This window comes from Zalophus californianus, chromosome 16 (assembly GCF_009762305.2).
Source record: "Zalophus californianus isolate mZalCal1 chromosome 16, mZalCal1.pri.v2, whole genome shotgun sequence".
NCBI classification, from domain to species: domain Eukaryota; kingdom Metazoa; phylum Chordata; class Mammalia; order Carnivora; family Otariidae; genus Zalophus; species Zalophus californianus.
Window position 1 is genome coordinate 32,133,715 of NC_045610.1, and position 288,358 is coordinate 32,422,072.

Genomic DNA, 288,358 nt, shown 5'->3' on the forward strand with positions numbered 1-288,358 from the left:
TAATTTAAAATGTCTGATTTTTATCAATGTCTCCTCCTTTGCCAGATGGAATTCTTTATCTTGCAGTGCTGAGGGTCCATGCATGATTCCAAGAACAAGAAATCTGTATACTCATTTGAAGGGCTTACCAGTGCTCCTGCTTTCTTGATAAACTGTAATCATAATTGTTTCATGGACCATTTTTGGCAAGTATTAGAATGCCTACCATTTCATGTCATTTTCTCCACTCTGAGTCTTCCAAAATCACTCTTTTTTAGCTCTCTATTGTTACTATAAAAAATGACTGCAGATTTAGTCATTTAGAGAACCAGATTTATCATCTTACAGTACTGTAGGTTAGATATCTGATCCAGGTCTCATTGGGCTAAAATCAAGCTGTTAGCAACTGTGTTCCTTTCTGAAGGCTTGAGGAAATAGATCCCTTTCTTTGCCCTTTCCATCTTCTGAAAAGGCCATACTCCTTGGCTTGTGACACCCTCTTCCTCACCTTCAAAACCTGCATTAGCTGGTCAAGTCCTTTATTCATCACAATATTCCAACATTCTCTTACACCTTCCTTTTTCATTAAGGACCTTTGTGATTACATGGGCCCACCCAGATAATCCAGGATAATCTCCCCATTTTAAGGTCAACTGATTATCAGTGATATCTCTAAATGTAATTTTTTGCTATGTAATCTAACCTCTTTGCTGGTTCTGGGGATTAGGATGTGAACATCACTAAGGGTCCATCATTCTGTCTACCACATACTCCATCTCTTTCCCATGCCCCAGATGCTCATATTCAACTGCTTGCAGGATAACTTAGCCAGGATATCTCACCAGTTGTTTGAACTGAACTCATGTTCTTTCCCAAGAAGTACTTTTCTTCATCAAGATTTTCTTTTATTGATGGTGGCATGACTATTCTCCTATTCCCTTGGCTTAAGGTTTTAGAATCATGATTGAATTTGTTTGTTTTCTCTATTTTCTACCTAAATCAAGTGTGAAACCAATTTTGTCTACTCCTGTAGTGTTTCTGAAATCTGTCTCTTTATTTCAAGTCCAACTGCCAGAACTAGAATATGGGTCCATTATAACTCAACCTATTTTAATAAACTCTGAACTGGTTTCTCAGTCTTCTCTGCTGCCCTTCACCCCTGTTCTCCCCATACTCGAGTCTGTCCTGTACCTGATACCTGTCCTATAGATGGAGTTCTAGAAAATTCTGGTCATGCAACTCCCTCATTCTCCTTCTTGGAAATCTTTAGTGGCATCCCCTCACTATGATATTCACATCTTTCCACAATACGGTCACCATCTACTTTTCATGCACATTGGGTTTCAGTTAACATTAATTTGAACATGAAATGTCACTCTCATTTAACCCTCAAAACAACAGTGTTAGGTAACCGTTTGAGGCCTAAATGTTTAAGGCCCTGAGAGATTAGCATCTTAACCAAGGTCATCTAATATATAAGTGGCAGAATGGTGACTTAGCTCTGTTATCCCAAGTGCATTGCTGTTTGCATGGGGACCTTGGGAGCTCTATCTCTTACTACTCCCCTAACATGAAAATCAAGATGGGCCCTCAATCTACCCAACCTTCCCCCAAGTTTTCAGTTGCTTATGATGTCTATTCTTCCTAGATGACTTTATCCTCAAACCATTCTTTCTGACCAATTAAATCTATCCTTAAGGCCCATTTTATAAGTTGTGCTCTTCATGGAGCCATTGTTATTGCTTCTTACTTTGATCCTTCTTGTTATATTGTTTTGCCAAAACTTATTGAGATTTGTATTAAAGTTATTAGTTCCCTTGACTTAACCTACCATATTCTTTTTGGAATGTCATCTAAAGCTTAAGTACATGGACTCTGGAACCACAATTCCTGAGTTTAAATCCTGACTTTGTTCTTATTGATTGAATGACCTTTAGCAAATTAATCAATATTTCTGTGTCTTGTCTATAAAATGGGGTGACTTACTAGCACTGGTTTTATGGACTTTTGTAAAGATCAAGTGTATTAATATTTATGAAGCACTTAGAACTATCCATCTGCCTCAGAGTCAGCACTCAATAATTTTAGCGTATGGTTGTAGTTATTACCTTCTTAGTTTTTGCATTACACCACTTCCCAACACACAAAACATTCATATGTTCATATTCATATTCAAATAGATTTTCTAAATCTATTTCAGTCTAATTTGGAAGCCAATAGGGGTTAATCATGCAAGTAGTAAAAGTATAAATTTTAAAAAAGATAAAATTGCATAATTAGGTCATTTTTTTAATCTTTATTTCTCTACAGCTGTGCTACTATTGTACTCCAATGTTTTCTACTCAATCTTGTCTGCCTTTCTGGATGGTTCTCTTTTTAGTGTTATATGACGATGACTCTCAGTTTTGTAATGTTGATAGAGATTCAAAAGCACCTATTATTTTTGCATGTGATACTAAAGGTAGGAAGCGTCATTACCATAAAAGAAAAATTAATCAAGGTTCAAACTTATTAAGTAATAATACTGGTCAGAATTCAATATGATTTTTTAATAAAGATATTCAAAGCTTTGCAGTCAAGTTGTATATGCATGGAATGGGAGGCCTAATCTCAACAGAAGTTTATGTAAAAATGATATATCTAGAAAATTAAAATGACTATTGAGGTAGATATTTTTGGTTGACAAACCCAACACCCATTCTTTTTTGTTTTTTTTAAGATTTTATTTATTTGACAGAGAGAGCACAAGCAGGGGGAGTGGCACTAAACTTCTAAGCATGAGGGGGGTGGAAAGCCAAGGGAATCAGAGATGTGGGGCTGATATTTTGGAGATACTGAATCAATACTAGGAAATACCTTTGTTTAGGCTGCTTTTGTTATATAAGAGGGAAAAAAATATCTCTTTTCAAAGCCACATTTAGTTTGATTCTTCAGTTATTTGCTACTGAAAACATCCTTAATCGACATAACTATTAAACTCAGTTATCAGCTACTAAAAATCAAATACAATCTTAGGTTGTGCAGCTGGAAGTAGAATGTATAGCTCTTTGAAACTTACCATAATACAAGTTCTTATCATCTGCAACATTAAAAAAAAGAAAAAAAGGAATGTCAGTGTCCATATTAAGAGAGGGAATAGTAGGAACTCAAGAACTTGTGTTTGAACTCTTCTGTTTTCTTCTCTTGCTTATTTTTCAGAATGTTACATGACCAGATGTTAATGCAGATATATACTGTCACACACACAAAAAGATAGTCAATTTATATTTTTAAATTCTTCTAAGACCTTTGCATAACCAAGGGAACATGGAGAGGTAATATAGTGAATAAAATGTGTCATGTTTCAAGTCATATAGGATGGGTTTAAATATTGAAATCATCATTTTCTAGCTATGTGACTTAGGGTAAATTTTTTATTTTCTCTGAGACTCCGTTCTCTCATCTGTGAAATGGAATACTGGTGGTAATAAACTCACACCACGGATGTGGAGATTAAGTGAAATATAACAGTAGAATGCTTAGCACAGTAATATCTTACTAAGTATTGGTTGTGAGGATGGTAATCTCTTCAACCTCTCATCTTTTAGACAAAACGTTCATACTTCCTCCTTTCTTCTCCAACCTACCCAAGCTCTACTTCATACTTATCTGAAGACCTTGCTTCCTTACCTCACTGAGAACACTGAAGCCACCTGAAGAGAACGTCTATAGACTCCTGTCAGCATATCTACCCTCCTTCTGCCATCTGTTTCCACATACTCCTTTCTTGACTGTTAACATATATGAACTAACTATGCTCCTATTTAAAGCCAATCCTCCCATTTTTGTACTTGATGTCATTTCTCTTCGCATCATCCACAACAATGGATCAGCCATGTTCTCTTCTGTTTTTTCAAATTATAGCTCCCTACTGGATCATTTCCCCAAAATATAAACATGTTTTTTTCTCAATACCATCTTAAAACTAACAAACAAACTTCCCATGACGTCTCTTCCAATACTGGCAACGATTCCAATTACTTGCTTCTCTGGACAGCTGTTAACTAGACTCCCTGTCTTTAAGTCCTCTTTTCCCTTCTCCCTTGAATCCATTTCAAACAGGCACTTATCACCCTCCACCAAAAGCAAGCGTGATGATCAGCAGTGACTTCCATATTGCCAAATCCAATGATCAATTATCAGTCCTCATTCTACTTTACATTTGAGCTAAATTTACCACAGACTTCTTGATACATTTCCTTCATTTGGCTTCAAGGTCATCATGCTTTCCTGGTTTTCTTTTTACCTTTTCTCTTTACTGTCCCTTCTTCCTCTTCATTTCCTAAACTCTTGAGGTAAGAATCACCATGGGCATAGGAATTTATCATCTAATTCCTAATTTTTGCCAATGCAAAAATATGCAGTTGGGGGTTAGGGGCACTGACCCCACACAGAGTTGATAATCTATGCAAAATTTTGACTCCCCCCAGACTTAACTACTAACAGTTGCTGATGACTGGAAGGCTTAATAATAACATAAATAGCCAATTAACACATACTTTGTATGTTATATGTATTATATACTATATTCTTACAATAAAGTAAGCTAGAGAAAAAATGTTATTAAGAAAATCATAAGGAAGAGAAAATATACTTATAGTACTGTACTGTATTTATAAAACAAAATGTATAAGTGAATCTGCACATTTCACACCCATGTTGTTCAAGGGGCAATGGCATATACTTTTAGATGGGTTCAAATCAAAACTTGACAACAAAGCAGATGTATAATTTCTGAGCAAGTCACTTCAATCTGTTCTGTAAAGGTGGGATAATGAAGACAAATTTGAGGATCAAATGAGATAGTGTATGTGCAAATATTCTATATATTACAGCCAGCCTATTTGTATTTTTTTAAACGTTTCATCATGATACAAGGCAACGATCATAAGCATACATTTGGTAAGTTCTGTTGGAGTTCAGAGGAAGGAGCTCGGGGAGTACTATTTAGGCTGGGACTTGAAGAATAGGTAGAGTTTTGATTGGGGGAAGGATAAAGGGGAGAATTTCCCAGATAAAAAGAATATATAGTAAAGTGGGAAAAGAATAGATTTGTATTCAGATATAAATGGTTTGAATCAGGACTCGACCCCTTAGTGGCTACATGACTTCAGGCAAATTTCTTCATCTTGTGATATCTCAGTTTTCTCATCTATAAAGTGGTTCTAGGGGGGACTTTGCAATACTATATTGTTAATGTCTGGAGCAGTGTTAGCTAGCAGAGGAATCTTGGGGAAATCATTAGGATGTAAAGGATAAGGATCCTGGCTTTGAGTTAGACTTGGAATCACATCCTAGCTGTATCTCTACAGGCTTTCTACACATTATTCAATCTAAATCTGTTACTACATATAATTGTTCTCATTTGCTCTAAGAGTTAAATATGTTATATGTGTGAAATACCAAGTACAGTGATAGGCATGCAAAATTAGTTGGAGCCTCAAAAATACTACCTAAATGTTACCAGTGAAGTACAGAAAATGAGAAACAAAAATATGGCCTTAGTTCTCTTGAGGATAGAGACACGAGACTTCTCCCTTTTCATAATGGGGACCATGAAATGTTTGGAGCAAGGGAAAGGAGTGATTATTTTTCCTGCCGAAAAAATGGAACCTGTGAAGAAAAAAAGAGAACTAAACTCCTTTTGGGATACATAGATCTGGAAACACATGTTTTAGCTCTGCAATATTTGACACAAAAGCCTTCCATTCAGATAAAAAATGTCTGATTATTTCACCCAGAATTCACTATTATAACTGTGTCATTCCAATTAGTTATCTCTGGAGAGGAAATCTCACCAGACAATATGATTAGACCCAATCAGTACAGGTGCCAAGCACTCGGAACATATTAAAAATGACATTTCCACTTATTTTATAACATAAATGTTTGTCTTCTGGCATTTCTTAAATGTGAGCATTCAAAGGAAGTTTTTGAAATAGCATTTCAGGATGGAGGGTTAATGATAAAGAGCAACCTAGACTTAGGTTACTTGATGTAAGAAAACCATGTTTCAACAATTAACTTCTGATGTCTTAAACAGTGACTTGCTCCTTACTACAAATTCATTTCCAAATACCAATCTTTCTACCTGAATGAGGCAGAAAGTAGCAAATAAAAGTCTGTAACACATGGTCCAGCTTTTTAAAAGATGTAATCATTGCTACCAAATGTGAAATATCCCATTCAATAAAAGAGAGTTTAGTCAAGATACAGGAAGTACGTACTGTGGGCCAGGTTTTAGGAAAATCATGTTGAACTAGACATGGTTTATTGTAATTTATTGTTTAATTGTAACTTTTCCTAATATAATGTGCTAAATGATGCAATAAATAAGGAAATCAAAAGGGGTTGGGGTGAGGGATATTAAAGGGGTATTGGTTTCAAGATTTGGCTTTCCATATATCTTCCTAGTGTATTCTGATGACCTTCTACTTCTAGCACCTAATGCTCAACTATAGTGATTTCTCAGGCCTGCTCAAGCTGTCCTTGGTTAGGTGGGAGAGCTGTTCCCTCAGGAAATATTCAGTCATTGCTTCTTATGTGGGACTATTCTGAGTTGTATTCTACATTATGTCCCAAATATCCCCAATAGAATTGAGTTCTCATTGCCCATATGGTAACATATCATAATATACCCTGTTTCACCTACTTTTCCTTCTGTCTCACCCACTTTCCTCCCATTTCTTCTGAGATCATCTCTTAAATAAACTGCTTTGACACAAATCTTTGTCTAGGAACTTCAGGAGGACTAAGCTAAGCCTTCCTCTTAAAGAGAACAAATAGGTTATTCCAAAGAGAGGAAAAAGCAAGACTCGGAATGTAGAGGAAAGAGGAAGTGTAGCACAACTAAGAAACTTTCAGTATGACTGTATTGTAGATAAGACTAGGAAAAAGTAGCTAGAGTTGAAACCAGACTGGTAAGTGGGGACAGCATGTGAAGATTTCAAATATAGTGTAAAGAAGCTTGGGCTTCATATTAAAAGAATCAGGAACATGATGGTGCTTGGACTAGGGGAGTTCTATTGCAAATTGAGAGGCAGATAGAGTAAAGAGAAATCTAGGACTGGAATTGACAGAAAAGAGTCAAAATAAAAGGAATTTTGACTCAGACAGATAGATGACCATATTATATGAACCAGGACAGGGCACCTTTTAAGTTGTTTTTATGTAAACTATCCTCTCTTGATTATTGCAAAATGAATGCTTGTCCCTGGAGTGCTTTATCGCAGGGCCCCACTGGCTGTGCTACGTTGAGCTAAGGAATATAGGATGACTGGCTTAGGAAAGCAGAAGAGGAGTTAAATTTTGTACCTGTGGAATCCAAGATTCCTTTGGATATTTTAGTAGCTGAATCGATCTGGTGCTCAGGAGACAGATTTCAGCTGAAGATGGAGATTCATAAATAATCAGCAAGTGTATTAAAGGCATAGGGGTAATGAGATCAGGAAGAATACATAGAGATAAGAAGACTTAGAGGAGAACTCTGGAGAACCTGGCATTTAAGATTTTTAAAAACAAGTAAAATGAAAAAAAAAACATGTATAGTAAGAAAGAATACTCAAAGGGTAGAAGGAAACCCAGAGAATGGTGATTTCATAGAAATAAAAAAAAAATAGAATGCTATAGGAAGTAAGTATGATCAGCAATGTCAGATATTGCCTAAAGTCAGGTAAGGTAAAGATAGAAATGCCTGTTGGATTGAGCAAATGTCTTAGCAAGAACATTTCACTGAATATTTGACACAGCTGCTGGATTGCTGAGTGTTGAGTAGTAAGTAGGGGGAGGGATGTTGGGTAGGGTAGGGTACAACAAGTCAAATAAGTGAGGTTTCTGAGGGTATTGACAGGAATGTGGTTAAAGTGGAATCTCTGCACAGCAAAAGAAATTTAGTCAGAAGGAGGTGATAGGGAAAAAGTGGATGTATATATATATATATATATATATATATATATATATATATATATACATACCAGAGGTTCTAAAGAAGTCAAATGGCTGAAGATCTGGGAGTAGTTTAGTGAAAGAACAGTAGGCTGTGTTTGAAAACCCAGATTTCTGAATTTATTATTTAAGAGGTAGAATATATTTCAAGTGATGACAAAATACAGAGAGTAGCTATAAAAGTGGGTCACAGACATGAAGAAGAATAGAAAGCTATTAAAAAAATCAAATAACTGAGGATTAGGATGCTTTGTGTCACTAGATGGACGCTGAAATTTCTTAAGGTATTGATGACACAGAGGGTGAAAGATTCTGTAAACTAGGGACTAAATTTTTCAGTCAATGAGAGTCAAAGACCAGGAAATTGTTTATTGACTGTGATGAGGAGGTGTTTATGTATAACGAAATGGCTTGATAATACAAGGAGCAGATTAATTTATACTTTATAGGGATCCTGAGGTAAGTAGGGTGATAAGAAAGAGCACCTTTAGGACTTCTTCCAGCTATGACTGAGTGCCTGATTCAGGTTAGTTCTATCATAAACAACAAAAAATCTAGGCAACATATATGAAGCAACTGGTTTCAGATGTTGGACAATAGGGAGCATAGGGCCATGGTTCAGAGATAAGGAAAACACAAAATGAGTCCTACAATTGTGTTGGTTTTTTGCCTGAAGGTACCTTTAGACTTCAGTGTAGGGATGTGGAGCCTGTATTGAGTAGAGCATCTTGCTAAGCTGAGAAGACAGATCAGAATTTGGAAGTTCCTGGGAAGACTAGATCCAGGTATTAGGCAGGTTATCAGAAAAGAGGAAGCTTCACAAAGAAGGAGATCCAGAAATCTGCATAGGAATTATTTCGATGTTTCTAGGAAACATTAAGTAGTTCATTCTCAGGGTCATTCTCTGACTATAGACTTTGCAGACAATAGATCATGGGGGACTGTGAGAGTAAGATTCCAAGTAAGACATTGGAATTCTAACTAACAAACCTGAAAAATAAGGCTCAAAAAAATGAAGCTGAGGTACTAATAAATTAATTTTCTAACAAATCAACATTTTACAGTCTTTAAAGGGAAAGCATCAAAGTCTATATTCTCAACAATGTAGCATGTACAATGTGTATCATATGATCAAATATTACTAGATTTTTGAAGAAGCAGGGAAATATGACTCAAAACCAGAATAAAAAATCTATAGAAACAGACAAGATGAAAGGGATTTTGAAATTAGAAGAAAGACTTTAAAATGATTATTATGAATATATTTAAGAATTTTATAGGAAAAGATAAACATAATGAAGCAGAGGGGATATCAGTAGAGAAATGGAAATTCTTGACCCGAAAAAAATGTAAAATCTGAAATGAAATTTATTGGATAGGTTCATCCAGAGATGGGAGACCTAAGAAGACTTAAATATTAAACTTGAAGTACCTGAACTTCAAGACTATTCTAACTGAAACATAGAAAGGGAAAAGGCTGAATGATGCTCAGTGATCTGTGGGCAATATTAAGTATTATATGTATAATTAGAGTTACAGTAGAAAAGGAGAGAGATTGGAACAGAAAAATAGTTGAAAAATAATGGCAGAAAAATTTCCAAATGTTATGAAAAATATCAACTCATTAAACCAAGAAGCCCAGCAATATCAAATAGGATAAGCACAAAGGAAAACACACTTAGGCATAATCACGGTTCTTTTGCTGAGAACCAATGATAAAGTGAAAATTTTGAAAGCAGCAGAGGAAAGAGGCACATTATGATACCACAGGGGAAGTGATAAGAATGGCTACTGGTTTCTCATCAGACTGCAAGCCATAAATCAATGGATCATTTTTTTTTAATGTTGAAAGGAAAAAAACTCAAACTAGAATTCTATATCTGATATTGATACTCTTAAAAAATAAAGACATTTTGTATTCTATTCTATCTTATTCTATGTATGATATTGATATCCTTAAAAAATAAAGACATTTCCAGATGGACACTATGGGAACTTATCACTGGCATAACTAAAGCACAAGAAATGTTAAGGGAGTCCTTGAGATTGGAGAAAAATTATTTACACAAAGGAATGAAGAGAGCTAGAACTGGTGAATATCTGGCTGGATGTAAAAGATATATATATTTTTGCTTCTTAATTTATTAAAGAGATAATTATTTAAAGTGAAAATGATAATGTATTGTTGGGTTTAAAACACATGTACAAGGTAGATGTATTTCAAAAATAGCATAAAAGATAGTGTGGGGATATTAAACTGAATTATACTGTTGTAATATGAGAAATTATATGTATAGTGGTATAATATTAACTTGTAGTAGACAGTGACAAGTTAAAGCAACATATTGTCATCTCCAGAGCAAACACTAGCAAAAAAAGTCAATTGGGGAGTGTTCGCTTTGGCAGCACATATACTAAAAAAGTCAATTGGGGAGATAAAATTGAATACTAAACAAATACACATTTCATCAAAAATAAATCAAGAAAGGAGGAAAAATACAACAAAGAACAGATAGTTAAAATAGAAAAGTTATCAAGATAGTAGTCTTATAGTCAACCATAAAAATACATTAAGTATAAATAGATAAAACACTCTAGTTAAAAGGCAGAGATTATCATCCTAAATAACAAAGCAAGAACTAAGTAACTATATGCTGTTTACAAAAGACAGTCATATATACTATCAGATAAGATCAAATGGTAGGAAGATTTTGTCATGAAAACACCAATCGTAAAAAACTAGAGTGTCTGTATTAATATCAGAGAAAATAGACTTCAAACAAGTATTTCCAGAAGTAAACATAAGCATTTTCTGATGCTAAAACAGTTCATCAGGAAGACAAAATAATCTTAAATATGTATGTACTTAATAGCAGAGCTTCAATACACATGAAGTAAAAACTGACAGGATTAAAAGGGAAAAGTAAGTATATAATTAGAAGTATTAATGCTTCTCCAAATAAATGACTGAAGCAGACACAATCTTTAGGAATATGGAATATTTGAACATTTTCAACTGATTGAACATATTTAACCTTTATAGAACACAATAGCTAATGACTGCAGAATTCCAGTGTTCTCAAATTAGAAAAGGCAGTTTTGGCTTGAACCAAGTTTCAGAAAAGGCAGTGTGAATGAACTAATATTCTGGAAATAGATTAGTCTTGTTATGCCCCCCTTTTTTTGTAATATAAGGGTTCAGTATCACTAGATGTATTAATAGGAAGCAAGATAGTAGAACATTGGGTCTGGAAGGAGAGGCTCCTAGTAATAGAGTAATGGAAGTACTGGATGAAAATAAAATACCAGATGAGCTACTGTGTTAAGCAATGATCAAGGATAATTGGGATTTGTAACATGGTGAAATGTAAGACACAGTAGGCATTTCAAGCAAGACTGACTCACCTGTACTCTGTGACATTAAAATCAAGACTGAAAAGCATCTGATGACCACTGCCCCCTACATGATGCTGGTTGATCTTATTTTCCTGATCCTGAAGTTTTTGTTGCATTCTCTGATTTTTGTTTTTAAAGATTTTATTTATTTATTTGACAGAGGGAGAGTGAGCACAACTAGGGGGATCAGCAGGCAGAGGGAGAGGGAGAAACAGGCTTCCCACTGAGCAGGGAGCCCCATGTGGGACTCGATCCCAGGACTCTGGGATCAGGACCTGAGCTGAAGGCAAACACTTAACCGACTGAGCCACGCAGGCGCCCTGCATTCTCTGATTTTTCTTAATATTTGTTGCCACTCCTTGGTTCACTTCTCAAATCAAACCTTTCTGATACCTGGATCTTAGTTCTGTTGCCCATTTGTTTTAAAACTTGGTCTACATCTCAGACCTTTCTGAATATATTAGATAAAAAGTTGCTTTTCTTCAGTACCATGTCCAACAGGTACCCGGTTCCACTACATAAGCCCACATTCAAGTGAGAAGTGGTTTTCTTTTTTTTTAAATCCAATAATTATTGGAAGCGGTGGCTCCTCATGTCAGAATGTTTCATTACTTCCTTCATATTGGGAGTGAGGAGTTGTATATATCATTCAGTAATACAAAAATTACAAACACCTTCCAATTCAAGATAGTGTCCTGCACATACAAGCTTAATCTATCTTCCTATTCTCCTTAGGAAGAAGATGTCAAATTTGAAATGTTGGAAAACAAGATACGTGGGAAAGAATAATTTTATAACAGTGCGGAAACATAGGGAAGGGAAGAGCAGACAGAAAAATTGGAAAGGTAACTGAAAAATAGAGAGTGACTTTGATCTGATTATAATGATGATAATAATGTATTTCTTTAAAGATTTTATTTACTTATTTGACAGAGAGAGACACAGCGAGAGAGGGAACACAAGCAGGGGGAGTGGGAGAGGGAGAAGCAGGCTTCCTGCAGAACAGGGAGTCCAATGCGGGACTCGATCCCAGGACCCTGGGATCATGACCTGAGCTGAAGGCAGACGCCAAACGACTGAGCCACTCAGGTGCCCCGATAATAATGTATTTTAACAATGAGAGGAGCCAACACTTGTAGAGCACACAGTATATGCCAAGTACTGTTACATATTAACTAAGATTAAATTAATAACAACTTTTTGAGGGAGGTAAATTTTCCCTCATTTTAAAGTTGAAGAAGCAAAGGCACAGAGAGGTTAAACGACTTTAAAAACTGTAATAATAAAGATCGAGAGGAAGGTTACAGTTTGGCTATGCTTGATTTTTCCTTTCCTTGTCACTCACATTTAATCTTCCAGGAAGCCCTATTTGTTCTACTCTAGAATATCTATGTCTAAACTCACTCTATTTCTTGCCCTCTGCAAAGCCACTCTTCCTGACTTTTATTGCTTGAATAAGCTAAGGGAAGAGCATCCTACCTGATCGCCCTGCTTTATTCTTATTCCCTGAAAATCCAATCTCCATAAAACAGCCAGAGATATATTTTTAGGACATAATTCAGGTTGCAACCAACCCCCTTCCCCTAAAAATCCGTTGATAGATTCCTCTTGTGCTTAGAATGCAATCAGCTCATTACCATGCTCTAATCTATTTGACCTCTGTAGAATTTTCTCATTTTACCTGATACCATCTTTCCTCCTTTTCCTTACACTTTTATTTCATAAACCTCATATTACTTTCAAGAACACGCCGTGTGTGTGTGTGTGTGTGTGTGTGTGTGTGTGTGTGTGTGTGTGTGTGTGTGACTTTGTAGGGACTTTGCATCTGCTGTTCCTCTGTTTGGAAAGGCCCTCTGCTCAACTATTTACATTCTTGATTTCATTTTATTTTTCAGGTCTTAACCCAAAAGTTATCTCATCTGACAGCCCTATCTAAGTATGTCCTCTTAAGAGCTTTGCCATTCTCTCTAATTGCTCAAGTAATTAATCAAAATCTGTTAATATTTTGTTTACTTGTTTCTCATCTGTCTCCCCCATTATAATTTAATCTCTGAGGGACAAGGACTTTATCTCATTCTCTCTCTCTCTCTCCAGCCCTTAGGACAGTGTTGGTTCTCAATGAATATATAATAAATATTTATCAAATGGAAAAACCCTTGGGAAACAGAGAGAACTATTCTTCTTGGAAGAATCTTGGAGAAATTAACACACTGAAAGGGGGCATCTCTCATACTGTGATGGGGAGCTTTGTAATTAGTAATTTGGGTAAAGTAACATTCATTAATAGGTAATATAAAATGCTCTGTAAAGCACTGCAGTACTGGGAGGAAGAGAAGTCTCTCTTATCATAAGAAGGCCAATGAGATTAGTACAGAAGAAGACGGATCAGAGTGGCTTTAATTAGAGAAGCAGAAATTTTTATTGTATATTAGCTGTGAATTTTCTGAAGGAAATTTGTCTTTTTGGCAAGATGCTTGATTTTAGAAACTCTCAGAGAAACTGGCTACAGTGCTGTATGAAAGTTCTGTCCCATGGTTCTTGGGGAATGAATTCACTCCTTCGTGCATACTTGCATGTGTGTGCTTGTGTGTGTAAGTGTGTGAGTGAGTGTAACCGTGTAAATACATAGGCACCAGGAGATGAGATTGCAAGGAAAAGTATTCACTGTATTCCATTACAATGAATGCCCTTCTCTATCTGGAATGGCAGAACTGGGTGAGGGTGCACATCAGTGGGATTCATGATATTCAAGGGACTGTTTGGGTCTTGGAGTTTTCAAGAATCAAAAAGAGATTAGATGAGGAGTAAAATATTGAAAATGCTAGAAAGCAAAAAGAAGGGGAACTTAGAAGAATTGAAGTAGAATGGAGAATAGTTAGGAAATAAGTGTGTCCTCATGAGATGCTCCTGTAAACCAGAAGGATTTCCAAGAGGTACATCACTTTCTTCTACCAGGTCTTAGGTAATGAGCCTCATGCTGTCCAAGGCAGAGTAGGCAAACCAGTTGCAGTACCTAGTTCTTTCTTGCCCCCAGTCCTGCACACCTTCTACTTTGGAATACATGTCAAGGGCTCTCCAATGATGAGTTAATTAAGTTTTTATGAGCATCTAGAGAGCATTCAAACTGGAGAAATGCAACCCAGGCAGTGGTCAGAATAGTTAGGAATTAGCTCCTGAAGCATTAGCAGAACCCTCATCATGGACAACTGTACACAGATAATGCCCAGCTTTTTTATTTTATTTTATTTTATTTTATTTTATTTTATTTTATTTTATTTTATTTTATTTATTTATTTAAAGATTTTATTTATTTATTTGACAGACAGAGACATAGTGAGAGAGGGAACACAAGCAGGGGGAGTGAGAGAGGGAGAAGCAGGCTTCCCACCAAGCAGGGAGACCAATGTGGGCCTCGATCCCAGGACGCTGGGATCATGACCTGAGCCAAAGGCAAACGCTTAATGACTGAGCCACCCAGGCGCCCCAATGCCCAGCTTTAAAAACAAGATTATCTGCTTCTCATTCCCATCCACTTTCTTCTTCCTAAAGCTATTAGTGACACATATGAAACATATAAGAAGGAGACAGAACACTTTCATAATTCAAGGACCACCTGCTGAATAGCCAGTGAACCATGTTCTGCCCCTCTCTAAGCACACAGAATGTAGAGTCTGCCCCTGGACTAAGGCAATGAAAGTTTCCTAAATAAATACCTCTCCAGGAAGAACTTGTAGCATGGGGTTTAAAGACCAAACAAAAACAAAGCAAATACCAAAATATATGCCAGAATTCCACAAAAGACAAAACATTTTACCCCCAGAACAGATTGTCCCTAAGTTAATAATAAAGGCAAACCCAGTGTTGGCTAAGTACTCTCCAGCAATGCAGCTTAAAAGGAGAGCTGCTTGCCTGAATATGCCTGGGTCACTTAGAAAGACTACAATTAACACTCCTATTTAAGGAAGGCTGTTGCAGAAACCAGCTTCACAGCTACCAAGACAACACAAACCTATAATAATCAACCTCGTACTTCATTTATAAATATGATGAGAGAAGTTCAGGATCACCATTTAATTTAGAAAAAAAAATACATGAAAGAGTAGAGCTAACATGAACAAACAGAACAAGCATAAAGACATATTAAAAAATCACATCTCTTAAAATTGCCTTTAAAAGTAAATATATTTTTTTAAGATTTTATTTATTCATTTGAGAGAAAGCGAGAGAGGGAGAGAGGGAGGGAGAGAGAGAGCACGTGCGCGCATGAGTAGGGGGAGAGCCAGAGGGAGAAGCAGACTCCCCACCAAGCAGGGAGCCCGATGCGGGACTCGATCCCAGGACCCTGGGATCATGATCTGAGCTGAAGGCAGCCGCTTAACTGGCTGAGCCACCCAGGCGCCCTAAAGTAAATATCTTAATTACCAATCATCATTAATATTTTTAGTGGCCATGGTGATTAATTCAGGAAGAGACCCATGTTTCAGGCCAGTTCCAGACTTTGCCTGGAACTTCTGGAGAAAAAAAGTAAATAAATAAAAGTTCACTTCTGAGTTAACAATTTCTAAGGACACGTAAACCTTAAAATTCTGGGGAATGTATTTTCTGGGATTAAAAAAAAAACTGCCTGAGAGTGAGGTGCATAGGCACCTGGAGATGAGATTGCAAGGAAAAGCATTCACTATATGTGAATGAAAACTTGCCTGAGAGTGAGGACAAAGAGGAAGAAAGTGAAGTCTAGCAATGAGGAAAGAGTGGGAGAATCTTGATGACATGGTTTGGACTGCTGAATATAATCATTCTGAGTGAAACTTTTCAGGAGTAGTCAATATAAGTATTGGAGGCGATGATAGGGATTGAACTAGCTGGGTTTTTTAAGATTTTATTTATTTATTTGAGAGAGAGAGAAAGAGAGCGCATGAGCAGGGGGAGGGTCAGAGGGAGAAGCAGGCTCCCCGGTAAGCAAGGATCCAGATGCTCCATGCAGGGCTTGATCCCAGGACCCTGAGATCACAACCTGAGCTGAAGTAGGACAATTAACTGACTGAGCCACCCAGGTGCCCCAGGATTAAACTAGTTTTAATAAGGTTTCTGTTATTTGTTACAAAAATAGACCTTGCTGTTCAAATAATCCCTTATTGCAGAGGCTGTTTCCAGCCACCCTTGATGAACAACCTCCCATACCTCCATGACTCTCTGTGCCCCTCAATCTGTTATATTTCCTTTGCAGAACTTATCTTCAGTATTACTGTTATTGACTGTGTCTTCCCACTAAAATGTGAGCCCTATGATGGAGGTGATCACATCTGGTTAGTCTTGCTGTGCCCCGGGTGCCTAGAGCAGTGCTTATTAGCTCCTGCTTGGAGTATGATGAATACTTGTCAAAGAGACTATCTCTTGGATCCACAGAAATGTCTTGTTGTATAGGAATCATAGTCCAAGTTTTACAAGGCAGAAATCTCAGATTTTAGAAAGGTTTCATAATGTGTCCAAGGTTACACATGAACACACTGTACATGCAGAATTAGAATCTGGGTTTTTGGATGCCAATTACAACATACTTGTCCTATTTCATACCCGTGCAAAACAGACACACAAGATTCCAAATTGGGATAAAGTTATGAAATGAAAAAATTAAAAGTGGGTTTGAGTGAAAAGATTTCTTACATTCAAAAAGGCTTCACACAATTTTGCTTTAGATTTAATGATCTAATAATAGATCTAATAATAGACAACCCTGCTCAACCCTTTCCAGAACCACATTGTTCCCCATGTGCAACCCACTACAGTAATGCCCTTACATCTGCAATGCTCACCCGTGCTCCCAAATCAAGAAGAAAGATTAATTTAAATGGCTTTTATTTTATTAATTAATTTTATTATTAAGATGAGTGCAGAATAACAGGTACACTGAGGGCCAAGGGCCTTGATAGCCTCCAACACTAGAGACACCTTGTCTTTATTTATTTTTATTTTTTAAAGATTTACTTCTTTATTTAGAGAGAGAGTGCGCAAGCCCAGGTGGGTGGGGAGGAGTGGCAGGAGAAAGTCTTAAGCAGACTCCATGTGGAGCCCGACCTGAGCTCACAACCTGAGCCAAAACCAAGAATGGTATGCTTAACTGACTGTACCACCCACGGGTGCTGAGTCACCTTGTCTTTAAGATTTAGGTAGAAGTGGTTGGGACTTGAATATCACCTGTAGTAGAACCTCGCATTACTTTCAATAGCTCCAGGGATAAATGGAGAACTTCTCACCTTAATAACTTACGTTCTGAATTTTTTGTTTGTTTTGCTAAATTCTTGTTCTCCCTCAAGTCTCTCCTCTTACAGATCCTCTAGTTTTCTTAGCATTAACCTCACCCCAATCCACTCTAATAGTAAAGTGACATGGCCTCTTGCATGGTGCAGGCCTTCTCTCTGTACTCATCTCTTCCACAATCCTCCAAATCATTTGTGAAACATAAATCACCATAAATCATTCATTCAATTCCCTGAACATTGTGCTATTCACCCAACAGAAAATTTATATTATTTTCCTAGCAGACAGAGTGACCACAGTCAGTTTTAAATAATAGTTGTTTTTCAATTCCCTGTGTTAACAAAGTAATTCTTCAAGACTTCATTGTCTCTGTCTGCTCTTTGCCCCCACCTTTCTATCTTGGCCCCTCTATACTGGAAAGTGCTTTCATCTCGTGGGATATTTATTTTGTAACATGGATCAAGGTTTTAATTTAAAAGAGTAAAGTCAGACAAGTAGAGGTAGATTCGGGTAGTGCTAGGGGCTGTTTAATTTAAAGATTTGGGCTCTTCTATGAGCCTGAGTTCCTAATAAATACATTTATTATATATATTTTTATATAAATTTTATTCAATATATTATTTCTAAATGGCAACTTCCTAACCATAGTAATCTATCTACTTTATCAGGAATGACTCCAAAAGAAGTTCAAGCATGTCCATGGTCAGGTTAATAAAAACATGAAATTGAATTTCTCCTTGGGATTGAATCTTCTCTGGAAAGTAAATTTATTTTTAAAGTTGTAAAGAGACTGGAGAAATTTTAAATTTTTTAATGCTCTAATGATTTTCAAGATTTATCCCATTACAGTATAACAAATCTTCCCTAACTGTAACCCTTCAGCCATGTTGAATTCTGCTTCAGGTTCTGTTATATCATTGCTGTCTGACTTTAGGCAGCCCATTTAACCTGTTATGATCACAGTTTCCTCATCTGTAAAATTAAAGGTTTGGAGGAAATGACCTCTAAGGCCTGCTGTAGCTATAGAAAGTTTATGATTATAATTTATTCATCATTTTTTCCTTTTTTTTTTTTTTTGGACAGGGCTTACACTGTTACTAACTTTTAAGGTTTTGTAGTCAAAAACCTGTTGAAATATTTCACAATAGAACTTTACAGCTTACAGAAATCTTCAAACACTAATATTTGTAGCAACTGTGAAACAGAGAATAACACTGTAAAGTTTCAAATAGAAAATTGGTACTGAAGCATTGGATGATTTATAAGAACTCATGTAACAAGCTAGTAAGTACCAAAGCTTCAACTCAATGCCTGGTCTGCTGATGCAGCCAGTACCCCTTCCAAAATCTCATTTATCAACTCTCCAACCTGAGTAGAATACCATAAAGCACACAATGTGCCTCTATAGTCCAGCGAGGGAGAGAAACAAACTTTTGGCCAAGGGATAGCAAAGATGGCTTATTTCTGCTCTACTATGCTTGAGACCTTATCTTGAAATCATCTGGAGACATCTTTATGCTCATTCTTGGTACCTGGACTGGGAAGACTTGGACCCCATTGGCACTGTTAACTAAAGCATATGCATGTGTTCTCTCCATGTGGATTGACTTTCCACAACATGGAAGCCTGTGTCTAAGGAGGGTGACAAAAGGGAATATCCAGAGAGTAAGCATTTCAAAAGATCTAAGCAGAAGTAGTATGGCATTTGATGACCCTGCCTTTGAGACTGTGTAGCATCACGTCAGTATTCTATTGGTTGAAGAAGTCATTCAGAATCAAGGAGAAGGGACATAGATCCTGCCATCCAATGAGAGAAGTATGAAATAATTTGGTACCATTTTAAAAAACAAATACGTAGTTAGGAGCTAGGTAATAAAGGGCCTTTTAGGCTACTATAAGGAGCTTGATTTTAATATAATATCTAATGTAAACATTCGATATAATTAATCAAAGATTAAGTCATTGATGTAATTAATCTGTAAATCTAATCTTTAACCTAATCTTACAAATGGCCATCACTTAAAGGAAAGGAAGTTCATATTATTTCCTGATGTTTTTTTTTCAAGCAACATGCCATAATAGATTTTTAAAACTTTATATTGTCTAATCACAGAAATGTAAAGCATAGAAATGCCCTGAATATCATCTAGAAAAGCTTCTTCATTTACATGATGAGAAAAATATGATCCGGAGCGGTGAATGACTTGCCAAAAGTTACATAGCCAATTATTGGAAGATTCCAGAGTAGGTACTGAATGAGAAATTTGAGTGGGGGCAGGGCAGGGGGAAGCACTTAGACATAATGCTGCAATACTATAATAATGCAGTTTCCCCTTACTGTTTTCCCAGGTATAAAATGTTTTCATGTCTATTATTTGATTTTGTCCTCTTTCCTCTATAAATTAGCAAGAATGGTCATTAATATCTCCAATGTATAGATTAGGCAATAAATATTTAGAGTGGTCACAAAGCTGATTATATGGAAGAACCTATATTAGGCATGTATATCACCTGCTTTCTAGTTTAGGATTCTTTACTGAAATGTAGAGAAAGGTGATACCTTTATCAAAATAAGGGAAAGTAGATATAAAGGCTATATCTGTTCAATGCCTACCGTGCTGATATCAACCAAGCAAGTTTCCAAAGATTCAGGTATTTCCAAACACTGGTATACTTGGTATTTTATATACAAAGCATGAAGATAATTGGCTCTTTTTTCGCTATCAGACTTTCTGGCATCTTATTTATATTTTTATGCCAGTATACACTAAAAATTAAAACAATTGGTATCCCCATGGGGGAAAATTTATATTTCTTTGCAGAGGGTTACTTCCTGACCTTTTGTTTTGCTTCAGACACTGCATCTGCTTTGGGGAATATATAGCATCTGTTTTGTCCTAGATTCTCAGCAAATGTCATAAATGAGCAAGGCAAAGGAAAAAATGGCACATTCAATAAAAATGTTTATTCAAAGTGTCTCAGTGGTTACTGATTCCTTATCTGCCAACATCTGGCTAATTTCCATGTCTCACTCATGTTCATCCTTTAGGCTTTTAAGCCACCTAATCTATTATCCTGATTGTCTGGGGCTCCTTAATTGAAAATCAAAATATTGAAGGATGTGGTCAATTATTTTGAGATAAACAAAAAGCTTATGAGTATCTCATTTTGCATATTTTTATGAATAAAATCATGAAAATCATATACATACTTTATGGATGAATACTCTGATATGAATTTGTAGACTTAGGGACAACCTACTAAAGAATAAAGCATAAAAGAAATAGCTCTCGTCCTCAAGGGGTTTCCTTTCTAGCTACAGAGAAAAGTTAAACATTCAAGAAGTAGTTAAATAAAATCCTAGTGAGTGTAAGATTAAGAGCAACAATATATACCACATTGAATAGGTTGAATAGGTACTATCTGAGTTTAGGAAAATCAATCGTAGACAACTCCCTTGAAAATAATTTGGATATAAACAATTTGGACTGGAGCCAAAAAGCTATTCTTTTTTTTTGTTTTGTTTTTTAATTCCAGTTAGGTAATGTTCACTGTTATGTTAGTTTTAGGTGTACAATATAATGATTCAACAATTCCATACAGCACCCAGTGCTCATCACAAGTGTCCTCCTTAATCCCCACCACTTATTTCATCCATTTCCCCTTTCTTCCCCACTAGTAAACATCACTTTGCTCTCTATAGTCAGGAGTCTGTTCCTTGGTTTGTCTCTCTCTCCCTCTCAAAAAGTTATTCTTATTCAGAGTAATAAGAAAAACCTGAACATAAAGTACAATGTCAGACAGTAGCTACACTTGTGATGAGCATAGCATAACATAGAGACTTGTGGAATCGATATGTTGTACACTGAAAACTAATGTAACATTGTTAACTATACTTCAATAAAAATAAATAAATTAAGTGCAGTTTTTGCTAAGCCTTGAAGGATGAGCAAATCTCATTTGTGGAGAGTATTTATTTATTTATTTCTAATATTTTATTTATTTGAGAGAGAGAGTGTGTGTGTTTGCAAGCAGGGGGAAGGAGCAGAGGGAGAGGGACAAGCAAACTCTGAGCTGAGTGTGGAGCCAGACCGGACTTGATCCCATGACCCTGAGATTATGACTTGAGGGGAAATCAAGAGTCAGCTGCTTAACTGACTGAGCCATCCAGGTGCCCCTGTAGAGAGCATTTAAAGGGCAGTTTATATAACTCTCTGGCTAAGGTTTTTTACTAGGGGGTGGTGGACAACAAGGTCAAGTGGGACTTCGTGGGGAAGAACATTTTAAGTGGATGTTAATAGTTTAAAGTTCATCCAAAATGTGGAGTTGAAAATTTTGTCAGGAAATCAGTGTCCTGACAGCAAAGTTATCCCTTTTTTTTCACTAAGTGTAATAGAGAACATTTTGTAGCTCTACTCATCAATTGTTTCTCTACCTTTGAATCTGGGCTTGGCTGTATGTCTTGCTTTGGCCAGTGGGGCATTAGCAAATTTGATGTAAGCAGAGGCTTAAATAGTTCTTGCAAATTTGGCCTTGCCCTCCATTGCTCTTGGGAATTCTTAAGCTACTAAATGAACAAGCCTAAAATAGCCTAATAGAAGATGAGAGACTTGTCATTCTAGATACTCCATAAAACCTATCAAGGTCCAGGCATGGGAATGAGGCCACCCCAGAATGTCTGTCCCCAGACAAGTGAGCCAAGCTGCTCCAGACCATGAGAGCCACCTAGTTGATCCACAGAATTGTGAGCAAAATGGTATTGTGTCAAGTCCCTAAATCTTGAAGTGGTATGTTACATAACAAAAACTAACAGACATACAAATAATCAGAAATGGTAACCATGTTAAAGTTCACCTAGCTGCTGCCAAACCATTTGATTAAAGGACTGTTAGCAGGATTATTGACCAGACCCCTCATTTGCTAAGACCAGGCAAAGTATCAATCTTCTGTACTGTTCTTGCACATGTTATACTAAATTGTTTTTTTCTTTCATTGATATCAACTAAACTATAAACTCTGAGGGGTAGAGATCATTTATATCTTGATTCCTGTTGTATACTACTAGTTTTCACAATGCCTGGTATAGAGCAGGTACTCAGTAAATGACTGTTGGATGAAATGACTACATAATGACCATCATCTAAGAAGATAGCAAAAGACATACATGGCTTCTGAAGATATCTTAAAATTAGCCCAGAACTCTATCTCTAGAGATGACTTCCCCAAGACCATCAAGTAAGACCTGCATCCTGCCACATAATAATCTATTTGACACCTGCCATTGTCTTTTCAGCTATAATCTTGAGTTCTCAACTGAGATGAATCCAGTGTTCTATTCTGATTAAGTTACTTCAGGCTTTCTCTGGTAACTCTCCTTCAGAACTGATCCATCAGGGTACTAATCATTTCCAGTGATCTCATGGGTAGAAATTGGATATTATTTTTTGTACAATGCAATTGCATTAAGATGAATAGTGGTATTTTTACTTAACTATTTACTGAATTTATGACTTTGATCTATAAACAAACAGTTCCTATTATTTTCAAAACACTGTATGAATGGCAACGTGTTGAGCTTAATTTCTTGTCAATTATAGTTAACATCTTTTCAACACAAATAAGGAAACATCCCATTCCAATTGAGAGCAACATAATACCAAAAAGAAGTCTAGCTGATTAAATTTTTTGAAATCTAATTTCTACTACTTTGACTTTTTCTATGATGAATTCGTTTTTAGTTCTCAATTATGTATCCTCCCTAAGGAAAAGTCAGTAAATAAACTTAAAACTGTTTCTACTTGAAGAACATGAAGAAAATGTGTGTTAAAATTATGAACAAAGGCCTGAAAATATTGAAGTAGCTTCCTTGCCTTACATCTCCCCACTGTGCCTCGACGCCCCAACCTATTGCTAAAGAAGGGTTTGCATGGTATGTGACTTGAACCTAAGGTTATTCCCACATTTTTTAAGTTAAATACAATTTTTTAGTCAGTCAAAGATAACAGACACAAAATCGAAAAATACATTCCTCTGTTCTGTAGCCTGAAATGTCATTTGTTCTCTGTGATTTCGTTTTTCTTATTACTTTGAACTAATTTTAACTGTGTCCCCAGATGTAATTGCCCTGCCTTGGCTCCTACCAGATGAAGCTGAACTTCAGCAGTTTTCCAAAAACAGCTCTACATCATCATCTTTTCTGTTCAGGGACAAATCATTCCCAGAAGACAACATGGCTGTCTCTCTCTCATTTGTATGCACAGCTTCTGTGAGGAAGCAGCAGTATAGGGTCCCATCCAAATGCCTTATTATTATTATTTTTTAATAGCTATCGTATATTTGATTTACAGCTACTTCGGCAAACTGTTGTAGTCATTATCATTGTAAGTTAAGGCTCTTACATCCTTTTGCTTTCCACATGCCTTGTATTATTGCAACTTTTAAGAGACTCTGGTGATATATCATTGACAAAATCAGAACTGCATTAAATATTTCAGTCCGTAATTATTCCAAATTGGATATAAGAGATGTTATGTCTCAATGCTGCCAAGGTACTCAGAGTATACTGATAAAATTCTTATGAATTAATTTAAATGAAAGTTAGGCAACTGTTATTCTAACAAATTTAATGCCAAATGCACATTGTCTAAAATACTTCATGTACTAACACTAGGAATAAAAAGTACTGCCTGAAACTTTAAATATCCGAATACTCGCCTACAAAAACATTGATCTAAGATTTGGAGAAATGTCTGTGTTCACAAGAGAAATGGCTTCATTAAGTAGCTGGCACACATGTTTACATTTCATTAACTGAAAGGGTCAAAGTTAAACAACTAGCAAACCCGGAGATGAATTAATTCACATACAAAATGATTGTTGGGTAAATCTTAGACAAATCTGATTGACTATTTTTAATTATCTCACCTTGCCCACTCAATTAATAAGCAAAATCACAACCCCCTGAATAGATGGATTGGTTCAGATAGCTGAGTCTTCCATCATGTGTTCAGACAAAAGAACATCCTATTCCTGAATAAGTGCTGGGAATCTGTTGCACAGTGTGGCTATACTTGACAATGCTGTATTGTATACTTCTAAGTTGCTGTAAGAGTAGAACCTTAATTTTCTCACTATGACAATAACAACAACAAAATGCTAATTATGTGAGGTAACCGATTCGTTAGCAAACCTTATGTGTGGTAAACATTTTGCAACTTACACATGTATTAAATCATCACATTGTATACCTTAAACTTACACAATGCTGTATGTCAATCATATCTCAGTAAAGCTGGAAAAAGAAAGCATCCATTCCATCCAATCTGTGTGCATCTGAACTTAAAATATTTCTAGAAGTTACATTGGTAAATACTAAAATTTTAGTATTTTAGTATTTTAATCTCACTAATTTAAATGTTTTCGGGGCGCCTGGGTGGCTCAGTTGGTTGAGCAACTGCCTTCGGCTCAGGTCATGATCCTGGAGTCCCGGGATCGAGTCCCGCATCAGGCTTCCTGCTTGGCAGGGAGTCTGCTTCTCCCTCTGACCCTCTTCCTTCTCGTGCTTTCTCTCATTCTCTCTCTCTCTCAAATAAATAAATAAAATCTTTAAAAAAAATAAATAAATGTTTTCGTTGCGATATAATCGACATATAACATTGTTTCAGGTGTAAACTATAATGATTCAATATTTGTATATATTGCAAAATGGTCACCACAATAAATCTAGTTAAAATCCATCACCACACGTAGCTACAATTTGTTTTTATTGTGATGAGAACTTCTTTTTCAAAGATTGATTGATTGATTTGACATAGAGAGAGACAGATAGAGAGCACAAACAGAGGGAGCAGCAGACGGAGAGAGAGAGAGAGAAGCAGGCTCCCCGCTGAGCAGAGAGCCCAATGAGGGGCTCGATACTAGGACCCTGAGATCATGACCTGAGCCAAAGGCAGTCACTTAACCGACTGAGCCACCCAGCGCCCCATGATGAGAAATTTAAGATCCACTCTTAACATTAATTTGACAACATTTTATCAAGTTCTTTGCATGTTATTACATTTTTATAGTGACTATTAAATGGGGAGCTAGACAGAAAGTGCTCTTGTTTTGGGAGCTGACTATAGCATTCTTTTGTGGACTAGAACTATTAAGGCATACATCTTAGTGGGGCCATTTGCTTATAGTGATGGAGTACCCTTGGATAGCCATAATGGGTTTGACATTTGCCATATTCGTATAGAGGTTTTCATAAAAACACACACTCATTGGAAGGATGAGAGCAGCCAGAGAAAAATGTGCTGCAAGGAGAACCTGATGGCATATGGGTTCATATGAGGCCAGCAGAATTTAGAAGAAAAATCTGCAAATGATACTTAGCTGAGGAATTTTTTCCAAGAACAGAATGTTATATGATCCAACATTTAGTTATCTCTTAGACTGTGCTGCAGTAGAATCACCGCTTCTCCACTCCAGTGCTGTTTACCTCCGATTTTATGTACAGGTTGTATACACCTAAATGCCTCATTAGCATTATTAGTGGGAGCGGGGTGGGGAGGGATAAAGGAAGATGGTCTGGAAACCAGCTGTCATCTCAGGAGACACAGGAAAAAACATCTGTGGATGTATTTTTTAAAAATTATTTTCTTAAATTTGAAAAAATGTCTTAAACTTCCAGAAATGTAAATACAATACAGGAAGACTATTTTGGGTAACAGTTTGAGCATAAGTTGCTATGTGACTTCATCACTCTGGAAGTTTCAGTGCAGGTATCCTATAATCCAGGGCATTCTCCCACATCACCCCAATACAAACAAAATCAAGAGATTGACACTGATACACTGTCACCAAATAATCCTTAGGCCTCATCAACAAAGATCCAGTTCATCATCACATTTTCACTTAGTTTCTGTGTTCCTTTAGTTTTCTTCAAACTAGGACAATTTCTCAGTCTTACCTTGACTTATATCACTTGCCTTTTATCAATGATTGAAGTGTAGAGGATACTTTGTAGAATGTCACATCGTTGGTTGGCTTGATGTTGCTTCGTGGGTATATTTAGTTTATATATCTTTTGCAAGGATATCACTAAAGTGATGCTATGTTCTTTTTATTTTTTTGTTTTTGTTTGATACTATCATGTCACACAATTTAAGTTTGTCCTGTCTTTGGAAATATTAACTTTATTAGTCTAAATTCAAGTCTGCCAATTAATCTACTACAAAGCTGCTCATTTTTCCTTTGAAGTTAATAAGTATTTTGTAGGAGATAGATTGAGACTATGGAAACATCCTGTTTCTCACTAGAATTTTAATACATTAACATATTTTTTATGTCTGTATTGAGTTGTGGATTCGTATTTCCTCAATGGATTTCAAAATACCCTAGTTTTAAGTCAGGAAATGACAGATGTTGGCGGGGATGTGGAGAAAGGGGAACCCTCCTACACTGTTGGTGGGAATGCAAGCTGGTGCAGCCACTCTGGAAAACAGTATGGAGGTTCCTCAAACAGTTGAAATTAGAGCTACCATACGATCCAGCAATTGCACTACTGGGTATTTACCCCAAAGATACAAATGTAGGGATCCGAAGGGATATGTGCACCCCAATGTTTATAGCAGCAATGTCCACAATAGCCAAACTGTGGAAAGAGCCAAGATGTCCATCGAGAGATGAATGGATAAAGAAGATGTGGTATATATACACAATGGAATATTATGCAGCCATCAAAAGGAATGAGATCTTGCCATTTGCAACAACGTGGATGGAACTGGAGGGTGTTATGCTGAGTGAAATAAGTCAATCAGAGAAAGACATGTATCATATGACCTCACTGATATGAGGAATTCTTAATCTCAGGAAACAAACTGAGTGTTGCTGGAGTGGTGGGGGGTGGGAGGGATGGGGTGTCTGGGTGACAGACATTGGGTAGGGTATGTGCTATGGTGAGCGCTGTGAATTGTGCAAGACTGTTGAATCACAGATCTGTACTTCTGAAACAAATAATGTAACATATGTTAAGAAAAAAGAAAAAGAAGAAGATAGCAGGAGGGGAAGAATGAAGGGGAGTAAGTCGGAGGGGGAGACGAACCATGAGAGACGATGGACTCAGAAAAACAAACTGAGGGTTCTAAAGGGGAGGGGGTGGGGGGATGGTTTAGCCTGGTGATGGGTATTAAAGAGGGCACATTCTGCGTGGAGCACAGGGCGTTCGTTATGCACAAACAATGAATCATGGAACACTACATCAAGAACTAATGATGTAGTGTATGGTGATTAACAACAAAATACCCTAGTTTTTATATGTTGGCTAATTGAATTTAAATTAAAAGAAAAACAGCAACCTAGTTTTGTCTATTTGGAGCCCCTTCATTCGGATTCCTGTGTCATTAGGCATGTCCTCAATAGTTTTTAAGACCTATATTTTCTGACACAATAAGATGTTTCAGGATCATTTTATATTTTATCCCAGGCCTGGATCCAGCCACTTCTCTAAGAAGCACTGGTTCCTTTTAAGCAGACCATGACATTTAGAAAATAATATCTAGTGCTAGATGTGCGTATTGATATTGGAATATCACTGTGCCCAGGCTCCGTCAGTGTACAAAGCCAGGGTCTCTATGTGTATACATACACAGTCTCAGACCTGTCTGTCCATCCAACAGTCTCTCTGTCTGCACACATAGAATTCACACTGATATTTCCAGTTGAAATTCAACACCACATTTCTAGTGGTGCATTCTAATTTTTTACCTTTCCACATTTGTAATTTTCCTCAACAGTGATCAAGTGGGCTCTCATAATATTTAATTTATTTACTTATTTTCTCACTGTACCAGTACATAATCAATTGCCTCTTCTGAGTCCCTACCCCCAGCCCCAATGTGGACACCCTCTTCACCACACTCGAGCTCTGACCCTCTCCTCTGAGCTACTGTGGCTCTATTTCCCCTTCACATTTGCTCTTACCTAATGGCTTTAAGACTTGATCGTTCAGGGAGAAAAAGGAAGGGAAAAAAGAAGGAAATGATGATGACGTCAGGCATTAACTGAATAGTAAGTCAGCATGAGAGAAGATCAGGTAGGTAGAAGCTTTTGGGAAATTCCCCACAAGATATGAGGTAGGAGGAAATTTAAAAAATGGTAGTTAAATATCAAAGTTGAGGTGACCCTAGTGAACATATGGATTACAGTTAGAACCAAAAAAGTTTCTAAAAAGAGGCATTCTCTGAAGCAGTGGAACAATTAGATATTATTCTTGGGATATCTCTAGACACAAATATGAACGAAGGAAGGGTTATCTTAAGCAAGTCTCATTTATTTAGTAATGCGTTCACTTAATCATTCATATATTCATTCAAGTATCTGGGTGCTTATGATTTGTCAGGCATATCATAAGACATGAGAAATACAAAGATAACAATTGGTTTTCTGACCTTTCTTCCCCTTCTAATTATTTTTCTTCAGTCTATTCCCATCCCTATAACATATTATTGTATCTGCTCAAAAAGAACAATGTTTGGGCGCCTGGGTGGCTCAGTCATTAAGCGTCTGCCTTCGGCTCAGGTCATGATCACAGGGCCCTGGGATCGAGCCCTGCATCAGGCTCCCTGCTCGGCGGGAAGCTTGCTTCTCCCTCTCTCACTCCCCCTGCTTGTGTTCCCTCTCTTGCTATGTCTCTGTCTGTCAAATAAATAAATAAAATCTTAAAAAAAAAAAAACAATGTTTAATAGACTGTTCATATCTTTGTCAACACTATATCAGTGGTTTACCTATCCCAGATGGGTCTGAATTATAATGTGATACAGGAGGAGGATGCAGAGAGATTGTGGAATATCAGCCACTGTAACATTATTGTTACTGAAAATATTTAACAGTGATTATAGCAGAAGATTAATAAAAACAGATGGTAGTTATCAACAACTGGTACCTCCATATGTATACTGACTAAATATTAACTCTGAATTTGGAGTAACTGAGAAAGGAAAGAAACAATTCAGAATACAGTACAGGTTGGAGACCAAGCACATTGTTTGGGCTTGGAAAAAGCCAAAGAATTGAGAATATGAGTCCTAAGGCTCATCAGGCAGATGAATAAAGGAAGTCAATGGTGGAAAGGCTTGTCCACTGAGGAGGTGAGATTTTGGACCCAGATAGTAAAATTTCTACCTATGTAGGCACATCGTAGAAAACCAATATTGGGGCGCCTGGGTGGCTCAGTTGGTTAAGCGACTGCCTTCGGCTCAGGTCGTGATCCTGGAGTCCCTGGATCGAGTCCCTCATCGGGCTCCCTGCTCCGCAGGGAGTCTGCTTCTCCCTCTGACCCTCCCCCGCCTCATGTGCTTTCTCTCTCTCTCATTCTCTCTCAAATAAATAAATAAAATCTTTTTTAAAAAAAGAAAAGAAAACCGATATTGAAGTTTGGGGTTAGGGAGAAAGTTTTATTTCTTTTTTTTCAGCTTTATTTAGGTATATTTAGTATACCAAAAAATTGCACATATTTAAGGTATACAATACGATGAGCTTGGACATATGTGTATATGTGTGATATCACCACAATCAAGATAATAAACATATCCATATTCAATACCTCCAAAATATTTCTTGCGTCCTTTTGTTTTTTTTGTGTGTGTGTGGAAAGAATAGTTAACATAAGATCTACCCTCTTAATAAGTTTTTAAGTACATAATACTTTTTGTTAACTATACTCACTATTGTACAGCAAATATCTAGAAGTTATGCATCTTGCATAATTGTAACTTTATGCACATTAAGCAACATAGATGGACTTAGGGATAGTCTCCTAAGTGAAATAAGTCAGTCACAGAAGGACAAAAGAGGTATATAAAATAGTCAAACTCATAGAACAATTTCTATGAGTGATGGTTCCCAAGGAGGAGGAAGCGTGGTGAGGAGGAGGGAATTGTTGTTCAAAGGGAAAACGTTTTCTATATGTAATTTCAAAAAAAAATATGTTTAGTAGATCATTTACTATTAACTACACCTCTTCCTTAAACTCCCACACTGAATGTTTCTAGTGGGGAAAAGAATATCCATTTTCCAGCATTCTATGAATCCCACATACGCTGTGGGGAGTGCCAATGCTGAGATGCATGGTAACTTCCCAAAGAGCTATGGGGGTCTTGTGGCAGAGGCTTATTCTATGTGAAAAATGGCATTCATCTCTTCATTCAACAGATCCTCTGAGTGTATACTGTGCATTAGATTAGGCTAAGTGGTTTAGGCATCTCTCCCTTCTGGGAAGATGGTGGCCTGATCTGAATGTATCTTGGGTTCTCTCTACTGACGTCTCTGACCAATCTTCTTCTCCTAGAAACAGGGCTACTGACAGCAGCAGGCAGCTGGCTGAGAGGGGAGGCCCTGCCTCTGAGAGAGTCTGGCTGGGGAGTAGTACTGGTTTGCCCAAAACTACCCTGGCTTTAACTCCGAAAGTGCGATGTTGCAGGAAACTGCTAAGTCCCAGGCAACCTGGGACAGTTGGCCACCATGGTATGGAAAGTTGGGCAGGGATCTTTCCCTGTGGGCCAGGTTGGAGCCTAGAAGGTGGTATCAAAAACCTCCTGGATGAGGCTCTGAATAGTATATTGGGAAGGGCCTGGCCTGTAGAGAGCTATGTATCTCCAAAGTAAGGCTGATGTATTTAACTTTATAAAAATTAAAAATATTTTGCATGGCCAAACTATAATGTGCAAAGTTAATAGGCACATTATTAGACTTGAGAGAAACTGTATTTCCAATTAGGTGCCAAAGGATTACCTGCTCAGCTCTGGGAGTACAATATTTAGCAGGTCACTTCCAAACCAGTCAGGGAGAATGAAACAGTCATGGGATATTAAGTACATGATTATTATTCTGAGAAATTGCATAAGTGAAATATTTGGGGAGCTATGTGACTACATGGTTAAGTCTAGAGGATTTGGGCCTCTCTGAAGAGGTAACATGAGAGCTGATGAAGAAGTCAGAAAGACTGTGGCTACATTTCTGGAGTGGGGTAAGGGGTGAAAACAAGAAGGAAAGAAGTTTAGTGTGATGTAAAAGCATAACCTGAGGCCCAAGGAATCCTGCTCTATTAATAAGAAATTACGTAAAAGAATATCATTTGGTGATTTCATCAATGTATACATATTTCAAAATCATTAAATCATGCACTTTAAGTTTTTAAAGAATTTATTTATATATTTGAGAGAGAGTGGGAGAGAGAGAGAGAGAGCGACAGCGGAAGGGGAGGGGCAGAGGGAGAAGCAGACTCCCTGCTGAGCAGGAGCTCGATACGGGGCTCAATCCCAGGACCCCAGGATCATGACCTGAGCTGAAGGCAGATGCTTAACCAACTGAGCCACCTAGATGCCTCAAATCATGGACTTTAAATATATGCAGCTGATAGCAAATTAGTTGTTCCTCAATGAAAGTGTAAAAAACAAGCAAAAACGTCATTTGAAATGGATCATGATATCATAGGGAGAATGGCTTACATTAAAGTTTTGGGGTTTTTTCTTTTCTTTAAATTTTTTTATTGTTATCTTAATCACCATACATTATATCATTAGTTTTTTTTAATTTTTTATTATGTTAATCACCATACATTACATCATTAGATCTTGATGTAGTGTTCCATGATTCATTGTTTGTGCATAACACCCAGTGCTCCACGCAGAATGTGCCCTCTTTAATACCCATCACCAGGCTAACCCATCCCCCCACCCCCCTCCCCTCTAGACCCTCAGCTTGTTTTTCAGAGTCCATCGTCTCTAATGGTTCGTCTCCCCCTCCTACTTACTCCCCTTCATTCTTCCCCTCCTGCTATCTTCTTCTTCTTTTTCTTTCTTCTTAACATATATTGCATTATTTGTTTCAGAAGTACAGATCTGTGATTCAACAGTCTTGCACAATTCACAGCGCTCACCGTAGCACATACCCTCCCCAATGTCTATCACCCAGCCACCGCATTCCTCCCACCCCCCACCACTCCAGCAACACTCAGTTTGTTTCCTGAGATTAAGAATTCCTCATATCAGTGAGGTCATATGATACATGTCTTTCTGATTGACTTATTTCACTCAGCATAACACCCTCCAGTTCCATCCACGTCGTTGCAAATGGCAAGATCTCATTCCTTTTGATGGCTGCATAATATTTCATTTGGTATATATACCACTTCTTCTTTATCCATTCATCTGTCGATGGACATCTTGGCTCTTTCCACAGTTTGGCTATTGTGGACATTGCTGCTATAAACATTGGGGTGCACGTACCCCTTGGGGTCCCTACATTTGTATCTTTGGGGTAAACACCCAGGAGTGCAATTCCTGGTTCATATGGTAGCTCTAATTTCAACTGTTTGAGGAACTTCTATGCTGTTTTCCAGAGGGGTTGCACCAGCTTGCATTCCCACCAAAAGTGAAGGAGGGTTCCCCTTTCTCCGCATCCCCGCCAACATCTGTCGTTCCCTGACTTGTTAATTTTAGCCATTCTGACTGGTGTGAGGTGGTATCTCATTGAGGTTTTGATTTGGATTTCCCTGATGCCGAGTGATGTTGAGCACTTTTTCATGTGTCTGTTGGCCATTTGGATGTCTTCTTTGGAAAAATGTCTGCTCATGTCTTCTGCCCATTTCTTGTTTGGATCATTTGTTCTTTGGGTGTTGAGTTTGATAAGTTCTTTATAGATTTTGGATACTAGCCCTTTACCTGATATGTCATTTGCAAATATTTTCTCCCATTCTGTCTTTTGGTTTTGTGGACTGTTTCTTTTGCTGTGCAAAAGCTTTTTATCTTGATGAAATCTGAATAGTTCATTTTTGCCCTTGCTTCCCTTGCCTTTGGTGATGTGTCTAGGAAGAAGTTGCTAAGGCTGAGGTTGAAGAGGTTGCTACCTGTGTTCTCCTTTAGGATTTGGATGGACTCCTGTCTCTCGTTTAGGTCTTTCAACCATTTGGAGTCTATCTTTGTGTGTGGTGTAAGGAAATGGTCCAGTTTCATTCTTCTGCATGAGGCTGTCCAATTTTCCCAACACCATTTGTTGAGGAGACTTTTTTCCATTGGATATTCTTCCCTGCTTTGTCAAAGATGAATTGACCATAGAGTTGAGGGTCCATTTCTGGGCTCTCTATTCTGTTCCATTGAACTATGTGTCTGTTTTTGTGCCAGTACCATACTGTCTTGATGATGAGACCTTTGTAATAGAGCTGGAAGTCCAGAATTGTGATGCCGCCAGATTTGCTTTTCTTTTTCAACATTCCTCTGGCTATTCGGGGTCTCTTCTGGTTCCATACAAATTTTAGGATTATTTGTCCCATTTCTTTGAAAAAAGTGGATGTTATTTTGATGGGGATTGCATTGAATGTGTAGATTGTTCTAGGTAGCATTGACATCCTCACAATATTTGTTCTTCCAATCCATGAGCATGGAACATTTTTCCATTTCTTTGTGTCTTCTTCAATTTCTTTCATGAGTATTTTATAGTTTTCTGAGTACAGATCCTTGCCTCTTTGGTTAAATTTATTCCTAGGTATCTTATGGTTTTGGGTGCAATTGTAAATGGGATCGATTCCTTTGTCTCTCTTCTGTCTTGTTGTTTGTGTATAAGAATGCCACTGATTTCTCTGCATTGATTTTATATCCTGCTACTTGACTGAATTCCTGTATGAGTTCTAGCAGTTTTGGGGTGGAGTCTTTTGGGTTTTCCACACCCAGTATCATATCATCTGCAAAGAGTGAGAGTTTGACTTCCTCTTTGCCGATTTGGATGCCTTTGATTTCTTTTTGTTGTCTGATTGCTGTGGCTAGGATTTCTAATACTATGTTGAATAGCAATGGTGAGAGTGGACATCCCTGCTGCATTCCTGACCTTAGGGGAAAAGATCTCAGTTTTTCCCCATTGAGAATGATATTCACTGTAGGTTTTTCATAGAAGGCTTTTATGATAGTGAGGTATGTACCCTCTATCCCTATACTCTGAAGAGTTTTGATCAAGAAAAGATGCTGTACTTGTCAAATGATTTTTCTGCATCTACTGAGAGGATCATATGATTCTTCTTCTTTCTTTTGTTAATGTATTGTATCACGTTGATTGATTTGTGGATGTTGAACCAAACTTGCAGCCCAGGGATAAATCCCACTTGGTCATCGTGAATAATTACTTTAATATACTGTTGGATCCTATTGGCTAGTATTTTGGTGAGAATTTTTGCATCCATGTTCATCAAGGATATTGGTCTGTAATTCTCCTTTTTGATGGGGTCTTTGTCTGGTTTTGGGATCAAGGTAATGGTGGCCTCATAAAAGGAGTTTGGAATTTTTCCTTCCATTTCTATTTTTTAGAACAGTTTCAGGAGAATAGGTATTAATTCTTCTTTAAATATTTGGTAGAATTCCCCTGGGAAGCCATTTGGCCCTGGGATTTTACTTGTTGGGAGATTTTTGATGACTGCTTCAATTTCCTTAGTGGTTATAGGTCTGTTCAGGTTTTCTATTTCTTCCTGGTTCAATTACGGTAGTTGATACATCTCTAGGAATGTATCCATTTCTTCCAGGTTATCTAATTTGCTGGCATAGAGTTGCTCCTAATATGTTCTTAAAATTGTTTGTATTTCTTTGGTGCTGGTTGTGATCTCTCCTCTTTCATTCATGATTTTGTTGATTTGGGTCATTTCTTTTTTCTTTTTGATAAGTCTGGCCAGGGGATTATCAATCTTGTTAATTCGTCCAAAGAACCAGCTCCTAGTTTCGTTGATCTGTTCTACTGTTCTTTTGGTTTCTAGTTCATTGATTTCTGCTCTGATCTTTATTATTTCTCTTCTCCTGCTGGGTTTAGGCTTTATTTGCTCTTCTTTCTCTAGCTCGTTTAGGTGTAGGGTTAGGTTGTGTATTTGAGACCTTTCTTGTTTCTTGAGAAAGGCTTGTATTGCTATATACTTTCCTCTTAGGACTGTCTTTGCTGCATCCCAACGATTTTGAACAGTTGTTTTCATTTTCATTGATTTCCATGAATTTTTTTAATTCTTCTTTAATTTCCTGGTTGACCCATTCATTCTTTAGTAGGATGCTTTTTAGCCTCCATGTATTTGAGTTCTTTCTGACTTTCCCCTTGTTATTGAGTTCTAGTGTCAAAGCATTGTGATCTGAAAACATGCAGGTAATAATCCCAGTCTTTTGGTACGGGTTGAGACCTGATTTATGACCTAGGATGTGATCTATCCTGGAGAATGTTCCATGGGCACCAGAGAAGCATGTGTATTCCATTGCTTTGGGATGGAATGTTCTGAATATGTCTGCGAAGTCCATTTGGTCCAGTGTTTCATTTAAAGTCTTTATTTCCTTGTTGATCTTTTGCTTAGATGATCTGTCCATTTCAGTCAGGGGGTGTTAAAGTCCCCCACTATTACTGTATTGTTGTCAATGTGTTTCTTTGTTTTTGTTATTAATTGCCTTATATAATTGGCTGCTCCCATGTTAGAGGCATAGATATTTACAATTGTTAGATATTCTTGTTGGATATACCCTTTAAGTAGCATATAGTGTCCTTCCTCATCTCTTATTACAATCTTTAGTTTAAAATCTTATTAGTCTGATATACGTTTTGCCACCCCAGCTTTCTTTTGGTGTCCATTAGCATGGTAAATGGTTTTCCACCCCTCACTTTCAATCTGGGGGTGTCTTTGGGTCTAAAATGAGTCTCTTGCAGCAGCCTATTGATGGGTCTTGTTTTTTAATCCAATCTGATAGCCTGTGTCTTTTGATTTGGGTATTTAGCCCATTTACATTCAGGGTAATTATTGAAAAATATGAATTTAGTGCCATTGTATTGCCTCTAAAGTGACTGTGACTGTATATTGTCTGTGTTCCTTTCTGGTCTATGCTGCTTTTAGGCTTTCTCTTTGCTTAGAGGACCCCTTTCAATATTTCTTGGAGGGCTGGTTTCGTGTTTGCACATTCCTTTAGTTTTTGTTTGTCCTGGAAGCTTTTTATCTCTCCTTCTATTTTCAATGACAGCCTAGCTGGGTATAATATTCTTGGCTGCATATTTTTCTCGTTTAGTGCTCTGAAGATATCTTGCCAGTCCTTTCTGGCCTGCCAGGTCTCTGTGGATAGGTCTGTTGCCAGTCTAATGTTTCTACCATTTTAGGTTACAGATCTCTTCTCCCCAGCTGCTTTCAAGATTTTCTCTTTGTCTCTGAGACTCGTAAGTTTTACTATTATATGTCGGGGTGTTGACCTATTTTTATTGATTTTGAGAGGGGTTCTCTGTGCCTCCTGGATTTGGATGCCTGTTTCCTTCCCCACATTAGGGAAGTTCTCTGTTATAATTTGCCTCAATATGCCTTCTGCCCCTCTCTCTCTTTCTTCTTCTGGGATCCCAGTTATTCTAATGTTGTTTCGTCTTATTGTATCGCTTATCTCTCAAATTCTGCCCTCGTGATCCAGTAGTTGTTTCTCTTTTTCTCAGCTTCTTTGTTTTCCATCATTTGGTCTTCTATATCGCTAATTCTCTCTTCTGTCTCATTTATCCTAGCAGTTAGTGCCCCCATTTTCGATTGCACCTCATGAATAGCCTTTTTGATTTCGACTTGGTTAGATTTTAGTTCTTTTATTTCTCCAGAAAGGGTTTCTCTAATAACCTCCATGCTTTTTTCAAGCCCAGTTAGTATCTTTAAAATTATGATTCTGAACTCTAGGTCCAACATCGTACTAATGTCTGTACTGAGTAGGTCCCTGGCAGAAGGTACTACCTCTTGTTCTTTTTGTTGAGGTGATTTTTTGTCTTGTCATTTTGTCTAGAGGAGAATAGATGAATGAGAGAACAAAATGCTAACAGGTTAACAACGTCCCCAGAAAATATACTCTAAACAAATCAGAAAAGACCTGAAACCAGGGGAAAAGAAAGGGAAAGAAAGAAAATAGAGAAGAAAAAAAAGATAAAAACAAACAAAAACAGAACAAAACAAAAAAACAGAATATGATCAAATACGATCAGGCTGGTGCATAGATCAGTGCCACACACTAGATTTTCGGTGTATCTTCTCTGTTAGAAGAAAGTGCCTCCTAAAATTTTAAAGAAAGAAAGACTTATATATGTACAAAATAAGGGTTGATACAATGAATGGATGGAATATGATTGTAAAGTTGAAAATTATAAAAAAAATTTTAAAAAGTATTTGGTAAGAAGTCGTTTGATAAAAGAAAGAAGAGGATTTTTAAAAAAAAGAAAAAAAGGAGAGAAAGTGATCAAGCAGGAGACTAGAACAAAGCCATACACTAGAGATTAGGGTATATTTTGATATGTTAGAAAAACGTGTATCTCAAAATTTTAAAGAGAGAACAACTTATATATATATATATATATATATATATATATATATATATATATATATATATGCGCCAAAAATAAGGGTAACTACTATGAAGGGATAGAATATGACTCTTAAATGAAAAATAAAATTTTTTTTTAAAAAGGGATTGATAAGATGTTGGCTGAAAAGGGGAAAAAGAAAAATTAAAAAAAAAAAACAGTTAAAAAAATTAACTTTGAAAGACTAAAGAATCATGGTAAAAAAGCCATGAATTCTATGTGCAGTATTCCCCTAGCACTGGAGTTCTCCCATTCTCCTTGATGGTTAAACTTGGTCTTGGCTGGCTGTTCTTGCTGATCTTCTGGGGGAGGGGCCTGTTGCCGTGGTTCTCAAATATCTTTGCCAGGGGCAAAATTGCCCCGCCCTTGTCGGTCCAGTCTAAGGAAGCTGCTCGGGTTTGCTCTCAGGAGCTTTTGTTCCCTGCAACTCTCGGTAGGGCTTTGGATGACAAGAGTGAAAATGGCGGCCTCCCAATCTCTGCCCCAGAGGAGCTGAGAACTCGGGGCCCCACTCCTCAGTGCACCCCCAGAGAACAGCAGTCAGTCACTCCCGTCTCCCTGGTCTCCGACCGCACTCCGTGCTCACCCGTCCTGTGACTGAGCATTTCTCTCTCTGGCACCCAACCCCGTGTGGAGTCTCCAAACCCAGCAGATCCCTGCGGTGCGCTCCCGTGATACTCCTCCTGGGGGAGGAAGGGGAGTCTCCCTGGTTCTGCCGCTTCTTGGGTCCCTGCTGGAGGAACAGTGCCCCGACTGTCACTGATCACATTTTATGGCAAGCCCGAGCTGAGAGCCCGCGCCTCGGCTCTGTCTCTGCAGCCGGCTTCCCCGCTCCGATACTTGGGAGCTCTGCTGCACTCAGGCACCCCAGGTCTTTCTGTGACCCCGAGGGTCCTGAGACCACAGTATCCCATGAGGGTTCCACCCTCTGCTTAGCCACTGGAATGATGTCCCTCAGCGGACCCGATTTCTAAAATTTCCGATTTTGTGCTCCACGGCTCTATCACTTGCCAGAAGCAGCCCACGGAGGCCCCCTCCCCCGCCATCTATCCTCCCGAATATCGCCTCGGATTCACTTCTCTGTACGTCCTACCTTCCAGAAAGTGGTCGCTTTTCTGTTCAGAGAGTTGTTGCTATTCTTTTCTTCGATCTCCTATTGAGTTTGTAGGTGTTCAGAATGGTTTGATCCCTATCCAGCTGAATTCCTGAGACCAGATGAAATCCAGGTTTCCTACTCCTCTGCCATCTTGCTCCAACCCTAAAGTTTTGGGTTTTAAACAAGGACGCTGAGAAGCCTCTTGAGGCCTTTAAGTAGAAGGGAGACATAATTACACCTGTGAACATGTAGTGCATATACTAATAATGAAAGCTCTCTTTTCACCCATGCTAATTAACTGTCAGAGACTAGTCTAAGCCCTCAATTAATTCCTTTAATTTTTCCCAACCCTAGGAAGTTCTGTTATCCTCATTTTACAGTTAGAAGAGCTGAGGCAGAGAGAGGTAATGAAGCTTACTGAGGTTCACTCTGATTCCAGGGCCCACATGCTCAGCCATTATGCCCCTCTGCCGCTCACATCTGTATTAGTTGCTGAGGGAAGAGTAAAATTCCCATGTGCAAAGCATACAACAGTTTTCAAGATGCTTTTACCACATGATCTCATTTAATGCTTCTGATGACATAATAAGGCAGGAATTTTTTAATGCGCTTGTTAAAGGGGAACAAATTGAGGATCAGAAATACTTAAGTTTTCCTAGTGGTTACATGACTTGAACCTTGCTCTTATGATTTCAAACAGTGTTCTCTTTGCAAACCATGCTTGCTAATGTCAAAGAAAAATTGCCCTGGATAGAGTTAAGAGACAGAGATGACTTTGTTCAACACTATTGGAATAGGAGAAAGAGATTATACTCATCTTCACTGAGATAAAAGTTGGGATAGTTTTTAAGCGCTGCCATAAGCAGATGGAAGACAATTAGAGGGAATTAGGGGACAAGGTAGTCTGTATAATTAAGCCATCTGGGTTTTCTAATTGACACTAATTGAAATTAGGTACCTACTCTCTCCCACAGAGACTGGGAAATAGGGGAACTATCTTGATGATTAAATTTTAAAGGGATTGATTGCCAGGTCCTTCAGAAAAACATGGTTGTAAAACTGGCAAGTGACTGGGAGATTATCCACATTTCAAAGGGGTGAAAATGATTAAGAAAAAGGAGATTGGGGGTCCATGATCAGGAAGAAACCTGTCTAAAGTTTAATTAAGCTGAAGACCACATTAAGTCCATCTTGGTCACTAACCCTATGACCTACACCAGGGTTAAGGATATTCACATTTGGTGGTGCTAAGTAATAGTGAGGTTTATAAAAATCAGCAGCCTAAATAAGTCCTCTAGGAGTCTCTTCCTTTCCTTTTTAGGTCCTGCTTGATTCACTTCCTCCAAGAAGCCTTCCCAGTCTCACATTGTAACACACTCTTGTTACAGCCTCATTCCATTCAAAATACCACATCTGCAAATAGTTGTCTATGCCTGCCATCCTGTTGGGCTGTCAGCTCTCAGTGTGGGCCTGGGAAGGTCTTGTACATGGCTATATCCCTAGCACTTAGTAACTGAACCATTCATGTTTCCTTAACGATCAGATGAGCAAATGAGTCGGGGAGGGATAAATCTGAGAAAAGTAGAAATTAAGGATATAGTAGACTTACAGCTACACCCTTAAGGATTTCTTTTTTTTTTTTAAGATTTTATTTATTTATGAGAGAGATAGGGAGTACAAGTTGGGGGAAGGGGCAGAGGGAGAGGGAGAAGCAGACTACCCACTGAGCAAGGAGCCTGAGGACTCTCGGTTTGATCCTAGAACCCTCAGATCATGACCTAAGCCCGAGGTAGACACTTAATCGACTGAGCCACCCATGTGCCTCCTTAAGGATTTCTTTTAGTTCAAATTTAATTCCTTCCATAAGCTTTGGTGCTCTTGGTGTGTGTGCTTTCATCACTGGCAGATGGAAGGTTCAAGAGAGGTAGGAACTACACCTTTCCCCTCAGATTATAGGTTCACTAAGGGAAGGAGCTTATCTAACCCCCCCACCCCCACCAGACTCTGAGTAGGCAATCTTTAAGTATGGATTAGGCTTATTAAGTTATATTCCTTAATGGATATTTTAAATGAAAAGTGAATGTTATAGCTATTTGTGTCATTTATAGGTATACTTTTCCACCCCTTTTGGGACTTTTAGTTCACAGAGAATTTCCAGTGAAACCATGGTTTCCAGTGAAACCATTTTCATGGAAAATGTGAGAAGCTAATATACATTAGAATACTTGTGCTTGGATCATTCTATAAAGAGCACTTCTAGAAGCCAGTACCCATACAGAGCTGAAATTAAAACATCACATCCCTGTTAAGTATCTTACTGGGCATAGGTTAATGCAGTGACATGATCATTAGTGACAGCCCAAATCATACAAAAACTCGGGCTTTTGAACCTCCACAACAAATACTCTTTTCCCTACGGAATATTCAAGGCCACATGCTCTTGATGAAAGAGTGCATGGAGCAGTAAGATTTGGTCTCATTAAAAAGCCTGATTTTCCAAATGTTACACTGAATCTGGAGGGCATTTAAGAACTTCTTTAGACCTCTCTGCTGTGTGATTGGCCCAGGGAGTGGTGCCTTGATCTAAGAATTGAGAGCAGTGCATGCTGCACGATTCCCAGTCTCCTCCTCCGCATCCACAACCCTCGGCAGTTCACAGTCAGCCGAACGGCTCAACCCCTCTTCAGAGCTGCAATACGCTCAGTATTTGGGCTTGATACGAAGTCTAGCAAGATAAAAACAGCTGACTGAATAAAACTATAATAAAAACACCACACGACAATTGGCATCTGGAATTTTAATGGTGGTAGGTGTCAGCTAAGGCAAGGGAGTTTTATATTCCAGTTTTTAAAATGGCAATTGTAGAAGTATCTCTTATTAGTTCAGAAAACAAACTTTGCATAAAACTGCCTCATTTCTGCTCCCATTATCTTCACATTACATGAACCTAGTATTGCAATTTATCAAGAATGATCAAGTAACCATAGTTAAGCAACATAAGGGAAATTTTTATGCCCTATAGTTGCAATCCAGGATATTTAAATCAAATTGAATAGGCCCAGATTTAATGACTGGAAGCAATCTATTTTAGATTAGTATTGTATTTTAAGTTTTGTAAGTATTAACGAGCATGTTCAGTATATCCGTAGGGAATTTGGGATCTAATAATAGAACACCCAACTGACTTTGACTTTAAAAATATAGACATTCATTATAATATGTAACAATCAATCTGGCAGTAGATGGCCCCATGGTTCATGAATTTCTTTTAGTATAATGGTGTGGAGGCTACTGTCAAACTCTGTACAAGTGCCTTGATTTTCCCTTCATGATCTCAAGATGGCAGTCACAGCATCAATCATTGTTGATTCTATCTGATGAGAGCCCAAGGCAAGAATAGTCATGTCATATGAAACCCAATTATTTACCAGGAAGTAAAACATGCTTATTCTATAGAAATATCTGAGATATCTGCCCTCCATGGAGCACACGCCCACGGATAACACCCTTACTGGAGAAGAGAAGGGTCATGTTGCCGAGACTGTGAAAGGTCCAAATTCCTTGATCATATTGAAATAAATCGTGGTTCTATTATTGAGAAAGAAAGGATGAGGGATAATAGCACTTAGATAGGCAAGCAAAACAGGCACTGGGAATATCAGATGATACAGGTGGAGAGGTATGTATTAAAATGTAAGTCCACTTATAAATCCCTAGTCATATTATTCATGACCTGAACCAGCTAACAGATAACTAAAATCAGTAGTGTTTTACTGGGTGTATGCCTGCAAATAACTGATGTATATAAAACTATACTGTCCAGATCTTACAGGGTATAAAAATTCTCCCAAGTGATTTTGATGGTAATCCTTTCTTAACTATTGATTTGGCCTATAGTGATAGATAAGCTATTGATTTAGCCTATCATGATAGAGAAAGATATAGAGAAGACAGAGAAGGCATGCATTCTAGGTATATACAATAGATAAAACACAGATATTTTCTCTGTTCCCTTATGAAGCCCTGAATAAGACAAAAATGTATAAGCAGACAAAAAAGAGAAGTATTCAGTATATGAGTGATGTCTACACTTGGTAGAGTGAAAAGCAGATATAAAAAAGAAGAGCAGGAAGGGTTGTGAACCAGTTGTCCATAGCTCATTGATAGCTGCAAAGTTACAAGGAGATTAACAGTACAGAAGCATGAAAAAGCTGAAGAATTAGAAATACCATGCAGTGCTGAAGTTAGGGGTGAGGTATGGGCCAAAAAGTGAAAAATTAGATGTAGGTTCTTATAGACAACAATTAGCTGCTCAAATCTTTTCACACTGAGGCCAGGCAACTGCATCTTCCTCAACTTGATGGAATGGATGATTGTTCTGTAGTTAAGCACAGAGGCTCTGGGAATACCAGGCAAAGATGAGTAAAAAATGGAGAATACAGGATCAGAAATAAGCAAATAATTGCAACTCTAAATAATGAACAGTGACATGCCCAGTTCCCTTTATCTTGCCAGTTACAAAAATGTTGCAAGCCATGTTAATGCCTTCCACTACTACCCTCCCTCAGACAGAAGTTGGAGGATTGTTCTGGGAAATCAGGCCAGTCTAAGAGAAAATACCCAGAGATACTGACAACATGGGTTCAGTGCTCACTCACCCTTTGGTGCCGTCTTCCTGTTGACCAAGTTCATTCCAAAACATGCAGAGCCCCACAGCAGCTTTAAAGTGTTACGTCTAAGCCTCATTGTTGGTGATGAGCAGGAGACAATGATCGTCACCCATTTAAATAAAGATTTTTAAAGGAAAAGATCAAAGCAAACAAATCACAACCAAACAAAAAGTAGAATCACAGGAAAAAGAGTCAATGTATGAAGCAGACCAAAGCTTAAAAAAAAAAGCTATGGAGAAAAAAGAAAAGACACTATAGCCTTGAAAAAGGATAACATGCAAGTCAGATATTAGAAAACAAGGAAAGGGCGACGCAAGATGGCGGAGGAGTAGGAGACCTAGATTTCGTCTGGTCTCAGGAATTCAGCTGAATAGGGATCAAACCATTCTGAACACCGACGAACTCAACAGGAGATCAAAGAGGAGAGTAGCAACAACTCTCTGAACAGAGAAGCGACCACTTACTGGAAGGTAGGACGTGCGGAGAAGTGAATCCGAGGCGATATTCGGGAGGATAGACGGCGAGGGAAGGGGCCTCCGTCGGCCGCTTCTGGCAAGTGATAGAGCCGCGGAGCACAAAATCGGAACTTTTAGAAGTCGGCTCCGCTGAGGGACGTCGCTCCAGTGGCTAAGCGGGGGGTGAAAACCCCGCGGGACAGTGTGGTCTCAGGACCCTTGGGGTCACAGAAAGACCGGGGGTGCCTGAGTGTGCCAGAGCTCCCAGGTATCGGAGCGGAGAAGCTGGCTGCAGAGACAGAGCCGAGGCGCAGGCTCTCAGCTCGGGGTTGCCATAAACTGTGATCCGCAGCCCAGTCGGGCCACTGCTTCTCCAGCAGGCCCCAACAAGCGGCAGAGCTGGGGAGACTCCCCTTCCTCCCCCGGGAGGAGCAGCGTGGGAATGCACAGCAGGGATCTGCTGGGTTTGGAGACTCCACACGGGGTCGGGTGCCAGAGATAGCAACGCTCGGTCACAGGCCGAGTGAGCGCGGAGAGCGGCCGGAGACCGGGGACAAGGGAGTGACTGCTTTTCTCTGTGGGCGCACTGAGGAGCGGGGCCCCGAGTTCTCAGCTCCTCCGGGTGGAGATTGGGAGACCACCATTTTTGCCCTGGTCCTCCAAGGCTGTACCGAGAGCTTGCAGGGAACAAAAGCTCCTGAGATCAAACCCGAGCAGCTTGCTTAGCCCGGACCGACAAGGGCGGGGCAATTCAGCCTCGGCAAAGATATTTGGAAACCACAGCAACAGGCCCCTCCCCCAGAAGATCAGCAGAAACAGCCAGCAAGCCAAGACCAAGTTTACCCATCAAGGAGAACGGGAGAACTCCAGCGCTAGGGGAATACTGCACATAGAATTCATGGCTTTTTTTTAACCATGATTCATTAGTTCATCAAAGTTAATTTTTGTTAACTGTTTTTTTTTTTATTTTTCTTTTTCCCTTTTTCAACCAACATCTTATCAATCTCTTTTTAAAAAAAAATATTTTTTATTTTTCAATTTTAGAGTCATATTTTATCCCTTCATAGTAGTTACCCTTATTTTTGGCATATATATATAAGTTCTTCTCTCTTTAAAATTTTGAGATACAGTTTCTTCTAACAGATCAAAATATACCCTAAATCACTAGTGTATGGCTTTGTCCTAGTCTCCTGCCTGATCACATTCTCTCCCTTTTTTCTTTTTTTTTCTTAAATCTTCTTCTTTCTTTTTTCAAACAACTTCTTATGTTATCAAGTCCTTTTATAAAATCTTTTATAATTTTCATCTTTACAGTCATCTACTATCCCTTCATTGTATCAACCCTTAATTTGTACATATATGTCTTTCTTCCTTTAAAATTTTAGGAGGCACTTTTTTCTAACAGACCAAAATACACCCAAAATATAGTGTGTGGCACTGATCTATGCACTAGCCTGATCATATTGGATCATATTCTGCCTTTTTTGTATTGTTCTGTTTTTGTTTTTATCTTTTTTTCTTTTTTTCTCTTACTTTTTTCTTTCTTTCCCTTTATTTTCCCCTGGTTTCAGGTCTTTTCTGATATGTATACAGTATATTTGCTGGGGACGTTGTAAACCTTTTAGCATTTTGTTCTTTCATTCATCTATTCTCCGCTGGACAAAATGACAAGACGAAAAAAATCACCTCAGCAAAAAGAACAAGAGGTAGTACCGTCAGCCAGGGACCTACTCAATACGGACATTAGTACGATATTGGACCTAGAGTTCAGAATCATGACTTGAAAGATACTAGCTGGGCTTGAAAAAAGCGTGGAAGTTATTAGAGAAACCCTTTCTGGAGAAATAAAAGAACTAAAATCTAACCAAGTCGAAATCAAAAAGGCTATTGATGAGGTGCAATCAAAAATGGGGGCACTAACTGCTAGGATAAATGAGGCAGAAGAGAGAATCAGTGATATAGAAGACCAAATGATGGAAAATAAAGAGGCTGAGAAAAAGAGAGAGAAACAACTCCAGGATCATGAGGGCAGAATTCGAGAGATAAGTGATACAATAAGATGAAACAACATTAGAATAATTGGGATCCCAGAAGAAGAAGAAAGACAGAGAGGGGCAGAAGGTATATTGGAGCAAATAATAGCAGAGAACTTCCCTAATGTGAGGAAGGAAACAGGCATCAAAATCCAGGAGGCACAGAGAACCCCTCTCAAAATCAATAATAATAGGTCAACACCCCGACATCTAATGGTAAAACTTACGAGTCTCAGAGACAAAGAGAAAATCCTGAAAGCAGCTGGGGAGAAGAGATATGTAACCTACAATGGTAAAAATATTAGATTGGCAACAGACCTATCCACAGAGACCTGGCAGGCCAGAAAGGACAGGAAAGATATCTTCAGAGCACTAAACGAGAAAAATATGCAGCCAAGAATACTATATGCAGCTAAGCGGTCATTGAAAATAGAAGGAGAGATAAAAAGCTTCCAGAACAAACAAAAACTAAAGGAATTTGCAAACACGATACCAGCCCTCCAAGAAATATTGAAAGGGGTCCTCTAAGCAAAGAGAGAGCCTAAAAGCAACATAGATCAGAAAGGAACACAGACAACATACAGTAACAGTCACCTTACAGGCAATACAATGGCACTAAATTCATACCTTTCAATAGTTACCCTGAATGTAAATGGGCTAAATGCCCCAATTAAAAGACACAGGCTATCAGATTGGATTAAAAAACAAGACCCATCCATATGCTGTCTGCAAGAGACTCATTTTAGACCCAAGACACCCCCAGATTGAAAGTGAGGGGGTGGAAAACCATTTACCATGCTAATGGACACCAAAAGAAAGCTGGGGTGGCAATCCTTATATCAGACAAACTAGATTTTAAAACAAAGACTGTTATAAGAGATGAGGAAGGACACTATATCCTACTTAAAGGGTCTATCCAACAAGAAGATCTAACAATTGTAAATATCTATGCCCCGAACATGGGAGCAGCCAATTATATAAGGCAATTAATAACAAAAGCAGAGAAACACATTGACAACAATACAATAATAGTGGGGGACTTTAACACCCCTGACTGAAATGGACAGATCATCTAAGCAAAAGATCAACAAGGAAATAAAGACTTTAAATGACACACTAGACCAAATGGACTTCACAGACATATTCAGAACATTCCATCCCAAAGCAACGGAATACACATTCTTCTCTAGTGCCCATGGAACATTCTCCAGAATGGATCACATCCTAGGTCACAAATCAGGTCTCAACCTTTACCAAAATATTGGGATCATTCCCTGCATATTTTCAGACCACAATGCTTTGAAACTAGAACTAGGAAAATCGGAAAGAACTCAAATACGTGGAGGCTAAAGAGCATCCTACTAAAGAATGAATGGGTCAACCAGGAAATTAAAGAAGAATTAAAAAAATTCATGGAAACCAAAGAAAATGAAAACACAACTGTTCAAAATCTTTGGGATACAGCAAAGGCAGTCCTGAGAGGAAAGTATATAGCAATACAAGCCTTTCTCAAGAAACAAGAAAGGTCTCAATTAAACCACCTAACCCTACACCTAAAGGAGCTGGAGAAAGAAAAGCAAATAAAGCCTAAAACCAGCAGGAGAAGAGAAATAATAAAGATCAGAGCAGAAATCAATGAAATAGAGAGCAAAAGAACAGTAGAACAGATCAACGAAACTAGGAGCTGGTTCTTTGAAAGAATTAACAAGATTGATAAACTCCTGGCCAGACTGATCAAAAAGAAAAGAGAAATGATCCAAATCAAGAAAATCATGAATGAAAGAGGAGACATCAAAACCAAAGCCAAAGAAATACAAACAATTATAAGAATATATTATGAGCAACTCTATGCCAGCAAATTAGATAACCTGGAAGAAATGGGTTCATTCCTAGAGATGTATCAACTACCAAAATGGAACCAGGAAGAAATAGAAAACCTGAGAGACCTATAACCACTAAGGAAATTGAAGCAGTCATCAAAAATCTCCCAAGAAACAAAAATTCAGGGCCAGATGGCTTCCTAGGGGAATTCTATCACACATTTAAAGAAGAATTAATACCTATTCTCCTGAAACTGTTCCAAAAAAAATAGAAATGGAAGGAAAACTTCCAAATTCATTTTATGAGGCCACCATTACCTTGATCCCAAAACCAGACAAAGACCCCATCAAAAAGGAGAATTACAGACCAATATCCTTGATGAACATGGATGCAAAAATTCTCACCAAAATACTAGCCAATAGGATCCAACAGTCCATTAAAAGGATTATTCACCACGACCAAGTGGGATTTATCCCTGGGCTGCAAGGCTGGTTCAACATCCGCAAATCAATCAACGTGATACAATACATCAACAAAAGAAAGAACAAGAATCATATGATCCTCTCCATAGATGCAGAAAAAGCATTTGACAAAGTACAGCATCCTTTCTTGATCAAAACTCTTCAGAGTATAGGGATAGAGGGTACATACCTCACTATCATAAAAGCCATCTACGAAAAACCTACAGCGAATATCATTCTCAATGGGGAAAAGCTGAGAGCTTTTCCCCTAAGGTCAGGAACGCGGCAGGGATGTCCACTCTCACCACTGCTATTCAACATAGTATTAGAAGTCGTAGCCACAGCAATCAGACAACAAAAAGAAATCAAAGGCATCCAAATCGGCAAAGAGGAAGTCAAACTCTCACTCTTTGCAGATGATATGATACTGTATGTGGAAAACCCAAAAGACTCCATCCCAAAACTGCTAGAACTCATACAGGAATTCAGTCAAGTAGCAGGCTATAAAATCAATGCACAGAAATCAGTGGCATTCCTATACACCAACAACAAGACAGAAGAGAGACAAATCAAGGAGTCGATCCCATTTACAATTGCACCCAAAACCATAAGATACCTAGGAATAAATTTAACCAAAGAGGCAAAGGATCTGTACTCAGAAAACTATAAAATACTCAGGAAAGTAATTGAAGAAGACACAAAGAAATGGAAAAACTTTCCATGCTCATGGATTGGGAGAACCAAGTTTGTGAAGATGTCAATGCTACCTAGAGCAATCTACACATTCAATGCAATCCCCATCAAAATACCATCCACTTTTTTCAAAGAAATGGAACAAATAATCCTAAAATTTCTATGGAACCAGAAGAGACCCAGAATAGCCAGAGGAATACTGAAAAAGAAAAGGAAAGCTGGCGGCATCACAATTCCAGACTTCCAGCTCTATTACAAAGCTGTCATCATCAAGACAGTATGGTACTGGCACAAAAACAGACACATAGATCAATGGAACAGAATCGAGAGCCCAGAAATGGACCCTCAACTCTATGGTCAACTTATCTTTGCCAAAGCAGGAAAGAATGTCCAGTGGCAAAAAGACAGTCTCTTCAACAAATGGTGTTGGGAAAATTGGACAGCCACATGCAGAAGAATGAAACTGGACCATTTCCTCACACCACACACAAAGATAGACTCCAAATGGTTGAAAGACCTAAACGTGAGACAGGAGTCCATCCAAATCCTAAAGGAGAACACAGGTAGCAACCTCTTCGACCTCAGCTGCAGCAACTTCTTCCTAGAAAAATCGCCAAAGGCACGGGAAGCCAGGGCAAAAATGAACTATTGGGATTTCATCAAGATAAAAAGCTTTTGCACAGCAAAAGAAACAGTCCACAAAACCAAAAGACAACCGACAGAATGGGAGAAAATATTTGCAAATAACATATCAGATAAAGGTCTAGTATCCAAAATCTATAAAGAACTTATCAAACTCAACACCCAAAGAAGAAATAATCCAATCAAGAGATGGGCAGAAGACATGAACAGACATTTTTCCAAAGAAGACATCCAAATGGCCAACAGGCACATGAAAAAGTGCTCAACATCGCTCGGCATCAGGGAAATCCAAATCAAAACCTCAATGAGATACCACCTCACACCCGTCAGAATGGCTAAAATTAACAAATCAGGGAACGACAGATGTTGACGCGGATGTGGAGAAAGGGGAACCCTCCTACACTGCTGGTGGGAATGCAAGCTGGTGCAACCACTCTGGAAAACAGTATGGAGGTTCCTCAAACAGTTGAAAATAGAGCTACCATTCGATCCAGCAATTGCACTACTGGGTATTTACCACATAGATACAAATGTAGGGACCCGAAGGGGTACTTGCACCGCAATGTTTATAGCAGCAATGCCCACAATAGCCAAACTGTGGAAAGAGCCAAGATGTCCATGGACAGATGAATGGATAAAGAAGAAGTGATATATATACACAATGGAATATTATGCAGCCATCAAAAGGAATGAGATCTTGCCATTTGCAACGACGTGGATGGAACTGGAGGGTGTTATGCTTAGTGAAATAACTCAATCAGAGAAAGACATGTATCATATGACCTCACTGATATGAGGAATTCTTAATCTCAGGAACAAACTGAGTGTTACCGGAGTGGTTGGGGGTGAGAGGGATGGGGTGGCTGGGTGATAGACATTGGGGAGGGTATGTGCTACGGTGAGCGCTGTGAATTGTGCAAGACTGTTGAATCACAGATCTGTACTTCTGAGAAAATAACGCCACATATTTTAAGAAAATATTTAAAAAAAAAGAGAAGAAGATAGCAGGAGAGGAAGAATGAAGGGGAGTAAGTCAGAGGGGGAGACGAACCAGGAGAGATGATGGACTCTGAAAAACAAACTGAGGGTTCTAGAGGGGAGGAGGGTAGGGGTGTTATGAACAAACAATGAATCATGGAACACTACATCAAAAACAAATGATGTAATATATGGTGATTAACACAACAATAAAAAATTAAAAAAAAAGAAAACAAAGAAAGGTATACACACACACACACACACACACACACACACACACAGGCTCCTGGATGTCTCAGTCAGTTAAGCATCGGCCATCAGCTTAGGTCATGATCTCCGGGTTCTGGGATCAAGCCCAGTGTCAGGGCTCCCTGCTCAGCCGGGAGTCTGCTTTTTCCTCTCCCTCTGCCTCTCCCCCTCACTGGTGCTCTCTATCTCGCTCTGCACTCTCTCTTTCTCTCAAATAAATAACTAAATCTACTCCCCCCCAAAATATATATCCAGAGTAAAAGAATGTAAGAGTAGAAAGATTTAAGATAAAGTCGAAAAGGCATCACAGAAAGTAAACAGATAATAGGAAAAATAATTAGAGGTTCACAGGGGTCCAATATGCAATGAATAGAAATTACAGAAAGATAGGAGAAAAAATGAAGGGAGAACTGTATCCACAATATAGTTCAGGAAAATTTCTTTGTCCTAAAAGCCAAGCATTCCCAGATTGAGATTTTCTGTTAAATGCTTAGCAAGTTCAGTGAAAAGTGGGCCACATAAATATACATGATAATATCCAGCCTATGCTTCTGTAGGCAAATTATTAACCAAGTGTGATGAAAGAAATGAAGATATAGACAGCTAGGTCTCAAATAAAGGTACCCCTGATGTGTCCTTTAGCAGAAAGCTTTTGGAGAATTTCCTCTATTTTATTTTATTATGTTATGTTAATCACCATACATTACATCATTAGTTTTTGATGTAGTGTTCCATGATTCATTGTTTGCGTATAATACCCAGTGCTCCATGCAGAACGTGCCCTCTTTAATACCCATCACCAGGCTAACCCATCCTCCCACCTCCTCCCCTCTAGGACCCTCCGTTTGTTTCTCAGAGTCCAGAATTTCCTCTATTTAACAAGGAAATGAATTAACAGAGAACACATAGGCTCCAGAAAAGAGGGAGTCAAAGAAGTGGAATGATTCTACAATGATTGTAAAAATCATACCCAGGATTGCAGCTATGTAGTAGGCCTAGAGAGAAGCCAGATCAGATTGGAACTGTATTATATGGAGAGCCAAGAGTGTTTTCCCAGGGAAAATTGTGTTTTATAAGTTAACTGATATATTTGGTTATGCTTAGAGATATGTTAAAGTTCTATTTGGAGTGTTTGGGGAAAGAATTAGTAATAGATACAAAGTAAAGTGATAAAAAAAAAGGTAATGTATTTAAAAACCAATACCAATACTTTAGTAGGGAATATGGAAGAAATTATTTAATATGGGAAAGGAGAAATAAAAACAGTGATTTCATTTTATGTTTATTTTCTGTATAGCTGATTAATTGTAAATGGAATTTGATTTGTGAACTATTGTTTTTTCCTACCCTGTTCATACTTTTTGACTTTGCTCAATTTCCTAAAACATTCTTCAGTAATTTTGGCCTCCATATAAACTTAGATGTTTACATTTCAGAAGGATAACGACAGGCTTTGAAGTAAAACTATTTGATAACTATCCTTTGTCTCTCTCTGTGTATGTAAAATCATATCTAATACATCATATATAACTAATATAGTGCACATATCATATATAACTAACATAATGTATAACTAATATGATAACTGTGTCTCTTATTCTGTGGAAAAGAAAAGAGTGACATTTAACCTATTTCATAAGTTCAGTTTATTCATGCCTTTTCTAATACTTTCAGTTGGTGGCTGCTTAGTTCATAGGTCATAAATATAGTTTTCTTATCAATACCAAATGGGATATTTAAAGCTTGGCACTAAAGCTGATTTGCTCCTTAAAAGAGGGTCACGTTTTGGATTTTGTCCCTTTCTTTTTGAAAAAAGGACCTATATTGTTTCCACAAAAAGGAATAATTCAGTCACAGTGTCTATAACTGAAAATAATGAATGAGCAGTATTCATATGCTATTTAGAAATATGTAGGTAAATTCATACATGGATAACTGCAAGTGTTACCTCAGGACTGCTGTTTTTTGTCCATAAGAGTTGTGAATGTTATCAAATTTTTAAAGTATTATATACATATTACTTAATAAATACAAAGATTAAAATAGAAAAAAGTAGAAGGAATTTTAAGGTAAAATGTGGAAAATTATAATCCGATAATACAGAGGTAACATCTTCCAGTACTTTATCTTTTTATGTTTGTATATAGTTTTTTTTACAAAAATGAGAGTATGCATGTTTGATTTTGCTATTTCAGTTGTTACATTTTGAATATTTTCCTTGGCATTATTCATAAAATATGTGATAATTCACAAAAATTAGTTCCTTGCTGTTTTATATAAGGAAGCTTTTCTCTTCTGTGTATTCATTTATTCAACAAATATTGGTGGTGTTTTTTAAGGACTGATTTACTTATTTTGGACAGCAAGAGAGCACAAGCAGGGAGGGGCAAAGGGAGAGAGAGAATCTTAAGCAGATTCCATGCCCAGCTTGGACCCCGACACGTGGCTCAAACTCACAATCCTGAGATCATGACTGAGCTGAAATCAAGTATTGGTCACTTAACCAACTGAGCCACCCAGGCGCCCCTCAGCAAATACTGTTTGAGTTATCAAATGTACAACACCATGCTTGGCACTGGGGATAGACCCATAAACAGGAAGCTGTAGTCTGAGCTATCAGAATGCTTACAGTCTACTGAAGGAAACACATTACATGAATCAGTACCCAAGTGCAATTGGGATTTGTATTTATTCAAAGTAAATATATACTATTGGTAGTATTTAATAAGAGAATCTAACCTTGTTTGAGAGATCAGAGATTTTCTACATAAATGCCATGTAATCTGAGACTTGAAAGAGGATTCTGGACAAAGGAAACCACATAATCTATTGTTTGTGATCCAAATATTTTAAACAAGGCAATTATTTGAGAGGAATTCTGAAAATCACAAATTATGTATATGTAGTTTGAATTATGCCTGAGTTGAACTTGCAATTTAATGGATACCTCTTTTTCTATAGCTTCATCTCAAGATTCTTCCTGAGTAATTGATAATCTGATTATAGAGCTAAGTAAACTCATGAGTACTTATGTAATTCTAGATCCAGTTAAACTCATAAAGACTACTTACATTTTGCCTTACATTGCAAGACATGGGTTAGGTAATATGAGGGATTAAGTTCAATATTATCTGTTTCCTGACTTCAATGAGCTTGATAATTATGCTTTCTAACCAAAAGAAATGTTATCTAAGAGAGTAATATCCGAGTTTAAATCAGACATAACGATTTTTGAATTTTTATTTTACTCTTATTATTCTATTGATTATCATAAAAAGGCAACATATCTTCCTGTAATGAGAACATTTAGTCACAATCCTATTTCTCTCACTTTATTTCTCACATGTTCAGATGAATTTATACTCAGTTTTAAAGAATAATTAATAACTGAGATTTACAAATTATATTCACATACATACTTATCATGACCGAATGACTTTGTTCACTTCAGCAGAAGATGAAATAATGAAACTAATTTTGCTTATTGAAGTTTCAGTGCTAAATATCAAAGAAAGAAATACAAGGTATTAATTCAATTGATTTGCTATTTGGATCTTTCAAAATGTTTTCCCATAAATAACCAACTTTAATTAGCATTCTGCCTTTATCCATAAACTTAGATTAAAAAAATGTATACCTTCACTTAGTTCAGGCTGATAGATGACCCAATTACTTTACAAACATTTATTGTATAGGCTGTAAAGAACAAATCATTATTTGCCAAATTGAAGAGGAGTGTTTGCAAGTTTCTCAAATGCAGGGCCACAGTCTTCTGCCTCCTTTTATTATTAGACAGTGAAATGGTTAAAATGTAATAACCCAGTTGATAAAGTCCTGGTGGAATATTTAGCAGCAGACACATAATATAAGCATTAGGTAACTCCTGCTTCCTCTCCTCCTTCTCTCTGTCTCTGTTTTTGTCTCTCTCTCCTTCTTATAATACCTAATTTGGGAAGATATTTTGAGATAGTCCTCAGCCTAAAACCTGTCACTCTCCTTCTATAAGGAGTGCCTGCCTCTGTCATTGTAGGAACTAGAGGCAGAGATAAGAGGAACATAGAGCGGAAAAGCCATTCTTGAGCATTAACAGGTGATTGTAGTGGGCAATTTTGTCTTGTACACTTTTAAAGAAGATGGACCATAATAGCTTCTAGCAATATCTCCATCTATTTATCTGAACTAGACAGAATACATTAAATGTAGCAGGTATAGATCTCAGTTTATATAAACTCGGGTTTTCAGTAAAGACATTTCTAATATTTTTCTAAAATGTACTGTATCCATAGTGATGTTTTTCACTACATGTTCCAGAAAAACTGGCTAAAAATGACTTAGATGATGATGGACATACTGTCTCCCATATCAAGAAGTCCACAGGCAGGTGATTCCAGAGTTGATTAATTCAGAAGCCAAAGGATGTTATCATGTTCTTTCCTTCTTTTTGCTCCATCATGTTTGGAGTTGGCTTTGTCCTCAGGCCTTTTCACAACCATAGTTCTAAATAGAAAATCCTCCAACAGCTGAAGTAGGAAAAGAACATTTTCTTCTCACATGTTACTTCTCAGCAGGGAGGTAAATCGTTCCCAGACTTTATAGACATTTGTGTGCATTCTTTATAATTTATGTATGAGTATAATCTGTGTGAGGAAGGAAGCTCAAATGGGAGCTTACACTGTGTCCTTACACTTCCTTTTGCTCTTGTTTAATTTATGTCTTTTTTGAGAAAGAGGAGCATCATACTCACTTTACATAAAAGAATCAGCATACCGTGCCTTCCCTCAACCATTTAAATACTGCATGGTTAAATACTGACTCATCACATTCTCAATAATATATCAGAGAAGTATTCATATATATTGTATTTTTGTTAGTTACAATAATTACAATGGTTCAAATGCCCAGAACAGTACCAATGTGATGATTTATAGAAATGCTAGGTCCTTTCCATGTATTATCTTGTTTTAATATGTAACATCAAACTGGGAATAAAGAAAACATAAGTTGGGGTGGCTGGGTGGCTCGGTTGGTTAAGCATCTGACTCTTGATTTCAGTTTAGGTCATAATCTCAGGGTCATGGGATTGAGCCCCACATAGGGCTTTGCAGTTGTCATGGAGTCTGTTTGAGATTCTCTCCCTCCTACTCTGCCCCTCTCCCTGCTTGTGCTCTCTCTCTCTCTCTCTCTCAGATAAATAAATAAAATCTTGAAAGGAAAATGTAAGTTAATTAACTAAGAATATATTATGATTTGTTTGATATTTGAAAATAAGGTCGATAACTCTCCTTAACGAATTTATGTTGAAAACCTAAAAGAACTTGATAGAACCACCTTCCTAAATTTTAAAATGACCTCAGTTATTTTTCTCCAGTATTACTAGTTTTGTTTTCTAACTATCAACAGATCAAAAGGCTATCTACAGTTTTGATGAATTTATAAACTGTAAAGTTCTGCACAAGTATATTATTACTATATTAAGCAATATATAAAATCACTCCCTTCCTCTCCTTTTTATATGCATTGATGAGTTTTACTTCCATTCATCTCTATCAGATTTAGATAATTTCTTATATATTATATTGCCTCTTTAGCATTTTTAAAGCCCCATTATTGAGTGTTTCTTTCCACTGTATAACTGAAGAGTAGTTGGGGCATAGGGAAGATTATCTAGCAGTTTTCAATTTCCTGACTAGTGCTTTTAACTCTTCTAGGCTCCAGATACAGGTTGCGTATCTGACGAGAGTTCAGAACACTGCTGCTTATCAAGTCTAAGGAGCAATGGTGGGTGTTCAGTAAATGTTTGTTACAAGAATGAGAATCAAAAATCTATAAGCAAAAATAGTATATTGTATAAGCATGGGGACTGGAGATGAAGAATGGCAGTATACTGGAAAAAAAAAAAAACAAAAACCAAACAGGCATGAGAGATGGAAGATGTGGCCATAAACCAATGCTGGCTATTCACTTTATTATTTGTATGACTTTGAGGAAATTAATAACCAATCTGAGCTTCCATTTTTTTAGCTTAAAACAACAATAATTTTTTAATTTTTTCTCACAGTTTTGTGGGTCAGGAATTTAGACAGGTAATAAACAGTGGTGGGGGGGACTTGTCTCTGCTCTAGGATGTCTGGAGATACAGCTGGGGACTGGATGGTATCTGTCTCTCTTCTCTCTATAAATGGTCCCCCTAGCATGGAAACTTCAGAGGAATTGTAATTCTCATGTGGTAGTTTAAGACTATAAGAACAAGTGTTCCAAGTGACCCCGGCAAAACGGGTTCATGTGACTAAAGTTCAGTGATCCTGGAACATCCTTGCAATCACATTCTATTAGTTAATCAAGTTTTAAGAGCCATCCAAGATCCACTGGATGGAGAATTTGATTTCATCTTTCAGTGAGTGGAGTATCAAAGAATTTTTGCTATCAGTAATCCAGAAGAAAAACTTCATAGAATGTTGTTATATACTAATGTTAAAATCTGAAGTCTCATTTGATGAGCATGAAAACTTCTAAAGAACGAAGCTCTTAGTTTCTGATTTATTTTTATATTGAGAATGTCTTGGTATTTTTCAATTTATAGTTGACATTGAGAGACTCGAGGGAACATGCAGACATTGTCAGATGAGTTAAACCCTATCTACAGTTTGATCTTTGTTAATAAAGTAAAATGAGGCAAATGTGACCTTTGTCCTAATAATACTTTTAGGGAAGGATTTTTAAAGATCTGTTCAGCCATTTCACAATTTCACCCACATTTAAGAAATCTCAAAGATGTAATTGTGATGGGTCTATGTATGTAAAAATTAAATTTGAGTAATCTCTGGGTAAATGAAGTTGTGAAACTATCCAGCTCCCCTGAATTATATGCACTAGAAGAGTATACACCAATGTTCTTTGTGTTCGTATGCATATTATTGCATCTTAGAATTCTTTTTTTAAATTTTTTTAAATTTTATTTTATTATGTTATATTAGTCACCATACATTACATCATTAGTTTTTGATGTAGTGTTCCATGATTCCTTGTTTACATATAACACTCAGAGCTCCATTCAATACCTGCCCTCCTTAAAACCCATCACCAGGCTAAACCATCCCCCCACATCTCCCCTCTAAAACCCTCAGTTTGTTTTTCAGAGTCCATCAGACTTAGAATTCTTAAATTCTATCTTCTTAATCCAAATCAAGAAAAATTCTGTTTTTCATTTGGTCCTGACACTTTCATATAACTAGTCTTTGTAAAATGCCAATTTTGGCATGTCGTGTGTGTGTGTGTGTGTGTGTGTGTGTGTGTGTGTGATGTGCTATTCAGATTCACAGCAGAAGCGAGAGGAAGGTACAGAGATTCCCCACGTGCCCTTTGCCCCAACACATGCATAGATATTATCAAACATCACTAATCACAGTGGTACATGTTATAACTGATGAACCTACATTAACACATCATTTTATTCAAAGTCCACAGTTTATCTTAGGGTTCCCTCTTGGTGGTGTACATTCATTCTGTGGGTTTGGACAAATGTGCAATGACAGGTATCCATTATTATAGTATCATACAGAGTATGTTTACTGCCCTAAACATTCTCTGTGCTCTATCCATCTTTTGCTCCTACCCCTACTGCTCCCATTTTTTAAAAATCTGTAAAATAGGTATAATTACAACTGCCTTGCAGTGTTGCCCATTTTATAATTATAATTTATAATTTATAATTAGCTATAACATTGTGGGCCACACAATAGGCATTTAATACATGGGAGCCATTATTATTATTCAATAAGCAAAATTTTTCTGTTTTCTTTTACTTCAGGATAGGTCATTTGATTTTACTCACCAAATGGAGATCAGGGAAAGATGGATTTAGGGATTAGAATGAAAGATTGATAGTGCCAGAAAGGATCTGAGAGCTTACTTGGTGTGTCCAGTGTAAGCCCTTTTATCAGAGACTGAAGCCCAAGCTTGTTAAGTGTCTTGCTCTAGCTAGCATATAGAAAAATATTACTTATAATATTTCATATAAGGGATACATTATAATAAAATAATGTTAATAACATTTTAAATTATCAAAATAATAATTATATTTTTATTAACATAGAGATGATCAGTGAGAAACTTAGAAACAGAACCTAGTCGCTGAATCTTCCACTATTTCTTTCAACATGAATAAAATTTCTTAAGTGGGCATAATGACTTAACATCCCAAAAATACCAACTCCAAATGAACAGGGATAATATTTACCTACGCTCTCATATCTAGCTCCTTGTGAATTTAAATTCGTAGGGGAAAAAATTCCAATTGTTTAAATTTTATTCCCACCTAAACAATATATTATATATTCCCCTAGGAATGTGTTCTACAAAAAGGGAAATGAATGTCAATTCCATGATTTTAGAAATTTAGGAAGAAAATACTCCAATTTTTTGTGACATACAGTTTTGAAATGACAAGTCCATATTTTTGGTTTCCTAAAATAAAGCTCTGCTACAGCAAATAAAAAATCATTAGACAAAGCAACTTGTTTCCATGATCTTTAGTTCAAATTCAGTGTCCCTCCAGTTCTGCATTCCAATTCAAGAATAATTGTGTGGGGCTTAGAATAAGTCATGCACATAAATGAGGAACAGTTTTTCATAATCATTTCCTTAGATAACTGACCTAGTTTCATCATAGTGCATCTTGGGCATAGTCAACAGTTTGGAGTCTAAAGACGGGGCAGGGGGGTGGAATTTATACCCTTTTTTCTTGTCAACTAATAGAAAACTTTCTACAGAAAGTCATCTGCTAATATATTTAGCACTACCTAAATATCCAGAAAAGCAAAGAAGACTCAACTGTAGCCTGCTTGCCCTTAATGTGCCCCAGCTTTTTCCTTCAACTATGCCACCCAAAAGAAAAGTACAATCAATAAAAATGAGGACCAGAAATGTTATCTTGTACCTAACGTTTCATAATCTATGAAAATTGGAGACCCATAAGATAGATCACTCTATCAGACAAATGCATATGTGAAAGTGACTTTAGGTACAAATTTTCAGTTATAAAATAAGTCATGGAGATGAAAAGTACATTGTAGGGAGTATAACCAATAACATTGTAATAACCTTGTATTGTGACAGATGGTGACTCCACTTACCATGGTGAGCATTGAATAATGTATAGAATTTTTGAATCAATAAGCTATACACCCCAAACTAATATAACATTCTATGTTAATTACACTTCAATATCAAAAAAAAATGAAAAAAAGAAAAATCAATGAAGGGGAAGTGGGAGAATATTCATTATTATTTTCTATGGAATTTGTATGTGTGTATTCATGGGAGAGATCAGTACTGAAAAAGTATGAAAAACAAAAATGTTTTTCTTAAATGTATGAAGCAGGGGCGCCTGGGAGGCTCAGTCAGTTGAGCGTCTGACTCTTGGTTTCAGCTCAGATCATGATCTCATGGGTTGTGGGACTGAGTTCTGCATCAGGCTCCATGCTTGATGTGGAGTCTGCTTGAAGATTTTCTCCCTCTGCCCCTCCCCCGACTCATGCACACACACTCTCTCTCCCAAATAAATACATATTTTTAAAAAATGAATGTATGAAGCATTAACAAAATAATAATGTTTTTACATGGATGCATATAAATGTAATAAAAAAATAAATAGGATACTTAGTAAGTTTATGATAGTGGTTTCCTCTAGAGAAAGAAGGGACTGGAAAGTGAGCAAAGAGAATTTCAACTTGATATGCATTTTATATTTTATTTTATGTAAAAGACATGAAGCCAATATATTTGTATTAGCCAGTTCCTGGAAAAGTTGATAAAGAGTATCTAATTTTTCTGTTCCTTTTGGGGGCAAGATTTCAAGTTCCACTCCTTTTTTATTTTTTTTCTTAGCAAGAAGTTATCTCAGTATTTTCTCTTTTAATTTTTAATTCATAAAACGAATCACCTTCATATAGACAGAAAAGAAACTTACCTGTTTGCCTGTTTGTCTGCTATCTATCCATCAGTCATTTAATTTTGTCTATTCACTTATTCATTTTAATGCAGTTTTTAGATGTACACTTTTACTCTTTTAAATCTTCAGCTGCCTCTCTTCTTTTGGGCATAGAGCAGCTCTTCATTCACTTATAAAGCAGAACTAATTCAGGCTCCTTGAGGGAGAAAAAAGGCCCTAAGGTATATTGGAATAGGTATCACCTTCACCCACGTCCCCATGGATGAGCTGAAGCAGTAAAGCCTAATTCAATAGTTCCTATTGCCACTAGAGGCACTGCTGAAAATTGGTTCCTATTAAGTTATCTATATCAGGAGTAGTAAAGGGGAGCCTCCCCCAGCCCCCGGAAAAATTGCTTCTCCAGACAAACTTGAGAGGTGTAAAGAGATCATTTGGATCCCAAGAAGGCCTCCCACTCCTAATAATCTACTTGGCTGAAATACTTATGATTGAAGGACACATTAATTTAATTTAAGGAGCTGCTTTTAACAAGTGAATGTGTTTAACTGACTTAATACAACTCCAAGTCAGCCATTTACATGGTAGTGTGAGTTGTCTAATTTAGATCACATTTCCTTAATCACCTAGATGAGATTAGCTGCACTGAGGGCAAAAAATCGATCAATCAATCAATTTTAAAGACAAGAGGAGTGAGAAGGAAAGTAACTTTGTTCAAGTATTTATGTCTTGCATCCTATCCTTATTTTATCAATACCCCACATCACCCTAAGACTATAAAATCTGATAAGAAGCATTAATCTTGAAGGGTAATTTGGAGAGAATTCTTTGAAATCAGGTCTGCCTTCCCAAGCCTAGGATAGTCAAGGTAAGTATAGGGGAATGGTTCAAAGTGTGGGCTCTGGACCAGTTGTGTTGGCATCACTGGAAACCTGCTAGAAAGACAAATTCTTGATCCAGATTCTCTGGGAGAGGCCCAGCAAATTGTTTTTTAATGAAGTGTTGCAGATGTTAAGCCCAAGTTAGAAAATCACTGGTGCACGGTGCTCTTCTTTGGGTGGCAAGTCCTATCCAGAGCAGACTGTAAATAACAAAAGAAGCTCAGTGTTGAGATGAGGAGAAAGAGATGTATTGGAATAAAGAGGCAGGGAGTAAGGGGAGGTGAATGTGTACATATTCTGTTTTTGACTGCAAAACCTAGTAACTAGATCAACATAACCAGCCCTGTGTATTTCTTAGATTTGCTGCTTCTGTTATATTACCAGGCCATTTATCCCCCTTTTTTTTTTCATTTTTATAACATGATCATTATATATTTGGTTTAGGAAGTGAAGATTAAATCATAATTTTATGTTCTTGAATTACTTTAAGGATTTTGTAATTTGAGATGAATATAAAATGCCATTGCTGCCTTTTGAGAGATTTTTCTTCTTTTTCTAGCCCTAGACATGACTAATAATGAATTTTTGCTGTTGCATCCAAAATTTTGAGTGACCAGGATTGTATGTCTGTGACTGTTAAACTAGAAGTACAACTTGACACTGTATGGTAAAATGAAGAAAATTGTCCCATGTCAAACACAACTGGTAACCTGAACTCATTAGTACCATGCTCTATTCAATAAAGACAACTGGTAAAGACTGATGAAAACACAGGTTATAAGTAGATTGCTATATTTTAGGAAAATGCTTATCGTGGCAGTAGGAATCTTGCCAGGCATTCCTTTTGCCACCCTATTATCTAATGCAGTCATATGGATTTTGTCATTCAAATACCCATACTTTCTTGCCAGTTCCAAAAGCAAAACACAAAAACAAACACGCAGAAAATAAATAAGGAGTTTTAACAAATGAATGCCCTATGATATCTTTTTGTATTTTGTGTTTTGTAGGCAACATGAAAATTCATCTTCAAAATATTCTGAGTAAGTCCACTGCAACCAGGAATTTATATCTGTGAAAACTTATTATTTGACATTACTTAGCAAAGTGAAAAATACTGTCAAATGTTGAACACAACCCGTGTGTGTGTGTGTGTGTGTGTGTGTGTGTATGTGTGTGTGTGTGTGTCTCCCTCTATATAAAGGGCTGTTTATGCTAATGGAAGACTTATGTTTTATGTATTTGCAAAATTTTTGAGATTTGCTCCAAAAGTCCTACTGTGAGTTCTCAGGAGCAGGAGAGCTATATTAACTAACAGGTTAGAGGATTGGAAATGCAAAAAGTTTACTTTAAGAAGGTAAAATATTTACCACATTAATTGTTAACACGGTATTATAGACTTAAAGCTTATTTGTGTTTTGTAAATAAGTGTTTTATTTTCATTTATTTTTAATTGCTAATGAACCTTAAAGGACAAGTTGTTAAAATGTCTGCTATAGAACCATTTAATTTTTTTCAAATTAAGTCATCCCATTCTACTAAGAAATGAAATAAGTAATGTGTTATGACCAAGAAGAACCACATACGACCATGCTATCCATTAGCTAAACATAATTCATCAAGGCAAATAGGGCTATTTGATGTACTGAAATGCAATTGCTATAGTAGTTTATATTATAATGAGTCAAATTTTGTTTATAGGCATTTAAGAATCTTAGTGTTCATGCAAAAATCTGTAGCTTTTCTTTCAAGGGGAAAGAGAAGGAAGAATCAGGGTGAGTTTCGTGAATCATGAGAATGGTTGATGAAATGGCACAAAGGAAATTTTCACATGTTTGATGAATGATGGAAAGAGAAAAGGGTGAACCAAGCTTCAGTAATCAGTTCCAATATTTCTTGGCGAATAATATTCCCTATATCATCCTCAATTTGGTTTTGAAACTGGTAATATTATGGAAGCATATTTGTCTGCTGATAGATATTTTTTAATCTACCTGCAAGGTCAACCCAACTATTTCATAGGTAACCAGGAGTTTTCAGATTCATTGGTCCAGGTACAATATGAAAAAGTAATATATTTCCTCTTAAGATCCATCTTCCCATTCTCATCAAAATCAGATTTTAAAAAAGGGTAGAGGAGAGGAAACCTGAACATTTAAAGTTTCTATAAAATTGGTTCAAAACTGGGTAGAACTTAGAACCAATTCCAACCTCTTGTTAAGCAGTTAATCTATTTCCAGGGCATTTTTTTTTTTTTGGAGAAAAAACACTCTTTCTCTTGCTTACCTCAACACCTCAAAATGTATCACAATCTGTCATTGCCTTGGCTCTTATGGTATTTTTTTAATAAAGTACATTTCACATTGCCAGTGTCCAACTATTAACTAGAGGGCAAACTGTAAAATACTTAGTGAAAATGTCATCAAGTATTAGGATTTACTGGGTTGATCATATGCAAATTTCACTCTGGTGTCATTGAAAATCATTTATGTATCTGCTAGAATCCTGTTTTTAAATGAAAGGGAACTGAGTGCTCTGTCGAAATTGACTATAATTTCAATATGCTTCCTTGGGCCTTGCACCTTTGAGATAGTCAGAAGTATTTGGAATAGCCTCAGGCCTCCAAAAGCAGCAGCTTTCCAGAAGAAATATTGTATTCTAGACTCACCACTATTAAAATATTTAGCTAAATTGCTGACAATTTCTTTAGCAAAGGTCAGCATAATAAAAGCATCGTTGAAAATTACCCTAACCGAGGAGTGAAAGAGTACCCCATAATAAATCATAATAACATTTCTGTATCAACTCCTTTCAGGGTGATTTATTTGAACAATAAAGCCAAAAAGCCTCTCATTGATGTGGAGACAGTGTTTTAAGGTCAGTCTCAGAGAAAAAATGGTTAAATTAGACTAGCTCCCCTGTTAGAGGAAAATTAAAAGAATCATTTGTGTTTGTTTGGAAGCAAGGGATTTGCCATGATGAAATGTCTGGTATTGGAGTGGAAGAAGTAGTGAATGAAACGGAAGTTTTAGAAATACCCATGGAGCCTTTGAGTCTCATTGTGCTGTTAATGGTGTGATACTCTGTATGAAGTTCTGGGAAGTAATGATGGCTACTTTGGGATTTGGGGGTCATGGACAGCAATGCACATGAGTTCAGAGAAAGGTTCCCAAATAAACACATGTTTCCTTCGGTATTTGTTCTGCTCGGGCTGCCCACTGGATTCATCAATTGCTTCTCAGTTCAAGCTATCATATCAGTCTCTTGTCAGTTGTTGGTTTTATTTTTTTATTTTTGAAAGATTTTATTTACTTGAGAGAGAGAGAGAGTGAGCATGAGTAGGCGGGGGAGAGGGAGAAGCAGGCTCCCCACCAAGCAGGGAGCCCGATGGGGAACTCGATCCCAGGACCCTGAGTTCATGACCTGAGCTGAAGGCAGACGCTTAACCAACTGAGCCACCCAGGTGCCCCTGTTGGTTTTAAACCAGAACTTGTCTGCAGATTTCAGTCATACTACCTTTGTCTTCTTCGAAACAAGCACTTCCGGGTGTTTTCCTCTTGGGGAAATCCCTAGTTCTACTTCTGTCATGTGAATTCAGCTTTGGATTCCTGTCTGTTCTGTCTTAGTACCCAAACTGTCCCCTGTACATTTTTATCTTTTTCTTTTCTCATCTCCATCCTCACTGTTCCATTTAAGCCTTGTCTCACCCTGTAGGTGAGATAAAGCAGGAGGGAGGGTCCCTCGGTGCCATGTGATACAAAATTAAATCAAGGAGATTGATGAGTGAAGCCTCATGGAAATGGATTTCATCACCTAATAGAACTGTTCCAGACTCCCAAAGTGATAAAATGATGGCAGTTTTGTGTAGAAGTAAAATGAGAAGTTGGAGAGGCAAGGGGCTTCAGGCTTTCCATTAGTCTTATCTACTGACAGCATTTCTGGTGGGGGCAGGGTCATTCTAAGAAAGCACTCAGGACAAGGCAGTTTTCCTAATTTGTACTGAGTAGAAAATAAATGCATGTCTGCGTACTTTTTTTCTGAAGCCCAAATCTAAATACAGTGCTTTATGTCTTACAAAACACAAATCATATATATTGTGAAATTACTCTGAATGTTAATTGTGTATTTTCGAGGTATCCAGGGGCTCTCAATTCTGATTTTTAGCAAGAATAACTCCCAATTCCTGCTGTTTTGTTTGTTTAATTCTCTTTGAATTAAATCTATCCAATTATGACTGGGCATAATCGCACACTCAAATAATTAGCAGTACATGCATACATACATACATAAAAGGATAGAGCGTTTCAATAGAAGTATGTTATTCTTTATATAGGAAAATGGTGTACTATTTAAATGACCTCGAGATTTTTTTTCTCCTCTGTGGAAGTTGGTGTCCATTGCTTTCCTCTGCCCAAACCTTGCCACCTTTTGAAGTAACTGTAGGCATTTGCAATGTGACTGGTCACATGGGTAGCAGGGCTGTCCATAGCTTGAGCTTCCTCTTTGCTTCATTTCACAATTCAAGCATTCAAGAGGGAAACACCTCCAAGTGACTTATGGAAAAGTGTCCAAGACATTTAAAATCACAAAATCAATAGATTCCTTTGTAAGTTTTGCAAATGTGTTTGGTAATAAAGAGACAGACAGCATCACATGTAATTTAAGAATGACTGATGATCAATGTCTCAACCAGAAGTAAGAAAAAGCAAGTAATAGAACAACCCAAGAAGATGAGACTGTCTCTAATGCCATGTATATTGTAGGAAGAGAGGAAAGATACTTTTATATTGTGGAGTAAAATGACAAGAGACTCTCTAATGTTTTTCTCACAGTGGCCGCGCTTTTCTCAAAAGTCTAGATATCTTGCTAACTTGGATTTAGTTCAATTTAGTTCAACACATACTTACTGAAACTCAACCAAAAGACTAGGTGGTAGGTGAGGTGGTAGTTAAACAAATATGAAGAAGATGTGATTCCTACCCTGAAGAAGCTGTAAGTGGAGAGATAGATACACAGTACCCAGCAAATACACAGATAGCAGTGGTCTTCTGGGGGATGTTGAAGCAAGGAAGGGGCACTCAACGCCAAAGGTTATTCAAGGCGGTTTTAATTACTTTATCACTGGAAACAATATTCAGTGTCCATTCCAGCTTCCTAGGGACCAATGGTGAAAGAGAGCTATTGTGGCTGCCATCACCATTGTGGTCCCTAAACCATGAACTTCTTTTCAGTGTGTGGGATGAGCCCACATGATGCCCCAAAGTATACATGCTATATGCTCTGATGGAAGTGACTGTCTCCTATGTAGCTTCTTTCACTGTAGTGCCCAGTCCAAGTGTAGAGGGTTGGATGGCAGCTCCATAAGAAAGATACGTTCAGGTCCTAATCCCCGGAACCTGTAAACATCACTTTATATGGCAAAAGAGTGACTATTACCTTACGCGGCAAAAGATGTTATTAAGTTAAGGATTTTGAGAGAGGGATTATCCTGGATTATCTAGGTGGGCCTCAGTGTAACCACAGGTATCTTTATGAGAGAGAGGCAGAGGTAGTGTTGATAAAGAGGAGGAGGCAATGTGACCACAGAGGCAGACATTGGATTGATGCAGCCATGAAACAAGACACACTTAGAGCCACCAGAACTGAGAAGAGGCAAGGAACAGATTTTCTTTAGAACAATGGGAGTGAGCATGGCCCTTGTCAATACTTTGATTCCAGGCTTTTGACCCCCTGAGCACTGATAGAATAAATTTCTGTTGTTTTAGCCTACCCAGTTTATAATTTGTTACAGCATCCCTGAGAAACTAATCCACCAAGTGAAGCTTGACTGAACATCAACAGAGGGGACAGCTACCAAAGAGAAAGGAAAAGTAAAGTCCTTCCCTTGCCTTAGTCAGAGCTGATTCCCTAATTGTAGGAGAAATGTGGGAGGCTATTTTGGCATGTCGCAAGGATTTTGGCAGGGGGAGAAGAGTGGAGGGCATTTAGACTTTGGGAGTCAGTTTATGTTAGCAATTCCACGGCAAAGACTAAATGTGTTTGAATGCCATCACTAAGTCTGCTTGTTTTGCACATTCAACGTCTACCCTAACTCATATTTCCTGCCTGTTTCTATCCATATTCTCTGTCATATCACCATCTCTCATATTCTTAACTGAAAGAGACTGATATAATTCAGTGAGACTTTTTTCCCTTCTCTTATCAGAATCCATGGACTGCAGTGTAGCAAAACCTTATAATTTCCATTAAAACTAGACTAATCAAAGTGAAAATATTAACTGGGCTATGTGAACATCAACCATTAATGAATTTATTTAACTTTTGAATTTAACTGATGCTAACAGAAGTTTCATAACACAGCTTTCATTTGAAGAAAAAGACTCCTTGATGGCCTTGGAAGAATAAAGAATTTGTTTCCTCACTGACCCAGAGACCAAGACTAATTTGTAGCAGTGGGATCTCAAGTAGATAAGGAGGGGAGCAGGAGTTGGAATGGGATTTTATTTATGTCCCTTTGCATACTTTTTGGCTAAAACCCTTGGAAGAATGTTATGATACAACCACCACAATGCATTAATGATTTTGTGATCATATCTTTCTTTTCTAGAGTTCAAGGTTCCATTCTCATATCTATAATTTTTATCATACTTTTCCTTCACTCATTCATCCAGCCATTGATATTTATCAAGTGCCTACTTAAGGACAAAATTATATTAATTGTAGTTAGAGAACTCACAATTTAACCATGTACTAATGTTATAAACAATTTTAATACTTGGTGAAAAAAGCTACCACTTGGAAATATGCTCAGAAAACATTAATATGTAGGAAAAAGAAGTTCCTATGTCTGACTTAGAAATTAAGGAGATGTTTTAGGGGCTGGGAATGGTGGTTACAGTCTGTTATGAAAATAAAGGAAGAATTAGAAGCTCCCAGTAGGACAAGCAGGATTGAGCATTCCAGATCTTCAAGGTGATCAAGATTTCCAAAGCAGAGCCATAGAAGGAAGAATGACTCATTTTCTAAATGCCAGGAATTCAGTGTGGCTGCTCTGTAGCAGTATTGAGTAAACTATTTGTGCAGTAATATAACTATTAGTGATGATTGATATTTTAATGTCTGCTTTGCTCAGTAGATTATAAGTCCTCCACACACACCCCTTTTTTTTTTTTGGTCCCCAGAACTGAGCATGATACTTAGTACACAACAGGAACACAAGCATTTGCTGATTTAATGAAAATAAGGGAAAGGGATTGGGGACAGAAGGAAAAAGAAGACGAGACAAGAAGGAATTGATTAGAACATTGTTTTACAAGGCTGAATTGGAAGGATGAGGGGGCGCCTGGGTGGCTCAGTTAGTTAAGCTTCCAACTCTTGGTTTCAGCTCAGGTCATGATCTGAGGGTTTTGAGAATGAGCCCCAGTCCGGCTCCCCACTCAGTGGGGAGTCTGCCTAGGATTCTCTCCCTCTCCCTCTTCCTCTGTCCCTCCCACTGCTTACACTCTCTCTCTGCCAAATACATAAATAGATATTAAAAAGAAAAAAAAAAAGGAAAGAAAGAATTCCGAATGAAAGAAAGAAAGAGAGAGAGAGAGAGATTGATGTGGTGAGCTACAGAAAGGGTGATTTCCCGGATTTCTGGCATATGAAACTCAAACCACTCATAGATGACTACCTAAGGTGATTTTACCCTGAAATATTTAATGTTCTTCATGTATATGGCCTACCTCATTTCCCACCTGGACTGTAAGCTCCCCAAGGACAGTGGCCTTATATTGCTTTATTTTGAAATTTTAATGCAGCCAACACAACAGGCACACCCACTTCATTTTACTTTCATGAATGAATGAATCAGTGAATGAACTGACTCTAGTCAGAGGCATATGATGAATTGTGGAGTGAGGGGCTTGGCTGAATTTCAGAATTTCAACTTCACATTTAAGTGATAATGCAAGATCCTAAATCATAGAAGGAATGGGAATTTGTACTAATTCTTTCATTTTCCTTCTAAAGATGATTTTTTAAAGTTTATTATTATTATTATTATTGCCATCACATGTCCTAAGTGAGCAAGTTTAAGAGCTAAAGTTGAAAAAGGATGCTTGGGAGTGGAAGACATATGGTGGGTTTTCCAGTTTCACAAATTTTATTCCTTACAGCTGAAGGTGTGAGGTCCCCCAAACACAGTTTCCATTAAAAAAAAAAAAAATTTAAGGAACAGATGTTTACCTAGAGTTGGCCATATGGCTAAATGTGATTCATTTGTACAAATCTACTTTTTTCATATTTATAATAGATATCTGAGGTATGCCACTATGTTCCCACATGAAACCGCTTCATTCTAGTGAGAATTTCAATGAGTTCTCCTACTGAAAGAGTCCAAGGGCAAAGCTCCATTGTCCATGCAATCTAGGTGCAAACCTACAGAGTTAGTAGGGAATTGCATAAGATGCAAGTGATGTGTGGGGACCTTCTGTGGTTCCTGTTGCCAGGGCAACAACTTCTTTTCCATTCAAAGCTGCAGCTTTATTTGAAGCCTGGTTCTCAGGTACACTAGAAGCAGTTACAATATCAAAAAGAAAAGAAAGCAGCTAGATTCTGAGGAAACATCAAAAAAAATTTTTTTAAAAGAAAACCATTACTTCAATAGTACTTCTATTTTTTTTTAAATTTTTTCACAGAGAAAACTTGGATTTCTTTTCCCTCCAAATGCATTTGTAATTTAAAAATTTAAAAAAATTGCAGAGTTTATACACACAGCTTTTTTTTTTTTTTTTCTGCACTACTGAGCTCTATTGTCAATTTATCATGACCATTGCAGGGAAGATTTTGAACCCTTTCTGAAACTTCATGATATTGCCCATAAATCTCAAAAATATTGAGGTTTTGACATTTAAGGGAAAACAAACTCAATAAAGACCAATCAGCTGTATATTGGGAATGGGAAAACATGAAACCAGAAAGGTGCTTTAGTCTAGAAGACACCTCATTGAAAAGTGGAATGCCACCATGCACCCAAGCTGGCTAGGGATGAAGGAAACCCATGTTCTAATACCACCTGTCACTTATTCCCTGTGAACCGCTGTAAATGAGATTGGATTTTTTTTTTTGAAGATTTTATTTATTTGACAGAGAGAGATGCAGCGAGAGAGGGAACACAAGCAGGGGGAGTGGGAGAGGGAGAAGCAGGCTTCCCGCGGAGCAGGGAGCCCAATATGGGGCTCGATCCCAGGACCCTGGGATCATGACCTGAGCCGAAGGCAGACGCTTAAGGACTGAGCCACCCAGATGCCCCGAGATTTGATTTTTATGAGTATTATTCTTCTTTTCTTAAAATAATGTTGGACAGGGTCATATTCTTTGGGCTATTAAAAGGTGCAAAAAAAAAAAAAAGGTGCAGACACACATACGCATACACACATACAGGTGGTCAGTTAAATTGGTGAAATACCAACTAAAACATTCTGCAATATTTATGATGTGCCAGATATATTTTTCTTTATATTAATTCATTTAAATTCTCTCACAAGAACTTTGTTTGAAGTAGGCATTGTTATAATCTTTATTTAAGAAAGCAGACACAAAGATAAGTAACTTTCTCAAGTTCACAAAACTAAGAAGCAAAGCTGGGCTTCCCACCCACTCAGTTTAGTTCTAGAGTCCATGGTCTTCAAAATTTCATGCTGTATTTCCTTTCAAAGTTAAACAGATTTCATTACAAGATTTCCCATTCTTTTGATATGCTTCCTGTTATATAGATCTGTAACATAGAGAAGTATATTATGTGAAGTTTCTCAAACATACTAACCACTGGATATTTTTTCAGAGTATTACAAGGGACCATAGAACATACTTTGAGAAATGCTAGGGTAGACCATTCATATTGCTCGCATTTCTAACATAGGATGACCCTGAAAATAAGCAGAGAATTACATTCTTTATAGTGCTGTAAAATATTGTTTTATTTAGAATTTTAAAGAATATCAAATTAAGAATTTGCAATTTTATGAATGACTTATAGCCACCTTACTCTTAACAGTATTAATTTCTATGTTCTAGAATGCTGTCAATACATGTTACCTAGATCCTTTTTATTAATCCAAAACTTCCAAGTTAATTCAACTATGAAAAAATAAAAATAAAATCAATTTGCTATTTCTATAAAAATTTCTGTAGACAAATACAAATATATGTAGATTATTCATTCTTTCCTATTTACTACAGAATTGTTTAGCACCATTGCACCAGTAACTGAGAATGACCACTGGTAACTTAGATTTAACAAATCTGGGAAGACTATATATGAGATAAATTAATAAGATAATTTAAAAAATTCCTTAATTAGTACAAAATAGTCATAGTCCTGAGAAGCTGGTCGTCTTGGTCTCCAGGACTGCTGCTGGCCTACTAATTGCCTCACTGTGTAGGTGAGTGAACTACATATGTATGATCAGGCTATTAGCTCAGTCATGTTTCTCTTGGTGATGCAAGAGGATGCCTAAGTTTTCAGGCATAAAAGGCTGACGTGTGCTGTAGGCTGACATGGCTTAGGTATTTAAGGTATTATAATAAACATTTTTGTACACTTAGAGCTAATTGAGTATATGTGTCCCTAGACTAATAACCTAAATAATTATTGATCTTAACTTTAAGCCAAATACGATAGAATTTTATACTTGAGTCTATTACTTAATGTCTCTTTCTCTTTCTGAGTCTTATTTAAATTGTAAGCACTTCTGTTTCTCCATTGTTACTGCCATGTGGAACTTAATACATTCTGTTTGTTAGGTGAATGTACTCAGTAATGCCTATGGATTGAGTCCATCTTCGTTATAATAGTCCTCTTACCTAAAAGAGGCACTTGTGAAATTGCTGACCTAGAGAAGATATACAGGTTTAGACCATGAAGCATACTTTGTCTCTGGATGATGCCCATATACACATGATTGTACCAGATCTTGCTCAAATTAGAGCTATCTCTCAGACGTAGGCTAAGATTTATTATGTATATTTTTTCATTTGAGACAAAAGTTTCTGGAGTCTCAGGACATCAAGAGACAGACCAGCCAAAATGTTTGTTTTTTGTTTTTATTATTTTTAACATTTTTCTATTTATTTTACACCAAATAAAACACTAAATGGTGTTTAGATATTACTTATACTGTTTCATTTCTCCATGTAAGGTTGGATTTCTTTGAAATATCTGAATGGTCTTGAATTTCAAATTATAAGTATCATTTTGTGATGCAATATGAACACATTGAGATTCCACCCTCAGAGCACAGAGTCAAGCTCTATATGGGTAAACAAGCAACTGGTTCAGTTTGGGGTGAAATTTGAATGGTGTGACCCATTTATTACTTGCTCAGAGCAGAAGCTTTGGGACAAATTTGTCATCAAACCTTCTTTCTTAATTAAATCTTAATGTTTGATAATGACATGCAGCTACAAGTTTTACTTAAAACACTATGGGGGGGGCACCTGGGTGGCTTTCAGTTAAGTGTCTACCTTCAGCTCAGGTCATGATCTCAGGGTCCTGGGGTCGAGCCCCACATTGGGCTCCTTGCTCAGCAGAGAGCCTGCTTCTCTTGCACTGCTGCTCCCCCTGCTTGTGCTCTCTCTCTCCGTCAGATAAATAAATGAATAATCTTAAAAAAAAAATTCCACTATGGAACAATTATCTTTCAGTTCTCAAAATACAAACATGGAAAGCAAGGCAGTACAAACTCCAAACAAGCTTTGAGCCAGAGATTTTTCATTTTTTCTTCCTTTTAAGGGATTTTCTTTAGGATTACAGATCCTGTTATATTTTGTTAACTCTTAAGAAGGAAAATAGTTTCATGATGCTGTGGTAGTGTCCCATAACACTGGTTCGTCTTGGACATGTCAGCATCCATGTTACAAGCCATGAGACAAACCTGGCCAAAACTGCAAATTTGAAGTTCTTAATTACTTATCTAAGTAAGGAAAGTAATCAATCTGAGACTGAATTTCTGGCATATGTAAGAAAGAAAAAAGTAAACTCTAAAGCATTTGGACTTTTATTAAGGAGAGACAGCCCTCTGTTGTAGGATACCACCAAAGGTTGCCAAATATTTCTTTTTTTTTATTTTTTTATTGTTACGTTAATCACCATATATTACATCATTAGTTTTTGATGTAGTGTTCCATGATTCATTGTTTGTGTATAACACTCAGTGCTCCATGCAGAGCATACCCTATTAAATACTCATCACCATGCTAACCCATCCTCCCAACCCCTCCCCTCTAGAAACCTCAGTTTGTTTTTCAGAGTCCATAGTCTCTCATGGTTCCTCTCCCTCCAATTACCCCCCCTTCATTTTTCCTCTCCTGCTAACTTCCTCTTTTTTTTTTTTTAACATATATTGTATTACTTGTTTCAGAGGCACAGATCTGTGATTCAACAGTCTTGCACAATTCACAACACTCACCACAGCACATACCCTCCCCAATGTCTATCACCCAGCCACCCCATCCCTCCCACCCCCCACCACTCCAGCAACACTCAGTTTGTTTCCTGAGATTAAGAATTCCTCATATCAGTGAGGTCATATGATACATGTCTTTCTCTGATTGACTTATTTCCCTCAGCATAACACCCTCCAGTTCCATCCACGTTGTTGCAGATGGCAAGATCTCATTCCTTTTGATGGCTGCACAATATTTCATTTTATATATATATATACACCACTTCTTCTTTCTCCATTCATCTGTCGATGGACATCTTGGTTCTTTCCACAGTTTGGCTATTGTGGACATTGCTGCTATAAACATTGGGATGCACATACCCCTTCGGATCCCTACATTAGTATCTTTGGGGTAAATACCCAGGAGTGTAATTCCTGGTTCATATGGTAGCTCTATTTTCAACTTTTTGAGTAACTTCCATACTGCTTTCCTGAGTGGTTGCACCAGCTTGCATTCCCACCAACACTGTAGGAGGGTTCCCCTTTCTCCACATCCCTGCCAACATCTGTCGTTTCCTGAGATGTTAATTTTAGCCATTCTGACTGGTGTGAGGTGATATCTCACTGAGGATTTGATTTGGAGTTCCCTGATGCTGAGCAATGTTGCACACTTTTTCATGTGTCTATTGGCCATTTGGATGTCTTCTTCGGAAACATGTCCGTTCATGTCTTCTGCCCATTTCTTGATTGGATCATTTGTTCTTTGGGTGTTGAGCTTAAGAAGTTCTTTATAGATTTTGGATATTAGCCCTTCATCTGATATGTCATTTGCAAACATCTTCTCCCATTCTGTCATTTCTCTTTTGGCTTTGTTGACTGTTTCTTTTGCTGTGCAAAAGCTTCTCATCTTGATGAAGTCCCAGTAGTTCATTTTTGCCCTTGCTTTCCTTGCCTTTTGTGATGTGTCTAGGAAGAAGTTGCTGCAGCTGAGGTCGAAGAGGTTACTGCCTGTGTTCTCCTTTAGGATTTTGAGGGACTCCTATCCCATATTTAGGTCTTTCAATCATTTAGAGTCTATTTTTGTGTGTGGTGTAAGGAAATGGTCCAGTTTCATTCTTCTGCATGTGGCTGTCCAATTTTCCCAACACCATTTGTTGAAGAGACTGTCTTTTTGCCATTGGACATTCTTTCCTGCTTTGTCAAAGTAGTAGACCATAGAGTTGGGGGTCCATTTCTAGGCTCTCTATTCTGTTCCATTGATCTACGTGTCTGTTTTTGTGCCAGTACCATACTGTCTTGATAATAACAGCTTTGTAATAGAGCTGGAAGTCCGGAATTGTGATGCCGCCAGCTTTGCTTTTCTTTTTCAATATTCCTCTGGCTATTTAAGGTCTTTTCTGGTTCCATACAAAATTTAGGATTATTTGTTCCATTTCTTTGAAAAAAGTGGATGGTATTTTGATGGGGATCGAATTGAATGTGTAGATTGCTCTAGGTGGCATTGACATCTTCACAATATTTGTTCTTCCAATCCATGAGCATGGAAGGTTTTTACATTTCTTTGTGTCTTCCTGAATTTCTTTCATGAGTATTTTGTAGTTTTCTGAATACAGATTCTTTGCATCTTTAGTTAGATTTATTCCTAGGTATCTTATGGTTTTGGGTGCAATTGTAAATGGGATTGACTCCTTCATCTCTCTCTCTTCTGTCTTGTTGTTGGTGTATAGGAATGCCACTTATGTCTGTGCATTGATTTTATATCCTGCCTCTTTACTGAATTCCTGTTTGTGTTCTAGCAGTTTTGGGGTCGAGTCTTTTGGGTTTTCCACATAAAGTATCATATCATCTGCAAAGAGTGAGAGTTTGACTCTTTCTTTGCAGATTTGGATGCCTTTGATTTCTTTTTATAGTCTGATTGCTGTGGCTAGGACTTCTAATACGATGTTGAATAACAATGGTGATAGTGGACATGCCTGCCATATTCCTGACCTTAGGGGGAAAGCTCTCAGTTTTTCCCCATTGAGAATGGTATTCACTGTGGGTTTTTCATAGATGGGTTTTTTGATATTGAGGTTTGGACCCTCTATGCCTATACTCTGAAGAGTTTTGAACAAGAAAGGATGCTGTACTTTGTCAAAGGCTTTTTCTGCATCTGTTGAGAGGATCACATGATTCTTGTTCTTTCTTTTGTTAATGTATTGTATCACGTTGATTGATTTGTGGATGCTGAATCAACATTGCAGCCCAGGGATAAATCCCACTTGGTCGTGGTGAATAATCCTTTTAATGTACTGTTGGATCCTATTGGCTAGTATTTGGGTGAGAATTTTTGCATCCATGTTCATCAGGGTTATTGGTCTGTAATTCTCCTTTTTTTAAAATTTTTTATTGCTATGTTAATCACCATATATTACATCATTAGTTTTGATGTAGTGTTCCATTATTTATTGTTTGTGCATAACACCAAGAGCTCCATGCAGAATGTGCCCTCTTTAATACCCATCACCAGGCTAACCCATCCCCTTACCCTCCTTCCCTCTAGAACCCTCAGGTTGTTTTTCAGAGTCCATCATCTATCATGTGCTTCTCCCCCTCTGACTTACTTCCCTTCATTCTTCCCCTCCTGATAGCTTCTTTTTATTTTTTCTTAATATATGTTGCATTTTTTGTCTCAGAAGCACAGATGTGTGATTCAACAGTCTTGTACAATTCACAACGCTCACCATAGCACATACCCTCCCCAATGTCTATCACCCAGCCACCCCATCACTCCCATCCGCCACCATTCCAGCAACCCTCAGTTTGATTCCTGAGATTAAGAATTCCTCATATCAGTGAGGTCATATGATACATGTTTTTCTCTGATTGACTTATTTCCCTCAGCATAACATCCTCCAGTTCCATCCACGTCGTTGCAAATGGCAAGATCTCATTCCTTTTGATGGGTGCATAATATTCCATTGTGTATATATACCACTTCTTCTTTATCCATTCATCTGTCCATGGACATCTTGGCTCTTTCCACAGTTTGGCTATTGTGGACATTGCTGCTATAAACATTGGGGTGTACGTACCCCTTCAGATCCCTACATTTGTATCTTTGTGGTAAATACCCAGTGGTGCAATTGCGGGATCGTATGGTAGCTCTATTTTAAACTGTTTGAGGAACCTCCATACTGTTTTCCAGAGTGGTTGCACCAGCTTGCATTCCCACCAACAGTGTAGGAGGGTTCCCCTTTCTCCACATCCCCGCCAACATCTGTCGTTTCCTGACTTGTTAATTTTAGCCATCTGACTGGTGTGAGGTGGTATCTCATTGAGGTTTTGATTTGGATTTCCCTGATGCCGAGCGATGTTGAGCACTTTTTCATGTGTCTGTTGGCCATTTGGATGTCTTCTTTGGAAAAATGTCCGTTCATGTCTTCTGCCCATTTCTTGATTGGATTATTTGTTCTTTGGGTGTTGAGTTTGATAAGTTCTTTATAGATTTTGGATACTAGCCCTTTATCTGATACGTCATTTGCAAATATTTCCTCCCATTCTGTCGGTTGTCTTTTGGTTTTGTGGAGTGTTTCTTTTGTGTGCAAAAGCTTTTTATCTTGATGAAATCCCAATAGTTCATTTTTGCCCTGGCTTCCCTTGCCTTTGGCGATCTTTCTAGGAAGAAGTTGCTGCAGCTGAGGTCGAAAAGGTTGCTACCTGTGTTCTCCTTTAGTATTTTGATGGACTCCTATCTCACGTTTAGGTCTTTCAACCATTTGGAGTCTATTTTTGTGTGTGGTGTAAGGAAATGGTCCAGTTTCATTCTTCTGCATGTGGCTGTCCAATTTTCCCAACACCATTTGTTGAAGAGACTGTCTTTTTGCCATTGGACATTCTTTCCTGCTTTGGCAAAGATAAGTTGACCATAGAGTTGAGGGTCTATTTCTGGGCTCTCGATTCTGTTCCATTGATCTATGTGTCTGTTTTTGTACCCGTACCATACTGTCTTGATGATGACAGCTTTGTAATAGAGCTGGAAGTCCGGAATTGTGATGCCGCCAGCTTTGCTTTTCTTTTACAATATTCCTCTGGCTATTCGGGGTCTCTTCTGGTTCCACACAAATTTTAGGATTCTTTGTTCCATTTCTTTGAAAAAAGTGGATGCTATTTTGATGGGGATTGCATTGAATGTGTAGATTGCTCTAGGTAGCAATGACATCCTCACAATGTTGGTTCTCCCAATCCATGAGCATGGAACGTTTTTCCATTTCTTTGTGTCTTCTTCATTTTCCTACATGAGTATTTTATAGTTTTCTCAGTACAGATCCTTTTCCTCTTTGGTTAAATTTATTCCAAGGTATCTTATGGTTATGGGTGCAATTGTAAGTGGGATCGAGTCCTTGATTTGTCTCTCCTCTGTCTTGTTGTTGGTGTATAGGAATGCCACTGATTTCTGTGCATTGATTTTATATCCTGCTACTTTACTGAATTCCTGTACGTGTTCTAGCAGTTTTGGGGTCGAGTCTTTTGGGTTTTCCACATACAGTATCATATCATCTGCAATGAGTGAGAATTTGACTTCCTCTTTGCCGATTTGGATGCCTTTGATTTATTTTTGTTGTCTGATTGCTGTGGCTAGGATTTCTAATATTATGTTGAATAGGGTGGTGAGAGTGGACATCCCTGCCACGTTCCTGACCTTAGGGGAAAAGCTCTCAGCTTTTCCCCATTGAGAATGGTATTCACTGTGGGTTTTTCATAGAAGGGTTTTTTGATATTGAGGTATGTACCCTCTAACCCTATACTCTGAAGAGTTTTGATCAAGAAAGGATGTTGTATTTTGTCAAATGATTTTTCTGCATCTATGGAGAGGATCATATGATTCTTGTTCTTTCTTTTGTTGATGTATTGTATCACGTTGATTGATTTGCAGATGTTGAACCAGCCTTGCAGCCCAGGGATAAATCCCACTTGGTCGTGGTGAATAATCCTTTTAATGTACTGTTGGATCCTATTGGCTAGCATTTTGGTGAGAAATTTTGCATCCATGTTCATCAAGGATATTGTTCTGTAATTCTCCTTTTTGATGGGGTCTTTGTCTGGTTTTGGGATCAAGGTAATGCTGGTCTCATAAAATGAGTTTGGAAGTTTTCCTTCTATTTCTATTTTTTTGGAACAGTTTCAGGAGAATAGGTATTAATTCTTCTTTAAATGTCTGATAGAATTCCCCTGGGAAGACATCTGGCCCTGGTCTGTTGCCAGTCTAATATTTCTACCAGTGTAGGTTACATATCTCTTCTCCTGAGCTGCTTTCAGGATTTTCTCTTTGTCCCTGAGACTCGTAAGTTTTACTATTAGATGTTGGGATGTTGACCTATTATTATTGATTTTGAGAGGGGTTCTCTGTGCCTCCTGGATTTTGATGCCTGTTTCCTTCCCCACATTAGGGAAGTTCTCTGCTATTATTTGCTCCAATATACCTTCTGCCCCTCTCTCTCTTTCTTCTTCTTCTGGGATCCCAATTATTCTAATGTTGTTTCGTCTTATCGTATCACTTATCTCTCGAATTCTGCCCTCGTGATCCTGTACTTGTTTTTCTCTCTTATTCTCAGCCCCTTATTTTCCATCATTTGGTCCTCTATATCACTAATTCTCTCTTCTGCCTCATTTATCCTAGCTGTTAGTGCCCCCATTTTTGATTGCACCTCATCAATAGCCTTTTTGATTTCGACTTGGTTAGATTTTAGTTCTTTTATTTCTCCAGAAAGAGTTTCTCTAATAACTTCCATGCTTTTTTCAAGCCCAGCTAGTATCTTTAAAGTCATGATTCTGAGCTCTCGGTCCGACATCCTACTAATGTCCCTATTGAGTAGGTCCCTGGCTGACGGTACTACCTCTTGTTCTTTTTGCTGAGGTGATTTTTTTCGTCTTGTCATTTTGTCCAGAGGAGAATAGATGAATGATGAAATGCTAACAGGTTAACAACGTCTCCAGCAAATATGTTCTATACAAATCAGAAAAGACCTGAAACCAGGGGACAAGAAAGGGAAAGAAAGGAAAGAGAAAGAGGAAAAAAAAGGAAAAAAAAAAAGATAGAAACAAACAAAAACAGAATGTGATCAAATATGATCAGGCTCGTGCATAGATCAGTGCCACACACTAGATTTTGGGCGTATTTGGTCATTTAGAAGAAAGTGCGTGCTAAAATTTTAAAGGAAGAAAGACTTATGTATATACAAATTAAGGGTTGATACAATGAATGGATGGAAGATGGCTGTAAAGATGAAAATTATAAAAGATTTTATAAAAGGAATTGATAAGATAAGAAGTTGTTTGAAAAAAGAAAGAAGATTTTAAAAAAAGGAAAAAAGAAAAGAAAAAAAAGGGGAGAGAATGTGATCAGGCAGGAGACTAGAAACAAAGCCATACACTAGTGATTTAGGGTATATTTTGATCTGTTAGAAGAAACTGTATCTCAAAATTTTAAAGAGAGAACAACTTATATATATATGCCAAAAATAATGTAACTACTATGAAGGGAGAAAACATGACTCTAAAAATGAAAAATAAAAAATGTTTTTTTAAAAAAAGAAATTGATAAGATGTTGGTTGAAAAAGGGAAAAATTCAAAAAAATACAGTTAAAAAAATTAACTTTGAAAAACTAATGAATCATGGTAAAAAAGCCATGAATTCTATATGCAGTGTTCCCCTAGCGCTGGAGTTCTCCCATTCTCCTTGATTGGTAAACTTGGTCTTGGCTTGCTGGCTTTTCGTGCTGATCTTCTGGGGGAGAGTTCTGTTGTCATGGTTCCTAAATGTCTTTGCCGGAGGCGGAATTGCCCCACCCTTGTGAGTCCGGGCTAAGCAAGCTGCTCGGGTTTGCTCTCAGGAGCTTTTGTTCCCTGCAAGCTCTCGGTACAGCTTTGGAGGGCCAGGGTGAAAATGGTGGCCTCCCAATCTCTGCCCAGAGGAGCTGAGAACTTGTGGCCCCGCTCCTCAGTGCGCCCCAGAGAAAAGCAGTCACTCCCGTCTCCCTGGTCTCTGGCCGCACTCCGTGCTCACCTGGCCTGTGACCGAGCGTTTCTCTCTCTGGCATCCGACCCCGTGTGGGGTCTCCAAACCCAGCTGATCCCTGCCGTGCACTCCCATGCCACTCCTCCCGGGGGAAGAATGGGAGTCTCCCCAGTTCTGCCACTTGTTGGGTCCCTGCTGGAGGAGCAGTGGCTGACTGGGCCACAGATCACAGTTTATGGCAACCCTGAGCTGAAAGCCCGCGCCTTGGCTCCGTCTCTGCAGCTGGCTACCCCACTCCAATACCTGGGAGCTCTGCCGCACTCAGGCACCCTCGGTCTTTCTGTTACCCCGAGGGTCCTGAGACCACACTGTCCCACGAGGGTTCCACCCCCCGCTTAGCCACTGGAGCAACGTCCCTCCGCGGAGCCGACTTCTAAATGTTCTGATATTGTGCTCCACGGCTCTATCACTTGCCAGAAGCGGCCAACGGAGGCCCCCTTCCCCGCCATCTATCCTCCCAAATATCGCCTCAGATTCACTTCTCCGCACGTCGTACCTTCCAGTAAGTGGTCGCTTCTCTGTTCAGAGAGTTGTTGCTACTCTCTTCCTCGATCTCCTGTTGAGTTTGTAGGTGTTCAGAATGGTTTGATCCCTATTCAGCTGAATTCCTGTGACCAGACAAAATCCAGGTCTCCTACTCTGCCATCTTGCTCTGCCTCTCCCCCCCCCAAATTTTCAAAGAAAGAAAAACTTTTATATGTACAAAAATAAGGGTTGATACAATGAAGGGATGGAATATGACTTTAAAGATGAAAATTATAAAAAATTTTATAAAAGGAATTGATAAGTTGTTTCAAAAATGAAAGAGAAGGATTTTTAAAAAAAAGGGATAGAATGTGATCAGGCAGGTGCCTAGAACAAAGCCATACACTAGAGATTTAGGGTATATTTTGATCTGTTAGAAGAAACTGTATTTTAAAATTTTAAAGAGAGAACAACTTATATATAATTGCCAAAAATAAGAGTAACTACTATGAAGGGATAGAATATCACTCTAAAAATGAAAAATAAATATGTTTTTTTAAAAAAGGGATTGATAAGATGTTGGTTGAAAAAGGGAAAAAGATAAATTCTAAAAAAAAAGACAGTTAAAAAAATTAACTTTGAAAGACTAAAGAATCATGGTAAAAAAGCCATGGATTCTATGTGCAGTATTCCCCTAGCGCTGGAGTTCTGCTCTTCTCATTGATCGGTAAACTTGGTGTTGGTTTGCTGGCTGTTTGTGCTGATCTTCTGGGGGAGGGGCCTGTTGCCATGGTTCCCAAATGTCTTTGCTGGAGGCGGAATTGCCCTGCCTTGCCGGGTCCGGGCTCTGTAATCGGCTCGGGTTTGTTCTCAGGAACTTTTGTTCCCTGCAAGCTTTCCGTACAGCTTTGGAGGAATAGAGTGAAAAGGCAGCCTCCCAATCTCCGCCCAGGAGGAGCCAAGAACTCGGCCCCACTCCTCAGTGCACCCCCAGGGAAAAGCAGTCAATATCTCCCGTCTCCCCTGTGTCAGGCCAACTCCGTGCTCACCCAGCCTGGGACTGAGTGTTTCTATATCTGGCACCCAACTTGGTGTGGAGTCTCCAAACCCAGCAGATCCCTGCAGGAAGGAAGATGAGTCTCCCTGGATCTGCCACTTGTTGGGTCCCTGCTGGAGGAGCAGTGGCCCGACTGGGTCGCGGATCACAGTTTACGGCAACCCTGAGCTGACAGCCCGCGCCTTGGCTCCGTCTCTGCAGCTGGCTTCCCCGCTCCGATACCTGGGAGCTCTGCCGCACTCAGGGACCCCCGGTCTTTCTGTGACCCCGAGGGTCCTGAGACCACACTTTCCCGGGAGGATTCCACCCCCCGCTTAGCCACTGGAGCGACGTCCCTCAGCGGAGCCGACTTCTAAAAGTTCCGATTTTGTGCTCCGCGGCTCTATCACTTGCCAGAAGCGGCTGACGGAGGCCCCTTCCCTCGCCGTCTATCCTCCTGAATATCGCTTTGGTTTCACTTCTCTGCACGTCCTACCTTCCAGTAAGTGGTCGCTTTTCTGTTCAGAGAGTTGTTGCTACTTTCTTCCTCAATCTCCTGTTGAGTTCGTAGGTGTTCAGAATGGTTTGATCCCTATTCAGCTGAATTCCTGAGACCAGACGAAATCCAGGTCTCCTACTCCTCCGCCATCTTGCTCCGCCCCCTCCAGTGTTTGCCAAATATTTCTTAAAAAGTCAACAAGCATTAGCTCACCCCATATCCTCCTTATCCTCACTACTAATCACAGAATATAGAAGGGAAGGGGAAGGAGACTGTAGTTAATGGGATAAGATGAAGAGCAATTGCTATAAATGCACGTTACAGGTGTACATGACCTGATGTTAGTTTAACAGTGCTTTTGAAGCAACACTTTTTGGCTCCAATTACCTTTGTCTCATAGTAAGGCTTTACAGAAGTTAAATTTGCCATAACTGATTTGTTGACATTTTCACTTAGTAACTCATTATGTTCTTCATCACTCTGATGTAGTCAACTTTTAAGTGAAATGTAATATTGGATTTCTACTACAGCTTCAATTGAGTTTATAGCAAGGATACTTGGGCCTTGATGTGATCAATTAAAAAGAAAGCTATTAAAAACAAAAACCAAAAGACATCTTTCCTAGAAATTGGCTTAAATGATAAGCATGACCTCAGTGCAGTTTCTAACTACAGTGGTCAAAACCACACAGTCCTGGCATAAATCAATTTTTATTTAATAAAGCTTGAATAAATTACCATATCTACAATGTACCATCCCTTATTGTGAACTTTTTATTTATAGCATTGCTCAAAAATTTTAAAGGAATAGTTTGAATTAAAGAGTGTGTTTTTGTGAAATATAAAATTCACAGTGCTATGTTTTTTTCTTTAATGGTAAGCAATAAACATGTCAGAAAAGCCATAAAAACATATGGCCTTTGGTTTATGTCTAAATTAAAAGCAGCCAAATAATTGAGTTCAAAATTTGGTAAGAAAATTGCTTTAACATGAGAGTGGAATAATTCAAAAGAAAAGAGAAAATAAGATATTCTCAGGAAAAAATAATGCTCACTCTTGCCTAATTTTGGAAGCATTAAGTGTCTCTTCTGTTGACCTCTGTAATAATAAAGTGCATGTCACATTGTCAGATTAGAGTGATTGTTGAGAAACGACAGTTCTTCCTGTTTTAAGAATCCGTCTTACAGAAGAAACTGGGTGGGATTCAGTGATAGTATTGAATCAAAAGAGCTTTGTGGTAATGTCTTTAAGCTTCCAAGCCTGATATATGACCCCAGTTAAATTAATTCTGTTTAGGTATATGTATTTGATTTAGCTTCATATTGTGAGTTTCAATATGAAAATTTAAGTCTCTAATCAGGTCACAATTTTTTTTTTATTATCTCAAATATTGATTTGGTTTCAGGGTAGCTTTTTTTTCATTTTTTAATAAAATACACCAATTATCTGTTTGTTGCTTCTTCATTTTATTTCTTCTAAAACTTATCTCATGATCTTCATCTCTTTATTTCCCTCCACATTTTTTCCAGTTTTTTATTAAAATTCCAGCTAGTTAACACACTGTGCAATATTAGTTTCAGGTGTAGAATTTACTGATTCATCAGTTATATACATCACCCAGTGCTCATCACAACAAGTGCCCTCCTAAAACCCATCACCTGTTTAACCCATCCCCCCCACCTCCCCTCCAGTAGCCATCAGTTCTCTATAGTTGAGAATCTGTTTCTTGGTTTGCCTCTCTACCCCCCATCCCCCCGCTATGTTCATTGGTTTTGTTTCTTAAATTCCAGTAATTTCCAGTGAAATCATATGGTATTTGTCTTTCTCTGACTTATTTCACTTAGCATAATACTCTCAAGCTCCATCCACATCATTGCAAATGGCAAAATTTCAATCTTTTTGATGACTAATATTCCATTGTGTATGTATATACATACATACCATACACACCCACACCCACACACACACACCACTTTTTTTTTTTCTCATTAAACTTTTGTTTTAATGGGTCTCAAAATTCTGTGACAGATTTTTGGTCAAGTTGTTTCCATTAAAAAGTACTGATTTTAAAAACTAATAACTTAAAACTGCCACACACACACACACACACAAAAAAAAAAACGGTCCACAAAACATTCTCCTTTCCTTCTGAAGGTTTTACGATGCATTGTTATCATTAACCAGTCTTTTACTCTTAAACTTAAATGGCCAATTGACACAAACAGTTCTGAGACCATTCTTCCACCACTGATTAAGACTGGGGTGGCAGGTATTGGGGATAATATTCATTTAGCCTTCTGAGCTTTCTGGGCAGACTTGGTGACCTTGCCAGCTCCAGCTGCCTTCTTGTCCACTGCTTTGATGACACCCACAGCAACCGTCTGTCTCATGTCATGAACAGCAAAATGGCCCAGAGGAGGATAGTCAGAGAAGCTCTCAACACACATAGGCTTGCCAGGAACCATATCAACAATGGCAGCATCACCAGATTTCAAGAACTTGAGACCATCTTCCAGCTTTTTTCCAGATCGACGATCTATTTTCTCCTTCAGCTCAGCAAACTTGCAAGCAATGTGAGTCGTGTGACAATCCAGCACAGGCGCATATCAAGCACTGATTGGGCCTGGATGGTTCAGGATAATCACCTGAGCTCTGAAGCCAGCTGCTTCCATTGGTGGGTCATTTTTGCTGTCACCAGCCACATTGCCACGACGAACATCTTTGACAGATACGTTCTTGACATTGAAGCCCACATTGTCCCCAGGAAGAGCCTCACTCAAAGCTTCATGGTGCATTTCAACAGACTTTACTTCAGTTGTAACATTGACTGGAGCAAAGGTGACCACCATCCCAGGTTTAAGAACACCAGTCTCGACTCGGCCCACAGGGACAGTACCAATACCACCAATTTTGTAGACTTACTGGAGAGGCAGACGCAAGGGCTTGTCAGTTGGACGAGTTGGTGGCAGGATGCAATCCAGAGCTTCAAGCAGTGTGGTTCCACTGGCATTCCCATCTTTATGGGTGACTTTCCATCCCTTGAACCAAGGCATGTTAGCACTTGGCTCCAGCATGTTGTCACTGTTCCAACCAGAAATTGGCACAAATGCTACTGTGTTGGGCTTGTAGCCAATTTTCTTAATGTAGGTGCTGACTTCCTTAACGATTTCCTCGTATCTCTTCTGGCTGTAGGGTGGCTCAGTGGAATCCATCTTGTTAACACCAACAACTAGTTGTTTTACACCCAGTGTGTAAGCCAGAAGGGCATGCTCACGGGTCTGCCCATTTTTGGAGATACCGGCTTCAAATTCACCAACACCAGCAGCAACAATCAGGACAGCACAGTCGCACACACCACTTCTTTATCCATTCATCAGTTGGTGAACATCTGGGCTCTTACGATGATTTGGCTATTGTTGATAACGCTTCTATAAACATCTGGGTGCATGTATCCCTTTGAATTAGTACTTTTATATTCTTTGGGTAAATACCTAGTAGTGCAATTACTGGATCCTAGGGTAGTTCTACTATTCACTTTTTGAGGAACCTCCATACTGTTTTCCAGAGTGGCTGCACCAGCTTCCATTCCCACCAACAGTGTAGGAGGGTTCCTTTTTACCCACACATCCTTGCCAACCCCTGTTTTTCTTGTGTTATTGATTTTAGCCATTCTGACAGGTGTGAGGTGATATCTCATTGTGGTTTGGATTTGTATTTCCCATGATGAGTGATGTTGGGCATCTTTTCATGTGTCTGTTTGTCAGTCATCTGTATGTCTTCTTTGGAAAAATGTCTATTCATGTCTTCTGCCCATTTCTTAACTGGATTATTTGTTTTTTGGGTGTTGAGTTTGACAAGTTATTTATATATTTTGGATGCTATCTTTTTAGCATATATGTCATTTGCAAATATCTTCTCCCATTCCAAAGGTTGCTTTTTGGTTTTGTTGATTATTTCCTTCACTGTGCAAAAGCTTTTTATTTTGGCAAAGTCCCAATGTGTACTTTTGCTTTTATTTCCTTTGCCTCAGGAGACATCTAGTAAGAAGTTGCTAAAGCCAATGTCAAAGAGGTTGCTGCCTGCATTCTCCTGTAGGATTTTAATGGTTTCCTGTCTCACATTTAGGTCTTCCATCCATTTTGAATTTATTTTTGTGTTTGGTGTAAGAAAGTGGTCCTGTTTCATTTTTTGCATGATGCTGTCCAGTTTTCCCAACATCATATGTTGAAGAGACTATCTTTTTTTCCCATTGGATATTCTTTCCTGCTTTGTCAAAGATTAATTGACCATATAGTTGTGGGTCCATTTCTGGGTTTTCTATTCTGTTCCATTGATCTATGTGTCTGTTTTTGTGCAGGTACATACTTTCTTGATGATTACAGCTTTGTAATAGACCTTGAAGTCTGGAATTATGATGCCTCCAGCTTTGCTTTTCTTTTTCAAGATTGCTTAGGCTATTGAGGGTCTTTTGTGGTTCCATACACATTTTATGATTGTTAGTTCTAGTTCTGTGATAAATGCTATTAGTATTTTGATTGCATTAAATGTGTAGGTTGCTTTAGGTAGTAGAGACATTTTAACAACAACGTTTGTTTTTCTAATCCATGAGCATGGAATGCTTTTCCATTCTCTCCACATTCTTGAAGTGTTTCCCAAGGGTTAACCATCTTTGTCTTCATTCTGTTTCCCTCAGAATCAGCTCAGAATTTTGTGCTTTAGAATGTAATTTTAAATTCTAGTATGGCATTTTTTGTTTTTACTTAGTCAACCTTCTTTATCTCTCTACTGTGTGGCCATCCCATGCTTCCTGCTTATTTTAGAGGATCCATGTTTTTTTTCCTTTAATTAAATGCTTTCTCAAGAGGAAGGGGGAAAAGACTGCTATATAATTATATCAATTTTTTTATCAGTCTTTTGTGGCATGTAGTATTTAGAAATATACTCTTAAAACTTATTTAAAAACTCTTACATGTTCATTTTCTTCTATAATACTATTGAACCTTTTGGTAGGAAGATGATCTGCTTAATGTTTACTTAATTTTTCATTCTTTATTGACAAGAGGACTAGCCTGCCCTAATTTTTCTTTAATTTGGGGAGAAGACTTGTACTCTCCACAAGCTAGTTGGTTTTGTTTATTTACTTTTTAAGATATGTGAAGGGTTTATCTATCATTATCGTTAGAACTGCAAAATAGTTCTAAGAGTCAGAGCTATACAAAATGCACATGACTGGCTAGAAGAAGGGGGCAGACCCCACATATGGCCATCCTGGATTGGCTTCAGTATTAAGAGACTGAAGTCTGGAGGAGGGGCACAATATGGGGGCTCCCAGAAAAACCAGCAAGAGACAGTTCGAGACTTACTGAGACACTGCCAAGAGTCATGTTTGATCAACATAAAGAACTCAATTAAAGAAGGGAGATACATTCCAAAGGACACACCTCCTCCTTGTTTTGTTTACCTGTCTCTCTTTTTGTTACTGTTCTTGCTGCTGGGACTTTTTAAAACAAACTTTTTTTCAGTGTGAAAAAAATATATACACAGAAAAGTAGTACTCCCTACTCATCACTGCTACCCTGACCACATTCCCCACTTCTTCCTCCTCTCTCCCTTTTCTACCTACACCTATAGATATACAGTCTCTTTAGTTTCTGATTTATTCTCACTGTGTTTATTTTTTTCACAAGTAGGTAGATAAGAGCTATCTTTTTATACCCTCTTTTAAAAAATATGTATATGAAAAAACATGCTATAATTACTCTTTTGTGCTTTGCTTTTTTTTTTTTTAACAGCATGTCCTGGAGATTAACCTATATCAGTTAAAGACATTTTTCTCATTTTTTTATAGCTGTATAGTTCTTAATGTGTGGATGTATTATAATATATATGTATTATCATATATATTTATACATACATATATATGTACATACATATATATGTACATATACATATATACATGTGTGCAATACATACATACATATAATATATACATATATACATACAGGTATACACATACATGTATGTGTATACATATACATGCATATAATATACATATATGTATAATATATGTATACTTATGTGAATACACATATACATATAATAAATGTATACATATAATATACACATATCTATCTATCTATAAAAGCATTTATATTATTTCCAATATTTTGTACTTACAACCAGTGCTGCAATAAATAGCCTTGTGCATATGTTATTTTCATAATGTTAGAGGTGTAACTTTGGGAAAGATTCCTAGACATGAGACTGCTGAATCAGGACATTAGAGCATATGTAGTTTCATTAGGCACTGCCAAGCTTCCTACCAACAGGATGTACAATTCCAACTTGAGGGTATATGTTTTCCAACATTCGTACCCACAGAATGTATTGTCATATGTATTTTTTAAATTGTTGCTAATCTGATACAGAAGATATTGTATCAGTTATTTTAATTTGCATTTGTCTAAGTATGAGTGAGTTTGAACATGTTTTCCGTATATTGAAGGGCCATTCTTATGTTTTTTATGTAAATGGTCTTTTAACAACTTTCCTCCATTTTTCTTCAGATTCTTATAGTTCTTTGTCTCTTAATTCTTCAGAATTTTTTTAATTAAAAATGAATGTATTCTCTTTGGCTCTGACAATCTCAGTCTCCCATTTTAGATAGAGGATTAGATGGTCTAATCAGTGAGTAACCAAGAAGACAGAGTTGGACCAATAGAATTCCCCTCAATATGATGTCCCTAGTATTCTGCTTTGTTTTTGTGCTTGATGAGACTTCTGGGCCAGAGGCCACTTTTTATTATCTAATTGTCATTTTTCCTACACACCACTTAAGATAGGTGATGTGGTTGCATTTACTGTCATGATAGTTGCCCTTGTCTTCCTTGCCAAGAAGAGTATTGGAAGAGAAGCCATCAAGATAGGGACATCTCAGATTTTCCCCCCATTTTTCTTTCCAAAATAAAAATTTCTTTGAGGTATGTTTTAAGTCCAAAAAAATACTAAAGATTAGGTGATTTCAGATTAAATATCTATATCTGTTTTCTTTTCCTACGTGATTATGTGACACAGAAAGGAAGTTTAAAGGGGTAAATAATAGTAGCAATAGGAAATAAAAAGATTGATCAATGGTTCGTATATTAAAAAAAAAAAAATTCCTGGATGATAGAAAGCAAATGATGGATAAACAAAGATAGAGAAGATTTAACCTAAACATACACAGGAAAGAAAAGGTAATTCCCATAAAGGGTCAACAAGTACAGAGGAGGTGGTTTCTAGGCAATTGTCAGGGGCAACTAATTAAAGGAAAATGTTTTGAGCATCTGAGTTCATCTGGGCTACTCTCCCTCCAACACAATCACTATGCAGTAAAGAGATGCACTTTGTAAACCCAGTGATTGCACTTAGTATGAATTTGGGCTGGAAACAGAGGCCAAAGAAAGTCTTAAGCCTTAGGAATCATCATAACATAACTACAGAGAAATAAGACAGGAAAAGGAGAATCTGACTCTAGGCTTTATTGAAGGTAAAGACTACTGCTGTTTTGTTAACTGTGTTCTGGGTGTTTTGTAGATCCTTTGTTCTTTTCTTCCTCTCTTGCTATCTTCTTTTGTGATTGATGAGTCTCTTGTAGTGTTATGCTTTGATTCCTTTTTCTTTATCTTCTATCTACTAGAGGTGTTTGCATTGTGTTTACCATGAGGCTCACATAAAACATGCTACAAACAGTCTATTTTGAACTAATAACTTAACTTTGTTCACGTACTCAACAATTTATTCCCCCACCACACTGATGTTTTTGATATCACAATTTATATCTTTTTACATTGTGTACCAATTAATAAATTATGGTAGCTATAGTTATTTTAAATTATTTTGTCTTTTAACCTTTATACTATAATTATGGGTGATTTACCACCATCATAATACTGATGTCTTCTGAATTTGACTATATATTTACCTTAGCAGTGACTTTTATACTTTCATATGATTTCATGTTATTAGTTAGCATCCATTCTTTTTAACTTGGAGAAATGCCTTTAACATTTCTTGTAAGGCAGGCATAGTGGTGATTAACTCCTTCAGCTTTTGTTGTCTGGGAATGTGTGTAACCCTCCTTCAATTTTGAAGGATAGCTTTGCCACATAAAGTATTCCCTGTTGGCAGTTTTCTTTTTTTTCTTTACGCACCTTGAAATATCACCCCCTCTCTCCCAATTTGTAAGGTTCTGCTGAGAAATCTACCAATAGCCTTATGGTAGTTCCCTGGTATGTGATAAGCTTCTTTTTTCTTGCTGATTTCAAAATTCTCTCTTTGACTTTGATTTTTGACAGTTTTGTTACAGTATATCTCAGTGAAGTCTTCTTTGGGTTGAAACTGGGGACTTTTGAGCTTATGTACCTGGATGTCCATATTTTTCCCCAAATGAGAGAGGTTTTCAGTCATTATTGCTTTAAATAAGCTTTCTGCCTCTTTTCCTCTCTTTCCTCCTGGGATTCCCATAATACAAATATTTTTTTACCCAATGAAGTCCTGTAAGTTCGTAGGCTTTTTTCGTTCTTTCTCATTCTTTCTTTTTTCTCTTCTGACAGAATAATTTCAAATGACTCATCACTGAGTTCACTGATTCTTTGTTTTATTTGACTGAGTCTGCTGTTGAAGTTCTCTTTTGCATTTTTAAGTTCAGTCTTTGTATGCTTCAGCTCTAAAATTTCTGTTTGCTTGTTTTTATGTTCTGTTTCTTTGTTAACTTCTATTTTATTCCTGTATTTTCCTGATTTTGTTCAGTTGTTGATCTGTCTTATCTTGTAGCTCCCTGAGCTAGCTTTGATCAATTGTTTAGAACTTTGCCAGAAAATTTATGGATCTACATTTCTTTGGGGTCAGTTGCTGGAAGTTTGTTGTTCCTTTAGTATTGTCATCTTTCCATGATTTTTCATGATCCCTATAGCTTTGTACATTTGCTTGTACATTTGAAGAATGGCTATTGGTGTGTACTTGTGAGATGGCAGAAGCTAGCTGCAGGCATGCATATTGGCATAGTCCTGCAGAAGTGCTTGGGACCAGCTCCAGGTGCATGAGCGGTTGTGGGCACCTTGGCTATCAGCATGCACTCGTATAGCTGCAGGAGCTAGTCACAAGTGTGTGCATGGCATTGGAGGTTAGGTGACAGGAGTTCAGCCTGGTGACATACGAGTGTACTGCTGCAAGGAATAGCTGTAGGCATGACTGGCAGTTAAGAAGGCCAGTGACAGGAATTGGGGCTGGCCCTGGGTGCTTGAGCAGCCGGGGGACTGGGCTGTTGGTGTGCACTCATGTGGTTGCAGGGGCTAGGTGCAGGTGCATGCATAGCAGTGGGGGTTGGCCATAGAGGCTGGGCTAGCATCAAGTACTTGTGTAGTCAGAGGCCAGGGCTGGCTGCTGACATGAATCCCAGGGTCCAGGGTATCCATGGCAGCACTGGCTAGAGTAGCTCTGGCAGGCAGAGCTGGGGGTGGGATGGGTGGACTCAGGCAGCTGGAATCTGTGAACATAAAAAATGATGGGGTTCTCAGTGGTGAAATATGCAGGCATTCTGCAGCGGTTGTGCTGACGACTGGTTTTCTCAATGGCAAAAGCTGCAGAGCAGTCCACTGAGACCTACAATAGGGTCCTCAGTGATGTGAGTTGTGGGAGTCCACAGCATCCACAGGGCTGTTGAGATCCTGAGTGGCTAAGGCTGCTGAGGTCCTCTGCAGAGTAAGCTACTGGGAACCACGGTCATTCCACCACATGGCCAATACTGGTAGCCTCTCCCTTTCTTCCATGTCCCCATCAATCTCTAGACATTGTGGCTGATCTCTAGGTTATGTAAAACTGAGGGAGATCCTCTGTGTAGTGCCCCCAGAAAGCTGAGGAAGCTGGTCACTCATCCCATTCTCCTTTTCCCATGGAGAGGAATTTCTATCTTGGCACTAAGCATGCCTGCCTGGGGGATGGGATGATGTAGGCAAAAGGAACTGTTCTTCTTACCAATTTTTGTGCCATTATTTACAAGTTTTTTTGCCCTACCATGCTGCTGAAGTTTCTTAAGTGGACTCCTGTGCTCTCCCAGAGCTATTTTTGTTTGTGGATAGCTAATTGTTGTTCTTTGTGGGGGAGTGGTAGCTGGGATCTCCTTCATTGTCTTGGTGACATTGCCCTTTACGTTGCATTTTAAGTAAAATAGAAGCTAGAAGATAGTGGAGATAAAGCTTTTAAAGTTATAAGAAAAATAATTGTAGCTAGAATTATATATTATACCCAAAGTTATATTATACCCCATTATACCCAACTGTATTATATCCAACCAAACTAGATCTTTTTTTTTTTTAAAGATTTTATTTATTTATTTGACAGAGAGACACAGCGAGAGCAGGAACACAAGCAGAGTGAGTGGGATAGGGAGAAGCAGGCTTCCCGCTGAGCAGGGAGCCCAGTGTGGGACTCGATCCCAGGACCCATGACCTGAGCCGAAGGCAGACGCTTAATGACTGAGCCACCCAGGCGCCCAACCAAACTAGATCTTAAGTGCACGAGAAAAAGAAAATCTTCGACATAAGAAGGACCCAGAAAGTTGACCTTTATAGAGCAAATGGAAAGAATGACTGAGGAAGATTTTCTTTAAAAAAAAACAACAACAAAAAACACATCCTTTTGGGGTGACTGGGTGGCTTATTTGGCTGAGTGTCTGACTTGATTTTTGACTCAGGTCATGATCTCAGGATCCTGAGATTGAGCCCAGCATAGGGGAAAGTCGGCTTGAGATTCTTTCCCTCTGCCCCACCCCGTGCTCATGCTCATGCTCTCTTTCTCACTCTCTCTTTCAAAATAAAATAAATAAATCTTAAAAAAAAAAAAAACACATCTTTTTAAGTATTTTTATTTGCAAAATTATGACACCAGAATTATTTATTTTTTCTTTGTACCTATCTTGTGCTTTTCTTCTGGAAACCATTAGATTTTTTTTTTTAATTCCTGGAATTCAGGAATTTTACCAAAATATATATATAGGCAGGTTTTGTCCCTTCATCAAAACTTCCGAGAATCTGGTATGTTCTTTAAAACTGTAGATGCATATCCTTCTTCAACTTGGAGAAATTTCTTTTTTATATTTGTTTAATGATATTCTTTTGTCCCCCTCTTTCTTTTCCTTCTTCTGTAATACTTTTTTTGTTTTGTTTTGTTTTTGGTCAATGAGGCTTCCTTCAAATGCAACCAAGTATCTAACTCTTTTTCCTTATTATTTCCGTGATTTTGTATTTATTCTGTCTTCCTTAAGGTATTTCTTTTACTTTGCCTGCTAGGCCACTAACTCAGCTTTTAATAGTGAATATTCTCTCCTTTGTATCATCAGCTGTATTTTAAATTATAAACATATAATTATAGGTTTCCAGAAATCTATTTTATGCTCTGGCCTAATTTCTGTAAATGGTCTTGTATTTTCTTTTCTTTCTTTTCATGTGTGTATGTGTGTGTATGTATGTGTTTGTGTTTATTTGTTCTAGTTGCTCTGTTTTTTTCAGGAGATCTGTCTTTCTAGATATTGATTCTATTTGTATTTGCTCTCTCTAAAGGCTGGACCCATTCCTAAGTGCTGGCTCACTGGGGTCTACTTATCAGAAAACTCTGGAGGAAGCCCTACAATTAATGAAGGATGCAGAATTCCCTTTTTCCTCATTTTGGTGATGTAATAATGGTTAGTGAGACTCCCTGCTCCTTTGGCCTCCCGACATTCTCTGTGGCAGGTTAAATTCTTGTTGCCAGTTCTTTCTCTTTTCCTGTATTAGAATTATACATCACTGTCCTTTGTTTTCTCCCTTTGCATTACCTCCCAAATGTTTTATAGTGGAGAACATTTTTAAAAAAGGAAATTTTTATATTATCTCTCAATTAAAATAGAGGGAACAGGGAAATAGCTTGTAACGGTCACCTCTCCAGAACATATACCCTATTCCACTGGACTGGGATAGTGTTGTAAATGTTGGGGCCAGAAGGTCTTAGATGATAGCACACTGCTGACAACTTCTCCTGTCTCTGCTCTGCATTGTTTGGTGAGTCAACGTGGCTATTCCAGATCCTGCCTTCTGGGCTGGGAAGTTTGCATGCTGTCTCCCAGTGTCTTCATGCATCAGGATAGTTGGCCCTTTATTTCCTATGGCAGTACTATCCAACAGATAGGAGTGTTAGAATGTTCTTTGGCACTAACCAAAGTGTTAGCCACTCACCACATGTACACTTGAAATGAGACTGGTGTGACTGAGAAGCAAAATCTTTACTGTTTTATATTTTAATAAATTTAAATGTAATAGCCACAGTGGTTAGTAGCTGCCATATTCTAGTACAGCTCCAGTGCATGCTTTATGGATTCATCAGCCCAGTTCCTTTGATGAGCATAGAAAAGTCTGGGGATTGCCTTGGGCTAGTGGAGATCAATTTTATGCACATTTTGGCACGTTTGAGGTTTTCTGGCAATCCAACCCTCTCAAACCCAACTTAAATGTGAGATGCTTTCATTGTGTGAGTTTCAGTTGGCAGATGACAAATTATAAAATATTGCTTAGCCATACCTTTTATCGTGACTCTCTTTACTTCACTCACTCTTTGAAATAGTAACAGGCTCTGGGAACTTGCCTGTGTTTCCGAAATAGTAACAGGCTCTGGGAACTTGCCTGTGTTCTTATGGACTTGGCTTAAGAGCTCTTCTCTTTGCCTCAGCCTCTTGCTTCTGCTTTGATTGGGATACTGACACAGAACTAATCTGCTCTCTGCCCCTAGGCTGCAGCCAATTCTATCAGTTTGCAGGGAGGCCTTATTACCTCTGCCTGGCAGCAGATGCTTGGTAGATGTCTGCTGAGATCAGTTTTGCCAATTCCTCTGGCTCTCTCAGTATCTGCATTTCTGAGCAGCAAATTCATTTCAAATGTAGAAGAGAATATGGCTCGTGCAATTTAATAGGCACATGATTCTCTGACATTAGTTGGTCTGCGATCAATCACTGTAGTCTGAAAAGTGAGCAAAATGGTTCTCCTGCTGTTCTCTGTCCACATTCATAGTGCTAACTTGTCTCCCCCATACTGAAGGGGGGCCAACAGACTCCAACAAAGAAGGGGCCAACAGACTCCAACATCTGACCTTTTTCTACCAAATCCTCTAAAGCTTCAGCTATAATGTACCCAATATCTGAGTCTTTGAAATAATAGGTAATAGTCTAAATAATGACTTTATTATCACATATCACAGATTCCTCAGGGTGGATGAATCACTTGCAATATGTCTTTTTTGCAGGTAGCCATTTTTTATATCAGCCAAGAGTTTTTGTTGTTGAAATAAAGAAGAGACAATTTATGTAGTTGGTCACTTCATCTTTTTGGAAACATTTCTTTTCATTTGACTCCTGGGACACCAGGTTTATCTGGTGTTTCTCTTACCCCACTGTCTACTCATTTTTTTTTTTTTTTTAAAGATTTTATTTATTTATTTGCGAGAGAGAGAATGAGAGATAGAGAGCACGAGAGGGAAGCGGGTCAGAGGGAGAAGCAGACTCCCCGCCGAGCAGGGAGCCCGACATGGGACTCGATCCCGGGACTCCAGGATCATGACCTGAGCCGAAGGCAGCCGCTTAACCAACTGAGCCACCCAGGCGCCCTACTCATTTTAAGTCTCTTTTGCTATCTCTAACTCTGCTTTGTCTTCAAGATTTTAGAGTATGGAGGACTCACTTTTCTTCTTGGTTTATATTCTCTTCCTTAGTTGATCTCATTTATTCCCCTGGTTTAAATAAATGAGCAAACACATATCTCCATATTGATGACTTCCAAATGTATATTTTCTGTATCTGGCTATTTCACATCACCTCATGGATATCCAAAAGGCTTGTCAAATTAACATATCCAAAACCAAATGCCCTGACATGCTTTTCTCTAATCTTCTCTATTTCACTAAATAGTATCACCATTTACTTAGTTGTTCAAACTAAAAATCTAGGAAGGATTTAATGCCATTTGTCTCCTCATACCCACATCTAATATATCAGGACATTGCTAGATCATTTCCCTAATCTGACCAGTTTTTACCCATTTCCCAGCTAGTACACTAAATTAAGCTTTTTTATCTTTTACCTGGCTAATATACTAGCTACGGAACCATCTCTTTGCTTGTATTTCTGACCCTCTAAACAGTCTTGTCCCCAAAGTCATATTGATCCTTTAAAACTATAAATAAGATCCTATAACTCCCTTGCTCAAAACACTCTAATGGTTTTATATTATACATAAATAAACTCCAAATATCTTACTATTATGTCTAAGATCTGAGTGATCGGGCTCCTGACCACCGCTCTGACCTCACCTTCTAACCTCTGTCAGACTTCCCATTGCTCAGCCTCTCTAGCCCCATAGGCCTTGCTTTTTCTCTGACTTGCCAAAGTTACTCCTTTCTCAGGAACAAGTTCCTTTTTGATTGCTCTTTCTTTCTTTAGAACAATCACCACCTCCCCCCGCAATATTTTAAGACTTCCTTATTTCATCTTGTTCTTTATTCAAATGTTATGTTCCCAGACATTTCACCTGAGTACCAACTTCCATTTTTTGCCCTTCCCTTAGGATTTTCCAGTCTGGGTGCCATGCATTGTGACAGTTGCGAAGTATTGATTCCCTTACCTCTGGGGATGGGTAGGCAATGCCTGGGAAGACTTTATCTTCCTGTCCCCGGGCTACCATGAGTTCCCTCTGACTAAGGAACGGCCCCAAACCACTTAATGTGCTGCTTAAATACTAAGTGTTATTTGTCATTACATGAGTGAACTTGGGAAGCATGCTGTTTTATCCGGCCCTATTTCTTTCTTATTTGCATTTGTTAGTATAAATGACTCAACCAAATGGAATTGTATTAATCAGCCAGATGAAATTATGTTATGTATTTATGTGTTTACTTTCTATTGTCTGCCTTCCCCAGTACTATTTGTAGATTTTCATCTAGAAGTCTTATAGGCTTGGCTTATCCAAGTTACTCATTTCTTTCTGAGTGAACTTTGGCAATTTGTATCTTTCAAGGGATTTTTCCATTTATCTATATTGTTGGACTTCTTGGCATGAAGATGTTCATAACATTCCCGTACTTTTCTTAAAATATCTATAGTATCTATAGTCTCTGTAATGGTGTTTCCTCTTTCTTATATTTCTTATATTTGTCTGCTTTGTTTTTTTCTTAATCAGACTGATTAGAAGGTTTTTCGTTTTCAGTTTATTTTTAAATTTTATTGATTTTTTTTTAAAGAAACAGCTTTTGATTTCATTAATTTTCTTTATTTACTGCAAGTGTGAGTTTTGTCCCCTTGTATCAGGTGTCTTTCTTTTACTGGCTACCTTTCACTGGGCTGTGTTTGGGGGGTTATGTGGGATTGAGTCAGTCTAGTCAGGAGTTGAGCTAGGTTTGGGTTTTATTATTGCTATTGGTTATCTCCAGTGTACCCTTTCAAATTCTTCTATGCTTAGCCTGTGTGTAAAGTGTTGGCATGGTTGACCAGAAGATTTTTCTCAATGTTTTTGCTCTACCTTCAGCTTTCAGGCTTCCCTGTGTTACTGTGCCTTTGAGAATCTCTCTCTCTGCTTTCCTCTCCCCATCACATTAGAGTTCTGTTACTTGTTACTTGATAATCAGTTACTTGGGGGCAGTGGTGGAGGTGTGTTATTATTGCACTGGCCAAGCCTTAACTTAGAAGGCTTCTACATCCCTGTTTCTCAGTGATCCTTCTCCTTCACCTACTGGTAAGAGACTTTTTTTTTTTTCAGTTTTTAAATTAAATTTTAAGTATTTATTTAAATTCCTACAGTATATTAGTTTCAGGTGTACAATATAGTGATTCAACACTTTTGTACATCACCTGGTGCTCATTTTTACAGCACGTGCACTCCTTAATCCCCTCACCTATTTCACCCATCCCCCCACTCCCTCCCCTCTGGTAACCATCGGTATGTTCCCTGTAGTTAAGAGCCTGTTTCTTGGGGTGCCTGGGTGGCTTAGTCAGTTAAGTGTTTGCCTTCAGCTCAGGTCATGACCTCAGGGTCCTGGGATTGGGTCCTGCATCAGGATCCCTGCTCAGCAGAGAGTCCGCTTCTCCCTCTCCCTCTGTGATCTCGCTCTTGCTCTCTCTCTCAAGTAAAAAAATAAAATCTTAAAAAAAAAAAGTCTGTTTCTTGGTTTACCTCTCTCTCTCTCCCCCTCCCCCCTTTTCCCTTTTCCTTGTTTATTTTATTTCTTAAATTCCACATATTAATGAAATTATATGGTGTTTGTCTGTCTCTGACTGACTGATTTCACTTAGCACAATACTCTCTAGCTCCATGGAGTTAGTTAGTTATGCAACCATAAAAAGAATGAAATCTTGCCATTTGCAACAATGTGGATGGAGGTAAGAGACTCTTAATGGTCTGTAATTAAGGATTACAGGAATAATTACCTGGTCTTCATCAAGAGGGAAAGGTGATTTCCTCCTCTCTGTTTCTTCCTCTCCCTGTTCTCTCCCCTCTCTTTCTCTCTTTTCTTTACTTTTCCGTAGCTGCAATGGGTCTGTGCCTTGGGAATGGCAGAGTTTACTGTCTTTCCCTCATCCACTGGAGGTTTTTTGTTTGTTTTTCCTCAGAGGAGAAAAGTTCATTTGGGGTTCCATGCCTTTTCTTCAGTGTTGGTCTCTCACATCTTCAGACTTGAACCATAAAAGGTGTATTTCTCTGGCTTCCTGCCTGTCCCTGATCTTTCTCATGACCATGACATGAAAGTCTATGGAGAAGAATCTGCTGGTAGGTGAGGACTCCCCCTGTGTCTGAATCTCCCAGGCTTTACACTATCGTGCCAGCCTATACTTGGCCTTTATAGCAATTACATAATAATTTTAGCTGAATTGTTCTTGCCAGTTGTATGCCGGCATCATTTTCCTCCCCTGCTCTTCTGGAGGTGAGCCGGTGGTTTTGTCCTTGTCTCCTTGGAGGTGCTTCTATTTCCTTAAAGTGCAGCCAAGTTGTTGGTCCAGCAACCTTAACTCTTGCGTGGATTTGAGAAAAGTTATTATTTTATAGATTATCTTGACTTTTTAATTTGTTGAGCGTGAACAACTTTTCAGTTTTCTACATTGTAGGTAGAATCTTTCCATGAGGACATTTGTTGAACAAATGAAGTAAGTTTCATTTAGTTCTTGTCTTTTTTTTTTCTGGTCAGATACCAATAGCTCAGACCCCTTCCTCCTATTTGAGATACTTTTATAGTTATTTATCCATACCAGGCTCTCAAGATTTGGAGGGGAAAAGGGCCCTGCTGAATAATTGAACAGGACTGAAGCTAGCAAGAGAGGCAGCTCTCTTCTTCCTCCTTCCCTTCCCCTGCACCTGAACAAACCCCAGTAGTGCTCTCTGGTCCAGTGCGCAGAGATGTGGCCATGGCCACCTCTGCATGCACCCCTTGGAACACATGTGCACGTTAGGATATGGATGTGTATGGAGACATCTATGTGCCCATTCAGGCACCAGCGAGTGCGCAGGCACACATAGGCTCAGACAGATGCATGCATAGATGTGCTCATAGGCACTTGCACACAGACTCACACTCAGCACAGGGGAGGGGCACAGGGTGTACACATGCCCAGAGGCACACATGCGCACACACATACATATTTGGCCACAAGCGATGAACAGCCAACATACACACGGACACCTCCTCCCATGTAGGCCAGGATTTCTATATCCTGCAGTGATGGAGACTGTTACTAGATCACTCCTCCTGTATTAGTTTTCTATTGCTTCTGTAAAAAATTACCACACTTAATACCTTAAAAAAGCACAAATTTATTATTTTACATTTCAGAAATCTCAGATGGCTTAACAAGTCTGCATTTCTTCTGGAGTCTCTAGAGGAGAATATGTTCTCTCGGCTTTTTCAGCTTCTAGCACTGGTCCACATTCCTTGGGTCATGGTCCTGCATCAATTCAGCCACTTCTTCTGTTGCCACATCACGTCTCTCTGATTCTGGCCTTCTTTCTTCTCTCTCATAAAGACCCTGAGATTACAAGGAGCCCATCAGATATTCCAGGATGATGTTCTCATCCCAAGATCCTTAATTTATTCACATCTGCTAATTCCCTTTTGCCATGTGGGGTAACATATTCAGAGGTTCCAGGGATTAAGACACAGATATCTTTGGGGAGCCATTATTTAGCCTACTATGCCTTTTGGCAGAAATAGCTGTAAAACTACATGAAGTATATCATGCACCTTTAGGTAGATATTAGGCATGAGGTAACACAGGACTGAGACCTCTGAGAAAGAAATCTTATATGGCTGACCCTATTATTGCCCTAGGTTTCTGCCTAGATGTACTTTCTGGCCAGGGTGGCATGGGGAACGAGAACCCAACCAGAGCTGAGCTGAGAAAAAAGAGAATGGAATTTAGGAAGGTTGAGGTTTGTCTCTTCCTTGTGCTTACTGTCCTTCTTTTTTCTTTATCTGTTAAGATCCCTTTGCCTAATTGTATGTGTTTCCATCTCAATCTGTGTCCAGTTCCTTAACATTCTTTCTTATTACAGGCTTTATATTGAACCAAAATATATTATTTTGGGACTTGTTGCACTTCTAGTATAAAAGATTGTGTTGCGTGTTCTAAATATTCAAAGCAAGCACAGTGAGCACTTTTTATTTCTGTAAGTTTAAAAATCAGCCTTAATGAATCTACTTTTTAACCTTGTGGTAGCCCGTAATTGATATTCTTCTCCTTAGGTCCATGGTCCTTGATAGGAGGGGAAAAAAAATGAAATCTACCTGATTAAAAAAAGTTTCAAATATACACATGAGACCAATCTGGTTTCAACAAGTGGTTAATTTTTGCCAGATTTAATAAAATCAATTTCATCAGGTCAGGCTGTTTAATGTGCTGTCTGCAGAATCACATAAATATAGACTAGGATTAATATCAAATGTAAATTTAAGAATATAAAACCCATTAACTAAATTTATTCTGCCAGCAATTAAAATATAAAAACAATTCTTTCAGGATTTCCCAATTGCTTAAATTATACTGCTTCTTTGTAGTATGCCTGTAATGATTTTGACTTTTGTAGCACTATTTCTGGGTTCCCATAAAAAGGAGTGACTTTGAATTATCCTTCCCTTAGCAAATTTTCCTACCTAAGCAAAAAGTGCTAGTTAGAAATCATTCATAGATGCTAAGGCTGTCATTTGCTTTTCACCAGTGGAGGGTTCATTAACATACTAAATTTCCTGTGAATCCACCCCCCCCACAGAAGTAGTTCCCATTTCTTTAACACCTACAGTCTTGGTTAGCCTATAGCCTCGGGAGCCAGACTCCCTGGGTTTTAATCCCCGCTCCAAACCTGTCTAGCTTTGTGATTTGGGGCAAGTGATTTAAACCTATTCTGTTTCAGTTTCCTTACAAAGTATATGTGTTTGGGAGGTGGTTGTGAGGGTCAAATGACCAATGACCAACACTTGTAAGCATTTGGAATCTCTCTCCTATGTAACAGACAGTCCCTCCATGTAGTATATCACTACTGGGACCAGGACAGATACTCCCCTGACCACCACAGCTCTTCCTGCCATTGTCAGTTCTAACCCCAACCACACGCCAGCCAGGTATTGTTTATCTCTCCTTGAAGAGGAGGCAACTAAGGATCACAGATGTTCAATAACGTTATTGAACTGCAAATATAAATTGCTGAGTTGCGATTTGAATACATTTCTGCCACTTTTTTCTACAAGGACTTGTTGTCTTCTCCATGTTAATGAAAGGATAGATGTCATACTTGAATGATTAAATATCTCCTTCATTCCCAGGGAATTGAAAGAAAGATTTGAAAGGGGGCTCCTAGTGCTCTAAGTACAAAAGGTGTGGTTTCTAACCCGGGAAAACCACCTGATGGCAGGTTCTTCTCTAAGCTCGGACACTTGGCAGAGCTTCACAACTGCAGGTGGGGAAAGTGCACAGCAGCCGTTTTGACAGCCTGGTGAGAGAATTTGGTGCCATATGCCAAGACTTGGGGTACAAGCACGCCTCTTTGGTTGCCTGTATTCATATCCATCTGTTGTAAATGGCATTTTGCCGAATCATAATGAAGGAACCAATCAAAGAGGATTTTCTGAAAAAGAAACTTTTCCCTTTCCTTTTTTCTTTCTCTCTCTCTCTTTCTTTCTTTCTTTCTTTCTTTCTTTCTTTCTTTCTTTCTTTCTTTCTTTCTTTCTTTCTTTCTTTCTTCTTCTTCTTCTTCTTCTTCTTCTTCTTCTTCTTCTTCTTCTTCTTCTTCCTTCCTTCCTTCCTTCCTTCCTTCCTTCCTTCCTTCCTTCCTTCCTTCCTTCCTTCCTTCCTTCCTTCCTTCCTTCCTTTCCTTTCTTTCCTTTCTTTCTTTTCTTCTTTTTTTTCTTTTCCCCGGAATGTGACCAACTGCCTGGGGTCCAGAGATACTCTGGCTTTATAGAGACTACTTACAAAGTCACACTGAATTCTTATTTCACAGAAATGTCTGATTGATTGAATAATTCTGGAACACACATAGCTTCAGTTAATTTTCAGATATTTCAAAATATTTGCATAAAAAGTAGAAATGCAAGGGATTAACATATTTAAAGTCTAGTATGTAGTAAGCTATTTGCATATGTTATCTTAATCTCCACAATGATCTTGAGTCAAGAATGAATATCTTCTTTTTTTTCTTTAAAGATTTTATTTATGTATTTGACAGAGAGAGACACAGCGAGAGCAGGAACAGAAGCAGGGGGAGTGGGAGAGGGAGAAGCAGGCTTCCCGGGGAGCAGGGAGCCTGATGTGGGGCTCGATCCCAGGACCCTGGGATCATGACCTGAGCCGAAGGCAGACTCCCAACGACTGAGCCACCCAGGCGCCCAAGAATGAATATCTTCTTTTACAGAGAAGGGATCTCAGACTCAGAGACGTTTGTTAACTTGGCCAGTGTCATCACCCAGCTAGCAGGTGGTAAAATTGGTACTGAAATGTAGGTTTTTATGGTTCTTAGGAGTGCACTGATTCCCTTAGCCATCATGTCTCTCCACAGCTACATCCACAATAAACCATAATATATATTTTTTCTAAAGACTTGTTTCTTTTTTTTTTTTTCCTGTAGCTTTCCACACAAGCTCAATTTCCCATACGATTTGCTAGTATTTACAGCTATTTTAGAAGATAAGGTTACTGAATAAAAGTTGGGCCTGGCTGTAATAGTTTTGATCAAAATAAACAGGAGTGAAAGCCCTAGCTGCTAGATACTGTAAGGCATCCTCTGAAGTTTATGGTTTTTTTTTCAGTGTTGAACACTAAGACTGTATTTTGTTGTTGTTGTTTGTTTGTTTTAAGCTTATTTATTTAAGCCATCTCTATACCCAACATGAGGCTTGAACTTACAACCCTGAGATCAGGAGCTTCATGCTCTACTGACTGAGCCAGCAGGTGCCCTGAGACTATGTGTTTTTATATAAGCAAGTTGGGAAGTATAATGGAAGGGTGTGTGTGTGTGTGTGTGTGTGTGTGTGTGTGCATGCATGAGCGCACATGTGTGTAAGGTAGATAATTTTCAAATGAGAATCAAAAGTGAAACAAATCCATATGTTGTGATATCCTAATTGGGTTCGCAAGCTTGCACAACGGTGAAGAACTGGACTGAATTGGCCTGAGACACACTTTGTCTGTCTTGAATAATTCAAAAGTCTCTGGAAAGAGGTAAGGCAGACGATGCTAAAACTATAACAATGTCACAGTCCAGTATGTCCAATACAAGTGGATATTTAAATTTAAATTAAGTGAAATTAAATACATTTAAAACTCATTTCCTCAGCTGCACCAGCCGTATTTCAAGTGCTTAATAGCCATATATTGCAGAGTGCACGTATAGAATATTTCCTGCACTGCAGAAAGTTCTATTGGATAATGCTGCTATAGATTGTCAGGTTATTTAGACTTTATGCAGTAAGGACATCAGTTTCTTGGTTGTTGAGGGGGGTAGCATTGAAGCAGTGCATCTGTCTCAGTACAAAAGTGGAGATGTCACTTAAAAATCATTCTATCTTAGCAATTTTCAAGGGCAATGCTGTTTCATCCTTACTGTTCCAAGTTAAAAAAAAAAAAGCTAAAGGGGTATTAAAGATTGCTTTCCTCTTCCCCATTAGCTTGATACAGGTCTTTCTTGGCTTACAGTGGGGTTACGTCCTGACAAACCCATCATAAATTGAAAATACCACAGCTCAAAAATGCACTGAATCCACGTAACCTACTGAACATCATAACTGAGCCTGGCCCACCTTAAACATGCTTAGAACACTTACATTAGCCTACAGTTGGGCAAGATCATCTAGCACAAAGTTTATTTTATAGTGAAGTGTTGAATAGCTCATGTAACAAATTGAATAGTGTACTGAAAGTGAAAAACAGAACGGCTGTGTGGGTAGAGAATAGTTCTAAGTGGATCAGTTTATCCCAGTGTTTCCATGGCTAACTGGGAGCTGTAGCTTGCAGCCACAGCTCAGCATCACGAGAGAATAATGTGCTGCACATAGCTAGCCCTGGAAAAGACTAAAATTAAAATTTTGAACTACATTTTCTACTGAATGCATACCACTTTTGCAACATTGTGAAGTTGAAAAATCATAAGTTGAACCATTATAAGTCAGGGAGCATCTATAAAAGAACAATGATTAAAATAGGGGACAACATAGACTGATTTATCTGTTTCCTAAAGATAATTTTTTTTTTTATCACGTCCTTTAAGTGAAACCAACAAACCAATGCAACCCAATGGTATCTTAGTTTGGGTTGCTATAACAAATTATAATCAACTGGATGGCTTAAACCGCAGTCATTTATTTCTCACAGTTTTAGAGACTGGCAAGTCTAAGATCAAAGTGCTGTTGCCAGCAGATCCATTGTCTGGCAAGGACCTGCATCCTGTTTGCAGATGGCCATTTTCTCCTTGTACCTTCACATGGTGGAGAACAGAAAGAGAAAGCAAGCTCTGTTGTGTCTCTTAATATAAGGGTACAAATACCATAATGAGAGCTGTACCTTCATGATCGAATTGCCTCCCCAAAGGCCCATTTCTAAAATCTATCACGCTGAGAATTAGGGTTCCAACATAAGAATTTTGAGGGGAGGGGTACTAACATTAAGTCCTGGCAAATGGGTTACCACACAGAAGACCTTTGGAAATGTCTGGCATACTTGTGGAATTATTTCAGATGACTTTCCTTTTGCCCTCTTTGCACCCCCCCTTGCCCCTAAGCTTTCTAAATATCTGGATCCCACACATTGGTTTCTATAATCTGCCCAGGTCCTTTGCACTGGCAGGGGAATTTATGTTTTACCAGTTGAATTTTGATGATTTTAATGCTACTTCGCCCTGAATTGGCACTTCCTAACAAAGAGGAGATGTACTCCCTTAGCCCACTGGACCCCCTGTGTGGTGTGCTTCAGCCTTGTCCACCTTTTCTTAAGCCCCCACTTGGCATGGAGGATGATGAATGGGACATATAATTCAATCTCTGTTACTATGGGGAAAAATGGAATGTCAGCAATGGGAGCAAACTTAGAGATTATGGATTTGACCTATAATAGTTGTGAATATGACTTCAGTGATTCTGAGTGAAAAAACATGATGTCAGCAGAGTCATCAAATGGAGCTAAATACCTATTTGTAGCCCCTTGCCTGTGGTTTATTGGAGGTAGCTCTTTTTCCTTCACCTGTCTAGTGATGCCACTTTTAAATTAGACAATTAGCCACCAAGTCTCTTTAGATAGTAAATGAAGGAAGGGGATGCAAAAGACATTTCATTTGACTAGGAATGACGCATCAGCATCTCGACTGTGTAAAACCAAGCAGGAAAGGGTGTTCCAATGTGCAGTCAACTTTAAAGTTGATATTTCCAAGGATGATTTCCCTCAACTTTATTTCAGTCACTGGTTGAGCACTTGAAATATAAATTTTCTTGAGAGCACTGAACCTAATAACCTAGAATTCAAAATAGACTTGGTCCAGGAATGAGAGCAATGAGGGCTTCAAGTTGAAATGACTTCTTTAATCTATTACCATTGGGTAAAGTAAGAATCAAGGAAGCTCAAGGAAGACATGAGGTCCTACTAGACTGTTGAAGTCCACTGTTCAGTAGACCTTTTGAGTCTCTCTCATGTGCCACACACTTTTCTAGGGTACCTGAGCTTACAGAGCTTTTGGTGTATGTACCATCACAGCCCTGAAAGGCTTCTAATAATTAAAAACAAACAACAAAGCAGTGATTGAGACACTGTATGAAGTGTGAATTTTTTTCTAAAAATATTGTCTTCTGGGAATAGGTAATAAAAGAACCAAGGAGAGATTATTCTTCCTGGTAAATCTCCCAATGGTATTTACTTATGTGACTATCATTTATTTTGACATAGGAAAATATCATTGTGAAACACAATCAATATGGTAAAAGAGACTTGTGAAAAATTAAATAATTTAATGGACAGGCATGGAACACTGCACCAAAAACTAATGATGTAATATATGGTGATTAACATAACAATAAAAAAATTTAAAAAAAAAGACTTGTTATATGATGGCTCCAAATACAAACCCTTCTTAAACATATATTCAGTATGTATTGAGTGTCCATTTCCATAAGGAGAGTCTGGGGCAGGGAGTTGTTGACATTTTGTACATCTTGCAAGCATTTTACTTCTTTGAATAAAAGCCCGGTATTCTCCTGGCCTTGAGCCTACTCTAACTTCAGCAGGAATGATTAGCAACCAATGAAACAATATCTGTTTACGAAAGCAGTGTTGGAGAGCTACATGAATAACTCAGAGGCTAGGCAGTTCTAGAGGAACAATCAGTTGCCAAGGGTGATTTACTACTTCTGCAAAATGCTCTAACTGCATCAATCTTTGCTTGGAACTGAGTCACTGCAGAAAGTGACACAAGATATGAGTAGCTTCAGTCAGACACCAGAATAGAGTACTGTCATACAACTTCCAGAGGCTACAATGAATCATCCTGCTACTTATTTTGAGCAGCCCCACAAACCCAACAGGAAGGTAAGAAGCAATTCAGTGCCTTGGTGGCAGGTCTTGGACCCATTTAGAGTTTTTGTTTTGTTTTGTTTGTGCCTATACAACTGTCATCCCTAAAATAAGAATGGTCAAGAGAGAGATGGAGATATGAGTGACTGGTGTCATTTAAGGGCTCTGCTGGGGCTACTGCGTTGCGCAACTCCAAAGAGAATCAACCCTACTGGCTTGGGCAACATGGAGTTTTATAACAGGTTGGCCCTATTGATGTGACATTCTGACACTCCATCACTCCATGTCCTTGAACTTACCTTTTAATTTCATCGTGCTGCTCCACTTGTATTTCCCAAACCTGTTCTAGCCCTTCATCTTCTCTTCCACTGATGTGTGTCTGTATTGAATATATGTATGTGCACATGCATAGGAGGTGGTGAAGAGATACTTAACTCCCTCTCCTCACTTTTCCCCTCTCCTGGAGGGAAAAATAAAGAAGAAACACTTATGATGTAACTTCTGTCTCTCATTCACTCCTCTCTGTGTTGTGGAGGGTGAGGGGGTATCATGCAAGTGGTTGGGATGTATTCCATAACTTGAATTATGGGATAAATTACTGGGGAAAAGGACTTCTCTTAAGCCAGAGATAACAAGATAGAGATGCATCCAGTTCTCAGTCTCTCCATTATCCCTAGGAGACGCATGCCAGCTTAGGCATCTGATGAACGCAGAATGGGATCTGCTCTAGTGGAGGGATACCCCCTACCCCAGCCTGACCCATGGATGCCACTTTTATAATAGAAGCATGAGAAAATTGCCTTGTCTGTAGAGAAGCACAGGTTACTTGGCACTGTATAGTCTGGATTTGTAGAGCTTGCTATTTATAATATTTTCTGGAAAAGCCAGCTACTCTGCACCTGCAACTTGGGGTCTGTGGGATGATGCAGTCCATGAAAAATAAAGTGGTCCCAGTCCCAAGGGAATTGAAACTTGAAAGTTTCCCTTTTTGCTAGAGGAAAGGTGAGCCCTCAGATTCTAGCTAGCTTGTTATCTAAGCAACATAGGTTCGTGTTTGGACAACTCTGCTCCTTGAATAACACTCCCTGGGGGAAGAGGAAATAGTTATCTAATTGGTGAATTTGGAAAAGAGAGGCAGGGATGTGTAGCTTAATATGTTCTGTTTTTTCTCTTCTTATAGGCTCACTCTTTCCTTGGTAATAAGGTTTCTCTCCTCATGAATGCACTTTATTTTTCAAGTGAGACTGTGTTCTCTGGAAGTTTGTTAGTGACCTGTTCCTGCCTAACAAATTACCTCAAAACCTGGTGATTTTAACGATTATTATCTCAGTCTCATGGATCAGCAGTCTGGGTTTGGCTTATCCTCCACTTCCTAGTCTCTCATGCATTAAAATTAAGGTATTGGCCAGAGCTACAGTCTTCTCAACACTGATTGGGAAAGGATTCACTTCAGTTCCTGGTTTACTCATTGTTAGCTGTTAGCCAGAAACCACTCTCGGGTCCTTTCTTTCTTTTTCTTTTTTCTTTTTTTTAAAAATAGAGAGCGTGCACACAAGCAGGGGGAGAGGCAGAGCGGGGAGGAGGGAAAGAATCTCTAGCAGACTCTCTGGTGAGCACAGAGCCCTATGCCTGGCTGGATCTCATGACCCTGAGATCATGACCCAAGTGGAAATCAAGAGCCTGACACTCAACCGACTGAGCAGCCCCCCAATGCACCCCCCACTCTCAGGTCCTTCCTATGTGCACCTCTCCATAGGACAGCTGTAAACAAGGCAGTTTGTTTCACCAAAAGAAGTAAGCTAAGAAGAGCCAGGAAGAGAAAGAGTAAACACAAGATGCAAGTCAGAGCTGCTTTATAACTCAGCCTCATGAAGTGACATCCTATACTTGCATTCTCTTTATTAGAGGCAAGTCCATAAGTGAGCCCACACTCAGGAGGAGGGGATTACACAGACGCATGGATGTCAGGAGTAAGTAAACCAGACACATACTGGCATTGCTGGGAGCTGTGCCAGAAGTTGCCTACCATACGAGAGTCTCAGAAAATGTTTCATGGCCACATCTCTACATCACTTCATCCAGTTAGAGCCTTTAACAGGAGTAAAGTTGGTATTTTTATCTCCATCTGTCTATCTCCAAGCCTTTCTCTCAGTTGAATTTGAATTCAGAGTGAGTGACGGCATCCTTCATATTTTTTCCTCTTCCTAGATTTTTTCTTCCTCATCCACATTGATGAAACTTACTGGCTTTTCAAGATTCAGATTTAGTATCTGTGTCTTTAAGAATTTTTATTAAGCCCCAAGGAGCCAATACTAACACCCACATCAGTTTCTGGAGGTATTATCTAAGTGTGAAAGGAAAGAGAATTATTTTCCTTGAACTCAGTAGAGTAGCACTTAGAGACTGGGGTGGGTATCCTTTCTGTAAACTCCACTCCTAACTCAGCCCCTGAACGTGAAACCCAAGGTACCCTCTTGTTTATATCCATTTTTTTTAGTTTGTCTTTATTTTTTTACAGCTTTATTGAGCTATAATAGCATGTAACATTGTACAAGTTTAAGGTGTATAACATGATTTGATAAACACACACACACACACACACATATATATAGTGAAACGATTATCACAATAAGGTTAATAGATCCATCACCATACATTATGACTCTGTGTTTGTTGAGAACTTTTAAGATCTACTTTCAAAGCAATTTTCAAGTGTACAATACAGTACTGTTAACGATAGCCACCATGCTATACAGTGAATTCTCAGAACTTATTTATCTTCTAACTGACCTTTATGACCTTTGACCAACATCTCCCATTTCCTCCACTCTCCCCCTAGCTGCTGGCAGTTACCATTCCACTTTCTGTTTATATGAGGTCAGTTTTTTGTTTGTTTGTTTGTTTTTTGTTTTTTTTTTTTAGATTGCACATATAAGTGAGACCATATATTTTGTCTTTCTCTGTCTGACTTATTTCACAACCAAATTACATGTTCCTCCAGTGGGATAACCTCACTCCTTTAAGAAGAAGTGACTGTATTTGCTATGCCCTCCTCCTTACCTCCACATGGTGGGGTCTTGGAGTGCTCCAGCTTTTGTGGGGTGAGCAGGGATGCTTGTCACTCCCAACTGCATCCATTCTGTAGGTAAATGGAGATGAGGATAGGCTCCAATTAATGTCCAGTATTGCTTTTTAGGTAACATATATTTTATACCCATACTGAGGGAATAATGTTTTGCTTATTACATGAAACCTGCTCAGATTTTAAGAGTCAGCAGCTTATTATTGTGGTGTCTTTGATTTCTTATCTGCTCAAATTGGACCCTTTTGGAATAATAAAGCACCTCATTAGCTTTTTAATATCTATTCTTGCTATTTCCATGAATGTGTGTCAGTCCTGATTTAGCCGTTAACTTCAGCAGTCCCATTCTGATGGATAAAATGTGTGTGTGTGTGTGTGTGTGTGTGTGTGTGTGTGAAAAGGATTGCCGATTTTTCCTACCATATTAGCAAACAAACAAAAATTAAATAAACTATTCAATGAAGTAAGATAAGAAGAGAACATGAAAGAGAATAGAAGGGTTTCTTAAAGGGGAGAAAGATATTGTAGGCAAGAAAATGGAAATAAACTTGAGCAATGAAATGCTTGTCTGACAATGAGACTATAAGATAATACTTATATCAATTTACACTAATAAATTTAGGCACCTAGATTAAATGGTCAATTTAAGGAAACCATAATTGAACAAAATTTCTTAAGGCATTTGATTACATCTATAATCAGGAGACAAAATTGAAAAGTTATAATTCTAGATTTCACCCTAAACACAGTTTTATTTGTGCATTTCCATCAAGTCTGCAAGGAACTGTTAATGTTTATGATGAAACAATTCCAGAGCCTAAGAAAAATTCCCAAGATTATTTACTGTAGGTTATATTGCATGCATACCAAAAGCAGACACAGATAGAGTACTAGGGAAGAACACCAGAGGGCAAGGTTTTCAAATTGACATAAGCACAGGTTATGAAAAGCAGCTTGTTACAATGATGCTATGTTTAACAGCTGGTGGCTAGGAGATAATGAGAAGACTCTTTGGACTTTGGCTAAGGAGATGAGCTTTATTCAAATTTTGATGGTGATAATGAAAAAGAAAGCACTATGTAATTATATGGATAAATACATTCTTTTGGTAGTTGGTTTATTTTATAAAAGAAAATATGTACATTTGATTCAATTCCCTTAATTCCCCCACGTAAAAAAGGAAAGCTGTTATTAACCAGCAGTGCATCTTACAATAGAGGGCATCCTAGAATCTGAGAAAAATGGCAGCAGAAGCGGTGAAGTCAGAGAGAAAGTTCAAAAGCAGCAGCCTTGGAGAACTAATTAAAATCTTACAAATGTAAGGGAAGTGAAACTTCCAAGTAGGAAGGTTTGCTTGAAGGAAGGCTTGAAGGATTAATTAAAATCTTACAACCTGGGTTAAGCATAACTTCAATTAAGGATGAATGGCATAGATTACAAGGCTGTAGAAGGATAGGGCTTTAGCCTAAGGGGCACCGAGAGAAAAGAACCAGGAGGGACATTCACAGAAGAAACAAAGACCAATTTGAGGAAGGGCAATTATTTCTTATAAAAGGATTGGGTTTTAGCCCTTCCTATTAGTTAAATGAAGAAAGGCGTATCTGGATTTGTTCTTAGCACAGAATATGCATGGAAGATAGGAGACTGAGGGGTTGGGGGCATGGTGACTCTGAGTGAGTATAGAGTAATGATTAGATAGGAGGCTATGACTGTCTTCCAAAAGAAATGTTAAAAGAAATACATCTTGGCCATGACAGCTTTCTCCTGAACACAGGAAGAGTATTGTTCAGACTTAACATGAAACTAAGTAAACAGATTCAGAGAAGTATAATGGTCCATTTACATGTTCAACTTGGCTGGGACAAAACATTATTGAAGGTATTTTAGATGAGATTAATATTTAAATGTGATGGGCTTTGAACAAAGCAGTGACCCTGCATATGTGGGTGGGCCTCATCCAATCAGTAGAAGGCCTGCATAGAGCAAAAAGATTGGCTTCCCCTAAGGAAGAGAGAATCCTCCAGCAGGCCGCCTTCCCATTTCATCTGTAACATGGGCTCTTCCTTGTTTTATGGCAGACAGCCTTTAGACACAAACTGGAACATCAGCTTTTCTGGGTCTTCAGCCTACTGGCCCACCCTGTAGATTTGGGATTTGCCAGCCTCCATGATCACATGGGAACTAATTTTTTGTAATAAACCTCTCTTTCTCTCACTTTCAACATAGGTATAGATATATAGATGTAGATTTTAGTTACAGATAAACACATTCTATTGGCTGTTTTTCTAGTCAGCGTTCTAATACATGAAATACGTTAACAATTATTTCTGATGTCAGAAGCTCAGATATAACCAGTAACCGGTAGGATTATAGGAGTGAAAGCCTTCTTTTTTCCCTTCCTTCCTTCCTTTTCCATACATGCTAAATGCAGGTCTAAAAATGGTTGGTGGGTGCAAAAATTATAACATCTTTTTCTATTCAATGTAACTTATGAGTTTTTTTTAAAAACACACAACACAGCAATATATATTGTTTATAGATTCCTGCATTTACTTTAAAAGTCAAAAGGCATGTGTAGGAGTAACACACACTAACTTCAGAGCATTTGTTAGCCCTGGAAAGGGAGGAGAGAGGAGCAGAGGAGTGAGGGAGAATAAGGTTTTGTTGTTTTTATAATGTATTTATTTTAAAATAGGGAGATGTGAAAAGCAAATAGTACAAACTATTAAAATCTCCTTAATCTCAGAGGTAGATGCATGAATGATTGCAGCATTGTTTTCTGTACTTTGGTGGGTGATTAAAATATTTTATAACTAAAATGAAAATAGTATATGAAAAAGAATGCAACCAGGCTGGAAAGTAGACTTGAATCCTTTTTTTTTTTTCTTATTCTTCTGAGGAACAGCTACCAAGGGAGGCATTCACTGACCAGCTCTGGAGTACTGTTAGTTGTGCTAAGTGTTAGAGATATAACCAGCAGGCAAGACCAGCCTCCTACACCTCAGAAGTTCAGTCCAGAGAGGTGGACAGAGACACATAATGAAAGAAAACTTGGTAAACCACAGGCATCAGACTACTGAGGAAATGATTTTGCCTGAGACTAAGAGCAGGGAAGCCCTCATAGAAGAAGTGATATCTGAGCATGAGTTTTATTTTTTTTAAAGATTTTATTTATTTATTTGAGAGAGAGAGCACACAAGCAGGGGGGAGGGGTAGAGGGAGAAGCAGACTTCCCACTGAGCAAGGAGCCCGATGTGAGACTCGATCCCAGGACCTTGGGATCATGACCTGAGCCGAACACAGACACTTAATGGACTGAGCCACCCAGGCACCCTGAGCATGAGTTTTAAAAAACAATAAGAATTTTCTGTAGTCAAGGCTTAGAAGGGCTTTCTTGGACATCAGTGAGGTAAGGGCAAGAAATTACAATTTCACCAGTAGAATAAAATATATATTGAGCTATGGTAATAATCAAAATTAATCTCTCAAAAACTCAAAATTTGGCAGAGATAAAACTAGTGCAAACTGTTATTAAAACCAGAAAAAGAAAGACAAATGGCTGTCTAATAGGAGAGAAAGTTAGTTTTCTGCTAGATGCCAGAGCGGCATTAGGCTGTCCATATATGACATAAAGAGAAGCTTAAGTATATAGAGTAAAGCCAAAGACTGAAAGTAAATAATACTTATAATAATTATAAACAACAAAGTCATTAATGGAGGCCAAAGAATTACAAAAGAAAATAAAACAGAAGTAGAAAAAAATCAAAAGACAAAGGGAGGAAAAAATAATGTTCAAGGCAAAACCAAATTAATGAAGGGAAGATGAGCAGGTCAAACAAATACATTTGCTACCCAATACAGTGTTGAGTATCGTGGGGATTATGACACAAATTGTGGTACATCTACTTCCTGTACTGTTACGAAGCAATTATAAAAAGGGCTGTGATATCACTGCATCATGTGCATGGTGCATGGTATAGCAGGAGACACCGTTATTTATGTACCGGGATTATACTTTGTGACTAATATAAGCAAGGATGACCTTGTGCCCCTGGACAGATATTTTTGGTGGCTCCTTGTCTATATAAACAATTTTATTAAAAATGTATTACTAAATTCATTGGCCCATGTGATGTGCAGTGACTCACTGATGATGATTTGGAATGATGGGTAGAGATAAGGTTGTTAAATATTTGAAATTTTTTTCTTCGGTGCATGTGTAGATTCTTCATAGTGTCCAGGTACCTCGTCTCTTCCTGCTTAGGTCCAGAAACTCTTGTTCTCTTCATTCCCTTCATGTGCCCTTCAGGATACTTTTCTATCTCCTATCATGAGAAAAAGATAGCCATGCCATTATTGCTCACAACGCCCGGTGGTGGTGGTGGACCTTCAGTGGCTTGGAGCCCTGATCTCATGCTGTTGTAGCCTATGAAAGTATAAAGCTCATTGGTAAAGGTAAATATATAGACAAATACAGAATGCTGTGTGAATGGAATGGCTGTGGGTAAATAACTTTGAATTCTAGTATAAACATTAAAAGACAAAGGTATTACAAATAACTATAATTATGTTAGTGGATATACAAAATAATTAGATGTAATTGTGACATCAATAACAATGTTGGGGGAAAGGTAAAGGTGTAGATTTTTTTGTGTGCAAATGAAGTTAAATTATTAGCTTAAAATAGACTGTTGTAACTGTAAGATATTTTATGTAAGCCCCATGGTAATCATTGTCCTTTTTTCTTTAATTTCTTTTTTTGCGAGGCTGTGACATTTTATGCCATACAGTACCCACACATGTGACTATTGGAAGGCTTTTTTCAGAACCTACAAATGAAGAGCATTTTTTTGATTTCCTTCATGATTAGGCTTACCGAAATGATAAATAATAAAATTACATGGATCCTATATGCTATATAGGGGGAAAGATTGATTCATCCGGTCTATAGTCACTGTTCTAGAAATGATGGCTATTTCAAGGAAAAAGATTAAAAAAAATTCCTGAGCTTATGGAACTTATATTCTATGGGGAGAGATGGGCCATAAACATAAACTATTTCAGTATGCAGACTGTGCATTGAGAGGGCATGCAGGAACACTGATGTCTGGTTTTGACTTGAGGTTCTGAATGGGAGAAGCTTGAACTAACACAAGAGAAGGGGAGGGGTGGTGTGCAAAATCCCCTCTAACTCAAGGTCTCTAGGTCTTTGGAAGCCATCAAAAAGAACATAAGCAGTTTGTATAGCTCCATATAAAGGAACACTGGTCTGCTCAGGAAGTCACCAGGCCAAGAAAGGGAATCCCCTACCGGAAGGACTTCAACTTGGTGAGACACATGTTGGTGATCCATCACCAATGGACCAAAGATAGAAGGAGCTCTCTTCAAATCAGATTAACTGAAATTTCCCAATAGCTCTCAAAGTTTGGAATAGTATCATAAGGCATAGAGACATACATTCTTGCCCTGGTTTTAAGTAAGTCGATGGTAAAAGTATAAAAAGATTTCATTTCCCAAGCTTACCATTATATAAGAGGATAAACTGGTGTCAGATCTCTTTGCAGGTTCTGAAGCCTGGGCACAAAGGGAAATTGAAAAGCAAACAAAAGGCAAAAACAATAGTAGCAACAAAAGCTTCCACTACCTCCCATCTTTGAAAAACTTACCAGAAAGAAAACAAAAGCATTAACTAAATTTAAGTCTTATTTATTACTATCTGTTCATGGTATTTTTGGATATGATTTAAAATGTATGATGCCTTCTGTTCTATAAAGCATGAATGAAGGAATAGAGCTGATATTAAAATATATATATATGAAAACTTACATGATCAACTGAGTGTTTTCCCAACCAAAGTGTTTAGCAAGTTTTGTTTCTGAAACACAGGGTAATTTCAAAATTGCATTTTGGAAGTCTCTCCAGGGTCTGAAACAAATTTTTTGAGAAATAAATTCGTGGCAAACTTTTTAACCTTGGAGGATAAACTTGACTTTGAGAAGCAGTTGAAAGTGATTTTGAGTCATATGGTTAATGATCAAGATGAATATACCATCTTTGAATGTTGCTTCCTTGGGAAGCATAATAATGGTAATATGATGACAACAGCCTTAGCAACTGCTCTTCACTTCTGTTAAATGCTTCCCTGAAGCCGGCTCTGGGCTACGCTCTGTATGCATTATCTCATTTAATACCTATGATAAAACTTAGATTAGATATTGTTATCTTCCCTAGAGGCCAGTGTGGCTGGAGTGAGTGAGTGAGGGACAAGCTAGTGGAAGTCAGATGCATAAAGATAAATGAAGGGGTAAAAGAAGGTGGATTTTATAAGGCATCAGAGCTCATAGTAAGAACTTTGGGTTTTGGGCTTTTCCTCTGAGTAGAAACACAACTATGAGTAGAAACACTATGTTTTTTAAGGAGATAAACTTGGCTACTGTTTTGAGAGTTGTCTTCAAGGACAGCAATGACAAAAGCAGGGAGATCAGTAAGACCCTATTGCAATAATCATGGTCACAGATGATAGTGGCTTAGAGCAGAGGCAGTAGGGAAGATGGGAAGTGGTCAAATTATAAATATTTTGAAAGTAGAGATGACAAAATTTACTGATGAGCCAGTTTTAAAGTTTGGGATAAAATGAATTAAAGGTGACATCAAATATTTGGCATAAGCAATAAGAATGGAGTTGGCATTAATGAATGAGGAATAGTCCATAAGAGGCTTTTTAAAAAACATTTATTTATTTGAGAGAGAAAGAGAGGGAGAAAGAGAGAGCGAGCGGAGGGAGGGGCAGAGGGAGAGAATCTCCAGCAGACTCCCCTCTGAGCCCAGAGCCAGATGCCAGGCTCAATCCTGCAACCCATGAGATCACAGCCTGAGCCAAAACCAAGAGTCGGATGCTTAACTGACTGAGCCTCCCAGGCATCCCCATAAAAGGCTTTTTTAAATGGAGGGATAGAACTCATCTAGAGCTTAATTTTAGACATGTTGGGTCTGCCCAGTCTACTAGATGTCCAAAGGGAGATGTCAAGCAGGCAGTTGAACATGCAGAATGGTAGCTGAGAGAAGTAGTTTGGGCTAAAAGTATAAAACTGTGAGTAATCAACATGTAGGCGATATGAATTTTCATTTTAGATGTTAAATATCTTCTCTGAGGCCCAAATCGTAGAGATGTCTGACTCTGAAGCTATGATCTGTCCATTAAACAATGCTGCTACTGTAATCTTAATTTTTTTCTTTGTAAATTTACCTACATTATTCAATCATTCATTCAACAAATATTTAGTGGACCTTGCTGTATGTTGGATACTCTTTAAGTTACTGAGGATAGAGGATTAAAACAAGGGATGGGTGAGGTCTCATCTCAAAAACTGTACAGTCTAATTGAGAGACTAGTCTCAGACAACCTGGGAGCTTTGATTACCTGGCTTGAGGTAGTATTTGTCACCTTTCTTCATTGCAAAGCTGCTCTTTTTTCTTTTCCCTTCTATACGGTATTCTTTGGAAGAAAGCCACTATGCTCAGCTCACACTTAGAAATTGGTCATTATGTTCAGCTTCCTTAAGAGCAAAATATCCAAAGCTATTATTTGGATCCTTCTGCATGAGAAATTTGTCTGTGTTCCCCATTTATTTACTTTTATTTTTGTTCAATCATGTACTTGCATCAATATGAACTCATAAATATTTATTTTATTCTTTGGGTTATAATCTAGTACCACTTTATTTTATTTTATTGCTCAGGTTATTCCAGTGTTGGCTATCAGGAGCTCTTCCAATTGGTCCTGATATCTCTCTGACATATCCCCATCATTGGGATTTTTTATTTTTGAGCACTTTCTTTTTTTCTGACACCATAGGATGCTTCAGGCTCACATTGTATATTTTTTGCTCCAGTCCTAAAACCAGCCATTTCTCCAAGGAGTTCTGGATCCTTTTATTGGAGAGTGATATTAGAAATCAAGATCTGGACCCTAGGTGTCCTCATTGCTAGTGGGGCGTTTTTCCTTTTCGGCCCTTGCAGCTGATTGGGCCAGAAGATATTTGTGTGCATACTAACCAATGTATCTCTCTCTCTCTCTCTCTAAATATTTATATATGTAGCCATCTGTAGCTATATTAAGCTAAACATGAGTTTATAGTGCTGTCTTCAGTGATCCAGCTTGTTCTCACTTTATATCAGCTTTCCCTCACTTTATATGCATCTTTCTTCCCCAACTGCCTGCCTTGTGCATTTCAAGATCCAGCATCAGCTGGGCAGATAACAGCATTACAGAGACTGTTAAACTGGCTTTCACAATTGTGCAAGATAAAATCCCTATAGCAAAAACAATTCCATATATATACATATGGAGTATATATAGTCATAACTCCATATATATTTATTTATATATTTATATATATACATATTTGTTTATTAATTAATTCATTCATTCTTGCAGTTCTGAAAACTTTGATCTTGAGATACCTGCTGGGTATATATATACAAGTAAATGGGGTCTGTGCTCTTCAGGCAAAGACCATAGGTATATCTGCAGTAGAAGAAGCTTTTACTTTTATTCATTGTAGTGAGCAAGAATATACACCATGGAGAAATGTGGGTTATCTCAGTAAGAGGGTATTAGAAAGATCTATTAAAGAATTTGGACTTCGGTTGAGTAATTTAGGGATGGGTATAAGGAGGCAAAGGTTTGATCCAAATTGGGGGTTACTGGAAAGCAGAGGCAATTCTATAATTGGGTATTTTAAATCTTATCCATAGGGAGGGCACAGAATAGCAGGGATAAAGCTGTTCCTGGCAAGGAAGTAGCAGTCATTCATTTAGTGAGAGGGGGATGTTTGATATTTTGTGTTGCACAATGTCCTTTTTTGAAGTAGATGTTCTGTGAGATTGTTTATATCCAGCAAGAGAACAATATGATTTAATTGTATCAGTTTGCATCATCTCAGTTTGTAATAACATTAAGAACACTGAGGCTTAGTTATGAAATTCAGATCAGTTCCAGGATATCAGGTTGCTAAAAAAAAACAAAAACAAAAAACAATAACAACAAAACTATCTGTCTGTCTATCTATCTACCTATCTATTCCACTAGTTCTGCTTCTCTAATTGAATCTTGACTGATAGAATATGAAAAGTAAATTCCCTGAACCTCCAGGCATTATCCTCTCCAGCTTTGCTGTCCTCCTTGTGTTTTCTGGTGAAGGGCAAAACCAATCACAGAATTCCAAGGAGGAAAATCTGAAGGGGGCAACAATTTACAGCAGGGAATTTTATGCAGCTGAGCTCCAAAGTGTATCAACCAGTGGCCAAGACTGCAAAGGGGACCCAGAAATCTCTCCTGGGCAAGCACAGTATGACAGCGCATTAACATGGTATGTTGTGCCACAGAGCAAATTTTGAAAACATTTGTTCTGTTGTTTATTGGGAGAGAGGGTCAAGTGAAAGCATTCATTTTTGCAGCTCTGAAAGCTTTGGTCTTGAGATACCTGCTGGGTACCATCTGACAGGTTTTGCCCATACAGAGGAAATGTGGATGTTTTTAATTAGTATAGGACTATGCAGAAAAATAAAGTTTTCTTGGAGACATAATGTCATTTAGCAGAAAGTGGGCTGGGAAGGGAATTTAGAGAGGTACAGGTTAGCCTTTACTCTCCCCAGCAGACTGTGTGAGCTTGGACAAATTACTTAACCTCTCTGCACTCTTATTTTCCTCATCTCCAAAATGAAGAGTCTTGACTTATTTATCTCTCCTGGCCTTTCTGACTCTAATTTTCTTTGTGCTTTTTATATTGCAGCAACTTACCAACTACAAAAAGAAAGTAAATATCTGTGTAGGTAGATTTCATTGTACCTGTGGAGATGGAAGCAGAATTTTAAGGTTAAAAACAAAAACATCAAAATCAAGGTCCATATGAGTTATTTGTTTAGAAACTCAAAAATTCCCATATTCCTAAAAACACACACACACACACACACACACAAAGGAAAACAAAAACAATTTGGGATTTCTAGCTACATCTCTAGCTCATAAAATATTTTCAAGTTGCTTTTTGTCCTTATAGGAAAGAGGAAGAGGAAAATAGGGTAGGAAGCAGGAAGAGAGGATTGTTTATCCTTGCTTTTTGATTACAACTAATGCATGTGTTTTGCTGAAAAAGTAGAATATACTCATAAATTAAAAATACATTTTTATCAGTCTGTAACCTGTTCAGTGTATATCCTTATACATAGACACACACAAATACACACAGAGACATTTACAAACGTAACTTTATTATTTTTTTTACAAATATATGCGATGTAAGAAAATATTTTTGTCTGGTGTTCCTCCAAAATTTATTATAGCTCTCTCTCTCCACATCAGTAATATAGAATTGCATCATATTCTTAATGTTTGCATAGCATTCAATCATACAAACATGTGTGGGGATCTAATTTGCACCCATACTTCGTTTGTTGCTATTTGTGGTATTTTGGACAAATTTATTAACCCTTCTGAGTTTTAGTCACTTCATCTGCTAAAATAGGAGTAACTTTTTTTTTATGAAGAACTGCTGTGAAAATGAAATGAGTTCTTGTCAAATGTGTGTAGTTCCCAAACTGTGTTTAGGAAAATGGCAGCGGAAGCTGTTCAGGATATAGTAAGGGTTGGTGGAACATTTGTTATGCCAATGTGTTTTGGTAATGAGTGCTCCCAAGCTTACTTACCAGAAAATCCTTATATGTTTCTTTTTTTCTTTCAAATACCATTGTTGGGATATAATTCATACACCATATAGTTAACCAATTTAAATTCACTGGCTTTTAGTATATTCACAAATGTGCAGCCATCACCACAATTGATACTGGAACATTTTCATCATCCCAAAAAGAAACCTCACAACCCTCAGCCATCACCCCCTCCCCAATATTCTGCTCTCACCTGGAAGTCACTCATTTACTTTCTGTCTCAATAGATTTGCTTCTCCTTGACATCTCTTATAAATAGAATTGTGCAATATGTAGACCATGGAATCTTTTGGACACTGAGCACAAGTTAAAGATTATCAAAATAGCGATGGACAGGACACAAACACTGACTTAGGATACCTAATATCTTTGATATCGTCAACATTCAATAAATAATACTTTCCACTATGTGCTAGAGGCTCAGATTGTTAGGTAATGGCCAGTGCGTGGAAATTCCAAATTATTTCTGCCTCTGCAATATATAAAATGAGGGCTATTTGTAGGTGGGGAGAAGTGAGAGGAAGAAGGGATCCAAATTAACCTTTGTTAAGAAATTACTAGGCACATGGCAGGAAGATGGGGACTGGTACCTTCGATGCCACACAGGGTCCCCAAACTTTCATGAGGAAGGAAGGACTCTTTTTTTTTAAGATTTTATTTATTTATTTATTTGAGATAGAGTGAAAGAGAGCACAAAAGGGCAGGAGGGGCATAGGTAGAGGGAGAAGCTGGTAGCCCAATGTGGGACTTGATCCCAGGACCCTGGGATCATCACCTGAGCCAAAGGCAGATGCTTAACTGACTGAGCCACCCAGGTGCCTGGAAGAACTCTTTCAAAAGAGAAGTGTCAGGGGGCGGAGCAAGATGGCGGAGGAGTAGGAGACCTGGATTTCGTTTGGTCTCAGGAATTCAGCTGAATAGGGACCAAACCATTTTCAACACCTACGACCTGAACAGGACACCAAAGAAGAGAGTAGCAACAACTCTCTGAACAGAGAAGCGACCACTTTCTGGAAGGTAGGACGTGCAGAGAAGTGAATCCGAGGCGATATTTGGGAGGATAGACGGTGCGGGAGGGGGGCTCCGTTGGCCGCTTCTGGCAAGTGATAGAGCCGAGGAGCACAAAATCGGAATTTTAGAAGTCGGCTCCGCTGAGGGACGTCGCTCCAGTGGCTAAGCGGGGGGTGGAAACTTTGCGGGACAGTGTGGTCTCAGGACCCTCGGGGTCACAAAAAGACCGTGAGTGCCTGAGTGCAGCAGAGCTCCCAGGTATCGGAGCAGGGAAGCCAGCTGCAGAGATGGAGCCGAGGCGCGGGCTCTCAGCTCGGGGTTGCCATAAACTGTGATCCGGCGTGGCAGCGCACTGCAGGGATCTGCCTGCTGGGTTTGGAGATTCCACACGGGGTCGGGAGACAGAGATAGAAACACTCGGTCACAGGCCGGGTGAGCACGGAGTGCGGCCGGAGACCGGGGAGACGGGAGTGACTGCTTTTCTCTGGGGGCGCACTGAGGAGTGGGGCCCCGAGTTCTCAGCTACTCCAGGTGGAGATTGGGAGGCCACTATTTTCACCCTGGTCCTCCAAAGCTGTACAGAGAGCTTGCAGGGAACAAAAGCTCCCGAGAGCAAACCCGAGCAGATTGCTTAGCCCGGACCAACAAGGGAGGGGCAATTCCGCTTCCGGCAAAGACATTTGGGAACCACAGCAACAGGCCCCTTCCCCAGAAGATCAGCAGGAACAGCCAGCAAGCCAAGACCAAGTTTACCGATCAAGGAGAACGGGAGAACTCCAGTGCTAGGGGAATACTGCATATAGAATTCATGGCTTTTTTACCATGAATCATTAGTTTTTCAAAGATAATTTTTTTAACTGTTTTTTTTTGAATTTTTCTTTTTACTTTTTTCAACCAACATCTTATCAATCCCTTTTTTAAAAATAAAACTTTTTTTATTTTTCTTTTTAAGAATCATATTTTATCCCTTCATAGTAGTTACCCTTATTTTTGGCATATATATATAAGTTATTCCTCTTTAAAATTTTGAGATACAGTTTCTCCTAACAGATCAAAATACACCCTAAATAACTGGTGTATGGCTTTGTTCTAGTTTCCTGCCTGATCACATTCTCTCCCTTTTTTTTTAATCTTCTTTCTTTTTTCAAACAACTTCTTATCAATTCCTTTTATAAAATCTTTTATAATTTTCATCTTTACAGTCATCTTCCATCCCTTCATTGTATCAAACCTTATATTGTACATATATAAGTCTTTCTTCCTTTAAAATTTTAGGAGGCACTTTCTTCTAACAGACCAAAATACGCCCGAAATCCAGTGTGTGGCACTGATCTATGCACTAGCCTGATCATATTTGACCATATTCTGTTTTTTTTGTTTTGCTCTGTTTTTGTTTGTTTCTATCTTTTTCTTTTTTTTTTTCTCCTCTTTCTTTTATCTTTCTTTCCCTTTCTTTTCCCCTGGTTCCAGGTCTTTTCTGATTTGTATACAGTATATTTGCTGGGGACGTTGTTAAGCTGTTAGCATTTTGTTCTCTCATTCATCTATACTCTGGACAAAACGACAAGACAAAAAAAATCACTTCAACAAAAAGAACAAGAGGTAGTACCGTCTGCCAGGGACCTACTCAATAGGGACATTAGTACGATGTCGGACCTAGAGTTCAGAACCATGACTTTAAAGATACTAGCTGGGCTTGAAAAAAGCATGGAAGTTATTAGAGAAACCCTTTCTGGAGAAATAAAAGAACTAAAATCTAACCAAGTCGAAATCAAAAAAGCTATTAATGAGGTGCAATAAAAAATGGGGGCACTAAATGCTAGGATAAATGAGGCAGAAGAGAGAATCAGCGATATAGAAGACCAAATGATGGAAAATAAAGAGGCTGAGAAAAAGAGAGAGAAACAACTACAGGATCACGAGGGCAGAATTCGAGAGATAAGTGATATGATAAGACAAAACAACATTAGAATACTTGGGATCCCAGAAGAAGAAGAGAGAGAGAGAGGGGCAGAAGGTATATTGGAGCAAATAATAGCAGAGAACTTCCCTAATGTGGGGAAGGAAACAGGCATCAAAATCCAGGAGGCACAGAGAACCCCTCTCAAAATTAATAATAATAGGTCAACACCCCGACATCTAATAGTAAAACTTACGAGTCTCAGAGACAAAGAGAAGATCCTGAAAGCAGCTCGGGAGAAGAGATATGTAACCTACAATGGGAGAAACATTAGATTGGCAACAGACCTATCCACAGAGACCTGGCAGGCCAGAAAGGACTGGCAAGATATCTTCAGAGCACTAAACGAGAAAAATATGCAGCCAAGAATACTATATCCAGCTAGGCTATCACTGAAAATAGAAGGAGAGATAAAAAGCTTCCAGAACAAACAAAAACTAAAGGAATTTGCAAACACGAAACCAGCCCTCCAAGAAATATTGAAAGGGGTCCTCTAAGCAAAGAGAGAACCTAAAAGCAGCAAAGAGCAGAAACGAACACAGACAAAAGACAGTTAACAGTCACCTTACAGGTAATACAATGGCACTAAATTCATACCTTTCAATAGTTACCCTGAATGTAAATGGGCTAAATGCCCCAAACAAAAGACACAGGCTATCAGATTGGATTAAAAAACAAGACCCATCAATATGCTGTCTGCAAGAGACTCATTTTAGACCCAAAGACACCCCCAGATTGAAAGTGAGGGGGTGGAAAACCATTTACCATGCTAATGGACACCAAAAGAAAGCTGGGGTGGCAATCCTTATATCAGACAAACTAGATTTTAAAACAAAGACTGTAATAAGAGATGAGGAATGACACTATATCCTACTGAAAGGATCTATCCAACAAGAAGATCTAACAATTGTAAATATCTATGCCCCGAACATGGGAGCAGCCAATTATATAAGGCAATTAATAACAAAAGCAAAGAAACACATTGACAACAATACAATAATAGTGGGGGACTTTAACACCCCCCTGACTGAAATGGACAGATCATCTAAGCAAAAGATCAACAAGGAAATAAAGACTTTAAATGACACACTGGACCAAATGGACTTCACAGACATATTCAGAACATTCCATCCCAAAGCAACGGAATACACATTCTTCTCTAGTGCCCATGGAACATTCTCCAGAATGGATCACGTCCTAGGTCACAAATCAGGTCTCAATCGGTACCAAAAGATTGGGATCATTCCCTGCATATTTTCAGACCACAATGCTTTGAAACTAGAACTCAACCACAAGAGGAAAGTCGGAAAGAACTCAAATACATGGAGGCTAAAGAGCATCCTACTAAAGAATGAATGGGTCAACCAAGAAATTAAAGAAGAATTAAAAAAATTCATGGAAACCAATGAAAATGAAAACACAACTGTTCAAAATCTTTGGGATACAGAAAAGGCAGTCCTGAGAGGAAAGTATATAGCAATACAAGCCTTTCTCAAGAAACAAGAAAGGTCTCAAATACACAACCTAACCCTACACCTAAAGGAGCTGGAGAAAGAACAGCAAATAAAGCCTAAACCCAGCAGGAGAAGAGAAATAATAAAGATCAGAGCAGAAATCAATGAAATAGAGAGCAAAAGAACAGTAGAACAGATCAACGAAACTAGGAGCTGGTTCTTTGAAAGAATTAACAAGATTGATAAACCCCTGGCCAGACTTAACAAAAGGAAAAGAGAAATGACCCAAATCAACGAAATCATGAATGAAAGAGGAGAGATCACAACCAACACCAAAGAAATACAAACAATTCTAAGAATATATTATGAGCAACTCTATGCCAGCAAATTAGATAACCTGGAAGAAATGAATGCATTCCTAGAAAGGTATCAACTACCAAAATTGAATCAGGAGAAATAGAAAACCTGAACAGACCTATAACCACTAAGGAAATTGAAGCAGTCATCAAAAGTCTCCCAAGAAAAAAAAGCCCGGGGCCAGATGGCTTCCGAAGGGAATTCTACCAAACATTTAAAGAAGAATTAATACCTATTCTCCTGAAACTGTTCCAAAAAATAGAAATGGAAGGAACACTTCCAAACTCATTTTATGAGGCCAGCATTACCTTGATCCCAAAACCAGACAAAGACCCCATCAAAAAGGAGAATTACAGACCAATATCCTTGATGAACGTGGATGCAAAAATTCTCACCAAAATACTAGCCAATAGGATCCAACAGTACATTAAAAGGATTATTCACCACAATCAAGTGGGATTTATCCCTGGGCTGCAAGGTTGGTTCAACATCCACAAATCAATCAACGTGATACAATACATTAACAAAAGAAAGAACAAGAATCATATGATCCTCTCAGTAGATGCAGAAAAAGCATTTGACAAAGTACAGCATCCTTTCTTGATCAAAACTCTTCAGAGTGTAGGGATAGAGGTTACATACCTCAATATCATAAAAGCCATCTATGAAAAACCTACCCCAAATATCATTCTCAATGGGGAAAAGCTGAGAGCTTTTCCCCTAAGGTCAGGAACGCGGCAGGGATGTCCACTCTCACCACTGCTATTCAACATAGTATTAGAAGTCCTAACCACAGCAATCAGACAATAGAAAGAAGTCAAAGGCATCCAAATCAGCAAAGAGGAAGTCAAACTCTCACTCTTTGCAGATGATATGATACTGTATGTGGAAAACCCAAAAGACTCTACCCCAAAACTGCTAGAACTCATACAGGAATTCATTAAAGTAGCAGGATATAAAATCAGTGCAGAGACATCAGTGGCATCCGTATACACCAACAACAAGGCAGAAGAGAGACAAATTAAGGAGTCGATCCCATTTACAATTGCACCCAAAACCATAAGATACCTAGGAATAAATTTAACCAAAGAGGCAAAGGATCTGTACTCAGAAAACTATGAAATAGTCATGAAAGAAATAGAAGAAGACACAAATGGAAAAACGTTTCATGCCCATGGATTGGAAGAACAAACATTGTGAAGATGTCAATGCTACCTAGAGCAATCTACACATTCAATGCAATCCCCATCAAAATACCATCCACTTTTTTCAAAGAAATGGAACAAATAATCCTAAAATTTGTATGGAACCAGAAGAGACCCCGAATAGCCAGAGGAATCTTGAAAAAGAAAAGCAAAGCTGGCGGCATCACAATTTCGGACTTCCAGCTCTATTACAAAGCTGTCATCATCAAGACAGTATGGTACTGGCACAAAAACAGACACATAGATCAATGGAACAGAATACAGAGCCCAGAAATGGACCCTCAACTCTATGGTCAACTCATCTTTGACAAAGCAGGAAAGAATGTCCAATGGCAAAAAGACAGTCTCTTCAACAAATGGTGTTGGGACAATTGGACCGCCACATGCAGAAGAATGAAACTGGACCATTTCCTTACTGCACACACAAAAATAGACTCCAAATGGTTGAAAGACCTAAACGTGAGACAGGAGTCCAACAAAATCCTAAAGGAGAACACAGGCAGCAACTTCTTCGACCTCAGCTGCAGCAACTTCTTCCTAGAAACATTGCCAAAGGCAAGGGAAGCCAGGGCAAAAATGAAGTATTTGGATTTCATCAAGATAAAAAGCTTTTGCACAGCAAAAGAAACAGTACAAAGGCAAAAGACAACCGAGAGAATGGGAGAAAATATTTGCAAATGACATATCAGATAAAGGGCTAGTATCCAAAATCTATAAAGAACTTATCAAACTCAACACCCAAAGAACAAATAATCCAATCAAGAAATGGGCAGAAGACATGAACAGACATTTCTCCAAAGAAGACATCCAAATGGCCAACAGACTCATGAAAAAGTGCTCAACATCGCTCGGCATCAGGGAAATTCAAATCAAAACGTCAATGAGATACCACCTCACACCAGTCAGAATGGCTAAAATTAACAAGTCAGGAAATGACAGATGTTGGCGGGGATGTGGAGAAAGGGGAACCCTCCTACACTCTTGGTGGGAATGCAAGCTTGTGCAGCCACTCTGGAAAACAGTATGGAGGTTCCTCAAACAGTTGAAAATAGAGCTACCATATGATCCAGCAATTGCACTACTGGGTATTTACCCCAAAGATACAAATGTAGGAATCCGAAGGAGTACGTGCACCCCAATTTATAGCAGCAATGTCCACTATAACCAAACTGTGGAAAGAGTCAAGATGTCCATCGACAGATGAATGAATAAAGAAGAGGTGGTATATATACACAATGGAATATTATGCAGCCATCAAAAGGAATGAGATCTTGCCATTTGCAATGACGTGGATGGAAATGGAGGGTGTTATGCTGAGTGAAATAAGTCAATCAGAGAAAGACATGCATCATATGACTTCACTGATATGAGGAATTCTTAATCTCAGGAAACAAAATGAGGGTTGCTGGAGTGGTGGGGGGTGGGAGGGAGGGCGTGGCTGGGTGATAGACATTGGGGAGGGTATGTGCTATGGTGAGCACTATGAATTGTTCAAGACTGTTGAATCACAGATCTGTACCTCTGAAACAAATAATGCAATATATGTTAAGAAAAAAAAGAAGAAGATCGCAGGAGGGGAAGAATGAAGGGGAGTCAGTTGGAGGGGAGACTAACCATGAGAGATGATGGACTCTGAAAAACAAACTGAGGTTTCTAGAGGGGAGGGGGGTTGGGGGATGTGTTAGCCTGGTGATGGGTTTTAAAGAGGGCACATTCTGCGTGGAGCACTGGGTGTTATGCACAAACAATGAATCATGGAACACTACATCAAAGCTAATGATGTAATGTATGGTGATTAACATAACAATAAAAAAATTAAGAAAATAAAAGAGAAGTGTCAATGTTCCTTATTACTTGGCCATGCTGGTATATTGAAAGCTTGAATAGGCCTAAGGATGTACAATATAGGAAATAGATAAATGTTTATACATAGTGCACAAATTTGGACTAGCAACGTCTAGAAATCAACAAACAGTATACATTCTATTGGCTGTGAAGGGCTGTCTTCCCAAGTGACAGCACCACTGTAAGAATTAATGGCAGTTTATATGACTCTTTATTTCTCTCTGCTTGCCAGGTGTTTGGATATATCACTAGACTGAGAAATGCAAAAGGGAGAGACTGGATAATTGCTAATAAAGGTAGATGTGTAATCAATCAATTAGAAGAACAAATGATTAATTGTGATTGTGTAATAATTTGTTCACTATGCTAAATTAAAATTAATTTACTCAACAAATTATTACCAAATACCTACTATACTATGGCAGGCGCTCTTCTAAGCATTCAGAATATATCTGTGAAGAAAAGAGACACAGACCTCCACCTTCAAGGAGATTACATTCCAAGAAAGTCATCTTGGATTTCCTTTTTCCTCATTCCACAAACTTTTACATATATCATGTAAACATTATCAAGAGGTTGAAGACAAATCAGAGCTTCTTCACCCTGGTTATGCTTGATAATCATCTCTGAGGCCTTAATACATGCACATGTCAGGCGCTCTCTCTCGTGATTCTGACTGAGTAGGTGGGGCCTGGTGGATTTAAACATCTTCATGTTTTTAAAGTTCTTTCAGGAATTCCGTAGTAGTGCGACCACTGTAATAAATATTTACCCATGACTCACCAATGAAATCAGAAGGGAGCAAGGGTATTATTTTCTGCTTCTATTCCTCCCTAATATCATGGCATGATATTTCAAGCCCTGCTGGGCTCTTCTATGTCCACATGTAATCAACAAACGTTGATTAAGTACATACGATGTGTTACATACTCTGTAGGTGATTACATGCTGCTTTAAGTATTGTGTGAGAATATGTTCTTAAACTGACTCAGATTTTGATTGAATGGCTATTAGAAATTCTTAAAAGCTTTATATCTGCATTACCAATGTATTTAGTAATGCAGTCTTTTCTAATGAAAGATAAGTATCATTTTTTTATTCTTCATCAGGGTTCCTAAATTTCTGATAAGAATAGGGTCATCATGTCAAAATAATACACCCTGTCTTCCCTGAGTATAGATAGACAATTGTGTCGTATGTTGTCTTTGTCCTGTCCAAATCCAGCATTTCTGCCCTTCTCTGAGTTTTGGGAAGCTGACTTCTGTGGACTATATCAATGGGTGACCTTGACTTCCAGCATTTGATTGAATTTCGGCAGTTGAGAAGCAAGGAAATAAAGGAATAGAGTGTGAGATAGCTCTAGCTACTTTCTGTGGACTCAATTACATTAGCCGTGTCCCTTAAAAGCAGAGGCTCCTATCAAGCAATTCTGAATCTGGGTTCCTATAACTGTTCATTGCCTTTGCTTGTTGGGCTTAGGGTTAGTGACACTTCCTTCGGATTTTACAAACTCATGGAACTTCGTTAATTTTTTGTAAGTAGTCATTTTATTAACTTTTTTCAAAATTACCGATTTAAGTATGCTATCTATTTTATGGCAGTGCTGTGACTGATACGGCAATTTATATGGCTCTAGACTCCACTAACTTTCATGGAGCACACAAAAGCAGACCAGAGAAAAGACTCTGGAATAGACAGAACTGTCTTCGAACTCTGGGTCTGGCACTCACTAGGTGTGACCTCTGCCATAATACTTAATTAGTTTGGAGGCATCAGTTGCTTTGTGAGAGTGAGATAATGATGGACTCTAATACCTGGGTTTGTTGTGGCTATTAAAAGAGATAGCAGTATGGAGGGTTTTAGAGAGGAATAAGGTCATCTCTATGCTGTTTATTGTTTATGATGGGTTATTGGTACATAAGGGTTTTCATTATTACTATTCTCTCTACTTTTGTATATTTTTGAAATTGTTCATATATGAAAAAGGAGGCAATATCTTCTTCTTTTTACAAAACATACTACTGAGTATGCTCTAAGAGCTGAGATTGACCAAGTATAGAAAAGTAGTCGTTACAAAGCTGTGTCTCAGTCTTTGTGTAACCAGAAGATATCTGTCAAAGGAGAGATGAATTTCTGCTGGAACGTATATACTAGAGAGCATAATACCCTACTAGGCTTCTGGATACTCCTTGGCATCAATAAGATGAGCGACTCCATGGCAAGTTTTGCTCACCATATAGTGTAGCTCCACTTTAATAGCATGAATAGTGCTATTCATGCTGTTGGCAGAGACTCTCTGGGAGTTATGTTGTACTTAGCGAATTATTTTTCCTCCACAATATAAAATTGTCATGAACTGTGTTAATGTTACAGGTCCTGCAAATTTTGCCCATGTAAATCATCATCCTTGATCAACTCCAGGACTTTGGAAAGATTGATTCTAAGTCTGGTCAGCTAAGTACATGACCTTAGAAAAGATGAGCTCATTTGTCCATGTGACCAGCCAGCCAGTCTTCCCTCGCTAATTTCTTTTGGGCTTTCACTAGGCTATTCTTTTTCCATTAGGATCTTCCCATATTACAGATCATTCAAGTAAGCTTCAGAGAATTTAAGTGCCCTTCAACTGGTAAGTGGGGAAGCAAAGAATGCTTCTTCTACCTTAGGTTTTAGTGGAGAATATCCTTAGAAATAAAACTAGTCACTTGACTTGTTTGAGAAGTAGAGATCAGGTGCTTCACAGTTTAGACTCTCTTTAATTTTGGAGTCACTACATTTGCCACCGTCAGATGATCTATTTAATAATAAAAATGATAATGATAATAATAATAATAGAATACTTGGGGATGGCAATATTGAAAGACAACATTAATTTATTTAAAGTATGTCCAAGTATGTCCAAATGTAGAATACTTTCATATTTTCACTGTATTATCATACTTTCATATTTTCACTGTATTGTCAAAATGTTGGGAGAATGGGAAATTCAAATGGCCTGGCATGGATAGTTTCAGTGATGGATAATAAGGAAAGTGCAGCTTCCTTCTTCTCAAGTAAAGTATGGGTCTCTGTATTGTCATTTTTACTGCAAATTACAGCATGAAAAATTAAGCAGAGAATTGCTCATGAGCTACAAATGATGGCTTTTTATTTACACTCAACTTGTTCAACCATGTAGTGATATTTTAGAATGAAGTCCCTCATATTGTCATTAATGTCACTATAATTATGTCATTATTGATAATATTACCATAACATAATTTTATTAGGTGTTTTTCCTTCAGATTCAGTGATGGCCCTAGTGTAACAGAGAATAATAGCTCAGTGTAATGACTTTGGAACGTAATTTTTGTTAATATGCTTCATTAAAACGTCAAGAATGTGCTGAATACAATGACCTCATTTATTTCATGAGATTTAAAAACCCACACCTGTATGTTAATTTAGGTTTGTGTGCTTTTGAAATGAATTGATATTACTTTTAAAATGGAAAGTCTAAATTCTACCAAACTCGGGGACAGATAATACAAGTCACTGTATCTGCCCCAACCCCTGCCACTCTCCATTGACAGCATAATACTGAGAAAAGGGTAATGCGCTACCATAACAGAAAGACTGCTGAATGATGAGGACAGAGACTAAAACATATATAGTGTTATGGTATTGCTTGGTTGTATGACTGCAGGCAGTTCCCTTTGCCTTACCCAAGGCAACCGGCCATCAGGAGTCCCAGTCTGGTGGACTGAAGGCTGAATTCAAAAGGCATATGCACATGACTCATTTTTTAAATTTGATTCTGAGTGCCTGCCTGTGATGTGGATTCTCTTCACTTAATTACATTTCCTACCACTGCTTTTTTTCTCTGACCTTTGAAAGCATTTAAGATGTGTGAGCTCTGGATTGCTTCTGGCCCTGAGTCTTTTGCAGCCATGGGAATGCAAGAATTTTAGTTTCCACTGGAGCAACATATATTTCCCACCATTTCTATGTCTCAACGTTAAAAGTCTGAGCCCTCTTTGTTTTCCTCTGTTGGCTTTATTGTGGATTTTTTTCTCAAGGAAGGCCTGCACTCTCTGTGTCATGATACTTAATCTAGTTTAGTCTCACGATGCTACTTGACCACCTTTGCTTTTATGTGATAAATATTGGCATAACATATGTTTTTAGATCATTAATACATTTTGGGGCTGGTGGTCTTCAGATGGGCTCACGTCCATCACATCTTCCACTGCTGTCTCTGTTATGTAGGTATTACGTCATCACAGGCACATTTTTAGACACTCCTACAACAGGCAGATATTTTCACAAAAACATTGGATTTTGTTGATTTTAGTCTTATGTTTCAGCTGACTCACAGTTATCTCCAGGAACTATTCTTCGCAACAGCTTATGTTCATGCATGTGCTTCCTCTCCACAGAGCCCCCCAGTACACACATACTAATTGTTTAGGGGCTTCATTTACACAATGATTATTATTACTCACCCCATATTGTATAATGACCACACCCTAGGTAAGTAGTAGGTGCGCTGTACCTTTGTCTCTGATACCCTTCCTGCCCTTCTCCATAATTCCAAAGCCCTCTTTTCTCACGCTCACATAAATAACATTTCCATCACAGCCTATAGTCCTGTCTTGAAAATCGTGTGTATTTGAAAATCCCTTATATATAGAATGATACTTTTAACACGCAGACAGTTTAAAAGGTAATTGTAAAGTGTGAAGTCTCACTGGAACCCACTCATGTATCTACCACCTATGTTAAGAGATATTATTCATTGCATGTAAACTCTTTTTTGCATTTGCACATCATACTTCCTCTGGAATAGAGACCATCAATAGCCTGACCCCTCTCAAGAAACATTCTCCTTCTGTTATTTATAGTTTGACCATGTATGGATACATCCTTAAAAATAACTTAATTTTGCCTCTTAAAATTGTATGTAGCTGGAATCATTCTGTATATATTATTTTGTGGTCTGCTTTTTGTGAGATGCACTGATGTTAAAGCATGTAGTTATAGTGCATTCATTTTAATTACTATATCATATCCTATAGCATGGATACATCACGTTGTTTTTTGTTTTGTTTTGTTTTGCATTTATCAGGTCTATTCATGATGGACATTTAGGTTGTCCAATTTTGGTTTATTACAAACAGTGCTTCTATGAACATACTTGTATGTCTCTCTCCTTGTATAGTTTTGCAAGAGTACTTCTCAGGTATATCCTGAGAGAGGTCCTATTGCATCCTAGGGTATGTATGTCTTACATTTTCCTAGATTATGAAAAATTAATTCTATAAAACTCTTTTTGCTCTATATCTTTGACACTTAGTAGATGAAGACATTAACACTGTTGCTAAACTAGCCAGGGTGTGAGGATATTTAATTGTGGTTTCAGTTTGCATTTTTCTGAATATTAATGAGGCTACACGTCTAAGAGCCCTTCCCAGTCATCCAGCTAGGACATCTCTTCTTTGGAACTTTGGCAACACATATTCTACATGATGCTGTTACAGGGTTTTCTTCTATCTTGTATTGTACTTATTTGTATTCAAAATGTATGATTCCTGAGAACAGAATGCAGTTTTGACTCCTGTTGGTATCCTGTGCAGTTTTTAACACAGGATCTACCAATGGTAGGCTGTCTGTTATTACCTCCTGATGAATTGATGAGTGTCTGAAGCTATGGATGGCAGAGCAGGCATAGAGTGGGGTTTACAAAACAGGTATAAAAGTCAGAGAGATTGGGGATGAATACTGATTCTTTCACTTACTAGCTGTCTGATCTGGGGAAATATATTCACTATGAATAAATAGTTTTCTTCTCTGTAAATTGGAGGTAACGTTAACAACAGCTTCATAAGATTCCTGTAAAAATTAAATGAGATAGTTTATGTAAGTCACATATAAGTCATAACATTGCCTGCTCAATCTCAGATAGCTGTTGTTGCTTTTGTTCTTCTGATGATGATTATGATACTATTATTCAGATCTTGTTCTGAAAACATTGCCCAGAAGAGGGATGAGTTTGTACGTGTTGCCACTCTTTCACTGTCGGAGATCAGTTAAAATATCTTCCTTCTCTCATGAGACAGACTTCAGTGGAAATGGGAACAAGTAGTAGAATGTGTGTAGAAATGGAATGGAGGAAAATTTTGGATCATTCCTATTTTCACTATTCAAAAGTATATGGGAAAGGGGCTGGCAGGATGAATAAGAGGAAAATGTGCTGGAGGAGGAAGAAGTTGGCTAGATTTTCATCATCCTCTTCTTAGTAGCACACTTGAGAGGATACTGAGGACGCCACCAGTTCAACTTATAAATGCCCAGGGTCAAAAACTCCCAAATGGGATTAAGCAGTGCACTTGTTGTGACGAATGCTGGGGGATATGTGGAATTGTTGAATCACTATATTGTACACCTGAAAACCAATATAACACTGTATGTTAACTACACTGGAATTAAAATGAAAAAAAATTGGGGGGGGGCTCCTGGGTGGCTCAGTCATTAAGCATCTGCTTTCGGCTCAGGTCATGATCCCAGGGTCCTGGGATGGAGCCCTGCATCGGGCTCCCTGCTCAGCGGGAAGCCTGCTTCTCCCTCTCCCACTGCCCCTGCTTGTGTTCCCTCTCTCGCTGTGTCTCTCTCTGTCAAATAAATAAATAAAATCTTTAAAAAAAATTTTTTTAAACTTCTAGACCACCTCATAAAACATAGCTAGTTGCCACATTTTAGAATCCAGTGGGGGAGAAATATCACAAATGTGTGAAGGTACCTAAAAACACTTTGAAGTCAGAGAATATGTTGAAGAAAATGAATCAAAACACTCAAATGAATATGCAAAAAATAATTAGGTAGAGCAATGGCAGCATCAGGAACAGATCTGCATAATTCTAACAGCATTTTAGGGAGAAATGTAAACTAAAGCCTCTAGTGCCTTGTTAAGCCAGTGTCAGTAAAATGTAAGCCTCAGTAAATGAGCTGTGTGTTTGCCAGTGATGAAATCATTTCCAACACTCAGAAAGAGGCTAACATTTAGGAATCTGGATTTCAGTGTAAACGTATATTCTTTTAAAATATTCCACAGCAGTATTTGCAAAATGTTTTCAGAGTGGTTGCCTTTATATCCCTGGTTTCATATAATTTACATGTACTTTTCCATAAAAAACAAAAAAACAAAAAACAAAGAAAACCAATCTCTTGATGTGCAAATGTAAATAGCAAATTAGAAGCAGTGGTTTACCCAAACAAACCATTTCAAGACATATCTGTAAAAATAAGAATTTGTAGAGGTAGATCACTTTTCAGCTTAAAATGCTTGGAGGGTTCTCTCATGACTTGCAGAATAAAGTCCAAATGCTTTAACATTAGCATAAACTCCTTCTAAGGTACACGCTCATTCTTCAAGTAAGTTTCCAGTCGTTCTGCATAGACTTCACACATCATGCTTTAGCAGTAATACTGACTGTAGTTTTGTCTGCTTTATAGTTGACGCTGTTCCCTCAATTGGGAAAATCTATTCCAAATTTTTTTTATTTGGCTAAATCGTACTTAGTTTTCATGAGTAAACATCGTTTCCCTGAAACCTACCTAAAGCATCCAAAGTTACCTAAGAATGCTCTGCACTCTTAACACACCCCATACGCCTTTATCTTTCTACTTACTGCATGGCGCTTATGGTAACTGTTTATATGTCTGGCTCTTCCTCAAGTTTCTATGCTCATCAGGATCAATCACTCTGTTCATCTGTGTAAGCTGTGAGCCTGATGCATAGTAATCACATTGTAAATTAAATACTTGTGGCACTAAGTCTTCCCAAATCATTCCTAATTCATATTTGTGGAGTGATTTTTTTCACCATTATCAGAACAGAATGGCTAGATTCAAAATTGGGCATTTTCACAGTAGCACCTTTGGGGTGAGGCATTATAGGTATGTGAATGGGGCTAAGGAAAGGGGTGACTTCAACAGGACCCTGAAGAGCGCCCATTGCTAAGAAGGAACTCCTCACTCAGTTGTATTGTTCAAGGAAGCACTGACTATCAGGGACTCACTTTTGTGCAGAGGTTAGGATGGTTAATGTGGGTACCCAGAAATCTTCCCTGAACATCATATTCCTAGCACAGGCTTGTGCTTATTTTCTCAGCCCTGCCAGTTGGAAAAGGGGAGGAAGCAGGGTCACTACGAGTATATGTTCTACCTCTGCTGAAATTGGCTGAGGCCTTGGGATCCAAGAGTCTGGTGAAAGGGTGTGTTCAGGAAACTGGGTTCTTTTATGAGCAGTGTAAGGGTACAAGAACAAGAGAAATCAAGCCAAGATGGACAATAAAAAAAATGGAGGTTAGTCTACTTTGTAAGCTGAGAAAATTTAAGTCCATACTATAATATTTCCAGAGCCACTCAGTCTGATATCTTTGCATTTTACAAAACACACTAACAACCATTATCTATTTTGAGCCCAACGATTCTGTGAATTAGATTTAAAGACTTTTGAGCTAGATGTGACCTCCGAGTTCACCTGGTTCAGTGCTTTAAAATATATTTGGCTGTGAAAGAATCTCACACAAAAATCTAATATGCAGACATAAGATGCAGGGAAAGAGGGAGGGAGACCTTGTTGCTTGCATGTTCTCCACCACGTCTCCTGAGCCAACTTGGAGGGTTGTGATTCAGAACAGAGACTGAGAACCATGGGTCCAGTAGCACAATCCTGTTGTAAAGAAGTGAAGTGATTCATTCACTGTCCCACAGATAATATACAGCTAAGCCAGCAGTCCTTTTGAGTTGAAATGACTATGAAAAATAGCAATATATTACTAATCACGTTTTATTAGTGAAAAACCTAAACCTTGGTGCAACTATATAACCACCCAAGGTCACAAAGCTAATAGGTTCTAGGATCAGAGCTACAACCCAAGTCATCTAAAGTTACATGTCATAGACCTACATTACCATCAATATTTATAAAGGTATAATGGCAATTATATGACAGTGTAATTCCTAACCGATTGATCAGAATCAGCTGGAGATTTTGTTTTCAACAGGTGTATGTTAAGATCCAATCATATTTATAAAAAATCAAACTTTCCAGTATTGGAACTTGGGTATATAATATGTTAAAAACCTCCCTGAGCTATTCAGATGCATCCTCATGATAAGAAGATCCAGTATAGAGGTTTAATGTCTGCTTCATTAAGAAACCCTAACAGCCAGAGAAGACTTTATGGGGTAGTATGGGAAAATGCTTATAGATTAACAGTGGCCTTCTGGAACACTGTTTTGAGAAGGATTATGAAAATATGTGCAATCTCAGTGATGTCTACCTTGGGCATAGAAATGAAGAGCTGAGGATTACATACCATAATCTTTTTTTTTTTTTTTAAGGTTTTTTTAAGCAATCTCTACACCCAGCATGGGGCTCAAACTCACAACCCTGAGATCAAGAGCTGCATGCTCTACCAACTGAGCCAGCCAGGTGTCCCCACACACCATGTTCTTATGCTCCCTCCCTCCTTTTACCCTCAGTTAATTAACAAAATTATAAAATCTATAATTTAATATCTAGTCATTTGGTATGTAGGCAACAAAATAAATATATACCTAACTGGAATCAATCATAATAAACTTGGATCTATTCCTATTCTCAAAAAGAGGGTCTCTCCTTTGTAATGGTAAGGTCTCCAGTGTCAGTCTTTATTTTACAGTATATGCCATAAAGCTTTTTATTCTATTAAATGTTAAGTATACAGTAAATTCATATTGCTAATTGGTTTAAAATTAAATTATTACACACTTAAAGCTATTAGTTAATTACACAAAGTTAAAATATTATAGAACAAGTGAAAGTTACTTTGACCATCAACCTCAATCCCCCTCCCTTTCCTAGAGATAACCACTGTTATCAGTTATGTACATTATCCTTCCAGATTTTCCTATGCATTTACACACCTATGGAAATTCAGTGCTGATGACAAATCTAAAATAAAGATGACTCCCTGTTGGGAATGGTTGTCCGTGGAGAATGCTCATTTTTCACAAGTTCTTCACTCACTGATTTATACTAAAATTCCGTTTCCAAGTCTGGGAAACATGCAGAAGCATGTAAGAATGAGGTGGCAAGGCTGGAGTTCAGTTATAAACTTTGAAGCCTTTGCCTGAGGGTTGGAGGAATCAGAGGCCACCCTGAGGGACCCCAAGTGCATTGTGTTGTCTTCCAGAGGCAGGCTGCTGGTCTACCTGAGGCTGACGGTGGAGGGTAAAGGCAGGGGAGGCAACAGGCTGTGTTTCCTGTTTAAGAAATAGAGGAAAAGCATGGCTTGCTGGGTTTCAGCCCAGACATAAGAACTTTGAAGGATAGCCAGAGTAGAAATTCAAAAGTATTCCTCTTTCAAATGTTGAGAATTCTCCTAGATCCCCACTTTCTGAGTTTTCTTAAAATAAAGGGTATCAGTAACTTTTGCTAGTTAGCTGAGTGTCTAAGAAGAGGGAACAAGAAATAGAACGATTTTTGTAAGGCAGAGAAAAATTTTGAAAACATTTGTCCCTGCCCTCTGAACCATCAGTATAAGAAAAGAGAATTAAAGGGACGTCTGGGTGGCTCAGTCGGGTTAAGTGTCTGCCTTCCGCTCAGGTCATGATCCCAGGGTTCTGCAATTGAGTCCGGCATCAGGCTCTTTGCTCGGCATGGAGCCTGCTACTCCCTCTGCCTACCGCTCCCCCTGCTTTTGTGCGCTCTCTCTTTTTCTCTCTCTCTCTGACAAATTAAAAAAAAAAAAAATTAAACAAAAAAAAGGAAAGAGAATTTTAAAAAATTGGTGCAGTCCGTATCCTTTTGGATTATTTTTTTGATCATGCATGCTTCACATAGTTCAGCTCATATTTAATCCTCTATCCTACTCAAACCTATTTTTCAGGGATTGACTAAATGTCAATGGTGATTTTGCACATTTTACAGTCACTTTCATAAAGTGTTAAGTGGAAAAAAATTCTATTTTCCATTTCCTGGCAGGTTTTATTTTTTACCCTTCACTTGCAAAAATGTCCAAATCCCCAACTCACACTTTAGAGGTACAATTTTTGGTTGTAGGTTTATTTTTAAAAATTTACAGATGGAGTTAGTTGCTCATTCTATCCCTTTATTTTCTCTAAAGCAATATAATTTCTGGAGTATGAATGAGAAAGAACGAAGAGGACTGCTGCAGGAAATAAATTCAGTTAAAATTTCTCTTCTTGAGTGTAATTCTGATATTCTACCAATATTAACACAACCAATGCACAATTATAAAGGTGTGTGCTCTTCTGCTTTCATTTAAAACCTTCTGAAAGAAGAAAGTGCTGTTTGATGGTTTATAGACCAGTGGGTCTTTGCTCTGGTGCTCATCAATGACCAATGGAACTTTTAAACCATGACAGATGCCAAACCCCATCTACAAGTTTCTGACTTGGGTGTCTCATGTGTACAACCTTGTCCAGGGATTGTAATACATAAATGATCATTGGTTTGTATCAAAAGAGGTATTGAAAGTGTTAACTATGTTGAGCTGTTCGTAAAAGAAATGTTATTTGATGGAACACATTATCTGATGGTTGGATATTAAGCCTCGTGATCCTTAAACTGAGATACTTTGTGCTTCTTTCCAGTAATTATAAGCTAGAATATGTATAAGTCAAGGTCTCCTCAAATATAACGTTTATAATTTTCCTCTGTCAAATATCAACATTTGTGTCAATCAGCTGCTATATTAATTAAGAGAAATCCAGGAACCTGATGTGTGGCTTAAGTATGCTCTTTAATTGAAATGCTTTCAAGGTGTTTGGGTTATCTGAGAGACATTCAGTGAATCACTAAGAATATTCAAAATGGAAAATAAATCTATTTTTCTTTCTTCCCCCTAGAATAATGCCTCTGGATATATAAATGCATCAAGTTGCATAAACATGACAAAGTTATTATAATTATTTTTTTACTTATCTCCTGACTCTTTCTTTATGAATATATTACACTACAGTAATTCTATTTAATAGTAACCTAGCAACAACATGCTTGAAGGAGGTTGCTCTTTCACTGATGATGGAAAGCTTTGCAACAGATAGACTATATAAGACTCACATTCTCCCTGGGCCAGGACATCTCATGGGAAAATCTCATTACTCCCCCACCTCAAAAAAAAAAAGTTAGGCTAATTATGGAAAATAGCTCAATTTCTCCCTTTTACCCCTTTGTCAATAATTTTGAGACATTTGTGATAAGATCTCTATTTTAAAAATTTAAAAAACAACAATAAGCAATTGTTACAGATTTTTTGTTCATTAAAAACCAGATGCATACTTCAAAATGCAAAAACTGGTATGTGGATTTTGGTTGCTTTCTTGGGCAGTCTCTTCCTGACTCAAGCTCTGATAGACTTGATTCTTGAAAGTCTGTAATTTTTGAGATTTTGACTTTGTGTCCTAAATCACTGAACTGTATGGCCAGGCAGGTGTGAATACAGTTATTGTCTTCCATTCCTGAGATAATTTGTGAAGACAGGAGGTTGAATAATTCCTGTATTTATTATTAGTTGGAACATTTTATTGATCTTTATGATGAAATGTGCAATAAGAAGGTAAAGTGTTATTGAAATAATGCATCATTTTTTTTGGTGGCTTTATTTTTGAGCTTTCATGTTATTCTTCTGGATAAACCAGTGTTGCTTTATTTTCTCACAAGATAAACATAACTTGATATCACCTTTAATGTATAGTGCCCTAGGCAGGAAATCATCCCAGCTTCTCTGGGAAGCTTTGGTATTAGCATACATATGGGGTATGCAAATTCAAAAAATTATTTACACAAAATTTTCTCTAAGGATTTAAAAAAAAGCTTTATACCTATTATCTACTGAGTCTTTAACACAATCCTGGGATATAGGTGGGGAGTCAATATTATTATATTCTTTGTTCCTTCAAAAGGTCCTTTTTATTCTTGAGCTCTGAGAGACTTATTAGTGTTAAGTACTATTAATTGCTTCTAGGTTTTAAGAGAAATTTGTACAACTATGTATGTTCATTTATTACCTTATATGCACATCATACATTTCGTATGAATACAAGTATGTGACATAGCATGCAGGTATAAACATGTATCTCGTGTTCTGTGCATGTGTGTTGATATTTGTTGAAGAATTCTTTTTTGTGCTTACTTAGACATCATATTAACATTTGCATTATATCTAGACCTTTGAGTGGTCTAAAAGAAATAATATTTAATTCAGGGCATTTGAAAAGTAAAGAAACTACTCATTTTAGTTTAGTTTAAGAAAGGGAATTTGAATCCAAATCACAAGTTAAAACAAATACTCACCATAGGTTCAAAGGCTCTTTTGAATGTGGACATGCTTGCCAACGAGATAGATGGTGGTTTGTAGCAGTCATCAGCCAGTTTTGGGTTTTTGGTCATGTGAAAGGATTCTTTATTCTCCTTTCCAAAAGAGGGCTGGAGTGGAAGGTTTGGGTCTCAGGGTGTTATCTGAAAGGGATAGAAATTATATCAACTATAATAGCCATAGTTGGTAGACACACTCAAAGACCTCTTACCTGTGAAAAAAGAGACAGCTGGTTACTGGTTTCTCTTACACAGCCTGTTAGATCAAAAGTGGAGGCTTGGGACACCTGGATGTCTCAGTTGGTTAAGCGTCTGCCTTCAGCTGGGATCCAGCCAGGCATTGGGCTCTCTGCTCAGTGGGGAGTCTGCTTCTCCCTCTCCCTCTGCCCCTCCTTCCCACTTGTTTTCTCTCTCTCAAATAAATAAAGTCTTAAAAAAAAAGTAGTAGGCTTATCAAAGCATCTGATTGTTTCCCCTGTACTGTTGAGAAGGATGCAAGTATATTTGCATTTATCACTCCTCTTCAACACAGTACTGGTGGTCTTAGCCAGTGCAGTGAGGCAAAGAAAAGAAATTAAAAATCATCCAAAGTAGAAAGGAGGAAATAGAACTATTATACTTACAGTGAACATGATTATGTATGTAGAAAACCCCATTTTTAAAAATCTCCTAGCAGTAATAAGTGAGTTTAGTAAGTTCACAAGATACAAAATCACACAAAAGTTAATTGTAGTACTATGTACTAGAAATGTACAATTAGAAACATAAATTTAAAAGAAAAATTATAATAACCTCCCAAAATGAAATCCTGAGGTATATATCTCACAAAATATATACAGAATTTGTATGCTAAAACCTTAAAAATTCTGACAAAAGAAATTTTATAAAGACCTAAATAGAAATACAAATAATGTTCATGGATTTGAGTAGGTAATATAGTAAAAATGTCAATTTCTTCAAATTGATCCCTAAATTTAACATCATACTAATAAAAATCCTGGGAGATGATTTTGTGTTCACCAGGTAATTATAAAATTTATATCAGAAGGCAAAATCTATAATAACTTAGAAAGGGAAGAATAGTGTGGGAGGAATCATACTACTAATTCTAAGACTTGTCATAAAGGGCTGAAATAATGAAAGCAGTGTGGTGTTGGCAAAGGTGTGAAGACAGAGATTAACGGAGGAGAATAGATGGTCCAGAAACAGATCCAAACAAATATGGATAACTGCTTTTGACAAAAGTGCAAAAACAAATCAATAAAGAGAGGTTATTCTTTTTAACAAATGGTGTTGGAACAATTGATCATATGTAAGGAATAGACCTCAAACTAAACCTCATACCTATACAAAAATTAACTCAAAATAGATTATAAATATAAAACATAAAAACATAAAACTCCTAGGGGAAAAAAAAGGAGAAAAATCATTGTGACCTAGGGTGAGGCAAAAGATTCTTAGATAACCAAAAGTATAATCCATTACAAAGTGTTAAATTGGATTTCATCAAAATTAAATTTTTCCTTTGCAGAAAATATTTTTAAAGAATGAAAAGACAAGCTTCCCAATCAGAGAAAAGACTTGCAAATCGCATATCCATCAAAAGACTCTGATGAAACATACACAAAGGAAAATAAAGCTCAACAATAAGAAAACAATCAACCAAATGGAAAACTAAGCAAAAGACTTGAGCAAACACCTTAGCAAATATAAGATTAGCAAATACACATATGAAAGGATGCTCAGCATTGTTTACCTTCAGGAAATTATGAATTAAAGCCAGGGTGAGGGGCACCTGGCTGACTTAGTTGGTAGAGTGTGCGACTCTTGATCTCAGGGTTGTGTGTTTGAGCCCCACGTTGGATGTAGAGATTACTTAAAAAAATCACATCTTTAAAAAAAAAAGCAAGATGAGAAACTATTGTAGTTCCTATGAGAGTGGCTAAAATTAAAAACAAACAATAAATTCCAGTAAGATGTTGAACAACTGGATCTCTCAGACATTGTAGTAAGAATGCAACATTTTACAGCCACTCTGGAAAATAATTAGACAGTTTCTTATCACTTTAAACATACACTTAGCATATGACCCAGCCACCCTACTTCTAGGCATTTGTTTTAGAGAAATGAAAATTTACACTCACACAAAAGACTGCATATTAATGTTTATTGCAACTCTATTTATAATGCCAGCACTAGGAACAGCCTGATGTCCTTCAATGAGATAATGAGTAAATATATAGGATGGTTCTATAAAACGGAATGCTATTCAGCAATGAAAAGGAATGAATTATTGATACATACAAGTTGGATGACTCTTAAATGTATTATGTTGAGTGAAAGAAACCGGTCTCAAAAGGCTAAATAGGATGTGCTTCCGTTTCTATGACATTCTCAAATCAACAAAGTTATAGTGAGGGAGAACATCACTGTGGTCTAGGGGTTGGGTTTAAGGGCAGTGTGTAACTATAGAGAGAGAACGAGAGGTTTTGGGGTGATGGAACTGTTTTCTGTCCTATTACGGGCATAGTTACATGTATCTCTACATGTATTACAGTTCACAGAACTGTACCTCAGAAGAAAAAGTAAATTATATATGATACTTAAAAAATAAAATCGTATATGATACTTAAAAAATAAAATTAAAAATCTTTGAAACCATCCAAATTCATAGGAGTATTTCTAAAATGTTTCTTTTCTGATGTTTCACAATATGTGCAAACACTACCAGTATAAAAACAACACAAAACCAAACAGAACAAAATAACAAAACAGCAACAGCAAAGCATCTCCAGGTGAACTGCATCCATACAAATAATGTATTGTTGGAATTCTGTAATTACGGCATGATCTGTACATGCCTTATCAATCTGGTATTAAAGTATCCTTCTTTGGGGTTTATTGTCAGAAAACTTGGCTTCATGTAACTACTTGACCTTCTTTTCTTTCCTGTTGATATTTTGATGAATAAGTTTTTACTCCAGGAATATATTCAGTGGTTAATTCTGAAACCTTTCTTTGATTTTTACAGACTACCCATATGCATAGTAACACTTGAATTTTAATGTACTCTCTAAAGATTATCCAAAAGCACTTAATGAATACTCTGGTTCACGTAATAAGATATTTCTATTCACACCTCAGGATTCCAGAGTACATACATATTGAATAGGAATTAATATTTATGGTTATTCCCATAATTATTCTAAAACACAGAGAAAGCTATAAAGGTATTATCTGATTACTGACCTAACAAGATCCATCTCCAAATGCATCTGCTTCACAAATTTAAGAGTAATGACTTAATTTATAAGAAAGATGCAATTTACAAACTCTTCACATGTCTGATACAACTAAGGCTAAACACTGTGTTTAAAAACATTGGAGTCTTTGAAACTGCATAGATTTTCGCCTCAAGATTTATCTCTTTTGCTCCTCTGGCTGAAAAGTTTATTGGATTATCTTTTCTTGAGGTGTTAATTTAAAGAAACCTACCTGAATCTTACAGAGAAAACTTGGCTGTTTAAAGGCCAAAATCACTATATTTTTACTAGAAGTACAGTTTTGCAAAGGTGTTTTAGAGGACTTCATACAAAGTGGTTTATTTCTTCTTCCTTTTAATGGAACAAAGAAATATTACACTAAATTATTCATTTCTTTTACAAACATCTTTTTTTTTTTGTTTTTTGTTTATTTTGTTTTGTAAAAGCACTTATTGTATACCAAGTCTGAGAAGGGTACTGGGAATACAGTGGCTCTATGGGCTGAATTATGTCACTCTCCACAAAGAGTCCTAACCCCCAGGACCTCAGAATATGACTTTGTGACTGTATTTGAAGGTAGGGTGAAATTAAGTTAAAATGAAACCTTTACAGTGGGCCCTATTCCAATATAACTGATGTTCTCATAGAAAGAGAAGATTGGGAAACAAAGATGCACAGGGACAAGACCATGGGAAGATGTGGGAAGATGTGGGAAGAAGGTGGCCATCTACAAGCCAAGCAGAAAGGCCTTAGAAGAATCCAACCTTGTGGACACCCTGACCTGGGACTTCTAGCGTCCATAATTGTGCAAAAACCACATTCTGCTGTTAACAGCCACCCAATCTGTGGTACTTTGTTAAGGCAGTCCCCCAAAAACTAATACCAGTGGTGAAAAAAATGGATGCAAATATACGTCTTACAAATACATCATGTACTGGAGTAGATACAAAGATACTACACAGGCAAATATTAACATAGATTTTATCTGAGAAATTGGGGTGCTATAACAGAATAAAACAGGGACATAGACATATTTTTTTAGAAACAAGGAGGTGATATTTTAAGGTGAGGGCATGAGAGTCACCAGACTATATTAAAAAAAAATCATTCCAGGCAGAGAACACTATATGGTCCAACTTCTTGATCATATGTAAGGAACAGACCTCAAACTAAACCTAATCTAACCTCTTGAGACAGAAAGAGCTTGTCTCCCTGAAATAATGGAAAATGATTTTTAAATTATATCATTTAATGTTAATTAAAATGTATTTACTTATGGTTTATATTTATATTTTAATCAAACATAAAACTTACATATTTTAAAAATATTTATTTAAAAATGTAGATGGAATTCAGAGTGGAAGAAAATAGGTTGTAGGCAGGGCTAGATCAAGCAGAGAATTTTAAGACTCACTTTTGAATTTTCAGCTTTTTTAAAAATTTTTTTATTGCTTAAGACTGCTGCAGTTCCCTGTTCTTATACTCTGAATGTTGTCTAAAACTACCTTCTACTAAGGTCTAGAAAAGAGTAGAAAATTAAAGTGAGACATTTCAGATTTCTTCTGGCTTTAGTATTCTGTGACTCTAGGAACTTTTTTTGTCTATTAATTATTCTATATTGCTTTGAACATTGGATATACACTCAGCAGGAGGATGGGTTAAAAAATATTTGCTGTAAGATTTAAGCCACAGGCTTTTAAAGTGTCCTCTCATTGGTACAGTTTGTACGTCTGTATGTCTGTCTGTATATTTGGTCACTCACTTACCAAATGTTGATTGACCATCAACTATGTGCTCACTTTCTGCTAGATGCTTAGTGGTTTGTTGACACTATTCCTCCTTTCTTGGTCCTTAGCGTCTAGAATGGGAGACAAACATTAAGAAGCCCAATAAATACATACATCATGGCAAGTTGTGATGCGTGCTTAGAAAGAAACAAAGTGGGTACAGAGACTGGAGAGTTTAAGTAATGAAAGGACAATCTCTTCAAGTCGAGCATTTTCATCCTTAAAGACGAGAATGAAGTACGGACAAACCAGTTATGGGTAGAGGGAATTGCAAAATCAAAGGCCTTGAAGTGGGAATGACCTGGGTACTCCAGGAGCTAGAAGGCAGCCAGAATGGTAGGGGTAGGATGTGGCAAGAAGTCACAAAGGAAAGCTTGAAGCACATTATGGCTTGGTAGGATAAGGCCAGGAGTTTGGATTTTATTTAGTGTGCAGTGGGGAGCCAATGAATGTTAACAGGGTAGTTAGTGAATTAAAGAAAAAACTTAGAGGGGCGCCTGGGTGGCTCAGTCGTTATGCATCTGCCTTCAGCTCAGGGCATGATCCCAGGTCCTGGGATCGAGCCCCGCATCGGGCTCCCCGCTCCACGAGACACAGCTTCTCCCTCTCCCACTCCCCTTGCTTGTGTTCCCTCTCTCTCTGTGTCTCTCTCTGTTAAATAAATAAAACCTTAAAAAAAAAGAAAAAAATTAGAGCAGAAACGTTATAAATTTGTTCAGTGATCTAAAACTCAAATTTCTTCTCGTCCTTAATAAGACCGAGTCTTTTAAGATTGTATTTTCTTTTATTTTTCTGAACTTTGACTATAGGTGCATGATTAATTTAATTCTCTGTCCAGGCTGATTTTTACTGAAGCTACTATATTTCATTCAGTTTAATTTACGGGATTTTAGGGCAGTATTGTATATTGCATGGGAAGAGGGAACATATCCCCTTTCATAGAAATACCTTCAGTGAAAGAATAAAAGTTGAGAGAATGATGGCATGTGTGCATTGTTACCTGAAAAAAATGTACTGACTGACCTCCATCATTCCAAATCTGGTTTTCAAAAAGCCTGAACTGAAACCTGGCTATAGTTCAATTAAACTCGGCTCTATTTGGGTACTCTTATCAGGTAAAGAAAACTTCTTTTAACAGGTAAAATTAAACCAAAAAAGAATAAATCCATTGTGCTGAGGTTTTCTTTTGAAGTTTCAGCAGTGGTATAATTAAAGAAGGATTTCTGTAGAGGGAGAAAGAGGAGCAAATCAGCTATAGGAAGGAGAGTACCTTAAAAAAACAGCAAAAAGTATTAAGGTTAAAGTTATTTAAGAAACACAAACCTTTACTGCATATAAAGAAGTTGACTTCTTTGAGCTTTTTGAAATTTCCTTTCAAAGGCCAGGGGAAGACATTAAAGAAGAAAAATGTAGGATGAAGAATAGGAATAGTTTCAAGGTATTATGATGTTCAAACAGAACCTAGAAACTCTTGCAGATAAAACAATGAAAGTTCTATCATTTGAACATTGAAAACAGAACCACACTACATAAGATATTCTGTAGGTTGCAAACAATCTTTTCCCCCAAAAAATACTCAATAACAGATATATAAACAATTTTTTCCTTTATAAATATACTAGATACTCATTTTAGTAATTTTGGAATTTGTACAAAGGTAGAAAGAATATAAATAGGCTCGGTATTTCTACCACTTAAAGACAATAATGATGACGGGTTCATACTCTTCCGGTCCCTTGCCAGTGTTTAATTGTTTGGTTGGGATTGCATTCCATCTTCAGTGCAGTATGCTGTCTCCACCTTCAGTTCCCCATAACCCTCCCTATGATCAGAATCTCCTGGTGACTCCATGCCCAAGTTCCACGGTAGTCCATGTAGTAGATGCAAGGCCATCTGTAGAAAAGCATCTCTTCCATGAGGCAGTCAATAAACTAGTTACGTTTTACCTAATACTCTTACAGCCTTTGCAACATGATAACTTTTTACCATCAACCTATTGATATTATTCACTGTTTTCAGATTTTACACTACCCCTACATTCTTGGAATTAATCCCACTTTGTCACACTTTCTTTTCGTTCTGAGTCTATTTTGCTGGATTTTGATTTTTTGAGATCTGGATGAAAACATTTTGCACTGATATTTGTAAAATAGATGGTTTTATGATTTTCTTTATTTTGTATTGCCTTTGTAATTTTCTCTTAATATTAAGGCTTTATGATCTCAGCAAAAATGAATTTGAAAGATTTTTATTTTCAAATGTTCTCAAACTGTTTAAGTAGCTTAAATTGCTTGGAGGTTTTCTGTCTCTTAAACACTTAGAAGTGTGTATAGGATAGCTTCTGCCTAGTGACTTTATTGAAAGCTTTTGGTTGTTTTGTTTTTGTTTTTGTTTTTCATTTGCTTTAATGATAACTGGTTATTTTTCATTTCCTAGGTTTTTGGAAATTTTGCTATTCAGAACAAATTTGTATTCAGTTGAAGTATGTATCTCTTCATCTATATACTGTTTATCTGCAAGTGTGTTTTATATTTAGCTATGACATATACAAATACATTTATTTTTGTCTTTTAAAAGCAAATGTGGATTAAGTGTTAACTTATTACTAGTACCACATTTCATCAGGATGAGCTAATTTTTCTTATCCTGTTTTCTCAAGATAGATCTGCATCCTATCTAACTTCTGATAAAAACCTTTTTTATTTTCTGAAAATAACAGCAGGTTTGGATCTGATAGATTTTTATAGTACACATTTTTACTTTTCTCTCTTCTCTTTCTCTCTTCTCCTCTATCTTTGGTTAACTTATCAAGATGGGTCTTCCATTCCATTTTTGTCTTCCTTGTTCTTCCTGTGTTCTTATTCATAAAACTCAAATAAGAGTATTTCAGTAAAATATTTGAAATATTTTCCCTACTAAAAAAGCAACCAGTTGAAAGTTGTGCTTTACATCTTAATATTAGGAACCTTATCATTTTTAGTTTATGGCTGAAGTAAACATATAATGTATCAGATATTGAAGGGGGCAGGTCTCTAACCAAATTACCCTGTCAGTGGGTGGCTGGAGACACTGTCTTCATTGACTTGATCCACTGCTACATAAAGTAAGATAGTTATACACCGATAAAATGACAGAGTAACAGATGGAAAATCTATTAGTGAGAACATCAGAGACCAAAATACCAGTGCCAGTGTGATGGTGGTGCCAATTCTGTAGTCAGATCAGTGCTGGGGAAAATCGAATTTCAAATTTTGCCTCAGCCAGAGTGCTGGGGTTAAGACAAATAGGATATTAATATTCAGAAGTGGGGGAAAGTCAGAACATATTCCAGCAGCTTAACAGGAGCTGTAGCTTCATTGGTGCCATTATTAAAGTGAAATAACTCAGCAGGAGGTGCTGGTCATCCATAAGGACATCAGGCAGAAAGGGCAGGATCGCTAGTAAGTAGAGCCGAGATGTTGAGAGAGAAACTTTTCAGTCTGACAGCTGGATGGTAATCTAACCCCTATCCTTTGCTAGCTGGGTGACTCTGAGCATTACTGAATCCATTTAAATTTGGAATCTAGTAGGCTAGAATTTTGACCTACATCCCTGAATTTCCTTTAAAAGACATCATGTAGGGGCACCTGGGTGGCTCAGTCAGTGAAGGTTGGATTCTTGATTTCAGCTCAGGTCATGACCTCAGCATCACGAGCTCAAGCTCTGCTTTGGGCTCGGTGCTCAGTGTAGAGTCTGCTTGAGATTCTCTTTCTCCCTCTCCTTTTGCCCCTCCACCCCCTCAAAAAAAAGTGATTCAAGAAAGAATTTTTACTGATGAAGCTAAATGCACTCTAAAGAGTATTCTGGATTCTTAGCATGTTAATACAACGTTTGGGGAGTAGACTGATTTCCCAACATAAAGAACGTAAAATTTACTATTATGCTATTGAAATAGGGAACAGTGAATAAATGTTTTGTCTGTTTGTTTGAATGAGTGAATAAGCAAATGTCTTGTTAAGGTGTACAGCTTGTGTGGCCTGAAAAAGCTGGGAGAGCTGACTGATTTGAATACGTTTCCATGATTTGTGTTTCAAAGAGAAGCCAAACCTCAGATGCCCTGATGCTCCTGAGTTTAGGGACTATTCAAAGACAGATGTTTTGCAGTTTTGCTCATAGATATCTTTTCTGGCAGATCTACTCTGGCATAATGTGTGGGCTGCAGTGAAACAAAGTTTGCAACTATCTAGAATTCTCACAACAATAAAAAACCTTTGCAAATCCAGGATACGGAATTTGGTAGCAGAAATGTGAACACCCCCTGCCCCTGCCGCCACCACTGGATCTGTGCCTTCTTGTAAACCTCACTACCATCTTATTTGCCATGTAAACATTTCCCCATAGCCCCAGAGACTTCCATAGACAAATTTATTAAACTTGTCTTATCCAGAATGTTAATGTTTCTGTAAATCTTCACCATCTGTTGTACCATCTAATTGCAAATGTAGAGTGAACATAATTCATGATTTTAGCATAATAAATTTAGATAAGTGATTTAAATGCACTCGAATATTCTTTATTTAAAGCAACGTGGATTTCCAGCTTTCCCGTCCCTCGCAAGGAACTGTTGTGAAGTGCGAGGCTATCCTTTCTCAGTACTCCATGCCACAAAGGAATTTTCTTGAAAAAAAAAAAACAAAAAAACTCTTCTCTAGGCCTGCTAGACCACCTCCAAGTGTAACAGGCAGTAAATGAGATGCCATTAGATTAAACCCAAGCTGCCTCCTAAGAAACATGAATAATTGAAATCCTTCACATACATATTTATCTCTTCCTCTCTGCTTGTCAATCACTCATCAGTGGCCACTACTGCGAACATACCTGCCTACAACTCAAATGCATTATATTTGACCTCCACCTCAGCCCCTTTATTTCAATCTGTAAGAGGATTTTACGCTGCTCATTTTAAAAATATATCTATAAAATGTCTTATTATCCCTATAAGAAAATCACATTTAAGGTAATTGTCAAAATATTTCCATGGTGCTGTTAGTAAATCACAAGCTTATATTTTGTACATTTCTGAAGTTTCTTGTCTACCTGATTTGATAATTATATCATTTAACGGGTAGGGTACACATTTAAAATAATAATAATAAAAAAAGTTGTTTCCATTAAGTGAACAGTTCATTGAGAAATAAGTGGACAGATGGTCTAAACCTTTAAACGAAAATCTAGCCATAGCAGTGTGGAGCTACTAAGCCCTTTTGGAATCCAACACAAAATTTCTGAGCCAGATTCAGCTGTTTTCTGAGGCTTTAAGCAGAGTCGGCTTGAGTAGACTGCAAAGTAGGTCATCTGATGTCACAGCTGAATGTACATTGTGAGCCATTTCATCTGGGTGATACTACAGTCATCAGGCTTCTGGCTCCCTGGGTTCTGCTCAAACCCTTACACCGGTATCACACCCAAGTAATGATACTTGAGCAGATTACTCTTCTGCTTATCCTGTAGAATATGAGCAGCGGGAGTTAGGATTGTGCCTTCCTTTTCTGTATTCTCAGAAGCTAGCATGGCGATGACATGTGGGAGGATGCACAACAAATACTGGCTGGATCCAGGACTTGCATGTGTGGAACACAGTGAATGTATGTTGAATAAATGCCTACGTAGAAAATATCTCTGGTGAGAAAAGAAAGCCCATGTTTTCCAAGGGAGGATCTTTTGTTTGTTTGTTTGTTTTGGTTTTACTGTTAAAAACGAAGACAATAGGAGCGCCTGGGTGGCTTAGTCATTAAGCGTCTGACTTCGGCTGGGGTCATGACCCCAAGGTCCTGGGATCAAGCCACACATCGGGCTCCCTGCTCCGCGGGAAGCCTGCTTCTCCCTCTTCCACTCCCCCTGCTTGTGTTCTCTCTCTCACTGTCTCTCTCTCTCTGTCAAATAAATAAATAAAATCTTTAAAAATAAAATTAAAAAAAAACGAAGACAATATTAGCTTGTCTAGTCAGTATATAAAAACTTACCTGTTGAAAAAAAAACTGCTGGGCGCCTGGGTGGCTCAGTTGGTTAAGCGACTGCCTTCGGCTCAGGTCATGATCCTGGAGTCCCAGGATCGAGTCCCGCATCGGGCTCCCCGCTCAGCGGGGAGTCTGCTTCTCCCTCTGACCCAACCCCCTCTCATGCTCTCTCTCTCTCATTTTCTCTCTCAAATAAATAAATAAAATCTTTTAACAAAAAGAAAAAAAAAACTGCTGAAGGAATGGTAGGAAGGAGCATGTTCGAGGGTCACCTTAGAAGGCTGTGGATTTCTTGCCAATAGCTTCACTTGGAAGGGCATCCCAGTGATGTCCTGGGGTATGCTATCCTTCGCTGTAAGGCGCTGCACAGAGGTAAGGTAAAGGTCACTTCAGGGGTTTGTGATTCTGCCGCATATTGTTTCAACTCTTGACACCCCAGCTGAATGAATCTCTCAGATTTAATTGGATTTTCCTTCAACTTTGAAACCATTCCACTCGAAAAGGCTCCAGGTCAGTTGATTTATCTAGATATTTTTGGATAAATGTATACGGAGAACCCACAGTATCTTTCAATAAATCAGATTAAAAAGAATAAGTGTAGCAGAGAGAAGCAAAGATGAAACAAATAGCTCAGATTCAAATGTATGTATAGCTGATTACAGTTCTGATATATGAGCATGGAATCTAGTTCTACCCAGGTAATTATTATTCTAATTCTTCCACTAAGTTATGTTGCATTTAAGTATTTATGCTCATAATACTTAATATTCATATTTTTGTAGAGAGTTATTAGGAAAAGCAGAAGAATGTGAAGAACCTGGCTCACTCTCCTCTCTGAGTGAGTTCTGGAGAATCAGCACCTATATCTCCTCTAACCCTGAGCCTTTAAATGTGGATAACTCAATCATGGACCAAGTGGCTGGTTCTTAATAAAACTGAGTGCTCCTTGGGGTGCCTGGGTGGCTCAATCAGTTAAGGGTCTGACCCTTGGTTTCTGCCCAGGTCATGATCTCAGGGTCCTGGGATCAAGCCCCACCTCAGGCTCTGCACTCAGCAAGGAGTTGGCTTGAGATTCTCTCCCTCTACCTCTGCTCCTCCCTACCACTTGCACACACTCTCTGTCAAATAAATAAATAAGTCTTTAAAAAACAAAACAAAACAAAACTGAGTGCTCCTTAACCCACTCTCTTCACATCTAAAGACTTGGTCCTTTTTATGTTCCTGAGTTGCTGTGCACTGCACTCAGCTATCCTGCATTTACTCTGCTGTAGAAGTTATGAACTATGGAGCTAAAAAGTGATGGAGGTTGTTTCTCCTCTTGCTTTTGACCTTGGGTATAGTGACTGCAATCAGAGTAATCTTTCTAAAATGCAATTCTTCTAATGTTATTCAAGTACTCCTCCAATAGCCCATAAAGAGGTCTACACACAAACCTGGGCATTCATCTCTCAGCTCCTGTAGGCTGCTAGGGAATTAGGTTCTGGTTTTAGGACTTGACCTATTCCCTTATCTTCAAAATATGTGACTTTAATCTTCTTCCTTGTGAATGTGCCATAAACAAAAGTAATAATTATAACACAAAGTCTTAGAAAAAGCCATTTTATTACATTTAAGTAAAAAGTTATTTACTGCAAGAACAAGATATGATGCATAGATTCAGTCATGACTAGGTAGACTTTCTAATATTGCTCTTCATAAGCAGAAAGCCTCCTTTCAGTTTTTGTTGCATATTTGTCATTGATGGCATCCAGTATTTTCCAATAATAGGTGAAACTATAAGCCAAAACCAGTACTTTTCTGCATTAGCTGCAACCACAGTGAGGAAAAAATATAAAGAAATGTAAAGAAGGCAGAAATAAGACAACTGTCTGTAGCTTATTGTGAATTTATCACAAGTATCATTTAAACCTCAAGTTAATTTTTTTATTATGTTAATCACCATACATTACAACATTAGTTTTTTATGTAGTTTTCCATGATTCATTGTTTGTGTATAACACCCAGTGCTCCATTCAATAGGTGCCCTCTTTAATACCCATCACTAGGCTAACCCATCCTTCCACCCCCTCCCCTCTAGAACCATCAGTTTGTTTCTCAGAGTCCATAGTCTCTCATGGTTCAGGTCCCCCTCCAATTTCTCCCCCTTCATTTTCTTCTTCTTCTTTTTTAACATATAATGTATTATTTGTTTCAGAAGTACAGATCTGTGATTCAACAGTCTTGCACAATTCACAGTGCTCACCATAGCACATACCCTCCCCAATGTCTATCACCCAGCCACACCATCCTACACTCTCCCCACACTCCAGCAACCCTCAGTTTGTTTTCTGAGATTAAGAATTCCTCATATCAGTGAGATCATATGATACATGTCTTTCTCTGATTGACTTATTTTGCTCAGCATAATGCCCTCCAGTTCCATCCATGTCATTGCAAATGGCAAGATTTCATTCCTTTTGATGGCTGCATAATATTCCATTGTGTATATATACCACCTCTTCTTTAGCCATTCATCTGTCGATGGACATCTTGGCTGTTTCCATAGTTTGGCTATTGTGGACATTGCTGCTAGAAACATCGGGTGCATGTACCCCTTTGGATCCCTACATTTGTATCTTTGGGGTAAATACCCAGTAGTGCAATTGCTGGGTCGTACGGTAGCTCTATTTTCAACTTTTTGAGGAACTTCCATGCTGTTTTCCAGAGTGGCTACACAAGCTTGCATTCCCACCAACAGTGTAGGAGGGTTCCCCTTTCTCCGCATCCCCTCCAACATCTGTTATTTCCTGACTTGTTAATTTTAGCCATTCTGACTGGTGTGAGGTGGTATCTCATTGAAACCTCAAGTTAATTTAAGAATTTAGCAAAATTTCCCATTATTTTTAGGCGTAAAGAGTTATACCATGAGAACAAAAATCTCAGTGCCTGATCTCCACTGATGGCATCTTCTTCAGAACCTGTGAAGCTGGGACTAAAATGATCATTACAGGGTGATGATTAAATAGGGACTAGCATTTATTGAGAATCTTCTATGTAGAAAGACTTTTTTAATCATACCTGACTAAAGGTTTTTACCAGTTCATCACTGAAGAAGAATTGAAAGGATATCTTATATACAGATAGCTGAATATACTTACATGCATATCAGTATTGGAGTAATCTGTACCATATTTTCATCTCCCTGTGAGCTCATCCAATCTTATCTAATTATTTTATTGTTTGTATATAAAGTTCTGATTTAAATCAAAACCAGCAAAAACATTGTTTTGAATGGCCAAGTCTAACATGCATTATCTCACTACCACAGTTAAAATTTTAGAAACAAGAGTGAGGCAATTGAATAATACTATATGTACATACTATATATATGAATTATATACATTATAACATTATATACATATCTGTATACATATACATATATACTGTATGCATTCTATATGTACGACATATATACATTACATATATACTTTGCTTTAATAAAATAAGTTTTTATCTACATTAGCTAACGAGTGCTTTAGAAAGTATAGTCTGTTACCTGATGCTGGGTCATGAAATTAATGAAATAGCACCAGCATTTTTTTCATTGAAAAAGAAGAGGGTGGAAATATAAGAGTGCAACACACATAGAAAGGTAAGTGTTGCTTCTTGAAACTTTTGTTTCATAAAGAAGCACACACATACACACACACATATATATATATGTATAAGAATATTATATAAAATGTATTTCTTACTGTGAGGGGTAGTTAAAAATTTGGGGAAGCCCGAGCTATATAATACAAAAATGCGTAAGCTGATTAAAGACCCCAAATATCTATTTTGCTAAATAACAGGAAGAAAGGAAAGAGATTACAAGTGACACTGACTCTTCCCTCAGATTAAGGCTTAAAGATTTTTAGGATGAGGATTCTTTCCCTCTCAGTCATTGTTTTGTATGAAACGTCTCTAAAATCATCATGGGTATTAATTAAGAACCAAATTCAGAGTTTAATATTCAAGGTTTGTTTCACTAGTGAAAATGCAGCGCTACTTACACCACCCACAAACAGGGATCAAATCTTGTCCCAGGCAACCGTCTCTTAAATGTGTTCCCTCAAGAAGAATCAGGTAATGATGTTAAAATAATCAGGGTAGTTCTACCTCTAATACTGAGGAAAAGACAGCAACTAAGAAGAGCAGAGGGAGACAGAGCAAGAAGGTCATGTAAAGATAAAAATGAAGAACAGGAGCAAATTCATTCTCCCCAGACCTTTCCACGTCAGAGAAGCAGCCTGAAGCTCTAATTTACCTTATCAGCTGTGTTGGGATTCCTCCCAGGAAGAATTGCTCTGCCCAGAAGACCTCCTGTTCCAGCCTCACTGAAGGAAGAATACCCTGAGGGACATTGTCCCTCCAAAGGAACCCAGCCTTTCACTCCTGTCTGCACACAGTTAAAATTCCAACCACAGTCACAATGGCTAAAAAAAATCTTTGTCCTGTAAACCTGGTGCTAATTCTCCTAAAAGAAAATTAACTAGGAGATTCAACCATATCTTTCCTGTATTTGTTCTTTGACCCTTAAGTAGATTCACACTTAACTAGCAGTAAATAAGCCATGGTGATTTAATGCACAGTGTAAGGAACTTAGATAATATTTTATTATAATTATATATGTGATAAATATCACTATAACACCGTTCATATTACAATATAGAAATGTATCGAGGTAACATTTTACCTCTTAAGTGCACAGTGTTATAGGTCAAATAAACTCAAAAAACCTTAATTAATTTAAGAGAAGCACCAACTATGATTTTACCTGAATTTGGAGGTGTTCCTGTACTACAACATTTTCATTGTTTGAGTTTTGTGAATTAATTACTTCCCTGTGGTTAGTTTACTTACCCCAAGTTTTCCACTTCTACTGCTTTTCAGCTGAATAATTTCAAAGAGCAATTATCTTTCATGTATGGGAAATGAAATACCTCTATGATTTTTGGAACTCTACAATATTTACTGAAGAACTCCCAAGTACTTGCAGAGATGAAATATATATTTGGGGGAGAAATTTTCTTTTCCTTTTTTTAAGTCTCTTTTCTTTATACTTCTTACAAAAGCTTTTCTGGCCCATGAATGTCAGTTGTTATTATCAAGGGCTGTTCTGGAGGGCTTTGAAGATCACTTAAAGACCAATATCTGCTAGAGGAGAATGAGGCTAGGAATTATGGGGAAGCAATTCACAAAGAGTTTGGTGGTCTTTCTTTTGAAATTAAAGGAAAAAAAAAAGAGAGAGATTCCAAACATAAAAAAAGAATAAAAAATAAAATAGTTCACACCTATGAACTGCCAAGAAATAAAAAAAGATTATAACATTTTTCCATATTAACTTTAGCTCTCTCATCCTCTTTGTGTTTTTTATTTGTTTGCTTATTTGTAATAAAACATAAATCCTTCTCCACAATATTTGTTCTCACCCACCTCCTTCTCCATGAGTAAACTCTACCATAAGTTTGGTATACTTTGAGACATGCTTTTGTTTTTTTTCTCTTTTCATTGAATAGTTACACAATTTCCTCTATAAAAATAAATGTAATAATGTAGGGGCAGCTGGGTGGCTCAGTCGGTTAAGCTTCCCACTCAGGTCATGATCTCACGGTCATGGGATCAGCCCTGACTGGGGCTTTGCGCTCAGCAAGGAATCTGCTTCTCTCCCTTTCCCTCTCCCCCCTCCATTCACATGTATGTGTGTGCTCTCTCTTTCTCTTAAATAAATAAATAAACCTTAAAAAAATAAGTGTAATAATCTATCTACCTCAATGGGTTATCATGAGAATTAACTAAATTATACATATAAATGCTTATAACCGTGCTTACCACATACTATAAAGTCAAGAAATTTGGTTAGCTAGTAAGTTGTTAGCTAGTTACCAATAACAATATCGACAGATAATATATACTATTCTTTAAAGGTGTTTTAACTTAGGTTGAATGCCATTGGAAGTGATGATAGTTGACCTTATTTGGTCTATAAAAAGAGCAACTTTATATAATTCAATTATTATATAATGGTTTCAGATGTATACAGTACCTGCCACCTCCACCCCTTATCCGCGGTTTCACTTTCTGCATTTTCAGGTTCCATGGTCAACCATGGTCAGCATATAGTCAGAAAAACCTAACTGCTACATCAGGATGCCGACATCATTCACCTCACTTCGTCTCATCTTGTTGGCATTTTATCATTTCATCATCATCAGAAGGGTGAGTACAGTACAGTAAGATATTTTGAGAAAGAGTGAGACCACATTCCCATAACTTTTGTTACAGTATAGTATTATTCTCTTTTACTATTAGTTATTGTTGTTCATCCACCTCTTACTGCGTCTAGTTTGTAAATTAAACTTTATCATACCTATCCATATATAGAAAAAAAAACATGGTATATATATATATATATATATAGGGTTCAGTACTATCTGTGGTTTCAGGCATTCACTGGGGGACTTGGAACCTATCCCCTGCAGATAAAGGGGGACTGTTTATATATATTACATTGCATATAACCTTTCAAATACAAAATTCTTTTTAGTATTATTAATGACTAGATCTGTGTTATTAGTATTTACTGCTTGACAGAATTCTATTTTGTCATCATATAGCAATTTATTTAAGCTTTCTCAACTGAGGTTCTGCTACATTACTTCCACATTTTCATCATTATAAATGGCGTAGTGATGGACATGATTGTATATGCTTCCTTATGTGTGAATTAGTTCATATAAAGTAACAAAGTAGGATTCTTAGGTTGGATGGTATGCATGTCTTTCAATTTGCTAGGAGTGGTGGAATTACTTGCCAGTGTTGTTGAATCGATGTACCTTTTCATTAGGAAACCCCACCTTACCCAAGGTCATAAATATATTCTCCTGTATTTTATGCTATAAGTTTTAAGTGTTTGTGTATTTATTTTGACTTTCAAACAAGAAGACCATCATAAAGCTTCTTGATTAAGCAAATCTAATTTTATTATTCCTATATAATTAAAAAAAAAAGCCATTTTGTCAGAGTCCTAAATGTGTCTTTGAAAGAGCTCACCAGGAGAGGATGTTTCCAGATGAGAGGTGTAACCTCCATGAAAAAATTAAATGAAAATACTAGAAAATAAAAACACAGTACAGGACACCTGAGATCTAGATCCTGGATCTAGAAAACAGTGGATTTGTAGAGAGATAGAATTGATTTATATTGGCCAAGTTTTGGAAGGCAGTGACATACATTTTGAGTGTTCTTCATTATTTTAGGTAAATACAAATTTCTGTCTGGTATCATATTCCTTCTTTAATATTCTTGGAGAGTAGGTGAGTTGGCAATGAACTCCCTCATTATTTGTTTGTCTGAAAAAGACTTTATTTCCCCTTCATTAAAAAACAGACATTTTACTGGATATTAAATTATGGGCTGAGATTTTTCTTTTGGCACTTTAAATATATCTATCACTGCTTTGTCTTTTAGCTTGCATGGTTTCTTAAGAAAAGTCTTGTATAATTCTTACATCTTCATCTGTAATGTCTTCTTTTCATCTGACTTCCTTCAAGAGTTGTCTTTTGTTTAAGCAGTTTGAATATGACAATATGACTCATTTATGTGTGTTGAATTTCTTTTCTTTACTTTTCCTTTTTTTTGGATAGAATTTGATGATAATTTTCCCTGTTGGTGTTTCTTGAGCATCTTGGATTTGGTTGCTGTCATTAATTTTGGAAAACAAACTATTATTTCTTCAAATTTATTCTGTCTTCTGTCCCTCTTCTTCAAGGATTGCAATTATGTGAATGGTGGAGAGTTTGATATTGTCCCATACTCTTGGATGCTCTGTACTTGTCTTCTCTTCCTCTACTCCTTTTCTCTCTTTGTTTTTAAGTTTGGATAATTTCTCTTTACCTATTTTCAAGTTCCCTAATTCTTTCCTTGGCTGTATTAAGTCTTTTTCTCAATTGCTGCTCCATCCTTAGATTTACATCTCCTCTTTGAACTATGCTTTAGACAAGGTATGTCTCTTACAGTGAACTTGTTATTCAAAGCTTGTTGGACTTACGGTTGGGAGTGGGAGATGTTCTCGGGCATCTGATTAAGCTTCAGACATATATTTTATCCTAAATTTCAGGGATGTTGTCTTTCCAGTATTCTTGCCTCTCTCCTAGTGTATCTCTGACAGCAGTACATATCCCTGCCCCTCTGCAGGGTAGAGGACCCTTTCTCCCCCCATTCTCTTCTGGCTACAAAAGATCTTCACCAGTGCCCTAATTATGACCATGTTTGTCCCCTTTCCTCGTCCTTCACAAGTGAAGTCTTTGTTTCATAGGGGAGAACTTTGTATAAAGCTAACTTTAAATCACAAACTGTTCGGGTTTATGTTTCTAAAGAAGAAGTTTGGTTACTGAAGACTTACTTAAGTCCTAAAGAGGTGTGTCTATTTCAGACAAGTTAGCAAATCATCACCTACCACAGCTAGCAAGACTCAGGGGTTCTTTGAATTTTCTCCTAGTGATTGGTTTCTGAAAGTTGTATATGGCTTTTAGACTATCAAGAATAAGTAACTTACCTCCTGTGATAGTCCATGCCTTAGTTAATACACATTTATTGATTAAATTGTAATTTATTTTAGGAAATATTTATGTCCTTCTTGAGCTAAAATGGTATGTAAATAGATGGGGCGCCTACTTGTCTCAGTCAGTGGAGCTTACAACTCTTGATCTCAGGGTCATGAGATTGAACCCCACGATGGGTGTAGGGATTACTTAAATAAAACTTAAAAAAAAATATTTTTAAAAAATGGTGTATAAATAGAAGGAATTGATCTTTGAGTTCAAGTCATCTTTACTGTATGGCCGGATGTCATCTACAGGTTGAATAACAATAGGATCAAATGGATTCATCAGGTTGTAAGGCCCTGGCAGAGAACTTAGGAAAACTAAGAAGATGTCTTTGTAAATCCTGAAGCATAAATGTCCAGGTCTATTGTTGACCTTGCCAGGAGAAGACAAGGAGGCATGGATTATCTTGATCTAAAGTGACAATAAAGAAAGCAGAATACCAGTCTCTGACTGTAAATTATATAGCCTCATGTGACACGAAATATAAAACTGTATTTGTTTTTGGTACCACAGGGAAGTTGGAAATAACTATTTTATTTATGGCCCTGTGATCTTGAAAAAAATCTATATCCTTGCCTGTTTCTTAACGTGGATCATAAAAGTATTACAATAACTGTTACATATAGAATGTATCTTTATTAGGTTTTCATTTATTGATTTAGCCTCTTTTGGTTCTAGTTTTAGAGAGTGTTGTGGGAGAGGAGGTTTGGATGGGTTTCTCTGAACCTTCAGGGGTTCAGCCTCCACAATTCTGCCAATATCCATGGACATTGTAGTGCACAGAGATTCCAGTTCTTTGTGAAGAACTTCAATTTGGATTGGATTGAGACACAAGAATAACAGTAAGCCAAAGTCCAAATTATCTCTGACCTTATTAGGAACAGGAGAATCCTGAAGGATTTCAAGAAAGAGACTATCAGGAGAACATTGAATCAGGCAATTTGTACAGTATACCCCTGTCTATGAAGTTAGCAGCTCTGATGTCACAAAGAAGGAAAGAATATTATCAGTTAAATATATGAGAGTGAGTGTCCAAGGGGCATTAGAGATACCTATCACCTGAGCAGTTTGTTGACTTGGAAGCTAAGGTTATATAAGAACACAATACTTTATGCTTGTATTGTAATATCTGTGTAAATAAATAAAAAAAAAAACTTGCAAGCTTGTCCTCTAATATTTAGATAAATTTCTTCTTGTAGGCTTAAAGATAAAACAGAAAACTGAGCATTTGATTCCTCCTTAGGTCATCTTTATTGATAGCCCACTTTTTTTTTTCCTTTTACTTTCTTAGTTATCACTGGACAATTGTATTCTCCCCCATCCCCCAATATCAGTTTTATTCGTGGTATATGCATTGGTATCCTAAGAAGAGATTTCCTGTTAGAATCCTTAATGACTGGGATGAGAACATTTAGTTGTTTTACTTGTAAGGACATCAGTGTATTCTAGGTCTTATTCTAGTTTTGTTCCACAGCCTCATAAAAATATTCAGTGAGCAGAAGATTTGACAAAAGGACTATTTTCCATTTGACTTTTGCTTGCGTATTAAATCCTCTATTTTCTGTTAAAGCTTAAAAAAAAAAAGGAGAGAGCTGTGTTCACATTTGCTTCAGGATCTACTCCTGAGTATTATCTAAAGTTGTTAAAGAGCTTATCCTTAATATCTCCAATAGACTTATCCTTTCCTTGCTTGCAGGATTTGACTAGAGTCAATTTTCATCAGAAAGATTTTGGAGATAGTCATCAAAAACCTTGTTCAACATCTAAACCTTTTATAAACCCCTCTGATTTGGGGTTAATGCAATTTGGGGCCCCTTCAGTGACCCTCAAAATTTTTCTACCTCTGCCCTTCCCATCTCAATTTATGCATATGAGATTATTTCTATTATAAACTAATTAATATAGCTCTGGGAGCCCCGTCATAACTGAGTCAGTGAAAAGTGTTTATCTTCATCTGGAGAGCAAAGTTTTAAAAAATACAATTCAGCTTATAGGAGATAAGAAAAGAGGAATAAGGGAACCAAAAATAGATGGAACATATAGAAAACAAATAGCAAGACAGGAGACTGAAATACATCAGTGCTTACAATAAATATAAATAGACAGAGCACTCTAAAAGAAGTGAATACTGGTAGTCTTGATAAAAGGGCAAGACCCAGTTCTATGATGTTTCTAAGAGATATACACTTTGAATATAGAGAGCCAGAAATTTGAAAGTAAATGGAAAAAGATATTCCATGCAAATACTAGGCATATGGAAGCTGGTGTACAAGTAGATTTCAGTACAAGGCATATTGTTCAAGATAAAGAGTAATATTTCATAATGAAAAAAGAGTCAGTTCATAACGAAAACATAATTTCTAGAATTTGTATTTGTTTTGTCCTTCGGTTCAGCCCATTTTTATTTCAATTTCCTTTATCGTTTCCATAATTCTTTAATCAATATACACACTTAAGTAGAGTCTCTTTCAGAGTTCCATTCTTCATACACTTGGGATCCTGATTCTTTATTCTAAATTTCCATTTTATTTTATTTTTATTTGCTTCCTGCATGCTGATTTCTCACTTCTGATGATCACGATTCTTTATTTCTCAGGGATATTTTTGTCACTCTGCCTTGCTTAGACAGGTTTGTGCTTGTACTGGCTGAATTAAGACTCTCATTTTGACTTCAGCATCTGACATCTCGGGGATCCATAGGGATCTTCATTTTCCTCTTTCCATGAGGTCACTGAAGGTCAAGCCCATAGCTTACCCAGTTTGATAACCATTTTCCCCATTTACCTCTGTAGTTTCCCTCCTACCATGTTAACTATGAATAAGATCAACTAAATAGAAATATATATATATACACACACATATATATATTAGGACTATATATGTATATATATTATATATATATTTTTAATCACATTTGCAAAGTGCCTTTTGCCATGGAAGGTAACATGCTCAGGTTCTTAGGGATTAGTATGTGGACATCTTTTGGGGGAATGGGGCATTTTTCTGCTTACTGTATCTTTCTTCGTAGGTTGTATCACGGTTTATGATTATAGGTTTTTGTGATTTGAGCATTGAGTGGGTTGAGCATTTGCCTCCTCCTCTAAGTTATAAACTACAGAGGTCATTGTTTTTACGACTATATCCCCAGCATCTATTAGCACAGTGTCTGGCTCTTAATAGGTGTTCTGTAGGCTGAATGAATAAATGAATTGTGTCTTAAAGCTAAGATTAGTTTATCCTCAAAGCAATGGGTATACTTCTGTTCAGATATTTTTATAATTCCCTACAAAGTGTTATTTAATCACATCAGGATATTTATAATTGACTTTACTTGTTTTAGTCCTGTGTTTACCTACAATCTAAATTCAACTGATTACATGTGGCAGTATTGATTACGTATTTTGAGGCTTTGTGCTTCTTGCTCTGTGCCATGAGCAACATAACTAATTGCCTAATTAAAACTATTCATGCAATATTCTGTAATATAAAGTGGCATCAACTGAAACTATTCTGGCTCTGAAGCTAAACCAAATGTTCCATGGTCTGTAAATTATGTAGTTCAATTGTAGGCACTGAAGAAATTGCTAGCTTGCCAACTACTAACACAAAGTACATTTTTTATATGCCAAATATCTGATTCAGAATCACAGCATTAAATTGAATGTTTGTTGATTGGTTTAAAATGTGCCAACCTGAACATTTCTGGAATATAACCTATATTTCCAACCTTTGTAAAAGGCTCTACTGTATATGCCATCACCCAAAGAAGAAACATGAAAGTCATCTCTATTTTCCCTTTTCTTCTCGCCCCTGTATCTGATCAATTGCCCAGTCCTCTTGAACATCTCTCACAACATTTCATCCTCTACATCCCTCTGTTTGCTTTATACTCTGATTATCTCTTAGCAGAGTATTGCAATCATTTATAAGCTGGCTTCCTGAATCCTGGAGATGCATCACTGGATACCCTTTCTTTACATAATGTGGCTTGATTTTTTCCCTTGTTATGAAAGTGTCATTTGAACGAGAGGAGATTTACTATTTTCAATTAAAAAGACACTTTTAAAACACAGGAAAACCTTTCAGGATAGAAGTGGATGCCAGTTTGCAATGGCCTCAGCTGATTCCTAAGCCCTTGAAGAGCACCTCTGTCTTTTTAGTTTATAGTAGGAAACACCAAGCTTCGATGTATAAGTGAGAGAATGTGTGTGCCTATAGATATGAACTAAGTATTTGAAACAGGATCTTAAAACTACCACGTTTCCTTGACTCTGTTTTTTTTCCTTCTGTTTCTCTATAGCACTTACCAAGTGGGATTTATAAAGTCCAAATTTGATTTTATACAGCCCTTCAATAAAACTCTCCAATGGATTTGGTAAATAATTGAAATTAACACTTTCTTCTTTTTCTTTTGTGGTATCTAGTATCCTCATGATTTGGTTCCCATTTACCTTTCAAAATCCATCTTCCACTGTTCTTTCCCCTATACATGACATTCTGAGAAAGTGTTAAGTATTTAAAGCTCCCCAGTCATTTTTTTTTTGCCTCCTTCTTATCTCATCACATTAAATTTCCTCAGCTTAGAATTCTATTTCTTTTCTTGTTTTATAATGAATGTGTATTTCTCCTTGATATTCTAGCTCAGTTTTTGCTCCTTCTCCAGAAGCCTTTCCAGACAGATACTTCATACACGTGTCCAAACAATACTGATCATACTTTCCTTTCTACCAGGCTATATCATATAACATGGATCCTACTGTAATCTCTTGAGCAAATGAATTCATTCCCCTTAGGATTAGGCTGAGTACCAACCCATTTTGAAAAATACCTTCAGGCAGAGCACTGAGGTATTAGAAGTTATGTGACATGATCTTATGAGGACCAGGATGTTTCCTAATGGGTTTTGAAATTAAAAATGTAGAGGGATAATTCGTTCAGTCAATGGTCTTTATTTTGATACTAATCTAAAAGATTTCTTTAAAGCCTTATATTTTACCGAATGAGTAAGGTCAGCATATAGGAATGTTTCACTGAGATGTAGATATTTTTCTCATCAAAGAGGGAACAGAGTTTTGATAAGTGGACTGCACCATGGATGAATATGAAAATTCGATTGTAAAGTGCGCGCTTGATGCTAACAAGAGGCTCTCCTCAAACAGAGTGGGAACATCTCCACCCTGAAGCCCTTGACTACAGTCAAATAGTGCATAAAATCCTTAGTGTGTTAGTTTTCTCTAGAAGGATCAATTATTTTGTTGTTTTGGTGCAGGTGGATTCTCCAGAGCTTTTTCACCCTATGTGTGTAAAGTTATGTATTTCTGTGGAATCAATGTTGGGACCCTTGTTGGCACAGATGACAGCATGAAATTTCTTGTTTTTATTCACATAAAACTTCTGATACAAAAAGTCTTGCTTGTTCAAAAACTAAGCAATATAATTACCGATCAGGTTTGAAAATCTTTTTACAGGAATATCTCAAATTTTGAAAAAGATTAGAGAAACTTATCAGTTTTTGGGTTATTGAAATTGGCTTTTTTCTTGGTGTTCAGGCCTAACAACAAGAAAAAAAAATGTATATATATATTGCCTTAACCACACGTGGCAAATGTGTTACAAGAGAAATGAGCCTAAACTTAGAACCAGAAGTCTCAATCTGGATCCCAAACCCTCTTGCAACTGGTTATGTGATACTATATTGTTCATCTACTGATTCTTAGTTCTCTTGTCTATAAAGTGGTTGATAATAATGGATTATTACAAAATTAACTGTATGGTAAAATGCTTTTTAAAAGTTGATGTTCTTCAGTAGTATTAATTACTGTTGTATCATTGGAATATTCATAAAATGTCAAAAAATTCAAACTGTTAGAGATCGAGACTGACATACAATATGCATTGTAGTTTGCTAGAGTCCATTTGAAGTGTTGAGTATACAGGCCACCCCAATTATTAAATACTATTATAAGCCTTCTTCCAGAGGGTTCTCCTTCCTGTTATACTTGCAAATGTGCATTTAGAAGTAATTAAATGCTGCTCCTCCTTTATATAATGATTTCAAAGTTCTCATAAGTTAGGTAACTATAAATTAACTGAGTTGCATTCAAAGATTCTAAAAAACTGTGTTAGTAGTAGTCAGACCTCCACTGGATTCACGGTAAATCACAGGAGTAAATGTGGTATGTTGGACCTCTTTAATCTGCAAAGAGCTACACAAAAAATTATATGTGTTTGTGTATGTGCAATTATATGCAAATACATGCAAACACGCCTTTATTTGGCGGATATGTACAATAATCATGTTTATATTAACTTATATAATATTAGCTATAAAATATGTTTTTTAGATTTTCAACTAGCAGTGATTCTGTTTTCAGCCATTTATATTCAAAGTAGTATCTCTAAGTAGCTGTTCCACTTGGTTAACCCTGTCAATACAAACATACCACGAGCTAATATTCAACTAAGATTTCTCTACAGTGCTTTTGGGGCATGTGACTGAAATGCAAAATGAATGACATACTGAGAAAGATTGACCTCCATGACTTCAGAAGAGAAAGATTTCAAGCCTCTGGTTTGAAATGCCAGGTATAGACATAGCTTGGGCACGTGGAGAATGTAAAGACTTAACTTTATAAACGTTTGTCCAGTTGCTCAAGTAATATATTTCAAAAACTTAAAATTATTTTTTAAATATTTCATAAAATATTCATAAACGATTATACGTATGCTGGATTAAGCTAGACTTTTTCTTTGGTGTGATTTATAAACTTTTCTTGGTCTTGAATAATTAGTTGTGTTTTTCATCAGATTGTAGATTTAGTGAAAACTTTTTTCTATTCTGCTCTATAAAAGTTGACTAAAAAATAATTTTCAGGTCTAGAACATGAGCCTAGAAAAGTCCAATACATGACAGAGTAGTCAGTGGAAGTAGGAACAGAAGAAAATTTATTCTCACTGAAACTAGAGAAATTATCTTAAATAGGATTTAATGGTAGAATGTGGTTATTTACCATGTGCTAGACACTGGAATACGTGGTATATGTATGCTTTTTTATATTGTTATCACCACAGCTCTGTGAGATAGTATAATTATTCTCATTTCATTGACGAGAAAAAAAGGAAAATATATGTAATTTATCTAAACTATCATAGATATTAAGTGGCAGTACTGCTTTTTGCTATTATCCTTTTTTTCCCCAATATTTTTATCTTTGTTTTAGATAAGGTGGCCCATTATCATAAAAAACATCTTGCAAATACAACTCTTTTAATTTTTTTTTCACGCTGCTCCAACTGAATGAACCCAGTGGCTGAATTTATTCACTCCTGAATTTGAAAAACTGAACTTCTGAACAAAACAGGGAAGATTTGAATCACTGTCAACAATTTCCTTGGACCCATGATGTTACCAGTTCTGAGATATTCCATGGTTTTGTGTACTGCCAAGAAAGAATTTTTTTAAAAGTCAATTAAACACTGACACATTGTTTTATTGCTATATAATAAAGTATCACATGTGGAGGGACTTAAAAATTACTGTTATTATTATTATTATTTTTAAAGTTATTATTCCACAGGTTCATGGGTCAGAAGTTTAAGCACAGGCTAGGGAAGTCCTCTGCTCAGGGTCTCATCAGGTTGAAAATAAGGCATCCAGGTGCTGCATCTGGTATCTGCCACTGCTGCTTTCACAAACTGGTTATTGTTTCTGCTGCCATTTTCTCCAAAACAGAGGTGCTCCCCTGTCCCTTTTGTTCTTCGTGCTACTAGCTCCGGATTCAATGAACAAAACAGATGCCCTTGATCGCTGACCCTAACTTGTATGTCTGTGCCTTTGCTGCAAAGGAGGCTGGAAAAGCTAACAGATGGACTAAGCTCTTTGTTACACACAGTAAAGCACCTACTGTTTGTTTAAGCAAAAGGGAATTTACTACACGATACTCAGTAACACTTAGAATCTTTAGGAGCACCAAAAGTAGGTGTGTTGAGTGTTTCATGGCCAGGAAATCAATGGGTTATTGCATTGTGAGATATTTCTAGTGATATACAATTGCTGCTCAGCACAACTCTCCCTCAGGACTGGAAACCAGATGCTCTACCTCAACTTCCCCCCAAAAGTCTACATGTATGGCTCTGCTACCAGGCTTATGAAAATATCTGATCACTACGCTGGCCTTCAGTTCTTATGCATCAAGGTCTTACGTGAAGCTATAAGACTTGTAGAGCCTAGGCTCTATGTCTGATCAATAGTTGCAAGGAAGTATGGGGCATGTTTACTTCCCTAGTTTCTAAAATTGAAGACAATAAACCCATTAGAATGGATGTGGGGTGAACCAATCTACCATATCCATGGCATTTTTAGGTTCATAATGGAAGATGAACTCTGTTTCCCATCAAGACATATGAAGTACAGTGTTTCCTGAACATAGGAATTGGGTTCAAATACTAGGCAGACTCAAAATGATCCAGGTTCAGGGGTGAGGTGAGTGATGTTCTCATCTAGGATGCAAGATTTCAGGGAGTACCATACAACTCAGTAATCAAGATCAAAAATATTTTAATGTCAGTTTTTTAAAAAAGCAAAGTTAATGCAAAAAAAAAATCCATAATGAGCTAATGTTCAAAATTTTAAATGAAGGATCATGGCATGTCAGCCCTACTGGAGGCTGAGGCAAAGGGAAAAGTCAGTAATACTGATGCTGCCTTGAATCTTCTGCCTGAGGCAAGTGCCTTGTTTACCACACATCTCAGCACTGAACTGGGACAGTCCCACACTAATTCACTATATTTTTAAAATGGCTGCTAGGAGTCCTATCGTTACCTATCACCAGCTTAGCCACTCCAGTGAAAAATAATTTCACGTTTCTGGCATATATATGTGAATCCAGAGAACATACCGATCGATTCTGGTTTAGTTGTGGCCCCTTCGTGAGCCATGCACTTTGACTAGAGGGATGGGGATACTCTGAGTAACCACCAAGGCTGGTCAGTCTTATCTGGGACATGTGGAGGTTGGTGGCGGGGGAGAAATTCCCCAGAGGAATGAGAAGAGAGATGTAAAAGCAGAGTGGGCAGACAAAACTGTAACGTGACTGTTGAGTGTGTCCAGATTGCCGTAAGAACCTCTGTCCTGAACCATTTAATTCTATGCTTTCCTCCTACTCTCTGCTCTGTACCTAATATCCAGGTCAGCCTTCAGTATGCAAAGCTGATTGTATGTTTCAGCGCAACACCCCTCAATAGCTTCCCATCCTGCTTAGAACAGAATACTGAATCTATGCCTGCTCGACTACACTCTGCATGACCCTGCTCCAGCCTTACTTCGGTTTCAGTTTACCCTACAAGCCACCTTTTTTCCTCACTAGGCTCCCACCCTCCTGCCTTCACGGTGTTCTAGTACCCTACCTCCTTCTACATTTCAGGAAAGCCACACGTGCTTCTCACCTGGGTAACTACACAGTCTTCACATCTAAGTTTAAATGTCAGCTTTTCAGTGAAGTCTTTCCTGACATGCTAATTTAAAATGCCAATATTTTGGGGTGCCTGGATGGGTCAGTCATTAAGCATTTGCCATTGGCTCAGGTCACAATCCCAGGGTCCTGGGATTGAGCCCCGCATCGGGCTCCCTGCTTGGCAGGAAGCCCGCTTCTCCCTCTCCCACTCCCCCTGCTTGTGTTCCCTCTCTTGCTGTGTCTCTCTTTGTCAAATAAATAAATAAAATCTTTAAAAATAAATAAATAAATAAATAAATAGAATGCTGATATTTCTTGCTTGTAGCACGTATCACACTTCCTAATTGCATGGATACTTTGGGGGATTATTTTTAGGTACACTCCTTCCACCCCCACCTGCTAGATGCTAAGAGCAATGAAAGCAAGTACATAACTGTTTTAATTCATTCTCTTTCTTGAGTCCCCAGCCCTGTGCAGTGTCTGACACAGAGCAGGTGATTCATAGTCCTTTTGTTGAATTAAAATAGAGCCCTGACTGGTGGGGGTGGAGCAAGATGGCGGAGGAGTAGGAGACCTAGATTTCGTCTGGTCTCAGGAATTCAGCTGAATAGGGATCAAACCATTCTGAACACCTACGAACTCAACAGGAGATCGAAGAGGAGAGTAGCAACAACTCTCTGAACAGAGAAGCGACCACTTACTGGAAGGTAGGACGTGCGGAGAAGTGAATCCAAGGTGATATTTGGGAAGATAGACGATAGGGTAGGGGGCCTCCGTCGGCCACTTCTGGCAAGGGCTAGAGCCCTGGAGCACAAAATCGGAATTTTAGAAGTCGGCTCCGCGGAGGGATGTCGCTGCAATAGCTAAGCGGGGGGTGGAATCCTCCCGGGACAGTGTGGTCTCAGGACCCTCAGGGTCACAGAAAGACCAGGGGTGCCTGAGTGCGGCAAAGCTCCCAGGTATCGGAGCGGGGAAGCTGGCTGCAGAGACAGAGCCGAGGCGCGGGCTCTCAAGCTCGGGGTTGCCATAAACTGTGATCCGCAGCCCAGTCGGGCCACTGCTTCTCCAGCAGGGACCCAACAAGCGGCAGAGCTGGGGAGACTCTCCTTTCTCCCCCAGGAGGAGCCGTGCAGGAGCGCACCACAGGGATCTGCTGGGTTTGGAGACTCCACATGGGGTCGGGTGCCAGAGATACAAATGCTCGGTCACAGGCTGGGGGAGCACGCAGTGTGGCCGGAGACCAGGGAGACGGGAGTGACTGTCTGCTTTTCTCTGAGGGCGCACTGAGGAGCGGGGCCCCGAGTTCTCAGCTCCTCTGGGTGGAGATTGGGAGGCCACCATTTTCACCCTGGTCCTCCAAAGCTGTACCGAGAGCTTGCAGAGAATAAAAGCTCCTGAGAGAAATCCTGAGCAGCTTGCTTAGCCTGGACGGACAAGGGCGGGGAAATTCAGCCTCCGGCAAAGCCATTTGGAAACCACAGCAACAGGCCCCTCCCCCAGAAGATCAGCATGAACAGCCAACAAGCCAAGACCAAGGTTACCGATCAAGGAGAAAAGGAGAACTCCAGCGCTAGGGAAATACTGCACATAGAATTCATGGTTTTTTTTTTACCATGATTCATTAGTTCATCAAAGTTAATTTTTTTAACTATTGTTTTTTAATTTTTCTTTTTCCTTTTTTCAAACAACATCTTATCATTCCCTTTTTAAAAAAAAACATTTTTTATTTTCCATTTTTAGAATCATATTTTATCCCTTCATAGTAGTTACCCTTATTTTTGGTATATTTATATATATATATATATATATATATATATATATATATATATATATTCTCTCTTTAAAATTTTGAGATACAGTTTCTTCTAACAGATCAAAATATACCCTAAATCACTAGTGTATGGCTTTGTTCTAGTCTCCTGCCTGATCACATTCTCTCCCTTTTTTCTTTTTATTTTTTTAAATCTTCTTCTTTCTTTTTTCAAACAACTTATCAATTCCTTTTATAAACTCTTTTATAATTTTCATCTTTACAGTCATCTTCCATCCCTTCATTGTATAAAACCTTATTTTGTACATATATGTCCTTCTTCCTTTAAAATTTTAGGAGGCACTTTTTTCTAACAGACCAAAATGCGCCCAAAATCTAGTGTGTGGCACTGATCTATGCACTAGCCTGATCATATTTGATGATATTTGCTTTTTTTGTATTATTCTGTTTTTGTTTTTATCTTTTTTTTTCTCTTTCTTTTTTCTTTCTTTCCCTTTCTTTTCCCCTGGTTTCAGGTCTTTTCTGATTTGTATATGGTATATTTGCTGGGGACATTGTTAACCTGTTAGCATTTTGTTCTCTCATTCATCTATTCTCCTCTGGACAAAATGACAAGACGAAAAAAATCACCTCAGCAAAAAGAACAAGAGGTAGTACAGTCAGCCAGGGACCTACTCAATAGGGACATTAGTATGATGTCGGACCTAGAGTTCAGAATCATGACTTTAAAGATTCTAGCTGGGCTTGAAAAAAGCGTGGAAGTTATTAGAGAAACCCTTTCTGGAGAAATAAAAGAACAAAAATCTAACCAAGTCGAAATCAAAAAGGCTACTGATGAGGTGCAATCAAAAATGGGGGCACTAACGACTAGGATAAATGAGGCAGAAGAGAGAATCAGTGATATAGAAGACCAAATGATGGAAAATGAAGAGGCTGAGAAAAAGAGAGATAAAAACTATAGGATCACGGGGGCAGAATTCGAGAGATAAGCGATACGATAAGATGAAAGAACATTAGAATAATTGGGATCCCAGAAGAAGAAGAAAGAGAGAGAGGGGCAGAAGGTATATTGGAGCAAATAATAGCAGGGAACTCCCCTAATGTGGGGAAGGAAACAGGCATCAAAATCCAGGAGGCACAGAGAACCCCTCTCAAAATCAATAAAAATAGTTCAACACCCCGACATCTAATAGTAAAACTTACGAGTCTCAGAGACAAAGAGAAAATCCTGAGAGCAGTTCGGGAGAAGAGATATGTAACCTACAATGGTAAAAACATTAGATTGGCAACAGACCTATCCACAGAGACCTGGCAGGCCAGAAAGGACTGGCAAGATATCTTCAGAGCACTAAACGAGAAAAATATGCAGCCAAGAATACTATATCCAGCTAGGCTGTCAGTGAAAATAGAAGGAGAGATAAAAAGCTTCCAGAACAAACAAAAAATGAAGGAATTTGCAAACATGAAACCAGCCCTCCAAGAAATATTGAAAGGGGTCCTCTAAGCAAAGAGAGAGCCTAAAAGCAGCATAGATCAAAAAGGAACACAGACAATATACAGTCACAGTCACCTTACAGGCAATACAATGGCACTAAATTCATACCTTTCAATAGTTAGCCTGAATGTAAATGGGCTCAATGCCCCAATCAAAAGACATGGGCTATCAGATTGGATTAAAAAACAAGACCCATTGAAATGCTGTCTGCAAGAGACTCCTTTTAGACCCAAAGACACCCCCACATTGAAAGTGAGGGTGTGGAAAACAATTTACCTTGCTAACGGACACCAAAAGAAAGCTGGGGTGGCAATCCTTATATCAGACAAATTAGATTTTAAATCAAAGACTGTAATAAGAGATGAGGAAGGACACTATCTCCTATTTAAAGGGTCTATCCAACAAGAAGATCTAACAATTGTAAATATCTATGCCCCGAACATGGGAGCAGCCAATTATATAAGGCAATTAATAACAAAAGCTAAGAAACACATTGACAACAATACAATAATAGTGGGGGACTTTAACACCCCCTGACTGAAATGGACAGATCATCTAAGCAAAAGATCAACAAGGAAATAAAGACTTTAAATGACACACTGGACCAAATGGACTTCACAGACATATTTAGAACATTCCATCCCAAAACAACGGAATACACATTCTTCTCTAGTGCCTATGGAACATTCTCCAGAAGTGATCACATCCTAGGTCACAAATCAGGTCTCAATGGGTACCAAAAGATTGGGATCATTCCCTGCATATTTTCAGACCACAATGCTTTGAAACTAGAACTCAATCACAAGAGGAAAGTCGGAAAGAGCTCAAATACATGGAAGCTAAAGAGCCTCCTACTAAAGAATGAATGGGTCAACCAGGAAATTAAAGAAGAATTTAAAAAATTCATGGAAACCAATGAAAATGAAAACACAACTGTTCAAAATCTTTGGGATACAGCAAAGGCAGTCCTGAGAGGAAAGTATATAGCAATACAAGCCTTTCTCAAGAAACAAGAAAGGTCTCAAATACACAACCCAACCCTACATCTAAAGGAGCTGTAGAAAAAACAGCGAATAAAGCCTAAACCCAGCAGGAGAAGAGAAATCATAAAGATCAGAGCAGAAATCAATGAACTAGAAATCAAAAGAACAGTAGAACAGATCAACGAAACTAGGAGCTGGTTCTTTGAAAGAATTAACAAGATTGATAAACCCTTGGCCAGACTTATCAAAAAGAGAAGAGAAATGACCCAAATCAACAAAGTCATGAATGAAAGAGGAGAGATCACAACCAAGACCAAAGAAATACAAACAATTATAAGAACATATTATGAGCAACTCTGTGCCAGCAAATTAGATAACCTGGAAGAAATGGATGCATTCCTAGAGATGTATCAACTGCCAAAATTGAACCAGGAAGAAATAGAAAACCTGAACAGACCTATAGCCACTAAGGAAATTGAAGCAGTCATCAAAAATCTCCCAAGAAACAAAAGCCCAGGGCCAGATGGCTCCCCAGGGGAATTCTATCAGACAAAGAAGAATTAATACCTATTCTCCTGAAACTGTTCCAAAAAATAGAAATGGAAGGAGAACTTCCAAACTCATTTGATGAGGCCAGCATTACCTTGATCCCAAAACCAGACAAAGACCCCATCCAAAAGCAGAATTACATACCAATATCCTTGATGAACATGGATACAAAAATTCTCACCAAAATACTAGCCAATAGGATCCAACAGTACATTAAAAGGATTATTCACCACGACCAAGTGGGATTTATCCCTGGGCTGCAAGGCTGGTTCAACATCCGCAAATCAATCAACATGATACAATACATTAACAAAAGAAAGAACAAGAATCATATGATCCTCTCCGTAGATGCAGAAAAAGTATTTGACAAAGCACAGCATCCTTTCTTGATCAAAACTCTTCAGAGTATAGGGATAGAAGGTACATACCTCAATATCATAAAGCCATCTATGAAAAACCTACAGCGAATATCATTCTCAATGGGGAAAAGCTGAGAGCTTTTCCCCTAAGGTCAGGAACGCGGCAGGGATGTCCACTCTCACCACTGCTATTCAACATAGTATTAGAAGTCCTAGCCAGAGCAATCAGACAACAAAAAGAAATCAAGGCATCCAAATCAGCAAAGAGGAAATCAAAGTCTCACTCTTTGCAGATGATATGATACTGTATGTGGAAACCCCAAAGGAGTCCACCCCAAAACTACTAGAACTCATACAGGAATTCAGTGAAGTGGAAGGATATAAAATCAATGCACTGAAATCAGTGGCATTCCTATACACCAACAACAACACAGAAGAGAGACAAATCAAGGAGTCAATCCCATTTACAATTGCACACAAAACCATAAGATACCTAGGAATAAATTTAACCAAAGAGGCAAAGGATCTGTACTCAGAAAACTATAAAATACTCATGAAAGAAATTGAAGAAGACACAAAGAAATGGAAAAACGTTCCATGCTCTTGGATTGGGAGAACCAACATTGTGAAGATGTCAATGCTACCTAGAGCAATCTACACATTCAATGCAATCCCCATCAAAATACCATCCACTTTTTTCAAAGAAATGGAACAAATAATCCTAAAATTTGTATCGAACCAGAAGAGACCCCGAATAGCCAGAGGAATCGTGAAAAAGAAAAGCAAAGCTGGCGGCATCACAATTCCGGACTTCCAGCTCTATTACAAAGCTGTCATCATCAAGACAGTATGGTACTGGCACAAAATGAGATACATAGATTAATGGAACAGAATAGAGAGCCCAGAAATATACCCTCAACTCTATGGTCATCTCATCTTTGACAAAGCAGGAAAGAATGTCCAGTGGAAAAAAGACAGTCTCTTCAACAAATGGTGTTGGGACAATTGGACAGCCACATGCAGAAGAATGAAACTGGACCATTTCCTTACACCACACACAAAAATAGACTCCAAATGGTTGAAAGACCTAAACATGAGACAGGAGTCCAACAAAATCCTAAAGGAGAACACAGGCAGCAACCTCTTCGACCTCAGCCACAGCAACATCTTCCTAGAAACATCGCCAAAGGCAAGGGAAGCAAGGGCAAAAATGAACCATTGGGATTTCATCAAGATAAAAAGCTTTTGCACAGCAGCAAAAGAAACAGTCCACAAAACCAAAAGACAACTGACAGAATGGGAGAAAATATTTGCAAATGACATATCAGATAAAGGGCTAGTATCCAAAATCTATAAAGAACTTATCAAACTCAACACCCAAAGAACAAATGATCTGATCAAGAAATGGGCAGAAGACATGAACAGACATTTTTCCAAAGAAGACATCCAAATGGCCAACAGACACATGAAAAAGTACTCAACATCGCTCGGCATCAGGGAAATCCAAATCAAAACCTCAATGAGATACCACCTCACACCAGTCAGAATGGCTAAAATTAACAAGTCAGGAAACGACAGATGTTGGCGGGGATGCGGAGAAAGGGGAACCCTTCTATACTGTTGGTGGGAATACCATATGGTGCAACCCCTTTGAAAATAGTATGGAGGTTCCTCAAACAGTTGAAAATAGACTACCATATGATCCAGCAATTGCACTACTGGGTGTTTACCACAGACATACAAATGTAGGGATCTGAAGTGGTACGTGCACCCCAGTGTTTATAGCAGCAATGTCCACAATAGCCAAACTGTGGAAAGAGCCAAGATGTCCATCGACAGATGAATGGATAAAGAAGAAGTGGTATATGTACACAATGGAATATTATGCAGCCATCAAAAGAAATGAGATCTGCCATTTGCAACAACGTGGATGGAACTGGAGGGTGTTATGCTGAGTGAAATAAGTCAATCAGAGAAAGACATGTATCATATGACCTCCCTGATATGAGGAATTCTTAATCTCAGGAAACAAACTGAGTGTTGCTGGAGTGGTGGGGTGTGGGTGATAGACATTGGGTAGGGTATGTGCTATGGTGAGCGCCGTGAATTGTGCAAGACCGTTGAATCACAGATCCGTACCTCTGAATCAAATAATGTAACATATGTTAAGAAAAAAGAAAAAGAAGAAGATAGCAAGAGAGGAAGAATGAAGGGGAGTAAGTCACAGGGGGAGACGAACCATGAGAGACAATGGACTCTAAAAAACAAACTGAGGGTTCTAGAGGGGAGGGGTGTGGGGGGATGGTTTAGCCTGGTGATGGGTATTAAAGAGGGCACATTCTGCATGGAACACTGGGTGTTATGCCCAAAGAATGAATCATGGAACACTACATCAAAAACAAATGATGTAATATATGGTGATTAACATAAGAATAAAAAAATTAAAAAAATAAAATAGAACGCTGATTACACGTAAAACTGACTTCTTTCCTGATTCCTTCCAAGGTTAATTTTCCATCCTTCCTATATGTCACCGACATCCTTCCAATAAATTCTCTTTTTGTTTAAGTTAGCCAGAGTTGTTCTCTGTTGCTTGTTACCAAAGAAGTGAGCTCTGTACAATCCATAGCAGGAAATGGAGCTGGAGGGCAGTCAACAGGGAGGCACTTTTCCTTCTTGGCATTCATATTGGTCCTTCAGTCTGTGATCCACTTGCTTTGTTAATCCTTTCCTGGAAGATCTCAGTCTGCTGCTTTCCACAAGACGCCAAACTAATCCCAAGAGGGAGAAGAAGAATTTCCTATCTTCAGCCCTCTGCTACCCGGCTCTCCAACCCACATGAGCTCAGTGCAACTTTCAAAATGTGTCATGTGATCCTGGCCCTCTTGGCATCAACACGTTCTGCTCCTTCTCTCTGGGAAGACCTTTCCACACTGCAGAGCTCATTCTCTTTTCTCTTTCCACTGATTCACTGTCACTTATCCCTTGAGTCTCAGATGAGGCATCAACTCCTCCAGGAAGACATCCTTCCCTGCATCAGAGATTGCATTAGATGTCCTTCTGTGTGTTTCTATCATCCCTTGTTCATACTCCAATTATAATACTTCCAAAGTATATAATAGCCTGTATATTTGTCTTCTTCCACTGTCTGCTGCAGACACTGCATTACATACCTTATATTTCCAATGCCTCAGAGCCTAATACATCATAAGCATCCAGTAAATATACAATACACAAAGTAAAAAAAAAAAAAAAGAAAGAAAAGAAAACTTGCAAAAGTCCTTAGTGCCTACTTATCTATTTGGATTCTCATATTCTGCAAAACACACACACACCCTGGACAGTTTGACTTGCCAATATTGGCCAGGCCCATGCTTTTCTTCTCCTTGACCCTGCTTCTCCGTGGTCAGCTGCTGATGGAGGAATACTTCCTCATGTACTTTACCAGCTGAATAGGTGGGTATTCGCAGAGATCCTGACCCCTGCCTAATCCATGCACCCTGTATGCTATCGTGATGTGGTAAAGACCTACGTAATGGGTTGGTCATGAGGATGTGATGGTGAGAACCTCAGAAGAAAAGATTCTGGTGACAAAGTTTCAGAGGTATTGAAGATGAAAAGCATGAAATGTAGAAAGGCCAGTGAAAGGGGCAGCTGCAGAGCACAGTGATGTTAGGCGTGCACCAACCTAATAAAAAAGGTAATAAATGCACATTTTTCAACCTTTCACCCAGAACATCTTTATGTTCTTGCAAAATCTTCATTAAGAGATTTCTCTGTGTTATGAAACCACTTCCCCATGTGTCCACTTCAGTTCAGGATCTCACTGAAAGTAATTGAAGATTTATTAAGATGCTGTTCAGCAGTGTGCCCCTTATCTGGTTATTTCCTAGTCCAGCACTTATAATAACTTTCTCATAAAATGTATTTATCAAACTCCAGTATTAATTCAAGATTGTTTCATTTATTTTTTATTGAAAAAATGTAATTAAAGGACCTATTGGAAATGCCATTTGTATTAATGAAACTATTAAATATTAATTTTTAGAAAAAATGTCTTTGCTGGTATATTGATGCCAAAGTGGGCTTCACTCTAACACATCAATATTTCAGAAAATCTGGTTCTTTTTTTTTTGTAAGGAATGGAAAGTAAGACTATTGGATGAGAAAAATCTAATTCTGGCATCAAAATATGATTGACAGTATATTTTTTCTTTTTCTTTATCTTTTTTTTTTGAGAGAGAGAGAGAGAGCAGGAGTGGGGAGGGCAGAAGGGGAGGGAGAGAGAGAATCTTAAGCAGGCTCCGTGCTAGGCACGGAGCCTGGCGCAGGGCTCGATCTCATGACCCTGAGATCATGACCTGAGTCAAAATCAAGAGTCAATGTCTAACTGACTGAGCCACCCAGGTGCCCTAACGGTATATTTTTTAAGAGGTGTCATGAGAAGTATTTGAAATCTGTTTCATTTTAGTTTTAGTCATTTAAAACATTATATTATTATTTTTTAATATTTTATCCCCCTAACTTGCCTAAGCTGAATGAAGGTGTATTCTAAGTACAACAAAATGACTGTGGGATCCATGGTCTACATTTCAGACCAAGAAGGGCATTTCTAACTTCCCTCTTGGTCAAAAGAGACTACAGTAAAATACTTTGTGTTCCCTCTGCTTGTAAACCCTGTATTTTATCATTGGGACCATTTATACATTTTGCAGTGTTGAAACCTTCTTAAAATAGTAAAATATGTCAGAACCATGCTAATGTTGTCAAAATACCTTAAAAAAATATATATTCTCAGTAAAATACACAATGGAATTTCTCTGTTTTCTAAAGCATTTCCATTCCGACTATCTCATGCTGGTAAACAGAGTAAAGATATAAAATATCCTATCTTGTACCATTAATCTTACAAATAGACTCTGAGTGAATAGCATGCTATTAGCCTTATTTGCTGACAGATGCCAGAGCTGGCCAGCTACTTAAATTGCTTCCAGCTAGTTATCATTCTAGGGCATTTCTCTTTGCTCTCCCAGAGCGTCTCAGAATATATAGCTTTTCTACCAAAAGTGTAATAAATAAGATAAAAACAATGGGAATGGGCAGAATATCCCTTTCAACTATTATAAGTCCTAAAGAGTTGATACAGGTTTCTAGATCACTGCCACTTTTCTCCCTTTACCCTGCTCTTGAGCAATGAGAGACAACCTGAAATGTAGGGAGATCCAATATGTCAAAAAAGGCCTGAATGTTTCCAGTGTTTTCCATGTCTACAGCCTGATTCCTAGCTCCTGTCCTGCTCCTTTCAACTCAGTCAGCCACCTTACAACAGCATCACGGCTACAACAACCACTAAGTTTGGGGTGAAACAGCAATAATATAGATTCTCTAATGTTTCCTCACGGCGAGTTCTGTGAGATGCTATAATGACTACATCCCGGATAAAGTGATCCTGCAGTTATGACAGCAGAAACTTCTTTGAGATGCTTCCTGGAAGGAATATAATTTACATTTAAATTCATCACAGCACAACATTTGGCAGAGTGATATTTGATGTGCTTGCTTTGGAAGCTAGTAATGCTATCTTGCCCATCTAAAATGGAACTTGGTAATTTTTACTTTATTTTTTAAGGTTTTTATTTAAATTCAAGTTAATTAACATACAGTGTAATATTAGTTTCAGGTGTCCAACTTGGTGGTTCAACACTTCCATACATCACAGGTGCACTCCTTAATCCCCATCACCTGTTTCACCCATCCCCCCCCCCCCACCTACCCTCTGGTAAATAATAGTTTGCTTTCTATAGTTAAGAGTCTGTCTATAAGCAGGATAATGAAGGACTTTGTGAAGAAATCAGTTGAGATAATTGTGTGTGTGTGTGTGTGTGTGTGCATGTGACAGATGAAACAAAAACATTGGAGATGGTTTCGAGACAATAGATATTATAATTAAATCTTGAGACTATACACTACGTTGGGCTCTATTCTTAGCACTTTACATACATACAACTCCTTGGGGTAGATGGCGTGATTATACTTATTTCACAGGGGAAGAAGCGGTGGACTGTAGGGACCAAACACCATGCCCAGTGCCATCTGATCACTTGCAAAACAGGGGCAGAATTGCTGCTTGCTGTCTGATTTCAGTGCTGATGCTTTGTAAGATGTGTGTTAGAATACCAAGCTGCACATTGTGCTTATTTCTGAGAGGCTATGTTTTACAGTGGAAAATTATAGCCTTGCAGTTCAGTTCAAAGAGTTTGAATGCAAACCACAGCAACAGTCTTTGTAAAAGAATTCCCCAGATTAGGACATTACTACTGGAACGATAGGTCACTCTCCATCTTTTCCTCTGCTACTTCATTTGCTTATGATTCTATTTCAAGCAGAGACCAGCACTTAGCCAATTTTGAATGAGATGTCTGCTCCTGTTATGTGCCAGACAGTGAGAAGGATACTCCATTGACAGAGTCAAGTAGCTTAGTTATCACCAAGACTAGTATAGTGTTTGGTGAGATACTTTTCCAAAAGGAAACCAGGGTATCATTTGAAAGGGAACATGGATGCTAGGTGGTTAAAAACCAACAAAGTGTTCACTACACTCTTCATTTTTCTGCTGCCTATAGGCTTTTGCATAAGCTGTCAAAATGTCTAAAATAAAAATGTCCTATCCACCAAGACAAATTCAGATCAAAGTTCATTACTCTTTTGAAACACTGACTGACTAAGCAAAATGTGGTTCCCTAAGTAGCTAATATGCCCTGATGTTAACGGGCAAAGAAGCAAGGAGATCTATAAATAGTCTCCATCAGCAAGTATTTGTTCTCCGAGGCTTCCACATTTCTCAACAATGTTCGGCCTTTTTCTGTGGTCTTTTAGTTCTTCTGGCTTAAAGTCTCAATTAGGTGCTAATATGCCATGACCACCTCAGCTTAACACTGTTTTAATAAGTACTGCTCTTCTACAGAGCAGGGCCAGCCTGCAGGTGGCTCATAGGCAGTAGAAGCAGCCAGAGAGAGACAGAGACAGAGGTTCCGGGTGAAGTGACCCCAAGGAAAGAACCACACTGAAAATGCACAATGCACTACTGAAATCAAAATACTAAGTCATGTAATGAATGGCATATCCAAAACACCAATTTACACACAACACATGTGCCATCTGTAGTTGTAACATGTCTAGACATAAATAAATTACTATTAATTAATTGTCTACTCATTTATTTTCAAGCACATCCATCCCCTCGGATTGTAAACCCCTACAAAGCCTGTATAAATTGCTATCGTTAGAGAGAAATGTGCATTTTACTTCGATATAATTTTCAATGTCAAAATGAAGTGCTTGGGGAAGAAGAGTAAGATGGCGATCAGGAGATGCAACTGGCACGACTTCTGGTGGTGCCTTACGTCTTTCAAAAGAATGTGGCAGTCCTAAGGCTAGCTCAAACTAAACAATAGAAATATAAAGAGAGCAATAAAAGTGTGTCATATTGGAAAGATAAAGAAAGGTTGAAGGATGACGAGGGGAAAAAAAAGAGATGGAGATATGGATACATAGTTGATATGTAGACTAGTACCGTGGAAAAGAAAATGACTCCTCGGCAGAATAAATTCAAACATGACAGCCTTACAAAATGAGCCACAGAAACATGAGAGTCCGTGATAGAGTTGCAAGGAGTAACACTGTATCTAGCAGCTCTGCTTGAATTCCCATTATATCGTTTAAACCCACCCTGGGCCTGAAAATTTCAGGCATCTTGCTTTTGTGATGATTCTTTTTTGAGAACTCCCTCTAAATGCATGAGCAAGAATATACTCACTTTCCAGGTAATTGTTTTGTTACAGGTTTTCTTTTGGGTGGTTTGCTTTATACTGGGGAGCTTCAATAGGAAGTAGACACATTCATTCAATGATGGTAATGCTTTTTTCTTCATGCACCAAAACAAAATATTCTCCCTTTTGTGAGTTGGTATCTCACGAGTTCAGAGGGAGAAGCCAGGAAAGAGAGTCAAGTTTTAAAGGAGAATTAGGGTGAACATCACTATCATAGAAAGCAGTGAGTCTAGGTCAATCATAAGTTCAAGTTCATATTTTCGTGGATAGGTGGGAGAGGGCTAGGTTGATGAATAGAAACCAAAACCCACATTGTCAGTGTAAATTGAGAAAAGGCAATAATACAATTTTAAGAAGGCAAACTGTCAAAAGCCTAGGAATCCAGAATGTTAGGGACAGGGAAGTTTTATGCTTTGCGTGCAAATAAGTGAGTTGAGTCCACACTTCAGGTATTTGTAAAATCAGAAAGAGGAGCCAGAAAACAGGACTTTGTTCTCTGATCCAAGGGTAGAGGTTGTCCTTTGGTTTCTGTGCTTCTCTGTTGTGCAAAAGTAGGAAAGGTTTATAAATGTAGGTTTACAGACGAGAGCAGATAAGGACAGACAGACCAATCACTACGAAGAGATTCTGATTATGCAGTAGTAGTGTCTAAACCGAGTGTGTAAACAAAAGTTGAAGACAACAGTGATTACAGAGCCTCTATAGATAACAAATGCATGAAGCTAGATGTTGAACAGATGCCCCATCTTAAAGGGGATAGCTTCTGGTCATTATGACCAAAAGGGAAGGTGGGTCCAATTTCTCAAGGCTTCTGATTTTTCAAGCAAAGGCGATTATTATAAAATTGTCCACATCTATTTTGGAGAATAATTTATCTGCATTTTAGAGTGGTTCAAATATTACTTGTGGTGAGGGTGAAAATATCCATTGCCCAGATAACGTATAGTCTAGATGAATAATAAAAAATCAATAAGTGGTTGGTCTTAGCAACACAGAACTTTGTCAAAGTTATCACTAGATCCCAAAAGACCACATCCAGAGGCTAAGAGGTCTTGGTATTAATAAAATATGATCCAGAGGAACTAAAAATAAAATAATGCTTAAAATGATTAAGAGAAACAAAAAAGGTTGCTAAACAATGACATTTGATGAAGTCAACTGCATTTCAAATAATCTAAGTATAATTAGGCATCTAATGGTAAAGCATCAACATATATATTGACTCCCTGTCAAAATTGTGAGAGAAACACAGTCATTACAGGAATGTTTAATGTACCACTATTGTTCTGTGACAAGGAAAGCAGATACAAAATTTTAAAGGCTATACAGGATTTGAATTACATAATTAATGAAGATGAAATAAAAGTTAGTTAATAAAGATTGTCTCCCACAAATAGAAAAATATACCATTTTATTAAATTTTATATACTAACTCTAACATTTGTTCTCTGCCACTCTAAAAAGAAAGAAACAAACAAAAAACTTAGCTCCTGAAAAGGAAGATATTACCCAATCCACATTCTCTGATCAGAATATCATTTAAAAAAAGAGAAAAAAGGAATTGAAGCTATCAAGCAAACAGATTAAAACTGAACTATCAGTTGAAGAGAGGAAAAATACTCTTCTAAGTAACCACTAAACCCCCCCAAAAATACAATTTCAGTATATATAGAAAATATTAAATAAGAGAATTGTGCTTTCCAAAACATGGATTCCCTAAAGCTCCTCTCAGATGTCAATCCATGTTCTTAATACTTTCATTATAACAAAAATTACTGTTCAGTTCAGACCTTCAAATACAGAAGAGCAACTCTAGTGAAACTAAAGGAAAATATTAAGAGAAAACATTATTCAAATAAAATATATAAAATAAAATGTAGCATAAAAACTGATCATTTAAAAATAAAATATGACATCAGCATATCTAATTAGAAATGGGTTGAAAATAAAGAGAAAAAACTAGTGAAAATAAAAAAGTAAATGTATATACACATCAGATCTCCTATAATTAGCATATTTGTTGGATTTTATGATCAGAAAGTAAATAATGTTTTTAAAGATTTTATTTATTTATTTGAGAGAAAGAGTGAGCACAAGTGAGGGGAGTGTGGTGGGAGATGCAGAGGGAGAGGGAAAAGCTGTTGAGTATGGAGCCCCATGAAGGACTGGATCCCAGGACCCCTAGATCATGACCTGAGCTGAAGTCAGACACCCATCTGATTGAGTCACCGAGGCAACCCCAATAATTATTTTGCAAAAAGAAAATGTATCCACTCAAAAAATCACCTTGTGTTCTTTTGTGGTTTTGTGTGTGTGTGTGTGTGTGTGTGTGTGTGCATGTTGTGTAGTAAGAACACTTAACATGACATCCTCTTAACACATTTTAAAATGCACAATAGCATATTGTTAACTATAGATACAGTGCTAGACAGCAGATCTCTAGAAGTTACTCACCTTGCCTAACTGGAACTTTAAACACATCGGGCAAGACTTCCCTGGGTATGTTTGGTACCTTGATTATGTGATAATAGAATGGGTGTACATACATTTGCACACTCACCAAGCTGTATGCATTAAATGTGTATGCTACTTTGCATATCAGTTATACCTCAGTAATGCTTTAAAAATATGAAACCATGGGGGCACCTGGGTGGCTCAGTCAGTTAAGCATCCAACTCTTGGTTTCAGCTCAGGTCATGATCTCAGGGTCATGAGCTCGAGCCCTGCATGGGGCTCCGCTCTCATGTCTGCTTGAGAATCTCTCCCCCTCCCCTCGCTCACGCTCCCTCACCCTCTGTCCCTCCCTCCACTTGTACTCTTTCTCTCTATATATATATATATGAAATCATAATGGTGAAACACCCTAAAAATAATTTTAGAGAATAGGATGGGGAGCTAAGAGGTTGGAAGCCAGCCTGAGGTTGAACTATGAATGGGTGATGAGAACATGAAGACAGTACATAGAGACTTAGTACCTTGGCTGCAGAGTTAGTGCTATTACTAAAAAGAGACATATATGATTGAGGAGATACAGGTTTCCCTCACTATTTGAAAGTAGTGCATTCCCATGAAAGGTTTTGTAAATTGAAATGACTTAAAGGAAAGAACCAATTACAGGGCGCCTGGGTGGCTCATTTGGTTAAGCATCTGCCTTCAGCTCAGGTCATGATCCCAGGGTCGTTGGATCGAGCCCCACATCGAGCCCCTGCTTCTCCCTCTCCCTCTGCCTTCCACTCCCCTTGATTGTACTCTCTCTGTGTGTCAAATAAATAAATAAAATCTTAGGGAAAAAAACAATTACCATTGATTTGTATGGAAAAATTCTTAGTGTTCCGGTCCCCAAAAATAACCTCTCTTAGCCTTTTCCTGATACCTTAGGACATGCCTTGCTAATGGATACACAAAATAAATGGAGATTAAACACAGATTCTCATAGACACAGTTGAAAACTATTGGCAGTTGATGCTGAGATGTGAGCATATTCCCGGGGGAAGGAGCTGGGCGGGGCCGCTGTCGCTGCTCCGGGTGTGAGCTGCTTCCATAATGGCTTGCTGCAAAACAAATGCTGAATGTTATTTTTGCTCTTCACTTTTTTCCATGCAAGTGAAAAATCCTCCTTGGGTTTCTTTTGGTTCGTGAAAGCAGAAAGACCAGGTAGGTCTTTCATAAAAGCAAAGTGGCATAATGCAAACTTGAAAAGTGGGGGATATGGTGATTTAATATGGAAGAGGCATATGTTTTCTCAGTTCAGACATATAGAGGAAGGAAAGTGGTTGATGTTAAGGAAAAGGTAGAGCTGATAGAAGAGTTTTTGGAGCAGGGTAGATAGGATAATATTCATAGAGAAATGGTTATAGCTGCCTATGAGGTGGAGCCAGGATGGACGGAGAGGCAGCAATACCATTGAGTTAAGTGGAGAGAGGGGAGGTGACGTAAATTGTGGTGGTGACGCAGGGCAAGGACCTGGAAGAGAGAGCTAAGGTGACGTAAATGATTGAAGGGTCAAATGTGCTGTGGTCTAGACTGGATATAGGAAATGGGCTGTGGGCTGGGCGGAGTATAAAAACCATAGGTTTTCTGTTAAGTCTGAGAATTAAAACAAACACACACAAAATGAAGAAAACACTCTCTCCTATAGAAAGTGTCATACTTCCTCAATTTTACATTAAGCCAGCAAGCCCTCAGATTTGGCATGAACTAATCACAAACTTGCTGATGCTCTTTCAGCAAGGCTCCAATGGAGTGGAATGCCAATAAGCAAAATAGTGCCTTTCAATTCCAGCCAGTAAGGTTCCAAAATGTCTTTTCCTAGCTTTAGGGAAAACAAGCATCTGATTTCAAGAACGCTTGCTGTAAGAAAATTTAAACTTACAAAACATATAAATTAGAAGACTATTACCTATGTATACATTACAAAAAATAAATAAATAAATAAAACTGAGACCATAAAACAACAACACAATATTTTCTTAGCAAACTTAATCCTCCTGATAGAATGATATACTGAGTACCTTTAAGCATTTTTTTTCCAGAAACATATCTGTGATGGATAAGCATAAAAATATGGCAAAATGTGAAGTCCTTAAAGTTCTAAAATAGTTCTAGAATGATAAAATTTCAAGGTGGTTTAATAACTTTCAATATTCAGCTAGCTTTTATTTTTCCTCTCAATGCATCAGGGTCTCAACTGCCAGCTATTGGAAAAAACTATGTGATTTATTGATTTTCATTAATTAGCAACTGTAAAATGATCTGAACCACAAGAATTTACAAATGGCAAGCCATGTAGCAACAAGCAGTAGTTAAAAAGCTCTGTCAATTGGGGAGGGTATGTGCTACGGTGAGCGCTGTGAATTGTGCAAGACTGTTGAATCAGAGATCTGTACTTCTGAAACAAATAACGCAACATATTTTAAGAAAAAAGAAAAAGAAGAAGATAGCAGGAGAGGAAGAATGAAGGGGAGTAAGTCGGAGGGGGAGACGAACCAGGAGAGACGATGGACTCTGAAAAACAAACTGAGGGTTCTAGAGGGGAGGAGGGTAGGGGGATGGGTTAGCCTGGTGATGGGTATTAAAGAGGACACATTCTGCATGGAGCACTGGGTGTTACTAACAAACAATGAATCATGGAACACTACACCAAAACAAATGATGTAATATATGGTGATTAACATAACAATAAAAAATTAAAAAAAAAAAGCTCTGTCAATTACCTAGTAACCTTAGATGAAACTAAATTAAACCTCAGTTTCCTTATCTGTAAACTGGAGACAATATTACTTACCTAAAGTGCTATGAATTGTTAAGAGAAACAAGATACATCAAATTACTTTTGCAAATTCTAAATCCTTGGACAAATATAGTGTTATTGTATTTTGTAGTTATACTCCATGGGCGTAAGGGTGTGCAAAATCACAAAATGACAATTATAAAATCAGAAAGGCCTTGTTGGCAGGCAAGGTTATCTAATACATTCACCTGGAAAAATAAAAGACACTTTAAAAAAAAATTAGCTTTGGCACCCACTGGACGAAGGGGTCACCTTCCTACTTAGTTAATTGAATATTCTGGCACAGGCTGGCTCCCATGTCAGCTTCTTTCTGGGGGGGCTACAGTAACAGAGAATTCTATCACAGGCAGAGTTTAATAATAAAAAACTAAGTCATTTAGGTTTTTATTTACATTAAGCCTTCAGGCCAAACCAAAAATCTCACTACCTGTCAGCAGTGTTAAGTTATACAGAGGAAAATATTCTAACTACAATTGCTATTGTTCACACTATCTTGTTATTTTAAAGAGTCATTCTGGCAGGGATTCAGCCAAAAGATAGGAGAAATGCATCTAAAACAATAACCATAAATAAAACATGAAATCTATAAAATAGAGTGTTTGATGCATATCCGACCTGAATACTGCATCAACCTTGAGCAAAACAGCTGGATCCCAAGGCATCTAGTCATCACATGAAATAGAGGAAGGTAAATTGGGGACAGATTACTATTGTTCCCACTTGCAAATTTTTCATTTATACAATTTCTATAGTGTGAAATTTTTCACAGTGTAATTCTGCAAGTCCCAACTAAGTGAATTTTAGAACTTTTCTTCAGGAGAGCTAGTAGCATGTGGGCTTTTAGAGTTGTACCTTTAAAGAAAGAATTCCTATTTTTTGTTTAGTGCATTGCAATTTAGATTTTATGTTAAATAGGTTAAATATCAAAATACAAAATGTCATAAATACAGTTATATAGAAAGAGAAACGACTGCTAAGAGTATGTAGATGATTATCATCAACATTTTTGTATATGTATTTATTTCTGGATCTGTTTTCCTACTTCTCTCCATATGTATGTTATTTCTCTCTCTCTCTCTCTAGACATATATATATATATATATGTATATATAAAACCTATATTAATGTGGTTTAAAAAATGATTTTTAATGCCTGCTTAATATCTTATTATATAGATCCATCAAACTTTAGCCAATTATTTCCTTCTGTAAGGCATTCCTTTCTGTATTAATTATTTTAAAAGTGTTACAAAAATATTTTTTATATGGGAACAGAGATTTATTTCCCTATGTTAAATTTCCTAGAAACATATATCTTGGGATGAACTCTTTTAGGGCTCTTGATACACAAGACTTTTGCTTTCTATGTAAAATGATTATATAATACAAAGAAAAGGTATTTAAAGCAAAAAGAGCCAGGTCACAAGAAAGCAATTTACTCTGGTCGAGACAAGTGGGATCAGCTAGATCAATAAGTCAGGAAGGACATTATCAATATTGGGAGCAGCATCTGGTCCCATAAGGAAGAAACAGAAAGGATTTTTAAATGCTTTCTTCCCATTTGAGATAATGGAATGTTGGACATGCTATTGTCCAGAGGGTCTGCTTTCTAAAGAAGGTTTATGTTCATTTTTCTAACTGATACTTCAAGGCAATTTTATGTTTTAGAAATTTTATGTTTTTAGAGTTTGCTCAACAAAACAAATAGAAAAGTCACAAATTTCTTAGAGCAAAGTTTAGAGTCCAAAGTTATCAATTCTGAATATATAGTTATCAATTCTGAATGTATAATGCCATGATCATGGCAGGACATATGACATCCTCAGAAGAAATTACTGAAAAAGACTTCCATGCAGTAACTGTTTCCAGAGGTTGGGCAGAGGTAAACGAACCATTCAGGGCTGAGAGACGTCCAGGCACTAGCAAGAATGAGACTCATTATGAGTTTGGTTGGGAAGGTTAAGAGGAGGAAGCCATGTTCCCGGAGCCCAAGTCAGAGCTATGGCTGCCAGAGAGAAGCTGTTGTCTGAAGATGTAGCTTCTGTCAAAACCACAGCTTAAAAAAGTGGGATTGGGAAGAACACATGGGAGTGTACCTTGATGTCTATTTCTTGTCTTTTCTATTGTGTTGTAATCCAACAGGAAGCTGGAGTGTAGGTAGTATTTATTTGTAGAGTTGAGCTGTCTTGAGCATAGATGGGGCACAGAAGAGTCAGGAAAGGATGGGTGGGGGTGTGTATATCAGGAAGAGTGTTAATAAAAATAACACGTGGAAAAGTAAAAAGGTAATTTATATCAATGCTTCATAAACCTTAATGTACATACATGTTTGAGGATTTTGGTAATGTGCAGATTCTGATTCAGTAAATCTGCAGTAGGCCTGAGAATTAGGCATGTTGACTGATCCCCCAGGGTGTCCTGAGGTTGCTGCTCCTCAGGCTACATTTTGAGAGGTAAAGCCTGTACCATTATCAACATCACTTCCTCTTAGACATTTTCAATGTAGATTTCAGTAATTTTCCAAGCAATTACCAAAAATCAGGAGTGGTATGATGTGCATTTCATAAAGTATCACATTCGATCTGTGTAAGAGTCCCATAAAATGTGGGGATCCTGTCACAGATGCAGGGTTTCTTTTGTTGGGGTGATGGGGCTGTACAGATAATACACAGTGCAGCCTGTGTCCAGATTCTCAGGAGACTTGCTGGATGGGAGAGGTGTTCACCACGCCTTGGTAACAAAGGCTTAAAGGACCATATTCCCAGATCAAAGGAGAACATCTAGAATAAGACTTGTAAGAGCCACACAAATATACCCGACTTCTTCTCTTCATCATTAATAATCCACATGTAAGGACAATCAGCAGAGATTTCACCAGGTGAGATGAGAGGACCCAAGCTCCTTAAGCAATCTCCATTTACTGTTCTGGTAGAAGTTTCCAAATAGATTTGCCTAAGTTCACAGTTTTGCACCAATGGAATTGCTTTGTTCTCCCCTGCCAGCAGATAAAAGACTATAAAAAGTATGTATAGGGCACCTGGGTGGTGTAGTCCTTAAGTGTCTACCTTCAGCTCAGGTCATGATCCCAGGGTCCTGGGATCGAGCCCCACATCGGGCTCCCTGCTCGGCAGGAAGCCTGCTTCTCCCTCTCCCACTCCCCCTGCTTGTATTCCCTCTCTCGCTGTGTCTCTCTCTGTCAAATAAATAAATAAAATCTTAAAAAAAGAAAGTATGTCTATAGTTACGATGTGGTTTGGAGTGGTGGGGTCCAGAGCTAATGGCCAAGAAAGAATTCTTGAGGCGTCTTTGGCACAAAAAGGTGGGCTTATTAAAGCAGGGGACAGGACCAGTGGGTAGAAAGTTGCTGCACTGGGGTTGTAAGGAGTGACTTGATTATATACTCCTGAGGTGGGGAGGAGGTAAGGAAAAAGGGAGGTTTCCAAAAGGACTTTCATATGCTAAAGAAGACTCACAGTTTACTAGAGGCCTGGCTATTGTTGAGCTAAGGTTGTTTTCCCCTCTAGCAAAGCATTAACATTAAGATAGTTGGGAGTTTCCTGGAGGAAGGTAATAATACTCTGCCTGCCAACAAGTATTTGTCCATGGGCCGCTGGTTATAAGGAAATTTAATTTTTATTTCTTTTCCCTTCTGCCTTTGTTTCCCACGTCACTATGGAGGGTTAGGTCTCCGGGAAATTGAATCTATGGGTTTCTGGAAGGTAGGCTATTGATAAGACTGCTTTTTTTTTTGTAAACCACTAAGATATTTGTAAATTGATGGAGACTTTTATGTCCGGCAGGACTGTGATCTCTATCAGTGAACCATTGTTTGTTGTTGTTGTTGTTGTTTTTCCCTTCCCTTAGTTTTAGGGCATCCAGCAGTTCCCTGGGGAAAGTCACACAGATCCCACCTGGGGGAATGGGGTTGGAGGGTCAGGTGGTCAGCTTGTACTTTGCCCTCAGCTTGCCTTCTGCTTCCCTCATCAGTTAACATTGTTTTGCCAATGTTAATTTATTGGCTTTGACCAACATGTCATGGTTACATAGAATGTTAATATTAAGGGAACTAGTGAATGGAATACAGGCATACTGGATTATCTTTGTAACTTTATGTAAAATTAAAATTATTTTGACATAAAAATTTGAAGATTAGGACACCTGGGTGGCTCAGTGCCTTAAGCTGCTGCCTTCGGCTCAGGTCATGATCCCAGAGTCCTGGAGTCCACATGGGGCTCCCTGCTTCTCCCTTCCCTTCTCCCTCTGCTCCTGCCCCCACTCGAGATCTTTGTCTCTCTCTCTCTCTCAAATAAATAAATAAAATCTTAAAAAAAAGCTTATCATAGCGCCAGTAATAATGAGTACAATAATACTATTTTTAGTACTATTAATGTCATTTTTATTCAATTATCTTTTTTACTAAGTCTCTGCATCTTAAGTGGATGTCCCCTAATCTGGCTAAAATATATAATATATGTCCCCTAATCTGGCTAAAAACACTTAAAATTTAGCATTGTCATCAAAACTTGACAAATGAGGCAACTGGGAGTGAGGGATTTTACATTTGTTGCTCAAGATCATCCCTTCAATCAGAACATAGTGGGACAAGACCCCAAACTGGCTTCTCAGACTTTTAAGTTTTAGTACTCTTGCTCTGTCATGCTGTCTCTTTTATAGTGAATTCTTGCCTTTTTTTTAAATACAGAAAAAAAAACTTATTCCAAATAAAAGTATTACCCAATATCTGCTTGGACCTCCCCATCACTTCCAGTGACCTATTTCCCAAGACTCGCCAATTCTCTGGCTGTTTGCTCAAGAAGACAGAAACAGCTCACATAGTCTCTGCGGAGCCTTAAGCAGAGAAAACAGATTACTTCTGAGCTGAAGGGTTTTCTAAGTATCAGAAGAGGGAGATATACCTCCTCTCCACTATTCTACTAAAGGCATGCACAGAGCATAGCACCTAGACAAATTAGCCATGCTATGAGACCTGCACCCCACTTTGCTTAATTGTCAGACTATGGTACCTAGGGGAGAGGCATAGAGGGTCTTGCTGCTAAGCAATCTCGTCGTCCAATGCCAATCACATATTCAAGGCTAACAGGAAAATTCCCCACAGCTGTTCATATGGCTTGTGCATCCACTGGCAGCAGTCATTGCCACCAAGTGGAGAGCTGAGCTCAAGGGGGTGTGGACAAAATACTGTGTACAACTCTTCAGTTAGAGTGAGGGAAGACTCCCAACCATTCCTTCCGCTTGGCTGTCAGTTGGTCTATTTATTATTCTTCATCTGCGTCCCCTCACCCACTCCTGTCGCCAAGCTTTTATCACTGTCACTTGTAAATCTTTGTTCATCCTTGTGGAGAGCAGTGTGTTGATGCTTCTTCCCTTTATGATACATGATAGAATACTTGTTGGTAATGAGAAATGGGCGGTTGCCGAGGTGTCAGCTTCCTGGAAAAGGAAAGTTCATTAAGTAAGGTACCCATTTTTACAGCATGATGAAGTGGCTACTTTTTTTCTTAGATGTTTCAGGTAGTGGAGTTCCTTGGAACTACACCCATATTTTCTGATAAGACCAAAGCAATGAAATGAAAAACAGGAAATAAGAATATAGTTCGCTTTCCAAGGGATATAGTTAGCTCATTGATGCTGTAGTGCTGAGAAAGAGGAAAGGAAGACATCTCAGGTACTCAAGTTCCTGTGTCTGAATTCATCCCTCTAATTGATGCAGTCAGAGTCCCTTAAGACCCATGACTTCAGCCCCACAGCTGAAATTTATAAAGCCCTAATTTTGCACCAGTTTAATCATTAGACTAGTATAGTGATCTTACACGGTTTCAAAAACTGGACATTTGCTTTGTTTCCTGTAACCAAGAACCTCTTTGTACAAAGTTCCAGTAATTGCCTCTGGTTTGCAACTCCCATTTTGTGCCTACGTTGATTTAACTACTTGATGCATTAAATGCATGCCAGAAACAGCAGGGATACTAACATAAAAGGTATAAGAAATTCACTGTAGATGTGTGTGAGTATGTGTATGGGGAGGTATATAAATGTATACATATATTCATGTAATTTTAGACATATACATCTATTCATTAGTTTATTCAGCATATTTATTGACTTCATAGTCTATGTGGTAAGTATAAAAAATGTAAGGATAATCAGAGGGAGGCCCGGGCCACACAGAACTTAAACAGCTGGAGAATGGCAAGAAAAGTAAACAGGCAATTACTATATTCTATAATAAACATTTGGAGGTTTTTCCTTCGTTGTAGGGTCTGTCCTGAGTATTGAAGATGTTGAGCAGCATCCCTAGCTCTTAACCACTAGATTCCAGTAGCAATCCTTGCCCAGTTGTGGCAAATAAAAATGTCTCTAGACATTGCCAAATATGCCTTGGCAGGGGGGCAACAAAATCACCCCCAAATAAGAACGACTGAAAATCCTGGAGTAAACATTTTAGGATTAGCCATTTGCCTGAGCCTCGTACTTTTTAAAGTGAGCTACTTTCACCACGAAACAAACATCAGTACATGGTCATGTAAACTGTTATTAATTATCCAGAACTCTATGTTTAAAGTTACTGTTTTCATCACATTTCTGTCCAGCTCTTGACAATTTGGCTTGTTCTCTGTCTTCAGTCCTTCTAACTGAAAGTTTGTCAAGCTTCTCCAACAATATAGATTTATTGCAATGATGGTGTGAATGGATGACTTCCCTAAATCCAGTCTTTGCAATGTGACTGTACAGCTCCCCTCTACAAGAAGTAGAGTCTATTTTCTTTACTTTGGAATCTGGACTGGATTTGTGACTTGTCTGGCAGACAGCCTATGGCAGAATTGATAGTGCGCCAGTGCTGAAGTTAGGTCTCAAGATGCCTTGCCTGCTCTGCTTTCTCTTCAACCCTTGAGCCTGTCATGTGAACATATCTCGATTTAAGGATGGATGGGAGGGATCACAAGGCAAGTCATCCAACCGGAGGCCATCAGAGATGACCCTGCCTTGAGCCAACCAGCTAGCTGACTGCAAAATCATGAGGGAGTTCAGATCTTTTGGATCCACACCGGAGGAATCCACCCACCCAACCCACAGACTCAGGAGCTAGATAAATGCTAATCATTTGAAGCCAGTAAGTTTTGGAGCTGGTTATTATGCAGAATTATTGATCCATTGATAATATCTACTTAACTTGATTTCTCAGATTATCTCTAAAACTTTGGACCAGACTTCCTCCTTTTACTCATTCTGCTTCAGCCACTCCAAGTAGGATTAACTATTGATCCAGCTTTTGTCCTCAACTGTAGCCCAGCTCCACTTGGTCAGGATCCCATAAGTCCTTTCCCAAGCCCTGAAAGGGGCAGAGTGGTTCAGTCATGGACTTTACTTTTCATATTCTTCCAAATGACCTATCTTAATTTAGAATAGCTATAGTTTTGATTAATGCCACAATCTGAAAAGTCAATTTGAAGTGCTCATATTTCCAAATTTGTATTTATTGGCTTAATGTTCCAACACTAAGTAGAATAATTATATCATATCACCTGGCAGTTTATTAGCAGCAGAATATTCAAACTGTTGGCCTCAGTTTGCCCATTTGTGATTATTACTCTGATCAGATATATTGCAATGGGCTTCTTTTCTTTCATTTTTTTTTAAGATTTATTTATTTATTTGAAAGAGAGAGAGAGGGCATGGGCAGGAGGGGCAGAGGGAGAGGGAGAGAGAGAATCTGAAACAGGCACTGGGCTCGATCTCACCACCCTGAGATCAGACCAGAGCCAAAACCAAGAGTCAGTCGCTTAACCAACTGTGCCACCCAGGCACACCAACAATGCACTTATTTTCTAAGATAATCCTAGAATTGCATTTTTAGGGCTGCATGAATTCTCTGGTCATTACACAGACTAGACTGTTGAGGACACAGATTTTAGAATTTAGAACCTAGAGAAGACACAGAGGGTACATGGGACTCAGAGATCTTTGGTCTATAGTCCTAGTTTACACACTGAGTGTCAGAAACAGAAAAAGAAAACATATCTCCTGTCCTCAAGCAGATGGTTATATAATAGAAATATCATTATATTCACTATTGAAATGCACAGTTACATAATTGGTGGATTCTCTGATTATATGATTGGCACATTCTCTAATTGTCATCACTTGTGTTTTCCACCAAACAAGATATCCTTTATGGTGCTCTGACAATAGCCTCTGATAATGCACATGTCTTAATCCTGAGGTCCCAAGTGTTTCCCATTTCTCATCTTTTAAGATATACAGGTATCCCCCACTTTTCAAAAGTTTGCATTATGCCACCTCACTTTTATGAAAGGCCTACATTGTTCCCTGCTTCCACAGACCAAAAGAAATCCAAAGAGGCTTTTTCACTCGTATGGAAAAAAGTGAAAAGCGAAAATAGCATTCAGCATTTGTTTTGCAGTGAGCCCTTATGGAGGGAGGATTTTATAATACCTAGTAATGACACTTATATAGACATGTCAGATTTCAGTTAAATAGACAGTTAAATTCATAGATGTGACTTGGCCAGACTTTCCACGAGGATTTAAAACTTGGAATCTTTTCAGTATAATGTATGGAAACCATCTGGGTATTATCCATGCATTCCAGCTCATTTTGGCATTGTTCTGGTCTCATACTATAAATCCAGTGTTCAAATATGTTGGACCTACTGTTGTCTTCAATAATTTATTCTATCTGATGAGTACCTTGGTATTATCCGCCCCCCTAAAAATAGGTTAGTTTACATAATTTGGCTGATGACTAGCCCACAAAGGTGCAGGATACAAGCAAGTACGAAGTAGCCTACAGGACTAGTTTCAGAAACTGATTGCAGATGATCTCTTTGGGGATTTGTGAGTCTATTAAATGTCCATTTGATTCATTATTTATATCAATTTATGCTATTTAAAGACTACTTAATATCTGGTTAGCTATTATTGGAAGAAATGTACTCACTTTTTAAAAAAATTTTGGACACTTGCCTAATTGAAACATTAATACAGTTTTCTCCCAATACTTGAAAGTATAGTATTCCTATGAAACATTTAATAAGCCAAAATGGCATAAAGCAAGGAAGCAATTACCATTCATACATATGGAAAATTTGGGGAGTGTTCTCTGTTAGGCTTTTCTGACACTTGAAGACACATCCTGCTAAAGGATGCACAAAATAAACCAAGACAAAGCACAGACGCTCACAGACACAGTTCAAAGTTATGGCAGCTTGATGCTGAGATGCTTAGTTCCCAGGGAAGGAGCTTAGTGACACCATTGTCACTGCTCAGAGTGTGCGCCGCCTCCCTCCATAAGGGCTCACTGCAAAACAAATGCTGAATGCTATTTTCGCTTTTCACTTTTTTCCATACGAGTGAAAAAGCCTCTTTGGATTTCTTTTGGTCTGTGGAAGCAGGGAACAATGTAGGCCTTTCATAAAAGTGAGGTGGCATAATGCAAACTTTTGAAAAGTGGGGGATACCTGTATATCTTAAAAGATGAGAAATGGGAAACACTTGGGACCTCAGGATTAAGACATGTGCATTATCAGAGGCTATTGTCAGAGCACCATAAAGGATATCTTGTTTGGTGGAAAACACAAGTGATGACAATTAGAGAATGTGCCAATCATATAATCAGAGAATCCACCAATTATGTAACTGTGCATTTCAATAGTGAATATAATGATATTTCTATTATATAACCATCTGCTTGAGGACAGGAGATATGTTTTCTTTTTCTGTTTCTGACACTCAGTGTGTAAACTAGGACTATAGACCAAAGATCTCTGAGTCCCATGTACCCTCTGTGTCTTCTCTAGGTTCTAAATTCTAAAATCTGTGTCCTCAACAGTCTAGTCTGTGTAATGACCAGAGAATTCATGCAGCCCTAAACATGCAATTCTAGGATTATCTTAGAAAATAAGTGCATTGTTGGTGTGCCTGGGTGGCACAGTTGGTTAAGCGACTGACTCTTGGTTTTGGCTCTGGTCTGATCTCAGGGTGGTGAGATCGAGCCCAGTGCCTGTTTCAGATTCTCTCTCTCCCTCTCCCTCTGCCCCTCCTGCCCATGCCCTCTCTCTCTCTTTCAAATAAATAAATAAATCTTAAAAAAAAATGAAAGAAAAGAAGCCCATTGCAATATATCTGATCAGAGTAATAATCACAAATGGGCAAACTGAGGCCAACAGTTTGAATATTCTGCTGCTAATAAACTGCCAGGTGATATGATATAATTATTCTACTTAGTGTTGGGGAACATTAAGCCAATAAATACAAATTTGGAAATATGAGCACTTCAAACTAAAGTCAATTTCTGGTCAGTGGTGTGGTCTCATAGTACTTTCATGTTTATTGAGAAGCCCTATTTATTTCCCGTGCTGTAAAAGTATGAAAGGGAGTATTGTAGCATACTTAATACCTCATCAGGAAAATTCAACAGCCCCAATAGATGTGTGCGGTTTACTTGGGTAGTCTCCCTGTGGACTTTTGTCTGCCTGTTACTTCTCTTCTATAGTTCTTCCCACCCTCCTAATAACAACATCCCTTCTTAGGTAACATACTGTGTATGTCAACTCCTTCCATTTCTTTTGGGAGGGAACAGGCACCTGTAATTGCAACAGAAATAACACATTTTGTTCCTAAATAATGGTTTAATCACAGCAACCATAAGATAATGACTCAGAAATCCATGTCTCTAGACCATTTTTTTCCTGCCGAGTTTCCAGACTTTTATAGTCACCTACTGGGCTTCCCACTTGGAAATCTAATGGACACTTCCAATTCAACACATTCACATTTAAATTTGTCCACACACACCTTCCCTCCATTATTCTTGATATATTTTTTGTATGTTACTATTGGACACCAAAGGCAGAAACCCTGGAGGTAATAGTTGCATTTATCCTTACTGCCCACCTGCCGTTCTCCTTTATCTGGCCTTTTCCCAAATCTTATTAATCCTACTTTTTTTTTTTTCACCTAGCCCATTTATTTCCACCTATTGCCATTGCCTCCTTAAAGGCTTTAGGTAGCAGCTCTTTGATAGTATCACCATCCAAACTTCTATCCCATTCTAGACCATTTACTATGAGTTTCAGTGATTTTTTTAGGCTGTACATGGAATTCCCTTGCTTAAATTTTTCCCATTTAGTAAAACAAGGTGGCAAATGTCTACATAGTTCAATCAGGTAAAAAAAATTAATGAAAAAAGCAGCAAGCAGATTTTGGCCACCTGGAAAGCATGGGTTCCATCTACAGAGGTCAGTAAATACTCAGCTGCAGCCAATTGTAATAAAGAAATGTGGGCCCGTTAGAGCCAGAGGGTCTGATATTTCAAGAGAAGCCAGAAATTTGTGTAAAGTCTCCCAATTTTTAAATGATTGCAATGAATTAATTTTTTAATGTGTCTGGCCTAGAAGGTAAAGTTAGAAATCTTCAGCATGTTAACAAGAACCTCTGTGATCTGGTATCACTCTTAAATTTCCTCTTTCAGCGCCATCCTCACAATTTACTCTTTGGGTAACCAATGCCATTTGTTGTTCCCAGAGTGTTCCAGGCAATTTTGTGTTTCCGTGAGTACCCTCACCCCTTCCAGCTGTCTGCTAAACAACAGTGTATTCTTTATACTCAGATGGGGACAACTTCTCCTCAGCCCCTCAGATATTTCCCACTCCCTAATGTGGTGCTCTCTGTATCTTTTATCAATAACACTTACAGTCCTATAATTGAAACTGTATGTTTGCATTGCTCTCTTCCTATGGCAATGTGAGGTCTTTGGAAAGAGAAACTGGGTCTTCCTCTTCTTTGTGTCTCCAGCTTTATTTAACACAGTTTCTGACATTCTATGGATGTTGAGCAAATAAAACTCAAAATGAATAAATATTTTCTACTCACTGTTTAGAAAATATGGATTTTAGGGAAGAATCCAAAAAGTAAATTGGATCTCAGATATTTTTGTATTAATCAGAGTTCTATTGGGAGACAGAAATCACAGTGATAATTTGAGCAGGTATAAAGTTGTTAACCAGGTATCAGAAAAGATAAAAAGAAAACCATAAAGTATCGGGGGGTGGAGCAAGGTGGCGGAGGAGTAGGAGACCTGGATTTCGTCTGGTCTCAGGAATTCAGCTGGATAGGGATCAAACCATTCTGAACACCTATGAACTCAACAGGAGATCGAAGAAAAGAATAGCAACAACTCTCTGAACAGAAAAGCGACCACTTCTGGAAGGTAGGACGTGCGGAGAAGTGAATCTGAGGCAATATTTGGGAGGATAGACGGCGGGGGAGGGGGCCTCCGTAGGCCACTTCTGGCAAGTGATAGAGCCGCAGAGCACAAAATTGGAACTTTTAGAAGTTGGCTCCAATGAGGGAGCCACTCCAGTGGCTAAGCGGGGTGGGGGGGTGGAACCCTCAAGGGACAGTGTGGTCTCAGGACCCTCGGGGTCACAGAGAGACCGGGGATGCCTGAATGCAGCTGAGCTCCCAGGTATTGGAGTGGGGAAGCTGGCTGCGGAGACGGAGCCGAGGCATGGGCTCTCAGCTCGGGGTTGCCATAAACTGTGATCCGCGGCCCAGTCGGGCCACTGCTCCTCCAGCAGGGACCAAACAAGCAGCAGATCCGGGGAGACTCCCCATCCTCCCCCAGGAGGAGTGGTGTGGGAGTGCACCACAGGGATCTGCTGGGTTTGGAGACTCCACATGGGGTCGGGTGACAGAGACAGAAATGCTCGGTCACAGGCCAGGGGAGCACAGAGTGCGGCCGGAGCCCGGGGAGATGGGAGTGACTGACTGCTTTTCTCTGGGGGCGCACTGAGGAGGGGGGCCCCGAGTTCTCGGCTCCTCCCGGGGGAGATTGGGAGGCTGCCATTTTCACTCTCGTCCTCCAAAGCTGTACAGAGAGCTTGCAGGGAACAAAAGCTCCTGAGAGCAAACCCGAGCAGATAACTCAGCCTGGACCAGCAAGGGTGGGGCAATTCTGCCTCCGGCAAAGATATTTGGGAACCACGGCAACAGGCCTCTCCCCCAGAAGATCAGCAAGAACAGCCCGCCAAGACCAAGTTTACCAATCAATGAGAACGGGAGAACTCCAGCGCTAGGGGAATAGTGCACATAGAATTCATGGCTTTTTTTAACATGATTCATTAGTCTTTCAAAGTTCATTTTTTTTAACGGTTTTGTTTTATTTTTTTTTGAATTTTTCTTTTTCCCTTTTTCAACCAACATCTTATCAATCCCTTTTTTAAAAAAAAAATTTTATTTTTCATTTTTAGAATCATATTCTATCCCTTCATACTACTTACCCTTATTTTTGGTATATATATATATATAAGTTGTTCTCTCTTTAAAATTTTGAGATACAGTTTCTTCTAACGGATCAAAATATACCCTAAATTTCTAGTGTATGGCTTTGTCCCAATCTCCTGCCTGATCATATTCTCTCCCCTTTTTTTTTCATTCTTTCTTTTCTTTTTTTTATCCTCTTCTTTATTTTTTCAAACACCTTCTTATCAATTCCTTTTCTAAATTTTTTATAATTTTCATCTTTACAGTCATATTCCATCCCTTCATCATATCAACCCTTATTTTGTACATATATAAGTCTTTCTTTCTTTAAAATTTTAGGAGGCACTTTCTTCTAACAGACCAAAATACACCCAAAATCTAGTGTGTAGCTAGTGTATACACCAGCCTGATCATATTTGATCATATTCTGTTTTTTTGTTTTGTTCTGTTTTTGTTTGTTTTTATCTTTATCTTTTTTTTTTCTCTCTCTTTCTTTCCCTTTCTTTCCCCCTGGTTTCAGGTCTTTTCTGATTTGTTTAGAGTATATTTTCTGGGGACGTTGTTAACCTGTTAGCATTTTGTTCTCTCATTCATCTATTCTCCTCTGGACAAAACGACAAGATGAAAAAAATCACCTTGACAAAAAGACACAAGAGGTAGTACCGTCTGCCAGGGACCTACTCAATACGGACATTAGTGCGATGTCAGACCTAGAGTTCAGAATCATGACTTTAAAGATATTAGCTGGGCTTGAAAAAAGCATGGAAGTTATTAGAGAAACCCTTTCTGGAGAAATAAAAAAACTAAAATCTAACCAAGTTGAAATCAAAAAGGCTATTAATGAGGTGCAACCAAAAACGGGGGCACTAACTGCTAGGATAAATGAGGCAGAAGAGAGAATCAGTGATATAGAAGACCAAATGATGGAAAATAAAGAAGCTGAGAAAAAGAGAGATAAACAAATACTGGCTCATAAGGGCAGAAACCAATGAAAATGAAAACACAACTGTTCAAAATCTTTGGGATGCAGCAAAGGCAGTCCTGACAGGAAAGTATATAGCAATACAAGCCTTTCTCAAGAAACAAGAAAGGTTTCAAATACACAACCTAACCCTACACCTAAAGGAGCTAGAGAAAAAACAGCAAATAAAGCCTAAATCCAACAGGAGAAGAGAAATAGTAAAGATCAGAGCAGAAATCAATGAAATAGAAACCAAAAGAACAGTAGAACGGATCAACGAAACTAGGAGCTGGTTCTTTGAAAGAATTAACAAGATTGATAACCCCCTGGCCAGACTTATCAAAAAGAAAAGAGAAATGACCCAAATCTAATAATTCTATTATTAATTATTATTATTATTATTACTTTATGGGTGAAGAAATGGAGGATGAGAGATGTTTCCCCAGCATCATTACATTAATAGGTGATGGGAGTCTGAATTTGAATTCAGAACTCTCTTATTCCAAAATTCACACTCTTGTTTCTAAACTTGGATCTTCAGGACCTACGTGTATGCTTCCTGCCAAATGTTAGATCTGAGTGTGTTTTATCCCTACAGGTGTTAGGGAAGTCAGAGTGGGTCAGGGCAAGCTGCCTGTACAAGCTACCAATCTGAAAAAATTACAGCACCAGATATACAGTTGAGATTATAAATCAGCACCTTGTACCTTGGGAGAAGTGGAACTTGAAGTTTGATATATTTTCTCTGGACAGTTCTAATAAACTCTGTGATCTATTTATTGAAGACCTAAGTAGTACTGTCGCACAAAATGAGGACAAGATAACTAGCACCTACACTCTGTTCTGTTAGCCCTCTATGTATACTACTATTAATATAACATTCCTCTCTGTGTGTAGTAACTACCCGTTTACAGGCTTGTCTCTTTAGTTTTGACTGTGAGTTCTTCTACTAGGACAGGAATTGTGCCTTATTCCTCTCCTATTCCCAGTACATAACTTAATTCCTTAAACAGGAAATCACTTACTGTTTGTTGAACAAGTGGGCAAAAGCACTATAATGTCATATGAATGTAATAAAATAATGTTTATGAAAATACTTTGTGCACTTCAGATGGCTATTAAATCAGAGGTTACTACAGCCAAGTCAATCGCAGTGCCTGTTTTTTTTTTTTTTTAAGAGTTTACTTGTTTATTTGAGAGAGAGAGAGAGAGAGCAAGAGAACTGAGCAGGGAGCCCGATGTAGGGCTCAATCCTGGGACTCTGAGATCATGACCTGAGCCAAAGGCACATGTCCAACCAACTGAGCCACCCAGGCGCCCCCCCCACCTGTTTTTGTGAATAGGTTTATTAGAACGCAGGCCAACTTGCTAATTCATTTATCTATTGGCTGTAGCTAGTTTTGCATTATAATACATAGTGGAGTAGTGGCTAAAGAGACAATATGGATCACAAAACTGAAAATATTCACGATGTGACTCTTAAAAAGGCTGTCTATCCTTGTATTAGGTGCTAGTTGTTTAGAGGCAATGCATTTAGTAGTTTTATTGTTGGATGCTGGGAAAGGGAGAAAGGGAGATGGAGGAATTTCCACAGTAGTCCAAGCAAAAAGTCATGATAACTTATTCACATCAGAAATGAATGAAAAGGAATGTATGTTTACTCACTTCACAGGTAGTTATTCAGTACCTACAGTGTTCTCATTACTTTTTCAGGCATTCAACAAGTTTATTTAATAAATATTTAGTGAGTAGCTACTATGTCCAAACACCATTTCTGCCTTCTTAGGGTTTATGCCCATTCCACTGAACTGACATTTGAAGGAAGAATAACCAAAACTAGGTGACAGATAAGATACAGGGATTAAAGGACTGGAAGAATCCTAGATATTTCTATCAGCATGTAACATATTAAAGCTGTATCATAGTCACGTGTATTTGCATGTCTGTCTCCCTCTATTTGGTTGTAGGATCCCTGAAGACAGTTCACCTCATGTCTGTCATTGTAGTTCCAAACTTGGGAAAATACCTGGAGATATATAGATATAGAGATAAAATTCAGCTTAGAAGGAAAATTATGAGGTTCATTTAGGGTATGTTGTTTAAGACAGTAATGTGGAGCGCCTACGTGGCTCAGTTGGTTAAGTATCTGCCTTTGGCTCAGGTCATGATCCCCGGTCCTCTCTGCTCAGCAGGGAGTCTGCTTCTCCCTCTCCCTCTGCCCCTCTCCCTGCTCATGCTCTCCTCCTCTCTCACTCTCTCTCCCCCAAATAAATAAAATCTTTTTAAAAAAATACAATAATGCAATACATCCAAGTGAAAATACCCTGTAGACAGAGAAGAGAAAGTAAAGACTCAAATCAAGAGACAGAGCTCCTACTTTCTGATTCCCAGATCAGCACTCAGGCTTTACCATGCATTAACCCAATGAGTAGCAGTCAGCACAAATGCTTCCTTCAAAATGGGTGGGAAGCTGTGCTAAATTCTCATTAGCATAAAAGGTATAATCATTACAGTTGCATTATTGAGAGAACAGGGGAGTTAAGAGGTATTGGCTACATCTTCCCTGATTTTGCCTCTGTCCTTACAAACCCAGTCCACCCGCCTTAATGGTTCACTGCCAACGTCTTGAGTAGCTTTCCTTTGCCTTTGATAATGAAGGGAAACACAACTGTCAGGGAAAGACATTCTAGAGAAATTTTATTATTTACAAACTGTATGCACTTCAACACTAAAATCAACATTATCACAACACACAACTTGTTAAGTCAAAGACATTCTTTTTTCAGTCCAATGGAGTTTCGCTGAATATCAATAGGATAATGGCTATAGCAGTTTTTTTGCCAATTAACATACATTTCTTCCGCTGAAATTCACACCATTTTTCTTAATTAATCCTGACCTTTCATCCTGCATTTTATAAGCTTCTTAAGAAGTTGGAAATAAATAATTCAGTCCACATATTTTCAGAAAATAGACAAGCTGTTTTACTCTATCCTCAGAGAATAAATTAGATAGCTATTCAGATTAAGCTCATGGAAAACTGGATAAACAAATGCAGAAGTCATATATCTTCTGCATGAAGCACATAGATGGAGGCTTGCTGCTGCTGAAGGAGGCCAAGAAAATTTCTAGCGATTCTGGAGAAAGTGTTAGGGGAGATATTTACCTGTTTCATATGTTGAGGAGGGCATCTAGCTTTTAGGATTTGGAAGCTTTAAAGTTCATAGCCAGTGTTTGAAATTTAAATCATGCCCTTGTGTTCTCTCACATTCCCCTGATGTTGCCCTGGGTAAAGGGAATATGCAAGGTATGTGTCACTAAATCCTTTGCAATTTTTCACCATATTACAAAAATGTCTTATCTTCTTCCCCATCATGATTGCATGGTCCCTCAATGATAGTGTCTAAATTTTTAGAGTAGTGTTAAAAACCTACAGCTCTCTTCATTTTACTCTCACACGTTTAAATATTCAGAGGTTTCCTATTGCCACTAAATGATTTGATCATACCTCACCTTTTCAGTCTTATACCAAATTATCTCCATTTATATATCCTGTCTTTAAGGAAATATGTAAATTCTTACTATTTACCAAGATACTACCTTTCCTAAGGCGATTCTCTCTGACAGAAAGCTCTTCTAACATGTAATAATTTCTCTCCATTCCCCTCCCTGTGCAAACATCTCTCTGGTGAAATATTATCCATTCTTCAAGGTCTAAGCCTTAAAGAAAGCCTTATATAATCCCTTCAGTGAAATGTGTTCCCTTCTACCCCTGTACATAGTTTTCTCATGGCATTTAACCTACACTACTCTGCTTTATAATTTTTATGCATATACAACCCATATACTATTTACCTGATAACTTTAAGAGCTCTTTCAAGGACTTGGGTATGTTTCTCCAGGGGTTAGCGAAGTATCTGTCATATTAGATGAGTTTGCTAAAAGTTCAGTGGTTAAGAGAATCTCTACCTGTATTAGGAGCAAGTTTTCTAGAAAAGAAATAAGAATTTTATATATCTAAGTGTTAATTCTTTAACATTTCATATAAATCTTAGTCAAGAAAACCCTTTTAAATAATATTTTTTGAATGAAGATAATACTCTTCTGGTGAATTAAAAGGGATAGGGTTACAAATACTTTGCTTATGTAATTTTTTAGTACATATAAAGTTTTATGGGCTAAAAATGGTTAAAAAATAATTAAATCCATTCTGGAGACTAGAATTACTAAATGACTTGCCCACAACTGCAGGTATCAGAGATTGAGTATGGATTGGAACCTTGACCTTTCAGTTTCTCATTTAATTTCTAAGAACCATCAGCCAACCATCTTGTCAAAGACAGATTTTGATTGCTAAATCTGAGGAGGGATGAGAAATAAAATGGGAAACCTATATACAGGAGATATGGGAAAAGATTTGCTAACATACTTAGATTTATGTTCTGACATCAAACTCTTTACTTACTGTGTTTCCTCAGTAAACTCATAATCTGAAAATTCCAGCCTTGCTTCAAGTGGAGATACAATTTATTTGGTCAAATTCGTGTCTTTCATGTTCTATGACTATCTTTTTTTCCTCCCTGAGCTACTAATACTTCTCTCATGATTTTGTGTTGTTCAATAATGTTTGTTTTTGCTGGCAATATGATTTGAGAATACATCTATGTCTTTCCTTATGGCATTTAGTAAGATATAAGAAGTTAGGTTTTGGTTTTGTTTTGTTTTTCAATGTTTTCATGTGTTTTAATTGACTTTTGATGAAAATACTTCTATTAATATTTTAAAACCAGAGTCCTGCTTTAAAATTTCCAGACCCCATCATGATATTATTATATTTCAGAAAGATACCTTTTGCTATTAACTCAAAATTCTTTAATAGAAATATGACTCAAAATAGATATTTATTAAACACTTACCTTAAAAAACAATGTATCATATGACCTCACTGATATGAGGAATTCTTAATCTCAGGAACAAACTGAGGGTTGCTGGAGTGGTCGGGGGTGGGAGGGATGGGGTGGCTGGGTGATGGACACTGGGGAAGATATGTGCTACGGTGAGCGCTGTGAATTGTGTAAGACTGTTGAATCACAGATCTGTACTTCTGAAACAAATAACGCAACATATTTTAAGAAAAAAGAAGAAGAAGAAGATAGCAGGAGAGGAAGAATGAAGGGGAGTAAGTCAGAGGGGGAGACGAACCAGGAGAGATGATGGACTCTGAAAAACAAACTGAGGTTTCTGGAGGGGAGGAGGGTGGGGGGATGGGTTGGCCTGGTGATGGGTATTAAAGAGGGCACATTCTGCATGGAGCACTGGGTGTTATGAACAAACAATGAATCATGGAACAGTACACCAAAACAAATTATGTAATATATGGTGATTAACATAACAATAAAAAATTTAAAAAAAACCAATGTATCAGAGCCTGTGCTTTGGAAATTGTTTCAAAAATCTGAGGTCCGTTTGATGATTAGTCCTGTGTTCACACATACACTGATGATGTCATTATCACTGGGTAATCTCTTCAAGATTAAAATCAGAGACTCTTTTCTCTAAAATCCACCTATCCCACTAAATCATCACAGCCTCAGCTAAAGAGGATATTTGGCAATCTCTGGGTCAAAGAAAGTGGCACATACCAGAGCTAAGCATGAAAGTGTTTGAAGAGGAGAAAGAAGTTGACCTAATTCATCTTGACCTTTTACTGCAACCCACATGCATCACAAAGATTGTTTTAGTTTACTGCTTTGTCAGCCGCAGGTGATTAACAAAGTTCTTCATGGATAATAAATTATTATTTTACCCTTTGTTTAGGGCTGGCCAACCTTGGCTAATGCTGATTTCAAGATTGTACTCTTTCCCAGGTAACCATGTTAGCTGTCATTCGGGGGGAAAAGAAAGTGAGCTCTATTTCACCTGACTCACTCAATGTTTTTGGTTAGTTTAATCATCTGACTTTCGTCTTCATGATGACTTCTAAAACATGGGTTCTGAAGAGGAAGATCTACCCACTGCCTGATATTGACATTTTATAGATATCATATGACCGTTCTTATGTCTCTATTTACTGAGGGATTAATTTGGTGCCTCTGGAAGACTCTGGGTGATCACAATAATTGGAAAGCTCCACTAACATTTAGTAGGTAAGAACAAGAGATGCTAGAAACCCTTTAATGCAGGGCAGAGCATGCATAATGAAGATTCTCTCATGTTATGTATGACTTTCAAATGTCTTAATGATCATCCAAGTAGATTAAAAATGTTTTAGGTAACTATCTGAACCCAGAACCTAACTCACTTTTACACAAAAATCCAGATGTTTTTGCTGATTTTTTTATGCACATTGCATTTCCTAGACACTTAACAATTGTGAAAATCAAGGGAAGAATATGCTTTACTTATATTTTTGGAAACTTATACGAAGAATTATTTGCTGTTTTGGAAAATATTTTACTGAGAACAAAGTAGTTTTACAATTCAGATCACAGATACCCAGAACTTTATTGGTCTTCATTTGTAGTTGACATATGAATGGTCATTTTTAGGTATAGGTGCAAACATCAACTATTTAATTAAATCTTCTAACATAGTCATGTCCAAGCCTTTAGACATAGAAACACATGTTATTTAATTGTAAGCTTGGTTTCTCTTCTATCTCCTTTATGTTATGGTTAGGGCTTTATATTGATTTTATTAAAACTAATGCGTCTTAGTGTTCAATAGTATGTTATGAATTTTATTCTGGAATAATAGAGGTGGTACCATAGGAAAATGTTATCAAGGGGGAAATTGGGTATCATGAGGTTGAGAGTCACTGCCTTAGTCAGAGTAAACTCACTTTCGCAGAATTCAGAACAATGTTAAAGGATTTTGAGATCTCCTATCGCTTTTCTTTGTGGTTCACATCAAGACTAAAAAGCCAAAAATACCTCATGTGAAAAGCTTTTTTAGTGATTGAACTACATAAGATGTACAGTTCATGGAAGCATTGGCTTAATTTAGGGATCCTGAACCCAAGCAAACAAATTAAACTCTTTTCTCTATTTTGGTTTGGTCAGCATTATAGCTCAAAAATGTTTCATGTGAATGACTTTAGATGAGGCATATGCTTTAAGATGCACCAAATCTGCTGGTATATATAAGAGGAGCAAAATGGAAGCTCACCTGCACAGGAATATGTTATTTTGTTACAAAATATATATATATATAGTTGCCTATGTTTAGAAATTAGGAGACAATAGGTGAAATATCTTGATTTCTGGCCAGGCTTAGAAAGAGGATCTGGCAATACTGGATCTTTATTCATAACCCTGTGGCAACAATAATCTGGGGCTGAGAAAAGGCTGCCTCCTTTGGACAAGAAGCAACTCTCTAGGGGGGCAGAGTACTTTATTGTCTTTCTCATCTGTCCTGATTCACTGATTTGTATTATCTGCCAGAACCTTATGTTTGTGACCTCTGGCTTAATTGGATGTAAAACTACACACACGAAGAAAAATAAAATATTCCAAGTACTCAGAAATGTGTAGAGTGCTATAAAATACCAGGTCATGTTTTATTATAAGGTTATATGTTAATTACAAGACTAAATAACATTATGGTATAATGTGATGTAATGGGGGGAAAGTCCCGACCCAGCCACAGAGGATTTACAGCCGGGGTCTTGTGTCATCTGTTTACATCTTTACCTGTAGATGGTGATATATGAGTCATATTTCCTTTCTAAACATCAGTTTTTTCATCTTTTAACGTGAGCCAGTAAAACCTGATGGTGGTGTACAGTGTTTGTGTTCCCCTCATGTATCTTTGGATCACTTCTTTAAAATACTGTTTGATGTATCCCTCCCTACTCCTAACTTCTGAGTGTTTTTGCTTCCAACACCAAACAAAGGATGGCCCTTGGGCTATTGAAACCTATTTTGCCTACAAATGGGATGTGACAGAATTACCTGGAAAATCATGTCTGCCTTGGAAAGGCATAGCCAATGTCTGAAGGCAGCAGGCATACGGAAGCTTGAATCCCTATCTCAGATCAGTAGAATTCTGAGATATAATTTGTACTCTGAAATTTCCATGCAGATGATATTAAGTTACCCTCTACTCTTTTTTTTTTTTCCTGCTAAAAGGGCAGCCTTACTCCAGATTCCTTCACTTCCTTGGGATCTTTTCCTTACTTTATCTTTTGCATAAAAAGATATGCAAAAATCTGATTCTGGGGGAATTACAACTGAAACACTTACTACCCAAGCTCACAGTACTGGTGTGAGGTATAATGTGATATATGACAATGGAATTTAAAAATATAAAATGCTTTTCTTAAAAATTCTGGTAGAATTTTCAGGGCAAAATCCCAATCTTTTCCCATGCCCAGAACTTAGTGAGAGAATTAACCTAAAGAAAATATGAGAATAATCTGTCCAGTCTATCCATATCTTTACATAATGAGGAAGTCAGAAACTCAGTAGGAGTCAAGAAGTAATGTTTTGATGATGGATACATCACTTCTGTAACCAAGTTCTATTTGACTCTAGAGCAACAGTGAGGAATAACATAGCATTATGGTGTCCTTTTTCATATACATATATGAAATATATTTATATATATATATAATTTTAACTCAAATTTTATATTATTTTTTGGAGTAAAAGAAGCTCTTCACTGTATCACCATTTAGAAGGTTATTTCTGAGTTGCAAAAATTACGTCTCCATATTTTTCCCTGTATTACCATGATTTTCTCTGCATTTCTCCCATTCAATCTTGGCTGCCACAACCAGACAGAAAGAAAGCATGAGGACACTTTTTTCTTGCATCTATAGTGGAAATTCTAGCAGCAGACAGTCACTGTACCAAATAGGTCTGCCAAATAGATGCATTCTATAACTTTGATTATGTATTCTATATACCCAATATTTTCTTATGAGAGTCTTGCTATTATCCCCTGATAAATGCTTTGTTTCACTACAATATCCAACTATCCTCAAAGTTAGAATCCACTTTCAATGACAAAATCTGAGAACTAAACTTTCAGTTCTCCAGTAGGGGCCAAATGTAAGTGGGCCAAAAAGAGACACATTAAGCCTAAACTAACATTTGCAGCTGTTTTGTTCATTTGATTGTTGTGATGGTCAATCAGCATGTTTTAAATCACTCAAAAACAAACAATTAAAATATAAAGCATTCACTTGAAAAACCACTTGTTTTCACACTAAATGATTATTTTTTACTCTATTAAATGAGTCGCTTGGTTTAGAAACATAATCTCAGTATAAAAGATTAGTTTGATACATTTCCCTTCCTCTATTTTATACACAATAGGGAACAACCTGGAAAGAAATACTATAGTCATCAAGTCTAACATGTTTTTGTATTAGCTTCAGAAGGTGATTGATTTAAACCAAAATTCTTGTTTTTAGTTATTTTAGTCTCAGACTTGATGTTCTTATGAATAAAAAACACTCCCAATTAATCATCTTTTTGGAAGGCAAACATACATATCTTCACAGTTATTTATGGGAAGGATAATGTATACAATGACTTGGGAGTCATCTAGCTGACTACATGGACACAGATATCAGAATATGAAAATTTATGGCGGGAACTATAACAGTTATGCTCAATCTAAAAATTTACCATAACCTGAAGTATAACTCTATTATAAAAATTCAGTAACTTATGTTCTTGTCGATAGCTATGGAAATTTTAAATACTTGTATCTTTCTAGCTTTGAACTGAAGACTATATGCAGAAATCCTAATCATGTAAGATGCACGTGTAAGTATTTATGCCTTCAGAAAAGGCGAATATGTAATCAAAATTTGCAAACACTTGAAGACATGGCTCCTATACTCTGATGTAGGGTCTAGCGCTGTAGTGAGGCTATAAACACAAAAGAAAATTCCAGAGTAGTAAGTGTCTTGATGTGCATGATGCTGTAAGAACATATATGAGGGTAGCTAATTCAGACTTGCGAACTCAAGAGAATGCTTTGTAGAGGATGTGCAGAAGTCATACATGGGGACATTTTACTTTAGAATTTTCCAGAAGAACAGATGTGGGAAGGTCCAGGTGAGGTGTGTGTGTGCACACCTGTGAGAGAGAGGGAGACAGAAAGAGGGAGAGAGGAAGGGAGGGAGAGGGAAGGGAAGGGGAAAAGAAGGAGAGAGAAGGAGGGAGAGTGAGGAAGAGGGGAAAAGAGAGAGGGATGGAGGGAAAGAGAGGGAAATTAAGTATTTTGGAAGTGAAAAGAAAGTCAATAGAACATGAAACTGTGTGAAGGAGGAAAGGAGGATGTATAGGTGTTTATGGGATAAATTAGATGGAAAAGGAAAGCAGGAGCCAACTAGGCAGGTCCATTAGGATCAAGAGTTTGTCCTTGGTCTCAGAAGAGATCAGGGAAATGGGGGGCCTTTCAGAGGCTTCAAGCAAGAGACTTTCAGGCTGAGATGAAAATTTTAGAGTTCACTCAGGTTGTCATGAGGGAAAATGAGTGGTAGGTGTGGGACAGGCAAGACAGGAGGCAGGAGAATCAGCCAGAAGGCAATTGCGGTCAGACATGAGAGGGATGATTCTTATGGTAACCAAAGGAGTGGCAGTGGGAATAGATGAGTCTGAGAGATGGTGGGTATGAGGAAGAGATAGGAGGAGCTGGTGGTGTATTCACCATGAATGGTGGATGTAAATGGGAGAGAACAGCAAAAAGGCAGTGAGTTTTCTGACTGGGCGATCGGGATGCCACACCATAGTGTCTTTTACTGAGAGCATGTTTCTAGGAGGAGACATTAAGATGCCAGCTCTCGATTAATGCTCAGATTTTCAAATAAATTATTTACACTAAAAAGGTGTGATTTTCAACTTTTAAATGTTGGCAATATGTCTTCCTCTAAAGTAGACCTCTTAATTCCAGATTGGTCTGTTGCCTTAATAGCAGAATGTAGGCAGTGTTCAACTTCTGGAATGGATGCTTCTAAACTATGTGACATAGGGTAAATTACTAACCTTCTCTGAGATCCCTTTTTATCTGCTTACTTTGGATATTATCATCTAATTTGCTGAGTTGTTTTGAAAATTCTGTAAGATAATGTATGTAAAAGGCCAGACAAGTAAGCAATTAAGGGTTACTTCTCAACTCTTACCTTCACTTTATGTTGTTACTGTTTTTAAATCCACCCTAAAAGGTGCACAGCTTGATCTCTCAAGCCTGTGGATATGCCAGTGTACATGATGAGACTTTGCAGATATGATTCAGGGTGAGGACTCTGAAATGGAAATATTGTCCTGGGTTATCTGGGTTGGTCCAGTGTAACTGCACAAATCCGTAAAAGCTGTAATTAGAGAGAGAGGTGATGGAGGAAAGATCAGAGAGAGGCAACCTCGCTGGCTTTCAGGATGGAGGAAAGGGGCCAGGAGCCAAGGAATGCAGCTACACTCCAGGAGCTAGAAAAGGCAATGGAGCAGATTTTCCTTTAGAGCCTTCAGAAAGAAACAGCCCTGCCAACATTTTTATTTTAGCCCAATGATAGTAGACTACTTCCAACCCACAGAACTGTAAGATAATAAATGTGTGCTTCCTTTTAAGCCACTAAGTTGATAGTAATTCTTTATGTCAGCAAGAGAAACTTTATATATATTTTATTAATATAACAAACACGTTTTATATGAATAAGAGTGAATGGTAACTTTTAAAAATAGGGGACAAGGAACTATTTGGAGATAACAGAATAAGAAGCCCCAAACTACATACATCCTGTGCTTCACATGGATCCAGTTTCTGACCTCAAGTCCTCTTTACCCACATGAGGATGTCAATGGGGACTTGAACATTGACGGTTGAGTCTCCCTCTCTTCTGTCTGTTGATTCCATGACACACTGCCTCAGCAGAGGGTGAGGAGATGTCATGAGATCATGAGATGCTTCCTCTGTATGATCCCAGTCCAGGAAATAGTAGCCATGGCATATGCTTTCAAATTTGTATGTGAGTAGAAAGTAACAACCAGCCTTCCTACTTGAGTGCAAGGCTGGAGAGAGGGAAGTGGCAGTGAAGGGGCTTGAAATGAAGGGTACAGGGGAACTGGGAGGAGAACTCCAGAAGCTACGTATGTGCCCCTTGTCCTGTTCTGTTAGGACCTGGCTTGGATTGTATGTCCTCTCTTCACACCTCCAACTCCCCCACCCCCAACATAAATAAACTTCAAAGACTTCTATGACATTTATTTAAGAAGGCTATGAGGAGCCAACGAACACTCAACTGTATGTTCTCATGTAATATGAGCTCAAAAATATTCATTGAAAACAATGAATATAGAGGTTGTGTATATTTTAATTTAAAGGAGACAGCTTTAAGACTGCTAGGAGTTTAAACGAAAGCTTGCTTTAATGTCATTCTCCAAAATTACACTTTTTAAGTCTTACATTTTCAAAGGCTGATTTTTTTTTCCAAAAAACGATCCATCAGTTTGATCAGTTTTATTTTTTAAGAAGTTTATTTAAAAGTAAAATAATCAAATAAATAAATAAATAAAAGTAAAATATTCTGATAGTAAAAGAAAATTTTTCAGGGGCCAAGACTCCAGATAACAATGGACAGCCTCTAATTTCTCCCTCTCTGTTAGCAGTCTCTAGAGCTTCCAGCAAATGGAACATCTCACAAATCTAGAGTGAACCACCGCTCAGAAGCTCTTTGAAGTCCCATTAAGGTTTTGGTTTCTGGTGTTTTTAAACATTATCTACCCTATAATACACTGAAAAATGCTTATAGTGTCATGTTCAGTTTTCTTTAAAGGGCCATATGTGTCGGGTTCTTATTTCTTTTGTTGGTTGATGATAAATTAGCTTAGCATCAATGTTATATTCATATAGGACCACAAATATAATCATTTTCATTGAATTGTCTGATCTTTTTTCTTTTAAATCATATCATGTTTAGTACATGTTTTTTCATAAAATTAAACTCATTTTCCCCCTATATCATGTCAATTATCTATTTTGGCTCTCTTTAGAAAAAGACTCATTTAGCTAGAGACTCACTTTTATATAAGATTTAACCTAATATCTTAATGTTCTTTATGACAAAATCATGAAATGTTTCAAACATGCTAAAAAGTATAATTTTTTAATAAGAACCAGTGTACCCACCATTCATTTATAACAACTCCTAATTTTGCCTTATTTTGTTTCAGATTTGCCTCCCATTTTTCATTAAGGAAAACATTTCAGATGCAGTTCGAATTCTATATAATTAAAGTGCCCATATTTGATTACATTTACTCCCTTTAATTTCCAGAGGTGAACATTCTCCTGAAAGTGATATTTATTATCTGCATGATTATTGTATACTTTTTTTTACATATGATGTGTCCATATCAATGAATGGAATTGTTAGGCAGGTTTTTTTACATGATACATAAGATCATTTGGCACATATCATTCTGGTAATTGTTTCTTTTATTAATATTGTTTGATTCAGATTTACCCATGTTGATAGATTCTACTCTAATTCAATCATTATGTGTTTTAAAGTATATCAGTAGATATATATGCAAGATTTTATCTATTCTATAATAGATAATTTATTACAACATTTTCAATATTACAGTGATGAAGTTTTTAAAATCTTTTTTAAAAAAATATTTACTTATTTATTTTAGAGAGAGAGCACATGAGTGGGAGGGTCAGAGGGAGAGGAGGAGAGAGTCTCAAGCAGACTCCCTGTTGAGCATGGAGTCCATGCAGGGCTCGATCTCATGACCTGAGATCAGGACCTGAGCTGAAACCAAGGTCGGACACTTAACCTACTCCATTGCCCAGGCATCCCTACAGTGGCGTAGTTCTTGGAAATGTATCTTTGTATAAATGTGTGGGAATTCTCTCTAGAGTATTTACCACATGGAAATGCTGGGTGATGGGATATGTCCCTATTAAAATTTATGTTATTGTCAAATTACTTTGAAAAGGGAGTGTAGTGGTTTATACTCCTACAAGTAGTGTTTGAGAATTCCAGTTCCTCATGGACACTTGCTATTGTCAACTTTTAAAATTTTTGCTTAATTGAATGGTGGTGAATGACATCTTAGAGAAAAGAAAGAGAAGGAAATTGATCACCTTCAGGTCAAGCCCCATGCTTTCATAGACAATAAAGTGTAGCCAAGACAGTAAACAGCTTTTCTAGTTCATAGATTTAGTTAACAACAGGGGCAAGATGAGAACAGAAACTTGCCTTGAACTCAGAATTCAGTTTGTGCTTTCACAGATTTCATTTGTCTATATTTGAGTGATTTGTGAGAAGAATGGTACATCTGTTGTAACATGGAGCTAACTTTCAGAATTGCATCCCATATTTTTATTGCCTTATTTCTCCCTCCCTATTTTTAACAATTAGATCCTGGGCCTTTTGAATAGTGAGTAAATGTTCATACTCCTAAATAAGGAGCTGGATTTGATTTATATTACAAATGAATTTTTTAGATATCACCTGTTAGTTTTTTTGAAACAATACATTTAAGAGCGTTCTTCTGAAATGAATCCCATAAAAAATTGCATTGCTTTTAGTTTTTAAATTCTATTTTATATACCATTGAACAATAGATGTCACTGTTTTGCCGATAAAAATAAATACAGAATTACTTCATTTAATTACTTTTCTTCATAAACAATTCTTGAGCTAAACAGATAAGTTACAGGGTTCTGGTAGAAAAATCTCAAATGGTGGCAGCGTCTCTTAAATATTAATATCTGCTAGTGTTGTCTCTAAGAAACAAATTAATATACTCAGTGCATTACTTTCTGAATCATTTCTATACAACTAATCTAAAACTGCTCATTTTTTGCTTTATATTAACATTTTGACAATTAGGTGTCATTACAAGGAGAATAAGAAGGTCATTTGAGGAGTATGGGCTCAGGTCAGAGAAAGAAACCTCTCAGAGTATGATTAATAATAGTTTAAGTCCATGTCACATGGCACAAGCTGACTTGATTGATAGGGAATCTATACAAAATGGAAATCAGGGAGAGAGGATTCAAGAAAGAAGTATTGAAAGTAATGCAATCGTATCCCATTCAAAGGGATGGCCACGTGGTGGACTGTGTTCCAAATCTCACGGCTAGAGTCAAGGCCATATTTAAATTTATATCAGTTTTGCCTGAACAAATCGGAAGTTTTCAAGAGGCTAAAATAAAGCTGCTAAACTGTTGGCAGCAGGGAGATGCCCTGGGAGAAACAGAGGGGAATACTTGGAGATTGTTTAATGATAGTGTATTTTTTTCACACCTGGGACATATATGGAAGATTAGGTTAAGGTACAAGAAGACTGTTAAAATTTAAGGACACCTGTTTCCTTAAGTTCTCCACCGATTGCAACGTAGTCTGTTAAAGCCCTAGGAAGTGTGTGCCCGATGTTAAAAATAAATAAAAATAAGTAAAAAAGTAAAAAAAAGCTGAATTCAGAAAGTTCGGTGAATGAACAACGGTCAGACCGGAATCTGACAAGCTGTGTATCCTAATTGTATTTGAAAAGTGGTTTAGAATTCATGAAGCACTTTCACATTCATTATCTAGGCTGTTCTCAACCCATTGCAAAATGACTTCGGGAGGGACCATTTCCCTCAGGCTGATCTCTCAGATGTTATTAATGACCTACCAATTGTTGGAATCCATCCACCTACTCTTAAGTCTTTATTTTATTCAATCACTGGGTTTTTGTTTTTGTTTTTGTTTTCGTTTTAGCATCCTAAACTATTCTCTGTCATTTAAATTCTCTCCTCCCATACTTCATGCTTCCTGTGCCACTTTTTTTTTTTCCGGGTTTTTCTTCTACTTTGCTGTCCTCTCCTCATCCTCCATCGCTGACAATTTTCCACTATCCTTTTAAATAATATCCATGTTCTCAGATTTCTTCCTCTTGTTCCTCTATCCCTGAATATTTTTCTGAATGACTGTGTTGGTGTGGGAAATCATGGAGCCACCTCTGCACAATTCATCATTTAACCAATATTTATTTTCATTTATGTACCAGGTACTGTTTTAGGGGCTGGGGACACAGGAGTCACTAAGAATAACACCATCTCTTCCCTTGGTGCTCTGGTTCTTATGAGGAAAAGGGCATGTGTGTGAATATAATGAGTTATTGACTGATATATCTATACCTTTTCCTTCATTGCCCTCATCTTTGAAACACACATTCTTGTACTCAGCCCAGACCTAGCAGCTAGGAATTTATGCTTTTTAGGATAAGGTTGTTGACATAGAGATTCAGGGAAAACTAAATGGGTCAGTATTCCATTTGGGGATATTAAAATAGACTTTTAGAATGGACACTAGAGACTACATTAAAATAGACTTTTAGAATGGACATTAGAGACTACGGTCTTGCAAGAAAAGGCTTTCAGAAGTGCAAGGGGGAGAGTTTTTGGTTTTCTGAAGTATGGACCTATAGGACTCATGCTATAAAGTGTGTTCTTTAAACAACAGGAGTTTTTCTTGCCTGCTTGCCCAAATAAGATACCAAGGGTGTATTGAATGGGAGAGAACATGAGAGGGATAATAGAGGGACAAGTATGATATGTATCATCTTCCCTTTGAAAAATAGCCTCAAGGGTGGTGGTCAGACCTACCATGATTGATTTAAGGACCCAAGGAGTTACATGTTCAGATTCCTCGTTGGGTTTCAAGATGTGTGAGTCCTCTACAAGTGTAGAGGGAGCTGCATATGGCCAAGCAATGGCTGAACCCAAGCCTACAGAGCCTCAGGGCACGTCTCTGGTAGGTGGCAGCTAAGAGCCAAATGTTTTCCTTGTAGGACTGACTGTGGCAGAGATGTGACAGTGGATGTCAAAGGACCTGGAGGAGCCCTGTGGCTATGACAGATGAATGGCATTCGCAGGTGTGCCATGGAGTTGTTTGCTGGACATCGGAGCTGAGGCCAGGCAGGGACCATAGGACTCCTTCTTTGGACTGTTTGTCAGCCTAGGCAAATGCTAAAGACTAGACATTCACTTGTGGCAACTGCCCCTGCGAAAATTGTATTACTTTCTGCCACTGAGCAGAATGATTTCTCAAAACATATTGTTTTTTAAACTAAGAGCTATACTTTTCCACCAACTCTAACTAGGTGAAACTGTTAGAAAATAGGAATATCCCCACAATTGTTGAGTTCCTTTAGTGTCAGGGATCATGTGAGATGCTAATGATATAAACCAAAGAAGACATTGTCCCTGCTCTCAAAGAGCCTACATTTTATTGAGAAAGACAATGCTGAACCAGCTTCTGGCTGGTTTTCTTTTCCTTCCACCAAAGAATTCAGCCTACTTACCACTTGGAATGTCCATTCTGTCCTTTTAGGTCTCTACCAGTTTCCTTCTTCATCGTTCTCCCCCGCCCCTTTGGCTAAATTAACCATCACCTTCTATATTTCCATACTACTTTTCATACCAAGATAACACATTTTTTTAAAGGTATTTCTCATCTGTTTGAGGCTTTGTCTCCTCATTTAAATGATAAGCTCAGCTCTTTAAAGGCAGAGACAATCATATGCCCAAGTTTCTGTCATTAGCATCTAGGATGTAGAAGATTATCAAAAAATCTTATTTTATGGAAGATTTTTATGTTGATTTTCCAAAATCACTCTGTGAATTTAGTGTTGCATTTGTAGACTTTTTTTTTTAAACTGATTTAAAAATAATGAAGAATACAGAGGGTCTAATAACTTTGTCTGAAGCCACACAGCTACGCAGGTGGCAAAACTTGAAATCAAATGCAAAGTCTCTGACTCTAAATCTGACATTGCAGCTCACTTAGCTCATTTGGTTTTAATCTCAGCATTAGAATCATGCTGTGAGAGTCAGTATAAGATTGACAATTGAGATTCACTGCGGTCCAGTATCGCCTTCTCTTTCTTGTCCTCACAGAACTCATGACAAACAAAGCCTGAGCACGGTATATTAACTGGTACCACATCATTAACTTTTATTCTCAATTATTTCAGGGTGAAACCCTTTGTACTTGTTGCTTTGATGATTTCTCCCATTTTTCTTCCTCCTGGTTATTCCATGTCTTTCCTCTGTCACCATGCAAGCCTTGTCTTCTAGCTCTGACTGGCAGACACCTTCATTCAGGTTGAGAATCACCTCAAATACACAAATACGGAAGGCTGTCCGATTTTTATCCTCAGTCGTTGATTTGGTTCAATATCTTCTTTAAGCCATTAAAATTCTCTGGGTGGTTTTTTTTTTTTTTTTAATTACTGAGATTACTTTTATTTAAGATTAGAAAAGAAATGCCTTGAGTAGGAAAAACAATCACATTTCAGAAAGTTGATACCTTAAGGTTTTCTATCAGCAGTTGCTCTTTTGGAGAATAAAAGGAATTGCACAAATACTTCATCAATGACAGGTTTGCTTTGAAGATAATATTCAACACTTCGAATAACAGACAATTTTGACATTTTTTAAAGCAACACATACTAGAAACTGTGTTTTTGCTATTAGAATGATATTTTAAATCAGTAATCGAACTTCAAAGAAAGAATAATTTACTCATTCATTGAACCAACACATAAATATTTATCTTGGACTCTCCTACTGTTTTATTATGTAGATTGTGGAAAATGATGTCACTGAAAAAAAGTCATGGAACGATCATGTAAAAACTTACTATCTAGATTAACTGTGGGAAGGAGGCCCTGAAATTATGAAATCTTAAGTTCAGTATTTTAAAAGCAATTTTATTAATTGCAAGTTCATGCAGTAATTCAAAACAAGTCTGTCCACTCCAGGAGTGAAGAAAAGCTACTTTAATTAACAGATGCAAGCTTGTAATTAGTGTGTCAACTTTTTGTGTGCAAATGGATGTTTCCAAAGTACTGAAAGTATTTTATTTTTCTCACTTTAGTAGCTCTGCCATTTTCCAAACAATCTTGTTAAAGCATTAATTTACTTTACAACCCTCCTCTTTAACTTCAGGACATCTGTGTGAACTGCCGACAATTCTCTTTTGGTGGACCCCAGTTAGTTTTCTGAGTCTTTTCATTTACATAATATCTTATTTTTTAAAAAATTTATTTATTTATTTTAGAGAATCTCAAGTAGACTCCGCACTGAGCATGGAGGCTGATGCAGGGCTTGAGGTAGGACTCGATCTCAGCACTCTGACATCATGACCTGAGCTGAAACCAAGAATCCGACGATTAACCAGTTAAGCCACCCAGCTGCCCCAATAATATCTTACTTTCTGATGTTCATGTTAAATTCCATGTTATGTGTTTTGAGATCATTTCAAGGACCATGTATATTCTCAGGAAAACATTAACATTGGTGGAAACAATAATGGGCACTTGTTAAGTATGAATGGCAACTCAACAGAAACAACCACACTAAGACTAGCGAGTGAGAGAACAATGTTTTACTAACAGAGAGCTTTTAAGTTGTGTTCTACAGATGTGAAATGTTAACAATCCGTGGGAAAATTATGTAACTATATATGTAAAGCCCTCTGTGTATATACACACATATATAAACAGGTTTGTGTACACAGCTCTTCCTAAGGAGGGTTAAGATCTGTAAGTGAATTGCACTCAGGACTTTCTTCCATTTTTTTCTCCATTTCCAAACCTACAACAAATAAGCAAAAACTAGATAAAAGCCCAGTAATAATGAACATATATCTCTCTAGGTGGCAAATGACGCATTCAACATTGTCCTGTATCCAGTTTCCAATAGTGGGTACCATTAGTTACCTATGTTGATATGCTGCTCTCCCTTACTTGCTAGGTTTCAACACAGAATGAAAATCTTCATTAGGTTGAGACTGATTAGAACTTATTATAAGAAATACTATTGATGTGTAGTTTGTCTACAAAGTCAGGTATAAAATGCATAATTATTTATGTCAACAAATATAGTCTCATCAAAATAGATACAAGCTATCTTACCAAGGGCACAATAAAGTTGAGTAAAATATCAAAATAGAGCAGTTTAGGAAGGCATCAAACAACAAGGCAGTCAGGACTTCAGGAGTCAAATTGCAGAGAACTGTAGGGATACAAAGTAGATTAGTGATTGACTAGGGCTAGGGGTAGGGGAATTAAGGGATGATGCATGAGGGGCGCAGGGTGTTCTTTGGGGGCGATAAGACGTTTTTAATTTGATTGCGGTGATGGATGCACAACTTGTGAATATACTAAAAGCTATTAAAAAAATCACAGAGAAAAGAGAACTACATTAAGGTGGTCATTACATTCTCTGCCACTGCCTTTTCCCCTTGAGGCATTTGCTGATTCTCGAATGTAAACAGTAAGCCCAAATGAGCAGTAGCCAAGTAAATATTGCTGCAGCTTCATAGGGACCCAGTCTCATAGGAGTCCAAGATTGAAGTTCAGGCCTCCAAGACAACAGGAATGATTTTGGAGAAAAGGGGACAGCAGAGGAATGAGACATACCTTCTGTGTGCAAATTCTCCTCAGCTATTTGCTGAATCGACAGCTGTGAGTGCATAGAACAATATTCAAAAGGGAAAAAACAGAAAGCAGTTGAAAAGTGAATTTTTAAGTTTTTAACTTAGCAAATAATTTAGTAAACTCACAGTTTTGGAAAGGCAAGTTTCCACAAAGGGGGAAGTTTGAGCAAAGATGTCATCCATGCTATACTCTAAGTTCGAGGGTAAATCAGAACTGTGGATCAACGTGATATGCCCTGACTCTGTGTAGATGAATCAGTGTGTAGGAGAAAATTTATAATATCAAAAGCCTAAAAAAGCTGACAAATTCATGATCTAAGTATTGAGCTCAAAAAGTTGAAAAAAAGGTGGAAATTATACAGAGGAGGAAAAGTGGAATTAAGGAAATGGCAAGAAATATCCGATAGAGAAAATAAATGGCTAGGAGTTGTTTCTTTGACAAGACTAATATAATTTATAAACATATTACAAGTCTGATTAAGAAAAAGAAAGGTACAATATCAGGAATGAAAACTTAGGAACCAATAATATGACCATTAAAGATAATGAGCATACTATAGTTCTAGGATAATAAATTAATACAACTTATTAAAACTGTATAAGAAAAAAATACTAAATCTAAATCATCTTATGTCCACTATATACATTGAATCAGTAAAATCTTCCCATGAAGAGAACTCTGAATGAGATAAGACTCGTAGGGTGAGCAAGGTTGTAGAATAGGAAGTCCCCAGCTCCTGTCCTCATCAATAAACAATGATGCGACCATCCTCAGACAAAAATAACTTTTTAGGAGCTTGGGGATCCAGGTGGGAGGTTGTGAAGTTTCGGCGAAGCCTAATGCTGAGGAGAGCTGCTTAGAGAAGGCAGGACCACATCTTAATGGCAGATTTGCCAAACGTGGTCCACTTGCAGACTCAAAGAGGTCGTATACCCTGCGGATTGAGTCTCACTTGGCTCTGGTGCCTTCTGCTGCTGACCTGGAGGCATACAGATGAGCACGTGCTGGCTCCAATTAGAGCCCAAACAATCATTTTTAGAAGATGCCAAAAGAAAATACCGTCATGATCTGGGGTAGATAGAGACTTAACGATTAAATTTTAAAAATTGGTAAATTGAACTTCACTAAATCTATAAGCTTCTGATCATTAAAGATGCCATTAAGAGAGTGAATAGGCATTCCACAGACTGGTAGAAGATATTTGCAATACATCTATCTAAAGAAGAACTTGCAACCAGAATGCATATATTGCATAAGAGAGAAGGCCTAAATAGCCAGTAAGCCTATATAATGATCTTCAATTTTAATTATCAGGGGAAAAAACCATAATGAGGTATGTTTCCATACACATGAGAAAAAAAACCATAATGAGGTATGTTTCCATACACATAAAATTGGAATTTTACAAAGTAACAATACTAAGTGTAGGCAATCATATGGAGGACCCCTAATTCTTGTAAAATGATGATGGTTGTGTAAAATTGATCCAAGTTCTTTAGAAAACTCCTTAGTATGACCTATTATGCTGAATATGAACATACTATGGATCCAGGAATTACATTCTGAGGCATACTTAACATATATATGTGTACCAAATGACATGCGTAAGAATGTTCATAGCATCATTAGTAATTGTTTAAAACAGAAACAACTCAGTTTTCTATCAGGAGTAAAACTTATAAATTATGAGCTATTTATGCAGTGAAACACTATAGAACAATGTAAAAAGGACAGGTCATAGATAATTTTGATTGAAAGAAAGAAGAGATGCATGCGTTTCTAATGTCTGATCCCATAAATCTGAAAAAGAGGCAAACGTATCTTTGATGATTTTAGTCAGAATAGTCCTTACCTTTGATGCAGGGTATAGTGAGTGAAATGAAGCAGGAATGAGATTTCTGGGACATTATGTTCTATATCTTGCTATATGTGGTGGTTATACAGGTGTATTCACTTTGTTAACATTGATGGAGCTATATAGATAAGATTCATGTGCTCCACTGTATGTTGCATGTCATTAAAAAATAAAATAAAAAAAAATGGATGTTATTGGTATCAGAATGTCGAAACTCCTAGTAGGCTACCCAAAATTGTGTGGTGGGGGAGTAGGGAGGAGATAAGGGTGGTGTAGAGCAACAAGGACAATGACAGTAACAGGAACACTAATAGGCACTAGTCATTGGCATAAAAGATGGAGAGAGGGAGGCAGACAGTAAAACCACCTTCCAATCTTTTGAAGCAGGTGCTATAATTACCTTGGTTCATATAAAAGAAAGCAGTTCAGTGGGACAAAGTTGCTTGCCAAAAATTACAGATATTTACTATAATAGAACTGGAACTGGGACCCAGGCAAGATTAACCCCATAATTTTTCTTTGCATACAAAAATAATTTAGATTAAAAACATCTCATTTTGAAGGAGAGATCACCTAGTCCTAAGGGAAGACAGATCTCCAAAGTTTCATTTGGTTTAAAAATAGTATATAACTTCACGAGCACGAATAAAGCATCAGAGGGGGAAAATATTCAGAGGCCATAATCTTGCCTAGTTACTAAAGACCAGGTGTTCCTGATGATCCTAATTGTTTTCTACTGATAGCTGTTTGCTAGGACATTACTATTCTACTCTCTAGTAGTTACGTGTCAGTTTTCCTTAGTGCCAGTGAGGTCTTTGCAACTTAGAGGAAAAATTTTGAAAACAATAGGTCATGTCTGCCAAAGATAGTGACAAAATTTGGACACTCATTTTCTGTGTCCCCCAAATTCCTCAGTCTGCCATGTACTTTCTTTGCAAGTCATTCCATTTTATTCCTTAAAAAAAGGAGCTTGGAACTGGTGGACTTGGAAGCAAAAGATCCTTGTTTCATTATAGCATTTTATCAGTATGTTTGCTTAAGGTAGATGTGTATTAGAGTATTTATTATATTTATATTTGCAAATTATATTAGCTTCTATCTCCTTTTTTTTTTTTCCCACAAAACGATGGACTTTGTGATCTCTGAATCAGGAATTCTTTCTCCTTAGTCAATTGATTTAAGGCATTGATATCTCCCACATTCCTTGTGAGGCCTTTATGGGATGTGTCCTGTTGCAGGCCAGAACCTTTCTACTACTTTGCTGACTGGCTCCTTACCTTAATTTGATGGAAGAAAGCTTTTTATTTGAGTTATGTAAGCAAAAAATTTGGCAAGAAAGTGAGGGGAAAAAAGCTTAAAGACACCATAGTCAACAAAGCCAGTGCTTACGCAACACACACACACACACACACACTCTGTCACTCTCTGGAAGCACAGTACTTTGACGATTTCAACTCAAGGATTAAAAATAAAAATCTGTCTCAACTCTAGGTTCTCACACAGAGTCCCTGAAAGAAAATCCCTCGCTTCCCCACTGCTCCCCCTGCCATTATGACTAGAGCTCAGAAACCATTTGAATTTGAATCTACACATCCATGCAACAGAGAGAGATTTGTGAGTGGGTATCATTAGATTTATGCCGTTGTGTACCCGGTGGTGTGTTCTAATTTTGGTCCCTTTAATCTGCAATGCAATGCCTTCCCAATCACAGATTGGGGCTGTCTGGCTTCATCACAACTAAGCTCTTTCTACAGCAAAGTTTCTCAGCCTCGGTACTATTGAGACATTCAGCCGGATAGTTATTTCTTGTGGGAGTCTGTCTGGTACATCATACGATGTTTCATAGCACCTCTGACCTTCTACCCAATGGATGCCAGTATAACAGTCCCCCTCAAACTCAGTTTTGACAATGGAAAATGTTTCCAGACATTGTCAAATGTCCCTGGGAGGCAAGTGGTTCCCAGTGGAGTACCAATGTCCTACAAAATGAAAACGAACTACAGAAATAGAGAGGAAGAAGAGGACATTTCTGACAAGCATATTTTAAGATGTTTTAAGCTTTCCAGGAGGATCTTTATATCTAGATAATTTGGACATTTTCTTTTATAAGAGAGGTAAGGGCCACAGCAGTGTATCCATCATTTCAGATCTGACCTCTTGCCATTGGCTCCACCACACTTGCTCTTCTTTTGGAGGTCAGCTCGTAATAATTTCAGTTTCTTTTGAATCTCAGTCAGAACACCTATTTTCCCATCCAAAATGGACAGTAACTGGGCAATGCAAAAATCAACATCACAGTTTACCCCACCAGCTCTCTCATGAAAGTTGTTCCCTGGCCATTGGCTTGATTCTTTCCATGAAGTCCTTGTATCCTTCACTAATGGAGTGGAGAATGTTTCAATGTCTTTAGCCTGTTCTTCCTCCTCAGTCTGTAAACAAGGTGTTTTAACGAATCCATCCCTCTGAAGGGATGTTTTTGAATCTCTAATGTGATTTTCCAACATCCGTGGCACCTCAGGTCCAACCGGATAGAGACAACGATGGTGGGGCCTTAAATCCAGAGTCAATTCTTTCACTCTATTTGCATATCTTAAAGTGTTGAGGGTGTTTTCACAAGAGGCCAACCCTGGAGAAATCGTAGCAATCATGCAAGTGGAGGAATTCTGGCCAATAAAGGAGTCCCGGAGCACCTGCGTCAGTTTGCTGGCTCTGAATGGGGTGTGAGACTTGTTCTGACCCAAAGCCCGGATGCATTCTTTGAGCGCGAGTAGACTTTTATTAATCTCCGCCCCTTCTAGCTGCCTTTTCCGGTTGGCTTTGGCAGTATCTGCTCCCCTTTCGTTCCCAGCTAAGTCAACGAGGGAGAACTTGCCATGCAGTTTCCCTCCTGACTTTAGGATGATCTGGAACACGGCGTGGCTCCTGGAAGAGTGGACATTGACTGATGTCTGTCCGGAAGTCCGACAGCTGCTTCCTAGTTCCACGAGGTTCAGCACATCCTCCACACTACACACCTCCTGCTCCTGCAGTCCGACCACCTGGATTTGATGATTGCCATCCTCAAGGACTTGCAGCTTCTTCTTCCAGTTCAACAAATCATACACCTTGCCCCCGTAAATCTCAAAAAATGTCCCATAGACTTTGAGGTCCAGCTTCTCATAAGCTGTGGTTTTGAGCAGGAGGAAGACATCCTGCGCCACCAGGGCATAAATGCCTTTAGAACAATCTTGGTCCCTTCCCGAAAAGGCTCCGCCCATAGTGTGCGTTTTCCCACTGCCTGTCTGCCCATAGGCAAAGCAGGTGGCCATGCCCTTGCGGAAGATGGACTCCACCAGCGGCTGGGCAGTGAACTGATACACTAACTCATTGGACGCGGTGACATCGAAGGCATGGTCGAAGCAGAAGGTCTGGTTCTCCAGGTAGCGAGTGAGGTCTACCTTTTGCTTGGACTCATGCACCATGACCACGTTGTCCGAGGGGATGGTGATGATGTCCAGATCCTTCATGATGGTCTCTCGCTGGTTGAGAGGACGCTTCCTCACACAGACGCAGATCCGGTGGTCTTCCCGGGGCTCCAGGCTGGACACCTTGCTGCAGTCCAGGTGCCTGCGGTACTCTTCGATCATGCGCATGATCTCGTAGTTGGGGTTTCCCATGTTGACGTTGAGGGCGCGCTGGGCTTGGATCTCCAGCTGCAGTCGCCTGCGCTTCTCTCGCTGCTTTTGCAGTTTCTCAATTTCCCGTAGGCAGGTAGACTTTTTCTGCTTCATCAGGCAAGGATTGCTGGGGACTCTCAGAGCCAGGCTGTCCCCCGAGGGCGTTTCGTTTTTCTGGGGGATAGCCACAATCCACCGCGTGGCGGTGCACTGGTCCCCGATGGCCGAAGAGGGCGCCAGAGACAAGGGCAGCAAGGAGGACGGCGTGGGGTGTTCCGCAGAGGCTAGCGTGGGATTCAGCAGGAATATGGTCTCTAGATCAACCTTCTTGCCCTTTTTGACTCCTTTTTCGACCCACTCTACTGTGACCCAAGAGTTTTCTCTTTTGATCTCTGTGACCACAGCAAGATGGATTCGCCCGTCGCTGCGTTGGATCGCCACACAGATGCCCACTTGGACATCTCCCAAGTGCGGCTTCAAGGGTTTCAAGGATGCGAGGCGAGGGGCAGCAGGGAGGCATAACTGGCTGGCCATGGTGAAGGATGGAGGTGTCAGGGCTCGCTTTCAGGGGCCCTTGGGGTTGGAGTAGCAGGACCGGAGCCCAAGCCAGCCTGAAGCTCCCAGGGCACTGAGGCGCTTGTGGTTTGCACCTGCCTTTGTGAGTCCCATGCTAGGGCTCCACCTAAGCCACTGGCGTCACAAAGGGATGGAGACAAGAGGCAGCGGAGCCTGGGGGCGGGGTGGGGGGCGCTAGGTGAAAGGGGGCGGGGGAGGGGGGGGTCGTCATGTTCCTGATTCTAGGTACAAAGACAGCTGGGATAGAAAAATTGTTCTCTGCCACCGAGTACATAGGGGTCAGAGTTAGGAGTGAGGTATGTGTTCCGTGAACATTTGTGCTTAAGCTTTAGGACTATCCATTCTCCCCTGCAGTTTTGACCTGCAGCGTCAAAGCTAAGTGCTTCAGTTTGAGAACCAATGAATGTTCCTTAAACTTCAGCCCTCCAGTGATCAGCAGAACAAGTGAAGGCATAGCAGTCTGCAAATCACAGGCTTCTAAGGACAGGATCCCAGAGAAACTCCCTCAAACCTGCCGTCCTTCTTCCTGCCCGCACCCCCTCCGAAACTCGCTTGAATTTAACAGTCACATCTTAAAGTTATTCCTGTTGAATGGGAGTTCTCATTACAAAATCAAGTTGTAATGTAGTGGGTTCTTGTGGTAATTTGCTAATATGGCACTTCCTTTGGTACAGCATCTGGGGTTGCAAACACAAAGTGTTTATCACATTCCAGGTGGCTCTGATAGCTATAAAGTGAGTTTTGTTGCATTGCAGACACCACCATTTTTGAGATTATTTCAATAATTACCTTTCTAAATTTAATTACACTACTGGCCTCATTATCCATAATTTGGAGAGAAAGGAAGGACTGTTGGTGGAAAGAGAGAATTCATCTTATACCTACCCCATCCCAAAACGTGTGTGTGTGTGTGTGTGTGTGTGTGTCCTTTAGAAGTTGTTAAGGTGGGCTGGGCGGGATGGTCGGGGGAAATGGAAAGGCAGCTAAGATGATCAGAGGCAACCATATATTTTGGCAAGATTACAGATTTTTTTTCTGTAGGATGATTTACTTGCAAAAAAAACCTGACATCAACTGTTAGATAGGCCAACATGAAGTTTAAGGTGACATTTTCTTTTCTTCCCACATATCACACCGTCTTTTCATAAGTGTGATGGTAATTTCAGTGACAGCCCCAAAGCAGCATGAAGTAGCCTGGTGTCGGTACAACCCTCCTTAGGACCAAGGGGACATTTTGGAAACAAATTCTTGTTCTAAAGGGACTTCTTTTTAATGGAAATTTCCTCTCTTCTGTAAATTTAGTAAAGCTTAGATTTTGAAAAGGTGTGGGAGGGGGGATATTGGATAAGTTGGATAAGTTTGTGGTGCTCATTTCAGGGGGATGTTGAATGCCAGTGGAGGGAGGGGAGAAAGGGCTTTATCCAGCTGTCTTTTTATGATTATTAATTTTTTATTTGCCGAATTCTCAATATTTAAAGTTGTGCTTGAAATCAGTTTTTGTTTTCATCTTGTCAAGGACATTATGGAAATGTCCTTAATCCCTCTATTTTTCATTAAGTTAAATTAACTTTTTTAAAAAAAATTTGCTGCTGTCAAGTTTTTAATATAGATATTCTATTTATCTATACCTTTATCTTTGAAAAAGTGTGGTCTCTCTCAAAATTATGCAAACTCTAGCTCATCTAAGTTAGGCACATTTTTATACAGAAGCCGGTGATTTTTTTTTTTAATAGATGACAAGGTCCAGGGTAGTCGTGTAAAATTCAGAGACTAAAGTATATTTTGCTGTCCCTCATACCCATAAAGGTCTTTTTAGCTATTTCAGGGCCCTACCCCCTCTTTAGTTCTCATCTTTATATATATTTTCTCTTGAATATCTCATGTTTCCATGGTTTCTTATTATTTGTGTGTGTGTGTGTGTGTGTGTGTGTGTGTGTATGAATGTATATGTGGAGAAAGGGAGAGTGAGAGAGTGCACTCTTAGGTATTTTTAATTGTTCTTAGAAGTTCTAACATCTACCCACTGACTTCTCCCTCCTGCTCAGCCCATCCTAATTTGGAGTGAGATAGTCCTTTCCTCACCTCTAGAATTCTTCTGTAACCATGACATCTTTTAATCTCCCAACCAATTATAACCCTACTTCCTTGGCCATCCTCATCTAGTCAGGGACTCAGTCGATTTCTCATACTGCTCCCAGGGTTATTCTGACAGGTAATTCCGTAATACTTAGCTGCTTACAAGCATTTCCATAGCTCTCCATCATCCTAATTGATACAGTACAAATTCCATTCAAGGGCACATGGTACACATTGCCATCTTGCCTGCCTTCTCATCCTCAAGCTTTACCACTGTCCACACTTAGGCTAAAATTGAGCCATACTGAAGAATTTGAGGTCTTTCCATCAAAGTATCACCCTAGTGATTCTGATGCAGGAAATATGAGGTGGGGTCAAGAATTTGCATGTCTAACAAGTTCCCAAGTGATGCTGATGCTACTGGTTCTGGGAACACACGCCTTAAAAATTACTGCTTTAGCCCTTGGGCCACAATAGCCTCTCTGTACCTCCTCCTTTCCTTGACCTCTTTAATAACTTTCTCAGATATCACTACCTCAGGAAATGTTTCTCTGACCTTGTTGACAATACTCAGGCAAAATGGCATTAAATGGACATATCTGTTCCTAAGAAATAGTATCTAGTACTGGTTGGGTTTATTTGATCAGGGGGACTCAAAAGCTTCATTTTCAGGAGCAACTACGAAAAAGAATTCTCACAGGTAAATATAATAATCTGTAGAGCATCATTTGAGTGCTTTTACAATTTTGATAATCTGAAACTACATTTGCAGCATGGTCTTTTTTATCTATTAATGCAAAATTCAGAATTCAGTCACTATCAACATAACCTTCTCCTTTCGTGGAAACAGTCCATCTCAGAAAACACTGTGAATCTTTATTAATGAGATAGATACAGCATTTTTCTTTTTCTTAATTTTTAAAAAATTTTTTCATCATATTATGTTACTCACCATACATTACAGCATTAGTTTTTGGTGTAGTGATCCATGATTCATTGTTTTCGTATAACACCCAGTGCTCCACGCAGAATGTGCCCTCTTTAATATCCATCACCAGGCTAACCCATCCCCCCACCCTCCTCCCCTCTAGAACCCTGAGTTTGTTTCTCAGAGTCCATAGTCTCTTATGCTTCATCTCCCCCTCCGATTCCCCCCTTCATTCTTCCCTTCCTGCTATCTTCTTCTTCTTCTTCTTTTTTTTTTAACATATAATGTATTATTTGTTTCAGAGGTATAGATCTGTGATTCAATAGTCTTACACAGTTCACAGCGCTCACCATAGCACATGCCCTCCCCAATGTCCATCACCCAGCCACCCCATCCCTCCCATCCCCCACCACTCCGGCAACCCTCAGTTTGTTTCCTGAGATTAAGAATTCCTCATATCAGTGAGGTCATATGATACGTGTCTTTCTCTGATTGACTTATTTCGCTCAGCATAATGCCCTCCAGTTCCATCCACATCATTGCAAATGGCAAGATCTCATTCCTTTCGGTGGCTGCATAATATTCCATTGTATACATATACCACTTCTTCTTTATCCATTCATCTGTCGATGGACATCTTGGCTCTTTCCACAGTTTGGCTATTGTGGGCATTGCTGCTATAAACATTGGGGTGTACGTACCCCTTTGGATCCCTACCTTTGTATCTTTGAGGTAAATACCCAGTAGTGCAATTGCTGGGTTGTAGGGTAGCTCTATTTTCAACTGTTCGAGGAACCTCCATACTGTTTTCCAGAGTGGCTGCACCAGCTGGCGTTCCCACCAGCAGGGTAGGAGCGTTCCCCTTTTTCCACATCCCCGCCAACATCTGTCATTTCCTGACTTGTTAATTTTAGCCATTCTGACTGGTGTGAGGTGCTATCTCATTGAGGTTTTGATTTGGATTTCCCTGATGCCGAGCGATGTTGAGCACTTTTTCATGTGTCTGTTGGCCATTTGGATGTCTTCTTTGGAAAAATGTCTGTTCATGTCTTCTGCCCATTTCTTGATTGGATCATTTGTTCTTTGGGTGTTGAGTTTGATAAGTTCTTTATAGATTTTGGATACTAGCCCTTTAGCTGATATGTCACTTGCAAATATCTTCTCCCATTCTGTCGGTTGTCTTTTGGTTTTGTGGACTGTTTCTTTTGTTGTGCAAAAGCTTTTTATCTTGATGAGGTCCCAATAGTTCTTTTTGCTCTTGCTTCCTTTGCCTTTGGCAATGTTTCTAGGAAGAAGTTGCTGCAGCTGAGGTTGAAGAGGTTGCTGCCTGTGTTCTTTAGGATTTTGATGGACTCCTGTCTCACATTTAGGTCTTTTCAACCATTTTGAGTCTATTTTTGTGTGTGGTGTAAGGAAATAATACAGCATTTTTTAAAGTGTGAAGGCCTAGGTACAAGTTATGGTATTATTCTGGGCCAAGACCTACATGGCCCTTGGTAAGATGAGCAGTTTCTCCAGATTAGAAACTGAGGATTGGAGACACTGTATTTTTTGACTGAATATAACCAAGCAATCTATTTCTATGAAATCTTAACCATGTATTGCTTCCTAGGCCAAAGGCATACAACCCTCAAGAAGCTTCCCATTTACACTTTTTGTTCTATGTACCTGTTAGAAGCCTCTCCCTTGTCAAACAACTGATATATCCTCTTTATTTTGAATCCCCCTTTTTAAGAAGCTGAACAAGTATCAGGTATAGACTTGTCAAAAGAGGGTAGTATGGGAGGAAGTAAGCACAGGAAATGAGCTTAGTAATTTTCATTTATTAATTACATACCTGCTTCCAGATTGGGACTGTCAGAGTTACTTTATAGGACAGAATGTTATTTCTAGTTTCATTTTAGATACAAACCTCCCAGGAGAAATGCATCAAATAAGCACCTTTCTAACACTTTTAAGGGACATCTAGCAATTGTTCAGTTTGTTTGATCACCTTGGGGGTCTGTAATTTTCCAGTATATGGATCCAATCTGAGGTTGATTTAGTTCTTCAGAGGAGCTCAGTAAATTTCCCCAAATCTCTTTGAAGAAATGGAATTCATCATTTCCAGCTTAAAATGTGTGTGTGTGTGTGTGTGTGTGTGTTAAGAGTAGACAGGTAACTTACTAGGTGTATGCCTTCAGAAAACAAGGGGGAAATTTACTTTTAGAATGAGAATAGCATTTTACCATTACAGCAGGTACCTCCGTCTTTTGACATTTCAACATTTTCCCCATGTACCGCATTTAACCAGAACTGATAAGTCCACATTTCTCTAGCCCTCTTACTTATTTAATAGGCAGTTGTTTCTATGACAACAATATCAACCAGAGCCATCTTTCCCCAGCTTATTAAACAGTACTGCATACCTAGGGATATTTACATGATTCCTACCTATCTGTTGATTGTGGAAGTCAGTTTGTGATGTTCGCCAAGGTGGTAAAACTAACCACGGTCGGTGGCTCACTTTAAACCCATTTGTTGGTCAGCTTTCATGTTTCAGTTTTACTCAGCATGCTGAGGGAAGAGGCTTGGATTTTGCTCGTAGTGTGTATACCAGTATTATTTGCTTGTAACTCACACTACAAGTACAGAGATCATGCTACCCATGAGCGAAGTAGATGTCTTTGTAGCTATGGCCCTTTCACTTGAAAGCCACATGCTATGTTCCTTGCCCTTAGAAACTTCTTTAGATCATGCAGTTCAGGATATTTAAGTTAATTGTTTGCTATGGAACAAAAAAAAACTATAAGGAAGACATAATATTTTTGTGAGAAATAATTGTAGGAACTTGGATATTTGTCCTATAGAAAGTTTGAGAACAGACCTTTCTATATATACTTAAAAAGAAGAGGAGCATAGTGTGTGCTCTTTGAGATAAGGTGTGTGAACATTCAATTATGGAAGTGGTAAGCCATGAAGACATAGCATCACTTCTCTTGAAAAGCATTTCTTGACATCCACTGCTTCCTCTCCTCTTCCTCAGTCGCAACTAGATGATTTGCCTTCCTCTCTATTCCCACTTTTATTCCAAACTTATTTCTGACATTGCACTTACCGTTTTTGATTAAAAGTATTTGCCTCTTTCTCTCTGGGTAAATAATTAAGACCCTTGAGAGAAGGGAGAATACTTTATTTGTGTTTGTATACATGGTATCTGGAATAGGGACTTACCAAGTTTCCTAAAACTAGAAAAACCAGCACAGTGGATAGATGTTTCAGAGGGGAGACTTCAGGTCAAACTAATGAAGGACCTCATTCAATCAGGTATTCATTCAACAAACCTTAATGGCTAGCTTTTTAAAAATTATTATTATGTTATGTTAATCACCATACATTACATCATTAGTTTTTGATGTAGTGTTCCATGATTCATTGTTTGTGTATAACACCCAGTGCTCCATGCAGTATGTGCCCTCTTTAATACCCATCACCAGGCTAACCCATCCCCCCACCCCCCTCCCCTCTAGAACCCTGAGTTTGTTTCTCAGAGTCCATAGTCTCTCATGGTTCGTCTTCCCCTCCAATTTCCCCCTCTTCATTCTTCCCTTCCTGGTATCTTCTTCTTCTTTATTTTTTTTAAACATATAATGTAATATTTGTTTCAGAGGTACAGATCTGTGATTCAACAGTCCTGCACAATTCACAGCGCTCACCATAGCACATACCCTCCCCAATATCTATCATCCAGCCACCCCATCCCTCCCATCCCCCACCACTCCAGCAACTCTCAGTTTGTTTCCTGAGATTAAGAATTCCTCATATCAGTGAGGCATATGATCCATGTCTTTCTCTGATTGACTTATTTCGCTCAGCATAACACCCTCTAGCTTTTAAAGGTATTCCAGGCTTTGTTAGAAGCATTTTTTTTTCATTTAATTTTTACACATTCCTCACAACACCCCTACAAGGCAGATACTATTGGTAACTTTTGTAGATGGAAATACCTGAGACACAGAGAGATTAAGCAACTTGTTTACTTGCAGTCATGGAACTAGGAAGCAATGGAGTCAGGGTTCCAACCAAGAAGAGACAAAGGCACGTGTCTCTTTAGGGGAGGACCAGAATGCCAAGGAACCAGTCCCAGGAAAAGCAAGGTATGCAAAGTCCTTGCTTCAGGAAAAAGCTGGGTGTGTCTGAAAACTACAAGAAGAGTGATATGGCTGGAATATCATATATTTTTTTTAAGATTTCTTTATTTGAGAGAGAGAGTGTACAAGCAGGGGGAGGGGCAGAAGGAGAGGGAGAGAATCTCAAGCAGACTCCCCACTGAGCATGGAGCCTGATGCGGGGCTCGATCCCAGGACCCTGAGATCATGACCTGAGCGGAAGTCAAGAGTCAGATGCTTCACCAACTGAGCCACCCATGCACCCTAGAATATCATTTTTAAAAGGGGGTTGGAATGACACAGATAACAGGGGAAAGACCGGTAAAGGGCAAAGTATGCAGGGTCTTGAATGCCAGGAAGAAAAGGCTGAGTTTTTAAGCAATGAAATGGAAAGCCACTGAAGAGTTTTTAAAAACAGGGTTGTAACATGATCTGAATTACATTTGTTCACTCTGGCTGAAAAATCCGTTTGTTGAGTTTTGATAATCATGTCTTCATTCATGTATCCATTCATTCATTTACTTAACAACTAGTTGCTAAGTGCTGATTTTAGCACACAGCCTCACCCAACATTTACTATGCAAGAAATATCCCTTATTTACCAAAATAAATATATATTCAGTAAGAGCAAATGGTTATCTCTAGAGGTTTCCCAACAATGGCTGAATCTTAGCAGCTCGTACAATAGGAGATACTTGTACTCAACATATAAACCAATCCATTAGTTATCTCTGTTAAATCAGCCAGTTGCTTAATGGGAGTATTTTTTTCCTGAATCAACTGGTTATTTTGACATCATGTCCTATTCCTTAGAATCTTAGTGCTCTTCTTTTTTATTTCCAGATATGAATATAGAAAGTATTGCAAAATGGCAAACATATGTTACTCTGACAGGCAGATACCAGGCTCCAACAACGATAAGTAGTGCTTATAATATTACCCACAGAAATAATACTGAGACATAGTATAAAGCTAAGGGTTTTCAATCTTGGTATAACTTTCACCTGACACACTTAGCGAAAAGGCAAAAGCAATCGAAAAGCATCGGTAAATCATATGTTTACCTCAAGCTATGTAACAGTTCAATTTAACATTCATTAAATATCTACTATGTACTAGGTGCTATTCTAAAGCACCGTGGAGATAACAAAAGTAAATGGTATGCCTTCATGCTTAGAAATCTTCTTCGATGACATGAGGTCTTGATACCATGCAATTTTATTCATGTCGTTAGACAATAATACCAAAGATTCGGTTTTGCAACAAGCCTTTTGCAGAAACCTAAAAGCTTTCCCCGTAAAACTTCATTGTGTCCCATTTGTTGAAGCAGGGGTATCTTCAAACATTCAAGATACTAAAAAAAAGAAGAAGAAGAAAAGAAAAAGAAATTTCAATAGCCACTGCCACAGGTATATCAAAGGATCATTCTTTTTGTTGTTGTTGTTTTTCACAGAACCATGGGATCATAAAATCTCTGAACAGAAAGAGACCTAGAAGGCATGCAGTCCAATGCTTTCTGGCTTCACAGTATTATAAGAATCACCTGTGGGGCTTTTTAGTGACATAGATTCTTAGGCTCTGGCTGCTAGAGTTTGATTTGCAGGCCTGGGTGGAGCCAGGCAGTCTGTACTGTCACACAATCCCTGATGATTCTCATATATAGCCTGATTTGAGAACACAAATTGAGCCCAACTCCTGGATCTCTTATTTAAATCTGATCTGCACTATCTTTCCAAACAAATTGTCATTTATCATTTACTTTTTGCCTGGATATACAGTAGGATGGGCCCTTGACTCTTAGACAGCTGTAATTACTAGAATGTTATCCATATATCTGCAATATGTATACTATATATATATATATATATATATATATATATATATATATATACACACACACACATGCACCTTGTTATCTGTTAATACATGTCTCCCAAATTGGGACTGTAAGCCCCATTGGGACAGAGTCTAGGGCAGTTTTCTTCACTATCTCTTATCTAGCACTTGACATTTAAAAGCTAGCCATTAATTGCTGGGTTGTAGGGCAGCTCTATTTTCAACTTTTTGAGGAACCTCTATACTGTTTTCCAGAGTGGTTGCACCAGCTTGCATTCCCACCAACAGTATAGGAGGGTTCCCCTTTCTCCGCATCCCCACCAACAACTGTCATTTCCTGACTTGTTAATTTTAGCCATTCTGACTGGTGTGAGGTGGTATCTCATTGAGGTTTTGATTTGGATTTCCCTGATGCTGAGCGATGTTGAGCACTTTTTCATGTGTCTGTTGGCCATTTGGATGTCTTCTTTGGAAAAATGTCTGTTCATGTCTTCTGCCCATTTCTTGATTGGATCATTTGTTCTTTGAGTGTTGAGTTTGATAAGTTCTTTATAGATTTTGGATACTAGCCCTTTATCTGATATGTCGTTTGCAAATATCTTCTCCCATTCTGTCAGTTGTCTTTTGGTTTTGTTGACTGTTGCTTTTGCTGTGCAAAAGTTTTGATCTTGATGAAGTCCCAGTAGTTCATTTTTGCCCTTGCTTCCCTTGCCTTTGGTGATGTTTCTAGGAAGAAGTTGCTGCAGCTGAGGTCGAAGAGGTTGCTGCCTGTGTTCTCCTTTAGGATGTTGATAGACTCCTGTCTCACATTTAGGTCTTTCAACCATTTGGAGTCTATTTTTGTGTGTGGTGTAAGGAAATGGTCCAGTTTCATTCTTCTTCAAGTGGCTGTCCAATTTTCCCAACACCATTTGTTGAAGAGACTGTCTTTTTTCCACTGGACATTCTTTCCTGCCTTGTCGAAGATTAGTTGACCATAGAGTTGAGGGTCCATTTCTGGGCTCTGTGTTCTAGTCCATTGATCTATGTGCCTGTTTTTGTGCCAGTACCATACTGTCTTGACGATGACAGCTTTGTAATAGAGCTTGGAGTCTGGAATTGTGATGCCGCCAGCTTTGCTTTACTTTTTCAAGATTCCTCTGGCTATTCGAGGTCTTTTCTGGTTCCATACAAATTTTAGGATTATTTGCCCCATTTCTTTGAAAAAAGTGGATGGTATTTTGAAAGGGATTGCATTGAATGTGTAGATTGCTCTAGGTAGCATTGACATCTTCACAATATTTGTTCTTCCAATCCATGAGCATGGAACATTTTTCCATTTCTTTGTGTCTTCCTCAATTTCTTTCATGATATTTTATAGTTTTCTGAGTACAGATTCTTTGCCTCTTTGGTTAGATTTATTCCTAGGTATCTTATGGTTTTGAGTGCCATTGTAAATGAGATCAACTCCTTAATTTCTCTTTCTTCTGTCTTGTTGTTGGTATATAGTGATGCCACTGATTTCTGTGCATTGATTTTATATCCTGCCACTTTACTGAATTCCTGTATGAGTTCTAGCAGTTTTCGGGTGGCATCTTTTGGGTTTTCCACATAAAGTATCATATCATCTGCAAAGAGTGAGAGTTTTACTTCTTTGCCAATTTGGATGCCTTTTACCCCAAAGATACAAATGTAGGGATCCTACAGACTCCCACAGTCTGTAGCCAGACTGTGGAAGGAGCCAAGATGTCCATCAACAGATGAATAGATAAAGAAGATGTGATATATATATATATATATATATATATATATATATATATATATACAATGGAATATTATGCAGCCATCAAAAGGAATGAAATCTTGCCATTTGCAATGACGTGGTTGGAACTACATCAAAAACTAATGATGTAATGTATGGTGATTAACATAACATAATAAAAAATACGTTAAAAAAAAGCTAGCATATGTTGCTTATTATTACCATATTGTGAAATTACTGTGTTTACTTGCTTCTTTTATTGTTTATTCTCTGTTTCTCCTATTAGACTGTCACTGAGTGTCGTAGGAAGACCACCAAGCAACAGAGCTTTAATAAAAGAGCTTTAGGCGTGGAGAAAACAAACTTAGATTTGTCAGCTCAGACATTGGTTCTTATTTGATCTCGAGCAAGAAACACCACTTTTCTGAAATTCCATTTCTTCATTTGCAAAAAAAAAGAAATTGACCAATCTCTCAATTCTCTGTCTCTTAAGTAAAAATGGTTCTAATTTGCAGTTAAGCTTCATTCAAAAGGTGATATAATCATTTTCACTTAGTAAAAATTTTATTTTTAATCTGAATAAGAAACTTGTATATAAAATTCAGTTTTCATCCAGATTTTGTACTTTTTTTTAAAATTTTTTTATTGTTATGTTAATCACCATATATTACATCATTAGTTTTTGGTGCAGTGTTCCATGATTCATTGTTTGTTCATAACACCCAGTGCTCCATGCAGAACGTGCCCTCCTCAATACCCATCACCAGGCTAACCCATCCCCCTACCCCCCTCCCCTCTAGAACCCTCAGTTTGTTTTTCAGAGTCCATCATCTCTCATGGTTCGTCTCCCCCTCTGACATACTCCCCTTTTCTTCCTCTCCTGTTATCTTCTTCTTTTTCTTTTTTCTTAAAATATGTTGCATTATTTGTTTCAGAAGTACAGAACTGTGATTCAACAGTCTTGCACAATTCACAGCGCTCACTGTAGCACATACCCTCCCCAATGTCTATCACCCAGCCACCCCATCCCTCCCACCCCCAACCACTCCAGTAACACTCAGTTTCTTTCCTGAGATTAAGAATCCCTCATATCAGTGAGGTCATGCGATACATGTCTTTCTCTGATTGACTTATTTCACTCAGCATAACACCCTCCAGTTCCATCCACGTCGTTGCAAATGGCAAGATCTCATTCCTTTTGATGGCTGCATAATATTCCATTGTGTATATATACCACTTCTTCTTTATCCATTCATCTGTCGATGGGCATCTTGGCTCTTTCCACAGTTTGGCTATGGTGGACATTGCTGCTATAAACATTGGGGTACACGTACCCCTTCGGGTCCCTACATTTGTATCTTTGTGGTAAATACCCAGTAGTGCAATTGCTGGATCGAACGGTAGCTCTAATTTCAACTGTTTGAGGAACCTCCATACTGTTTTCCAGAGGGGTTGCAATGTTTTCATCCAGATTTGACCAAGAATAGGTATATATGACTCTGTGCAATCAATTTATTCTCCTAGCCTTCTTTTTTGTAAGTATAAGTAGCATGATATATGGTCACAACAATTAGAGAAACATAGTACATGATTCATTAAATGTTTCTAGAGAATTCTGATGCCATTTTATTGAAAATTTACCTTCTGGGAAAGAGAATATTTGAAAGTGAAACTTGCTTAGGGTCGCAGAAAGTTGTCCTAGAATATTTCTACATTGTGAATGGGACCTTTGAGATGGGCCTTGTTTCCTACTTCATTAAAACATATTAGCATATAAAAGAGCTGTCTCAAATAGAATGGGAGAAAACATTATCAATCTTTTCAGGTTTTATTTTGAGTTATAATTACTGGTCTCATTAAGTAGATAAATTTTATCAAACCTATAAAAATTAGCCATTATAATGATTTACTAAAAACTAGAAGTACTATATTGTCTATTTGATTCTTTAATGGGGCACTATCAATTTTTATTAATTTTATACATAAGAGAAGTGTTAAAATATTACTGGGAGAAAGCTTGTATTTAATATTGCTGCTACTAATTCTTAATTATGCAGAGATTCTATTAATTCAGATTATAGTTTAGTGTTAACTTCAGTATGCGAGCTCATAACACTATCACAGCTCCATCCATATGTAAGTATTTCTTTATTATTGACCAAGTACTGATACATACCCTATCGTTTATGATCCCCCAGCAAACTTTTGAAGTAAACAAGGGAGTGATGATTTGTCACATTGTACTAATAAGAAAGCTGGAACTCAGAGAAAATCTTTACAAATTGACATTTATAAAAAAGTGACTTGAATTTGAACAAAGGCACACTTTATTAATATATATATCAGAGCACATTAAAAAAAACCTGTAAGAACCATAGTTCTCAAATATGAACACTGGGAACGTTATTCTCTAACTCTTAGACATTCTGTTCTGTTGGTGTGTCAAAGATGGGTAGTAGCTGATGTCATTCGTGTGTACTGAAGACAGTATGTGTGCGACTCTCTTGGCAGAGGAACTATCTGACAGTAAGAATTCAATAAGACATATCTTAATGGAAGATGTTGAGGACTGATAAAAGGTGATCTTGTTGAGGAGGATTTTGAATCTTTCTGCTTTATATGACACACGACTTGTGATTTATCTATGTCTTTAGGTTTTATCTACAGAGTGTCTTTATAGTTTCCTTTTTTCCAGGTTCACTAATGAAAAATGATTTTGTGGTGTTATATGTCCAGAGAGACACATGATTCTTGATATTCCTCATAGTGGAATTACAGAATGTGAGGTTTGAGAGAACTTAATGATTCATATTGTCTTTTACTTTGTCCTGTTTTTAAATACTCTACAGACAAGAAGCCAATCAATTAGACTTTTCTGGGTGGAAGCAGATGGATTTTGAGATCCTGCCTGGTCAGTAGAACTCAGAGCTGTCATTCATTCAATGTGCATTTATTGAGTAGATATTACGTGCCAGGCACACACCAGACATACCGTTAATGTTATATGAACTATTCCTGGAGAAAGGGTTTATATGAAGTACATTAAAATTAATATGTATATATATATTAATTTAAATTCCAGTTAGTTAACATACAGTGTAGTATGTTTCAGTTGTAGAATATACTGATTCAACACTTCCATACATCACCCAGTGCTCATCATGACAAGGGCACTTCTTAATCCCCATCCCCTATTTCCCCCATCTCCCTACCCACCTTCCTTCTGGTAGCCATCAGTTTGTTCTCTAGAGTTAAGAGTTTGTTTCTTGGTTTGCTTCTCTCTCTTTTTTTCCTTTTTCTTGTTTGCTTTGTTTCTTAAATTCCACATATGAGTGAGATCAAATGGTATTTTTCTTCTCTAACTTATTTTGCTTAGCATTATACCCTCTAGCTTCATTCATGTGGTTGCAAATGGCAAGAGTTCGTTGCTTTTTATGGCTCAGTAATATTCAATTTATATTTATACCATATCTTTTTTATCCATTCATCAATTGATGGACGCTTGGGCTGTTTCCATAATTGGGCTACTGTAGATCATGCTGCTGTAGACATAGGGGTGCATGTATCCCTTTGAATTAGTGTTTTTGTATTCTTTGGGTAAATACCTAGTAGTGTGATTGCTAGATTATAAGGTAGTTCTATTTTTAACTTTTTGAGGACCCTCAATACTGTTTTCCAGAGTGGCTGCATCAGTTTGCGTTCCCACCAACAGTGTAAGAGGGTTCCCTTTCACCGTAACCTAACACCTGTTGTGTTTTTGATTTTAGCCAACTTGATAGGTGTGAGGTAATATCTCATTGTAGTTTTGATTTGCATTTCCCTGATGATAAGTGATGTAACATGGAAATTTTTTAAAACTAGGAGTATTTTCTCTTGTGTGGGGAACATTTGTACTATAAAAGGACAATGATTAGATTATTACTTTAGTTTAAAAGATCCCTATGATAAGGACTTTCCTTGGCTGGGAAAATAATGGCAATTGTAATTCATATCTGTATTTGATACAGTGTTGAATGGTGAAAGTAGAACCAGGTTGTACATAATAGTAGCTTCAGAAAGGCAAAAAGAACCAGAAACAGAGTGAGAGAAAAAAAATCTACTGTGGGGGCGCCTGGGTGGCTCAGTCGTTAAATGTCTGCCTTCAGCTCAGGTCATGATCTCAGGGTCCTGGGATTGAGCCTCGCATCGGGCTCCCTGCTCAGTGGGAAGCCTGCTTCTCCCTCTCCCACTCCCCCTGCTTATGTTCCCTCTCTTGCTGTGTCTCTTTCTGTCAAATAAATAAAATCTTAAAGAAAAATCTACTATGTATTGAATGGCTCTAAAGTACTAAGCACTTTGCATCTTACATAGTTTTGACTTTGAAAGTAGTTTCTCCTGCTTTCCCTATCTGGGTTCATCTACCCAGTTTCTCAGGCTCCCAACCTAGCTCTTCTCTTACTTCCTGTTTCCCTCATTTCATCATCTTGAAAACTCCTGGATCGGTCCACAAATTACTGTTACTTCTGTCACTGCCTTAGTTTGAGCCACCATTATCTCTTACATAACTTACTGCAAAAACCTTCTAATTGGTCCCTCTTCCTCCAGATTTGACTCTAATCCAACCAATTCCATGCACTAAGCCATCCGATGCCTTTGCTAAACCACACATCTAAGACACTTCCTCCCCTCCCATTAAGTCCTATCAGCAGGGCCATTCAGGGCACTGGTGCCTCCATCTTTTCCTTTTCAGCCTTCTGCTCTTACCCCTAGTTCACCTTCATGCTCCAGTCCCATGATGTGCTAGTCCCAAATGCACCATGGCATCAGGGTAAACAGCCTGTGCATTAGAGTCAGATAGGCAGAATATCAGCTCGATAAGTATAGGTTGCTGATCTTGAGGTTTAAATGAGATATGCAAATTGCTTAGTATGGTGTGTGACCCATAGAACACTGTCTAAAAAGGCTGGTTGTTATTTTCTTTGACTCAGTGTCCCCTCCACATAGAACTCCATCCCTCCCTCATCTCCCCTATTTCTCTTGGTTACCTTCCTTGTGCACTTTCATAACTTACAAGTCATTTTATATAAGGTTTCCCTTAGCTCTTAGGTTTGCATTAGATCATTCCCTACGTACTTTATTGTTTCTCTCTTTTGAAGCACTACATTTGCCACTTGCATGAATTCGGCACTGCAAAATCAATGCCTTGAGTGCCGTGACCTATCATCTAGGTGCCACTCAAAAATGTTTGTGAATGAACAATGAATAAACACATGCTAGAATTAATAACTAGAGTGATCTCCAAAGGTCTGAGCCCCAAGCACAAACAAAGGGGGTAATTTATACACCTCTACTTCTGCATCCTGGGCACTCTTGGCACGTGTGTAAAGCAGGGCAGGGAGAGGAACCTGGATTGGCACACGTGGGAAGCAGAGCAGAGAGAAAGAACTCCGGGGCAGGGGCTGGGACTCCCTTGCTGGCTCTGTCAGCCATCTCAAGACACAGATTTTTCCTTATCATTCCCCCCTTTGATGGCCTTTAATCACCTAGTTTAGAGGGCATTATTTTCGTTCTCTAAGGGGCGATAGTGAGTAAGGAGCAACTGGAGTCTGATCTTAGCAATTTGAGCAGTGATAAACCTAGTAAGGGCATTAAGAATACAAGGACCAAATGCTGCTGTGAGGAGGAGCATTAGGAGGGGGTTGATGAGGGGGACGAACCAGGGGAACCATTGTGAGAGGGAATCCCACCAAGTCGTCCACTGGAGTGCTTCCCACCGGTGATGTTGAGAGATTTGGTCAAGACCTGTACACTGTCTGCTACAAATGCGGGTCTATTGTCACTATGGATTGTTAATGGCAGGCCGAACTGGGGCACGATCTCCCGCAAGAGGACCTTAGCTACTTCCTGGCTTTGCTCCATCCTGGTTGGGAAGGCTTCGACCCACCCAGAGTATGTGTATATTATTACTAGGAGATATCTGAACCCCTTACTCAGCTGTACATTTGTAAAGTCTACCTCTAGATCTTCGAAGGGGGTTGCTCCCATTCTCTGGACACCTGGCAGGTGCTGTGGTGCAGACCGAGCATTATTTTTAGCACATGTTGTGCATCATGCACTCGTTGCTCGGCATAGTGCTGGCAGCTGACTGATGTAGTAGTGCTTCTTGAGAAGCGCCTCTAATGCAGTTTTTCCCAGATGAGTGAGTTGGTGGTATTCCTTGACTAGATGCCCTCCAGTTGCTGTAGGAACGAAGATGCGCCTGTCTGGCATTATCCATCATCCCTGTTCAGTCAGGGTGGCTCCCTCAGCCATAGTCCATTCTTTCTCCTTTTCAGTTTAATGGGGTGGAGGGACTTCTTCCAGGGGTGTCAGGGCCATGGTGAGGGAAGGGGCTCAGTTCATGTCCTCACTGGCTCGGTCTCGGCTGCCTCATCTGCCAGATGATTTCCCCGCACTATGGGGTTGTCTCCTTTCTGGTGTCCCTTACAGTGCAGGATTGCTACTTTCTTTGGAAGCCAGATGGCTTCGAGGAGTCTCAGTATCTCCTCCTTGTATTTGATAGCTTTTTCTGTGGCAGTTAGGAGGCCCCTTTCTTTGTAGATGGTTCCATGTATATGCACAGTAGCGAAGACATACCGAGAGTCAGTATAGACGTTGACTTGCTTGCCTTCACCGACTAAGGCTTGAGCTGACCATCCAACTGGTAATGCCTTAGCCTCTAGGACTTCAGTGGTTGTTGTCACTGCATAACCCACTTTCTGGGCACCCTCTTGTAGGTAACTGCTGCCATCGCTGAACAGCATGAGCTCTGTATTCTTTATGGCTTGATCCCATACATCTGGATGGCTTGCATAGACTTCATCAGTTACTTTGGAGCAGTCATGGTCTGGTTCCCCCTCTTCCGGGAGAAAGGTTGCTGGGTTTAATGTCCTTACTGTTTCGAGGGTGACCCGCAGGTTTTAGCAGAGGAGCCCTTGGTATTGTGTTAACTGAGAGTTGGAAAGGAAGCAGTGCCCCTGTGTGTTCATGAGGGACACAACAGCATGAGGGACCTTGACATTAAGTTCTTGCCCCAGGGTGAGTTTGTCTGCTTCCTTGATTAGGATTGTGCCTGCCAGTGCCCTGAAGCACGGTGGCCATGCTGCTTCCACGGAGTCAGCTTCTTTGACAGATATGCAACTGGCCGTTGCCAGGGCCCAACCGTCTGGGTGAGTACCCGGAGCGCTATCTTTTCTTTTTCATGCACAAAGAGATTGAAGGGTTTCTCTGTATCTGGTAGGCCCAGGGCTGGAGCCCGTCCCAGGGTAGTCTTTATCTTTGTGAAGGCGGCTTCTGCTTCCTCAGTCCAGGCAAGGGGTTCTCGATTTGGTCCCCCTAAGAGATCATAGAGGAGTCTTGCTATTGCTGAGAACCCAGGGATCCAGATGCAGCAGAATCCTGCAGCCCCTAGGAGTTCTTGTAGGTCCCTTTTTGTCTGGGGCTGTGGCAGGGAGACAATGACTTTCTTTTTCTCCAGCCCTAGTTCTCTCTTCCCTTGGGTGAGGAGGAAACCAAGGTATTGGACCTGTTGTTGGCAGATTTGTGCCTTCTTCCATGAGACTCGGTATCCCAAGTCTGACAGGAGGTGTAGGAGGGCCTTTGTGCCTTTTGTGCAGCCTTTTCATGTGTCACTGGCGAGGAGGAGGTCATCCACATACTGGAGGAGGGTGCATCATGTGACCTCTCTTGGGAAGCTGGCGAGGTCCATTGCCAGCGCTTCCCCAAAGAGGGTTGGTGACTTTTCAAATCCCTGTGGGAGGCGCGTCCAAGTCGGTTGCCTCTGGCACCCTGTATCACGTTCAGACCATTCAAAGGCAAACACAGTGGCTGGCTCAGGAGAGCTAAGTGGAGGCAGAAGAAGGCATCCTTCAAATCTGGGCAAGTGAACCATCTGGCCGACCCTGGGATTTAGCCTGAGGAGGGTGTATGGATTTGGGACCACTGGGTGCAGAGAGATGGTCACCTTATTGATGGCCCGCAGGTCTTGAACTGGTCAGTATCCCCCTCCTGGCTTCTTGACTGGTACTCGACTAGAATACCTGCTTCTTTGAGTTTGGCCAGATGTTCTTGGATGCCGGTCTTAGCTTCTTGTGGAAGAGGGTATTGCCTTTTCCCCTGAGGTTGGGCTCCTGGGATCAGTTCAACACTGATAGGGGCCCAATTCTGGGCTAGTCCAGGTGGGCTGTTTTCAGCCCATACTGAAGGGAAGGTGAGTCTGAACTACAGCTGGCTGCTCATTTGAGCCTAGGCACAGAATAGCCTCCATTCTTCTTCCTTCAGTGTGGTAATTGCCAATACCAGAGACCCCGACTCCTCTTGCTTTGGGTTCAATCAGAGGCTAGTGTTTCTGCTGGGCTCAAAGGTTATCTGAGCCCTAATTGGAGAGTATATCTTGGCCCAGGAGAGGGATGGGGTGATCAGGCAGATAAAGGAATTCATGTTGGACCTTGTGGCCCCTGAGTTCACACTGGCGAGCCTGGCAAAAGGGCTGTTGTTTTGCCCATGTTCCGGTGGCCCCAAGGATGGTTGCAGTCCTTTTGCTGAAAGGGGCCACTGGGGAGGTGACAACAGAGTGCTTGGCCCCAGTATCAACCATAAAAGTCACTGGTTGGCCCCCCACCTTCATTCTGACCGTGGGCTCATGGGGGGCCAAGGAGGAAAGAGCCCAGTCCTCTTCAATCTGAGTCTGTTCCCTCAAGGCCTATGAGGTCCTCCTCTCAGGGTTCTTCCTTGTAGCGTCTGGGCTTCTGAGCCTTTCCCTGGTTGGGACATTTGTTTTTCCAATGCGCTTTCTCCTTACAGTAGGCACATTGATCCTTTGCCAAGGGGGGTTCTTGGTCTCCCCCCTTTCAGTGGTTGGGGTCTTCTCGCCTTTGTGTCATCCTTTTCTTTCAGGGCAGCAGTGAGGAGGCTGACCTTCTTTTTCATCTTTTTGTCGGCTTCCCGTTCGGCTGTGACTTCCCTGTTCATGTAGACCTTATTGGCAATCTCTATTAGCTGGGTGATATTCATCCTGGTGAAACCCTCTAGTTTCTTTTTATTTTATTTTATTTTATTTTATTTTATTTTATTTTATTTATTTTATTTTTTATTATGCTATGTTAATCACCATACATTACATAATTAGTTTTTGATGTAGTGTTCCATGATTCATTGTTTAGTTTCTGAAGTTTTTTTCTGATGCCTGGGGTGGCCTGAGCCATGAAGGAGGTGTTTACCATCTGTTGGCTTTCCTGTGCCTCGGGGTCAAATGGCATGTATATCTTGTAGGCTTCACGTAGTCTTTCGTAGTAGTCCCTGGGGGATTCCCCTGGTTGTTGAGTGACAGAGGTTACCTTAGTCATGTCCATGGGTTTCTTAGCTCCTGTCCAGATTCCCCAGAGGAGGGCCTCCTGGTATTGGCAGATGTGGGCCCATCGCTCGTCCATGGTAAAGTCCCATGCTGGGCGCTCCTCTGGTGCGGCTGTGTTAGCCCAGGCAGTAGGGTTGATGACTCCCGCTGGTGCGTGCTCTTCTAGGTACTGCCGTGCACCTTTCATTATTCTCCTTCCTTCCTCTGTGTTAAACAGGGTGCAGAGTAACTGTTGGCAGTCTTCCCAGGTTGGCCAATGAGTCTGGAAGAGGGATTCTATGAGGTCTACCATAGCCTGTGGTTTCTCAGAGTAGGTTGGGGTGTTATGTTTCCAGTTGAAGAGGTCAGTGGTGGAGAAGGGCTGATAATACATCATGGAATGGCCGGGTTGGACTGTCCCATCTTCATCACGCCTCTCAGGTTCCCATGTCTCTTGTACATGCATTTGGAGGGCGCTTGTGCCTGGCCTGGGGCACAGCCTGGCTGCTGATCCTGGAGAAAGTGGATCCTTTGGGTCTGTGGGTGCTGGTGGATCCTCTGGGCCTGGGGACACTGGTGAAACCAATGGCAGCAGAGTGTCTGGAGCTGAAGGGCCAGGTATAGGTGGTCTTGGGGGTGCTTACGGTGGGGGCAGGATCAGTTCGTCCTTGGGATCTCCAGCTAGGATTTGTGGAGACTGGGGTTTTTGCTGATCTTCTTTAAGTCACTTGGATGAGGCAATTAAGACCCTGGCCTGTCCCTGCCTACTGCAAGCAAATCGCACCCAAGGGGGAAGGGTCTGGGCAATTCCTAGCCATGCGTCAATGTACGGAAACTGGTCAGGATGTACTGGTTCTCCTGTTACGACTTGCCATACTCAATGAATTGTTGGGACATCCAATGTCCCTTCTGAAGGCCACCTGACATTAAAGGTAGGCCATTCCAATTCACATAGGGTTCTCAATTTGCCGAGGTTCATCCTGACTCCAGAGTCTCCCGAAAACCCCTTCTTGAAAGTTTTGATCGTGGTCCCTAGGACTGTAGGTTTACTCTCCCCTGACCCCATGGTGATGTTCCCGTGTGCGGTGGTGCAGAGACAGACAAAGAGGGGGTTGCCTCCTGAGGTGAAGAGAGCAATCAGAGATGCCTGTATGGCTGTGTCCCAAAGGAGCTTGGGTGAGGCTTAGCTGTAGCAGTCTCAGCATTGTGACTTATGATCAGAAACTATTCCAATGCCACCATAGACTATATGCCGTTCACCACAGAATCACAGATGGGTCCATTCAGGCTCTGTAGGCTTCTGGGGACCTTAAGGGTGCCCTCCTGTGGAGTCACAGAATCAGTCCGCTTGAGCAAGCCAGGTCGGACTGCACATTCACTCACACATTCACACTCCAGAAGTTGTTACATTCCCTCCCTGGGAATCCCTACCTCTAAGAGTTCTCTGGGAGGTGATCAGGCTCCCCTTCCACCCAGACAGGTGGGCCTATCTGGGTCCTGGGGCCCCAGGCCTTACCATAATCCAAAGTTGGGACCAGGTCCTCACCTGCCAAGTCTCCTCAAGTCCGGCGGGAACAGCGGAGCGGGGCCGCCCTGAGGTGACCAGGGTGGGAGATTGCCAAAAATTAAGAAGAGTGCGCCTTCTCTGTTATGATCTCTTATTCCATTACCGCCCCACCATTGCCCACAAACCGGTGGCAACAATGGGCCTGTGCGGTTGGGTTTTCTGGTCAGGGAACCAAATGTTATGGAACCTGGAATGGATTGCCCAACGGAAGAACCAAGCAGCACTTGGAGATCTTGGAGGATAGGAGGTTTATTTAACGCTGGGGGGCTCAGAGGAGAGTGATCTCCAAAGGTCTGAGCCCCGCACACAAAGGGGGTAATTTATGCACTTCTACTGCTGCATACTGGGCATTCTTGGCACATGCACAAAGCCGGGCAGGGAGAGGAACCTGGATTGGTGCGCGTGGGAAGCAGAGCAGAGAGAATAACCTGGAAGAACTCCAGCGCAGGGGCTGGGACTCCCTTGCTGGCTCAGCTGGCCATCTTAGGACACAGATTTTTCCTTATCAATACTACTTATGGAACTTTTATTATGTGCTAGACCCTGGGCTAAGTTCTTAAGTATCTTTCTCACTTTCTCTATCTCCTTAGGCATATACCAACAGTCGACATTTCAACAAGGTGGGGGTTGGTGCACCAACCCCCTGTGCAATCAAAAACCCATGTATAACTTTTGACTCCCCCAAAACTTAACTACTAATAGCCTATTAATCAGAAAGCTTACTGATAACATAAGCAGTCGATCAACCGATGTATACTTTGTGTGCGTATGATATACTGTGTTCCTATGATAAAGTAAACTAGAGAAAAGAAAATGTTAAGAAAGTCATAAAGAGGAGAAAATGCATTTACAGTACTCTATTGTATTTGTTGAAAAAAAAATCTACATACAAAGCTGTGTTGTTCAAGGGTCAACTGTATCTCTCTTTCTCCCTCTCCTACATACATAGATCTTTGCATGTATATATGTGTACATATATACATGAATATGTGTGAAAAATACATGAATGTTTTATAAAAAATTTTGTATATACCATAGATTGTGTGTATCTCTATATATTTAGTTCTATTTCATTCTTAGAACAACTTTATAACTCTCTGAAGCATTCCTATCTTCATTTAACCATGAGAAACTTGAGGCTCAGAGGCAGTAACTTTTCAGTGCAGAATAGTGAGTGGCTGGGATTTGGGCTTACATACAACTCCAAAATCCATGCGATTCTGCCATATGATACTGTCTCCAGTTCACAGCCTAAGTGTTGTTGCAAAAGAAATTTCCGCCATGAAAAGGAACGGGAGAAGATAGCATGGAGTCTACCCTGACACGTTTAGAAGGTTACAGCAGAATGATATTTTACTGGGATCTCAACTGTTCGACAGTGTCAGTGTGTGAATTTTTTTAATTCATAGAAATGAAATATAGGACTTATGTTGTTTTACTTTAGGTTTTGCAGTTCTGAGATGGGATCTCACATGGCAACCTTGTCTGTTCAGTCTTCATCCTCACGTACTCTCCACGGTCCCTCCCGGTTTCCAGCCTTTTCTTGCTTGCAGCTACTGTATTTTTATGTGCACTCTCACAGAGATTTCACGGAAGTCTCTGAGCAAAACACTGCTGAAGAACACACGTGTTGGTGCTGGAAGTGTGTTCCCCAGCTGTGGAATATTTCACTCATCTGAAACAAAATTAACCTTTTTGTGGTGAGTGCAGCCAACTCTCATTCTGAAGTTGGAAATGTGACTCCATGTGGAATGAAGGTTGCAAGGCCGTCTCTGTTCTTGCCTAGATTTTGATCTTTTTCCCTTCTGAATTTGTAAATAAAAACCTCCACTCTAGGCCTGAAATTTTTTAGTGAGTCTCTGGCCAAAAGAAAACGATTCTTCCAAAGTGTGGAGAAAAATTGGCCAGATTTGAGAAGTTTTGGATTAAAAGTGGCAACTACGTGCCAAAATCATAAAGAACATACACATTGCCTCTGCTTACACTCATGTGTACATAAATTACTGATCCTGTGGCTGTGGATCAATTGTACAGAAAGAAGTAAGCCTCAGCTTCTCTCGTACTTTGTATGAGATTCGTTGCTCATTTTCTGGCAGCTCAGTTTTATACATAAGAATTTCCCTTCATGTTTTGCAATTTATCTACAGCATTTTGCATGTCAAAACACGCTGCCATTTTGAAACTGTTCCATATCATCATGAATAACAGTTCTTTGTTTCTTACACTGGATGTTTTAGCTCCCGTAATAGGATTCCATGAACTGATTGATCCTTTATTGAGGTAAAAAGTCAGAATAGTTTCAGTTTTAACACAGTATTTTCACTAATAAGAAACCCCCCGCTTTCATTAGGAGGGAAAAAATAATAGTCTTTGAAAAAACCACTATCAAGATACCTGAAAACAAATTTTACAAAACAAAATAATCCTATTGTTCTTTTGTGCTGCTTAATATATATATATATATATATATGTAAAGATTTATTTATTTGAGAGAGAGAGAGAGAGAGAGTGGAGGTGGAGAGGGCCAGAGGAAGAGAGAGTCTTTTTGTTTGTTTGTTGGTTTTCTGTTTTTTAATTTTTTTCAATTTTTTATTGTTATGTTAATCACCATACATTACATCATTAGTTTTTGATGTAGTGTTCCATGATTCATTGTTTGTGTATAACACCCAGTGCTCCATGCAGAATGTGCCCTCTTTAATACCCATCACCAGGCTAACCCATCCCCCCACACTCCTCCCCTCTAGAACCCTCAGGTGGTTTTTCAGAGTCCATCGTCTCTCATGGTTCATCTCCCCCTCCAATTTCCCCCCCTTCATTTTTCCCTTCCTGCTATCTTCTTCTTCTTTTTTTTAAAATATATATTGTATCATTTGTTTCAGAGGTACAGATCTGTGATTCAACAGTCTTGTACAATTCACAGCACTCACCATAGCACATACCCTCCCCAATGTCTATCACCCAGCCACCCCATCCCTCCCACCCCCCCACCACTCCAGCAACCCTCAGTTTGTTTCCTGAGATTAAGAATTCCTCATATCAGTGAGGTCATATGATCCATGTCTTTCTCTGATTGACTTATTTTGCTCCCTCCAGTTCCATCCACATCATTGCAAATGGCAAGATCTCATTCCTTTCGATGGCTGCATAATATTCCATTATATATACATATATATATATACACACCACATGGGAGAGAGAGTCTTAAGCAGACTCTGTGCTGAGTGAGGAGCCCAATGTGGGGCCACGACCTGAGCCAAAGCCAAGAGTCTGATGCTTAATCAACTGAGCCATGCAGGTGCCCCTCTTTTGTGTTATATTTAATATAGTGCCTTGCAATTTACAGAATTCAGTTACAGTTATTAGCTCTTGTTTAACAGTTTGGATTAGGTAAAAATTTTTGAGTATCTATTTTTTAGTAATCATTGAACTAAGCTCATGCAGTCTTCACTATAATTGTGTGAGGCAGGCTGTATTATATCTTGTTCCAAGAAGAGGAAACTGAGGCCCAGAGAAGTTAAATTATATGACAAAGGCATACACAGCTCATCACTGTTAGAAACAGGGCTTGGAGATCTTTTTATTCCAAATTTGATACCTGTTTCATGATATTTTGCCTCTATTCTACTACTAGACATAACTCCCTTAGAAATTAATGCCAATCTTAGCTACAGCCAAATTATTTAGTAACACTGCCGAAAATAATCACTCCTGAGTAGATCTAAGAATTTCTCAAAATGAGCTATTTGAAAAATTTCCAAATTATTTCTAACTGCTATATATTGAGCAATAAAAGAAATTGCTTTCTTGTATTTTTCCCTTTTGTGTTTGTGTACCTGCTCACAAAAATCATCTCATACATAATGCACAGTAATAAACTACAGCTTGTAATGGCTGAAAAGCCTCTCCCATGTGGAAATAGAACTGGAAATCCATAACTAGTGATGTCCCTTTCAAATGCAATTCAAGTTTGATAAACATTAAGCAATTTGGGCAGGCACACTTGCAACCAATGTTTCCTCTGAGTGCTTTTTAGGTGTCTCATCATCAGACTATTATTTCAAAATGCTATGAAGAATTAATGATTTCCTGCAGGTAAATCACAGTGGATTAAAATGCCACACTGAAGTAACCATTGCCCATTTTCTTGGGGGAGAGGATAATGGGAGCTCCCTGTTAACATGATGTTCTTTTAAAATGCTGGTTCTCTTGAAATTCTGTTTTCTTTGTGGCTTCTAAAACTGTTGTCATTTGATTGTAATTTCAAATAAAATTGGTATTTCCTCAACAAAGTAAGTACATTCACTTACAAAAACATGAATATAACTGATTGGTGGCTTTGTTTCCTTGGGTATCTGAAACAAAATAGTTTGAAGTTACCAAAGAATTAGAGATTTCCTTTACCAAGGAACATCCCCCCTAACTAACTAAAGTGCCTTGCTCACATTGACTAGTTTTATGCTAATAAGAGGCATTCTTGAGAAGAATATAAACACATCTGGTTTTGGAATCTTCTTTTGCTATTTTGGACTAATTCAGAGATTGGGTTGCATACTTCTTATTTGATGAAATCAGGAGGCATATATTGTCTGGTTGTCCCTCTTTTATTGTGATGTTGCAGTAGATTCTATTACTGTTCAACAAATAATCTCCCTCTCCTTCTCATGCTTCCTTTTCATCATCCCTCATAAGAGGAATGTACCACTCCACTCCACTGGTGTTGAGCCTAGCCATTTGACTTGCTTTAGCCTAAGGAATATGAGGGAATATGACATTCACCCCAATTGTGCCAAAGCTCAAATATGCATGGTACAGCCTAATCTTCTAGAACTTCTGCCTTCTGCCATGAACATCATGGGGCTGCTTCTTTCATCTTGGGTTACAGATTGTAAAGGCTTAAGTAGACCTAAAACCAACTCATATTTTGGAGTTAAGCACAGCTTAACATCAGCCGACCCACAGACCCAATTGTTTCATAACCAAGAAATAAATATTTGTTGTATGCTACTGAGTTTTTTTTTAAGATTTTATTTATTTATTTATTTGAGAGAAAGAATGAGAGAGAGAGAGCACATGAGAAGGGGGAGGGTCAGAGGGAGAAGCAGACTCCCTGCCGAGCAGGGAGCCCAATGCGGGACTCGATCCCGGGACTCCAGGATCATGACCTGAGCCGAAGGCAGTGGCTTAACCAACTGAGCCACCCAGGCGCCCATATGCTACTGAGTTTTGAGATTATTTTTTGAACATTATGGTAGCAGAAGTTTAACGATATAGATAAAATATTGATCAGTGGATTAAGGTTTTATCAGATTACTTCATCCTCTTTTAAATAGTTAAAAGCCTCTTTTAATGTTTTTGGCAACTATTGATGATTGTTGCCTAGAGCCTTTATTTTATAATGGTTCGCAAAGTGGTGATATTCTAAGTCTGTCATTCTTTATCTATGTATTGCTCCCAGAAGAGTACCTAAAGAGGTACTCTGAGATGTTTTTAAAGGAAAGTCTGGGTAATTTTTTTGTGTGTTCTTTCACTTTACTTGCTATGTTTAAGAATAATGAACTGGTTCTCTAACATCTTCCAAAGGATGGATTTTGTTCTATTTTGTAAATAGGATGTACATATGTATCCCGTCATTATAAAAGATAAACACTATGTGATGTATTTTCACCAACTGCTGATGTTAATTTCTTTGGTGCTCCTCTTATCTACTCTTAAAACGTTATTTCTAATTAAACCCAATATTAATAAGTTTCTTAAACTATAGAGCTGGAGCCTTTCACTTTCATTTTTTGAGTGGAGCTACTTTTCCTTTCTCTAAAACCTAGAAATCACTACTAGGATTTATGGAAGAAGGAAAATTGCTGACGGTAAAATTCCTTAATGGACTGAGTCAAAGACAGGGGTCTTTGGCTGTTAGAAAATCCCCAGAGTAGATGCAGTATACTAGGAAACAGTTGGGAGAGATACTATCTAGGATTTAAGGACCTCACAATTCATGAAGTGTCATTGGTAGGGGATCCCTGACATAAAGATGGCATCCCAGTTAAGTGATCTTCAGTAAATGACAAATAAAGGATTAACTGCCTGGAGCATTAGTCCCACTAACTCAGTATTTATAGCTATTCAAGTTATTAGCTTTTTAATTAACACTGAAAGATCTGAAAGTACCTAATTGTATTCCATTCTAATTATATTAAATTATACACAGAAAATTAAAATTCTGGTTTTCTAATATTCTCTTTAAGAATGTGCAAACAGAGTTGATGTTTTCTTAATAATGTCTCTCAACTGTTATGTTTCTAAACAGAAGAGAAAAAAATACAAGTTAATAGTGCTCATTTAAGTATGTTGCATCCAGTTGGGATTATAGAATTAAAATGGGATTTACACTAGGGTATTAGAGATATACCACGTCCATGTATTTAATTCAGTGTAATAATAATCTGCTCATTGAATTATTTAAAACATCTTTTTATAAAGAACTTTGTGCATTCAGGTTTGAATGTGAGTAGATTAGATTGTTACATTTATTTCCTTTAAGACAAAATCAACTGGAAGAGCTATTTCAGAGCCTATAGAATAGAAATGAAATAAAGGAGAGCAAATACAAATTTGAGGAAAGAGTAAGAATTCTACTTTTGACTCCTCGATTGTTTACTTGGACTCAACTTTAATGATGTTGGTTTAGGAATCTTAAGGAGTGAAGCCCCTACCACTGAAAATTTTCAGTTCTTTTATTGTAATATCAAGAAAAATTCTTATTTTAAAGTTGTTTTTTTGTACTTTATTTTATACCTTAAGGTAGACATGCTGTCTGTGCTTGATAATATGGATATTTGATAGAATGATCCAAATATTGGGTCAATGCTAGGGTATAAGAACCTGGGGCAGTTTTCTGTGTTGGAATAGCTTGTCAGGCCAAGAGGGTTTGGTTTGACATGTGTCTGTTCTAAAGAGATGTGGTGGGATGATATATACAGTGTTAAGATGTTGCCTGGTACACCCAGACTTTAACATTTTTACTGTCCTCCCTCCCCATCTGAGATATGATATAGGAAGCCTGCATTTCTCCATGGCCAGCAAAAACAAAAGTCACAAAATTGGAGAGAAAAAATGCATGTTTTAAAATTCAGAATCTTCATGGTGATGAAAGATAGAACGACTTGGAAAGAATCACTGTTGAGGTAGCCATCCCAACCCTCTCTTCAGCTACTTCCACCTCTTATAAGTTGAAAAGCAGGAATAGAGATAGAGACAGAAGTCTTACAATCCTATATGTTCTATAAAGAGGGCCCTATACCTCACCTTCCTCACCCAGTTAAGTATGTGAGGTACAAGGAGCTGTAACTTAATTACATCCCAAATCAGCAGCCTCACACAACTGACACATCTGATGTTCCATAGGATTATAATGGGACTACAGTTATTTAGGGGTTCAACTGGGCTGAAATATCCAAGATGGCTCACTCACATGATTCGGGTGCTGATGGACAGAGAGAAGACTGGGCTGAGCATGGCGAGGGCACTGGGATCGCTAAGTCTCTCTCTCTCTCTCTCTCCAGGTAGTTTCTGGTTCTCTTCCTCTTCATGCCCCCACAATATATTTTCTCCAGCAGGTTAGCTGGGCTTCTAACATGGCAACTCAAGGCTGTGAGGAGGACAAAAATAGAGGCTTCCAGTGCTTCTTAAGTCTTAGCCCCAAATGTTCACAGTGAAACTTTTGTTACAGTCCCTGCACAGATTTAGCTTTGAAGGGGCCTTCCACAGGGGCACGGATTCCACAGGATATTAGGGGTCAAGTCTGAAGGGTGACTACCAGGAGAGAGGAAAACCACTTTACGTTTATAGATCTGAGAATAGAAATGCTATTGCCTGCTTTTACCTGGTTGCCTTTGAAGGTGGCAGTTCCTATACTTTTCCTAGAAATCTCACAGCCAGGGAATGACAATGTAGTTCCATTGATTTATGAGGTAAATGGACCTGAGAGAATGTCTGAGTTCACCCTCAAAGGGAGTCAATGAACCAGGAGAGGTTTGCAGTCTTTTTTTTTTTTTTAAGATTTTATTTATTTGACATAGAAAGAGAGAAAGAGAGAGAGAAAGAGAGAGAGGGAGTACAAGCGGGGGCAAGGGGGGCAGGAGAGGGAGAAGTGGGCTCCACCTGAGCAGGGAGCTGGACGTGGGTCTCAATCCCAGGATCCTGGGACCATGGCCTGAGCTGAAGGCAGATGCTTAACCAACTGAGCCATCCAGGTGCCCCTTGGCTTGCAGTCTTGGTGAAGGGATGCTGGGTGCTTTACCTGAGAAATAGGGATTTATACAGAGAAGTAACTTACTCCTTTGTAGAAAACTCATAGATTATAAATGCCTATGAAAAGCCATGTGTTCTGTCTTTTCTAGAAGCAGAATCATTCTTATCACTGACAGTTGAGAACCTGATGTTTTATAACTTGAGCTATTGGGTTGATTACAATTTCTAGATAACATATTTTTTTTTCCTATTTCAGCATGCTGAAAAATGTAATCATTAAGACTGTTTTCCATCATTTTTCATTTATTCATCTGACAAATATTTATGGAGAACTGAGGCAGTTTTAGGAGACACAGCAGAGCAGTTTACTAAAGACCTGCTTTCATTAAGCTTTTGTTCTGATGTAAGAGAAGAGACAGACAATACAAAAAATAGAAGATATACTGTGTGTGATATGTAATATTAAGAAAATTATAGCAGAAAAGGTGTTACAGTGTGTGTGGGGGGGGGGAAGGTGGAAGCAGGGGCAGTAGGGTGTGCCTTGCTGAGAATATGCCCTTATACATGAGCAGCAGAGAGGGCGCAGACCAGGAAGACATCTAGGGGGAGACCATCCTAAGTAGAGGGAACACAACTGAAAAGTGAGAGTATGTCAAACTTGTCTGTAGAATCTCAAGACGGCTCTTAAGGCTGGACTAGAATGAAGAAGGAGGAAAAAAAATAAAACAAAACAAAAACAGAAGAGGTTAAGTTAGGAGAGGTAGAGGATAGCATGGTTGGAGAGTAAATATTCTCAACTGTACAAGAGAATTAAATCACATAAAAAATAATTTGAGTGACTTCTTCTTGTCAACTGTTTCTACCATCACACAGAGCCAGTACCATTAGAATGATGCATACAAAATAACTAAATTCATGACACGCAATGCTTGCCTTAGAACATCAGGGCTCAGTTCATTCAGAGGATGCTTCAGTTCGTTTCCGAGAAAGATTGGCTTTCTAGGTCATGACAGGATCTTGGATTTTGCTGCGAGTTCTAGGGAGAGAAGAGTGAGTGGGGTTATTTAATGTACATGTTTAAAGGATCAGTGTGGGTGTTTGGTAGGGTAGAAAACTTTCCCAAACTTCTAGTCATGTATTTTAATACATTCTATGGATAGAAGTACACCAGGTTTGCACCATCTAGATATTGACTATATCTCAAAATTTTAAAGAAAATTTCATTGAATATGGTTCTGTGCATGGGAATAAATTTAAAGAAACAAAAATATCATTATAACTCATGATCTAAATAATTTTGGTGCATGTATAGAAGCCATAATGGGTTTTATATATTTTATTTTATTTACTAATTTCTATGGGAATAAGTGAGACTGAAGTTCTATATTTTAAAAGTGTTTTAGAATGTACTAGATCTCATTCCTTTATTCATTCATTTGACCATGAATATTCACCATGTTAATTTACAGTATTGCATAAAACAGAAGTGACTCCTGTATAGGAAAGAGAAAAAGAGAAGAATAGGGGGTAAGAGTGGGGGGAGGGCGAGAGAGAGAGAGAGAGGAAAAGAGAGGGTCAGAAGGGGAGAGAGAGAGAGAGAGAGAAAGGGAGAAATGGAGAGAGAGAGAGAGAGAGAGGGAGGTAGTGAGGAAGAGAAAGAAGAGGGAGAGAGAGGGAGGGTGGGACAGAGAAATTGAGAGAGGTTGCCTAGAAATTGCAACCAAGGTTTCACCTTGGTTAGAGCATCCTAATTCCCATTTTCCCTAAAGGGTGGCTGTTTACCAAAATATATTTTCTTAATCTTGAGTATACCACTATACTTTAGATAAATGTCCAGTTTGCATAAACTAGTTTATAATGGGTTATTTTTCCTATCCAAGAATCATCTTAACGAAGACAGGTCTTAGCTACAAATTTCATTCTTGCAGAGCCAAGACATTACATGATTTCTACGTGCCATACTGGACAGATAGAAAGGAGTTAACTGAGTGTGTTATCATCTCCAGCCCATTCATTCTAAAAGCAAGCTGATCCAATAACAAGCTAATTGATTTTGTCATGTCATAAATTGCCATCAATTGCCTTCTTTGCTTTTCTGCTGTTCAGAGAGAAATTTTCCTTAAATGGATTTCAAATGGTGTTTGTTGAACTTTTTTTCCATCTTAAGTGCCTTCTAAATATTTCAGTGGTGGATCACCTGCCAGGCCATGATAATTTGTCATCATGAAGAAAGAGGGAATAAGTATTTTCGTAGGAAATATATGTAAATGATTCTGCAGAATACAAAACCATCCACGACCGAATGCTTGCCTGTTGTTCATGTTTGGAACAATTATTGCCTGGCTTATAATAAGCAGCAGGAATATTCTATTTCTGAGCTTCTTAAAATGCCTCTCTCTCTTTACGTTTTAGATTCACTTTATTTCCCTAAAGGCTATGTTATCAGATGTGCATTTTTGTTTTGTTTTTAATACATTTTATTAGAATATAATCTACCTATTGAAAACTGCACAAATCATTAAGTGTATAGTTTGAGGAACATGCACAAAGTGAACACAGTGATGCAGCCAGCCCCCAGATCGAGCAGAACATTCCCGGCACCATAAAACCCCTCATACTCACTCCTAATCATGACTTCCCCCTGCAAGTGTAATCACTATCCTGTGTTCTCACACTTTAGTTTTTTCTGTTGTTGTTTTTTTTTCCAACTTCATATAAAGATGAAGTTTTTACTTTGTGTCATATAAATGTACTCTTTTGGGGGCACCTGGGTGGCTCAGTCGTTAAGCATCTGCCATCGGCTCAGGTCATGTGGGATTGAGTCCCGCGTCGGGCTCCCTGCTCTGCGGGGAGCCTGCTTCTCCCTCTCCCTCTCCCCCTGCTTGTGTTCCCTCTCTCGCTGTGTCTCTCTGTCTGTCAAGTAAATAAATAAATGTACTCTTTTGTATCTGGCTTCTGTGCCTCAGTAATAGGTTCATGGGCTGCATACAGGTTGTTGTAATGTAGCGATCATTTGTGTATTCTGATTGCTGTGAAGGAAGGTTACTGGAGTGTGTTCTCTTAAGCAACACCCACAGGAGAAAGGAAGGAAGCAGGGTAAGGCAGAGAAGTTGAACGGTCACAGTGTGGCCTCAGCCCACCCCATGTAGGATGGTACTTTAGACTTATCTTAGTTCCCATGAGGGGAGCTAGTCCTTTGTCCCCACATTGACTATTCATTAGATTCATGCTGCCTACAGTGTGGGGACTTGACCTTGGAACAGGTAACCAGTGCATCACAGTGCCTCCTATACTCCTTGTTAAAGGAATATTTAAAACAAAATCAAATCTAACCGTTCCACCAGGCATATGTAAGGCTAATAAGTATGCACATATAAGCATTCAGTCAATGTTAGAGCCCTTCTGACTTGGAAATGAAACAAACTTTAAATTGAGCTGGGAAAAAAATGTTGGAAGAAATACTTAAAATTAAACAACTGCTTTTGCAGTGAATGCCACAAAGGAGCATCTCATGTCTCCTGGGTGCTTCATCATCAGCACGTTGGGCTTATAATGGAGGAAAAAGAAAGAAGCCTAACTTGCATTGCCCCACCTTCAGTGTTGACTATGTCTGTCTTTCATGGTAGCAAAGAACAGAAGAAAAAGAAGGTAAGAGGAAGAAAAACGAGAAGCAGCATTTACTGACCATGTATTATGTCCAAGGCACTCTATATATTTTACATATTTTGTCTCACTAAATCTTCATTACTTTGTGAAGTATCTATTCTTATCTGCACTTAAAGGAAGAGGAAAACAGAATGCTGTGGATTGACAGTTTATAAGTGTTATAAATAAAACTCACATCTCCATTCATCTAATTCCAGTGTGCTTTGCCTTCCAACCACAACACATTTTCTCTCCATGAGATGAGAGGAAATGAGCATAAAATATAGGAGTAGAGCAGGTGAGTATTTTGCCCTTATTTGCAACTGGGTATGTGTAATTTAACTTAAAAGAACCAGAAGTTACTTATTATACAATGCCTCATCTCTCCAGCTTCAACACTAACTTTGAGTGTTATGGAACACATTTAGGGCACCTGCCCATTAGAAAATAAGCCCCAAGATGACAGAGACCATGGTCACTTCTCTGTTGCTAGCACCCAAAGCACAGCCACCAAGGAGCTCGATAAATATTCGCTGACTTAATACGTGTAGCCATCAGCTCTCACAGTTGTGTGTGGCTTAAACACCGACTGATACGCACCCGAGTAAGCTAGTCACTTAGCAGTAGATGTGAAATATGGATAGATAATAATTCAGGCATTTTTCCACTTTCAGAAATCTAACAGAGTTAGAGTATCTTCTGTGAGCCCACACTTATGACTTAGATTTTCAATGTAAAGAACTATTTTACAAATGAGACTTTCAGTTTCTTTCTGCCTCCTCCCCGCCACCCCTGCTGTCTCACTCATCCTTTCCCTTTTCCCCTCCTCATGTTTGTTAAAAAAAAAAAAAAAAAAAAAAAAAAAAAATATATATATATATATATATATATATATATATATATATATATATGTGGGGTGCCTGGGTGGCTCAGTCATTAAGCGTCTGCCTTCAGCTCAGGTCATAATCCCAGGGTCCTGGGATCGAGCCCCGCATCGGGCTCCCTGCTCGGCGGGAAGCCTGCTTCTCCCTCTCCCACTCCCCCTGCTTGTGTTCCCTCTCTCGCTGTGTCTCTCTCTGTCAGGTAAATAAATAAAATCTTAAAAAAAAAAATATATATATATATATATATACATATATATATATGTATATATATATTTATGTGGGAATAACTTCTGAGAGCATTAAACACCAAAGGAGTCAGAGACCCTGATACTGAAGGGGACAGTGAGGACCGGTGGTGGTGACATTTCTAGGCGTGGCAGCCAAGGAGTTTCAGCCAGCAAAAGAGGTTATTTATAGTTAAACGGAGTGAACAAAATGCTCCTTGTGAGGATGTTGGCTGTGAGGTTGTGTTTTGAGTGTGTGGAATAAATAACACCCATATACCAAACAGAAAAGATTGAACTTGGAAAATATTTTTGATGACAGAAAAGAGGAAGCTGTGAAATTTGCTGTAGTGAGGGTCCTTTGCAGTGGAAGAGTGATTGAATCCTGAACGCCTCTGCTTTGGGGCATCTAGAAGGACCTCATAAATATCAAATTCATTTGCCTGTAGGCATTGCCATAAAAAAAAAAAAAAAAAAAACTGATGTCACTGATTCTCCATGACTGGATCATCTGGAAAGGACAAAACAATGACCAGTACTAAGAAGAGTTTGATTTACTTTCCTTCTTTAGAGTTTCAGGCCAAGTTCAATAACTAACTAGTCACTGTACTTGCTGCATTTTTTTCATGCCTGGAAGCTAGGCTCAATAGCTGAATAATCCTCAGTTTAAGAACATAGGGCCACTCTGTTATGAAAAGTCATGTGTTAGCATCTTTTTTCTTTAAAGATTTTATTTATTTATTTGAGAGAGAGAGTGTGAGCCAGCAGTGGGGAGGAGCAGAGGGAGAGGGACAAGCAGACCCCATGCTGAGTGCAGAGCCTGACTCGGGACTGGATCCCACCACCCAGAGATCATGACCTGAGCTGGAATTAAGAGTCCAATGCTCAACAGACTGAGCCACCCACATGCCCCTCTTTTTGTTTTTTAATTATTTATTTATTTATTTGACAGAGACACAGCAAGAGAGGGAACACAAGCAGGAGGAGTGGGAGAGGGAGAGGCAGGCTTCCCGCTGAGCAGGGAGCCCGATGTGGGGCTCGATCCCAGGACCCTGGGATCATGACCTGAGCTGAAGGCAGACGCTTAAGGACTGAGTCACCCGGGTGCCCTCCACCCCTGTTTTTTTTTTTTTAACTGAGGTATATTTGACTCATAGCATTGTATTAGTTCCACATGTGCAACATAATTCACTGTTTGTATGTATTGTGAAATGATCACCACAATAGGTCTAGCTAACATCCATCAATATACAGAGTTACACTTTTTTTATGGTTGTTGTGATGAGAACTTTTAAGATCTACTTTCTTAGCAACTTTCAAATATGCACTCCAGCATATTTAACTACAGTCACCACATTATGCATTATATCCCCATGACTTATTTATTTTGCAACTGGAAGTTTGTCCCTTTTGTACAAATTTGTATCACCTTCACCCATTTCACCCAAAAGCCATTAGCATCATTTTTAAGTTGTGCCGCTCTGCTCTCAAGGCAGGTTTGGAGGAGGTCTAAACAAGTTGTCTACACATTTTTTTTAGCTTATAGATTTCATGAAATTGCACTTTAAATAAGCATTTGCCCTTTTATACATTTAAATTGACTTCTAATTTTTTGTTTGCTGTTGTGATTTTATTAAGTTAATCTTTTTTACATAGAGCCCTCAGGTGTTGGAGTAAGGTTTCAGTGCAAGACCACAGGAACTGAGAAGTTGTATCTCTTACAACAAGAGAAATTTATTACTCTTAGGTCCTAGAGGAATTACACAGTGTACTTCGAGGGGGCACAGGGAGAGGTCAAGTCAGGGGGCAAGCAGAAGGAGCAGGGACTGGGGCACATGCCTTTATTAGGGTCTGTGGGTAGAGAGTTTTGGGGTTCATGGGCTAAGGCTAGATTGATCACTTCAAACCAAAAACGGTGGGGTTTTGGTAAGGTCCACAAAGGGTCCTTTCTAAGGGGTGCACTAGGAAGTGGGGAAGACTGTTTATCAAAAGGGTATTAGCGAAGTTATATTAGGAACTTATATTTACTTGTAACTCTGTGGGCTGTTTTCCAAGGCATGCACTTCATGTGGGGCTAATGCCATTTTAAGACCCCCAAAGCCTGCTTAGCCAAATAAATTGGATGCCGAGGAAGCAATAAGGTGAAGTGGCTTAGTTAAACCTTCAATAACTGCAAATTGTAATGTTCAATTCCCAACATACTGTTTACATTTGTTACATACATTTTCCTCAAAACTTTGAGCTGTTGATTTCCCTCTTTCAGTTTATGGAAAATATTCACCATATAATCCAAAGGGTGGGGGGAAGCTAGACCTCATTGGCCAACCATTCAGCCAAATCAGAGTTATTTTCTGACTGACTATATCTGAGTTCATTTTTCAAAGCAGATAAACGTGTTAATAGGCATCTCCTTGACAACCACCTCGCCACTCTATTCTAATTATAAGAGGGGTGGGTAGATAAGACCTAGACTCTTAACAATGTGTGTATCACGTGAAATAAGGTACAACCTTTGAAGTATTTCTTACTCGGGCTCATTTTGCTTTGGTGTGATGGAACTGTCTTTCAGGAGCCTTATATTCTTGGATTGTTCCTTTGTTGGGGTCCAGAGGTTTTGTATCCCAGGGCGGTGCCCCACAGTAAAATTCAGCATGAATGAAAGGAATAGTAAGTGTGTGTGTGTGTGTGTGTGTGTGTGTGTGTGTGTGTGTGTGTGTGTGTGTGTAGCTATCTAGAAAGAGATGCCTTTTCAGCAGATTTCAGGGTATAACAATACTTCAGGGCAATTTGCCGTATGTGCTTTTACTAGCTTAGATGAAAGAAAAAATAGGGAAAAAAGAAGGAAAGTGCCCTTGTATTCCTGCAACCTGTATAGTAGGGACATATTTAATTGGCTCTGTCTACAGGAAATAATTTATTCTTTGCATGCTTGGAGGCTTCACATAGAAAGTCTTCAGTGTTTAAGTAACATGGATATATGTGCCAGGCTCTAACAAGCCAAATGTAACTATGACACACTCCTTCTCCCGAGGAAGCTCAGAGTCTAGGGGAAAAGGAAGCATTCTAAGAAGCAGTTTGTTTGAATCAGGCCAATGAGGAGTGTGGGAAGGTCACAGATTCTGCAGTGAGATGCAGTTGAGTTTCCCTCTTCCCTATTCTGCTTTTGGCCAGCTATATGGCCTTCAGTGTGTTTCCTTATATTTATGGGTCTCTCTTTCCTCATATACCAAATAAGGATAATAAGTACTTTGTAAGTTGCCATGAGGGCTAAATGAATTAATATATGTTAAGTTCCTGGAATACACAATCAATATGCTTGATTCATAAAAATTGCCTAGCAACATGAAAGAGGTATGGATCATATGTTATCAGGACTGTGCTTCCCAACATAATTCACACCGCTGGACTCATAGAAAATGGTCATTATTCTATGGCCCACTGGGGTAAAAGTCATCCAGCTGCCTCACGGGCTGGGGCATTTGTGTCCGGGCACATTTGGGATCCATTTGGGTCACACCAGAATGCCATGGCACACTGGTTGGGAGGGAGGGCACAGAAGTAGTATATGCTGTCTTTACTTGCCTCCCTGGCACTCAGAAGCATCCAGTTCCACATTTCCAGACCCTTTCTTAAGCCTTTGGCTTCTTTGTCTTGAGAACTCTGGTAACAGCATAGCCTTGTAGGAGAACTCATCTGCCTACACACCCATTAAACTTGGAGAAAGAGCCCAAAGAAGTGGCTACCGCAGTCCTTCCCCACCCAGCTCTCTTTCAACTCAGACCCTGCCCATGACACAACTCAGGGTAGAACCAGGAGTAAGGACGCCAGGAAACTCCATGCTCTAGGGCATAGTGTTTGTGTACTGCCCTCCCCAGGGCGCAGGAGTCTTTCTGTAACTAATTAGATGTGTTTGGCAAGGAGGACAGTGAGAAGCTTCCCTGTTTTTCCTTCTCATGACCTCTCCCTGCCCCCACTACCCACACTAAATCCATATGTATTTTAACCTCCTGTATCCTTTTGAACTTCATGTAGCCATTCACAAAAGTATTGGTTCCAGGGACTGCTTTAAAAAATGAAATGCCTGGGCAGATTATGGAAGATAACAGATTAGTTGGTTGGGCAGGTGGGATCACAAGTGTTTTTTGAGGAGTAGGAGGGAATAAGAAAAAAGGAATTCCATTGGTGTTTGCTGTAAGAGGTAGGGGGAAAACCCCTAAAAATTCTAAAGGCAGAATTCTACTTAATATAGAAGCTTCCACTACTTTCTCACCTAATCCTTTAAATCCTAAATTCCTAACTTTTCAGATTCCTAGAGATTCGGTTGATTATGGATTGATAAGCCAGGTTACCTTTCCATTGTTATCTTAATTTTATTACTGGGTCAGAAATATACTGTGATTAAAGACCATGACTACATACATAAAGACCATAACTGCATGCATGTTCTGCCTTTGTAAAGATTCAAATTTAAGTAGATCCCCCCCCCATCTTTTTCTGTATCTCAGCATTTAAGATTCAGGTACTTTTTCATCTAAGGAATATTCAAAACCTGAATGTCTTAGATAAATTTTAAAAACTTGTCTTGACTCTTAGGGAAAACAAGAGTGTTAACCATCTCTCTAAATTTTAAATGCCCAACTCTGAGATTTAACTAAGAGTGTTTTAGACTACAGCACCTTTGATTTATACCATAATAAAGCAAAAACAAGGTTCAAGGATTCATTCCACCCACAAACTATATAGCCTTTTCAATGTGCCCTAGAATTCTTAATATTAAAATTATAGAAATTGAAATATTCAGCCCTTTCTAGTGAGGTGAGTAGCGGGGAAAGTTCATTTGACAAAGAAAATGTATGGTAATTTATCTATTCCTTGACTTTATGAAAAGGTAGCACTCAGAGCACACTGCCAATGCAAATTTATGACATTTACTTCAAGTAGGGAGTTTGCCTCTCTCTCTAATTTTAGCTTTGATCTGAGTTTATATTAACTAAAATTATTCCTATAAGATATATATGTTCACCTTGGTGATCTAAGTGAATCATCCCAGACAAGTTTTGAATAGATTGTATGAAACCAACCAACAGTGGCCTATCACAGCAAATTAACGGCTGGGTTCTAGGATCAGAAGTACTAGATTTGAGTACGAACCTTAGCACTACACTGGTTGTAATGAATTGAAGCACTGGTAATAGGAATAAAGTACTAGCTTTTAATACAAATCCTGCCGACATTGGGCAAGATCACTTCTATACATTCAGTTTCTTCATCTGTAAAGCAGTAAGCTTTAAAATATCTACTGCATTAGGTAATTAGAAGTATTAAGTTAAATATATGTCTGGCCTCAAATAAAAACAGAAAATGTTAGCTATTACTTAGTCTAGCACTTGAGAAAGTGCCTACTATATAAGAAACTCAAGAGCAATAATTAAAAAAAAAATTCTTGGGAGGAAGAAAAGATGGTGGAGGAGTAGGGGACCCTATTTCAACTGGCCCCTGGAATTGAGCTGGATATCTACCAGACCGCTCTGAGCACCCACGAAATCAGCCTGAGATGTAAGAAGATCTGGATCGCTACAAAAAAGAATATCGTGAGTGGTTGGTTTCAAGGTACGATGCAGGGAGCCATGATTCCACAGGCAGATATTGGAGGATAAACAGCAACGGGAGGGAGCCTGGCCATTGGGATCCTACACCACTGGTGAGGAACAGCCTTGCGTGCTGGGGACAGGGCACAGACTTGAGCAGACTGGTAGTGGCGGGGAAAGGACCTTAGGGCATCCTGTGGGGCGGAAACCTGGAGCGGCAGGGTCATGCATGCAAACTGGGAGTGGCTGGTGGTTTTAGAAGCACAAAGGGCAGAGACATGCCCCGACCTGGAGGCAGGACTGGGGGCGCTGCCGAGGGGCTCACAACCCAGGATGCTGCAGTTTATAGCAGCACGGACAGAAACGGAGACAGTGGCCTGGAGAGCTCACTGAAGAACAGACTATCTCTCTGCTCTGAGGCAGAGGGTTGGAAACGGTCTCTTCTGCTCTGACTCTTGGAAGAGATGCGGAAAGCCGCCAGGGAAAGTTGCCAGAGAACAAAAGCCCCAAAAAACTGATTCCCACTGAGCCCATCCCACGCCACAGGGGGGCAGGGCAACTCTGCCCAAACAGGGTTGCCTGAGTAACAGCATGGCAGGCCCCTCCCCCAGAAGACAGGCTGGGAAAACAAGAGGCCAGCAACCCTAAGGTCCCTAGAAAACAGGTGCATCTTGCTTGGATTCTGGTCAGTAATTTGGACTCTATACATTCCCTCAACCACCCCTCAACAGAATGACTAGGAGGGGGAACCCCCAAAATAGAAAAGACTCAGAGACAATGACTTATGCCGCAGATTTACAAATGGATGCAGATATAACCAAGATGTCAGAGATGGAATTCAGGATAACAGTTGTGAAGACAATAGCTAGAATGGAGAAATCAATTAATGGCAACATAGAGTCTCTAAGGGCAGAAGTGAAAGCTGAATTGGCAGAACTTAAAAATGCTAATGAGATCCAATCCAATCTAGATAATCTGATGGCTAGGGTAAGTGAGGCAGAAGAACGAATAAGTGACCTGGAAGACAATTTGATAGATAAAAAGGGAAAAGAGGAGGACAGGGAAAAACAACTCAGAATCCATGAAAATAGAATCAGAGAAATAAGTAAAACCATGAAGCATTCCAATGTCAGAATAATTGGAATCCCAGAGGGAGTGGAGAGAGAGGGAGGACTACAAGATGCATTTGAGCAAATCATAGCTGAGAACTTCCCTAATCTGGGGAATGAAACAAACATTCGCAACCTAGAGGCAGAGAGGACCCCTCCCAAGATCAAGGAAAACAGGCCAACACCCCGGCATGTAATAATAAAACTTGCAAGTCTTACAACCAAGGAAACATCTTAAGGGCAGTTAGGGGGAAGAGATTCCTTACATACAGAGGGAGGAACATCAGAATAACGTCAGACCTATCCACAGAGACCTGGCAAGCCAGAAAGGCCTGGCAAGATATATTCAGGATACTAAATGAGAAGAACATGCAGCCAAGAATACTTTATCCGGCAAGGCTGTCATTTAGAATGGATGGAGAGATGCAGAGCTTCCAAGACTGGCAGAAACTGAAAGAATATGTGACCACTAAGCCAGCCCTGCAAGAAATATTAAGGGGGGTTCTATAAAAGGAGAAAGACCCCAAGAGTGATATACAACAGAAATTTTCAGGGACAATCTATAAAAACAATGTCTTCACAGGCAACATGATGACAATTAATTCATATCTTTCAATAATCACTCTCAACATGAATGGCCTAAATGCTCCCATAAAATGGCACAGGGTTGCACATTGGATAAAAAGACAGGACCCATCCATATGCTGCCTACAAGAGACTCATTTTGAACCTAAAGATACATCCAGACTGAAAGTGAAGGAATGGAGATCCATCTTCCATGCCAGCGGACCTCAAAAGAAAGATGGGGTAGCAATTCTTATATCAAACAAATTAGATTTTAAACTAAAGTCTGTAGTTAGAGACACAGAAGGACACTATATCATTCTTAAAGGGTCTATCCAACAAGAAAATCTAACAGTTCTAAATATCTGTGCCCCCAACAAGGGAGCAGCCATCTACATAAGCCAACTGTTAACCAAAATAAAGAGTCATATTGATAACAATACATTAATTGTAGGAGACCTCAATTCTCCACTCTCAGCAATGGACAGATCTTTTAAGTAGAAAATCAACAAAGAAACAAGAGCTTTGAATGATACGCTGGACCAGATGGACCTCATAGATATATACAGAACATTTCACCCTAAAACAACAGAATACTCATTCTTCTCGAGCACACATGGAACTTTCTCCAGAATAGGCCAAATACTGGGTCACAAATCAGGTCTCAACTGATACCAAAATACTGAAATTATTCCCTGCATATTCTCAGACCACAATGCCTTAAAACTGGAACTCAATCACAAGAAAAAATTTGGTAGAAATTCAAACACTTGGAGGCTAAAGACCACTCTGCTCAAGAATGTTTGGGTCAACCAGGAAATCAAAGAAGAACTTAAACAATTCATGGAAATCAATGAGAATGAAAACACATCAGTCCAAAACCTATGGGATACTGCAAAGGCAGTCCTAAGGGGGAAACACATAGCCATCCAAGCCTCACTCAAAAAAATAGAAAAATCCCAAATTCACCATCTAACTCCACACCTTAAGGAACTAGAGAAAAAGCAACAAACGATGCCTAAGCCACACATTGGAAGAGAAATAATAAAGATTAGAGCAGAGATCAATGAATTAGAAACAAGAAACATAGTAGATCAGATCAACGAAACGGGAAGTTGGTTATTTGAAAGAATTAATAAGATCGAGAAACCACTGGCCAGACTTATCCAAAAGAAAAGAGAAAGGACCCAAATTAATAAAATTATGAATGAAAGGGGAGAGATCACAACTAACGCCAAGGAAATAGGAACAATTATTAGAAATTATTATCAACAACTATATGCCAATAAACTGAGCAATCTGGATGAAATGGATGCCTTCCTGGAAACCTGTAAGTTGCCAAGACTGAAACAGGAAGAAATTGATAACCTGAATAGGCCAATAACCAGTAACGAGATTGAAGCAGTAATCAAAAACCTCCCAAAAACAAGAGTCCGGGGCCTGATGGATTCCCTGAGGAATTCTACCAAACATTCAAAGAAGAAATAATACCTATTCTACTGAAGCTGTTTCAAAAAATAGAAACAGAAGGAAAACTTCCAAACTAATTCTATAAGGCCAGCATTACCTTAATCCCCAAACCAGGCAAAGACCCCATCAAAAAGGAGAATTTCAGACCAATATCCCTGATGAATATGGATTCCAAAATCCTCAACAAAATGCTAGCTAATAGGATCCAACAATACATTAAAAGGATCATCCACCACGACCAAGTGGGATTTATCCCCGGGATGCAAGGGTAGTTCAACATTCGCAAATCAATCAATGTGATAGAACACATTAATAAGATGAGGGAGAAGAACCATATGGTCCTCCCAATTGATGCAGAAAAAGCATTTGACAAAATACAACATCCTTTCCTGATTAAAACTCTTCAGAGTATAGGGATAGAGGTAACATTCCTCAAGTTCATAAAATCCATCTATGAAAAACCCACAGCGAATATCATCCTCAATGGGGAAAAGCTGAGAGCCTTTCCCTTAAGGTCAGGAACACGTCAAGGATGCCCACTCACCACTATTGTTCAACATAGTACTAGAAGTCCTAGCAACAGCAATCAGACAGCAAAAAGAAATAAAAGGTATTCAAATTTGCAAAGAAGAAATCAAACTCTCTCTTTTCACAGATGACATGATACTTTATGTGGAAAACCCAAAAGACTCCGTCCCCAAATTACTAGAACTCATACAGCAATTCAGGAATGTGGCAGGATGCAAAATCAATGCACAGAAATCAGTTGCTTTCTTATACACTAACAATGCAACTGTAGAAAGAGAAATTAGAGAAATGATTCCACTTACAATAGCACCAAAAACCATAAGATACCTCGGAATAAACCTAACCAAAGAGGTAAAGGATCTATACTCTAGGAAATACAGAACACTCATGAAAGAAATTGAAGAAGACACAAAAAGATGGAAAAATATTCCATGCTCATGGATCAGAAGAATAAACATTGTTAAAATGTCTTTGCTACCCAGAGCAATTTATACCTTCAATGCCATCCCAATCAAAATTCCAATGACATTTTTCAAAGTGCTGGAACAAATAACCCTAAAATTTGTATGGAATCAGAAAAGACCCCAAATCGCCAAGGAAATTTTGAAAAAGAAAAACAAAGCTGGGGGCATCACGTTGCCCGATTTCAAGCTATATTACAAAGCTGTGATCACCAGGACAGCATGGTACTGGCACAAAAACAGACATATCGACCAATAGAACAGAATAGAGAACCCAGGGGTGCCTGGGTGGCTCAGTCATTAAGCGTCTGCCTTCAGCTCAGGTCATGATCCCAGGGTCCTGGGATCGAGTCCCGCATCGGGCTCCTTGATCAGTGAGGGGCCTGCTTCTCCCTCTCCCTCTGCTGTTCCCCCTGCTTGTGCTCTCTCTCTCTCTCTCTGACAAATAAATAAATAAAAATCTTAAAAAAAAAAAGAATAGAGAACCCAGATATGGACCCTCAACTCTATGGCCAAATAATCTTCAACAAAGCAGGAAAAAACATGCAATGGAAAAAAGACAGTCTCTTCAATAAATGGTGCTGGGAAAATTGGACAGCCACATGCAGAAGAGTGAAACTCGACCATTCTCTAACACCATACACAAAGATAAACTCAAAATGGATGAAAGACCTCGATGTGAGACAGGAATCCATCAAAATCCTAGAGGAGAACATAGGCAGTAACCTCTTTGACATCGGCCACAGCAACTTCTTTCAAGATACATCTCCAAAAGCTAGTGAAACAAAAGCAAAAATGAAGTTTTGGGACTTCATCAAGATATAAAGCTTCTGCACAGCAAAGGAAACAGTCAACAAAAGAAAGAGGCAACCCACAGAATGGGAGAAGATATTTGCAAATGACACTACAGATAAAGGGCTGGTATCCAAGATCTATAAAGAACTTATTAAACTCAACACCCAAAAAACAAATAATCAAGTCAAAAAATGGGCAGAAGATATGAAAAGACACTTCTCTGAAGAAGAAATACAAATGAGTAAGAGACACATGAAAAAATGTTCATCATCATTAGCCATCAGGGAAATTCAAATCAAAACCACATTGAGATACCACCTTACACAGTTAGAATGGCAAAAATGGACAGGGAAAGAAACAACAAATGTTGGAGAGGTTGTGGAGAAAGGGGAACCCTCTTACACTGTTGGTGGGAATGCAAGTTGGTACAGCCACTTTGGAAAACAGTATGGAGGTTCCTCAAAAATTTAAAAATAGAGCTACCCTATGACCCAGCAATTGCACTCCTGGGTATTTACCCCAAAGACACAGATGTAGTGAAAAGAAGGGCCATATGCACCCCAATGTTCATAGCAGCAATGTCCGCAATAGCCAAACTGTGGAAAGAGCCGAGATGCCCTTCAACAGATGAATGGATAAAGAAGATGTGGTCCATATATACAATGGAATATTACTCAGCCATCAGAAAGGATGAATACCCACCTTTTACATCAACATGGATGGGACTGGAGGAGATTATGCTAAGTGAAATAAGTCAAGCAGAGAAAGTCGTTATCGTATGGTTTCACTTATTTGTGGAACATAAGGAATAGCAGGGAGGACATTAGGAGAATGAAGGGAAAACTGAAGGGGGGGGGAATCAGAGGGAGGGATGAACCATGAGAGACTATGGACTCTGAGAAACAAACAGCGTTTTAGAGGGGAGGGGGAGGGGGGATTGGTTAGCCCGGTGATGGGTATTAAGGGGGGCATGTACTGCATGGAGCACTGGGTGTTATACGAAAACAATGGATCATGGGTCAGCACATCAAAAACTAATGATGTATTGTATGGTGACTAACATAACATAAAAAAATTAAAAAAAAAATTCTCTAACACTCCTTGGATATTTACTATGAGCCAGATACAATTCTAAGCATTTTATTTATAATCATTTTTTAAATTAATTGAATGAATTAACTAAGAATAATCTATATTAATAAGATATTCTTTTTATAAGTGAGCTATTCTTAAGGTCTCTATGATACTTCTGGAATCCATGGATGGTTTTCAAGGAAAATACCACTCCTTGAAATTTATGTAATTTTTATATTCTATGTGCATATATGCATTTTTCAGAAAGGCAGGTGGCAAAGCAACCAGATTTTCAAAGAGATTCTGTAAACCTCCAAATAGGTAAAGAATCATTGCTACAGATTATTGCTTTGATGGCCTCTTCCAACTGTGTGGGGCAAGATGTGTGAAGTTCAGAAAATGGCTAAATAATTCCTAACATTATCATTATCTTGGTTTCTGAGAGTAACAGAGAACATGCTAATTCATCTCTGAAGATTTGTCTCTTGTTATAAATAGGTCACCAATGGGTTTACTTCCCCCATCTACTTCCAATGCCTATATAAACTGGTGGCTGTTGAGAAGAAAAGCAGAAGAAATCCTTCATTTTCCTTAGCATTCATATTAAGAATAGAAAGTTTTACCAAAGCTGTGACAGGTCTATTCAATAGGTTTTCCGATCTAGTTTCCAATTTAGTCCTGTTATAAAGAACATTTTGGGGAAGAACCTTGTGGTTAATCATACTGTTTTTTATCTCTACCTCACACAGTTCTTGTCACAGAGTAGCTGCTCAAAAAATATTTATTGAAGAAATTAATGACTAAATAAGTCCTTAAATTTTAGTAATCCCATCAGCATCTTCCATTCCATATGGGGGCAGACCAAAGATTTAGAAAACTTTCTACTTACTGTGTTATTGATAAGAACCAAGGCCAGCGGAAGAGAACTGAAATGGAATTTTGAAGTTTTTAGGCTACATAGGGTATTGTTCAGATATGTATACCAGAATTTCTAGGTGGCCTGGTTTTAACTAGCTTTTCCTTCTTTCTAATGAGACCTGCTTTATCATTTATGATTTTGTTCGTTGTAAAATAAGTAAATAATCCAGACAGAAATGTAAAAATTAAAAATAAGAATCACTTGAAATTCACTGACCCTAATATGGCCCCCATTAATATTTCTTAAATTGAGACATAATTTACACACCATAAAATTCACCCTTCTAAGGTGTACAACTCAGTGGTTTTTAGTATATTTATAAGGATGTGCAACCATCACCACTATATAATTTCAAAAACATTTCAACACCCTTCACAAAACTCTGTACCCATTAGTCCTATCTCCCCTACCCCTTTTCCTCCAGACTCTAGCAAACACTAATCTACTTTTTGTGTGTATGTGTTTGCCTGTTGTGGACATTTCATATAAGTGCAATCATACACTATGTGACCTTTGTGTCTGGCTTCTTTCTCTTAGCATGATGTTTTCAAGGTTCATCCGCATTGTAGGTGTCCATTACCATTTAAGTGACATATATTAATGGCATCTCTCCGAATATAGATGTATTTCCTGGTATAAAGGAGCAGCTGGCAGGCTAAGCTATATGTAATTCAACTCCTGTGTTAGACAAATTGTCCATTCTACCTGGCAGTTCAAGAGTGTACAAAGATGGATACTGTTAAGCATACTGACTGATGTGTATTATCTACACAGGTGAATTTAGCAAGTCTGTCTCTCAGTCTTTTTGGCTCAGAAACTTCAGTTAGTCTTCTCTTGAAAAGTGGACCCATTTCTCAGACAAAGTTTCATATCAACAGAGCTCATGAAACTTATCTGTTGAGAAATAATGTTAACATATTCATTCATAATAAGGAAAACTGTCAAAGGGTTGGAAGCATTTTGGGCCACATGATTCACATATTCCCTCACTGTAGACACACCTATATGTAAAACTAAATTATGATCAGAGTGCTGCTTGAAGTGTATCAGAGTAGAAGGAATTAGATAAATTGATTGTTTAATAGCTTAATATACTCATCTCATTAAAAAGTAGTCTTACATATAAAATTTACTATCTAAGGTTTTTTCTTCTCCTAGATGGGTTTGGGGAAGACACTGAGGTCTTTATTTTTCTTTAGATCCTTTGAGGCAAATTAGCTTCTTCTTCTGATTGACATATTGGAAAAGAAACAAATTACAGTCTATCAGATTATTGAGGACTCTCTGGTCTGTGAGTCCTTTTGTTTTTTTAAGGTGTTTTGTTTTTTCATATCTTTACCTTTTTTCACTGCCTATTGCTTAACAGAGTGCAATCTTAGTTTTAAGTTCTTAAGATGGCATCTCCCTGTACCTTCCAAGTACTGTATCTACAGCAGATACCAGTCACAGAGGTGAACAATTCAAACCTGTAATTGCAGAGTATTTTTCTTCCAATTATAACATCTCTGTGACTGCTGAGGGAAAAAAAAAGTACATGTCTGAGAAGTATTGTAAAAGATCTAAAGTAAACATCTGTGGTGGTGCAGGTGTAATTGCTGTATTTACGCATACTTTAGACAAAACTTTATTTTGAGTCTAAAATGTGTTAAATTACACTAAAGTTATCTGAAAAGTTAGCTGAATCAAAGTAGACTTTTATAACTGAACTTTTGTTTTAGTAAGAAATGATACGTTTGCTAGGGCCATGTTTGAGTCTGTTAACCTCCATTAACAACTCTTGGATCTTGCTTGATTTGCTGGCTGTCTGCTAACAAGATTAGCTGTCAGCCAAATCTATATCTGTAACACCAAGCCCAGTGCCTGCAATATTGCATATGAATAAATGAATCTGTCACTCAATCACTACATGTATGAGATGTCATCAACTAAAGGAACCTCCATGATTCCTTTCTTTAAGTGAAGAGATGCTATTCAGGTGGAAAATGTTTAGCAATCTAGATTTTCATAAAGGAACTCTGGATAACAGAGGTTAGTTCCCAAGTATTCAGGAAAAAGAATTAGTCAACATTCTACAATAGACTTGCTAATTTCCTAAAAAAAAATTTTTTTTTAATATAAACATACAAAGTGATGATACTTTGATCACTAAGAGGAATTATTTGAGTATGCAGTCACTAATCTCAGCATTTATGATTATATTATGGAAATTCCTATTCAAAGATAGTTCTGAAAAATAGAATATTGATCAATAGAACACTAAAAGGATAACCAAGAAAATAAACAAATAATTCCCACCTGTGAATTGCATCAGAGTAACTTTTAGAAAGTTTATATGGCCCAGTCCTTCTGAAATGGAATGTTCAGAATGGCAGACATATTCATTTTCTTTTAAAATGTTCATCAAATGTACTTCAGAAGCATATCAATTAATAAATATCACTCCCCCCACCAAAAAAAAAAAGAGAGAAAGGCCAGATAGACCCAAATTATAGCATTTAGATCTCTTTCATTCAATGGAAAAATGGTGAGTCATTTGATTTTCAGAGGGTTAACACAACTAGTATGATCAACAATCCATATAGAATGTTTTAGTAACTGTAGAGAGTAGAAACAAGTGAGGAGAAGAAGGGTCTTACAGGAAAACAGAATAGGCTGCCATTTCTATGGAACTAAAAACCCAACTAGGGAAAAGAAAACAACCACAAAACAAACATTACTTCTCTCATCTGCCCACTGAGGCCTGAAATTCATTTTCTAGAGAACATTAAGTTTCATTCTACAATTAGAAATAGCACTTAAATTCCTCTTCTAGCTATGATAGAGCAAGGAAACAAATTTACATTTTCTGCTTAAACAATTAGAAAACTAGGCAAAATATATGAAATTGTTTGCAGACATTGGGCAACAGGCATTGCAGGGAACAGAGACCCCTGAGAGAAGGGACATAAAGAAGGTAAGCCCTGTGATTGCCCCAGCTTACTTCCTGGAGCCTCCCAAAGAACAGCACAGGGAGGGAGAAGCTGAATCAAGCCTGATAGTCTGGTTGAGTTAAGAAAACAGAATTTGGTATTTGAGATCAAGGCAGCTAAAATTTATAGACAGTCACCAGAAAAGAAAGCTCTAAAGAGCTTCACAGAGAGAGAAATAGAAAATGCTGGAAATCTGCAGTGGGTTGCCCTTGAGTCTTTGAGAACCAATGTGCACATGTAGGTGAGGCAATCCCCAAAGATCATACAGGGTTGGAAGAGTTCCTATTCTCAACATCCAAAGTGGAAAGAACTCATGACACATTAGACAGAAAAGCATTGCCTCATAATGGATCAAATTAGTCATGTACTAAAATTTGCTCTGGACCTGTCCTAACAGATCTGTAAAACAAGTTTCAACATAATTCAGCTGATTTGAAAGAATTATATCCCAGGGAAAAAAAAGGCCAATATTCTTTTCAAAAGTTCAACACTAAAACATGTGAAATTCATAATGTGCATCCACTCAAAAATTACCAGGCATTCAAAGAAGCAGAAAATATGACCCATAGTCAAAAGAAAAATCAATCAATAGAAACAGACCCAGAATTGACACAGATGGCATTAAAATAGCTGCCAAATCAGGTATCTAATTATATTAGTCCTTGATGAAGTGTAGAGATACCAAATCATAGGTGACACCAACTGCAGACTTCAAGAAGTTGCCAGCATCAGCAGGGCAAGCAATACCAAGTTAGATGAGAGAGATAGTGTATAAACCAGAACACAAGACAATGTCAAGCTTGAGGATTTTGACTCCACTTTACTATCATACATTCAAGAAACCACATCCTTCTCCTTTTATGGGAAGAGGGAGGCCACCTGAGAGATTTTTATCCCAGAAACTGAACGCTACTCGAAAGGGATTATTACAATCTTGGATCTGATGAAGGTTTTGTTTGTTTGTTTGTTTTGTTTTTTAAATTCAGGTGTAATTGACATACAAATTCAATTAGTTCCAAGTGTCAACATAATAATTCAGCATTTGTATATGTTGCAAAATGACTAGCACAATAAGTCTAATTAACATTAGTCACCATAGAGAATTACAATGCTTTTTCTTACCATGAGAACTTTTCAGATCTACACTTAGATAAAACTTTAAATTCCTCTTCCCCTGAGCTAATCGTTGCATGAGTAATTGTAAGAATCACCAGCTTAGAAAAAATTTTTAGAAAAAATAAAGGAGCTGTATTTTCTCTGTACATCCCAGTTATGTTTGAAAGTCTGGCCCATTTCTCTTCAGTGTGATCAACTCTATTAAGAATAACTCTGCTTTGATGTTTTGTTGATGGATCCTCGAAATTTTCTCTACTTCAACTCAGTTATTTATATTCTCCTCTGACCTACAATTGTGAGGTTGAATATTGCTCTCTGTTTACTTTTCTATAACTGAAGTGCACTATAGGTGGTGGTATTGTGAATTGAAAAAGAATCAGAGCTAGACACTGATATTTTGTGAAATACCCTATACTACAGTTTATTCCCACCTTACTCCCCAGTTGGGGGTTTAACTTACTTAAGGAGGCAGAGACACTTGAAATGTGATAATTCGCCACCTCAAAGTGGTTTCTTGGAAATGGTAGGCACTTATTTTTCCTACTGTTTCTTGGATTCTATATTAGGACCTGTTTCCCTTGAAATAAAGGGCCAGTAGAGGGAATCCCCATGATTTTTTCCAGGATTTATTTCCTTGTATTTCTTTTGGACTGGGATATATTTTTTAATTTTTTTATTGTTATGTTAATCACCATACAATACATCATTAGTTTTGGATGTAGTGTTCCATGATTCATTGTTTGTGCATAACACCCAGTGCTCCACGCAGAATGTGCCCTCTTTAATACCCATCACCAGGCTAACCCATCCTCCCACTCCCCTCCCCTCTAGAACCCTCAGTTTGTTTTTCAGATTCCATCGTCTCTCATGGTTCGTCTCCCCCTCCGACTTACTCCCCTTCATTCTTCCCCTCCTGGTATCTTCTTCTTTTTTTTTAAACATATATTGCATTATTTGTTTCAGAAGTACAGATCTGTGATTCAACAGTCTTGTACAATTCACAGTGCTCACCATAGCTCATACCCTCCCCAATGTCTATCACCCAGACACCACATCCCTCCCACTCCCCACCACTCCAGCAACACTCAGTTTGTTTCCTGAGATTAAGAATTCCTCATATCAGAGAGGTCATATGACACATGTCTTTCTCTGATTGACTTATGTCACTCAGCATAACACCCTCCAGATCCATCCATGTCATTGAAAATGGCAAGATCTCATTCCATTTGATGGCTGCATAATATTCCATTGTGTATATATACCACTTCTTCTTTATCCATTCATCTGTCGATGGACATCTTGGCTCTTTCCACAGTTTGGCTATTGTGGACATTGCTGCTATAACATTGGGGTGCACGTACCCCTTCGGATCCCTACATTTGTATCTTTGGAGTAAATACCCAGTAGTGCAATTGCTGGATCGTATGGTAGCTCTATTTTCAACTGTTTGAGGAACCTCCATACTGTTTTCCAGAGGGGTTGCACCAGCTTGCATTCCCACCAACAGTGTAGGAGGGTACCCTTTTCTCTGCATCCCCGCCAACATCTGTCGTTTCCTGACTTGTTAATTTTAGCCATTCTGACTGGTGTGAGGTGGTATCTCATTGAGGTTTTGATTTGGATTTCCCTGATGCCGAGCGATGTTGAGCAGTTTTTCATATCTCTGTTGGCCATTTGGATGTCTTCTTTGGAAAAATGTCTTTTCATGTCTTCTGCCCATTTCTTGATTGGATCATTTGTTCTTTGGGTGTTGAGTTTGATAAGTTCTTTATAGATTTTGGATACTAGCCCTTTAGCTGATATGTCATTTGCAAATATTATCTCCCATTCTGTCGGTTGTCTTTTGGTTTTGTGGACTGTTTCTTTTGCTGTGCAAAAGCTTTTTATCTTGATGAAATCCCAATAGTTCATTTTTGCCCTTGCTTCCCTTGCCTTTGGCGATGTTTCTAGGAAGAAGTTGCTGTGGCTGAGGTCGAAGAGGTTGCTGCCTGTGTTCTCCTTTAGGATTTTGATGGACTCCTGTCTCCCATTTAGGTCTTTCAACCATTTGGAGTCTATTTTTGTGTGTGGTGTAAGGAAATGGTCCAGTTTCATTCTTCTGCATGTGGCTGTCCAATTTTCCCAACACCATTTGTTGAAGAGACTGTCTTTTTTCCATTGGACATTCTTTCCTGCTTTGTCAAAGATGAGTTGACCATAGAGTTGAGGGTCTATTTCTGGGCTCTCTATTCTGTTCCATTGATCTATGTGTCTGTTTTTGTGCCAGTACCATACTGTCTTGATGATGACAGCTTTGTAATAGAGCTGGAAGTCCGGAATTGTGATGCTGCCAGCTTTGCTTTTCTTTTTCAAGATTCCTCTGGCTATTCCGGGTCTCTTCTGGTTCCATACAAATTTTAGAATTATTTGTTCCATTTCTTTGAAAAAAGTGGATGGTATTTTGATGGGGATTGCATTGAATGTGTAGATTGCTCTAGGTAGCATTGACATCTTCACAATGTTTGTTCTTCCAATCCATGAGAATGGAGCAGTTTTCCATTTCTTTGTGTCTTCCTCAATATCTTTCCTGAGTATTTTATAGTTTTCTGAGTATAGATCCTTTGCCTCTTTGGTTAGATTTATTCCTAGGTATCTTATGGTTTTGGGTGCAATTGTAAATGGGATCGACTCCTTGATTTGTCTCTCTTCTGTCTTGTTGTTGATGTATAGGAGTGCCACTGATTTCTGTGCATTGATTTTATAGCGTGCTACTTGACTAAATTCCTGTTTGAGTTCTAGCAGTTTTGCGGTGGAGTCTTTTGGGTTTTCCACATACAGTATCATATCATTTGCAAAGAGTGTGACTTTGACTTCCGCTTTGCCGATTTGGATGCCTTTGATTTCTTTTTGTTGTCTGATTGCTGTGGCTAGGACTTCTAATACTTTATTGAATAGCAGTGGTGAGAGTGGACATCCCTGCAGCGTTCCTGACCTTAGGGGAAAATCTCTCAGCTTTTCCCCATTGAGAATGATATTCACTGTAGGTTTTTCATAGATGGCTTTTATGATATTGAGGTATGTACCCTCTATGCCTATACTCTGAAGAGTTTTAATCAAGAAAGGATGCTGTACTTTCTCAAATGCTTTTTCTCCATCTATTGAGAGGATCATATAATTTTTGTTCTTTCTTTTGTTAATATATTGTATCATGTTGATTGATTTGCGGATGTTGAACCAAGCTTGCAGCCCAGGTATAAATCCCACTTGGTCATGGTGAATAATCCTTTTAATGATGTTGGATCCTATTGGCTAGTATTTTGGTGAGGTTTTTTGCATCCATGTTCATCAAGGATATTGGTCTGTGATTCTCCTTTTTGATGGGGTCTTTGTCTGGTTTGGGGATCAAGGTAATGGTGGCCTCATAAAATGAGTTTGGACGTTTTCCTTCCATTTCTATTTTTTGGAACAATTTCAGGAGAATAGGTATCAATTTTTCTTTAAATGTTTGGTAGAATTCCCCTGGGAAGCCATCTGGCCCTGGGCTTTTGTTTGTTGGGAGATTTTTGATGACTGCTTCAATTTCCTTAGTGGTTATAGGTCCTGTTTCTTCATGGTTCAGTTTGGTAGTTGATACTTTTCTAGGAATGCATCCATTTCTTCCAGGTTATCTAATTTCCTGGTATAGAGTTGCTCATAATATGTTCTTATAATTGTTTGTATTCCTTTGGTGTTTGTTGTGATCTCTCCTCTCTCATTCATGATTTTTTAGATTTGGGTCCTTTCTCTTTTCTTTTTGTTAAGTCTGTCCCGGGGTTTATCAGTCTTGTTAATTCTTTTGAAGAACCAGCTCCTAGTTTCGTTGATCTGTTCTACTGTTCTTTTGGTTTCTAGTTCATTGATTTCTGCTCTGATCTTTATGATTTCTCTTCTCCTGCTGGGTTTAGGCTTTATTTGCTGTTCTTTCTCCAGCTCCTTTAGGTGTAGGGTTAGGTTGTGTATTTGAGATCTTTCTTGTTTCTTGAGAAAGGCTTGTATTGCTATATACTTTCCTCTCAGGACTGCCTTTGCTGTATCCCAAAGATTTTGAACAGTTGTGTTTTCATTTTCATTGGTTTCCATGAATTTTTTTATTTCTTCTTTAATTTCCTGGTTGACCCATTCATTCTTTAGTAGGATGCTCTTTAGCCTCCATGTATTTGAGTTCTTGCCAACTTTCCTCTTGTGATTGAGTTCTAGTTTCAAAGCATTGTGGTCTGAAAATATGCAGGGAATGATCCCAGTCTTTTGGTACTGGTTGAGACCTGATTTGTGACCTAGGATGTGATCTATCCTGGAGAATATTCCATGGGCGCTAGAGAAGAATGTGTATTATTTTGCTTTGGAATGGACATTTTGAAAATATCTGTGAAGTCCATTTGGTCCAGTGTGTTGTTTAAAGTCTTTATTTCCTTGTTGATCTTTTGCTTAGATGACCTGTCCATTTCATTGAGGGGGGTGTTACAGTCCCCAAGTATTATTGTATTGTTTTCGATGTGTTTCTTTGCTTTTGTTATTAATTGCCTTATATAATTGGCTGCTCCTATGTTAGGGGCAGAGATATTTACATTTGTTGGATCTTCTTGTTGGATAGACCCTTTAAGTATGATATAGTGTCCTTCCTCATCTCTTATTACAGTGTTTGTTTTAAAATCTAATTTGTCTGATATAAGAATTGCCACCCCAGCTTTCTTTTGGTGTCCATTAGCATGGTAAATGGTTTTTCCACCCCCTCACTTTCAATGTGGGGGTGTCTTTGGGTCTAAAATGAGTCTCTTGCAGAGAGCATATCAATGGGTCTTGTTTTTTAATCCAATCTGATAGCCTGTGTCTTTTGATTGGGTATTTAGCCCATTTACATTCAAGGTAACTATTGAAAAATATGAATTTAGTGCCATTGTATTGCCTGTAAGGTGACTGTGACTGTATATTGTCTGTGTTCCTTTCCGGTCTATGCTGCTTTTAGGCTCTCTCTTTGCTTAGAGGACCCCTTTCAGAATTTCTTGGAGGGCTGGTTTCATGTTTGCAAATTCCTTTAGTTTTTGTTTTACCTGGAAGCTTTTTATCTCTCCTTCTATTTTGAATAACAGCTTAGCTGGATATAGTATTCTTGGCTGCAGATTTTTCTCATTTAGTGCTCTGAATATATCATGCCTGTCCTTTTTGGCCTGCCAGGTCTCTGTGGATAGGTCTGTTGCCAATCTAATGTTTCTACCATTGTAGGTTACATATCTCTTCTCCCAAGCTGCTTTCAGGATTTTCTGTTTGTCTCTGAGACTTGTAAATTTTACTATTAGATATCAGGTTGTTGACCTATTTTTATTGATTTTGAGAGGGGTTCTCTGTCCCTCCTGGATTTGGATGCCTGTTTCCTTCCCCACATTAGGGAAGTTCTCTGCTCTAATTTGCTC

General features: G+C 38.4%; 1 protein-coding gene, 1 long non-coding RNA gene and 1 pseudogene across 2 annotated transcripts; 1 reads left to right on the plus strand and 2 right to left on the minus strand.

Moving 5' to 3' along the window:
• The first annotated feature begins 51,915 nt into the window (after positions 1-51,915).
• On the plus strand, positions 51,916-170,673 carry LOC113908114. Its single transcript, XR_003515360.2, has 5 exons — positions 51,916-52,260; positions 56,788-56,857; positions 62,917-62,949; positions 160,644-160,769; positions 170,467-170,673. It is a non-coding gene; the product is annotated as an uncharacterized LOC113908114 (long non-coding RNA).
• Positions 170,674-213,890: 43,217 nt separating this feature from the next.
• Positions 213,891-214,029, minus strand: LOC113908368 (annotated as a pseudogene).
• A 15,457-nt stretch (positions 214,030-229,486) lies between these two features.
• Positions 229,487-231,769, minus strand: KIF2B (kinesin family member 2B). The gene has a single exon (XM_027626265.1). It carries the CDS (start codon positions 231,647-231,649, stop codon positions 229,598-229,600), a length of 2,052 nt encoding a protein of 683 aa, XP_027482066.1. The 5' UTR covers positions 231,650-231,769; the 3' UTR covers positions 229,487-229,597.
• Positions 231,770-288,358: the final 56,589 nt, after the last annotated feature.

Bases quoted from the DNA above. Each gene is read 5' to 3' on its own strand.
- KIF2B (XM_027626265.1), bottom strand. From the start codon at position 231,649: ATGGCCAGCCAGTTATGCCTCCCTGCTGCCCCTCGCCTCGCATCCTTG.